Here is a 288,358-nt window from a genome sequence, read left to right as displayed (position 1 = left end):
TGTTTGAATTAATATTCAGTTATTTTACTATCTGTCTCCTTCTCTAGGCTCTTAGCTCCTTATGGGCAGGGATAGTCTCTACTGACTCTGTTGTGTTGTACTTTCCCAAGTGTGTAGTACAGTACTCTCCACATGGTAAATGCTCAATAAAGAAGCAGCATAGCCTAGTGGAAAGAACACTGGCCTGGAAGTCAGAGGCCTGGGCTCTAATTCCTGGCTCCACCAGCGTCTCCTGTGTGATTTTAAGCAATTTAACTTCTCTGTACCTAAATTAGCTCAATTGTAAAATGAGGATTAAGACTGTGAGTCCCATGTTGAACTGTGAGTGTGTCTGTTGTTAAGCACTTACTATGTGCAGAGCACTGTTCTAAGCGCTGGGGTATATACAGGGTAATCAGGTTGTCTCACGTGAGGCTCACAGTTAATCCCCATTTTCCAGATGAGATAACTGAGGCACAGAGAAGTTAAGTGACTTGCCCACAGTCACACAGCTGACAAATGGCAGAGCCGGGAGTCGAACCCATGACCTCTGACTCCCAAGCCCAGGCTCTTTCCACTGAGCCACGCTGAGTGCCAGAGAAGCAATGTGGCTTAGTGCAAAGAGCAAGGGCTTGGGAGTCAGAGATCATGGGTTCTAATCCCGGCTCTGCCACTTATCAGCTGTGTGACTTTGGGGAAGACACTTAACTTCTCTGTGCCTCAGTTACCTCATCTGTAAAATGGGGATTAAGACTGTGTGCTCCAAGTGGGACAACCTGATTACCTTGTATCTGCCCCAGCACTTAGAATAGTGCTTGACACATAGTAAGCACTTAACAAATACTATAATAATAATAATAATATTAACTGTGTCCAGCCTGTGTATCTTGTATCTACCCCAGCCCTTAGTATAGTGCTTGGCACATAGTAAGAACATAACAAATAGCATTAAAATAAATAAATAAATGCCACTGATTGATATTGGTGTTTGCTGAGCCTTTATTATAATCCAGGCACTATACTAAGCATTGGAGTAGATACAAAGTAATTAAGTTGGACACAGTCCCTGCCCAATTCGGGATTCGCAATCTAAGTAGGAGGGAGAACAGGAACTGAATGTTTATTTTACAGATGAGGGAACTGAGACACAGAAAAATTGAGTGGCTCGCCCAAGATCACAAAATAGGCAAGTGGTGGAGCCTGGTTTAGAACCCACGTCTTCTGGTGCCCACACCTGTGCTTTTTCTACTAGGCTATACTGAATCTCTATACCGAAAAGCAGTTGTACAATCCAAGCTAAAGAAACATGTTTCCAGGAAGAAACAATGCTGACACACTGATTGGGAGCACAGTTGAGAGAAATAGAACCCTGGAAAGATGAACTCCCCTGGAAAGGCGAACTCTGGATTGCAGATGGTCATGGTTTGGTGGAAAGAGCACAGGGCTGGGAATCAGAGGACCTGGGTTCTAATCCTGACACTTCCACTTGCCTGCTGTGTGAACTTGGGCAATCATTTAACTTCTCTGTGTCTCAGTTTCCTGATCTGTAGAATGGGGTTTCAATATCTGTTCTACCTCCTACTTAGATTTGGAGTCCTGTGTGGAACAGGGACTGTGTTTGACCTGATGATCTTATATCTACCCCAGGGCTTAGAACAGTGCTTAACACATAGTAAAGGGCTTGACAAATATTATTATTATTATGATTATTGTTATTATCATTACAGTGGCAGAAGCAGTTTCCTTTCTCATCTCTTCTGGCTGCTGCTTCTCTACTCCTTTGTGACTCTGATTAAGCATATGTTTGTGTGGTGGAGAAGGAAAATAACTGGGGGTTGGGGGAAAGTAAAGGGGACTTCAGGTGAAATCTTGAAGTCACATGGAGAGTTTCTAAAAGGTCAAAAACTTTTGCCAAAGGATGCGAGGGGTGAGTCTAAATCCTAGACCTAATAGTCGAACAGTCCAGAGAACTTCTCACACTCTGGGAGGAAGACATTGGAAAGTGTAGTGTAACAATGGTATTTCTATAGTGCTTGTTTTGTGCCAAGCACTGTACTAAGCACTGGGATATTTACCAAGATGATCAGTTTGGGTATAATCCCTGTCCCTCTAAGGAATCACTGTCTCCTCAAAGTAGGAGAACAGACACTGAATCCCCATTTTGCGGATGAGGAAACTAAGGCTCAGAGAAGCGAATTGACTTTTCCAAGGTCACACAGCTGGCAAGTGACAGAGGAGGGATTAGAATGCAGGTCCTCTGACTCCCAACCCTGTGATCTTTCACTAAACCATGTTGCTAGTAAGGTCATGGAAACTGATAAGGTAGGCCAGAAAGCCGATATAGGTAGCAAGGGCTCCAACTGAGGTCCAGATCTCCTAGGAGCTGGCACAGTAGATACCAGTGCTGACTGAGGAGGGTGTGGCACTTGCCAGCTAAAGAGAATAGGTTTTTTGTTTATTCACAGTTGGGCTTGGTGCCAGACTATCATGTCCACGAGACTACCCAGCCTTTCAAATGTTTACACACACGTGTCTGGCTAAGGGATCCAGACCTGCGTACTCTACACCCCCAACATGTTCTGAAGAAGATCATTTCTCAGAATTATTCATTGTGCCAGAGAGCCTCTCTCTTGAAAGCCTTGTCTGTCTCTGCCGCACGCTTGGCCCTGGAGGAATGTGCGTGGCTGCCTGCTTTGTTCACAGACTTGTGGGAGGAGATACATTCCCAAGAGTTCAGATGCTATGGAGATAGATGTCTGGCTTAACTTTTTAGGTGTGGAGCAAACGGGGAGCCCTCTGTAGATATCACTCATTTAAAGGCGTCAGAGAGCCAATCCACAGATCAGGGACAGGCAATTAACCATCTGTATTTATCGAGTGCTTTCTGTGTGCAGAGCACTGTACTAAGCACTTGGGAGAGTAACAATATCACAGAGTTGCTAGATGTTTTCCCTGCCCACAAGGAGCTTACAGTCTAAAGGAGGAGACAGACATTAAAATAAAGTGTGGCTATGTATGGAAGTGTTTGTGGCTGAGGGTGGGGTGAAGAAATGGTACACATCCAAGGGCAAGGGCTATGCCGAAGAGAGAGGGAGTCGGGGAAATGAGAGCTGAGAAGCAGCATGGCGCAGTGGATAAAGCATATGCCTGGGAGTCAGAAGGTCATGGGTTCTAGTCCCAGCTCGACTGCTTGTCTGCTGTGGGACCTTGGGCAATCACTTCACTTCTCTTTGCCTCAGTTGCCTCATCTGCAAAATGGGGATTGAGACTGTGACCACCACATGGGACAGAAACTGTGTCCAACTCTAATCGCCTGTATCCACCCCAGAGCTTAGAACAGTGCCTGGCACTTAGCAAATACCAGAATTATTATTATTATAGTTTGGTCAGGGAAATCACACATCCCCTCATACCTTATTCAAACATTTGCCCTATCCTTTTTTCCCTTCCTGACTGCCATTTTCAAGCAATCGTGTTTACTGAGCACTTACTGTGTACACAGCAATATACTAAGTAGTTTGGGAGAGTTGGTAGACACATTTCCTGCCCACAATTATCTTTCAGTCTAGAGGGGAGATAGATATTGATATAAATAAATAAAAGATGAGGGACGGGTGATTAATGGTGCAAATTCAAGTGCAAGGGTGAAGCAGAAGGGAGTGGGATAAGAGGAAATGAGGGCTTAGTTGGGAAAGGCCTCTTGGCAGAAATGTGTTTTTAGTGTGTGGCTCAGTGGAAAGAGCACGGGCTTTGGAGTCAGGGCTCATGAGTTCGAATCCCAGCTCTGCCACTTGTCGGCTGTGTGACTGTGGGCAAGTCACTTCACTTCTCTGCGCCTCAGTTCCCTCATCTGTAAAATGGGGATTAAGACTGTGAGCCCCACGTGGGACAACCTGATTCCCCTGTGTCTACCCCAGCGCTTAGAACAGTGCTCGGCACATAGTAAGCGCTTAACAAATACCAACATTATTATTATTATTATTATTATTAGTGTGAAGCAGCATGGTTTAGTGGAAAGAGCACGGGCTTGGGAGTCAGAGGTCGTGGGTTCTAATCCCAGCTCCACCACTTGTCTGCAGTGTGACCTTGAGCAAGCCACTTAACTTGTCTGTGCCTCAGTTACCTCATCTGTAAAATGGGGATGAAAATTGTGGGCCCCATGTGGGACAACCTGATTACCATGTATCTACCCCAGCACTTAGAACAGAGCTTGGCACATAGTAAGTGCTTAACAACTACCATAATCATTATTATTATTATTATTAAGTGTTTGAAGGTGGTGAGAGTAATAGTCTGCTGGATATGAAGAGGGAGGGCATTCCAGGCCAGAGACAAAGGTGTGAGTGAGAGGTCAGAGGTGAGATAGACAAGATCATGGTACAGTGAGTAGGTTGGCATTAGAAGAGCAAAGTGTGCATGTCAGGTTGTAGCAGGAAATCAGGGAGGTAAGATAAGAGGGGGCAAAGTGACTGAGTGCTTTAAAGCCAATGGTATGGAATTTCTGTTTGAAAGGGAGGTGGATGGGCAACCACTGGAGGTTCTTGAGGAGTGGTGAAACATGGACTGAATGGTTTTGTAGAAAAGTGATCTGGGCAGCAGAGTGAAGTGTAGACTGGAGAAAGGAGAGACAGGGGCAAGGGAGTTCAACAAGGAGGCTGATGAGTAGTCAAGGCAAGACAGGATAAGTGCTTCGATCAGCATAGTAGCAGTTTGGATGGAGAGGGAAGGGCAGATTTTAGTGAGATTGCGAAGGTTGAATTGATAGGATTTAATGACAGATTTATGTGGGTCGAATGAAAGAGATGAGTTGAAGCTAACTGGAAGGTTTTAGGGTTCGTGAGACATGGAGGATGGTGGTGCTGACTACAGTGATGGGAAAATCAAGGGCAGGACAGGGTTTGGGTGGGAAATTACTTCTTTCCCTATTGCTTTCAAACATGGTCACATATCCCCTATCCTTAAAAAAAAAACCCCAAACCCCAAACCCCTACCTTCCCTTGACCCCATGGTGAAGCTAAGTGAGCTTGCTGAGTCGTAGTAGTAAACCAGCAAGGTAAGATAGGAGGGTGCAAGGTGATTAAGTACTTTAAAGCCAAAGGCAAGGAGTTTCTGTTAGAAACCACTGGCTGTTCTTGAGAAGTGGGGAAACATGGATTGAATGGTTTTTTTTTAGAAAAATGATCCAGGCCGTAGAGTGCAGTATGGACTGGAGTAAGGAGAGACAGAAGGCAAGGAGGGCAGCAAGGACGCTAATGCAATAATCAAGGCAGGATAGGATAAGTGCTTGGATTAACATGGTAGAAGTTTGCTGGGAGAGGCAAGAGTGAATTTTAGCATTGTGGACTGACACCCTTAAATAGTGACCTTAGGTGGACTTTAGCCAGAGGCCCTCGGGAGGACCCGAAGAGCAAACCTGGGGTTTGAGCAGAACTATCCCCAGCTCCAGGGAAATTCTGAGGCTTTGAACTGGGCCTATCTTGACTAGTTGCTAAGGACTGTAGGTTGAGATCCTTTTGATATGGCTCACATCCAGTGACCGATTCTAAAAGAAGCTTTGCTAAGCTAGTTTGGGGGTGCTTCTGAGTTGAGAGTTTTGGGGGGAGGGGAGAAGGCAGAAGAGAGAGGAAAAATGAGGAGAAGGAAGGAGAGATGTGAGGGAAAGAAGGAAAAGGGAAAAGCAAGAGAAGGAGAGATGGCAGAATCATAGGTCTGGATGGCTATTCTTGTAGTTTTAGTTTTCCCCTTTCCCTGGGCACTTCATCTCTACCATGTTGCCAGGGGGCATTTGATGGCAGTGCTGCAGTGATTCACTGGACCCCAGGACCTCCCTGTCCCCTTATGTTTCTGGGAGAGCTGGCTTGCCACTGATGTAGGCAGGATGACTTTCATTAAGGAGGAAGAATTCCGTGCTTCAGCTGTATCTTCACTTTAATTTTTCCAGCATTGGGAAGGGCCCAGGCATAATAATAATAATGTTGGTATTTGTTAAGCGCTTACTATGTGCAGAGCATGTTCTAAGCCCTGGGGTAGATACAGGGTAATCAGATTGTCCCACATGAGGCTCACAGTCTTAATCCCCATTTTACAGATGAGGTAACTAAGGCACAGAGAAGTGAAGTGACTTGCCCACAGTCACACAGCTGAAAAGTGGCAGAGGTGGAATTCGAACCCACGACCTCTGACTCCCCAGCCCCGGCTCTTTCCACTGAGCCATGCTGCTTCTCATTGGCATATTGGCATAGGAAGGCCAATACTCTCTTGCCATAGATTCTCTTGCTGTTGCAGACATAAATGTCCTCTTTGAGTAAGGGTAAATGCACTGACACTTCATCAGTCCTTATCTTCCTTCTCAACCCTGCCCTTCCCTACTCTCCTTCCCCTTGCCTCTCAATCAGCAAATGGTATTCACTGAGCATCTACTGTATGCAGAGCACTGACCTAAGCACTTAGTAGTAATAGTATTTACTGTTACTCTCCCCCATCCTCTCTCTCTTCCTTTTATCACTTCACACCCTTTGTTCCTCTCAAACAAACATACTCATGTTTCCCTTGGCTCTTCTGCCCTCAACCTGAGTTCACACCCTCCCCCTCTGCCTAGAACTCCCTCTTTTCTTCTAATCCAGCAGAATACTGCTCTCCCCCACTTTCAAAACCCTCCTGAAATCACATCTTCTCCAAGAGTAATTCCACGATTAATTTCTCATGACTTGGTGGATAGAGCACTGGCCTGGGAGTCAGAAGGTCTTGGGTTAATGTTGGTATTTGTTAAGCGGTTACTATGTGCCGAGCACTGTTCTAAGCGCTGGGGTAGACATAGGGGAATCAGGTTGTCCCACGTGGGGCTCACAGTCTTAATCCCCATTTTACAGATGAGGGAACTGAGGCACAGAGAAGTTAAGTGACTTGCCCACAGTCACACAGCCGACAAGTGGCAGAGCTGGGATTCGAACTCATGAGCCTTGACTCCAAAGTCCGTGCTCTTTCCACTGAGCCACGGGTTCTAATCCTGGCCCTATCATTTGTCTTCTGTGTGACCTTGGGTGAGTCATTTTACTTCTCTGTGCCTGAGTTACCTCATCTATAAAATGGGGATTGAGACTGTGAACTCCAGGTGGGACAGGGACTGTGTCCAACTGTGTTTGCTTGTATCCACCCCAGCACTTAGTACAGTGCCTGGCACATAGTAAGTGCTTAACAAATTCCATTACTATTGTTATAAAGCCACTATTGCCCATTCAGCATTTATATGCCACCTAAGCACTTGTGGTTACATTTCTTGATACTCTATTACTTCTTCCTATTTGTAATTGATTTTAGTGTCAACCTCCTGCATTAGATTGTAAGGTCTTTGAGGACAGGAATTGTGTCTAATTTATTTATTGCATCTAATATATTTTAAATCTGTGTCTTTATACTTTCTCAGAGCCGGTGCTCTGGTCACTCTAAGCACTCAAATACGATTGTCTGATTCAGGACATTTCAGGACTTTCAGTCCATGTTTCCCCACTCCTCAAGAACCTCCAGTGGTTGCCCATCCACTTCCTGGTCAAACAGAAGCGCCTTAGCATCGGCTTTAAAACACTCAATCAACTTGCCGCCTTCTACCTTACCTCGCTGCTCTCCTACTACAACCCAGATCACACATTTCGCTCCTCTAATGCTAACCTTCTCACTGTACCTCCTTCTCATCTATCTTGCTGCCGGCCTCTCATCCACATCCTGACTGTGGACTGGAACGCCCTCCCTCTTCATCTCTGACAATTACTCTCTCTACTTTCAAAGCCTTATTGAAGGAACACCTTCTCCAAGAGGTCTTCCTTGACTCAGCCCTCATTTTCTTGTTTCTCACTCCCTTCTGCATTGCTCTGATTCGTTCCCTCTATAGAGTGTGACTCAGTGGAAAGAGCCCGGGCTTGGGAGTCAGAGGTCATGGGTTCGAATCCTGGTTTTGCCACTTGTCAGCTGTGTGACTGTGGGCAAGTCACTTAACTTCCCTGTGCCTCAGTTCCCTCATCTGTAAAATGGGGATTAAGACTGTGAGCCTCATGTGGGATATCTCCCCCAGTGCTTAGAACAGTGCTCTGCACATAGTAAGTGCTTAACAAATACCAACATTAGTATTATTATTATTATTCAACCTTTCCTCAGCCCCACAGCACTTATTTACATATCCATAATTTATTTATATTAATGTCTATTTCCCCTTCTAGACTGTGAGCTCACTGTGGGTAGGGAATGTGTTTATACCAAATCTGTTATATCGTACTCTCCCAAGTGCTTAGTACAGTGCTCTGTACACCTTAAGTGCTCAATTGATTGATTGATTCCTCCACGGCATGTCCAACTTGTGGAATGTCCCGGGTAGTTCTTCAGTCAAAAAACTTAATCACTAATGGCATAGTCCTAATGGACTCCTGATTCCCAGAGCCTTGCTCTTTCTACTTGACTCAGAGCAAGGAGAAAGTAAGTAGCAGAGAATTAAAAAAGGAAATTTTTGCAAGAAGCTTCAAGCTTTGTTCCACCTAAAATGTTCATTTTTTTCTCCTCTCTCTCAAGACCTGGATTGGAGTTTGTAGAGAGAAGATAGGAAAGGAGATTCTTCTTTCCTTAGCCTGAGTGCCCAGTCATAAAGATCTGGGGTCATTTTCTTAAAGTGACTCCACTTCATTTTGGGGGATATTTTGGACAAAGCAAATAATTTTTACCATTTTAAATAGGCTACAAAGACTAGCAGATTTTCCAGGTGATATGAAAACAAATTCCTCTTTCCAGCAGCCAGAATTTAACGATATGGATATCATTTTTTGAAAAGAGTAGTAGGGTTTTCAGAAGGATAAAGCTAATTTCTCCTTTTTTAACTCAAATAATCATCTTTCTTTCCATCTTCCTGGCTGAAAAGACTTGGGATAGAGATCCTACAAGACTCTGGGGACTATCCAGGATCTAAAAGAGTTCCCCTTTTTACATCTCCTGCGAATTCTCTACCACTGTATCTGTAGAATGTTTCCCTCCTCGATGTCTTCATTCTTCGATTCTCCTTTCATTGAAGAATTGAAGCTGTTGGGAAATCTTGAACTGATACTGCAGTCCTATAGTGAACTTAAAAGAAAGAAATATTTCATTACTTTTATTTGCAGAGAACAGGAAGCCGGAATTCTGCATTCGTCATAAATTTTCCCCAATTAATATTCAGTGAATATTGAATGTGTGTTGAATGTGCATGGCAGACATTGCCTACTCTTTGGCATTTCATGTTTGCCTATCATTAAGCAGTGTTAGGAAAGGAAACTATGAGAGAGTATTTATAATGGGTCTTAGTATTCCTCCAGGGCTATATATTCTAATGAGTTCCCTCTCCAAAAGTCTCCCACCAGCTCCCCCAAGTTATAGCTTAATCTAAAAGTATATTCATCCTTGCTGTTTCTGCATCTGCTAAGGACCAACATTTTCAATATTTTTCTGGTTGTTCAGGAGCAATCTAATGTGGGGAGCTGGCAGACACAAATTGTATAAATAGTCAGTGGTATTTATTGAAGCACTTACTATTTGTAGAACACTGTTGTAAGTGCTTGGGAGAGTGCAGTATAACAGAGCAAGAACCCTTGCCCACAAGGAGCTTGGAGTCTAGAGGGGGAGAAAGGCCTTAAAATAAACTACAGATAAGAGAAATGGGAGAGTATAGGGATATGTATGTACCAAAGTACTATGGGGCTGGGAGTGGGCTGAATATCAAGCACTTGAGGGATCAGATCCAAGTGCATAAGGTAAGCAGAGGAAAGGGAAGATTGGAGATGTAATTTTAGGAGAGCTTTGAATTTGGGGAAAGTGGTGGACTGTTGGATTTGGTGGAGGGAGGGAATTCCAGGTCAGAGGGAGGATGTGAGTAAGGGGTTAGTGGGGAAGACAGATGACATCAAAGTACAGCATAGATAAAACCAATTCAAAACAAAAGTAAGCAAAAAATGAATAAAGTAATCAAGGGGAAAAATAAAATATATTCACAGATGCTATGGGTGACTGATGTTTAGGGAGGTGGGGAATAGTTGGAGCTTGCCTTCTGGAGGGCTTTAAGGTAGGTAAGGACCTGATTTGACATTCTGAGGTGAAAGAGAGTTCCATGCAGGGGAAAGGGTGTGAGCAATGGATCATAGGCAGGACAGCACAATTAAGCGGTTAGTCAGAAGAAGAAAAGACTACCAGCTGTACCAGTAGTAAGTGAAAAGAGCATGAAGGAAAGATTGAGGCCACTGGTGGAGAGCCTTAAAGTAGTGGTTGGAATTTCTGATTGATCTGGAGAGAAACAGATAGCCATTAGAGGGTTTTGAAGAGGGGAAGGATATATCTGAGAGGTGATCTGATGGTACTCTTCTTCTCTCCTCCTCCTTTTCCCCCCAAACAGATAGGGAACAGAAGAAAAGCCAGAAATAAATGAGGCAGTAAAATCAGAGGTGTATTAGCTTCCAGATAGCCTCTTTTCTGAGCAGGGGACGAGATGCATGATTCAGGTAATGAGAGATACAAACTAGAAGGATACGCCTCCTGGAATCCCATAGAAACAAAATCTCTTCCTAAGGGAAACTTTTATTGGAGTAAGCAGTTCCCCATGGCTCCCTCAGAATAATTTTAGAGCCAAAAAAAAGGCTTCTGCTCTGATCCAAATTCCCTGAGTATCAGAGGGATGTCAGGGCGGGAGAGTCTCTCTTCTAGAATTATACTATCCTCCACATGTCCAAGAATAGATCTACATAGACTTTTCCTTGCTGTCTGAGTAGCCCAAATCTGTCCGAAATCCCCTAAGAGTTTCCCTCTCTTCCTTTCTCTCCTCGGGTCTGTGCCAGAAGAGACTGGCTCTTCTGGTGATGGTGAGAGTGGGATACAACTCCTGTGGAAGAGGTCATTAGATTACATAGTACTCTAACTCCATTTCAGTGAATTTCACAGCATTTGGGGAAATCCTGTTTTTCCTCAGAAGCTAAAGGCCAGATTTATGTTCTGTGGAAATGGGGGAAAATATGATTGAATAATATTGCAGCGCTCCCTCGATTAATGTTCCCTCTCCCTGTCCTTCAATCCCCTCTCCCATTTTAAAATAACTGCTGAAGGATGGGTGGAAAAAGTAGCACAGGAATTCCAGATTGTATATTTGGGGGAATAGATCATTTTTATTGGTAAAAATTTTAGAGAGAAACAAATTAAATATTGCAAAAAAATTGATACTACCAAGGGGACCCTTCCCCTCCCCACCAACCCCCTACCACAAATATGAACCCTGTTTGTAGACAAAGGAGTAAATCTTTCTCTTTTAAGATGTGCATTTTTTTAAGATTAAGAAACTGTTTTACTTTATTTTGGGTTTCATTTTTTGTTACTTGGATTTTAACTTTTAAAACTAGTAATTTAATTACTGTTTGTAAATGGATGAGGTGGTGGTTTCTGTTAAATGCACATTTTTCAGAAAATAATGACTAAACCTATTAAGTGTAATAAATCATTTCCAAATTTAATTCTCAGCAAAAGACAAAGAAAACACAGAACTTTCTGTGTTTTTTTTTACAATAGTTACGTCATTGTTCAAAATAAAAAGTAGAAAGCCAATTTGAAACAAAAATCCACAAATGTTACAATTAAATCAGTATGTTCTAAATTCCTCCTGTCAGCCTAGCTGGGAATTCATCTTCCAGAGCCTGCAATTTCCCTGGGGGCCTTCAGTATTTCTCCTTACCCAAAATAAGTTCCTTCTCCACTTTGCTTCTGATAATAAAAAGGAATGAAATTCTCTTCTCAGTGACTTTAGCAAGTAATACCGTACAGAATTCTAAGAGCCATCATTTCAGTGAAAAAATCAGAATTGACAATGGCCCTCATTGTCCTTGATCCCTAGAGCCACTGATTGCGCCTTTCCCTTCACCTCCTCCCATCCTCCACCCTCTGTAATCCTCTTTTCAGACTCTTCCCTCTTTTACGTCTTTTTTGTCTTTATTTGCCACTGCCAGGATATTTCTTCCTGAGCCTCCCCACTGTTCCTTTGGCTAAGTATTGTTGACCCTGAGAGAAGATTGGTCCATTTTAGGAAGTACTTGTGGAAATCATTTCTCCACAGTCTCTAAGTCTGCATCCACCAAAAGGCAGGCACCCTAGCAACAGGTAGTAATGCTCCACTAACAACTGTGGAAATAGTTGTGTGGTTTCATCTTTGCACTGCATTCTTTTGAAATGTTATTTTATTTTCATAATATTTAATAGTGAGCAATGAACTTTTAAAAAACAAATGTTTAAAAAGAGGACATACCTCTTTTCCCACAGGGAAATAAGTGGCGGAGTTTTGTTTTTGTGGTTTTTGTTCAGTGCTTACTATGTGCCAAGCACTATATTAAGTACTGGGGTAGATAGAAGATAATCGGATTAGACACAGTCCCTGCTCCACATAGGGCTCACCATTTTACTTCCCATTTTGCAGAGGAAGTAATTGAGGCACAGAGAAGTTAAGTGACTTGCTCAAAGTCATAGAGCAAAGTGGCAGAGTTGGGATTAGAAGCCAGGTCCTTTGATTCCCAGGCCCATGCTCTCACCAGTAGGACATGTTGCTTCTCTCTCAAGGGATGACAGATAAAAAGAAACAAATAGTATCTGGAAGTTAGTTTAGAAAAGCATTCCTTCAACTGCATTGATTAGAAGTGCATTCTTAGAAAGGGGCGTGTTCTTCAGCGTGACCTCATGGAAGGAGCACGGGGCTGGGAATAAGCCTTGAAACAAATAGCATTTAGAAGTTATTTTGGAAAGACAGCTGTGCCGCTGCCCGTATGTGACCCATGGGTCCATAGAGGTTAAGTGACTTGCCCAAGGTCACGCAGCAAACCATTGGCTCAGCTGGGAGTAGAACCCCTGTCTCCTGGCTTCCGGCCCTCTGTTCATTCCACTAAACCATACTGGCATCTCAGTTTTTTTCCTAATTGGCAACTATCCTAAAACTGACTATAGGTGTCTTTCCCTGAGTGAATTTTTAAGGCTTTAGAGAGGCAAGAGGCAAACAAATTGTTGTTCAGCTTTTCCCTGAAAGTGGGTTGGGGAAATATTTAATGGGGAAAAAAAAGAATAATTTTTATTTTTATGGATACAAAAAAGAACTATTTCTGAGGTAAAGTATACAAATAGTTGCAAAAATTATTTTTACAGCATATTTGGATAATAAAATTATATAATTTCCTTTAACACTAGTAAGACTAAAGATAATCTTTTTTGTCAACTCTTTTTCTAATCCCAGGACTGTCTAGTCTCCTCGGATCTTCAGAGTTCCCCCGAACTCTATTGCATTCCTTAGTTATGGTACATGGTGTTGGCATTCCTAGGTCTTTAAATTTAATATTAATAATAATACAGTCCTCTAGACTGTAAGTTCATTATAGGCCAAGAAAATGTGCTCTAATTCTGTTGTATTGTTCTCTCCCAAGAGCTTAGTACAGTGTTCTACACATAGTAAGTGCTCAATGAATACCATCTCAATAAATACCATCGATTAATTTGATTGATAAGCTTATTCCCCCATTAAAGTTTAATATAGGAAAGTCTTGTACCCCAGGGATCATTTTTTTCCAAAGGTACTTGGCCAACGTTATTTTTTTCTTTACCTCACTTCATTTAACCTCATTTTTGCTCTATCTTGAAACATTGATAATTGTTTTGGGGTTATATGTGTTTATATTAAGGACTATGTTCAAGGTTTATAAACATTTTTAATAACCTACCATTAACATTGCTTTAAGGAAATTTCTGGTGAGGAACATTTTAATTAAATCAATTGCCTGTCTAATAAAGAACAGAAAAGATAACTGTTGGTGAATGTTTTTCTGGAATATTCACATAAATGCCTGAAAGGGGTAGAATTTTTTTTTTAAAAAAACAGATCAGTCCCATACTATGTTCTGTGTATGCTTGGTTCTTTTTAGCTGGAGGCTTGCAGTACAAATATCCTTAAGTAATTATATTGAAGTTTTCTACTTCTAATTTAAGTTAAATTATATTCTACCTTCAATTATTGAAAATTATTATAAAATCTCTTATATTACTCAATAAATTGTTTTTTTTAATTGAATCATTGATTACAGTCCCTTCCTCTAAAAATAACTGAACTTCTGAAGTTAATTAAAGATTTTTAAAATTCTCTTGCAATCAGCATGGTTTAGGGAAATTTTATTGAACACTCACTTTGTGCAGAGTATTAAATGCTCTTTCATCTAGAAAATAACAGAAAATAACTCTGCTTTGGGAAATTGTTTCAGATGTAAAAAAATTCAAGAATTTACTTAAAGAGCATGAACATTCATATTATTAAATGTTTGAAAGCAACATTAATTCTGCTTAAATGAAAATGAAAATTAATTCATTTTCTAACAGTGGAGGCCCCTAGGTGTCATTAGGGGTTTTGCTTGATTTAGCTCTCTCTTTCCCTTGTCATCCAGCCTGCTTTGCCCACCCTGAATCGCCTCAGAATGTTTTGATGAGATTCCAGCCTGGGTACCCTGTGACACCAGGGTAGAGGTGATGATGATGAAGATGAAGGCATTTGTTAAGTACTTACTATGTGTCAAGTACTATACTAAGCACTGGTGTAGATCCAAATTAATCAGGTTAGGCACAGTCCCTATCCCACTTGGAGTTCACAGTCTAAATAGAAGGGAGAACAGGTATTTAATCCCCATTTCACAATAGGGAAAACTGAAGTACAGACAAGTTAAATGATTTGCCCAAGATCATACAACAACCGATTGTCAGAGGCAGGATTAGAACCCATGCCTCTGACTTCCAAGCCCAACCTCTTTCCAGTAGTCCATGCTGCTTCTGTACTAAACCATGCTGCTTCTCTGCTAATTCAGTGTTTTACTCCCCCTTCTTTTTCTGGAAGGAATTAATATCTCTCCCTATAACTGTATATCAACAAAGGCATTAAAAGCCATACCCTGACCCGAGGCTGGATGAATAAATCCTTTTTTGGCACAAAATTAATACCTTCCCAAATTGCAGAATTTGTGAGAATAAAAACGTCTTTCAGACCGAATTTCTTCCACACTGCCCCTCTTTTGGCCCAACTCTCCCTTTCAAGGAATGCTCTCTTCCTGGTACGGTTTCTTTTTTTTTCTTTTTTCCTCTGTCCTGTTGTTGTTGCCACTGCCCAGCTCAGGGCGCGCTCTCCCTCTCTCTCTCCTTCTGGGTTGATGCAGCTGCTGACAAGCAGAATAGTTATGGGCTGCCAATTTGGTCCTTCTTTTGATCTTTCACTCACAAAAAGTAGCAGTTTGGAGGAGGAATGAATTTTGTGCCCCAAAAAGCAGAGAATATCATGAATCTTGAAGACAAATTAGCCGATTGTCTAAATCAATGCGATACTTTGCTCATTAAGAGAAGACCAGATGAACATGTGCTGTAATTCTGAAAACAAAAGTCTTCATTTTTCAGGACCATCATATGAGTAATGTTATTGGGAAATAGTGCAGAGAAGTTGCTTTTTTTCTTTTAATGCCTGAAAAAAAGTCGGGAAAGGGAAAAATGATGCCAATTTCTAGACGTGTATTTTTTGAGAGGTAATTGTTGCCATGGATAACAATTTTTGAAACAGATTGAAGGATACAGTTAGGATGCACGTGCCTTTCCTAGCTGGAATTTGATTAGCAGGGATGAAATTGCACATGTGAGGCTGCACAATACGATCAGTTGATTAATCGCACCAAGCTGCTAGTACTATAATCAATCCCTCTTGGTTTTCAGTCCTAGCCTCATCCATTGTTCCTGAAGGGAGACTCCACATCGTCATCTAAGGAAGAGAGAGGCACACTGTATTTTTCTCAAACCTTCCTGGGTTCTAGTTTAAAATCTCATTATTCATTGTTGATCCCCATGACCCACTGATCCATTAAGTCTTTGTGGCATATTTTACATTTCTGCTCATTAAATGCCAGCTAAAGCAGCTTTACTCTCCTATGGACTTTTGTCCTGTTTTTGTGTACTGGGCGAGTTTATACAAAACATATGCAGTATAATTGGAGTCCCAGTTTTGAGACCAGTGATCTGAGAAAAGTGTTGTTGACTCACAATGTACTTAACACTACAGTTGACTATTAGTCCTGAACCTACTCGTTGTGTTGAGATAGTATTTGATAGTGATTGAAGAAGCAGCGTGGCGCAGTGGAAAGAGCATGGGCTTTGGAGTCAGGGCTCATGAGTTCGAATCCCAGCTCTGCCACTTGTCAGCTGTGTGACTGTGGGCAAGTCACTTAACTTCTCGGTGCCTCAGTTCCCTCATATGTAAAATGGGGATTAAGACTGTGAGCCCCACGTGGGACAACCTGATTCCCCTGTGTCTACCCCAGCGCTTAGAACAGTGCTCTGCACATAGTAAGCGCTTAACAAATACCAACATTAATTAATTAATTATTTACTGAGCACTTACTTTTTGTAGAGCACTGTACTATGCATTTGGGATAATAGACTACAACAGGGTTAGCAGATATGTTTCCTGCCCACAGTGAGTTGACAATGTAGGGGGGAAATAGTCATTAATATAAATTAATAATCAATAATATATTATTTGAAGATATGGACAAGATTTAGCATTCAAAACCTAACTTTTCCTGCTTCATTCAATTTAACTAAGTCCATAGACTGACTTCCACATCTTGTCTGCCATGTCACCCCTCTCCTTGTTCCCTCAGCTTCAGAACAGATCTTGTCCCCGAAGAGGCTGGCTCTTCTAAAAGTCACCCCAGCTATTCAGTCTCTCCAGAGCTAGCTAATGGAATCTACTGAGTGAGAGAAAGGAGAAGAGAAAGAAAAAATAAAAGAGGAATAAATTAATGAATCAGTCATTCAAAACTCTAAAATCCCAAAATGTAAAAAGAGAAAAATGTGTATGGTGGTTGTTTAATCCATAGCTTAAGAAGTTTGGGTGGATTCTACTTTCGCTGGGTAGGTTTTTACTGGTGGGGGCTGGAGGGTGGTGGTCTTTTTACACATGGGCAAAGGACACATATCTGCATTCTGAGTTTGGGGCCGGAGGGTTGCAAAGACCAGTGTCTTTGACAAGAATGGGATTTCTGCCCTTTACCTAACTTCTTCCGGGGCCCTTCTCTTTTCCTTCACCTGACCTACAAATTCCATGTCATCTTAGGCTACCAGAGGCTGAAGAACCATGGAGCCCACCCTGTCCTTCTCCTGATTAAGTTTGTTCCAACTATTAATCCATAGGAATCTCTTGTATTGGATGGGAAGAATCAGGGGCAAAGGAACCACTGACATACTGCAGGTATCCAGTCAGTATGACACAGTAATGACTGTTGTTAATTGAGAAATTGACTGGAGAACACTTAGTTGCCTCAGAGAGGGATGTACAAAGGTGTCATTCCTTGAGATCTCAGAGAGAAAATTCAGAATGAAATAATTTAATTGAAAAACATTAAATTGCACTTGGTCATCAGAAGACAGCTCCTTGGAGGGTCCTTCTAAGGGTTGAAAGGAACCTCACTGATCCTTTGGTGGATCTTTCTACCATGGTCTGCCCTCCAAACCAGCTCGTTGCTGAGGTGCATTCCCCCGACCGGACCTAGAGAACCAGGTTTTCCTGGACCCAAGATGTAGATAAGAAGTTACCTGAGTTCTGAAATCATGTCTTCTAACCTACTGTACTCTCAGAAACATTTACTACAGAGTTCTGCACCCAAGGGCTTAATAAATATTACTGATTAATACAATTGTTTCAGGAGTGGATCCTCCAAGGGGCAGGACAAAAAAAAGTGGCAGACAGAAAGAAGGAGAAAGAATAAGGAACTGAAAGAGAGAGAAGGGGGCAAACAGAGAGGGGTGAGACAAAAGGAAGAACCAGAGAAAGGGAGAGGACAGGTACAGAAGAGGAAAAGTGTGGGGAGAGAAAGAGGGAGAAAGAGTGGGAAAGAGAGGGGAAGAGGTAAAAAAAGGGAGGAGGAAAAATCGGGACAAGGATGGGGCCTTAGCAACACGTTGCCCCCGTCTTCACCTTGTCCTACTTCTCCACCCACCATCACTGCCCCTCTTGTTGCCCGCCTTCAGTAGGTCTACTGGTACTGGGCGGCAACTCTAGGCCATAACTAGAGACAGCAGCAAAGGCAGCTCCCAGGCCGAGTCAGAATGGGCCCTTCTGGGCTATGGATAGGCGTCTGTGGTATGGCCAGAAGATGGGTTTCTGCTTGAACTGGCAATGTCCTGAGCTTGGTATAGTGCTTAACACATAGTAAGTGTTTAACAGATGCCATTTTTAAAAAATAAAGTAGTTTGGAAAGGTCAGTTCAGCTGCTGCAGTGAAGGTAGCAGCAGGAGCAGTGGTGGGAGGAGGCAGAGAAGGAGGAAAAGGTTGCTATGTCTCTGCTTCATCTCATCTTCCTCTTCCCCACTACTCTGTTGCAGCTGTCACTGCTATGATGAAGGTCACCCTAATGGACCTCCCTTAGACTTTTACAGTTGGTAGGACAGAACCCCAAATAGGGTGACCGACCCATCTGATTTGGACAGTCGCCTTATTCCGAGTCTCCTTGTTTGATTCCTTCCTCCCCCTGCACATCCACCGTTCCATCAGTCAGAAGGGACCTGTACCAGGCCTCTGAGCTCAACCACTTGAATACGAAAACATGTACTTGGCCAGGATTCACAGCCTTCTCCTCTCAGTCCTCAGCAGGGGACAAGCCTGGGCAGAGGGAAAGAGGGGTCACCAGCAGTTCCTCTCTTCCAGGTAAGGGATCCTTGGCTCTCTTCACGTGTTCTCTGCATGACCCCACCTCTGTCAAGGGGTACAGGCCCAGCCAGTCCCTTGGGTGTTTATCTTAGGGCTGGATTTCTGGCTCTTGAGACTTTTGAAGTTTCTGTTCAAAGAAGTGATGACAATATTCTTTTCATTCATACCGGCATCTGAGAGCGTTTCACAAACACAGCTTGGTGTTTTCTCTCCTTCCTCTCCAAGCTGTCTTCATGTGCACTGGGGGATGACTTGTCTGTGCCAGTTCTAAGCAACACTCTGAGCATTACTTTAGCATTTTTTTTTCTGGTCAGAGGGAGAGAGAGAGAGCGAGAGCGCACATGCATATATATGCGAGAGAGAGTGAATGAATATACCCAGATTCTGATGAAAGTTCTTAACCTCTTTCAATAGCCTATGCCATAGACATATCCTTTCCCTCAATAACCCTTTTGTAATTAACTGGTCACAGGTGCCCCAATGTCACTAAGACCCTGCAGTAGTCTGTATGTTTTCTGCCTACCTTTTTCACTGGTACTAGTTAGAATCCTCCATTCTGGTGGCTCAGTGGAAAGAGCACAGGCTTGGGAGTCAGAGGTCATGGGTTCAAATCCCGGCTCTGCCACTTGTCAGCTGTGTGACTGTGGGCAAGTCACTTCACTTCTCTGGGCCTCAGTTCCCTCATCTGTAAAATGGGGATTAAGATTGTGAACTTTATGTCGGACAAGCTGACTATCCTGTATCTACCCCAGCGCTTAGAACAGTGCTCTGCACATAGTAAGTGCTTAACAAATACCAACATTATCATTATTAAATCAAATCATCAACCATAAGAAGAGTGCAGTTACTGGATTAGACTAATGGACCCTCAACATCCCTCACATTTCTACTTAACTTCCGCTAAAATCCATTATGGATGCCTCATCCATGAATTTATTAAACTCCTCTTGAACCTACTGGTATTTTCAGCCTACACAACTTCCTGTGGTAATGAATACCATATGGTAACCACCCGCTCTGTGAAAAAATGTTTCCTTTTGTTTGTTTTGAACCTGTCACCGTCAAGCTGCAATAAGCGTCTCCAGTCATATTAATGTGGGATTTAATGAACAACATTTATATTTAGGCCTCGACCGCACCCTTCATGATTTTCTCAATTTTGTTATGGGGTCGCCTCTCGGACTTAAGTCTTTCCAAGGTAAAGCCTGTTGATCTTTTTCAGGCTGTTCTTACACAGAAGCTGTTCCATCCTGCTAATCATCTTGGTTGTCCTTCCCTGTATCTTTCCCAACACTGATATGTCTTCCATAAGATGTAGAAAATGTGCCTGCATGCGGTAGTTGAGATAGTTTCCTCATGATCCAGCCTCATCCAAAGATACTTGCTTAGCTATCTAAATGAACTTGGCCCAATGCCGTCTTTTGATGTTATGGGTCTCATGATAGTAAATGAAGGTGAAACCCTTCTAGGTACATTGTCTAACAAAATGATTTATTCAAGTTGCTGCCAGTCCTCAGTACAAATCCCCCTTCTCCCTCTTTCCCTTCTACCTTCTCCTAACCCCTTAGGATTCCTAAGCTATGGGACCTTATCCTACAAGGTTTGGGGATTTTTTAAAATTTTCTTCAGTTCTAGCCAGACCATGAGCCACAAGGAGCTCTCCCTTAGCCAAATCAGCTTCTCCTCAGGGCTTCCTACTGCTCCTATTTCCTGCTGGTTCTTCCCCACCTCTGCCCCTCTTACATGGGGCAGAATCTGTAGATTGGAGACTCTGTCCGTCTAAAGTCAGTAGCCTCAGACCCTCTCTCACTAACCCTCCTCTTTCTTCCCACTCAGGGACTGTGGGGATATTTTTCTGTGACCTTGTTAACTGGGATTTCTCAAACCTGGGTCACACCCTCTCTTTATAAGGGGCTGCAGAACCCCCAGGCCCCAGCGTTCCTTGCTGCTGCGGCATCTTTTGGCCTCGGCAGTTTGTGTTTTCCTTGGCTGAGCAGCCTCTGAGATGATTTCCCCATACCCCAGGGGTCTGGGGCCCGAGTGGAGGCCTTTCTCCAGCTTTGTGGGGAAGATTGTGAGGATGGGATGGTCAGAAAGTGAAGGGCAGCAAGAACTGACCCCAAGCTGTTTTGAAGGCTGAACCGAATGATTACCTGCTGGTTCCCCATAAACCATCCAGATAAGCTCCCACCTTAAATTTTCTGCATTCTCATGGATCCTATATCCCCCTGTAGCTATCAGCTGCAGGCCCTCAGAGATGAAAAAGGTTTGGAATTGCATGCCTCCACTCAAATAGGTTTGCCCTTTTCCTAGCAACAGCCTAGCTGTGCTCTTATCCTTCTTATTTATTCCCCACACCCCAGAGTCTGAGATGGCTTAGTGAAAAAAGCCCAGGACAAAGAGAGAGGAGATCTAGGTTCCAATCCCAGCACCTTCACTTGCCTGTGTGTGACCTTGGGCAAGTCATTTGACTTATTTGGACTCAGATTCCTCATCCATAAATTGGGGGTTAAATAACTATTCTCTCTGATAAATTGTGAGTTCCGTATGGGGCAGAAACTGTGTCAGATCTGATTGTAGTGTACTTTCCCCAGTGCTTAGCACACTGCTTGGCCCATAGTAAGGCTTAAAAAATACCACACTTATAAGATACAATATCCCATGCCACTTCTTAGAAAGCAACCTATTCCAAGATTTTCCCTATTTGTCCACGTGTCCCTGGCATTCTAGGGAGTTAAGAAAATCAAGGTGGTCAGACTTGTAAGCTCTAAGCAGAGACTCTTCATCTGGGCAGCAGATAGGGGGAAAAAGAGACCTCCCTCAGGAGTTCTGAGGGATCCCAAAGGCCACAAGCATCACAGTAAAATTGCCAACCATTTACAGTGTACGATAGTGATGTCTTATGGAACATTTTGCAGAAGTCTGACTGAGCCTGCCCTTACTTATTTTTCACTTACCTGAACTTATTCCAAACATGTTCCCCTGGACTTGCCACCTCTCCGAGGTCCATCACTAATGGGGATTTCAAAACTACCAGGTTTCAAAAGGTCTGAGTAGAAAATCCACAGAGGTAAAATCTCCGGAATTGTAAGGTTGTCCTGCTACTGGCCCCCTGCTGTTCCCAGGATGGTGTGTCCTGAAGATGCTGCCTCTCTTGCTTACCTTCTGAATCCAGCCCTGCTGACTCCCACACCCATGCTCTTCCTGATCATCCTGATCGTCCTTTAGCAGCACCTCCCATTAGTGTCATCCGGGGAGGTAAGCAGAGAAGGTCAATTAGATTAGCAGGACTCCATCCAAAACAAAGCCCCCTGACATTTTCCAGTGCTTTTGGGTTTTAAATGATTTCTTATTTTGGTGGGAGAGAGGCGCTGACTGAATTTGATGCCAGAAACGAGACAAGATCTCCCATCTGGACCTATGAGTTGGGTGTGGATGTTTGGGTCCTGGAAGGCTTGGGATGGTTCCTTTTACAGAGGCAGGAAATTGATCTGGAATAATAGGGGAAAGAGGATTGTGTGTTCCTGGGTTTTGGTAAGGATAGGGGCCCATTGTTGTCCAGTGTAGAGGCGTGGGGTGAGCTACTTAAATCCTTGAGATCCTCTTGTGAGGGACAATGCTCATTTAGAGGCCAACCTCAGGATATTCTCTCTCTCTCACTGTGGCAATGGATTGGGAGGGTCGGGTGGAGGCAGATAGGGTGGAGGAGGAATCGAAGGCCCCCCCAACCTCAGATTTTGTTGTCATCAAGTCTCAATGCCAAGTTCAACCCACAGCCCCATGGAAAATGAAGTCAGCGTACTGAGGTCAGTCCCCCCAGAGAGAGCATCTGAAATCCTGTATGTTGGGTTAGGCACCGCCCAGTTGCTGCTGCATCAGCTGGGCTCCAGGAATGACCTCATGTGGATTCCAGGGATCTCCGGGGCTCCTGATGTGGAGCTCAGTGCTTTCTCTCTCTAGTGACAGCAGCAATGGACCAAAGGGAAGTTTACTGAGATGCTGCACCCTTCCTGCCTGTGCTGGAAAAGAGGGTGGGGATATGACCCCTACAGTCCCCCCAACTTGTTGGGGGTTGGGGAAGGTCAATGGAGGGTGTGTGGGGTGTGTGTGTGTGTGTGTGAGAGAGAGAGAGAGAAACTCTATCTTGGAAAATATTCCATTTACTTCTTTTGTTTATTCCAAAGGGGCTCATATTTATGAACTAAATAAGGGGGCACTAAATACTCCACATATGGTTGTGCCTTGATATCATGAGACAGAGTTTTACTTTTTTGATTTAGAAATTAACCAAACAGTGACAATTTACTCTGGGTTCTGTAATCAGACCCATGTGGGTTTTGGTAATTTGCTCATTCTTAATAATATTAATGATAATACAATAAATAATAATAATAGTAATAATGGTATTTGTTAAGTGCTTATCAAATGCCAAGTACTGTACTAAGTGCTGGGGTAGATACAAGATCATCAGGTCCTACATGGGCCTCATAGTCTAAATAAGAGGGAGAACAGGTATTGAATCCCCATTTTGCAGATGAGGAAACAGAGGTACAGAGAAGTAAAGTGACTTATCCAAGGTTACACAGCAGGCAAGTGATGGAGCTGGGATTATAACCTTTGTCTCCTCTGTCTCTATTTTGAAAATAATGAATTTTGAAATTAACTGACTCCATTTTTTGATTTTTAGATATATTTTCCCCTTTATTTCAAAGGCTGATTATATACAACCCTCTTTCCCCACCCTCCAATCGCATACCTCCACAAACAAAAGCTAGAAACAGTTCCACAAACAAAGGCTAGAAACAGTTTTTCAACAAAATATACCGATTTACCTTGAAACCCTTTCTTTTTAAGGCAAAGTTAGTCTCTGATATAACTTAACTGGCAGGAATCCGAAGCAGCAATCAGGGCAGATGTAACAGCTCCAGAGGTCAGACACTAAAGGTCAGATTTTGGGTACCCTGGATTACAGAATTAAAAGGAAGAAAAAAGAACCTGGGTGTCTATTACTCCGTGGGCCCACCTGGGCCCTCAGAATGATCCTGAGTTGGCCATTTGGGCTGTTCCCCTGTGGTTATAAATGCCAAGCTAGTGTTCAGCCCCAACCTGCCAGGATTTTGATCAGGTATCCAAATGCCCCAGATTGTTGGACAGTTGCTTCCCATCCTGGCACTCCAGCAACTCAGCTCAAAACTACGGCACTAGCTCTCTTCCACCCCTTGGCCGCAAAGTGTACCCAAACTAGGCCAGGGTCTACAAGCAAATATTTTAAGAACCAAGAATATGAGAATATATGCCCTTTAGTGGTCCCAGGAGTTTCTGACATTCCTAGCTGACTTTCCTTGTAGCTGAAAGAGCAGAGTGAAGCTGTGTTCTTCCTGAAAAGGAATCGTGCAGCAAATCTAGGGGAGAAGCGGATTGGGATCCCCCCTGCCATATACCAGGCGGTGGGCAGTACCCACAGGGTTGGCATTCCCATGCAAATTTTCCCAACCACACCCAAGCTAGTCCAGTGCTCAAACCCTTCTTGCTCTCCAAGTTCGGGGCTGTGTCTTTACTTTTATTGTGTGTTCCCAAGTACTTGAAACAGTGTTGTGGATACAGTTGAGCTTCAATAAATCAGATGATGATGATGATGATGATGATGATGACGATGATACTTCCCCTGACTCCCTTCATCCTGCGTCACTATTTTTCTCCTGCATTGCCTTTTCCAGGGCTGCCGGGTGGTGGTAGTAAGGTAATATTGTGGAGTGGAACACATCTGCTGGGAGAGGGCTGTCAAGTCTGGGACAGCAGCCATCATTATGGCTGGGACATATTCTGTCACTAGGGCTGCAGCGCCTATTGCTGATTGAATCCAGCAGAAGAGGGTGGGAGGTGATTACAAAGCAAAAAAGCAGCTCCTTAAATGTATATTCCAATGTCCTAGCAATTGGCAAGAGGGAGTCTTTGAAAGTTTTAATATTGCTTTCGGCAGATGATTCGATGGACTAAAATTTTCCCTGAGTGTATTGTTGGTCTCTTTAAATGCCCTTAGTGTTGTAGGTCAGGGTAAGTGCCACAAATGAGCTTCTCCCTGAAGTGCTCTGGGATTCCACAATGCAAGAAAACAGGAAACCCAGGGGAGAGAATACATGAAATGTTGGCATGCTAAGCTATGAGGGATGGGGGTGGGGGTGGGGGGCGGTCTCAGGGCAGCAGTTAAAGGATGAGACAATTGACTGGCCCTAGTGGTATGCAAGTGGCATTCGGTGGGACTGCTTGGGTTGGGCCAGTTGTTCCCCTTGCCCATCGAGGGCCCCAATGAAAAGCACCGAAGAGGCCCATATGTTGTAGCCCCATCTTCTGCCCCATTCTCTCAGCTACTTAGGGGAGCCCTTGGTGGCTGAATGAGGCAGAATTCCTCCCTGCCTACTCTGAGACCTCACTCCCAAGGAAGATGGGCCAGGTCTGGCAGGAAGTGTGGATGGTGGTAGGATCCAAGTTTCTGATATCTGAAACCTCCAGGCTTTATGTTTCTTGGGTGGGGAGGAAAGCAAGGAAAGATTTTCTCCCAGGAGAGGAGAAGAGGTTTGCCAAGTGGGTAGAGTTTGGGCAGAGTCTGACAGAGAGTCTGTCCCCACCATAGGTGAACTCTTTTGAGGAGCACGAGGGGGGGAAAGTGGCAGGATTCCTGCCACCACTCCATCCCTCAAAACACTCCAGTGTGAAAAAGCTGCACTGATTAAAGAACTCCAGTGAGGAAGTGAAGAGCATAGCATGGATTGGGGTTTTCTAGGAAAAAACACTTGGGGACAGCCTGATGAAGAAAGAATTCTGTCTAGGACTGGGGCATATGATGAGACTCAGTTGCTCTATTAGTGTGTCTGTAAAGCTGGATTGTTCTACTCTTTCACTTGTGCCCTCCCTTCCCCCAAATAGAAGAAGACCCCAGGGGGTGGGGCAGGAAAACTGGGAAGTTGATCAGGTCTGGCCCCAGGAATGACTAGATTTGATCCTGGGAATCACAAGATGCTGGAAATGCAATGGTAGTGATAGTCTGAGTAGAAAACTCAGGTACAATCAGTCTTCAAAATCAGCCCTTCACACTCAGCTGACCAGCCTGGACATTTTTTTGTACTGATTCGCCTGAAAAATTCTTGGCCCCTGGGCAGCAGAAACAGATGATGACATTTATGAATACAATAAAAAAAGATATATGTAGAAAAAGGGAGAGGACCTTGGAACTGGATTTTATGTTTTTGTTTTTTGGAGCGTGATTTCTGTGGGTGACCCTAGAGGTTTGGAATGGGTGCTGGACCAGGCACCTCCCTGAGTTGAGAGAGAGACAGAGACAGAGAAAGACAGAAATGAATACTGGCCGAAGAGTGGCTTAAATTTATCTGGCTGTAAGGTCTTTATGGGCAGGGATTGCGTCTGCTAACTGTTGGATTGTACTTTCTCAAGCGCTTAGTACAGTGCTCTGCATGCAGTAAGCACCCAGTAAATACCATTAATTGATTGATCCAGCAGGCGAAGAGGAAGCAGAGCACAAATATATCAGTGATAGGCAGGGGAAAGTGTTAATTGCTCAGGCTGGGAAACAATGCAGGTTAGAGGGATTGGGCCCTAGTGACCTGAGGTAAAACTAAATGGACACTTTGTCTCTCACTTGCCTGTATCTTACATTTAAATATATATGTATATGTAATACATATATGATCATACATATTTATTTTCCATGCAGTAAGTTAGCCCTGGATTTCTAGAAAAGGTATCTTTTTGCCCAATGCATCTCACAAAAGACCTTGCTGGGGATTATTTGCCAAAGGTTCATGTCTCCTTGCCCTGACCTCTACCAATTTTTGGTGTGTGTTAGTGGCGAAAAGCTGCTAGAATGGCAGCAAGAACCGTTAGGGCCAAAGGAGGGAACACATGGAAAGTGGAAGGGGGAGGGATGGTGCTCCACTGGAGGCCCTTTAAGGAGTGGCCATTTCTTCGCTCTGTCCTATTTTCAAGGATGCAGTAGCTCTCTATCTTTTCCTGATAGGCACTAGTCTTGGTGAAGGCCTTGGGGAATTGGGCTCTTCTGCCATCCTGTCCCTCCACATTCAAAACAACACCCAGATCCACCCTGGGTCTGCAGCCTGGCTGGGGCGAGTGACTATGGATACTGCTGCAGGCCATCTTGGGGGCCACATCCTGTGACCACTCAAACAAAACAAAACAAAAAAAGATGCTTCCCAACATGGGGGCTGGCGGAGAGAGGGGCTCAGACCTCAGACCACAAAATGTAGGTTGTAGATGACCTGGTGCCCATTGTCCCAGGCATAGAGAACCTTCTCCTTGGGGTTGTAGTCAATCTGGGTGGTGTAGGCGTGCTCGTTGAGGAAGGACAGCTTGGGGTTGACTTCGGTATTGGTGTGGGTATCAAAGGCATAGGAGATCTGCCCTTCCCTCTGGTTGTACACGTCCACGGCATACAGGATCCCGCAGACGAGAAAGCAGTTGCCATAGGAGTTCCGCCGCAGCCTGGTCTTCCACGTGGTCTCCCGCCGGACGGAGAGATCGGCTGGGTCCAGCCGGCTCAGGACGATCACCTCCTGCTGCGAGAAATCATAGTCTACGGAGGGATAGATGACCCACAGCCCACTCTCGTCCACGGCAAAATCGATGTCCGAGTGGCCCCGCCACTTCCAAGGGGTTGTGTCCTCGTACACCACGTCCGGCAGCTGGGTCCAGGCGGCCACGAAGCGCTGCCGGAGGTCATATTTGATGATGTTCTTGGTGAAGGCACGGTTGTAGTAGAAAGCCCCCCTGAAAACCACGTGGCCTGTCCCGATCCAATTATACGGAAGCTTGTACAGGTTGCTCCAGCGACCTGGGGAAGAAAACCAAGGGTCTGGTTAATTGACCCGACCCTCAACGGAGGCCCTGAGAAGCCAGGACCCAAATGGGCAAAGATGAAGAGTCAAGATATCCTGGGAAATGAGCTAAAATGGCTGAAAATCTGTAGTTGTCTGGGCTCCACTTGCTTCCCCCAACTCCTCTGTGCTCCCTTCTTCCCCACAACCCTAACCCCAGCCTTACTGATGACATTGAAGCCAGAAAGCCCCTAAAAACCTCCCAATTCAAGGGCAGAGCACAGTCGGCAGCTAGTTTTCTTCTCCAAATGTACTGTCTTTAAGACCCTTCTTAGTTGAAAACTCACCTCTCTGGAAGCTCCATGATTTGAACCCACAACTTCTCCCTGGCACAGAGTGGCACCACCAGCTGCCACACCAAAGACCCATTTATAATGCATCCACTCCTGTACCCAAAGACCCTCTCCCTCACGAAACCAGGTGCAAAACGTCAGTGCACAGCTCTCCAAGGGAAAAAGGGGAGGAGATTTGAAACCCTTCAGGCCCAAAGAAGAGCCTGCTCCAATAAGCTACCAGATGCCAAGGTCATAAGAAAGATGATAGCTCTTACCTATATATAGAAGGTGAGCACAGCTCAATCCCACTATTCTGAGCCTCATCTTCCATCTCTGCCTCCTTGCTTGTTCCATAACCCCTTCTTCCTAGATTCCCCTATCCCAGAATAAACTACTCAGCTCTGGGACTCTGCTTTCAACCTTTGAGAATGCTGAAAAGCACCACAGGATGGAAGACTAGCAGTCTGATTTTTCAGTTTGAAATTGAATAAAAATATCTGTAATATCTAGAGGAGGAGTGTGATTAAGTGGAAAGAGTCCCAGTCATGGGAGTCAGAGGACCTAAATTTTAATCCTGGCTCTGCCACCTGTCTGTTGTGTGATCTTGGGCAAGAGAACCTTCTCAGAAAAGAGAAGTATAGGACTGTCTCCCCGACAGTCAAGGGCAGAGCACAGTCGGCAGCTAGTTTTCTTCTCCAAATGCACTGCCTTTAAGGCCCCACCTACTTGAAAACTTACCTCTCTGGAACCTCTCTGGGGTTCCTCAAAAAACTTACCCTGGAAAAACTTATCTTAGTGGGTGGGAGAGGTGGTATTTAATAAGAACTTACTATCTATCAAGCACTCTTCTGAGCTCTGGGGTTGATACAAGCTAATCAGTTTGGACACAATCCCCATCCCACATGGGGCTTACAGTCTTCATCTCCATCTTCCAAAGGAAGTTAAGTAAAAAGAAGTGAAGTGACTCGCCCAGGGTCACCGAGCAGACAGGTGGCAAAGCCAGAATTAGAACCCAGGTCCTTCTGACTCCCAGGCCTGTGCTCAATCCATTAGACCATGCTGCTTCTCAGGTCTTGGCACATAGTAAGCACTTCATAAATACCACAATTGTTATCTCTTCTCAGAGAACCTTCTCTGTTCCTCAATTTCCTCATCTGTAAAATGGGGATTAAGATTATGAGCCCCACATGGTTAGGGACTGTGTCCAACCTTATTTGCTTGTATCTACCCCAGCACTTGTGACTGGCACTTAATAAATCCTTAACAAATAGCATCATTATTATTATTTGTTGAGTGCTTACTATGTGTCAACCACTAATCTAAGCGCTGGGTTAGATACAAGTTAATCAGGCACAGTCCTTGTCTCTGGGTCTCTTTTGACTGGATTTTCCTTCTCCAGTGGACCCAAGTAGTTACTCTTCTGTAGACTCCAGATAGACATTCAGTGCAAAAGAACACTAATGTCCTGGGGAAAGGGTTCATTTCTTTTTGAGCCCATTAAACAGCCCTGAGGTTCAAGGTCAGGAGGGGTTTCTCCAGGTTTCTGGGTGCAATTCTGGACTCTCACTTTCATTGCAACAAAAAGCTGAATATTTCTGGCACAATGCCTGGCTACACCTTCAGGTTCCAAGATCCTGATCCAGGGGCAAAGGTCCAATCTGAGGTTTCCCCCACTTCTGAGCTTTTGAAAAAGCATCAACCCCTCTTTTATCTTGTTTACACACACGGATTGCATTAAGAAGCACATTGGGGCCCCAACTACCACCTGCAGCTCTCTGCCCTCCCCCAGCTTCTATAGGGCACGTTCCTTCTATTTATCCAGCTCATCTTTCCAAATTTGGAAATAAGAGCAGGTTTATTTTTCTCTCCTGGTTAAAAAAACAATTGCATTTTGGAAGTCTTGACACTCACGCTGAGCCCCAGGGGCAAGCTCCTGGCAGGAGAATCTCATCTGGTGAATTCCTGGCATTTGGAGAAGGAGATGGCTCATTCTTTAAAGACAAGCCTGGATTTCCGACTCTGTGGTGCTTGTACCATGCAGTGTGGCCCAGTTTTGCCCAGTGGATACACACAAACCAGCAACATGGATTGACTCTGCAGAAAGTCCAACTGCCAAGCAGTGTCGCATGGGGTGAGGGCACGAAGACGGAGCCCACCCAACCATTTTTCTGGGCTAAGTTAGCCCAACCCTACACAACAGGGGTTATATCTGCACGTTTCAACTACAAATGAACTACATTACTGTATACAAAATAATGTGCACCTATAGATTTTGAATCAAGAGCTTTACTATAGATCTACGGCAGCATAAGGGAAGCAGTGTGGCTGAGAGAAGCAATGTGACCTAGTGGAAATATCACAGGCCTGGGGGTCAGAGGACCTGGGTTCTAGTCCTGGCTCCTCCCCTTGCCAGCTGTGTGGCTTGGGCAAGTCAGTTAACTTCTCTGTGCCTCAGTTTCCTCACCTGTAAAATGGAGATTTAATACCTGTTCTATCTCTTACTTAGACTGCGAGCCCCATGTGGGACAGGGACTATGTTGGACCCTAGTAACCTATATCTACTCCGTTCCACTCCATCCAAACTGTTACAAAGTTAATCCAGTCACTTATCCCACCTTGATTATCAGCCTCCTTGCTGACCTCCAAGCCTCCTGTCTCTCCCCACTCCAGTCTATACTTCACTCTGCTGCCCGGATCATTTTTCTACAAAAACGTTCAGGCCATGTTTCCCCACTCCAAAAGTACCTCCAATGGTTGCCCATCCACCTCCACATCAAACAGAAACTCCTCACCGTTGACTTTAAATCACTCAGTCACCTTGCCCCTTCCTAACTCACCTCACTACTCTCCTACTACAACCCAGCCCGCACACTTAGCTTCTCTAATGCTAACCTTCTCACTGTACCTCGATCTCGTCTATCTCTGTCTCTCACCTACATCCTGCCTCTGACCTGGAATGCCCTCCCTCTGCAAATCTGACAGACAATTACTCTCCCCACCTTTTTAAAGCCTTACTTGAAGGCACATCTCCTCCAAAATGACTTCTCTGACTAAGTCCTCCTTTCCTTTTCTCCCAATCCCTTTATTCATCCCCCCTCCCAGCCCCACAACACTTAAACATATCCGTAATTGTATTTATTTATATTATTGTCTGTCTTCCTCTCTAGACTCTAAGTTTGTTGTGGGCAGGGAATGTGTCTGTTATATTTTTTACATTGTGCTCTCCCAAGCACTTAGTACAGTGCTCTGCACACCATAAGTGCTCAATAAATACAACTGACTGACTGATTAGTAAGCACTTAACACATACCTTAATTATTACCCACAGCACTGTGATGCATGTTTCTGTAGGTGTTCCCTGGGCATCCATGTTGGATATCCAAAGGAGGACGATGATGATGATGATAATAATGTTATGAAGTGTTTACTAGGTGTCTACCAAATCTGTTATATTTCACTCACCCAAATGCTTAGTAGTGTGCTCTGCACACAGTAAACACTGAATAAATTTGCCAAATTGTACTTTCCAAGGACTGTACTTCCCAATTGTACTGTTGCCAAATTATACTATCCAAGTGCTTAGTACAGTGCTCTGCACAGAGTAAGCACTCAATAAATATGACTGACTGAATGAATGAATAAATGCGATTGTTTGATTGATAGCCAAGAACTGTATTAAGCACTGGGCTAGATAGAAGCAGATTAGACAGTCCCCAGCCCACTTGGAGCTCAGGTGTTTTTTTTTCTGTCTTTGTGGCCAATACCTCCTTTGCCCTGGATCTGCCCCATCTCACCCCCCCCTCAAGAATTTCTCCAGTAGGCTCACTAGGCTCGTACCTTGCTTGAAGTTGTCCAGGTTCCGGAACTCCACCAGATTGTTTCCATAATAGTAGTTTGTGACATAGATCTTGTCATCCCTGGCTGTGGGGTCCTTCATCCACGCTCCCTCGTTCCGCCCGTAGCTGTGCTGCTTTATGGGGGCATCCACAGACCGGATGGTGCCCTCACACACCATCTCTCTAACTGTGGGGAGAAGGGTGCATTTACTCAGTTACCAAATTCCAGGGACCCAGATTCTTTGGGTGAAGACCCTCCTCTCCTTCCTCTCTGTGGCTAGAGGTTCAGTACCTTCCCACTGGGTTTTTTACAGTTTGTATTTGGGGAATTCCTAATTTTTCCTTCAATTAACATGAATTAAATTAGACCTGATATATCTATAGGGAAAAGAACCACAAAAGGTGACAATTCATATTATTACTATTATCATCAACAACAACAATAATAATAATCACACTCATAATAATTAATGATACAACAAAGAACTTTTCCACCCATCATCTCCACATCCCTGGAAGGCAAGGAATGGGAAGGAGCTATTACCCTCCCCATTTGGCAGAGGGGAACTTGGGTCCCAGGGAGATAAAGTAACTTATCAAGCCAGTGGCAGAGCCAGGACTAGATGGCTCTCTCATCAGGTCTTTTGACTCCCCACTACACCTCCTTTTTCTAAGACCAAGCTACCTCTTAACATCTCTTCCACAGATGGGTACCTTGGTTTGGAGCTTCTGGATCCACAGGGTCTTCAAAGTTGTGTCTGATGGACAGGGCAGTGGTGGTGGGTATAGGGGTAGAGGCAGAAGTGGAAGTGGCAGCTGTGCTGGTAGTGGAAGGTTGGACGGTGGGGTCAGCAGTAGTCTCAGGCCTGGGGCCCGCTCTGCTCTCGGTTCTCTCCTCACGGTGCTCTGAAGAGTTTGGCTCGGCTTTCCTTGCCTCCAATAGGTTTTCCTGCTGCTCTGCCCGGGACCCATCTCGGAGGGTGTTTTCTGGGAATAGGAGTCAAGTCCATCATCTTACAACCCCTTTCTGGTTCCCAGTGCCCTCCATCACCTCTCCTGAACCCTCCAATTGCTCTGACTCTGGGTAATGCCCCTCTCCGGCCCCTTGTCGTTGAGGGGAGATATCCCTAGGTGTTGACCCAGGTTCCTTTCAAGGGCCCTCCTGTAGGACAAGAAGGACTTGGGTGATTGAGGATGAGGGAAGGAGATATGTGGGGAAACCAGACTGCTTCAGCAAGAGCTGAAGTCCTGTGTTCTCTGACTGTGGTTTTCCTTATTATATTTAAGTCTTATTCCAGCTAGCACCCCTGGAACCCTCTTATTGAAGTCACAGAAAGCCCTTCCACCTCTGCGGTCCTCATTTTCCCCATGTGGGGAATGGGTGCGATCTGGGATGGGATGAGTTTGGAACCTGGAGAGGGAGGTGGAGGTCCTCGTGAAACCGGAAGGGCTGTGGAGGCTGTTGGAAGGATCCGGGATGGAGAAATCTGGATGGAGGGCACAGGAGAGGGAAATTCCCTCAGGCCATGGTCTCTGGGGGCTACCAGGCCCGAGACCCACTGATTCCATTCCAAACTCTCCTCGGTGGCCCCTACACCCTTTGGCATCAAGCTTTGTCACTCCTCTGAAGAGATCCCGTTACCTCACCAAAATCCTGGGGCCTTCCTTCTCCTCAGGTTTGAGGGATAAAGCCATTTGTGCCTGACTCTCTAGCACCTGCTTCTCTGGGTACACTCTCCTGCCCTCTTTTTCCTCTCAGACTGTGATTTCCTTTCCTATATTTCTCTCTTTCTTCAAGCCATTTCTAACTCACCCCCATAGTCTCCCTCTTTTGCCTATCTACATCTCCCCGGAGGGGTCTCTGGTCAGGTCAGATTCCTACAGCTGTTCTCTGGCCTGTCTTTCAACCCCTTTAGCTGGACCAATGCAGAGAACAGTACTGTCTCTAGGTCTAAACTCTCAGGTGAACCACCCTTCTCTGCTTATGGCACTTTATGGCAATGAGAAGCAGTGTGGCCTAGTGGATAGAGCATGGGTTAGAGAGTCAGAAGGACCTGGGTTTTAATCCCAGCTCCTCCACTTGTCTGCTGTGTGACCTTGGGCAATTCACTTAACTTCTCTATGCTTCAGTTACCTCATCTGTAAAATGGGGATTTAAGACTGTGAGTCCCATATGGGACTTTGGACTTTGTCCAACCTGATTAGCTTAGTACAGTGCCTGGCACGTAGTTAGCATGTAACAAATATCATAAAAAAATTTCAACTGAGGGAAACATCTTAAAAAGCTTCACGTCCTCTCTAGCCTCACTTCTCAACTGCCTATATCTACTTCCCAGATGTATTTCCAGAGCTTCCTGAATGAATTCCCCAGACTTCCTAAACATTCCCTCTCAGTCAAATGAAACTTAACCTGACAAAGCTCCAACCTCTTTACACTTCCATTCAGGTACCAGCTTGGCGGTCCTAGGGATGGGGGTAATGCAGGAAGGAAATGTCTGGAAATTTCTCTCTGTGGGTTCTGGAGACTCACCACGGCCACCAGTCCCATCCTCCGCCTGTTCTTGTTTTCCGGACTTGTAGTAGGTGATGCCCCGAATCACTGCCTGCTGGTGGAGTGAGGGCCGAGGCTTGGAGGTGGGCTGGAGGGCTCTGCCCTTAACAGTCTCCTTCTTCAATTTCTCTGCCTTCAACAGCTTCTCCTTGGACACTTTAGGAGTCACCTTGTCCCCAAAACTCTTCCGGACACTGGGGTACTTGTTTGTTTCCTTGCCTTTACTCTCAGCTGTGTTCTAGGAGGGAAAATTATGAGGATTGAGGTTTCTACTTGCAAGGACAGGGAGATCCCTCTGCAGCTGGAGGGTTGGGGAAGGGGTGACCTCCTGAGCTCTATCCTCCTTCCCTCTTCTCCTGGCCCTGGGGTACACCAGTCAGTCAATCAGTCAATCAATCATATTTATTGAGCACTTACTGTGTGCAGAGCACTGTACTAAGGACTTAGCGCTTACTCTGTGCAGAGTATTAAGTCCTTAGTACAGTGCTCTGCACACAGTAAGTGCTCCATAAATACGATTGAATGAATGAATGAATGCCTGGGAGAGTAGAATACAATAGAGTTGGTAGACATGATCCCTGCCCACAAGGAGCTTATAGTCAAAAGAGGAGATAGACATAGAATTTCATTACGTATAGGGGAAATGGCAGAGAATAAGGATATATACATAAGGGCTGTGGGCTGTGGTTGGGGTATCAGAGTGCACACCCAAGGGCATAGGCGATGCAGAGGGGATGACAGACAGAGACTGAAGTTATGTTTCTCTTTGGGGATGAAAGGAATTTTAAGTACTCTTTCATTATCACTTACTGAAATGTCTGCTTATATCTGGGTCAGTCTCATCTGTCCCATCATATTTTTAGCACCTTGAGGGTAGGACAGTGGTTTCGCCTCCCTCCAACACCCAGGAACCTGTGTGTCAGGGACCTCAGGGGTGGAAAGTCTGTGTCCATCCTGTCTCCGCATTGGAAGACTGTCAATCCCTCAAAGGCAGGGACTATATCTTCAGGGCTGTGCTCACAGTGATCTCCAAATGGATGGGTTCAAACTGAATGATAGAAAGACCTATGCCCTCTTATGGCCTTTCCGATCTAGTCTAGGATAAGTGGAATGGGAGTCTATTGGACCGGTAGGAGAGGACTAGTTCTATGGCTATGCTGAGGCAAACATTATGCCTGCAAATAATTTCTTCCTCTAGACCTGCAATATTCACTTTAAAAACACTCCACATCTTTGGTGTGAGCTTAGAAATCAGCCCCAAAAGTATAGTGGACCTTTATAAGGATGAACAGGGAGTCATTATTCCTATCATTAATGTGTTTCTGTCATTTCCATCTGAAACCCCTTTAGTCCTCAAAGCTGAGGGAGAAGAAAGCAATCTCTCTTCTCCCTTATGGCCCTTATATTACTGTGACATGATTAATGCCCATCACTATGATTCACACCAACAGCTCACATTCCTCCAAGGAACTTGGGCCATTTCCCAGGTCTCTTATGGTGGGAACCTTTTTCCTAGGCTGGGGAAATTCAATATGCCAACAAGACCCCCTCCCAGTCCCTTGCCTCTCCATCAGACCCCGCAATAGAATTTGGGATTTCAGGATTTGGGCGGGAAAGTCACCTGGGCTTTGCCTGAAGGGGCGGTGGCAGCTGCAGCATCCTTCTGCAGCAGCTGATAGCCCAGGCTGGAGATTTCCTTCTTGATGCTGACCATGATGTCAGAGTAGTTCTCGTAGCGCTTCATCTGGTTGGTCAGCTGCATGACGCTTTCCTTCATGAAGTCATTCTCCCGACTGAGGTTTGTCTTAATGGTCTGTGGGGATGGAGTGGAGGAAGGGTGGGGGTGGGGCAAGGAAGGGCAGGTGAGGAAAGGTCTTAGGGAATTCTTCTGCCTCAGCCACCTGCTCTCAGCCTAACAGTATGTCCTTTCCCATCACCCACATTGATCAGTCTTGAGAAGCCACGTGGCCTAGTGGACATAGCATGGGTCTGTGAGTCAGATGATGTGGGTTTTAATCCCGGCTCGGCTACCTATCTGCTGTGTGACCTTGGGTGAGTCATGTAACATCTCTGCATCAGTTACTTCATCAATCATATTTATTGAGCGCTTACTATGTGCAGAGCACTGTTCTAAGCACTTGGGAGATCTCATCTGTACAGTGGGGATTAAGACTGTGAGCCCCATGTGGGACACGGGCTGTGTCCAGCCTGATTATCTTGTATCTACCCTTGGGCTTAGTACAGTTCCTGGCACAGTAAGTGCTTAATGAAAACCATTTTTTAAAAAATCTGTCTCCCTGACCCCATCAAAATCTCAAGAAAGAGAATGATGCAACTCCAGTTTGCTGCAGGAAGACCCAATGTTAGAGATAAGAAACCTCTTTCTTACAGAATCTTCTTTCACAGACATTTTTACAGTGGCGACTCTGCATTGTGTCGGGGCTGGGTGAGTTGCAGTTTTACTTGGAGGCTGGGACAGTGGTCTAGATGACCTGGTTATCTTCTCTAGGCTGTAAGCTCATCTCTAGACTGTAAGAGTGTCTCTAGACTGTAATCTCACTGTGTCTGTTTATTGTTACATTGTACTTTTCGAAAGCTTAGTAAAGTGCTCTGCACACAATAAGTGCTCAGTTAATGTGATCGACTGACCGATTGACTTTTCCCACCTAATGTGCTTAGAGTTATTTAATTAAATATTAGAAAAACCACCTGGACTGAAACATTGAACTTCTGTCTGGAATGAGTTTCAGGGAGACCTGGAGTCCTGGAATGTGATCCCAAATTTCCCAAATAAAATCCATAAACTTCCTGAGTCGGCCTGGCTGTCGGACCAGGACCAGCCAACCTTAATCCACTAGGCTTTGCCTACAGTGGAACCTTGAGAAAATCACTTTCCCATTCTGAGCCCTGTTTTCCTTTTCTACTCAATGGGTAGGAATCTTTGCTACCTCTCCTGCCCTGCCTTCATTCATTCATTCATTCATTCATTCAATCGGATTTATTGAGCGCTTACTGTGTGCAGAGCACTGTACTAAGTGCTTGGAAAGTACAATTTGGCAACAAAAAGAGACAATCCCTACCCAACAATGGGCTCACAGTCTAGAAGGGGGGAGGAAGACAACAAAACAAAACAAGTAGGCATCAATAGCATCAATGTAAATAAATAGAATTTTAGATATATACACATCATTAATAAAATAAATAGAATAATAAATCCCAGGGCAGAAGAGACAGCAAAGATAAGGACCATGAGAGATACCACTGTGGAGGTGGTTTTTGGAAACCAGAATGTCCCCCACATTCCAGGCCCCCTGGCCAGCCAGACTCATTTTTGCTGACTGTTACCATGAGGTAGGTCCCTCTTAAGCGATATTATGACAATACCACTCTTCTGGATGAAAAAGATCATCAGAGGGCCAGAGCAAAGAAGGAACCGGGACTGTATGCATTGTTCAGATCCCTGGAATTTCTCCCTCTGGAGCAACACAGTTCAGCCTCCTTAACCAGCTCAGAAGAAAACCCAGTTTACCCTCCCTGCACATTCCTTCTCTGAGACAACAATAACAACACCTCATTTCTTTCCTCCAAGGTCATTCAAGGGCTTTCCAGGCAGGGCATTAGGAAACTGGGACACAGTGGTTGTCCCAGCACCTGAAGGAGTTAATAGGTCCATCCCAGACCTTTTCCAAGATTAAAATACACCCCACACACACACACATACCCTCTCTCTCTTTCCTTCTCTCTCTCTCCCCCTTCCACAGCAGAATCACCTCTCCACCATGCCTTTTTCTTTCCTCTCCCCTTATCCAACCCACAACCTTCCCACCAAGCTTTTCTTCCATCCGAGACTCAAAGACAGTCATCTCCTAAGGGAGGGAGGAGGCCCTAGTAGAGCAAAGGGAAGTAAACAAAACAGTCCTATTGGCTTCCTCCCTCCTGAGAAAATAGGGAGGGGAGAGCAGAATAAATCCACTGTTTACCCACCAGGAGGCACAAGGACAAAGACAGGAGGCAAAGGAATGGGGCAGAGAAGGTCCAGCTTACAATGGGGAGCAACTAGAAAAATTCAGCTTTCATGGGTGCCAGGTCAGGGCACAACAGAGTTGGTTGTGCGGGTCTGGTCCCTGATGGGGGTGGGCTCACCAGCGCCATGGGAACGGGATGGGGAACAATCCCTGGCCTCGGCCCCAAGCTAAACCTCAACACCCACTGATGTGTGGTCTGGCGGTTCCCAGCGGGCGAGTAGGGGCACGTGGTCTCCACTTGCAGGGCATCTGGGGTGGAGAGACTAGGATCGGTTGTCTTCTCTCCATCTGACTTCCCACTAGGTGCCCTTCCCCACCAATAATGGGCCCCTTTAAGTGCACCCACCCCCCTACACACACACACACACACACACACACACACACACACACACACACACACACACACCCCTCATTTAAATCATTTAATGTGAATAAGCCAACACAACCGAGCAAGCATTAGTCCTGGAAATCCCAACCAAATACTTCCTAGTGATCTGAATTTTGGATGGTCTGATCTAGCCCGGGAATCCACTGAGTTTGGATAATCAGTTTGGATATTTTTACTTTGCTCAGTAATGGTAAGCAGTTTCTAGAGACTCCACTCCCTGGCTCCATTCTTTTCTTTTTCTTTTTAATGGTTCTTGTTAAAGTGCTTTAATGTGTTTTTTAAGTACAGTTCCAGGCACTGGAGTTGATACAATATAATCAGATTGGACAAAGTCCCCATCCCACATGGGACTCACATTTTAATTTGGAGGGAGGAAGATTTCATCTCCATTTTACAGATGAAGTAACTGAGTCACGGAGAAGTTGAAATCACACAGCAGGCAAGTGGCACAGCTGGGATATTTACTGCCATTGTTCTTGTCTGTCTGTCTCCCCCAATTAGACTGTAAACCCATCAAAGGGCAGGGACTGTCTCTATCTGTTGCCGATTTGTACATTCCAAGTGCTTAGTACAGTGCTCTGCACATAGTAAGCACTCAATAAATACTATTGAATAAATGAATGAATGAACCCAGCTTCTCTAACTCCCAGGCCCATGCACTTTCCACTAGGCCACACTGTTTCCTTCTCCTTTTACCTCACCTCTTTTTCCTGCTCTCTCATTCCAGAAAAAGCAGGAGCGTGAGGAGTTCCTTCAGCTAATAAGTACCTGCTCTGATTTCTAACCCTGAAAGTCCATTCACTTTTGCAGCCATACCAACCCCTATTTATTGATTGAAGCAGCGTGGCTTAGTTGAAAGAGCACGCACTTGGGAGTCTGAGGATGTGGGTTCTAATCCTGGCTCTGCCACTTGTCTACTGTATGACCTTGGGCAAACCACTTAACATCTCTGTTCCTCAGTTACCTCATCTGGAAAATGGGGATTAAGACTATGAGTTTATAACAGTGCTTGGCACAAAGTAAGCACTTAAAAAATATCAAAATTATTATTTATTAAGCCCTTATTATGTTCCAAGTATTGCACTAAACTTTGGAGGAGGCCCAAGGTAACCAAATTAAATACAGTCCCACAAGGAGAGCGCAATTTTAGAGTGTATGCTCTTTGTGGCAGGGATTTGTTACTTCTTTCTATTATAGTTTCTTGAGCATTTAGTATACTACATTGCATTATGGGGGGTGTCCAATAAATACCACTATTATTACTATGTAGAGAGAGCAGGTATTTTACCCCCATATTACAGACAGGAAACTAAGGCCCAGGGATTTACCTAAGGTCACCTAGCAGGCTAGAGAAGCAGCCCAGAGAAGCTGTGTGGCTTAGTGGCGAGAGCATGGGCTTGGAAGTCAGAGGACATTGGTTCTAATTCTGCCTCCACCACCTGTCTTCTGTGTGACCTTGAGCAAGCCACTTAATTTCTCTGTGCCTCAGTGACCTTGTCTTAAGACTGTGAGCCCCACGTGGGACAACCTGATTACCTTATTTCTACCCTAGCACTTAGAACAGTGCTTGGCACATAGTAAGCGCTTAACAAATACCATAATTATTATCATTTTTAGTGACACAGCTGGGATTAGAACCCGGATCTTCTGACTCCCAGTCCCATGCTCTTTCCCTTAAGCCATGCTACTTTTTTCAGGGGGGCCGACCCACCATCCTTCCGGGTGCAAGGACTACCACCCATGAAGATGCAGCTTCATACGCCCCGCTAAGCTTCCATGGGCCTGTGATATTTCTGCCTCTGTCCCTCAGCCCCTCCCTCTCTAGTCCTTTGTCGATTCCAGCCCAGTCATACCAGAAGCAGCGTGGTCTAATGTAAAGAGCACAGGCTGGGAGTCAGAGAACCTGGGTTCTTATCCCAGTACCACCACTTACTTGCCTGCTGGGTGACCTTCAAGTCACTTAACTTCTCTGTACTTTAGTTTTTTCAACTGTAAAATGGGGATTCAATACCTGTTCTCCCTCCTACTTAGATTGTGAGCCCTGTGTAGTACAGGGACCCAGTGCATAGAACAGTGCTTGACACTTAGTAAATGCTTAACAAATACCATAATCATCATCATCATCATCATCATCTCTGATGGGCCCCCCCTCACCACTTTCCCCATGGAGAGGCTTTTTCTTCCACATACCTCTTCAAGACTGTTCATCTGGGAAGCCACCTTGTTGATGTAGGCGTGCACCTTCATTAGATCCATGCTGTAGAGCGTGCCCTCTAGCAGGTCCACCATTGACTGAAGCTATGCAGCAAGATGGCCACGGGTTAGTCCCAAGTGCCCTCACCACCCCTGGCTGCCCACGACCACTGAGACGGAGCTGGGACAAGAGAAGGATGGCAGCCTCTGATACAATTAAGGCTGACTCCTCTGAGGGGATCCCCTACTCCCCCATTCTGACCCTCAAAGTCCTTGGCTCCGCCTTGCCGGGGCCATGGAAAGAGGCAGGAATTTCTGCATCCCAGAACTCAAAATAAATTCCCTGCCCTGGGTGCCTTTCCTCAGAAACAAGGCTCAGGACCTCACAGGATCTGGTGGGACCTGGGATGCCCAGTGAAAAGACGCCAGGGCATGCCTTTTTGGATGATGTCAGGACGGTAGGCTGGGGTGGTTCCTCAGCTGGTTCCTCATTCAGGAGTCTCAGGCCCTGAGTTCGGGCAGCCAGACATTCCCACTGTTTGTGGGGGTCAGGGCTGAGGTAGGGGCTGAGCTTTGATGCTCAGCTTGCTCACGTGACCCTGCGCAACCCTGGGAAGATGGAGGGAGAGACAGGGCCATCCAGGAGGGAAGCACCCTGAGCCTGAGGCCCAGACAGTCCTTATCACAAGACATCAAAACCCAGGTCTGCAGAAAGAGCCCACCTCCTACCCTTTCCTTTCCTCCTCTCTCTTTCTCCGCTCCTCATTCCCCTTTCACTCCCCATTTCTCCCCCTCCCTTTCTCCCTCACTGGGGCCCCTGGATTCCTCAGTCACTTAGTCATCTGCTCTGGTTGGGCCCCTTGGTCCTTCCTTTTTCCTTCCCTCTTCCCCCGCCCCACCAGCCCCATCCCTAGCTAACAATGGGGGCAATGATGGGGCTGGGGAGACACCACCCGCATTTTCCACTCATTAATTCGTGACATTTGCTACATTCCCTGCCGCTTCCAAAATGTGGCACAATATCAGCCCTGATGGGCAAAGCCTCCCTCGGACCTTTGATCATGTTGTCTTCAGAGGAGGTCGATGCCCCTTGTACCTCCCTCGTTCCCATGCCCAGACAAAACCACCCAGATCCCCCTGAGGCTTTCTGGATCGGGAATAAAGGCTTTTTTTCTAGGAGCCAATAATGCAGAACTGAGCTACTCAGAACCCCATCCCTCAGCCTCCAAGATCCAGGCTGCCCTTAGGAACTTGTCCAAATCCTGGGCTGAGTGTTGGGGGTTCAGGAATGGGGCTCTACCTTCCCCTGCCTCCAAATCTCACACACCATGGGGCTGCGTCTCCCCTTTCCTACTCTACCCAGCGATCAGGATGCCGCAGGGCCACCGCCCTGTGGGACATCCAGGGGAGGGCGGGAGAGGCAACCCGCTCAAGTGTCCGGCGTTCCTGCATGCCCCAGCCTGCCCACTCCACTCGTTCAGTGGCATGGGAGAGGCGGGGCCCCCTACAGTGAAAGGCCCCAGACCATCAGATGGGAGAGGTGGCAGGTGACAACTGAGCATTGGCCTGTGTTGTGGGGGAGATGGAAGGGCAGAGTTTCCAGGCCTCCCAGACTGAGGATCTGCTGAGCCCTCCCAGGCCTCTCCAGAAGGCCCACTTGCTGGGTGACGCAGTGAGACAGAGTGAGCAGCACCAGTCCGGGGAAGAGGTGAGATTTAAGGGCAGAACATCTCTCCTTTAACCCTCCCTCCAGTCCTCTGGGACCACTGGGGTCTCAAGTCCCACTACGGGTGGCCCTACCCACCACCCCCACCCCGCCCCAGGCCCAGGAACCTTGAAGAGCTCCGGAGCTTGCTTTTTGAGCTTCTCCATCTTCCACTCATTCTCACAAGGGTTAAGAGAGGAAGGGGGAGCGGTGCAGGAGCAACGGCAGTCCGGTCCCGAGCTCACGGTCTCCACCGTGTAGAAGTCCTCCACCCTCATGCTGCCGTTGCGGACGCGGCTGCAGGCATCCTTGCTCAGGGGCCGCAGGATACACTTGCAGCGGCAGTCAGAGCCTTCGGATGTCATCCTGACCTGGTCCACGTCGCCAAACACCTGCAGGAGGATGGAGAGAGGAAGGGCACAGGATATCAGAAATCAGACCGGGGGAAGGAGGAGGAGCAAGAGGAGTAGTGGGAGAGAGAGGAGGAGGAGGAGAGAGAGGAAGCGGCTTTGACGGCAGACCTATCTCCAGCAGGGCCTTCAGTCTCACTTCTTCCCCTGGCCCGGGGCACAACAATGAGGTATCTGGGGAATGGAAGCATTAGAATGCTGAGGGAATCCAGCTACAACCAAGGAGCCCACTTGCCTCAGTCGGTTCTTATAGCCCTAGATGGATTTCTAGACCTGAATTTTTTTGTTTATGGTATTTGTTAAGTGCTTACATTGTGTACTAAGCACTGGGATAGATACAACCTGATCAGGTTGGGCATAGGTAATGTCCCATGTGCGAGTCACAGTTTTAATCCCCATTTTACAGATGAGGTAACTGAGGTACAGAAAAGTGAAGTCACTTGTCCAAGGTCACACAAAAGACAGGTGGTGGAGCTGGGATTATGAGTCCTTCTAACTTCCAGGCCCTTGCTCTATGCACTAGGACAAGCTGCTTCTATCTCTCTACACTCCTAGCCATGCAACACTTCAGATGAACTTAAGGAAACACAGGCAGTGGAGGAGATGGGGACACCATCTTTTTGGGGTAGTGGGGAGGAGCAGTTCGTCCTTTTGGGGTAGTGGGGAGGAGCAGTCCTCTTTGGAGGCAGGAAGGTCTTCTAGTCCAAGGTAATTATCTCCCTCTTGTTAATTATCTTGACTGGACTGTGCATTTGGCAGACCAATGCCACTGGCTGGAAGAGATAAACCCTGTTCTGCCCCAGGGCCATTTGCCACCAGGCAGACCCAGTACCCAGAACACTCAGTCTCCCAGGTTCAGGAAGAGCATTCAAGCTCTTGGCCTCAATCCCTGTCCCTTGAACCAGACTTCCCTGCCCCCATAGTTTTTGGGAATGTGTGCACTCACGTAGTTAGAAACTAAACAAATAAGGCCTAGGAGCTCCAGGGGGATGAGGGAGTTTGAGAAGCCATTTCACTCACCTTCTCAAGCTGCAGTGTCCTGCAACATTCCAACCCTGACTGACAAGAGGCCTCATGGGGAGAGAATTCAATATGGCCTAAAGGTGTGGTTCTCCAGTGATCAGCAGTCTCAGATTACCATTCCTGTCCCTGACTGGCTCACTTGCAGCTCCATTTAATCCTTCACTCATTCTGTCAATTGTATTTATTGAGCCCTTACTGTGTGCAGAGCACAGTACTAAACTCTTGGAAAGTACAATTCAGCAATTAAGAAAGACAATCCCTGCCCACAATGGGCCGTTCCTTGTGGGCAGGGAAGATTTCTCCCATCTCTGTTGTAACTGAACTCTCCCAACTGCTTAGTACAGTGCTCTGCACACAGTAAGAGCTCAATAAATGGTTGATTGATTGATTGGGTGTACCACCCAGCAAGGAGTAAGACCAATACCACCCCGATGAGATCATCCTGCCTATTGCTGGCCAAGGTGGGAAAGTACCCCAGGCAACCTAGTCCCCCAGCCCTTTGTACTGATCACCTCTATCTTGGTCCAATTTTTGAGCCTGAGTTGAATAGTCAATGTTGGTTTCCTAAATCGCAGAGACAAAATGCTTTATAACTCAATACCCCCACCCAACCGAAGGACCTGACCTCTAGACCTCTGTTCTAGTGGCTAGAACATGGGGCTGGGCGTGGGAAGGACCTGGGTTCTAATTCTGGCTCTGCCACATGTCTGTTGTATGACCATGTTCAAGTCATTTCACTTCTTTGTACCTCAGTTACCTCATCTATAAAATGGGGATTAAAACTGTGAACCCAATGTGGGATAGGGACTGTGTCCAACCCAATTACCTCGCATCTCCCTCAGCACTGAGTTCAGTGTCTGGAACATAGTGCTTAACAAATACCAAAGTTGTTATTATCTTTATACTCTAATGTTTCCTTCTATCTGTAATTTATTTTAGTGCCTCTCTCCCCTTCTAGCTTATCAGCTCCTTGAGTCCTCTAGACCGTAAACTCATGGTGGGCAAGGAACATGTCTACCAATTCAATTATATTATACTCTCCCAAAGGCTTAGTACAGTGCTCCCACCCAATAAGCACTCAATAAATGAGATTGATCGATTGAGGGTAGAGATGATATCTACTAATTTTATTGTACTCTCCCAAGAGCTTAGTAAAGCAGTCTGCACCCAGTAAATGCTCAATAAATACTATTAGTGGATTGAAATACTTCCTCCACCAGGAACCTGGCTGCTCACAGGATGGGCTGGACTCAGCAGGGCTTTGTACAGAACTGGTGACTTTGTCTGAAAATGAGGCAGCTGCTCACAGTTGGCAGGTGCAAGGGGCAGAAGATAAGGAGGGTGAGAAAAGACCATTAGGAAAAGTACTTGTGCTTAATTGGTAAAAAAAAAAAGCTATCGGGGCTTATCTGAACAGTCAGCTCAAGAGCTTCATCATCCCCAGCATTCACTGAAAGCCTACTTAGGAAAGAACATTGTACTGGGGATCTTGGCAATTTACAGCAGAATTAATGACACAGTCCCTGCCTTTAAAGAGCTTACATTCAATGGGACACACAAGCAGACACAAATCACCACATATACAAGAGATAAAAGAGTAAGAGCATGACAGTCTGAACTCTTACTATGTGCAGAACACTGTACTAAACACTTGGGAGAGTACAACAATAAACAGACACACTCCCTGCCCATAACAAGCTTACAGACTAAGAGCATGGATACAAGTGATTAAAAACAAAAATCAGCAATTCAAGAAATAAGAAAGCAAGATGCTCCCATGAATGTGGAGGTGGCTGATGGCATAATTAGGAAGGTGTAGTCACGGAAAGTGAACGGAAGGCTTAGAGGTTCCAGGCCTCAATCCTGGCTAACCCAGGGACAAGTCCCACATGTTTCAGCAGCGGGACACTGCTTCCAAAAGTGCTCAGAGGTGCCTGGCTTGGCTGTCAGCTAGCCGGCTCTGCTCCAAGGAATATCATACAAGCCACCTGTCCTTTCAGGGCCCCCAATAAATCCTGCTCCAATTATCTCGCTTCCCATTGCCTCTGGCCATCCCAGCCCCATTCAGCTGACTTTTGGAGGTATCACTTAATAATGATAGTAATGGTCATGTTAAGTACTTACTATGTGCCAAACACTGTTCTAAACACAGGGGCAGATACAAATTAATCAGATTGGACACAGTCCTGTCCACATGGGGTTCACACTCTTAATCTCCATTTTACAGATGAGGTAGCCGAGGCCCAAAGAAGTTAAGAGACTTACCCAAGGTCCCATAGCAGACAGATGGCAGAGTCAGGATTAGAATCTAGGTCCTTCTGACTCCTGGGCTCGTGCTCTATCCACTAAACCACGCTGCTTTTCTTAAATAATCATTTCTAAATAGCAGTTGTGAGTGCAGTCACGGAAAGTGAACAGAAGGCCTAGGGGTTCCAGGCCTCAATCCTGGCTAACCCAGGGACAAGTCCCATGTGTCTCAGCAGCGGGACACTGCTTCCAAAAGTGCTCGGAGGTGCCTGGCTTGGCCGTAAGCTTGTTGTGGGCAGGTACATGTCTGCAAACTCTGTTTCATTGTTCTCTCCCAAACAGTATGGTGCTCTGCACACAGTAAATGCTCAGTGAATACCATTGATTGATTGACTGATTATCGATCAATTAGCTGAAGCACTGCTTCAGTACCATGGTTTGGGAGTCCGGAGAGGGGCTTCTAAGATTTGGGAGCTGAAGGGAGTCAGCAGCTTGGCTGTTGTCTGAGATGGAGCTCCAGCTACGTCAAGGGGGCTCTGTCCCTCAATATGCATCTAGGGCCAGCTGGAGAAGGTGTTTCCCCCCAAGACCCAGATCTGGTGTTCCCCGCCCCAACATCCTTTGTACTCCCCGCCTAAGTTTTTGGGTGAGTTCTGCACAAAACAAGCCCCCGGACTCTTGCAAAAACGAATAAATAAATAAATTAAAAAATAACTGTGAATTCCTGGACTGCCAAGGGATGAATTTGTGGTTTTCCTGAAAATAAATATATTGAGCCTAGGGAAAGATGGAGTTGTGTAATGCTTGCTGGAATTGTTGTCTCCTCCTCTGGTCTAGGAGAGGCTTCTGGCTAACCCAGAAAACTATGGTGGGAGGAACGTAGTGGAAAGAACGTGTGACAAGGATTTAGGAGCCCTGGGTTCTAGTCCTGGCTTAGTCATTTGCCTGCCAGGTGACCATGAACAGGTCACTTAAATCTCTGTGCTTCAGTTTCCTCATCTGTAAAATGGAGATAAAATGCCTGTTCACTCTCCTTCTTAGTCTGTGAACCCCATGAGGGAACGGGATTGTGTCTGACATGATTATCTTGTACCTAGCACAGCACTTGACACTTAGTAAGTGCTGAATGATTACCATGAAAAATAGGCAGGCTTGCCCCACAGCACGACCTAGGGGATAGAGTTCAGATTTGGTGGTCAGAAGGACCTGGGCTCTAATCCCGGCTCCTTTACTTGTCTGCTGTGTGACCTTGGAAAGTCACTTCACTTCTCTGAGCCTCAGTTACCACGTCTGTCAAATGGGGATTAAGACTGTGAACCCCATGTGGGTCAGGACTGTGTCTAACCTGAGTTGCTTGAATCTGTCCCACTACTTAGTACAGTTCCTGGCACGTAGTAAGCACTTAACAAATACCACCATTATTAGCAGTTCCCCAGCCACAGTGGCAAAGCCTCGTTTTGGAGGGGCGAGAGAAAAGCCTACTAGTCCTGAAATTCAAAGTGCCTGAACTGTTGATTCAAAACTTTCAAGGCTAATCACATCTTGCTCATTCAGTTTTCTTTCAATGTCCAAATGCAAAGAAACCCTTTAAGCTTCTGTTCCCCTCACCCCACCTTGCCTTAATCCCTGCAAACTGCTCTCCCGCAATGCCTTAGTGCCTTCTCCCCTCTCCCGGCCCCTAGCCTCTGGATCCTTCATCCCCCATCATGTCAGGATGGGTTGGCCCAGCCAGGAAGGACTAGTTGAGTTCTCCCCAGATGCGCCTGGCTTTGGGGAATTAAAAAGAAAAGAGGTCCTAAACTAGACTCCTGTACCCCTGCCTACCTACCTACCCTGGGGCTCCCCTTCCCCTGCAGCCCAGTCCACATAAAAATGTGGCACGTGTCATGGCAAAAGCGGATTATCTGCCTGCCCCCCTTGGCGGGGGGGTGTCTCGCCCTCCCCAGAACTTAATCTCCTGGGACAATGCTCTCTTTGCTGCTTCCATGGTTCCTAGGAACCGCGCTGCTCGGATCCCTACCTTTATCCCTGCCCGCACCCAACTGCCCTGCCTGGTCTTCCCCACCCCGATCCAGGTTGATTAGCAGCTCAGGTCTGTCTCCCCTCCCCAACCTGATTCCCTGGAGACAGAAGCAGCTCTCTCTTTTGGGGGGAGTTCACCATTGAATTTGATTGCTAACTTGTCCCACCCTTCATTCCTGGAAGGCAAGGTTCTTTTGTCCATTGGCTGGAGAAGCTGGGTGGAGAGTGAGGAAAGCCTTCAAGGGATGAGGAGTGGGGGAAGAGGAAGAGGAGGAGGAGGATAAATGGAGTAACCAAGGCAGGGGGAGGATTGAGGAAGAGGGATGTAGGAACATGAGATGTGAGTTCATTCAGCCAAATCAACCAGTGTATGGATTATCCAGATTTCCGAGTTTCTCCTTCTGTCATTTTCCTTTTCACTAGTACTTACTTCCTCTCTCCCTCCTTTTTTTCATGGTATTTGTTGTGTGCACTGGGGTTGGATACACTGCCTGTCCCACATGTCTAAGTCGGAGGGAGAACAGATATTGAATCCCCACTTTGCAGTTGAGGAAACTAAGGCACAGAAAAGTTAAGTGACTTGCCCAAGGTCACAGAGCAGGCAAGTCGTTGGGCTAGGATTAGAACCCTGGGTCTCTACGCCTGGGCCAATGCTCTTTCCACTAAGCTGCACCACTTTCTTCTCTTCCCCACTTTCCCCCAGGGTGTGAGGGAGCAAGGAGGAGAACTCAAATCCATTCATTTGCTCCCAGTGAGTACCTCCAGTAAAAGGGTTGTTGAGAGGAGAGGCCAATGATAACAAATTAAAGTGGATTCAATCGATCTTCACCTCTCCCCTCCATGACTTCCATGAATAGTAAGAGTCGACCATGCTCTGAAGAACCAGTGAAGGGGACAAGGGAGACACGAGCCTGGAAACTGAATACACATTAGGGCAGGTTCAAATCAAAAAATCCCCTAAGCAGGCTGAAAGACGGTTAGGGGGAGTGGGCGACACTCAAGAACTGCTCTTGGCAGCCACCCAGCTCAGCTGGAAGTTATCTGTGAAAAGGGGGAAGAGCCTTACTAAACGAGAGGCATCCGGAAGCCACAGTAGTGTTGGAAAGCAGGAAGCTGGGGGTGGGAAGAAGGGAGGATGGGAATGGAGCAAAACTTTAAAAGGAAGAGGATGGAGCGGCCCACATCTGGGAGTTCCACTCTCTGAAGGACCAGCTCGGCCAGCTCTGGTCCAGAGCAGCTGGAGGATTCAGTCTGTGGAGGGTCAGGGTGGAGGATCCAAAAGATCCAGGCTGAGCTTTATCTTGAGGACCTCAGATTGTCCATGAAGATCCTTCCCTCCCCGAAGAAGAGCCCATGAGCTCCCGCCTCATGCCAAGCCCCCGCCCAGAGCCCCGGCCTTGGAATCGTAGGCCAAGTGGGGCTGGAAAAGGGAGAAGACTGCCATGGAGACTAAAATCTGGACCAGGAGACTAACGGTGGCTGTGTAAGCAAATAACAGGTAATCATCACCCTGGATGGCTAAATTCTTCACCTGTTTAGTGGTGGGGTTGGATCACATTACCTCTGACATTCTATCCCCCCAATATCAGATCTTTTAAAGACAAGGCACCCGAGGCTCCAGGCAACCAACCTAGGAGTCCTAATGAAGTTACATGCAATCTCTGAGCTCTCCTCCCCTCCCCAAGGCAGGTCGAGTCACATACCCAGACCTCAGCCCTCCAGCCAGAGGATGCAGGTCCAGTGATTCTTGGGGCTTATTTCAGCCCTCGCTGCCTCATATGCAGTGAGAAAGTGGGGCATATTGGTATGGAGGAGTAAGCAAAAATCTGACCAAAGGGTTTGCCCACCTACAGAAAAACACCCACACAGATGTACATGCCTGCTCCAGGAACACCCCCCCGCCCCTCCCTACATCCAGGACTAACTGGTCTGGCCTCATCTCTGTACTCCCTGGCCAGGAGAGGGGTGGAAACTGGAAATTAATTTCCCGGCTCCTGGGTCCCAACTCCCAGCTCCTCCTTTTCCCAATTCCACCCCCGGCCTGGATGGGTGGAAACTCATCAAGTGCAGCAAGGAGCAACACCTAAACCCCGGAGACAAGCCTGGAACTTGTGAACCACGTAGCCTGCCTCTTGCCAGCTGAGGGTAGAGGTGCACAGTGGAGAGAGGAAGCAGGAGAGGGGGAGGATGGAAACGGAAGGTAAAGGATTTAGCGCGAGCCATTCACTCCTCTAGGGGCCAATCTCGCCAGTGACTGCCAGGGCAGGGCAGTGACTCGCGAGGGGCCTGTGCTCCACCAGCTGCTTCCTCCAATCCAATTCGTGATCGGTTCCCACCTCCTCCCTGCCCATTCCCCACCCACAGTACGGCTCTTTTTTTCTCATCAAATGGCCTCCTTCTTCCGGACAGGGGCTCTCCAATTTCTACCTCTGCTTGTCTTCTCTGAGTCATCCAACTGCTTTTCATCGCCCCACCATGAGGTAGGGATGGGGCAGGAGCCAGCTGGGCAGAATAAATTGATTCAGGGCCACAGGCTAGGAAGTTTCACATTGCACTCTTCCTCCTTTTTTTTAATGGCATTTGTTAAGCGCTTACTACATGCCAGGCACTGTTCTAAGCACCAGGATAGACATAGGTTAATCAGGTTGGGTACAGTCCACGTCCCACCTAGGCCTTACAAGTCATAGCTCCATTTTTCAGAGGAGATAACTGAGGTATAGATAAATTAAGTGACTTGCCCAAGGTCACACAGCAGGCAAGTGGCAGAGCTGGCATTATTATCCAGGTCCTTCTGACATCCACTGACTCCCCATGCTCTATCTACTAGGCTACGCTGCTTCTCTAACTCCCAGGTAACCCAATATCACTGTTAAATCCGTAACCTCGCTCTGCTACTTGCCTGCTGTGTGACCTTAGGCAAGGTACTTAACATCTCTGTGCCTCGGTTTCCTCATCAAGACTCTGATAACCTGATTTGGCTCAGTGGAAAGAGCACGGGCTTTGGAGTCAGAGGTCATGAGTTTGAATCCCAGCTCTGCCACTTGTCAGCTGTGTGACTGTGGGCAAGTCACTTAACTTCTCTGTGCCTCAGTTACCTCATCTGTAAAATGGGGATTAAGACTGTGAGCCCCACGTGAGACAACCTGATTCCCCTGTGTCTATCCCAGCGCTTAGAACAGTGCTCGGCACATAGTAAGCGCTTAACAAATACCAACATTATTGTATCTACCTCAAGACTTAGCACAATGCTTACCATATACCACTACTATTACTATTATTATTGTTATCATTTTGTTACTGGGGGCACCTTCTGGGACTTGCAGTTCATAACCTTGAACAGGAGTATTGGAAGCTCTCCTAACCGCTAAATCCCTCAGTACAAGCTTCCAGACATTGGATGTCAGGAAGGACAACCATCTGTCCCTCCAACATCTTTTGTTTTAATGGTATTTAAGTGCTTACTAGAGAAGCAGCGTGGCTCAGTGGAAAGAGTCTGGGCTTGGGAGTCAGAGGTCATGGGTTTGAATCCCGGCTCTGCCACTTGTCAGCTGTGTGACTGTGGGCAAGTCACTTAACTTCTCTGTACCTCAGTTACCTCATCTGTAAAATGGGGATTAAGACTGTGAGCCTCACGTAGGACAACCTGATTACCCTGTATCTACCCCAGCGCTTAGAACAGTGTTCTTCTGCACATAGTAAATGCTTAACAAATACTAACATTATTATTATTATTAGATGCCAGGCACTGTACTAAGCGCTGGGGTAGAGACAAGCTAATCAGGTTGGACGCAGTCCATGTCCCACCTGGGGCTCACAATGTAAGCGCTTAAAAAATACCATCATCATTACCTTAATCCCCATTTTACAGATGAAATAACTGAGGCACAGAGAAGTTAAGTGACTTGCCCAAGGTGACAAAGCAACATCTTGTTGCCACTGATGCAGACAGATAGATGGACCAAGGGACTTAGCCTACATCAGATCATGCTGCTACAGATAAGTATGGCATAGTGGATAGAGCACAGACCTGGGAGTCAGAAGGTCAAGTGTTCTAATCTCAGCTCTGCCACTTGTCTGCTGTGAGACCTTGGGCAAGTCATTTCACTTCTCTGAGCCTCAGTTACCTCATCTGTAAAATGGGGATTGAGACTGTAAACCCCACGTGGGATAGGGACTATGTCCAACCCAACTTGCTTGTTTCCACCCCAGTGCTAAGTACAGTGCCTGGTACATAGTAAGCACTTAACAAATACCATAATTAGTATTATTAGATAGCGTAGCTGATGTTTCCTTCACATTTGCAGTCACTCAAAAAAAAACTCCAGGCCTCTCTAAACCCAGACCCTTGTGTAATTGCTGTGGCCACCCTTTCTGGTAGTTCTGGAGGTTGCTTTGAACAGAAACGGGAGACGGAGACGCAGAGGAGTTGAGTGTCTCTTCCATTGTCACCCAGCTGGAGGGGAAGAGCCTCCTAACTCTCAGTCCTGGACTGAAGCTGAATCTTCTTCACGCTTGTATTTGTTGGGATGAGGGGAGGTTGCTGGAGCCCAGCTTTCCCTTCGCTAGAAAGAAGAGCAGCTGTAGGGTGAAAAGTCAGGGTAGTATCATGGAAGCAAAAGTGCCTTGTTAGGGCATGTCAGCAGGACTAGTCCCCTCCTTTAGAGCCCCTCTCCTCCCCTCTCCTCTCCCCAGTATCTGGGAATCAGAGGTTCTGTTATAAACAAGAAAATCAGAGTGAAATAAAAGTAAAAATTAGACCAAAAAGGAGTTTATTCTGTAAGAGGTCATGATCTGCCTCTTTGTAAACTTTCCATTGGCTAGATTTCTTTCCTTCCCTTTCTACCCAGCTTTAGATCACTGGCGACTGGCCAGGGCTGATTCTCAAAGTGGAAAAGAGTTTGGAAGATGGGAAAAGGATCTTGTAGTCCCATTCCCACCCCCTGCTACCTCCTCAGACAATCACCCCGGAGAAGACTCCAGGCCCTTATTAGCTTCAGTTTCCCTCTCTTGATCATTTTTTATAATGGTATTTGTTAAGTGCTTACTAGGTGCCAGGCACTGTGCTAAGTGCCAGGATAAATACCAGGTAATCAGGTTAGACACAGTCCATGTCCCATGTAGGGCTCACAATCTTAAACCCCATCTTACAGATGATGGAACTGAGGCACAGAGAAGTGAAGTGACTTGCCCAGTGTTAGCAGCAGAGTGGTGGAGCAGAGATTAGATCATCTGTTCTCTCTTGGCTATTGAAGGGGATAGGGGGTGGAGAGGATTTTTGTGAAGTGGTCTTGGGGGAGAACTACAGAATCATTTTCCTGAGTCTCATCAACTCCCTCTTGAACAAACCCCACAATAGTAAAATTGATTTTAACGAACATTCTACTGTGCGGATGGAAGCTCAGGACATAGTTTTAGTTTAACAAATTTTCAGATTTTTAAGTACCAATCGTTGTTTCCCAGTGCGGTTCTTGCTTCTCCCCAGGCCCAGCCGCAGGATTGGATGGACCAACACGAGACATGGAGATCGTTGCCAGCCAGGATGATGTGGGAGGTGAGGGCAGAGGGGGAGGTGTTGCATAGATAGGGTTTTCCAATCACTTTTTAAAAAGCAGGAATGGGAGACTGCAGACACTCTGACAAAGGACCTGGAAACTCAACTCCCCCGAACTTTCAACCATTCACCTTTTTAGCTCAGGTCGGGGGAGCGGAGAAGCAGTGTGGCTTAGTAGCAAGAGCCCGGGATTGGGAGGCAAAGGATGTGAGTTCTAATCCCGCTCTGCCACTTGTCTGCTGTGTGACCCCGGCCACGTCACTTTATTTCTCTGTGCCTCATTGAACTCATCTGTAAAATGGGGATGAAGACTGTGAACCCCAGGTGGGACAACCTGATGACCTCCTATCTACCCCGTCGCTTAGAGCGCTTGGCACATAGTAAGGGTTTAACAAATATCATCATCATCATTGTTATTATTATTACAATGGGCCCTTCACCCCATGTCAGCGGAGCCCGGCCGGGCTGGCTGAGCCTATTTCAAAGACAGGGAGACTGAGGCCCAGAAATGAAGGTGCTGGTTCTGGATTTTCAGTGGCGGGGGGGAGATGGGGGAGGAGGACACAGGGGGAACCCAGGTGTCCTGCTCCTCCTGGCAGCCCGTTCCGCATCGTCCAGTCCCCCCCCCCCCCCAGCCTCTCCTCGTCCAGGCTGTTGCCCAGTCCACCCAAGGGACAGTCCTCCAGCCGGCACCCGACCTCCCTCCAGCCGCCCACTCCGGTCCTCACCTTACTGTGGGCTCGCACGGAGGAGGCGCCCAGCAGCAGGCCCAGCAGCAGCCCCAGCCCGGACATGGTCCTCCCAGGACCGGCCGGAGGGCCACCAGCTCAGGCCGAGTCCGGAGAGGGACGGGTGAGGAGCCAGGCGTCCGTCGATCCCTCCCCTAGGAACTGCAGCTTCTGTCGGGGCAGCGGGGAAGCCCAGCCAGGGCCGGGGGGGCGGGACCATCGGCATCACCGGACACCCCATCTCCCCTCCCACTCTCTCCCTCTGCCCTCTCCCCCTCCCTCTTTTCCTCCCCTTCTCTCTCTCCCTCCCCTCTCTTTCCCTTCTCCTTCTTCCCTTCCCCTCTCTCTTGCCTCCCTCTTTCTCCCTCTCTCCCTTTCTCTCTCCTCCTTCTCCCTCTTTTCCTCCCTCCCTCTCTCTCTTTCTCTCTCCCTCCTTCTCCCTCTTTTCCTCCCTCTCTTCTGCCCTCCCTCCTTCTTTCTTCTCTCCCTCCCTCTGTCTCCCTCTCCCTTTCTCTCTCCCTCCCTTCCCCTCCTTCTCTCTTTCTCTTCTCTCCTTCTTTCCTCCCTCCCTCCCTATCTCACTCTCCCTCCCTATGTCTCTCTCTCCCTCCCTCCCTCCCTCTCTCTGTCTTTCCCTTTCTCTCTCCCTCCCTCTGCGTCTCTCTCCCTTTCTCCTTCCCTCCCTCTGTATCTCTCTCCCTTTCTCCTTCCCTCCCTCTGTCTCTCCCTTTCCCCCTCCCTATGTCTCTCTTCCTTTCTCTCTCCTTCCCTCTGTCTCTCTCTCCCTTTCTCCCTCCCTATGTTTCTCTTCCTTTCTCTCTCCTTCCCTCTGTCTCTCTCTCCCTTTCTTCCTCCCACCCTTTGTCTCTCCCTTTCTCCCTCCCTATGTCTCTCTTCCTTTCTCTCTCCCTCCCTATGTCTTTCTTCCTTTCTCTCTCCTTCCCTCTGTCTCTCTCTCCCTTTCTTCCTCCCTCCCTCTGTCTCTCCCTTTCTCCTTCCCTCCCTCTGACTCTCTCCCTTTCTCTCTCCTTCCCTCCCTCTCCCTCCTTCTTTCCTCCCTCCCTCTGTCCCTCTCTCCCTTTCTCCCTCCCTCCTTCTGTCTCTCCCTTTCTCCCTCCCTCTGACTCTCTCTCCCTTTCTCTCTCCTTCCCTCCCTCTCCCTCCTTTTTTCCTCCCTCCCTCCCTCCCTCCCTCTGTCTCTCCCTTTCTCCCTCCCTCCCTCTGACTCTCCCCCTCTCTCTACTTCCCTCCCTCTCCCTCCTTCTTTCTTTCCTCCCTCCTTCCCTGTCTCTCCCTTTCTCTCTCCCTCCTTCCCTCTTTCTCACTCCATCTCTCTCACCTTCCCTCCACTCCTCTCTTTCCCTGCCCCCCTCCCCTCCAGTTAAAAACCTTTTTCTGGAGGGGCAGGAGTGTGAGTGATACTGCATAAACCACCTTGTAATATTGACAGGTCCCACTTGTCCGCTTTAAGGCACTCCATCACCTCTCCCCTTGCTATCTCATCATACTCATATTCTGCTACATCCCATCCTGCACATTTCACTTTGCTAACACCAGCCTACGTACTGAACCTCAATCTCATCTACCTCACTGCTTACCCCTTGCCCACATCCTCCCTCTGGCCTGGAACTCCCTCCCCACTCATATCTGTCAGACCACCACTCTCCCGATATTCAAAGCCCTACAAAAATCATATCTCCTCCAAGAGGCTTTCCCCGGGACAGCCTTGCTTTCCCTATTAGCCTTCACTTCTGCATCACCTATGCACTTGGGTTTGTAACCCTTAGGCACTTTAATTTTCACCTCACCTCCACAGCACCTATGTACATATCCAGCTATAGTTCATTTTAATATCTGTCTCCCCCTGTAATCTGTGAACTCCTTATGGGCAAGGATCATGTCTATCTACTGTGTTGTACTTTATTCTCCCAAGAGCTTAGTACAGGGCTCTGCACACAGTAAGCACTTAGTAAATACTGTTGACTGATCGATTCCATCGGTCTTCTAGAGACCCCATTTTCTGTGTTTTTAAGAAAGAGTGCATAGCTCTGCACCCAATAGACATCCAATAACCGCTGTAGATGAGGTGATGCTGAAGATGATGACTTCCCCAGGAGACTCCCAGTTTAGGCCTGGAACAGTGACCCGGCCTATCTTGGGTGGGTTGAGAGCCATGCTGAGAATCCAGTTGTTCTGGCCCTTAGCCTTCTGTTCTGGGCAATACCTGGTTTGACACCAAAGGTCTCCAGTGGACGGGGCCAGCTAGGAGACTCTTACCTCCCCTTCCTGGGGCCCAGGTGCCTTGTGCCCCTACCTAGCATGGGGTCTCCTTGTCACCAGTGAGACTTGGTTTTCCTTGTCAAATTTTCACCCCTTGGCTTTTAGGACAAAAAAAAAATCATATTCTCTCCTGTAAAACCAACACTGTGGGGGTCCCTGAAATTCTAGTAATTTCATTAGAGATAATCAAGAGCATAGAGCTGCAGATTGCCATTCGGGTCAGAAGACTAGACTTCTGTACTAAGCAACAAAAGTTTTATTCATTTCTTTAAAGGAAAAGGGGAGAAAAATCACATACCTAGACTCCCATTTTCCTATGTTGCACCTATCCTTGTCCATCCCATCTGTCCTCTGACTAAATGAAGGATAGAGACCCTGTGTGCACCTTCCCTTAACTAACTTCTTGGCCAGATCTGCAGGAAGAGGTGGACTCAGGTACTGCAAAATGCTGGAGACTGCTGAAACCCTCCGGGAGCTGCAGGAGGGAGGATTACCTGGGCTGTGGTGGCCACTCACCAGGCCTCTGCAGGTATTACACGTTGTATCATTCCCACCAGAGTTCCCTCCACCTCCCTCCACCTCACCCCCTTTCCCTTTCTCATGATGCATGATTCGATTTTTTGTTCCCTGCCTGCCCAGACCTTTGAGGACAGAAAAGATTTCCTCTGCCTCTCCGTTGTGAAGCAAATGGAAAGGGAAAAGGAAGCAGGATGGACAAGATTGTTTTTGGATTAGGCCAGGGAAGCAGTGTGGCCTAAGCAGTGTGGCCTAGTGGAAAGAGAAAGGGCCTGGAGTCAGAGGACCTGGATTCTAATGCCGGTTTTGCCACTTGCCTACTATGTGACCTTAAGGGAGTCACTTGACTCCTCTGTGCCTCAGCTTCCTCACCTACAAAATGGGGAGTAAATACCTGTGCTCCCTACTTAGACTGTGAGTGCCATGTGGAAAAGGGACCGTGTCCTACCTGTTTCTCTTGTATCTCCCTCAGTGGTTAGTACAGAAGCAGCATAGCTCAGTGAAAAGAGCATGGGCTTGAGACTCAGAGGTCATGGGCTCGAATCCCGGCTCTGCCACTTGCAGCTCTGTGACTGTGGACAAGTCACTTAACTTCTCTGTGCCTGTGTTACCTCATCTGGAAAATGGGGATGAAGACTGTGAGCCTCAAGTGGGACAACCTGATTACCCTGAATCTATCCCAGCGCTTAGAACAGTGCTCTGCACATAGTAAGCGCTTAACAAATACCAACATTATTTTTATTATTATTACAGTGCCTGGCACCTAGTAGACGTTTCAAAACTAATTCTTTTTTCTATTAGCTGGAAACAGCTCCAATCCCTTGCACCGGGTTATTGGTGAGCGAGCGCCATCTGGTGACAATATTAAAGAAGCAGTTTGAGCAGAACCGTAGTTAATATTATTATTATTAATAATATAATAATAATAATGTTGCCATTTGTTAAGCGCTTACTATGTGCTGAGTACTGTTCTAAGCGCTGGGATAGATACAGGGTAATCGGTTGTCCCACATGAGGCTCACAGTCTTAATCCCCATTTTACAGAGGAGGGCACTGAGGCACCGAGAAGTGAGTTGCCCAAAGTAACACAGCTGACAGGTGGCGGATCCGGGATTAGAACCCATAATCTCTGACTCCTAAGCCCTTGCTCTTTCCACTGGGCCTTGCTGCTTCTCTGATTTAAGCAGAGCGAATGGTTCATTCAAGTATTCATTCTTTCACTCGTATTTATTGAGCGCTTACTATGTGCAGAGCACCGAGAGTGCTCCATTCTTAAAGCCATAAGGGACTTCCCGAGAGATCATCTCAACCAGCCGTCTGCCTTCAGAGCATATGGGAGTCTATTATTTTCTTAAACACATTCAATAATTGGGAGCCACCTGAGGGGCAGGAACCATGTCCAATTCTCACGTAGGCATTTTCTCCCAGTATTTAATAATTATGAAGTTTGTTAAGCACTTACTCTGTGTGACTTGTGTGTGACTGTGACTTTGTGACTTTGGGCAAGTCACTTAACTTCTCTGTGCCTCAGTTACCTCATCTGTAAAATGGGCATTTAGACTGTGAGCCTCACATGGGACAACCTGATTAGCCTGTATCTACCCCAGCACTTAGAACAATGCTTGGCACATAGTAAGTGCTTAACAAATACCAACATTATGATTATTATTATTATGTGCCAGGTGCTGTACTTAGCGCTGAAGTGGACACAGGCAAATCAGGGTGGACACGCGGTCCCTGTCCCATGTGGGACTCACAGTTTCAATCCCCATTTTACAGATGAGGTAACTGAGGCCCAGGGAAGTTAAGTAACTTGTCCAAGGTCACACAGCAGACAAGAGGCAGTGCCGGGATTAGAATCCAGGTCCTCTGACCCTAGGCCCTTTCTCTTTCCACTAGACCACACTGCTTCCCTAGCCTAATCCATGGCCTTCTGACTCCCAGGCCCGTGCTCTATCCACTACGCCATGCCGCTTCTGCTTCAATATTTAGTACAGGGTTCTGCATACAAGTGCATAAAACTACTGCTACTACTATTACTGCTAATATTACTAATATCACTATTAATTCTATTACTAATGGAATTTCCCCGACCAACCTCTATCCCCTTGACACTGAAATTCCTTCTTGTATATAACAGCAACTTCATTTTCCTGCAGTTGAGGTTCATTTCTTCTTATTCTGTACTCTGAGGAGACACAGTATCTGCCTGGATACTATACTAGTATTCTAGTATTCCAACCAGATACTCCCCATAAAAACCTTTCAAAGACTTCACCGAACTCTTCATCTAAAAACTGAACTCATCGTCTTCCCACCCAAACCCTCTCCTCCCCCAGATTTTCCCATCACTGTTGACAATACCATTCTTCCTGTTAACAAGCCTGCAACCTTGGCATTATCCTTGACTTTCCTCTCATCCAACTCGCATATTCAGTCTGTCACCGAATCCTGCTGCTTCTACCTTTACAGCATCTCTAGAATCTGCCTCTTCCACTCCATCCAAACTGCTACCATATTGGACTAAGCACTTATATCCCACCTTGACTACTGCGTCAGCCTCCTCGCTGACCTACCTGTCTGTCTGTCTCTTTTCCAGTTCATTCTACACTCTGCTGCCCAAATACTTTTTCTAAAAAATCCATCTGTATGCATTTCACCAATGCTGAAAACCCTTTAATAATTGCCCATCCATTTCTGCATCAAGCAAAAACTCCTCACCATCAGCTTTAAGGCACTCAATCAGCAATCTCTCCTGTATCTATCCTTGACCCTCTTCCACTACAACCCAGCTCGATACTTCACCCCTCCTGTGGTTGACCCCTTGCTCATTCTTTCCATCCTGCCTGGAATTCCCTCCCCTTTCATAACTGACAAATTATTGCTCTCCCCATCTTCAATACTCAACTGCAGTGTGACTTTGGACAGGTCACTTAACTTCTCTGTGCCTCAGTTACCTCATCCGTAAATTGGTGGTTAAGGCTGAGAGCCCCTGTGGGACAACCTGCTTACCTTATATCTACCACAGCCCTTAGTACAGTACCTGGAACATAATAAACTCATAACAAATACCATAAAAAAATCATCTCTCCTCCAGTAATCTTTCCCTGACTAACCTCTCATCTCCCCACCCTATTCTCCCTCCCTTCCTCATCACCCTGTTCACATGCTCCTCATCTTCCCTCCCAAACCCGGTCCTCTCCCAGACTTCTCTATCACCGTTGATGGCACGACCATCCTTCCCGTCTCTCGGGCCCGCAATCTCGGTGTCATCCTTGACTCGTCTCTCTCGTTCACCCCACACATCCTATCCGTTACCAAGACCTGCCGGTTTCACCTCTACAATATCGCCAAGATCCGCCCTTTCCTCTCCACCCAAACGGCTACCTTACTGTTACGGGCTCTCGTTATATCCCGGCTAGACTACTGTGTCAGCCTTCTCTCTGACCTCCCTTCCTCCTCTCTCGCCCCGCTCCAGTCTATTCTTCACTCCGCTGCCCGGCTCATCTTCCTGCAGAAACAATCTGGGCATGTCACTCCCCTTCTTAAACAACTCCAGTGGTTGCCGCCTATCAACCTCCGCTCCAAACAAAAACTCCTCACTCTAGGCTTCAAGGCTCTCCATCACCTTGCCCCTTCCTACCTCTCCTCCCTTCTCTCTTTCTACCGACCACACCGCACGCTCCGCTCCTCTGCCACCCACCTACTCACCGTCCCTCGGTCTCGCCTATCCCGCCGTCGACCCCTGGGTCACGTCCTCCCGCGGTCCTGGAACGCCCTCCCTCCTCACCTCCGCCAAACTGATTCTCTTTCCCTCTTCAAGACCCTACTTAAAACTCACCTCCTCCAAGAGGCGTTCCCAGACTGAGCTCCTCTTCTCCCTCTACTCCCTCTGCCATCCCCCCTTTACCTCTCCGCAGCTAAACCCTCATTTTCCCCTTTTCCCTCTGCTCCTCCACCTCTCCCTTCCCATCCCCACAGCACCGTACTCGTCCGCTCAACTGTATATATTTTCGTTACCCTATTTATTTTGTTAATGAATTGTACATCGCCTTGATTCTATTTAGTTGCCATTGTTTTTACGAGATGTTCTTCCCCTCCACTCTGTTTATTGCCATTGTTCTCGTCTGTCCGTCTCCCCCTATTAGACTGTAATCCCGTCAAACGGCAGGGATTGTCTCTATCTGTTGCCGACTTGTTCATCCCAAGCGCTTAGTACAGTGCTCTGCACATAGTAAGCGCTCAATAAATACTATTGAATGAATGAATGAACATGCATCCATATCTCTTTAAGCCCTTTGATACTCACCCAACCCTGACCCTCACAGCACTTATTTACATATTCTTATGCTCTGCTGCTTCCCTTATATGTAATTTAACTTAAAGTCTATCTCCTCTGCTGGATTGTAAGCTCACTGAGGGCAGAAATCATGTCTACCTACTCTTCTGTACTCTCCCAAGCACTTGGGAGAAGGAGAATGGCGTAGTGGATAGAGCACGGGCCAGGGAGTCAAAGGTCATGGGTTCTAATCCCGGCTACACTACTTGTCTACTGTGTAACCTTGGGTAAGTTACTTTGCTTCTCTGTGCCTCAGTTACCTCATCTGTAAAATGGGGATTGAGACTGTGAGCCCCACGTGGGACAGGTACTTTGTCCAACCCGATTTGCTTGTATCCACCCCACCGCTTAGTACAGTGTTTGGCACATAGTAAATGCTTGACAAATTCCACAGTTATTATTATTATTGGACACACTTAAGCACTCAATAACTATCTTTGAATGATTAATTCAGTGTTAAAGATGATGTGTTGGAACTTTCTTTAAGGAAAAGAACATGGGCTTGGGAAACTCACTTATGATCCTCCTTGAGAGCAGAGATGATGTCTGATTTTGACAAGTATCACCTAGTGTTTCAGGACAATCCATTCCGGTGGTTTTGGGGAACCCACTTTGTGTAGAGCACTACTGGGTGCTTGCGGGTGGGATGGGAGAAAAGACATGAGCCTTGTCCTTGAGGGACTAACAACCAGATGGGGTGATTAGATATTCACACACAACACACACATGCACGCACACTATTTGGGTGTGATGAGGAAAGCCAGAAAGAAAAGATGGATCTCTGCCCTTGAGGACCTGGATGTCCCTGGTAGGGATGCAGATGGGAAAAGCGAAGCATGGACCAACTGGAAGTAAAGAGTTCAGCAAGAGGGCTGAAGCAGTTGTAGAGAAGGGTATGACAAGTGTTTAGACCAACGTGATAGCTGTCTGGATGGAAAGGAAGAGAGAAGTCTAGAAATGTGAAGATAGAACTGATAGGATTTGTTGACAGAAAATATGTGGTGTGTGAGAGAGATGAGTTGAGGATAATGCCAAGGTTATGGGATTGTGGGACAGGGAGGTTAGTGGTGTTGTCTACAACGATGGGAAAGTCTGGTTGGGAAGATGAAGAGTTCTGTTTTGGACACCTTCATTTTGAGGTGTCAGTGGGGCATCCAAGTAGAGATGTCCTAGAGGTAGGAGGAAATGCGAGCTTGCAGAGGAGAGTGGTCCAGGCTGAAGAGGTAAATGGATACAATTTGAAGTGTTGGGAATTAATGGAGGAAGGCTTGTTGGAGGGAGTGGGATTTTAGGAAGATTTTGAATATGGGCAAAGTTGCGATAAGTTGAATTTACAACTCCAACCCTGATCTCTCTCCCTTTCTAGAGTGTTACATTTCCTCCTGCCTTCAAAACATCTCTACTTGTATGTCCTCCTGCCACTTCAAACTTAAATGTCTAAAACAGAACTTTTTATCTTCCCACCCAGACCCTGTCCTCCCCCTGACTTTCCCATCACTGTAGACGTCCCCACCATCCTTCCTGTCTCACTAGCCCATAACCTTGGCATTATCCTTGACTCCTCTCTCTTTCAGTCCATTCAATCCATTACTTAATCTTGGCAATTCCACCTTCCCAAAATCACCAAAATCCACCCTATCCTCTCCATCCAAACTGCTACCAAATTAATCCAATCGCTTATATTATCCCACCTTGATTACTGTATTAGCCTCTTTGCTGACCTCCCTGCCTCTTGTCTCTCCCCACTCCAGTCCATACTTCCCTCTGTTGCCCGGATCATTTTTCGACAAAAATGTTCAGCACATATTTCCCCACCCCTCAAGAACCTCCAGTGGTTGCCCATCCACCTCTGCATCAAACAAAAACTCCTCACCATTGGCTTTAAAACACTCAATTAACTGGCCTCCTCCTACTTCACCTCCCTATTCTCCTTCTACATCCCAGCTCGCACACTTCATTCCTCTAATGATTATCTTCTCACTGTAACTCATTCTCTTCTACCTCTTGGCCACATCCTGTTTCTGGCCTGGAATACCCTCCCTCCTCATAACCAACAGACAATTACTGTCTCCCCCTCAAAGATTTATTGAAGACACATCTCCTCCAAGAGGACTTCCCTGACTAAGCCCTCCTTTCCTCTTCTCCTATTCCCTTCTGCATCGCTCTGATCTTCCCCCTTTATTCATCCCCCTTTCCAGCCCCACTTATGTACATATCAGTAATATACATATGTATGTATGTACATATATGTAATTTGTTTATATTAATGTCTGTCTCCCCCTATAGACTGTAAGCTTGTTGTGGACAAGGAATGTGTCTGTTTATTGTTGTATTATACGCTACCAAGCTCTCATAGTACAGTGTTCCGCACACAGTAAGTGCTCAATAAATATGACTGACAATAAATGAATGAATGAACAAATGAATGAATTTGGGAAAGGAAGGAGTTCCAAGCCTGGAGGAAAAAACATTAGCACGAGACGGGGGCAAGAGAGTAGAGAAGGAGGTTCTTCCCCTCTAAATTTGTCTTCCCTCCTGGATTATAAGCCCCATAGTGGCAGGGATCATGTTTACTAGTACTAGTGTACTCTCCCAATCACTTAATTTTGTATTCTTGAACAAAATAGGCACTCAAAAATAGTATTGCTTGAGGTTCAGTTTTGAGGTTAGCTTGGGAGGAATGAAGAGAGTGAACTGGGCAATAGTGGGTGAAGAGAGTAAATATGCAAAATCGATATGAATTTTTGCTTGATGAGAAGGGAAGTGGGAAAAGAATGGAACACCAGTGGAGAGTTATTCGTTCATTTGCTCAATCATATTTATTGAGTGCTTGTTGTGTGCAGAGCACTGTACTAAGCATTTGGGAGAGTACAACAATAAACAGACACATTCCCTGCCCACAACAAGTTTTTCAGTCTAGAGGGGGGAGACACACATTAATATCAGTCAATTACATATATATATATGTAAATAAATAAATTACAGAGAGGTAGGTGCCATGCAACATTTCAAAGATGACCTAGGCAGTGTGTACTACAGATTGAAGTGGGGAGGCTGATTTAATAGCCTAATTATAAGATGACTAGAGCTTGGACCAGGGTGGAAGTCGTTTGGGTGGGAAGGAGGAGCTGGTCTGGGAAGTGTGTAGGAAGAACTAATACGAATTGGCAGTAGAGTGAATTGAAAGACAGAGGGGAATCGAGGACAGCCCCACAGTTGTGGGCATCTGGGACAGGAAATCGGTTCCCATCCCAAACCAGGGGTCCAGGCAGGATCAGGAGGGGTTCATTCATTCAATCGTATTTATTGAGTGCTTACTTTGTGCAGAGCACTGTACTAAGTGCTTGGAATGTACAATTTGGTAACAGATAGAGACCATCCCTGCTCAATAACGGGATCACAGTCTAAACGACTAAAGGTGTTGGGGTTCAAAGACTGGTAGGCAGAGGTCTGTCAGCTCTCTGGAACCCCCAGTACCTCTCCCTAATGTCCATTCTGGCACATAGTAAGCACTTGACAAATATAATAATAATAATCCTAGATCTGGTTGTCTAAAGCCTGCAACCCCCAGAACCTCTCCCTAATGTCGACCCTGGAACATAGTAAGCGCTTGACAAATATAATAATAATAATAATAATAATCCTAGATCTGGTTGTCTAAAGCCTGCAACCCCAGAACCTCTCCCTAATGTCCATTCTGGCACATAGTAAATGCTTGATAAATATAATAATATTTATTCATTCAATAGTATTTATTGAGTGCTTACTTTGTGCAGAGCACTGTACTAAGTGCTTGGAATGTACAATTTGGCAACAGATAGAGACAATCCCTGCCCAATGATGGGCTCACAGTCTAACTGGGGGAGACAGACGGAGAAAAACAAGACAACATAATCACGGTAAATAGAATCAAGGGGATGTGCACCTCATTAGCAAAATAAAAGGGGTAATAAAAATATATACAAATGAGCACAGTGCAGAGAGGAAGGGGAAGGGGGAGGAGCAGAGGGAAAGGGGGCTTAGCTGAGGAGAGGTGAAGGGGAAAGGGGGAGGGAGCAGAGGGGGAGCAGAGAGGGAGCAGAGGGAAAAGGGGAAGCTCAGTCTGGGAAGGCCTCTTGGAGGTGACTCTCAATAGGGCTTTGAAGAGGGGAAGAGAGTTAGTTTGGCAGAGGTGAGGAGGGAGGGCATTCCAGGAATAATCCTAGATCTGGTTGTCTAAAGCCTGCAACCGCCAGAACCTCTCCCTAATGTCCATTCTGGCACATAGTAAGCGCTTGACAAATATAATAAGAATAATAATCCTAGATCTGGTTGTCTAAAGACTGCAACTGCCAGAACCTCTCCCTAATGTCCATCCTGGCACATAGTAAGCGCTTGACAAATACAATAATAATAATAATCCTAGATCTGGTTGTCTAAAGCCTGCAACTGCCAGAACCTCTCCCTAATGTCCATCCTGGAACATAGTAAGCGCTTGACAAATATAATAATAATAATATTAATTCATTTCATAGTATTTATTGAGTGCTTACTTTATGCAGAGCACTGTACTAAGCCCTTGGAATGTACAATTCGGCAACAGATAGAGACAATCCCTGCCCAGTGACGGGCTCATAGTCTAATCGGGGGAGACAGATGGACAAAAACAAGACAACATAATCAAGGTAAATAGAATCAAGGGGATGTACAACTCATTAGCAAAATAAAAGGGGTAATAAAAAATATATACAAATGAGCACAGTGCAGAGGGGAAGGGGAAGGGGAAGGGGGAGGAGCAGAGGGAAAGGGGGCTTAGCTGAGGGGAGGTGAAGGGGGAAGCGGGAGGGAGCAGAGAGGTAGCAGAGGGAAAAGGGGAAGCTCAGACTGGGAAGGCCTCTCAGAGGAGGTGAGCTCTCAATAGGGCTTTGAAGAGGGGAAGAGAGTTCGTTTGGCGGAGGTGAGGAGGGAGGGCATTCCAGGAATAATCCTAGATTTGGTTGTCTAAAGCCTGCAACCCCCAGAACCTCTCCCCAGTGTCCATTCTGCCACATAGAAAGCGCTTGACAAATATAATAAGAATAATAATCCTAGATCTGGTTGTCTAAAGCCTGCAACTCCCAGAACCTCTCCCTAACATCAATTCTGGCACATAGTAAGCGCTCGACAAATATAATAATAATAATAATGATACTCCTAGATCTGGTTGTCTAAAGCCTGCAACCGCCAGAACCTCCCTCCAGTGTCCATTCTGGCACATAGTAAGTGCTTGACAAATATAGTAATAATAATAATGATAATCATAGATCTGGTTGCCTAAAGCCTGCAACCCCCAGAACCTCTCCCCAGTGTCCATTCTGGCACATAGTAAGCGCTTGACAAATATAATAATAATAGTAATGATACTCCTAGATCTGGTTGTCTAAAGCCTGCAACCGCCAGACCCTCTCCCCAGTGTCCATTCTGGCACATAGTAAGCTCTTGACAAATATAGTAATAATAATAATGATAATCCTAGATCTGGTTGCCTAAAGCCTGCAACCCCCAGAACCCCTCCCTAACATCCATTCTGGCACAGAGTAAGCGCTCGACAAATATAATAAGAATAATAATCCTAGATCTGGTTGTCTAAAGCCTGCAACTGCCACAACCTCTCCCTAATGTCCATCCTGGCACATAGTAAGCGCTTGACAAATATAATAAGAATAATAATCCTAGATCTGTTTGTCTAAAGCCTGCAACCGCCAGAACCTCTCCCTAATGTCCATCCTGGAACATAGTAAGTGCTTGACAAATATAATAAGAATAATAATCCTAGATCTGGTTGTCTTAAGCCTGCAACCCCCAGAACCTCTCCCCAGTGTCCATTCTGGCACATAGGAAGCGCTTCACAGATATAATAAGAATAATAATCCTAGATCTGGTTGTCTAAAGTCTGCAACTGCCAGAACCTCTCCCCAATGTCCATCCTGGCACATAGGAAGTGCTTGACAAATATAATAAGAATAATAATCCTTGATCTGGTTGTCTAAAGCCTGCAACCCCAAGAACCTCTCCCTAATGTCCATCCTGGCACATAGTAAGCGCTTGACAAATATAATAAGAATAATAACCCTAGATCTGGTTGTCTAAAACCTGCAACTCCCAGAACTTTTCCCTAATGTCCATCCTGGCACATAGTAAGCGCTTGACAAAAATAATAAGAATAATAATGATAATCCTAGATCTGGTTGCCTAAAGCCTGCAACCCCCAGAACCTCTCCCTAACATCCATTCTGGCACAGAGTAAGCGCTCGACAAAGATAATAAGAATAATATTCCTAGATCTGGCTGTCTAAAGCCTGCAACTGCCACAACCTCTCCCTAATGTCCATCCTGGCACATAGTAAGTGCTTGACAAATATAATGAGAATAATAATCCTAGATCTGGTTGTTTAAAGCCTGCAACCCCCAGAACCTCTCCCCAGTGTCCATCCTGGCACATAGTAAGCGCTTGACAAATATAATAATAATAATCCTAGATCTGGTTGTTTAAAGCCTGCAACTCCCAGAACCTCTCCCTAATGTCCATCCTTGCACATAGTAGGCACTTGACAAATATGATAATAATAATAATGATAATCCTGACAAATGTGATAATAATGATAATCCTTGATCTGGTTGTCTAAAGCCTGCAACCCCCAGAACCTCTCCCTAATGTCCATCCTGGCACATAGAGCTTGACAAATATAATAAGAATGATAATCTTAGATCTGGTTGTCTAAAGCCTGCAACGCCCAGAACTTCTCCCCAGTGTCCATTCTAGCACATAGTAGGCGCTTGAGAAATATAATAAGAATAATAACCCTAGATCCGGTTGTCTAAAGCCTGCAACCCCCAGAACCTCTCCCTAATGTCCATCCTGGCACATAGTAAGTGCTTGACAAATATAATAAGAATAATAACCGTAGATCTGGTTGTCTAAAACCTGCAACCCCCAGAACCTCTCCCTAATGTCCATCCTGGCACATAGTAAGCACTTGACAAATATGATAATAATAATAATAATGATGATAATCCTGGCAAATGTGATAATGATAATCTAGCTCTGGTTGTCTAAAGCCTGCAACCCCCAAAACCTCTCCCCAGTGTCCATTCTGGCACATAATAACTGCTTGACAAATATAATAAGAATAATAATCCTAGATCTGGTTGTCTAAAGCCTGCAACTGCCACAACCTCTCCCTAATGTCCATCCTGGCACATAGTAAGCGCTTGACAAATATAACAAGAATAATAATTCTAGATCTGGTTGCCTAAAGCCTGCAACCCCCAGAACCTCTCCCTAATGTCCATCCTGGCCCATAGTAAGCGCCTGACGAATATGAGAATAATAATAATGATAATCTTGACAAATGTGATAATAATAATAGTGATAATTCTAGATCTGGGGGTCTAAAGCCTGCTGAAATCAGGGTTCCCTTGTCCCGTCCTTTCCCGGTTGAAGCCAAAAGTTCACTGTCATGACATTGACATGACAAGAGAAGCAGGTGGCTCAGTGGAAAGAGCCCAGGCTTGGGAGTCAGAGGTCATGAGTTCAAATGCCAACTCTGCCAGTTGTCAGCTGTGTGACTGTGGGCAAGTCACTTCACTTCTCTGGGCCTCAGTTACCTCCTCTGTAGAATGGGGATTAAGACTGTGAGCCTCATGTGGGACAACCTGATGACTCTGTATATCCCAGCACTTACAACAGTGCTCTGCACATAGTAAGCGCTTAACAAATACCAACATTATTATTATGACAAGAGAAGCAGTGTGGCTCAGTGGAAAGAGCCCGGGCTAGGGAGTCAGAGGTCATGAGTTCGAATGCCGACTCTGCCACTTGTCAGCTGTGTGACTGTGGGCAAGTCACTTCACTTCTCTGGGCCTCAGTTACCTCATCTGTAGAATGGGGATGAAGACTGTGAGCCCCACGTAGGACAACCTGATTCCCCTGTGTCTACCCCAGCGCTTAGAATAGTGCTCTGCACATAGTAAGCGCTTAACAAATACCAACATTATTATTATGACAAGAAAAGCTGCGTGGCTCAGTGGAAAGAGCCCGGGCTTGGGAGTCAGAGGTCATGAGTTCGAATGCCGACTCTGCCACTTGTCAGCTGTGTGACTGTGGGCAAGTCACTTCACTTCTCTGGGCCTCAGTTACCTCATCTGTAGAATGGGGATGAAGACTGTGAGCCTCACGTGGGACAACCTGATGACCCTGTATATCCCAGCGCTTAGAACAGTGCTCTGCACATAGTAAGGGCTTAATAAATACCAACATTATTATTATTATGACATCGCTGCCCACACTGATGAGCTCAAAGACAATTTCATGAAGTTGATGACTCTTTTTATTTTCCTTTTTCTCTTTCAGTTGGCCACACTCCCTCCAGGCCCCTCCTCCCGGGGCCACGTGGAGAAGCGGGCGAGGGGGCGGTGATCGGCCCCCTCCTGGAAGAGTCCATTCGTCAGGAGGGGGGGGACTCCCTGTAACCCCCCGAGATCCACGGATCCCTAAGGAGGATGAAGGATTCAGGACACTTAAATCATTGGAAGAGAAGAAGTCGCTTCCGATCCGCGCTTTGCCCGTGCGCGGGCCTCAGGGCGAGGACTGTGGTGTTTTGGGGGCTCCCCTACGGCGCTCGTTGGTGGCGTCCGCAGGGACTACAAGTCCCGTCGTGCCCCGCGCGGGGGGGCGGCGCGCTGTGTGCGTGATGACGTAGGAGGAGGGAGCTGGCCGGTGCTGAGGGTCGGGGAGCGGGCGGCGCGGCCGGTCGGGAGCCGGGGGATGACAGCAGGAGCAGCAGCCGCGGCGGTGATGTCCGCCGCCTCCGCCGGCCCGGCCATGGCGGAGCAGCGAACCCCGCGCCGGCCCTGAGCGCGGCCCCATGGAGCGGGAGGAGCCACCGGCCAACGGCGGTGGCTCCTCCGAGTCCCCCGAGCCGCCCGCCGCTCCTCCGCCGGCCCCGCGCAACGGTGGGTCACCAGCGGGGGCGGCTCCCCCATAGCCCTTCCGGTCTGACCCCTCCCCCCTCCCCACCCTGGGCCCGCGGGGGCACTTAGTGAGCGCCTCCTACGTGCAGAGCGCTGGACTAAGCGCTCGGAACGTCCGATCGGGCAACGGGCCCCCGGTCTAAACGAACGATTAGATTCTGAGCCCGTCGGTGGGCAGGGGTCGTCTCTATCTGGTGCCCAATTGTCCATTCCAAGCGCTTAGTCCAGTGCTCTGCACATGGTAAGCGCTCAGGAAATACTATTGAATGAATGAATGAATGACCCCTCCAGCCTTGCTCCTCTCCCTCCCCGCCGCCGGTCCCGGGGCCTGCAGGCGTTCATTCCGGTTTCATCCCTGTGCAGAGCACTGTGCTTATTTCTTTCATTCAGTAGTATTTATTGAGCGCTTACTCTGTGCAGAGCACTGGACTAAGCGCTTGGAATGGACAGATCGGTAACAGATAGAGAACAGTCCCTGCCCTTTGACGGGCTTACAGTCTAATCGGGGGTTTGTATTCTGTTGTTCTATATTTTGTTATTCTATATTTTGTTCTTCTATATTTTGTTCTTCTATATTTTATTCTATATTTTGTTATTCCATATTCTGTTATTCTGTATTTTATTCTATGTTCTGTTATTCTATGTTCTGTTATTCTATGTTCTGTTATTCTATGTTCTGTTACTCTATGTTCTGTTACTCTATTTTCTGTTATTCTATATTCTGTTATTCTATACCCTATTTATTTTGTTAATGAAGTGTATTATCTCCCCCTGATTCGCTTTATCTTGATGATGTTGTCTTGTTTTGTTTTGTTCTCTTTTGCTTTGCTGTCTGGCTCCCCCGTTTAGATCGGGAGCCCATCATTGGGCAGGGATGGTCTCTATCTGTTGCCCAGTTGGACATTCCAAGCGCTTAGTGCAGTGCTCTGCACATAGTAAGCGCTCAGTAGATACTATTGAATGGATGAATGGTCAGGGATGGTCTCTCTGTTGCCCAATTGTACATTCCAAGCGCTTAGTCCAGTGCTCTGCGCATAGTAAGCGCTCAATAAATACTATTGAATGAATGAATGGTCAGGGATTGTCTCTGTTGCCGAACTGTCCATTCCAAGCGCTTAGTCCAGTGCTCTGCACAGAGTAAGCGCTCAGTAAATATGTTTGAGTGAATACTAAGCGCTTGGGAAAGTGCCATCCAGCAGTAGAGAGGGACAGTCCCTGCCCACATCGGTTCTCTCCCTACCCCCTCTCGACCCCTCCCCCAGGGCCCGACCCTTGTCTCCCCCTCCACCTCCAGGCCGCAGCCTCTCTCCGGCCTTTCATTCATTCATTCGTATTTATTGAGCGCTTACTATGGGCAGAGCACTGTGATAAGCGCTTGGAATGGACAATTGGGCAACAGATAGAGACCATCCCTGACCATTCATTCAGTAGTAGTTACTGAGCGCTTACTATGTGCTGAGCACTGCACTAAGCGCTTGGAAGGGACAATTTGGGCAACAGATAGAGACCATCCCTGCCCAGTGACGGGCTCACAGTCTGAACGGGGGAGGCAGACAGCAAAGCAAAACAAAAACAAGACATCATCAAGATAAATAGTATCAAGGAGATATACCTCCCCTTGCCCCCCATGCCACCCCCACCCTGGGTCAGGGCCCTCGACTCGCCCACCGAGCCGGGGTGGTGGCCCACCCGCAGCTCTGTGTCGCCAGGCACCCCACCTGGGCCTCGGCCTCCGGGAAGCCTTCCTCTTTTCCCCCTCCCCGGGGGTGGGCCTGGCAGGGGGGCAGCGGCCAGCCGAGGGAAGGTTTTGTGACTCTCCGTTTGATAGTTCTCCGCTTGGTGTTTGCAACGGGAATGTTTTTATTGGGAACGCGTAAGAAGCCTTTGTGAGGTCGTAAAAGGTGAACTTTTGAACTTGAAAAGCGCCCTGGAGCAATTAGCCCGAGCAATAGCACCAGAGACCTGAATTACAAAGGATGCTCCGGGGACGGGACCGTAGCAGATGCTGGAGTGGCACCCGCGTATTTATTTATTTGTTGGGGCTCCCCACCTTTTACCTATCCAGTATGGATTTCAGAATAAAGAGCAGGGTCCTGCGTGGGGGCTGGGGAGGGGGATGGCTTTAAAAACCTCCAACCACTTTTGGGTGTCTGTATAAGCCTCCAACTGCTTGAGGAAAACTAACCGGGGTTTAGAGCAAAGAGCTAGGAATGCTAACCCTGGTGATCCCATCCCCTGAATATCCTCCAGCACTGGACAGACGTTGGAATGACCGCTTTAACAAGACATTTCTAAATCCGGCATTTGATTTGAGTGGGGCTGGGTACATCGAGTCATGGGCAGATTATAAACTCTTAGAGGCCAGGGATCATGTCTACTAACCCTGTCCTACTCAGTCTCCCAAGGAAAGTGCTGTGCACACAGTAAGCACTCAACAAATGATTGATTGATGTTGTATCAAAAGGAGGATTTGCACATTGAGGTGTGTTGTATGAAAATGACTGACCGTTGGGCATTTGCCCAGTTGATCGTTCAGAAATGGAAGGGGGTGTTGGCTATTGAGTACTTTTAGCTGAAATCTAAAGGCCGGAAACCTTCTTTATTCGTTGTTCATTGGTTTAATTGTGCATTGGTTAAGAGAGTGAATGAGGAAAGGAGTTTATGGTAACTGAAATTAATATGTGGTTCATGTGTAAAAGTATTCTAGGGAAGTTTTCAGAAGCTTCATTAGCGCGCAGCCACCTCCGCCTCTTAGATATGAATGATTTGGGACATGTGCACAAGGGGGAGGGGGATTTTGTTTGGGTCTGTATCCGTGGAAGGTTAGTGTGGCCTCTCCTGGGACAGGTTTTTCTGAATTTGAGACTTGCTCGGGATCAGTAAAACCTCCTGACCAAGGGGAAAGGAATCCGGAATTCAGTTAGGACAGGGAAGGTCTTTCCTGAACAAAGGATTCTTTAGTTCTGACTTTAGAATTGTCTGAGTGAAGGTTGTTCATTCTTTAGTAGGTATTTATTAAAATGCCACTGAATATGAGTTCTTCCCAGTTCCCCAGCCTCCCCTTTGGGTTGAACTGACTCTGAGATACAGGTACTTCATGTTCATGTTTGAATCCACTATCCGTAAATGGAGGCGTCTCACTCAGCTCATTTTCACTTCTACTTAATAGTAATACTATGGCCAGGAACAGCATAGAGAGCATCAATTATTCATCGCTAGGTTTTAAAGAAACATAATGGCGGTTTTCAATCCTAAACGAAGTCTTCCATTCCTCTTTCTCTTCCTCAGTTTTTCAGAACCACTTTTAAATGCCAGCGATCATCCCATTGTAACTTAACAGTGCTTGAATGTTTGGTATCCGTATGACTTTAGCTCACCACAGCTTTTGCTCAGTAAAAATTGGGAAAATCTGTTGCTCGAACACATGGAGGAAGGGATCATGTTCAGCTGCATGATCATTTCATTGTTCTCCATTAGAGGTAAAGTTCTAACTAAAGTTCCCCAGAGATACAGTACTCAACTGAATTTCTCCAAGGTAAGATCATAACTTAGTTAAAAGGGAAAGTTCATGCCACACATTTTCTATGGCAAGAAGTTGTTTTTGCTTTTTAGTTCCCTCCTGCATTACAAATTAAGCTGTACTTAAGCAGTGATTGGAGGTGCTGGGTTATTGTCCTATTAACGGATTTCCTGCAGTGTAATAAAAAAAGAGGTTTTGAATTACCATTAGCTTTCGGAAGCAATCCATATAAAATATATGTTTATAAAAGGATGAGTTAATTTGTTAAAGGCTGAAGTCCGACTTGGAAAATAAAGCTACGTTAGAGTTTTAGAAATTCCTTTCCAACAGGAAACTATATTAGGTAGCAGTGAAGTCTGGAAAAAGGACTCTCTGCCTTTCGCTGAACCAGTACCCTTCCAGGGATGATTTATATGGACTGGAAAAATATTTTCTGTTGAACATATAGTCAAACTTTTTGACCCAATTTCTCACCTTTTGATTTTCTGAAGAACAAGACTCTCACTCTGGGCTAAGTTATTTTTGGTTACTCTATTTGGTGAGACTTTTTAGTAGTTGCAAAGTGCTTTAAACTGAATATGATTAACCACTTGGAACTAATTTTAATACATCTTCAAATGATAAGGAATAAATAATTATACTTTGGGAAGAATTATAAAAGTTTACCAACTAGTGGGTAAGTTGTATTTACACAATTTTCCTCTCTCCCCCACCTCCCCCACACAAATACATTGTATCGTGGGGAACACTGAAAATAAATGAATCATTTTCCCATGGCTCATTAGCCCAAACAGAATTGCAAGACTCTTCAATCTAGAGGTAAAGTGTATTTTGAATGATGTTTGAAAGCCCTGACCAGACTGAATGGTGATGAGAGATTGAGTTTGGAAATGATGCTGTTAGGTATGAGCAGTAGTTTATTCTAATGCAGCAGATTCTTCCAGCAAGAGCAGTTATGCAGTGGTTTAGATGGATGGCCTAATAGCCTTTTAGTTTTTTCTGCTTGCAGTAAAATATGTAAAATGCTGACACTGGGTTTCAAAACAGCCGGTGGGGGAACAAAGCCAGTGGGGGTTGGGGGGCAAGAGTTACAAGGAAAGCCTAACTGTGGAAAAAGATCACTACCAATTTTTTCTGTGTGTGTTGGCTCAGATTTACTGAACTAAGCTATCTGATTGTGCATTCTCTATCACTAGATTTGGATAGAAAAACTATTTCAGAAGTAAGATTACATAATTAGTAGTAATAATAAAAATTGTGGTATTTTAAGTGTTTATTATGTGCCAGGTACTGTAATAAGCACTGGGGTGGATACAAGCAAATCCAGTTGGACACAGTCCCCCCATGGGGCAAAGTCTCAATCCCCATTTTGCAGAAGAGTTTTTGGCAAAGATCATTAGAGAGACGTGATATATTGAGACTGCAGATTTACACTTTTAGATTCATGTTGGGTATTTGGTTAGCACTTACAAGGTTTACTATGAAGGTTTAATTTAAATTGGTCTGGTTTGTGATGTTTGTAGTCACCCAGGGTTTAGCACTGTGCTTGGCACTGAGTAAAAACTTAAATCCCCTAACTACATTTCTGTGACAAATTTGCATTTTAAGACACTCTCAAGAATGCAGAGGTGACTCTTTGCTCTCAAGACATTTTGCTCTTCCTATCTGGCCACTAAATGGAAAGCATCCTTCTCAACTTTAATTTTATTGTTCCTAGTTGAGTTACATAACTCGTTAAGTCTCCCCCTCTGCCTCCATTGCATCACAGAATTGGGCTCATAATAGTGTTAAAGTTTCGCTAGTATTTTAAGGGTTTGGGTGTCCACTTGTTCTGGTAGATTCCTTTCTATTAGCTCCCATTGTTAGGAAGCTTGTCTTTATATTGAAATTACATGAACAAAAGATTGGTAAACCCATTCCAGTTTTATGAATGAAGGCTAAAGGTGGGTGGATGAGGGGGAAGGGAGTGGGGAACATAGAGGAACTCATTCCAGAGTTTCAAAGAAAATAATATTTTGACTTGTCTTAATTCCCAACTCTCCTGAAATTGTTTACATTTGATGAAATGAAGCGTTTTGATGCAACTTTCTCAAAGTTCAGCCTGATATAACTGGCCCATTTTGTTGGTTGCTGTGAAATTTAATTGGTATTATTTAGATTCAAGCTGGCTTGTTTTAAAATATTTTCCCGTATCAGCTTCACATCTTCATCCTTGCATTCATTTATTCATTCAGTTATATTTATTGAGGGCTTACTGTGTGCAGAGTACTGTACTAAACGCTTGGGAGTACAATTCAGCAACAAGTAGAGACAAACCCGACTCAACAACAGGGTCACAGTCCAGAAGGGGGGAGACAGAAAACAAAACAAGTAGACAGGCATCAATAGCATCAGTCTAAATAAATAGAATTATAGCTATATACACATCATTAATAAAATAAATAGAATAATAAATATGTACACATATACACAAGTGCTGTGGGGCAGGGAGGTGGGTAGAGCAGAGGGAGGGAGTTGGAGGGATGGGGAGGAGAGGAGGAGCAGAGGAAAAGGGGGGCTCAGTTTGGGAAGGCCTCCTGGAGGAGGAGAGCTTTCAGTAGGGTTTTGAAAGGGGGAAAATAGGGTTTTGAAGGGGGGAACTAGCCCCTTCAAATAGCTGGGCCTTTAGGTAGACTTTTGGATCCCTAGGAATATGAAGGAATTACCCAAAAAAGGGCAAAAAATTGGGAAAACCACCACTAGTAATAAACTATTTAAGTAGCACTCTTCCTCTCTCTCTCTATCCTTTTTCTGACAAGGATTATTTAAAGTGGTAGATTGCTGCTCAGTTGAAAACCCAAATTCAACAGGGCTAAATCTTAAAATCCAGGTTCAGAAATATATCTTGGAGGGACAGTTAGGCCTTTTGTATCCAACACAAGCTTGATGGGCAAGAAAACATGATAGGGGAATTGAATTTTATTCAAATACTTTGCTTAAATTATATAATTTCTGAAGCATGATTTAAAGTTGAAAGGCATAAGGGTAAAGTAGGGAAGGGAGAAAGCTTGGTGGGTAGTAGAGACTAACCCACACTAGGAACAAATTTTTCAATACCTTTTATAAATAACTAAACGGTTTACGTGATGAGTTCATTGGTATCTTCCAAATTATTTCTTAAATGTCTTCCAGCCATCTCCCCTGGATATTAAACAGCACCTTTTGCCGGGTTGAGAAAAGAGTTGATCCTCTTGATAAAATGATTATTTTAAAAAGCCTTTAGTGGTGTAACCTGGCAATTCTAATTAGCAGTGATTTACATGAGGAGTGGGATGGGTTCCTTGCTGGTTGCTGGAGAGTTGAATTGCCTTTTCCCCACCCCCAGCTACACAAAAACCTTTTGATCCCCCAAGCTAGAGTTAGAGCGATTGTCATTGGAGAGAGTGAATGACAGAAAATAAAATGTTTTGAAAATCATCAGGCATTAAACTTTTTTGAATAAATAAACGGGATTCTTGTAAGAATCGTCTTGACAGGTGGGGGGGGGTAAATGTAATTCATTTAAAACAAATTTCTTTTGGATCGTAGTGAAGAAATGCTGCAGTTAGGATATGGCTTGTGTATTGTGTCGAATATCCAAGGGGTAATATCTAAGATGATCCTCGTAAAAAAAAAAAAAATCTTCCGATGGTGAACCCCTGGGACCTATTCACAGTTCGTCAGTTATTTTTAAATTATGGGAGCTATTCAAGCAGAAACCACAGATGGCAGTAGTAGTATATATTTCTATTTTCTGGACTGAGACATTGAGGTTAGTGGGATGCTTACTTTATGTACTGTTCATGTGTCAGCTGGCAGGCGTAATGTTGCTGAAACCAGATATCCGACCTGTGACTTGCTATGTATTCTTGAGAGAAATTAGGAAATTTAGTTTGACTTACCGAAGATAAAGCCTCAGTGGGTAGTTTAAACCAGAATGGTGATTTCTGATGTTGCCTTCCTGGTCTTCATGGATGAGGATGTAGTGTTAGAGGTGATTATTACAGAGATTACCCAGAGTCCTCTTGATCTGTGGTGGTGGTCCTCCTAAAAGAAATCCCTAGCCCAAGTATCTGTTCAAATGATTAGCACTGTTTTCATAGATAAACTTGGGGTTTTTTCTGAACTCTATACTGGAGAATTCTCGCCATTTGGATGTGAAGAAATGAATGACAAGCTCCGCCCCACAGGAAGAGTGCTATATAGAATCTGTCAGTTCTGATAGCTTTATTGCTTTCTGCTTGGGCTCCAGTTCTCACCCCCATTTTACTATTAAATTAAAAAGCGTTTGGCTTCAGGGCTTAAATAAACGATATAGGGGTCAGGAAGGAATTTGGTCAGGGAGTCCTTCCTACCTTCTCCACGTCCCTATTCCCTAACCCTTGAGCTGTTAACTAAGCAACAATGCACAGTTGATTAGGTGATGATAATTTTCCTTTTCAGAGCCATTTTAAGTGGCCTTATTGGATAGCAAAATCATACGGTGAGGGATTTTTCGCTTTTTAACATGACTCCGTTTAACCTTTTGAGGCTATTTCATGTTTGCTACACAAGGTGGTTGAAGGTATGATTAATTCTAAGAAAAAATTACAAATTATTGGATTAATTGAAGATCCCTTGCATTCAATCTATTTGACCAACCTATCATTCAGTTGCTTTAGTTCTACATCTGCAGTGAGGGCAAGAGGAGGAAAAAATATGAATGATATTTTTAAGAGGAATATGGAATCTTTCTAGCACTTGTAAGTGATTAATACTGCTTTTGTTTCTAGACTGGAACTAGTTGAAAAATGATTTGTGATATTTTTGTTAGAATCAAGTCAAATATTATTGTGGCTCTTCTCCCCTTACTAAATGCATTTAAAGATCTGCTACCTATACATTGAAACTTGGTGGTTACGCTAAGCCTCTCAATTTCCTTCTTGGGGCCTATGACCAACCAAATTATTGTGTCCCACATACGAGTTTAGAATTGGGGAAATTGTTTAGTTAGCAAAAATTTTACTGGACTATGAATTGCAGTAAATATTCACAACAAGTGAACTTTTACAACTATCTTTATACAACAAGCTTTCCTTGTAGGGGATTTAAAAGTATTTCTTCTCCATTAAGTAGTCTTGTTTTACTATTTAAAAAATGAAATTTAGGCACTGTCAGTTTGAAGCTAGGTATGACTTGAAATCAGGTTTTTTACTAATTAAAAAAAAAAGAAATCTCAACTCATAAAAGCAGCATTTCAGTTGAGCTTTTGTGAATTCCTTTTTGCAGTGTGAATAACATTTTAGTGTAAATCAGTTACTTTAAGGAGTTAGGGATTATCCCATAGGGCAGTTGCTAGGGAGGGGTCATTCCACAGTAAGTTAGTAAACTAAAGAAATGTTGCATAACAATGTGAATAACAAAAAGGAGGAGTTACAGGATCCAAACTTAAAACTAAGCCTGGTATGTGATTAAGGACAGTGAGGTGCTGGGGCTTCATTCCTTAGGGTCCTGGATTGCCAAGAACTCTTGAATTTTTTTTTCTTTAATTTGTTTGGTCGTGGGTGGATATTCTCATTTATGGGGAAGAAAGTCTGAAGGTAATTTACTGTTGTGATTACATTTCAAATTTCTGGTTAATCCCTAAATTATTCTTTTTTATTTTAGCTAGTATTTAGTGATAACTACTTAAAACTAGTAAATATAAAGGGGATAAACTAATAAAATCTTAGGAGCTTTCACCCTCTGACAAAAGGGCTGATTCTTCTTCCTCATCTCCATCAGATCTAACCCAGGCAGTCTGGCCCAGCCATCCTGGAATTTTCCAGAATCTGCATTCACCCCGAGACTTATTTTCTGCTCAGTAAATTAATGGCACCCCACAGAAAGCGCTACAGTATTATCCCAAGTCTTCTATCAGTTGGGAATAGGTTCAGGAGGAATTTTTGCACAAAGGACCTGAATTCAAAGGAAGGTTATGTTTAATTAGCTGAAGCCCAGATATTTTTGTTGGGAGAAAACTAATTTCTGGTACATATGCATATCCTCATTTTGAAAAGTATTTTTATCGACCTCCCCTGTTTTAGCTACGCCAGATGTATCAGCACAACTGTAGCCCATGAACCAAAGGTCCAAAGCATATTTCCTGGGGAACCCAAGAAGAGAAGGTGTTTTGGGTCCTTCAGGAATCTCACAGGTCTTTGCAGACATTTATTAGTGATACAACAGCATCCACTGGTGCAGCAGCCAGGGGATTTGGACAGTGTTACTTTTGACTCCCTTCCAGGCCTCTGGCTCAGTTAATGACAGCTCAGTGGAGAAGGTCTACATGGTCCAGGAAGGGAATGCTATTTCTGGGCTTTGAAGGAATGCTGACCTTTATTTGCTTGGAATTTTGAGTCAAATGTCAGTAAAATATTTAAGCCCATGATTTGAACCATTTTACAAACCGGATAATTCAATCCCTGGGATGTCCAGTGATGGTGATAGAAACAAGGTTGGAAAAGTTGGCCTATGAGCCCCAAATCTCAACTTCTGGTTTGACCCGTATTTGAGAGAAAACTCCACTTCCTTTAAAACTGCTTCAGGGAGATGGTTTAGTGCTCTGATCTTTCATTAATCTGCAGTTGAAATGCTTTGCTACCAGTTTGCCATGATGTTTTATATACTCACTTTTCACTGCCTTTCTTGACATTTCCCTCCCCCCCCCCTTCCTACCTACTATAATTTCAGGGACTGTTGTAAAATTCTGGGTTCTTTGTTATTCCCTGTTAAGGGAATTTTATGTGCATAATTCCCTCACCATCCTGAAGAGAATGGAACCTCCTCAACATCCTGAAGAGAAACTAGTCTCTTAAGGTTAAACATCCTACATTTGAAAACTCAGAGTCCATTAAAGAAAAAATGGCATAAGAGAAAGGAAATCTTGAGGGTTTCAGACCTTTAAAAGGGATACTCAGCAGGAAGAGGGAGGCTAGAGCGAAGAGAACTAATGTTTCAGACCTGTAAAAGGAAAACCCAGCAGGAAGGGGGAGGCAGTAGAGGAAGAAGGCTATGACTGAAATATTCATCAATCATTTTCTTGGCACCAGGAAACCAATCAACCTTTTAGAGGCCAGAACATAATCAATCACATAATGTGGGTAAATTATAATCACTTTTCCTGCAAAAAAATATTTTTCAAGATGACAAATCAAATCAGCTGGCCTGGCACAAATTCAGAGCTAATTGATTGCCTTTGGTTCAGGTGGATTTAAAAACCATGAAACTGGGCTTCTCAAAACATTTTTATTGTATGACATCTGCACAGTGCCAGTCACAGGACTGATGATATGAATTTGGTGTATTACTGAAAAAAAGTAGCAAACCTAGCCCAAGATCTGAATATTGCAGAAATCATAAGGGCTCATACATGTCTTTGTAGAACCAAACAGGAGAACCTTATGCTTGGCTTCAAGTCAACTACCCAAGGGTGCAAGAGCATCTAGAAGCAGTATGGCTTAGTGGATAGAGCATAGGCCTGGGTGTCAGAAGGACCTGGGTTCCCATCCTGGTTCCCCGACTTGTCTGTTATGTGACTTTGGGCAAGTCACTTAACTTCTATATACACCTCAGTTACCTCATCTGTAAAATAGGGATTAAGAAGGGGAGCCCCATGTGGGACATGGACTGTATTCAATCTGATTAGCTTGTATCTACCCCAGTGCTTAGTACAGTGTCTGGCACATAGTAATTGCTCAACAAATACCATTAAAAAAAAAAAGGAACCCTGATAAGGAATGCTGCTGGGAAAACATTTCCAGAGCTATATTGAAGACCCCATGGATGAATTAAGCACTGAGGGCTCATATGCATTTGTCAGTTTGATTTTTATAAATGTGACAATTTTGGGTCAACCTAGGGCCTCACTGTCTATAGCCTAAGAAGAGCTTCCTGGGGTCTTCATATGGGTATTGGTTTATTTGGAGTCTCTATGTGGGCCCAATTGACTAGTGTGTTGTTGTGTTTAATATAGTGAGAAATATGTTAGTGTTCTAAGGATTTCCTCATGGCACTTTTACCGTTAAGGTGTATCTTCAATCTTTAGAAATTGTGTACATGTTTTAGATATCCTATAAATACCTAGGAGATAAATCTGTGCAGAGAGATTGAGGCAATATGACTTGTGTGTGTTTCGTCTCCCCCTCCCCTTCTGTGGGGAGATCCTGTCCCAAATGAAGATTTGGGTTATATTGTTTTCCAGAGTCTTTTGTCCCATGTCTCTCTTTGAGCTCCTGCCCATCCCTCCCACACGACTTGGCCCCTGTTCCCTCCAGCTGAGAGAGAGCAGCCTCCATGGTTTGCTCCAAGGCTGCTGTCAGTCTTGCTGTGGGTAATTGTTGAGAGTAGGTAGTAAAGACAAGAGGCCATTTCTGGCCTCCTCCAGAGAGCTTAGGGTTTTATTTTTCCCCCCTTCATCAATGGTAAATGACAGTTGTCTATAAAACTGCTGCTGTGATTGTCGTCTAGTATTAATCTAGGATTTGAAATTTTGAGTATGATAAAATGTGCAGAATGAAGTTTTTTATTGGTTTTTGTAGTTCACAATATGATTCGACTTTCCATCTAGGGCAGGCTACCATCCAGTCTCTCCCATGTGGTTTAATTTGATTTTAAATAGATAGCATGCAAATTTGAAGGGTATTTGGAATCTCAGCTATTTTCATTACAGGACTGATTGCAGTATCTTAAGTTGAAGCGTCAAATCTGGAGAAATTTGAATATATTGGAATTTTGGCCACAGAATTCTGATTGACAGTCTTAGCTGGAGAATAATTGGGAGTATATTCTGTGTTTAGAAGTTTTTCAGAGAATAAATACAAAGGAAAAAAAATCACTCTCAGTCTGTGCTCACTTGGCCAGTGAACTTGCTGCTTGCAATGTGCCCTCTTTGTACTGTTCTTTTACTAAGAAAGTCAGCTGCACATCCTCTCTCAATGTAGTGAGAGCAGGAGCCCTCAAATCCTAGTTACTAATTAAAAGCCTTGAAATGACCTTGAATCTAACTGAACTACAAAAGCTGTCTTGAAGAAAATTTATAGCTTTTGTTCACTGCAAAAGAGGTTAGGGAGAATGGTTATACGCTGTTTGCTAAAACATTAAGGAGTAGCCTTGGGCGAACATTGAAGATCAGCAATAATTAATAAGAGGTGCCATTAAAGAGTAAGAGTAGCACAGAATATGCTCAAGACATAATTAGATTTGTTATATCCCTCTTTGGTATTTTAAATAAATACTTCAAAAGATCTTTAATCATGTAGGAAAAATGAGTAGTCAAAAGGGGGCAAACTGGATCAGATTGAAAATAACATTATTTTCTCTCTCCCTCTCCAAGTCCTTCATTCTATAATTGCGAGCGACACCCTCCATTTAGCAACTTGTACTTGTGCTTAATGGAAAAAAATCAAGCCATTTACTGACTTACTGTGCAAATTCACGTTAAAATTTTCCACATTTATTCTCCAGATTCACATTTAATTCCTTGAAGTACCATAGTTGTCAAACCACATCAAAAGTGTTTTTTCATGAATGGAGAATTATCCTATGTGCATGTTCCTTTTATTTGTACAGAGTGAGCCTTGAATTATCCTTTTGATAATAGGAGCCTTGAAATTGTTGCTGAAAGAATAGCTAAAGGAGTTTGTCAAGAGATGAGATAACACATGTCCCCTACCCCTCCTCAGGGCCATAAATGTGATAAATCCCTTAAGGGTGAGCAATAAAGCCGATTTAGTACATACCTATATGATCTTAAGTTAGCCTAGCTTTCTTTGAGTTCATTAGAATTAACAGTTCCTGCTTTCAAATTTCAAATTTGCATTTCCTAGTTAAGAATTTTCTCTCTGGTCTCCTGTCCAGGTGGAAATTGAAGGGTAATTAAATCAGATTTTTCCCTGGAAGAAATTATGAAAGCATTAGGCACCTTTGGAAAGGGTACTGATTCGTCCAGGCAAATGCAGGGAATGTTAAAAAGTTCTGTACTGGGGCCCGGAATGAAAGCAGAAAGGAGCTTGGCTTTAAACTTCACTGCCCATAAAAATAATGAATTTAAATTTACTATTACTGTTATTATTATGAACATTTCGTGAAGTGCTTACAATACACTTGGCAATATCCTATACCAAGTGATTACAAAACACCATAGCATAGCTCTAAAATGTATTCAGATATAGCTTTTGTTTGGCTCTTCTTGGAGAAACTGCACTTTCAGAACAAAGGAAAGATAGCATGTTAGTGCTTTTTCTTTTGTCCCAGATAAAGGTGGCTGGAGAATCATTTTGTATTTCACCTATGTTGAACAAACATTTAATGAAGCCTAAGAGAAGAATGGATGCTGTTTTAAATTTATTTTTGAGTACTTTGGTGGATTAGGATTTACTGCTATCTTTGGGCTAGTGTGTTGTAGGTGTATTTATTTGGTCTTAATTGTAAAGCATATATACACATTTGTCCTTTGTTTTCAAAAAGAGATGCCACTGATGTTGTGAAGACGAAATTAATATTTGGGGGTGTGTGGGGCTGAAAAGACGGAAGTGGAATTTGTGTGTGTGTGTGAGAGAGAGAGAGAGAGAGAGAGAGAGAGAGAGAGAGAGAGAGAGAGAGAGAGAGAGAAGGCCATGTGAGACCCACAGTCCTGATTGCACTTTGCACACACAAAGACTGACCCTTGTGATACTGTCATGTTTGTTGTTCGCAGTGCCTAGTGCTGCTTGCCTCCTTGTCTTTCAATCCTTATAAAATTTCCCCTAGAAAGAACTGTTCCTTCCTTGATTATAGTGTGTTTTGCTGATTTATCTGTGTTAATTGATGTCGTTTTCATCTGGGTTGTAGCCTTGTATGATATTTTGTTCTCCTGTATTCTTAAAATGTTTATTTCTTCCTCTTTGCTTTTGCATTTGAATCTGAACCCCTAGAACACTTGATATTTACCCCCCGCCCAGCATTTACGTACATATCCTTAATTTATTTTAATGTCCAACTTGTCCTCTAGACTGTAAGCACAGTGTGGGAAGGGAAAGTGTCTACCAACTCTGTTGTACCCTCCCAAGAGCATAGGACAGTATTATGCACAGAGTAAGCTCTCAGTGAATACCTCTGATTGATAGATCGATAACGCAGAGATGGATGGGTAACCATTGGAGATTTCTGAGAGTGGGGAGATGTGAACTGAGGAGTTTTTTATAGAAAAAAAATGATCTAATAATTGTGGCATTTGTTAAGCACTTGCTAGGTGCCAGGCACTGTAATAATAATAATAATGATATTTGTTAAGTGTTGACTATGTGCCAAGCAATGTTCTAAGTGCTGGACTACTAAACACTGGAGTGGATACTTGACATCTCACAGTCTAAGTAGGAGGGAGAACAGGTATTGATTCTCCATTTTGCAGATGAAGGAACTGAGGAACAGACAAGTGACTTGCCCAGGGTCAATCAGCAGATGAGTGTCTGAGCTGGGATTAGAACACAGGTGTTCTGACTCCCAGGCCCATATCCTTTCCACTAGGCCATACTGGTTTGAGCAGCAGAGTTAAGTTTAGACTGGAGGCTTGAAGGTCAGTGAGAAGGCGGCTGCCATATTCAAGCTGGAATATAATAATAATGTTGGTATTTGTTAAGCACTTACTATGTGCAGAGCACTCTTCTAAGTGCTGGGGTAGATATTCCTACCTCTCCTCCCTTCTCTCTTTCTACCGCCCACCCCGCACGCTCCGCTCCTCTGCCGCCCACCTCCTCACCGTCCCTCGGTCTCGCCTATCCCGCCGTCGACCCCTGGGTCACGTCCTCCCGCGGTCCTGGAACGCCCTCCCTCCTCACCTCCGCCAAACTGATTCTCTTTCCCTCTTCAAAACCTTACTTAAAAATCACCTCCTCCAAGAGGCCTTCCCAGATTGAGCTCCTCTTCCCCCTCTACTCCCTCTGCCATCCCCCCTTTACCTCTCCGCAGCTAAAGCCTCATTTTCCCCTTTTCCCTCTGCTCCTCCACCTCTCCCTTCCCATCCCCACAGCACTGTACTCGTCCGCTCAACTGTATATATTTTCGTTACCCTATTTATTTTGTTAATGAATTGTACATCGCCTTGATTCTATTTAGTTGCCATTGTTTTTACGAGATGTTCTTCCCCTTGACGCTGTTTAGTCCCATTGTTCTTGTCTGTCCGTCTCCCCCGATTAGACTGTAAGCCCGTCAAACGGCAGGGACTGTCTCTATCTGTTGCCGACCTGTTCATCCCAAGCGCTTAGTACAGTGCTCTGCACATAGTAAGCGCTCAATAAATACTATTGAATGAATGAATGAATGAAAGGTTGTCCCACGTGAGGCTCACAGCCTTAATCCCCATTTTACAGATGAGGTAACTGAGGCACAGAGAAGTGAAGTGACTTGCCCACAGTCACACAGCTGACTAGTGGCAGAGCCGGGATTTGAACCCATAACCTCTGACTCCCTAGCCCAGGCTCTTTCCACTGAGTCACGCTGCTTCTTAAAGTGCTTGGATCAGAGTAGTAGCAGTTTGGATGGAGAGGAAAGGACAGATTTTATTGATGTTGTGAAAGTAGAGCCAACAGGATTTTGTGACAGATGGATTGTGCTGTTTGAATGAGACTGAATCAAGGATAATGCCAAGGTTGCTGGCTTGTGAGTCAGGGAGAATAGTGGTGTTGTCTACAGTGACAGGAAAGTCCGGAAGGACAGGATTTGGGTGGGAGTAGGAGAAGTTTTGTTTTGGATATGTTAAGTTTGTGGTGTTCATGTAACATCCACATAGCGGCGTCCTGAAGGCAGGAGGAAATGTGAGATTGCGGAGAAAGAAAGGTGTCAAGGCTGGGGAGGTCGATTTGGGAGGTTGATTTCAACTACAGAAAAACTGTAGTTGAAGCTGTGAGAGGGGATGAGGTCTCCAAGGGAGAGAGTGTAGATGCAGAATGGAAGGGGACCCAGAACCAAACCTTGAAGTTGAGGGTAAGAGGCAGAGAAGGAGATAAGAGGCAGAGAAGGAGACTGAAAAGGAGAGGCCAGAGAGATAAGAGGAGAACCAGGAGGAGAGTGTCAGTGAAACTAAAATTAGATGTTTCCAGGAGAAGGGAGTGGTGGAGTGTGGAAGGCAACTGAAAGGTTAAAGAGAATTAAACTGCACTAGAGGCCATTGAATTTGACAAGAAGAAGGTTATTGGTGACCTTAGAGAAGGCAATTTTCATGGAGTGAAGGGAGTAGAAGTCAGACTGGAGATAGTCAAGGAGAGAATTGGAGGAAAGGAAGTGGAGGTATTGGGTGTTGACAACTTATTCAAGGAGCTGAGAGAGGAATGATAACTGGAGGGTGTCATGGGGTCAGTGGAGGGGTCTTTTTAGGATAGGGTATACATTAGCATGTTTGAAAGTAGTGGGGGACAAGGGAAAGTGAACAGTTGAAGATGGTGGCCAGGGAGGGAAGGAGGCAAGGTGCAAGCGTTTTGATACGGTGTGAAAGGTTGGAGTTGGAAGCTCAGGTGAAGGGGATAGATTTCTGGGAGGAGGCAGGAGATCTTCTTGAGATACTTCTGGGAAGGTGAGAATCGAAGAAGGGGCAGGAAGAGGGAGGGTCTGGAGAGGGGCCGGGGAGACTTTAGGAACATCACATCTGATGATTTCAGTTTTATCAATGAAATAGGTGACAAGGCATTGGGTAAGAGATGAGGGGAGAGAGGATAGAGTTGGATAGATGAGGTTGGATAGCACTTCACCTTGTATACCTTTAGTTTGATTTGTAGCCTAGAACCACACTCTGATAGTTTCCCAAAGGGTGTGCTGGCCTTCTTGATTTGATTTTCTACTTTCATGTGCGTTATTATTATAATTGCATTATTATTGTGTTATTATTATTGCATTGCATTATTAGTCACTATGCTGCCTAGGTAACAGAAGTCTACAACAACATTTAGCTCTGTGTTGCCAATAAAGTTTTTCAACTGCATAGGTGGCTAAGCAGCATGGCTCAGTGGAAAGAGCACGTGCTTGGAAGTCAGGTCATGGGTTCAAATCCCTGTTCAGCCGCTTGTCAGCTGTGTGACTTTGGGAAAGTCACAACTTCTCTGTCCCTCAGCTACCTCATCTGTAAAATGGGGAATTAAGGACTGTGAACCCCATTGGGACAACCTGATCACCTTGTATTCTCCCCAAGACTTAGAACAGTGCTTTGCCTATAGTAAGTGCTTAACAAATGCCATAATTATTATTCCAAGGTTGCATTGTATCCCACAATCATCTGCCTTCAGCAATTCTCGAATGACTATCCCTAGGATTTTGGAGGAATTGGAAGAATTTTCCAGAGGAATGGAAGAGTATCCTAGCAGTGGTATCCAGGTCTCTGGTTGAATCTTCCATAAGGACTATGGAGAGATAATGTATAGGATTTTAATACTTCTGTAGGTACAGTGAAGGAAAAAAAGATACCTTATAGCTTTGGGTTGTTTTGTAGCGAACTAGTCATCAAAACTGTGTAATATATGTATATAGTTATCCTTCACTCAAAGAAGACACAACTGATAGTGCAATTCACCTATGAAAGCATATGAAAGTTCCTACTGCACTGTGCAGACAAAAAAGATTGTCACATTTGCAATGTCATGTTTTTCACCTTTGCCTCCTTGTCACTCAAGCTTTCAGAAACTTCTGCTCAAAAAGAGCCGCTCCTTTCTTGATTGTAAGCTCATTTTGGCCAGGGAATGTGTCTACTAACTCTGCTCTGTTGTACTCTCCTAAGGACTTAGTACAGTGCTCTGCACACAGTAAGTGCTTAGTAAATATGATTGATTGATTGCAGTACGCCCTGCTGATCTCTCGGTGGCAACTGCCTCCCAGGCTTTTTGTAGAGGTGCAGCAGGACTTTAGTAAGGCAGCAGAGACCATCTCTGAAGCAAAAATGTACATCAGCCTCCCATCTAGGTATCAGAGATTCCTCTAGCTTGCAGCCTTGCTCTCAACCTCAGAAGAGTCTTCATTCAGGCACAGTTCCATACAGTCTAGAAAGTGATTGCCTGTAGTCACTGCTTTTGTTTCTTGCACACGAGGTATTTCAAGTCAAAACCTTTCTGAATTCAGAAGCGAGATGACTCCATCAGTCAGTAGTGTTTGAGCACTTAGTGTGCACAACACTCTAATAAACGCTTGACAGGTTGAGAACAGATAATAGAAACATATTGGCAGCTACTTCTGTCTAGTTGAAGATTCTTTGAGCTAAGAGTTTTCAAGGTATTTTTTTGTTTTCTTCCTAGTACAATAAGAAGCAAATCTATGGCTTTGGGAATGGTCCCGTCTACCTAGTGTAGTAAGTGGCAAGGGAACATTTTGAAGGAAGAACTAGGCTTTGTTTAGACTCCTAGGAAGCCATCTTGTTGTCATGGTTTATTAGAGCAGTAGGTAAAGGAGGTGCCAGCTGACTGCAGGTAAGTCAGATACCTGGGTTTCAGTGGGGTATAGCCTACCCCCTCAAACCACCGAGTACCATTGTCCAGGCATAAGAAAAAGGAAAGGTGTTATCCAGACTACTTAAATTGAAAGTTATAGACCCTGTGAGTTCCTAATAGTCCAGAGTGGGAAGCCATTTTGCCACCAGGGTAAGAGCCGGTGATTAGATTCATTCCATTTGTTTCAGTAACCTTTATATTTTATCCCTCCAAGCAAATTATGGCATGTTTTTATGTGATTACTGTTTATTGCCCCTCAAATACAGCTTTACACTTACCTGCCCGCCCATCCCTGCTTGCTTTTCCTATAGAAATTATAGCCCAGTAGCACTTAATTGGTTTAATTCCCTCCATCACAACACACAGATGCCAATATTAACAATCAGTTAATCGATGCCAGTATTTAAGTGCTTACTGTGTGCAGAGCACTGTACTACTATCAAGGTCTTTACTAGCTGCTAAAATTCTGACTCACCTATTTTTTTTTTATAAATTTAGTGTTAGGATAGAAGCATTTTACTTTTTCCAGTTTATATCTGCCAGTTTATCCCCTTTAAATGTAGAGTCTATTTAGCCTTTCTTATTTTCTTATATGCTCCATGGGATTACCTCTAAAGGGGATTATCCCCTCTAGACTGAAAACTCGCTATGGGCAGGGAATGTGTCAGTTGTATTTTTATATTATACTCTACCAAGTGCTTAATACAGTGCTCTGTGGACAGTAAACACTCTACAAATACAGCTGGCTGACTATCTCCAAACCCTCTTCTAGTCCTGTGGAAATTTGTAATGGGATTCACAGTAAACTTTTTTTTTCAAAAATCATATATTTGAAATAATCTTAAAGAATACCTTTAAGAATATTATAAGCATCTTAGATTCTTTTTTAGGGAAAATTTATCATAATAGATAAAAAAAGTTTACTCTGAATCCCATTACAAATGTGTATTGTTCAATAGCTTACTTATGAAGGTGAAAGGTTAAATTATGTATTTTCATATCTTATATAGGCAAGTACAAACACTGAAAATACATAATTTAACCTTTCACCTTCGTAAAGAAACTATTGAACGACATTCTGTTGGGCAAGTCAATTTATGTCTCACCAGCTTATTCTGTGGACTTCTAACCTGAGTTATTTCTAATTGTAGTTCTTCAGGAAGTTACTCTTTGGCTTCTTCTTTTATATTCTTTCCAATTAGAGCTGCAGCTAATCAATAATACTTATTGAGCATCTTCTAGTTGCAAAGTCCTTATACTATGGGCATGGAAGAGTACAATAGAATTAGTAGACATGATCTTTGCTCTTAAGGAGTTTCCAGTCTCCCAGGGGAGACAGGTAATCTGGGCACTAAAATCAGTAAATCAAGCAGTGGTGTTTTTTGAGCTCTAACTGTGTATGAAGCATTGTAGTAAAGCTTGGGAAAGGATAGTACATTGAAGTAGGTAGACACAATCCCTGCCAACAAGGAGTTTACAGACTAGAGGGAGAGGCAGACATTAAAATGAATTATAGATGGATATGTACGTAAGGACTGTAGGGCTAGGGTGAAAATAACTTGTCAACCACCCCCTTCTCCTGGAAACATTACCTAACCGCGGTTTCACTGACCTCTTCTGATTCTCTCTGGACACTCATTTTCAGTCTCCTTTGTGGGCTCCTCCTCTACCTCCCACCCCCTAACTGTGAGTGTCCCTCAAGGTTCACTTCTGGGTCTCCTTCTAATCTCCATCTACACCCACTCCCTTGGAGAACTCATTTGCTACATGGCCTCAGTTGCCACCACTTTGTGGATGATACCCAAATCTGTGTCTCCAGCCCTGATCTCTCTCCCTCACTGCAGTCTCACATTTCCTCCTGCCTTCAAGACATCTTTAATTGGATGTTCTTCTGTCACCTCAAGTTTCTTATATGTAACATAACTCCATATCTTTCCTCCCAAACCCTGTCTCCTCCCTCCAACTTTCCCATCACTGTAGACAGCACTACCATCCTTCCTGTCTCACAAGCCCATAAACTTAGTGTCATCCTTGACTCCTCTCTCTTATTCAACCCACATATTTAATCCATCACTAAATCCTGTTGGTTCCACCTTCACCACATTGCTAAAATCAGCCCCTTCTCCATCCAAAACGCTAACATGTTAATCCAATCATTTATCCTATCCCGTTTTGATTACCGTATCAGCCTCCTTGCTAACCTTTCAGCCTTCTGTCTCTCCCCACTCCAATCCATACTTCAGTCTGCTGCCTGGATCATTTTTCTACAAAGACGTTCAGGATATGTTTCCCTTCTCCTTAAGAAACTCTAATTGTGGCCCATCTGCCTCTGCATCAAACAAACTCCTTACCATTGGTTTTAAAGCAGTCATTCTCTTTGCCCTGACCTACCTCACTTTGCTATTCTGCTACAACCCAGCCCGCACACTTCACGCTTCTAATGCTAACCTTCTCACTACCTCAGTCTCATCAACCTCGCTGTCGACCCCCTCGCCATGTCCTGCCTCTGGTCTGGGACACCCTCCCTCCTCAAATCTGACAAATTACTCTCCCCCATTTCAAAGCCTTATTGAAGGCACATCACAGGCTGGGAGGTTAGCGAGGAGGCTGATGCTGTAATCATGGTGGGATAGAATAAGTACTTGGATCAGTTTTGAAGCAGCTTGGATGGAAGGGAACGGGTGGATTCTATGGATTCTAGAGATGTTGTGAAGGTAGAATTATTAAGGTTTGGTGACGGACTGATTAGGCATGTTGATTGAGAGAGATGAGTGTAATGCCAAGGATATGGGCTTGTGAATCAGGGAGGAGAGTGGTGTTATCTATAGTGACGGGAAAGTTAGAGAGCCCGGTTTGGGTGGGAAAAGTTTTATTTTGGATATGTTAAGTTTGTGGTGTCCATAGGGCATACCAATAGAGGTGATCTGAAGGCAGGAGGAAATATGAGACTGCAGAGAAGGAGAGGTGTTAATGCTGGGGAGGTCGATTTGGGAATCATTTGCATGGAAACAGTAGTTGAAGCTGTGAGTGGGAATGAGTTCTCTAAGGGAGAGAGTGTAGATGCAGAATGGAAGGGAACCCAGAACTAAAACTTGAAGGACCTCTGAGGTTAGAGGGTAGGAGCCAGAGGAGGAGACTGAAAAGGAGCAGCCAGAGAGATAGGAGGAGAACCAGGAGAGGACATTGTCAGGAAACTGAGGTTAGATATTTCCAGGAGAAGGGAGTGTCCAGAGTTTTGAAGGCCACTGAGAAGTTGAAGAGAATTAGGTTGAAGTAGAGGCCGTTGGATTTGGCAAGAAGGAGATTATTGGTGACCTTAGAGAAGGTAGTTTTCATGGAATGAAGGGGGCAGAAGCCAGACTGGAGATAATCAAGGAGCGAATTGGAGGAGAGGAAGTGGAGGCAGTGGGTGTTGACAGTTTATTCAAGGAGTTAGGAGAGAAATGGTAGCAAGAAGTTGGGATAATAACTGGAGAATGCCGTGGGGTCGAGGGAATTGATTCATTTAATTGTATTTGTTAAGCTCTTACTGTGTGCAGAGCACTGTACTAAGCACTTGGGAAAGTACAATACAACAATAAACAGTGACAATCCCTGCCCAAAACGAGCTCACAGCCTAGAGAAGGGGAGACAGACATCAATACAAATAAAAATACATAAATACAAATAAATAAAATTACATATACGTAAGTGCTGGTGGCCTGGATGGGGGGAGAGAGCAAAGGGAGCAAGTCAGGGTGATGCAGAAGGGATTGGGAGATGAGGAAAAGTGGGGCTTAGTCTGAGAAGGCCTCTTGGAGGAGATGTGCCTTCAGTAAAACTTTGAAGGGGGGAGACTAATTATCTGGTGGATTTGAGGAGGGAAGGCGTTCCAGGTCAAAGGTAGAATGTGGGCTAGGGTCAGTGGTGAGACAAGCGAGATGGAGGCACAGTGAGAAGGTTAGCACCACAGGAGTGAAATGTGTGGGCTGGGTTGTACAAGGAGAGAAGTGAGGGGAGGTAGGAGGGGCGGGATGATGGAGAGCTTTAAGGCCAATGGTGAGGAGTTTTTGTTTGATACAGAGGTGGATAGGCAACCACTGGAGATTTTTGAGGGGGGGTGTGACATATTCTGAACATTTCTCTAGAAAGATGTTCCAGGTAGGAGTGAAGTATGGACTGGAATGGAGAGAGGCAGGAGGTTGGGAGACCAGCAAGGAGGCTGATGCAGTAATCTAAGCAGAATAGGATAAGTGATTGTATAGGGTTGGGTTTATATGAGCATGTTTGAACGCTTTGGGGGAAAGCCATTTCAAAGTCAGCAGTTGAAGATGGAAGTCAGAGAGGGAAGGAGGGAAGAGGCAAGTGTTTTGATAAGGTGCAAAGGGATGAGGTTGGCGATGCAGGTGGAAGGGGTAGATTTTGAGAGGAAGCAGAAGATCTGTTGAGATACTGCTGGGAAAGGTGTGAGAGATGAAGAAGGGGCAGGAGGAGGCAGGGACTAGAGGGGAGCAGGGGAGGTTTTAGGGAGATAATAATGGTACTTGTTAAGTGCTTACTATGTGCCAAGCACTGTTCTAAGTGCTGGGATAGATACATGGTAATTAGGTTGTCCCACTTGGGGCTCACAGTCTTAATCCCCATTTTACAGATGAGGTAACTGAGGCACAGAGAAGTTAAGTCACTTCCCCAAAGTCACACAGCTGACAAGGAGCGGAGCCACACCTGATGGTTTCAATTTTATTGATGAAATAGGTGGCAAGGTCATTAGAGGCAAGAAATGGAAGAGCTGGGGGATGCCATTTGAGCTGGCTTGGGCAATAGCATGAGAGTTAATAAGGATGGGCAAGTATTGATGCTGGGCAGAGGGGAAGCAGGTGAGGATGAGCTCAATCAGTGGTATTGAGCGCTTACTATATGCAGACCACAGTACTAAGCGCTTGGGAGAGTACAAAACAAGGAGTTAGCAGATACATTCCCTGCCCATAAAAAGCAAGAAATTATATATATATAAAATATATAAAGTGTGTATATTAAAATATAAACTATTATGTAATTTAAAGATTCATTCAATCAATCGTATTTATTGAGCGCTTACTGTGTGCAGAGCACTGTACTAAGCGCTTGGGAAAGTGCTGTGGGTGGGGTTAATATCAAATGTCCAAAGGTCACAAATTGAAGTGCCTAGACAATGCAGAGGGGAGAGGGAGCTGGCGAAAGGGGCTTAATCGCTGGAAGGCCGCTTGGAGATGTGACAGTAATGCTTTCAAGGTGGAGAGAGTGGTGATCTGGCATTTGTGGGGGTGGAGGGAGTTGCAGGCTAGGGGGAGGATGTGGGAAAGGGTTCAATGGCAAGATAGATGAGATCGGGGCACAATGAGTAAACTGGCGCTAGAGGAACGGAGTGTGCGGGTTGGTCTGTAGTAGGAGATTAGTGAGGTGATACCTCACTAGTGAGGGGGAAGCCGATTTTTTTAAAGCCAATGGTAAGGATTTTCTGTTTGATGTGGAGGTGGATGGGCAACCTTTGGAGGTTCTTGAGGAGTGGGGAGACATGGAATGAATGTTTTTGTGGATTAATGGTGATAGAGAAGCAATGTTGCCAAGTGGATAGAGCCCAGGAATAGGAATCAGAAGGACTTGGGTTCCAATCCCAACTCTGCCACTTGTCTGCTGTGTAACTTGGGAAAGTAACTACACTTCTCTGTGCCTCAATTACCTCATCTGTAAAACGGGGATTAAGACTGTGAGCCCCACGTGGAACAACCTGAATACCTTGTGTCTACCCCAGCTCTTAGAATAGTGCCTGACACAGAGTAAGTGGTTAACAGACACAATTAAAAAATAATAAAATAAAATAAATGATCTGTGCAGCAGGGCAAAGTATGGATTTGAGTGGCAAGTGAGGATGAGATGGATGAGGTTGGCCTGATGTTTGGATTTCTGCCAGCAGTGCTCTGTAGCTTTAGTAAAGGAGTGAGCAGAGCAAATGTACTGTGGAGGTGATCCAGGACTGCATGTTGGTGGTATGAGATTTACGGACAAGGAAGGGAGTTGAGTTTAGTGAAGAGGGCGGAGTTGAGGGCATGGGTTTATGTGTTAAGAGAAGGTGGGTATGGAGACCAAATGGGGCTTGATAACTTCAGAAAATTGAAAGGATTTGAGAGATCGGTGATTTCTGTGAGAGAACAGGACTGTTTTGCAGGGTGACAGTGTGTGGGAGAGAAGGCAGGGGAGAAGGCTGTGGTCAGAGAGTGGAATTTGAGAAATGATGAGGTTAGTGGTGATGAGATCGAGAGCATGTCCAAGTTAGTGGGTTAGCGTGTGGTGGAGTAGGAGGTTGGTGGAGTTTAGGAGTGAGAGGAAGGAAGCAGGCAGTGGGAAAGTTGTCGGAAGATCCATTTGGATATTAACATCCGCTTGGATATTCAAATACCCGAGGTTCAGTGTAGGAATGGAGAAAGAGAGAAAGAATGCAAGGAAGGGATCAAAATGTTTCAGAAAGTTGGGAGGCGGGTTGCGGTGTGGGAGGAAAGGGCCAGTGGAAGAAGGCACAATAATTGGAATAGGTGATTTGGGCTTTGAAGGAAGTCCAACATCATCGTTTAAATGGAGAAACTTCCAAAATAGTTATCTAGATGAGAAGAATTGACCCAAAGGACTGCAACTATATTTTATGTTCCTGAATGGCAGACCCAGTCCTCCCAGAAAATGACTATCCTCTCTGTAGACTGACTTCTTATGAAGTGTTGACTTCCAAAATGAACTTCATATACTGTCATTAGGTGGATGAGGTACACTGACTGGTAACATTGCTTTTCTTTGCACATTTTGCCGGGTCAATGATACAAATATAAGACCACCAACTTCACTGGAACATTGCTGGTTGTACTTTCAGTTCTCACTGATCACAACAATAAAAACCCCCGCCAAACGTATAATGCAGAAATAGCTGCTGCTCAGGGAAGAAGTAAATTTCTTGTACTGTACAAGTTATAGACATTCCGAACTCTAAATCTATTTAGGTTTCTGTAGAATGTAGATGTGGATAGGATTTTTATGTTTTGATTGGGCCTTTCTTAAGCTCTTTTAGAGCCTAATAAATATAATATTTAGTTTGCCAATAAATTATTCAGATTATCTCAGTAAACAATGTTTTACTTTAAGTATTTTTGGATGCACTTGAACTCTTGTGTTGCAACAGCCTGCTAATAATAGTAATTATGGTATTTGTTAAGTGCTTATGTGCTGAGCACTGTTCTAAGCACTGGGTTAGATGCACGATGATCAGTTCAGACACAGTGTTGGATAAAGTTCCTGCACCTTCAGAAGTACCTGCCATAGTTCCAGGGAATATTTTATGCATTCAGAATCTGGCTAGCACTAAGGAAGAAAATAAGTACGTTCTTCTGCTTTTTCTGAAATCATTAGACTCTTAGAGTGTATCAAAGTATTGTAGCTTTGGTGTGAAATATAATTTTGATGCTTCAGGCACCTCTACAAAAAAAGTCCGTTGAATTAATTGGAATGCTATCAGACCATCCCTGACTTTCGATTATTTTATCTTGTAAAATAACAAAAGCACAATTTTCAGGGTCAGTAGTTCTTGAAACAAACGTTACAGCTGTAGTGAAAAGGCAGTTTAGGCTTAGTTGCTTTCTCTTAACTTCGGTCTTCCACTCACAGCAACATATAAGTTAGCATTTTATTATATTGTGCTAATGGATAGGGGAAGGTAGTTATCTCTTATAATGATACTATGTTGTGTCTAGAAAATTAATTTTGATCCCAAGCATTTCTTAGCATTCAAAATGGAATTTGTTGACTAGAATTTCAACTTGATTTTATAGAAAATGGTTCCTTTATGAAGAAAGCTCAGGCATTGTTTTAGTCATTAAATCCTTTAATAATAATAATAATAATGTTGGTATTTGTTAAGCACTTACTATGTGCAGAGCACTGTTCTAAGCGCTGGGGTAGATACAAGGTAATCAGGTTGTCCCACGTTAGACTCACAGTTGATCCCCATTTTACAGATGAGGGAACTGAGGCACAGAGAAGTTGTGACTTGCCCAAAGTCACACAGCTGGCAAGGGGCAGAGTCGGGATTCGAACCCATGAACTCTGACTCCCAAGCCCGGGCTCTTTCCACTGTGCCACACTGCTTCTCTAACCCACGATAAAGAGTATGATGTAATAGAACAAGGGGCCGGAAGTCAGACAGACCTGGGTTCTAATGCTGGTTCCACCATTTATCTGCTGAGTGACTTTGGGCAAATCACAACTTCTCTGTGCCTCAGTTACCTCATCTTTATAATGGAGATTAAGACTGTGAACCCCATTTGGAACATGGACTATGTCCAACCCAACAATCCTGTATCTATCCCAGTACTTAGTACAGTGCCTGGCACACTGTAAGCACTTAACAAATGCCATTAAGAAAATCCCAATTTACAACTAAGGAAGCTGAGGGACAGAGAAGTTAGGTGACTTGGCCAAGGTCACATAGCAGGCAGGCAGCAGAGCTGGGATTTGAACCCACGTCCTCTGACTCCCAGGCCTATGGTCTTTCCCTAGGCCATATTGCTTCTATATATTTTTAGTGAGTACTGTGATAAATGTGATTGTCAGCCTTACCAATTGTACGTGTGGCTTTTAAGCTCGCTGTGGGCAGGGAATGTGTCTGTTTATTGTACTCTCCCAAGCGCTTAGTACAGTGCTCTTCACAAAGTAAGCACTCAATAAATATGATTAAATGAAAGAAATGAATGAATGGCTGAAATGCATTGAGAGGGGCTTTTAAAGAAATAAATACTGAAAATAAATTTAAGTCAATATTCAGATACATTTTCAAAGGCATCAAAAGAATAACACATTTCAGACTCACTCAGCTATCTGTGAAAACAGTCCTTTTGGCCCATGTTCCACATTACCTAATTTTTTCCTCACATGCTGTTGCCAAGGGCAGTGCTTCTCCTTTGCTCAATCAGTTATTGATCTTTGCATGTTCACCGCCTTCATACGATTTTACCGAATATGTTGGACTATTAGAAAATTTGGGTTAGAATGTTATGAGTGAGGCAATTGGCTTTTTCCATGAGCAGCTTGATGAAGCAATCTGATGAAAATGTCCTTCCACTGTTCTCACTGAAATATTTCAAATTTAAAGATGAAAGGAAGACTTTAGAACTTATAATCAATCAGTAGTATTTATTGAGCACTTACTGTATGCAGAGCACTATTAATAAGTATTTAGGAAAGACGTTGTCTTTGCCCTCAAGGAGCTTGCAGACTACTACGAGAGACGGACATTAAAATAGATTAAGGGTAGGGGAAATACAGTATAAGAATATTTGATATAAATATTGTGGGGCTGAAGTGAGTATCAAAGTGTTTAAGGGGTACAAAGCCAAGTTCATAGTCGACACAGCGGGAAAGACAGTTGGGGAAATAGAGGGGTTTGTCTGGGAAGGCCGTTCAGTAGAAATGTGATTTTAGGAGGGTTTGGAAGGGGGAGAAAGTGGTGGTCTATCAGATGTGAAGAGGGAGGGAATTCCAGGTCTGAGCAGGGCGTTGGTGGTGTGATAGTTGAGATCAAGCTACCGAAACCAAGTTAGAAATAGAGTGGAATGTGCGGGTTGGGTTGTAGTAAGAGATCAGTGAGGCTAGGTGAGAGAGAGGGGTAACTTTGTTTCTGACACAGAGTTAATTAGTAGAACTTACATTGGAAATTTACCTGTTTGTGATTTTTTTTTAATTAGTAAGTTATTGTATATAAGCACCTAACAAGTACCACAACCATTATGATTATTATTACTAATAAACATTGAAAAACATTGAAATACAGTAGCATTCCAAGCCTATGCAAGTATTTTGGTCAGAGCATGGCCTAGTGGATACCACATGGGCCTGGGAGTCCGAAGGACCTTGGTTCTAATCCTGACTCTGTCACTTGTCTGCTATATGAGCTTGAGCAAGTCACTTCACTTCTCTGTGCCTGCTACCTCACCTGTAAAATGGGGATTAAGACTGTGAGCCCCATTTGGCTGTATCCAACCTGATTAGTTTCTATCTAGCCCAGTGCTTAGAACAGTTCTTGACATATAGTAAGCACTTAAATACTATTATTGTTATTTATTTAGCAATAAAAATAATTACATAGGGTAATAATAATGTGGGTATTTGTTAATCACTTACTATTTGCCAAGCACTGTTCTAAACACTAGGTACAAAATAGATAATTTTTTGAAAATTCTTCTCTGTCCAAAGATAGTGACATATTAGGAGCTAGTTCTAGTTTGAAGGAGGGGGATTGGATTTGAGCTCAAGAAACAAACCTTGATTACCACCCCATGGGTCAAGCGGAACAGAAACCATCTGTGAGTGTGAAGAGCTGCATTGATGAGGGCTGAGCCTGTGATTGGAGGGAAAGACCCTTAACATATACCATTTTGATCTTTATAGTGATTAAACCCTTTTTGGGAACAAATGAGAGGAAATGGCACCCAAGGGTGTTAGCCCGCCTGCGCTATAAGTTCCTGGAGTGGGGGCAGGTTTATCAAAGAGATGATGAGTGTCAGAGAGATCAGAACAAATGTGTCTTGTCGAATGACCTGCCTAGAAAGCAAAGAGAGTGAAACTACATTTCTCTATAATTGAAGCGTCTGTATGAGACAGAGGAAAACCATTACTTAAACCTGAATACTGTCAGAACTGGGGTTGAGCTTCACGAGCTCTGTCTTTTTCTGGTGAAGCTTTGAAATCCCCTGGTGTATTTTTTCAGCCATCCTCAGACCGGAAGCTCCAACGGTTGTAATGGGCTCTGCTGTTAGCAGAATAGGGAGAATAGGTCAGAATTCACATAAATGCTGCAGCTTCCTCCAGAAGGAAACATCTTGATGATAGTACTGAGTGATGATATAATAAGGGGGCTCACAACCTGTGTGAACATGGTGAGGAACAGTAGACCCAGAGCACTTTGAAAGCAGTTACATTTGTTGGAGGAAGTCTTTCTGCCTGCCTTATTGGCAAGATACTTAGAGAAAAGTAGGGACACTCTCTGAGATTAAACCTTCATTATCAAATAGGTAAATGGAGAAGTGTTCTGATGGTATTCTTCAATTGTAAACCTGACAAAAACGATACTTATTTCACAGCACATGCTGTAACTGTTCCCCTGAAAACTTTCAATGATTTTGAGGGTGAAGGAATGTTTAGAAAATTAGTGATGAATAGATATGTCCTTGATAAAAGCTAAAACCAGATGTGAGCACAAGCAATGAAGTTGTATTACTAGATTATCTGTTTAGAATTGAATTTTGTACAGGAGCATTGTTAGATTTGCATCTGATTCTTTGGCTTCTGGTATTGCCCTATCATGCACTAAAGACCCTCTCCAGACCCCACAAGAATGTTTCTCTTCTTCCATTAAGATGCAAATACCAAGGCTCCAGGAAAACATTCAAATCATTTTCTTAGCATATGGCAAGCATGTATGCATTGGATGAACTTAGTAAATAATAGTAAATAGTAAAACATTTATTTTCTGATTAATTTTAATTTATTAGAAATTTTTTTTGATTTTTTTCCCCTAATTTAGCTGTATTTTCTAGTTGGTAGGATTCTTGTATACAAATATCTAAGCAATAGTGAAGTATATACTACATTCAGTAATTTGAGTTGCTTTAATAGGGAGAATTTCAGCATTGCACTCATTAGAAAAACTGTAAGAAAATTCTACTGTTTCTTTTTTAAAAATTTCCCTTTAAAAATTGTCCTTAATACTCCTGAAAATCAGTCATACGGTAATATATTGTGATAGAATGCGTGAGAGTTTCCAAATTAGAGATCTGAGTCTTTGAACATGACAATATTCATTATCTTTGAAAACAGTTTTGTCAGGAGAAAGCAGGATTTTGTTTCAAAATAGTTATTTTCAGCCTATACTTCTAATTAGGGAAGAGATTAAAGTAAATGGTGGAAATAGGTTAGTTTTTCATGCTATTAAAAATAATTGTGTGTGGTGGGAAAGGTGTGTATCCTTTTACCTAAGAAATATGTTCATTGCTCCCCTTGTCTTGGCTCACAAGGTTTGAATAATCTTAAAAAAAAAAAAAGAAAACTTCTGGGATTATTTCATATATTTGTTGAGGTAACTTTGATTCTGGAAGGCCAAGAGGGTGAAGTGTTGAAGATGTGGTATCTCTGTTGCAGTACCATAAAGTACCAAAGCTGAAGCCTGGCAATGGGCAGAGTGTTTTAGGCATTAATGGCTAACCAGAAAGTCAGAAAGATGAATGCTCAAAACTAAATTTGCAGTGAAAAATGATGCTTTTAAAAGTCACTACAAGAGTGATTTCAGGATTCATAATTAGTTCTCTGAAGGTTGTATTTTTTCCCAAGACTCATTTTGCAGGAGATATAACACATTTTTGTGTGAGGTTTATTTTCATTGTTGTTTAAGGACTGTGGAAGTGAGTCTGGAAGGGAGTAGGAATAGGGAGAAAACCTCTGCCACCTGGGGCTCTTCTGTCTGACCTACTGCATCTTCCCCTCGCTAATGGATTTCTAGAACTCCCCCTTCAGTGGTGACTTCCTGTGTCCCACCAAACCATCTGTTTAGCTTGATAGGGGATTAGTGGCTTGCAGTTCTGACAACTGGTTGGACAGTAAAAATGTACCTCATTACCTGGGTAAATTTCTTTGTGTATCTTTTTTGGTACTGGTTCACCTTTTCTTGTGTATTCTTTAGGGAATGTGTGTGCTTGCACATGTATGTATGCTTGGTATGGGCAGGGAACATGCCTGCTAATTCTGCTGTAGTCTCCCAAGTGCTTAATACAGTCCTGTGCACATAGTAAGCGCTCGGTAAATACCACTGATTGAGGGAAGAGAAAAATGGTCTGCTATTGAAGTAAATAGGCTTAAGACCAGAAGTAGCATTTTTGTTTAAGGTTTTATGCTTCACTTTCTCACTGTAATAATTAATTTTCCTTAGGAGCTCTTAAAAAAAAATCTTGGGTTTCCAAGATCCATAATAGTTGCCAAATTCAGGATAGATGGTCCGCATGGGCCAAGAGTATTCTTTGAAGAAAAACTTGTGGTAAAAAGTGCTGGTTTGCCTGATGGAACAAGCCTCACATTGACACCAATCTATAATGGGAGTGGAGATTGGCCCTAGCCGACCGACCCATTAGTCTCCCTTTTTGAGTCCAAGAACCTCTTTATAAGCATGCCCCCCTCAGTGACAAACAGCATCTTAGGTTTTCCCTGTTCTTTCTCCTCTCTCCCTCCTACCCTCAAACTCCAACTGGTGGAAGAGGAAAAGGAGAGGGAGCTTACTGCAGATAGAGCTAATGTGTCCCATGAATTTACCATTTGTTTCTTGCCCTTATACCCATAAATTTAGTTGTAGGATTGACTTCCCAGTTGTTGATATGACACCAAAATGTAACCAGGATGTTACCTTGGCTCCACCCAGGGGCCCAAGGTATGTGATAATAAAGAATTCAAAATTGGATTGTTCAATTAACTCTGAAGTCAAAGGGAGAAGTGATTCCTTTGCTATGTTCTTAATCCAAAGGGCAAGTCACTTCTCTGTGCCTGTTACCTCATCTGTAAAATGGGGATTGAGACTGTGAGCCCTACGTAGGACGGATTTGTCCAATCTGATTACGTTGCATGTACCCCAGCGCTTAAAACAATGCTTGGTACATAATAAGCGCTTAACAAAAACCATTATCATCATTTCTACATGAGATATTTTTGTTCCATTTGTTCAGTGCTATAGCTGAATATGTTTTGATTTTGAAGGTGTATATGGGGGAGACTCATTCAATAAGATTTGCACTAGGTGGGGGATACTGTATTCAGTAGTTTGTGCCTCTCTCAAGCTAAATCTAAGATTGCCCCTTTACTTCCCTTTAGTGAGAACTGTAAGGAACAGAAATCTTTTAGATTGGGGATTACTGTTTGTTTGAGTTTAATTACAAAACTGGTTTTCCAATATTTTAAAATGTGCATGTTTTAAGTGAACTCATGAAGAGGCCATGCTTCACCATGGCAACACCGAGGCCTAGGTTTCTTAAATCTTTTATGTGAAATTTTGAGTAATGACTCCTCAGTAATGAGTATGGCATGTTGCATTTTTTACTTCATCTTCCAGCCATGTTTCTGCTTATTTCAGTCTGGGCTTGGGAAAGCGGGGGAGTGTGGGGAATGGGGGAAGAACATCAATCTACTGGGTCCCCATGTCATCCTCTGCCTCATTATTCCTGTAAATTAGAAATGAAGGAAGGTGTCTTTGATCTCGTGGGCTCAGCATGATTACATGTTAAGAATTTATTCATACTTGGATTTTTTGCTTTTTCTTCAAGAAAAAAGTAATACACGAGGCTAGCTGCTTAAGTGGCACTGTGAAGAGAGAAAAATGTTAGAAGCTCAGCAAATTAAGATTGTGACCACTAAAACACTGCCTCTTCAGTTAAGGCTGACTTTCTGAACTTGAAACTGTGAAGACTGATCTTAATGGAGTCAGAAGAAAACAACTTAATGTTGTATCTCTACCGCTCATTCTCATAGTGAAAATTCATTGGAACAGTGCAAATCCAGGATTCCTGTTCATAGTAGTAGTAGTGATGATAATTATTCATCAGTCAGTATTTATTGAGCACTTCCTGCATGAAGAGCACTGTACTTAACACTTTGGAGAGTACCGTACAGCAGAGTTGGTAGACATGTTCCCTGCCCACCAGGAACTCAGAGTCTAGAGAAGGAGATGGGCATTAAAGTAAGTTATAGGTATGTACCTAAGTGCTGTGTGGGTGTGGTGATTATCAAGTGCTTATAGGGAATAGATCCAAGTATAGAGGTGATACTGAGGGGAGGGGAGAAGGGGAAATGAGGGCTTAGTAGAGGAAGTACTTTTGGAGATGTGATTTTTGTGAAAAGGGGCTAGTGTAATAAGATAATTTAAAAGGCATGACTTCTGAACTGGTGTGGAGACTGATTTTGTTGACCTGAGACTGCACATCTGAAGTTGACTGAGTTGTCTGCCCTGAATAGATTTTTAAAACTTGGGCTATGAACCTGGAAGCCCAAGAACTGCTCTGCCAGTGAAGAAGGTAGATGAGGTAGATGGATGTTCTTAACTTTTTTAAGACTGAGAAAATCTCTAGGGCACCACTGTGTGATTCAGCAGAGGATTTTCAGTTGCATTAGAAAGGCGCAAGTATGGAAAAAGGACATTTGTTTTTCTTTAGGCAGTTTAAGACATGCGACCTTAACATTTGTAGCTGGGAGATGAAAAATGTGGCCTGAAACACTGCCAGGCTGGCCTGTAGGCACGGTGTTCTTTGGTTTCGGTGATCTTTGGTTTCGTAATTAACAGCTTTTGGGGACATTTTTCAAACAGTGATCTGTCAGGTTGCCTCAAGCAGAACAAAAGCTAATGGCAGAGGTGTCATCCCACTAACTGGGGAGAAAAGTGGAAGGCAGATGTGATCCTAGCGTTTCACAAATCCAAAGGGAAAGTGCCCCGGGAACTGATTGGCCAGAGCAGGAGCCGATGTCATTTGCAAACAGAGGAAGAAGACTGGCTTGCAGGTGGATACAAAAAGAATCCAATTCCTTTTGATGCTGTATCTTTCCCTTCTTACTCCCCACCCCCTACCCCTCAATTCCCTCCCAATCAGGATAGCTGAACTAAAGTCTCTCTCTCTCTCTCTCTCTCTCTCTCTCTCTCTAACAATGGAACCCTGAAAGCCTTGTTGGAGAGGGCCCCTAGTGAAGTTGTCAGGGCTCCCATGATATTCGGAAGCCAGGGGATGATTTTGCATGTGTATACAGGTTTACCTCAGGGAGTCATTTAAGGGATGATTAGAAGCATTGTTTCTTGTGAACTCAGCTGATAAATTGGTCAGGCGGTTTTCTTTTGTTAACTGAACCATTCAGGCATCACTATTGAAATATTTTAGGGCCAAAGACCTGAAGGAATCAGAGTTATTCATGGGTTAGCATTTTCTTGATGACTGAACTGCAGTCTACCTTGGCTACCTGCCGAGCCTTTCCTGAGAGCAAGCCTCAGCAGTGGAGAAGGGCATTTGCTCTTTTTCTGAACTTTAAAATTCCCATTTGACTGACCCCCACAGCCCAGACAATTGAGGATATGGAGGATAAAGACGGGAGAGCTAGTTTGAGAACAAGTAAAAACCCTGAGCTTAAAGAATATGTAGCTGCTCTCTGCAGTTCTTAAAAAACTTGATATGCTTGGGGAGGAATAGACCATAGAGCCATTGAAGCTTGTTAATTAGGTCCCAGGACTGATAGGACCCAAGAAATGAGAATGTCCCCAAAATTCATTTTGTGTGGGATTCCAAATTGAGGAAAAATATACAGTTCTACTTAAAAGTGGCCTTAAAGTTAGTTTAAAACCAAAACACACGTAGGCAGACTTTGCTAAGAGTGATAGTTAACGGTGATCCGTCCAGCCTCGGTGAAATAGAGCCAGATGTCCAGCTACACTCATCAGTTTATATTAGTTATCGTTTGCAGGTTATGATACTTATTAAAATTTGTTAAAGGAAAGCCCCACCGGAGTATACCTTGTATTAGAAATAGTATACCAATCACAGAGAAGTGAATCGCAAACATTTCTTCTTGCCACAGATCCTAGAGAGAACAAATACTAGGTTTACATATAGACTTCAGAATTAGCACATTACAGTCAGAACAAAACTATGGTAAAGCAGAAACCATTGTTGGGCAGATTCTATATGTGAGTTCTTGGTTGAGGACAGTGATTCTCAGTGAGGCCCATTGCCCTAAAAACTGACCTCCAGTGGTTGCAGGACAGTGATTCTTTTAATGGGCCCATTGCCCTAAAAACTGATCTCCAGTGGTTGCCCATCCACCTCCGCATCAAACAAACTCACCATTGGCTTCAAAACACTCAATCACCATGCCTCCTCCTACCTCACCTCGCTAGTGTCCTACACAACCCAACCCTCATACTTCTCTCCTCTAATGCCAACCTTCTCATTGTACCTCAATCTTATCTACCTCACTGCTGACCCCTTGCCCATGCCCTAATTCGACACAGTTACTCTCCCCCATTCAAGGCCTTATTGAAGGCACATCTCCAAGAGGCCTTCTCTGACTTTCCTTTCCTTCCCTTCTCTGTTGCCCTGACTTGCTCCCTTTAATCATCCCCCTTCCCAGCCTCACAGCACTTATATACATATCTGTAATATATTTATTGATATTAATGCCTCTCTCCCCCTCTAGACTGTAAGATCGTTGTGGACAGGGAATGTATCTGTTTATTGTTGTATTCTCCCAAGCATTTGGTACAGTGCTGTACACACAGTAAATGCTTAATAAATATGATTGAATGAATGATTGACCTCTGAATATTGCTTTTAGGATAGAACCTATATGCATGAAGGCTAGTTTCTTTATAGAGAGGATGGGGGAGCCAGCCAAGATTTTGAAGAGTAATTCATTTCTTTGGCTGATTGTGTTTTGACATTTGATGGACTGTAACAGTTTTTCAGGCATGTGAACTTTTCTCCCCCTCCTATTTCAATTAAGGTTTTTTTTCAGTTTAACTTTCCATTTTGTGATTTGCCTGTTTCATATTAATAAATCAAATCTAGACCGAAGAGTCCTTATTAATTTAGTGCTTGGGGATTGTTTAGATTCCTATAGTTAAAAGCTGTTTTGTGATTGAGGCAATAAAACCTGTCTGCTGTCGGACATCTGGTTATGGTTCTGTTTGCGGAAAATAGCCAGATATCTGCACATTCCATTGAGTCACTGTTGCAGATATGTAGCTTGTTGATGTAATTACCATAGGCATTCCATTGAGGGTTTCCTGTATGCATGGCAGAAAGTCTGAAACCAGAAGGAAAGTTATGAGCTGTTATCGCAGTTGTTTCTTTTGTACATTTGTCCTTCGATTTCATAGGAATGTAAGGCCATAAGTAATGCCATCCAGAATCAGATCAGTGATCCATCCAGCCTGGTATTCTGAAAGGATTCAAAGATATGTGGAAGACTAGTGTGATCATTTTCTCCTTGACATCCTTACCTACATAGCTTTTTCCTCTAACTACCCACCAGGAATCTACTGCCAATGAATCAAGCTGTCAATCAATGCTATCTAAATTCTTCTTGAGCCTTCTAACATCCTTAACAGATCTACTGTTTGTTGCATTTGTGATGGTGTCACTCTGAATCTAACAGCCAGAGAGCTCACTGTCAGGAGGAGGAGCACACATTCATTGTTTGGGTGATTGTTCTCTGTCACACTGCCAAAACAGAAATATTTCACTAGAAAACTCCTGGAGGCACTTTAGTATGAGATTGCTTTGCAAGACAGCCTCTTTCAGCTTAAGGCACAGCCCCCATTTGCCGAGGAATCAGGGAGTCATTGAAGTCTGTCAATCAGTCAGTGGAATTTATTGAACGCTTATGGTGAGCAGAGCACCAAACTAAGGGGCTGGGAGAGTATGGTACAATTGGTGGACATGATCCCTGTCCAAAAGCAGTTAATAATATAGTGGATTGTAGCTCTAGCACTATGAAATGACCGCAGATGGAAATGAGGCGTTCTGGGAGAGACGCGTCCATGGTGTCACTATGGGTCGGAGACGGCTCAACAGTGTAAAACAAGACAGAGAGTTCAGGAAGAAAGCTCTTATTCATTCATTCATACTTGCTGAGCGCTTACTGTATGCGAAGCACTCTTATAGGGGAAATCTCATATTTGTTTTGAGTCTAAACTTGTACTCACTAGTCATTCTACTTTCTCTTAAACCAGGACAAGAAGATAACTTTTGGAGAAAGGACAGTTGGTTCTGCTTCTTGTGTACTTAGGAGCTGTATCCTCTAGGAAGAATGTATAGCAGATAGGAAAAAAGAGAAGCAGTGTGGCGTAGTGGAAAGAGCACAGGCCTGGGAATCAGAGGACCTGGATTCTAATGTCAGCACTGCCATCTGCCTATGGTGGACCTTGTGCAAGTCACTTAACTTATCTATGACTCAGTTTCCTCATTTGTAAAATGGGGATTAAATACCTGTTTTCCCTTCTACTTAGACTGTGAAACCCATGTGGGATAGGGGCTGTGTCCGACCTGGTTATCTTATATCTTCCCCAGTGCTTAGTACAGTGCTTGGCACCTAGTAAGCACCTAACACATACCAACTGTTATTCTTATAACTTGTGTTTCATGAATCCTCCTGGAAAATATTTCCATGAGCCAGAGAGGTGAACCATCTCCCTCTGTTATGGCTTTAGTGTGGGAAATTCATATTGTGTCTGACTGCACTTTGAAAAGATGGATTTAGGGATCTTCCTGGATAGCTAATTGTCATTAAGGAGACCAGTTTTTTCCATGCCCAGCTGTTTTGTGTAGAAGAGAGGGTAGAGAGGAGTCGGGGCCCCGGGGGTCTTTGGGGACCAGTTCAGTTACTGGTACTGCCGGCTTCCTTGCCTGATGACCAAGGCTCTACATTATGGTAGATAATTCAAAGCTATGACTCTTGGTTGGGGGGAAAGAGGGGTGGGGAGGGGGGAGAGAGACATCCAGCGCCAAGCTTTTAGCCACACCAAATTCATTCAGTGGTGTTTATCGAGTGCTTACTATGTGCAGAGCACTGTACTAAGTGTTTGGGATTGTACGATACAATAAACCGACACATTCCATGCCCAAAGGAGCTTACAATCTAGATGGGGGAAGACAGACATCTGTACAAATAAATAACAGATCTGTACATAAGTGCAATGGGCTAGGGGGAGGGGGAAGAACAAAGAGAGCAAGTCAGGGTGATGCAGAAGGGAATGGGAGAAGAGGAAAGCGGGACTTAGTCTGGGAAGACTTCTTGGAGGAGGTGTGCCTTCAGTAAGGCTTTGAAATGGGGGAGAGTAATTGTCTTATAGAGCCTAGACCTAGTGGCTTCAGGGATGCACCACATCAGAGCTTTAAGGCTGGATTAAAGTCACTGGCAGCTTGGAGCAGGTATTTTGGGGGAACTTGTGGGCAGGGAATGTGTCTACAAATTCTGTTATATTGGACTCTCCCAAGCAGTTAGTACTGTGCTCTGCACACAGTGAGTGCTTGAAAAATACCATTGATTGACTGGGATTCTCAGGGGCTGATTTGAGAGAGGGGGCCAGGGAGGATTTGAGGAACAGCAGTTCCTTTACTTTCCTTGCACTACTTTTGTACCTGGCAAGCATAAATACTAGCCAACTGGGGCCTCTAGAAATATAGGGCAGGCCCAAAACAGTTGCTCTATGTATCCTCTAGACTCTAAGCTCACTGTGGGCAGGGAACGTGTCTGTTATATTGTACTCTCCCAAGTGCTTAGTAAAGTGCTCTGCACACAGTAAGCGCTCAATAAATACAACTGACCGATGGACTGACCATTGCATCAGGGTTAAATCATCCTCCAGGGAGGTTCAGCACTCCCCTCAAGTGCAGCAGTGTTTCCCAGAGGGTGTGGGTCAAGGGACTGAGTCAGGTGCAAAAGACTCTTCTCTCACTCCATCTCTGGTTCTGGTGACTGACTGATATTGAGTGCATTTATCAGTCCAGTAGTAATGGTATTTAGTAAATGCTTATTGTGTGCAGAGTCTAATTCATGGCCTTAAGAATCATGAGACGTTCCATATTCCATGTGTATTCGCTGTATTTACCAATCACATTGTCACCCAACATACTGGTGATAAACATCCACTCCTCTTCCCTTGATTTTAGCAATGTAGTTTTGTCATGCATTCTCAGTGGACTGTCACCAAGATGCTTGCTTCAATCCTCTTTGTTCTCCTTAACCATGGATAGCTGAACATGATAGCTGAATGACAAGGGACGGAGAAGCAGCGTGGCTCAGTGGAAAGAGCACGGGCTTTGGAGTCAGGGCTCATGAGTGCGAATCCCAGCTCTGCCACTTGTCGGCTGTGTGACTGTGGGCAAGTCACTTAACTTCTCTGTGCCTCAGTTCCCTCATCTGTAAAATGGGGATTAAGACTGTGAGCCCCACGTGGGACAACCTGATTCCCCTATGTCTACCCCAGCGCTTAGAACAGTGCTCGGCACATAGTAAGCGCTTAACAAATACCAACATTATTATTATTATTATTATTATTAGAAAATGTGCTGTACTATATGCTTATGGACAATATGTGCAAAAGATTCTCCCTCAAAGATATTCGTATTCACTGATGCATCTCACCGTCTTCAAACTGAATAAAGGACATCTAAACCAATGGTCTTTATTGAGTGCTTTCTGTGTGCAGAGTACTGTACTAAGTGCCTGGGAAAATACAATTCAACAGAAACATTCCCTGCCCATAATGAACTTACAGTCAAGAGGGGGAGACAGACATTAATATAAATAAGTAATTTATAATATATCATGTAAAGATATGTACATAAGTCAATCTATCCGAAAGTGCTTTGCAAGTGGACACTTAGAGAAGATGCATGCATGTAGAACATGCCAGTAGTGAAAAAATAATATTATTATGATATTTAAGTGCTTATGTGCCGGGCACTGTACTAAGCACTGCAGTGAATACAAGGAAATTGGGTTAATTCCTATTTTACAGATGTGGTAACTGAGGCAGAGAAGTGACTTGCCCAAGGGCACACCCAGGCCTGTGCTGTATCGATTAGGCTACACTGTTTCACTTGTCCAAGCTATTTCATTGTATGACCTTGGGCAAGTCACTGCACTTCTCTGGGCCTCAGTTACCTCATTTGTAAAATTGGGATTGAGACTGAAAGCCTCATCTGGGACAGGGACTGTGTTCAATTTGCTCTTATCCACCCCAGCACTCAATACAGTTCTTGGCACATAGTAAGCACTTAACAATACCGTCATAATCATCATTGCCTTAGTAGTGTTTCCAATTTTACTGGTTATCCAGTTTCAAGGGAGTTATTTTGTAGGTCAGGGCTGTTTTAACTAGTTATTGTGAGAAATGTGTATTTTTCAATTGTAAATTGTAAGGGTGGGATTGTTTACATATAAACATTGACTCACATTTCACATGAGTGTTAGAATTGTGGTCATGCTGAAAGGTCACTTAAGCCTGATATAAGTTTATCAATCCTTAGGGATGGAAAATAGAGTGGAGAGATGGGAGATTGATCAGAGAATCAATCGTATTTATTGAGCACTTAATGTATGCTACTAAGTACTTGGGAAAGTATAATATAACAGAGTTGGTGGACCTGTTCTCCCCTCTCAGGGTCACACCTGGAGAGTTTCTAGTACTCTACCAGTCTCGACTGTGGGAGGGAGAGTCAAGCAGAGGCATATTATCCATTCCATTCCTAGCTTGGGCCGTGGCTAGCGAGTGGAAGGCAACCTGCTACAAGTCAAAACTCACTTGGGAGAGAGTCGAGGGCGGAGACTCAAGTTTACTGCGTGGAAGGAGGAAATGGTCAACCACTTCCATATTTTTACCAAGAAAACTCTATGGATACACTACCAGAATAATTATAGGTGGAGGTGGGGCGTTCTGGGAGAGGTGTCCATGGCATCACTATGGGATGGTGATGACAGCATAAGACAAGACATGTTATCTGCCCATAAGAAGCTTAGAGTCTGGAGAAGGCATCCAGGAGGAGATATGATTTTGATAGCACTTAGAAGAGTGATGGTCTCAATTATATTTAATTCAATTATTGAGTGCTTACTATATGCAGAGCACTGTACTAAGCACTTGAAAGAATACAATATAGCAATAAACAGACACATTTCTCACCTGGATAGGAAATGGAAGGAAGTTCCAGGCAAGAGGAAGTGCTTGAGCAAGAGATGGACAGCAAGAGAGATGAGATCAATGCACACTGAGTAGGTGAATGTAAGAGGAGTGAAATGTGCAGGTTGAGTTCATTCATTTAATCATATTTTTTAAGCGCTTACTGTGTGCAGAGCACTGTACCAAGCACTTGGGAAAATAATAATGATGGTATTTAAGGGCTTACTATGTGCCAAGCACTGTTCTAAGTACAATAGAGCAATAAAGAGTGACAATCCCTGCCCACAAAAAGTTCATAGTGGAGGGTGGTGGTGGAGATAGACATCAATACAAATAAACAGACATCAATATAAATAAATGAAGTTATAGATAAGTGCTGTGAGGTTAGGAGAGGGGAGAAGAGCAAAGGGAGCCAGTCAGGGTGACGCAGAAGGGAGTGGAAGAAGAGGAAAAGTGGTGCTTAGTCTGGGAAGGCCTCTTGGAGGAGATGTGCCTTCAGTAAGGCTTTGGCAGGGGTAGGGGGGGAGAGTAATTGGTGGATTTGAGGATGGAAGGCATTCCAGGCCAGAGGTAGGACGTGGGCCAGACGTCGGTGGCGAGACAGGCGAGATGGAGGCCCAGTGAGAAGGTTAGCACCAGCGGAGCGAAGTTTGCGGGCTGGGTTGTAGAAGGAGAGAAGTGAGATGAGGTAGGAAGGGGCAAGGTGATGGAGTGCTTTAAAGCCAATAGTGACAAATTTTTTTTATATGGAGGTGAGTTGGCAACCACTGGAGATTTTTGAGGATGGGGGTGACATGTTCTGAACATTTCTGTAGAAAGATGATCTGGGAGCAGAGTGAATTATGGACTGGAATGGGGAGAGGCAGGAGGTTGGGAGGTCAGCGAACAAGCTAATGCAGTAATCCAGACCTCTAGACTGTGAGCTCTTTGTGGACTGGGAATGTGTTTACAAACTTTGTTGTAATGTAATCTCCCAAGTGCTTAGTACGGTGTTCTGCATGCAGTGAGCGCTCAATAAATACAATTGATTAATTGAAACTGTGGACATATTTGGGCCACGAGGATCCAGGCTTCTGCCATCCTCAGCAGCTACAGGGGCAGGTAGAAGAAGTGAGGCTGCTTCACCAATCAGGTCACCATTTTTCCCCTCCCCCTCCAATTTTAGGACCCTGTGTAATGGAGACTGTAAGTTGTAGCACTTTTCTGTCATCTTTTGAATATGGTGTATGTGGGTGACATTTTACAGTTTGTGAACTGCATGCAAAAAATAGCAGTGATTCTTTGGTCATAGGCATTAGTGTAAATGCCTAAGTTTGGAATCCAAAAGAGATTCACAAGTTACTAATGCTATTTATTGCTTTCTAATTTTTTAGGATTCTGTCAAGATGAATCAGCCGAGCATGATCCCTCCACGAGTAAGTTCTAGATGTTTACTATTTCCTCATCTGTAAAGTGGAGATTAAGTACCTGTTCTCTCTCTCCCTTAGACTGTGAGCCCCATGTGGGACAGGGACTCTGTCTGATGGGTACTCTGCTGCTTAGTACAGTGCTTGGCACCGACTAAGTGGTCAACGAACGCCATTAATAATTATGATTTCCTCTGCAGCCTTAAAGAAGGGAAGCTAGTCCATTATGTGTTATCCTGTTTTACAGTGTCATAGGTAAATCTGTTCTCTCTTCACTATCTTTGAAGCTTGATGTGCTCTCTTTCATGTCTCTATTTGTATTTCTCTTGCTCTCTTCTTCTTTTGGGGGGGGTCCAGCCCTCTCCCCCACCCATTGTCATTGGTGACCTAGAGCCTGAAAGAACTCAGTCTGCACCATTCCTTTATTTCTAGGCAGAGATACATTGAGGAAAGTGGGAAGGAAGCATCTCATTTGGGCTTAGCCCAGACCTAAGTGGGACAGCCCTTTTTGACAGTTGCAGGCTTCCTTTGAGCTGAAAGGTGTGGGGCATTGACTATCACCAAAGTGGTACTACACATCCCAGTGATTCCACTAGTTTTCATTCATTCAGTTGTATTTATTGAGCGCTTACTGTGTGCAGAGCCCTGTACTAAGCCCTTGGAAAGTACAATTCAGCAATAGATAATCCCTCCCACACCAGGTTTACAAATTAGAAGGGGGGGAGACAGATATCAAAACAAGTAAAGAGGCATCAATATAGAGTTATAGATCTATACATGTCAAAACAAGTAAACAGGCATTAATATAAATAAATAGAATTATAGATATGAACATATATACACAAGTGCTGTGGCAGGACAGGAGGGGTAGAGCAAAGGGAGCGAGTTGGGGTGATGTGGAGGGGAGGGAGCTGGGCCTCCCCTCGGACTGGATGGGAGGCTGGAGGCTGAGTACCAGCTACTGTTCCAGAGCCCTGGAGCTTGGGACAAGCCCCAGGTTTTCTGAGTGAGAGCCCAGGCAGACCTGGGTGTCATGATTTAAGTTCACACAGGAGTCCCTTCAGTATTTTTTATTACTGGGATAGACTCTTACTACATTAATCAGTCAATCATATTTGAGTACTTACTGTGTGTAGAGCACTGTACTAAGGGCTTGGGAGAGTACATTATGACAATATACCAGGTACATTCCCTGCCAACAGCAAACTTATAGTTTAGAGGGGAGACAGATATTAAAGAAATTACAGATATGTACATAAGTGCTGTCTCTGCCTGCCCTGCAGATTCTGAGCCCGTTGTGTGCAGGGTTTGTCACTATTTATTGCTGTATTGTATTTTCCCACCCACTTAGTACAGTGTTCTGCACACAGTAAGTGCTTAATAAATATGATTGAATAAATGAATGAATGCTGTGGGGCTCTTGGGGCTGGGAGAGCAGATAAATAAAGGGAGAAAGTCAGGGTGCTCAGAGGGGAGTTGAAGAAAAGGAAAAGAGGGTTTAATCAGGGAGGGCCTTTTTGAGGAGATGTGCCTTCAGTAAGGCTTTGAAGAGGGCCAGAATAATTACTCAGGAGGTCAAATAACTAGTTGAGCCTTCATTTTGATTTTTAATGAGTAGTACTGGGAGTATTTTAATGAGTAAATGTGACCAAAAGCTAACTCTTTTTTTTAAAAAAAAAAAAAATGTTTGGATCCTGCTTTTCCACTCCAACCCCTCCCTCTTTCCTTTCTCTTTTAAAAATGGATTTTTGGAGGGAAATGAGCCCAACCAGTCTAGCCACATCACTTCTATCTGGAGTAGAGGACTGCCCTGAGGCTGCGCCCTGCCTTTTCCCTTCTCCACTTGGGATAAGAAAATGGGCCAGAGACCTTCTTTCTCCTGAAGGGCCATCAATTTGAGCTCCTAGAGGATAAGGGAGGAGAGGGCAAACATTCCTGAGGGGTGAGGTTGTTTGACAAAACACAAAATAGCGAACCTGGGCATGTCCTTGGGTTGGACTTGATGAAAGAAATTATGCAACAGGGAGTTGATGGCCTTGCTTCGTGTCCCTTCAGTGGTCACACTTTGTAGAAATTTCAGAGTAGCAGTCTTAATTTTTATAAGTGAATTTTGCCTTTGAAGGGCTTGAAATGTATAGTGGTAGCCTTCTGCTGAGGAGAGTAATCTGCCCTGACTGAAGATGCTTTTATGATTCCCTTAAGGGGAATTGTGTAAGTACTTCCATTTCAAACCATCGGGAAGGCTGGATTTTCCATGCCAGGGGCTGTAGTGAGAAACTCTTTTCATGAATGTGTTCCTCTGAGGGCTTGAATCTCTGTTTACAGAGTTAATGTGTATGTGTAGCCAACAGGAAATTACAGATGTAGCTCCCAGCTGCGGAATTAGCAATTGCTTTGGGGGTCCTGATGGGTGACCTTTAGATGGTCTAGTAGAAACTAATAGTTGATAAAATTAGCAGTTTAATCATGCAGTCCTATTTTAGCCGATTATGTGTAGAAGCTTTTCTATTTTACTTAAAATTACTAATGGAAACATATGCATGCAATTTGAGCCCAATTTATTTAGATACTCATATGCGAATGTGCCATGCTGTCATTTTCAATTACAGGACACTTGGATCTGGAATACAAATATAATTAGTTTCCACAGCTGCTGCGATAACACTTGCCAATGCCAAATGGAGTTTCTGATGGCTAACACCAAGTAAAACATGTAACCACCAAATTAAGTTCCTATAAAACAAGTACTGTACTATTGCATGTTTTGGCTCGTTTTCATATGTTTCTGGCTCTCGCACTGTTTAAGAGCAAAAGGTTGAGTTATTCCTAGCTGGTGTATTGGGAAGAGGGATTGCCTCAGATTACCTTTCCATAATCTTGGCAAATACAGACATATATATGTATTTGGGGAATGTTTTTCATGATGAAAGTTTTTTTTTTAATTTGAATTTCCTTGAACGGAGAGGGAAAATGTCCACGGTTGGTCTGTGCCATTTTTCCAGTCGTACATCAGTTGACAGCAATCTTGAGAGATAGGAGAAGGTAAAGGTGAACTTTTAAGGCTGGAAGGATTTTTAATCTTTCTTCTCACCTTCAGACAGGATCATACTTGGCCACTGACAGGATTAAATTATTCCAGACATTCTTTGGTTGACTTTCTTCTCTCCCCACATCCCCATATTTTTATTTAAAGAACTATTCAAGTATTGAAAATAAACCCAAGTATATATTTACCTTTTAGGAATGACTGGTCTTTGTATTCCTCTCAATTCTTGGTAACATTCATAAATTTCTTGTTTTTTCTTACATTTATCACAGCCCAAGAAACAGGCACAGGGTAACTTTACATAGGTAAGGGCATCATAAGGGCACACTCAAAATTATCTTGGAGGAATTTTCCAGACCTATAATAGTTGCTGGTTATTTAACAATAAGGGTAGTAATATTTATTAAGCACTTTCTGTGTGCTAAGCACTGTTCTAAGTGCTTGGAAAAAATGCATGGTTAAGAATGATGTTCAGTCCCTAGCCCTCAGGTTCACAGTCTAATAATAAGTTGGAGAAAATTGGTGCTATACATATAAGGAAAGGTGGAACAAAAACCAGAAAAACAATATAAAAAGGCAAGGATAAGAACCAATTCCCCAGGAATTATAGAACACTGTGACTAAAGGGGCATTTGAGGGTTAAGATTGTGTCTATTAACTGTTATACTCCCCCAAGTGCTTAGTACAGTGCTCTATACAGAGTAAATGCTCAATAAATACTATTGACTGGTTTCATGCTTTTCATTCCCAGGCAGGGCTTTTTTGAGTCCAGCAGTAACAACAGGCACAGACCCCTAAGTCTCTACTTTCTAAAAGTTTGGAAGGTGAGCTGGCTGCTTTCTCCTCAACTTGCTTTGGGGGAGAGGGCATGATGAGAAGCAGCATGGTGTAGTGGATAGAGCATGAGCTGGGAGTCAGAAGGTCATGACAGAGAAGCAGCATGGCTCAGTGGAAAGAGCCTAGGCTTGGAAGTCAGAGGTCATGGGTTCGAATCCTCACTCTGCCACTTGTCAGCTGTGTGACTGTGGGCATGTCACTTAGCGTGGCTCAGTGGAAAGAGCCCAGGCTTTGGAGTCAGAGGTCATGAGATCGAATCCCAGCTCTGCCACTTGTCAGCTGTGTGACTGTGGGCAAGTCACTTAACTTCTCTGTGCCTCAGTTACCTCATCTGTAAAATGGGGATTAAGACTGTGAGCCTCATGTGGGACAACCTGATTACCCCGTATCTACCCCAGCGCTTAGAACAGTGCTCTGCACATAGTAAGCACTTAACAAATACCAACATTATTATTATTATTGTTAATACTGGTTCTGCCACTTGTCTGCTTTGTGACCTTGGCAAGTCACTTCACTTCTGTGGGCCTCAGTTATGTCATCTATAAAATGGGGATTAAAACTGTGAGCCCCACATGAAACAGGGACTGTGTCCAACCTGATTAGCTTGTATCCACCCCAGTGCTTAGTACAGTGCCTGGTACACAGTAAGCACTTAAATATGGTTAGAATAATATAGGCCATGGTAGTCCAGGGGCATCTTCCAGGAAGCTGGGCTCACACTGCCTTTTCCTCTCCCTGCCATGATGAGGAGACCAGGATGGGCCCCGATGTTGTGGGGGAATGGAATGGAATGTCTGGGGCATCTTTTGAGGGGGTGCAGTGCTAAGTCAATCCTGGATAAGAGGCAGACCATCTGAAAACAGAACTGTCTGTCTTAAAATCATGTGACTGGCTTCCCTAATGCCAATTCTTAAGTTTGATTTTAGGAGTGAGTTCAGAATGGGGTAGAGTAATACCTCCCATGTTCCCCCACTATTCCAAATCATCTATTTGGATGATTAGATTAGATAAGCAGCGTGGCTCAGTGTAAAGAGCCCGGGCTTGGGAGTCAGAGGTCATGGGTTTGAATCCCGGCTCTGCCACTGTCAGCTGTGTGACTGTGGGCAAGTCACTTAACTTCTCTGTGCCTCAGTGACCTCATCTGTAAAATGGGAATTAAGACAGTGAGCCTCACGTGGGACAACCAGATTACCCTGTATCTAACCCAGCGCTTAGAACAGTACTCTGCACATAGTAAGCGCTTAACAAATACTAACATTATTATCTATCCCACTATGAGCATTCTCAACCCTGCCCAGCTGTGTGTTAGCAGTGCCAATATGATTTTACTTTTATGGTGCCATAACCCACCCACATGAGCACCCCCAGATTCTGGTTAGCAGGATGGGCAGCAGGATTCTCAAGGCGGACACTAACTGCTCTAACATTGCTTCAGGGATGGGAAGAGGTGGGTGTGATGGGGGTTTTTCCATGGGAAAGGACTGAGGTTGTCCTCGAGGAGTAAAATGATCCTCTGCCTTCAGAGCTCAAAGGTTGGTGCAAATTATCCCTCTCTCTCCTTGCAGTCAATCAGTTAATTGTATTTATTGAGTGCTTACTGTGTGTAGAGCATTGCACTAAATGCTTGGGAGAGTACAGTCAATAGCATGTCCCAGACAAATAACAATCTACCCTAGACCTTATCCCCTCCCGCTGTTTATCTCCCTTCCTTTTAAGTCCTCAGAGGAGATTGAAACCAGCTGTTTTTGACCAAAAGCCAATATTAAATTACCCCACAGCCTTCTCTTCAGTTTTAATAATCCCAGTGACTTTAAACTTTCCCCATAATATTCCATAAAGTCACTCGATGATTCAAGGATAAGTGACAAGCAGCATGCCCTAGTGGAAAGAGCATGAGCCAGGAGGTCAAAGAACCTGGGTTCTAATCCTGGCTCCGCCACTTGTTTGCTGTGTGACCTAGGACAAGTCACTTATCTTCTCTGTGCCCCAGTTACTTCATTTGTAAAATGGGGATTGAGACTGTGAGTCGCATGCAGGGCATGTATTGCATCCAACCTGATTTTTTTGTCTCTACTTCAGCTGTTAGTATAGTGCCTGGCATATAGTAAGCACTTAACAAATACCATTTTTTTTTTAAAGTAGGTTATATACTTCCCTGCTCTGTAGTAATGCAGATGTATAAAATCATCATTCAACATTTAATTAATAAGCCATTATCCACATTTTTTTACATTACGTTTTTCTTCCACAACCTTTAGTGTTTTATGGAAATGTCATTATATTAATAACAATTGTGGGAAGTAGGTGGAGTTATTCCCATTTAAAAAAGATAAAAAAACTCAGTGAAGCCACTTTAACTTCAAGTGGATTCTGGTAGACTAGATTCTGGTTCTCGTGACTGTAGGCTCGCTCTGGGCAGGGAATGTGTCTGCTACTTCTGTTGTACTCTCCCAAGTGCTTAGTACATGGCTCAGTGCATAGTAAGTGCTCAATAAATATCACTGATGGATCACTTCTTCTAGAGGCACTGGTCTAACCTGCCTGGTTGACCTAGTATAGAATACTCCTCAGAGATGGGAAATGACATGAAACTTTTTGAATTCAAATGCTTTTTTGAGTCTTCCTATGTCTGACCAGATGGGTCACTGCCTACAATTTTTTGTAATTTTCTAAGCGCTCCCAATGGGCCTGGCCCTCTGTGAAGCCCTGGGGTTGAAATAAGATCATCAGGTTGGATACAGTCCATATCCCACATGGGACTCAAATCCTAATCCTCATTTTACAGAAGAGGCAGCTGAGGCACAGAGCAGTGACTTGCACACAGAGCACACAGCTGGCAAGTGGCAGAGCCAGGATTAGGATCCAGGTCCTTCTGACTCTCAAGCCTGTTCTTTATCCACCGGGTCGCACTGATTCTGTTATTTTATGCTGTGTAGTAACCGTAAAATCTCTGGGGTGAGAAAAGAGGAAACAACTCCTCCTCTACTCTGACTTCATGGGCAGTGCTTCAAAGTCCAATGCTATGTCAAAGGTTCAGTCGAAGTTCATTTCTACAAGGAGTTTCCCTATTCCCTTGTCAGTTAAAGTAAGCTATGGACAAGGGCAGTCATAGGTCAATAAAAGTTCAAAACAGCATAACCTTTACTTAGCCACTGTGTTTACTATACAGTTGTAAAACTCAAAGAACAAGGACTGCCTTGATACCAGGGAAGTGAGAAATCTAGTCATTGAGAAGAGGGACTATTCTTGTTTAATACAGGAGAAATAATTGATTTATGTGCTGCCCCCAGTTGTGCTATAAATTGGGGAACATTAAAGGCAACAGGCTTTGCCCAGCTTTATGTTTGGAAAGTAGGAGGCTCCCCAGTAAAGATCATCAGCACCCTCAGCTGAATTATGAATCTTTTAATACTACTCCAGGGTCATAACCATATATTATACAAGAAAACAATTGATGCTCTTCACTTACTGGTGTGAGAAAAGGTCAGAGAGTAAGTAAATAGTTGGACTAGCAACAACTGTTCTTCAGAGTCAAGTAGACTCTTGTCCTTTTTGTTCTCTGTTTAAGCAGAGTCATTTGCAAATTTTTAGGTTTCAATCAAATCCATTTCCCCATTTTCTGTGTGCAATTCTTATAAAAGTTTGCGTGTTGTCTGTTTTGGTTCAATGATACAGTCTTGGATTCTGCTTTCCACAATGGAAAGACATTTTCTTGTCTCAGTTGCATAGTGAGTTGACTTGGGTCCTGTCAGAAGGTAGGTTGTACGCAAGTTGGAAACATATTGATAAATATAGATTTTATTCCAGGGAAGTACAGTTTTGGTGCTCTTTGGGAAATGCTGTTAATAGCAAAAATACTAAGACAATTGTATGTGTATAATAATGTTTGTTATACTTTTTATATGCTTATTGTATGCCTAACACTGCTCTAAGTGCTGGGATAGGTAGAATATAAGCTGATTGAATCCATTTCCTGTCCCACCTGGACCTCATAATCTAAGGTGGGGAGTTAGACAGTATGTATGTTACTAAAAGTCTCTTGAAATATGATTTATAGCAGAAACAGCATTGGTTAGTGGAAAGAACATGAGCCTAGGAGTCAGAGGACCTGGGTTCTAATCCCAGCTCTGCTTCTTGTCTGCTGCTGTGGGAGAGTCTCTCCACTATTTTGGGCCTCAGTTCCCTGGGGATTCAATATTGTTGTCCTTCCTATTTAGACAGTGAGCCCCCTGTGGAACCTGAACATCTTGTATCTACCCAGCACTTAGCACAGTGCTTGACACATAAGTAGCAGTGTGGCTTAGTGGAAAGAGCACAGCTTGGGAGTCAGAGGTCTTGGGTTCTCATCCCACTCCACCACTCGTCTGCTGTGTGACCTTGGGCAAGTCAGTTAACTTCTCTGTGCCTCAGTTCTCTCATCTGTAAAATGGGCTTAAGACTGTGAGCCCCACGTGGGACAACCTTAATACCTTGTATCTACCCCAGTGGTTAGAACAGTGCTTGGCACATAACGCTTAACAAAGAACATTATTATTATTATTATTATGAGTAATAAACAAATATTGTAGTAGTAATATACCTGCACATAATATACCTGCACATCTGGTCACTGGGAAATGATAACTTTTCTTCCATTTTCTCTCACAGATGGTATGTAGATCTCACTTTTCTAGTGAAATAACCCCAATATTTTCACAGCATTTATTTAATGAGAGCAGTTTCCATTTTATTAAGATAGCCTGCATTTTTGAATGATACAAAGAGAAAATCATTCCAGATGTTAGCAGGTGTAAGTTACTTCTACTTGTTCAGATGGTTAGAGCTCAAATGCAGCGGACCATTTCCTTTAAGATTGTTCTTTACCATCTGGCTGACTTTTAGGATAGCTGTTACCTTCCCCGACAGCAGCAGGTAACCTACCAGTGACCATCTGTTGACCCCTTTCTTAACCTTTTCATAGGCTAAAGAAGTTGACCGTATGCCCATTTAAAATACTCTGTTTTTGCATTTCCTTTTTAAGGAAGAGTAGTGCCTCATATAAAATAAGGTAAATAAGCACATTTTTTGATTTTGACATCTCATGTCTGCATGCTGAGAATTTCCCTCATAAAGCATTAAAAAGTGAAACAGACATTTTAACTAGAATTTTGAACAGCAAAATAAATGTATTTTCCAGGGGCCTGTATTTGAAGTTTGTAATAGTAACTGAGACAAGTCTTGCCCAAGTTGTGAGAAGAAAACTCAGAAACACCCAATACTGAATGGCCAAATCACAAAAAAAGGGATCGTTATTAGCCAGAGTTGGGAGCTTAGTGGATACGTATAAAGAAACACCAAATGAAGCTTTTAAGGATCAATGAACCTCATTTAAAACTTGCTATTGGTATTTACAAATTTACAATCAAATAGGATTGTAGTTATTGTTTGGGGGTGGTCAGAAAATGGGTTTGGGGGTCCGTGAAAAGGGAAATGGGAGAGTGGCAGAGAAATAATTAGGAGTTTGTCCTTTTAGAACACTTCATTGAGGAGACTCAAGTGACACCACAGTGCAAATGTAAAACCATTTCTCCTGAACAGTGCTGGACTGTTTCATATAGATTCACATTGTTTGAGGAGCATCCCCTAATTCTGCTATTGTTTTCTCACCAGACACATGCTTTTTCAGCACTGAAGTTTATTGTATGCAGGGAATGGGTCTACCAACTCTGTGCTATTGTTATATTGTACTCTCCCAAGCACTTAGTACAGTCCTCTGCATACATTAAGTGTTCAATAAATTCGATTGATTGGACTGTTGTAAATGTGACTTTTTTAACTGTTTCTATTGGATGACTTTTTAATAGCCAAATAAAGAGAGATTTCCTAAACACACAGCCTGCTTCATTGGAATCTCACAACAGAGAAGCAGCATGGTCTAGTGGATAGAGCATGGATGGACCTGGGAGTCAGAAGGACCTGGGTTCTAGTCCTTGGTCTGCTGCTTGTCTTCTGTAAGACTTTGGGCAGTCACTTAACTTCTCTAGGCCTCAGTTAACTCATTTGTAGCATAGGTATTAAGGCTATGAGTCCCATGTGGGACAGGGTCTGTGTCCAGCCCAATTTGTTTATATCCCCAATGCTTAGTATAGTGTCTGGCACGTAGTAAGCACGTAACAAATACCACGGTTGTAGTTGTTTATTAGAATTACCACACCTCAAAATAAAAATGTAAAACACATAATGTAAATGGAACCACAGAACGCTTACTGTTCGGAGTAATTGTCTCCTCAGGTCTCTTGGAAGTTAAGACCTCAGCAGTCAGGTTTCTCTCTCTTTTAGTCAGGGTGGAGGCTCCAGGCTCGCCCCCACAGGTTGCTAATGGGTCAAACCTGCACTGACCTCTTTTTTTTTTTTAACTTGCAATAGCAATGCCTACTACCTAAGACCCTCTACACATTTAGTACTTCCTCCTGACATCTGTATTTTTTGGGTGGGGGGAGTCTCTGAACCCCTCTGTCTTCACTTATAGTAGCGTGGGCATTAGAAAAAAATTTTAAAACAGCAAAGCAGAACTTCAAACCTGACAGGATAGCACTAGCCTGCTGGGGGACAACAGCAGGACAGCTAGGCCTGACAGAAGCAATCAGGAGGGCTGGCCTTTTCAAACAGAGGCTTTAAGAAGATTGTTATTCTAAGAAGCAGAATGGAAACAAGTGCTGGGAGTTGCAAATAGTCAATGTTGAGAGATGTGCCTTTGCTATCAAAAACAATTGTAAACTGGGAACATATGGCTTTGGCCACAGAATAGTCCAGCAAGGCTTGTCAATCAGTCAATGGTATTTATTGAGTGTGTACTGTGTACAGAACACTGTGCTAAGCACTTGGGAGAGTACAATGCAACAGAGTTAGTAAGCATGGGGTGTCGCCGATGTGATGGAATGAAAAGGTCTCCAGCTGTCATTGGGATGAAAAGGGCTTGGAATGTCTTACTCAATGCCAGGACTGTGGCCATGAAACTAGAAGTTTTTTGGCCTGGGCACATCACCGGATCATATTTTCAGGCAGCATGCCCAATCAGGGAGGCTTCCAGCTCAGTTCCAGGTCTGGAAATCTCCCCGCTCTGGCGTGCTCCCCAAATAGCTGACACGATGGTGCGCCTGAGCTGAAACACCACCAACCAAGACCAGGGGAGGTGTTCTTTGTCCTTTCCAGGTTTTCAATTCCTTGCTGCCAGAGGCTAACCCAGAAAATTGAGAATACTGCATACATTAGGAACATTATGGTTAAGGATCACCTAGATTTCTTGTTTGCACATATTTGACAAATTCTTATGTTCAAATGGCATTATTAAATGTCTTTAAGAGCCTTGTAATTACACACAAAAACGATCTTTCTGGGATTAGGCTCGGACCTGATATCCCATTGTATTTTGGGGGAACTCTGTTTCTGGGTGAAGGTTGAAGGCAGTATTACATCGCTTTGAGGATGCAGGTACATCAGGTCCCTAAAAGGAGGGCCCCCTATCTTCCTTGGAAATCCACCTTGAGTCCTTGTCACCCCCTGCTCAGTGCAGAGAAAGTATTTGTACAGTCTCTGGGCAGTCTCGACTACTGCATTTGATTTTGGAGTGTGGAAATGGTCATTAATGGCATATGGACAGTAAAACCTATGAATACTTGGGGGATTGTTCTATTCTCATTTTCATGAGTTGGTGAGTTCCATCATCAGATCCAACCCATCAGCTCCCTGTTCCCCCTCTTGAGTGAAACAGGCATTTACTGTATTTTCGGCCGGGAGGGAGAGACATTTGCCTGGAGCGGGCCACTGTGCTATGTGGCCTTTTATTCTGATAAGAATTCTTTTGAAGAGAATCCAGATCTTAGCAGGGATCTTGTCTCCTTGACCCTCCACCCCCATTTCCAGAACTGACCAATTTCAGTAGTTGATACTGATGTAGGTAACTGCCAATGAAGCTGATAGTTTAGCAATTGTTTACAATTTGATGAAAAGATAGCTGCAGTCAGAAGCCTTTGGTATGCCCTTGCAATGATTATGGGGCTCTTGGTGTTATCTGGTGCTTTAAAATCTTAGTCTGGAAATTTGGGTGGAGAAGAAGAGGGTAAGAAATTTAGATGCCAGAAAGATTAAAGAAAGAGACTGAAAACTATGGCACTAAAATTTGGGGGGTTGTAGAGGATGCAGTTTTAAATTTGAAAACTACAAAATAATTGCATAGTAGCTGTAGTTAAATAGGCTGCAATTCTGAACTTTAAAAGGGTGGACCACTTGTTTACGTGATCTAAAGGGAAAAAATATGCAGGCATTGAATTGAAGTTTAAAGGCAACTTTAAAGTACATAGTTCTCATTTTTATTAGTTGGGCGTAATTTAAGTCAGAGGAGAGGTAGAGTCAGATTGGGCTGTGAATCCGCGTAACAGAAACGACTTTGCCCATGTTAAAACTCCGAATGCCTTCATGAGGTGAACTCTCAGATCGAGAAAATCAAAGATCACACACAATTTTTAACATCGTGGACGGTAACAGTTTCATTTGGATTTACATTACTGTGAAGTGACTTGGGGCTAATACTTTTTGTTTCAATTTAGCAAGGTAGAGTTGATAGTTACTTGAATCAGGGTCAGATTATCCACTAAGCAAACAGGGCTTTTGTCAAGTCCTATCTCCTGAATCAGCACCCTCCCCCCCACACCTTCCACCCCATTGTGTGAAGTAAATCCCTCTTTCTCCGAGCACGGGTCAAGTTAGCACCCTACCTTTTTACCTTTCTCGAGGTTTAGGTGTGCACGGGGGAGAAGCCTCAAGATCGAAACCGCCGCAGTAGTTATAAGAGCCAGTAGGTGGGGAATTATTGGAAAACCCGGCCTTGACATATTCGTAGTAGTTTGGCGTGGGCCTCTAGGATTCTGCCTTTGGAAGGGATAACTTTGGACACCGAGCTGTATGACTTGGGATGGGATGCTTTTGTGGAGTGAAATTAAAAGGATTCTAATTGAGAATTCAGATTTTCAAAATCCAAGAGACTGTTTTAGTTCTTCATGTGGCCAGTCTCCCTCTAGTGACTCTGCACAGTATGGGAAGCTAAGGGATGCTACAAGGCGGTGCTGACGGTTCCATCCTCAATCCACGAGATGGCAACAAGTCCTCATCTGAGAGCCCCAGAGACAGAACGTGTTTATAATTCTGTACAACCTCCAAGCCATTTCCCCCTTCTCTACAGAGGGCAATTTGATTTGTCCTGTTCTGAGTAGCTTAACTGGATTAGGTTGCAGTAGAGTTTTTAGAAGAGATGGCTGATATATTTAATTCAGCAAAGCTGTGTTTTTTAAATTGGTTTATAAAATCCTAGGTTTGAGGACCTTAAAGGCACACTGCAGTTTGGGACTAAAGTGATTTTCTTTCACAGACCTAAAATCAAACTCTGTCACCATGGGGGATGCTCAACCTTCTTCAGCCTTGGCAGTCATTCTGGCAGAAATCAGAGAGGGAATTTCTCGGCTTTTAGGAAATGACCAGAATCACTCCATGTCAGTTGTCTGGCATTACTGATGCTACTGGCCTGATAATTAGTAATAATCCCTTCATGTATGAAATTTTTTTTTTCTTCCCCACATAGGAGTGGAAGGAATCTATGTTACTGCTGGCAGAATAACAGTTTTGGTAGTAATACTGCTGCCTAGTTCATTTAGTATCTCAGATGCCAAGGAGCCAGGGTTTATCCCCCACTTCCTAACCCTGTTGCTTAATGGGCCTGGACATGTTTGTAACATCTCTGGGCCATACAACTTCCTAATAGCATTTAGGTGCCATGAACACCATAATTTGAGAGCTGTAAATACTATTTCTTTCATCTGAAGACATTGCTTCTGGTTTTTGATTCCTGGCATGCTTTTTTGAGGCTCTCCAGTTTTCTAGGTTTTTATGCATATGAAATTAAGAGACATACGCATATCTATTTCCTAGTTCTTAGGAAGCGGAACAAAACTGAGTATTTTGTTACTGAGTGGGAAGTACTAACCACACAGTGGAGGCATGGATGCTCCTTTGCCTCTGACAGGAATAATGGCCCTGAACTGGGTGTGGTTCCTGGGGGAGGACTCCAGGGCCATGGGGGAATGTGGACAAGTTAAAAGTGAGACAAGAAAATGAAGATAAGTAAAGCCTGCATTTGAATATCAAACATCAAATGCATACCAAATAAAGCCGCAAAACTTGAGTCATCAGAGTAATGATGGCCTTCAGAGAAATTCATAAAGAATGAGCAGAAAGCCTAGCCAAAATGGCATAGATTGGGCTGAGAATAGAGGACTTGATGAATGCAGAAGGAAGGGAAATTTTCAGTGGCTAGGTGGTAACTAATTTTAGCACTCAGACGTCAGGTTGCTCATGCATAAAGCCTGCCTAAAGGGCGTTACAGATGTTGTACTGGAGTGGAAAATAATTTCCCTAAGGATTTTTTTCCAGTTGTATTTTAGTATTAGGTTATCTTTTGGGTAGTTATGGAAAAGGAGATAGTTATAGTGGGGTTGGTGTATATTAACAATCATCATCAGAGTCCATTTTCAAAATTGGACCTTCTTGTTAGCTTTTATATTGCTGTATGTGTTTGTGTGGTTCTGCGAGTATTCCTCTCTCTCCTATTCTCTCTCGCTCTCTGTATGTAGGAGCAGAAAGAGAGAAGATGTTGCCTGGCCTCTACTAGTACCTTCAAATGTACCTTAAATCAGTCAATTAATCAATGGTGTTTAAGTGCTTAATGTGAACCAGAGTGCTGTTTTAAGTGTTTGAGAGAAAACAATACAATAGATCTAGATTTGGTAGACCAGTTTCCTGCCCAGGGTTCACTTCAAACTTGGACTGGTTTGAGATGGAATCAATCAATGATTTTTTTGAGCTCTTACTGTGTGCAGAGCACTGTACTGAATGCTTGGGAGAGTACAGTATAACAGTATAACAGATTTGTTAGACACATTCCCTGCTCACAGTTATACAGTCTAGAGGGGAAGGCAGACATTGATATAAATAAATTACGTATATGTAATGTGCTGTGGCCTGAGGTGGGGGTGAATAAAGGGAGCAAATCAGGGTGATACAGAAGGGAGTGGGAGCAAAGGAAGTGAGGGCTTAGTCAGGGAAGGCCTCTTGGAGAAGATGTGACTTCAAAAAGGCTTTGAAGGTGGGGAGAGTAATTGTCTGTTGGAAATGAAGAGGGAGGGCGTTTCAGGCCAGAGGCAGTGAGAAGGTTGGCATTAGAGGAGTGAAGTGTGCATGTTTGGTAGGAGAGGAGCAAGGTGATTGAGTGCTTAAAGATGGAAGATAACTTCGGTCAAGATGTCAACTATTTATTATTCAGGAGGTTTGGTAATTCTCCTTCATTTAGCCTTGACCCTCTAATCGCCTCTCAGCCCCTCCTTACAACTTCGAAATTCATTTCACTGGGTTAATTTGGGGAATAGTACCTCTCCATTTGGGTCCTGCTTTCTTCATCTCACTTGGGTTTTGTGTTCACCTCTTCTGAAGCAGAATGGAAGAACCCACTCTGGGGCATGCTAATCTTTATATGGTGATGGGAGTGGGTATGTTTGATCATAAGACCAAGGATGAGGCAAGTGATAAGGTTCTGAATAAGCACACGTTCCCCAGATCTGCAAGTAGAGACTTGCTCTATCATCCTGTAAGCCTTTTAAACTACATCTAAAATGTAGCCTTTGGTCCAGGCTACAGCAGGCTCAGATTGACATGGAAAACTTAGATGCTCCAGCCTGGGGGAGAGCTGGCTCAGTGGAAAGAGCCTGGGCTTGGGAGTCAGAGGTCATGGGTTCGAATCCAGATCTGCCACTTGTCAGCTGTGTGACTGAGGGCAAGTCACTTCACTTCTCTGTGCCTCAGTTACCTCATCTGTAAAATGGGGATTAACTGTGAGCCTCATGTGGGACAACCTGATTACCCTGTATCTACCCCAGCACTTAGAACAGTGCTCTGCACATAGTAAGCGCTTAACAAATACCAACATTTTTTTTTCCCTCCCAAAGGGTAGTAGAACTCAAAGTTCTTCTTGAACACAGGCCTCCTGCTCCCCTGACTTGCTTGAAGCCCTTCCTCTGGTGATTCGCCTTTTCTTTTATTTCATCCCCTCCCCAAACCTCTTGGGATCTAGCTGCTGTCATTGCAAAGTCACCCCTCCGCCTCTCCCCTCCCCCCCACCAACCCTCTCCCCTACTTTCCCATCCTTCCCTGCAGTATCCTCAGAGGAGATCTCCTCCCTCCTCGCAAGCGCCACCCCCTCCACCTGCGCCTCGGACCCCATTCCCTCTCACCTTATTAAAACCATCGCCCCTGCCCTCCTACCTTCCTTAACTTCTATTTTTAACCACTCAATCTCCAATGGCTCCTTCCCCGCTGCCTTAAAACATGCCCACGTCTCCCCCATCCTAAAAAAACCCGCTCTTGACCCCACTTCCCCCTCCAATTATCACCCTATCTCCCTACTACCCTTCCTTTCCAAAATCCTAGAACGAGTCGTCTACAATCGATGCTTAGAATTCCTTAACTCCCATTCTCTCCTAGACCCCCTCCAATCTGGCTTCCGTCCCCTCCACTCTACCGAGACTGCTCTCTCTAAGATCACCCATGACCTCCTTCTTGCCAAATCCAATGGCTCCTACTCCATTCTAATCCTCCTTGACCTCTCTGCTGCCTTTGACACTGTCGACCATCCCCTCCTCCTCCATACCTTATCTCACCTTGGCTTCACGGACTCTGTCCTCTCCTGGTTCTCCTCTTACCTCTCTGGCCGGTCATTCTCGGTCTCCTTCACTGGAGCCTCCTCCCCCTCCCATCCTTTAACTGTTGGAGTTCCTCAAGGGTCAGTTCTTGGCCCTCTTCTGTTCTCCATTTACACTCACTCCCTTGGTGAACTCATTCGCTCTCACGGCTTTGACTACCATCTCTACGCAGATGACATGCAGTTCTACATCTCCGCCCCTGTCCTCTCCCCCTCCCTTCGGGCTCGCATCTCCTCCTGCCTCCGGGATGTCTCCACCTGGATGTCTGCCCGCCACCTAAAACTCAACATGAGCAAGACTGAGCTCCTCATCTTCCCTCCCAAACCCGGTCCTCTCCCAGACTTCCCTTATCACTGTGGATGGCACAACCATCCTTCCCGTCTCTCAGGCCCGCAATCTCGGTGTCATCCTTGACTCGTCTCTCTCGTTCACCCCACACATCCTATCCGTTACCGAGACCTGCCGGTTTCACCTTTACAATATCGCCAAGATCCGCCCTTTCCTCTCCACCCAAACGGCTACCTTACTGCTACGGGCTCTCGTTATATCCCGGCTGGATTATTGTGTCTCCCTTCCTCCTCTCTCGCCCCGCTCCAGTCTATTCTTCACTCCGCTGCCCGGCTCATCTTCCTGCAGAAACGATGTGGGCATGTCACTCCCCTTCTTAAACAACTCCAGTGGTTGCCGCCTATCAACCTCCGCTCCAAACAAAAACTCCTCACTCTAGACTTCAAGGCTCTCCATCACCTTGCCCCTTCCTACCTCTCCTCCCTTCTCTCTTTCTACCACCCACCCCGCACGCTCCGCTCCTCTGCCGCCCACCTCCTCACCGTCCCTCGGTCTCACCTATCCCGCCGTCGACCCCTGGGCCACGTCCTCCCGCGGTCCTGGAACGCCCTCCCTCCTCACCTCCGCCAAACTGATTCTCTTTCCCTCTTCAAAACCCTACTTAAAACTCACCTCCTCCAAGAGGCCTACCCAGACTGAGCTCCTCTTCTCCCTCTACTTCCTCTGCCACCCCCCCTTTACCTCTCCGCAGCTAAACCCCCTTTTTCCCCTTTTCCCTCTGCTCCTCCACCTCTCCCTTCCCATCCCCACAGCACTGTACTCGTCCGCTCAACTGTATATATTTTCATTGCCCTATTTATTTTGTTAATAAATTGTACATCGCCTCGATTCTATTTAGTTGCCATTGTTTTTACGAGATGTTCTTCCCCTTGACTCTATTTATTGCCATTGTTCTTGTCTGTCCATCTCCCCCGATTAGACTGTAAGCCCGTCAAATGGCAGGGACTGTCTCTTATCTGTTGCTGACTTGTTCATCCCAAGCGCTTAGTACAGTGCTCTGCACATAGTAAGCGCTCAATAAATACTATTGAATGAATGAATGAATTGCTAGCACTCCTCACTCGAGTGTTGAAGACAGGTCCAGTCCCCCACCCCCATAAGTGGGGACAGCCTCTGCTCTTACTTTATGCTGTAGTAATGGCTTTTAGGCATTTAGGCAGCTCTCTCCCTCGTATTTATCTACTCTTTTCTCCCATCGCACCACAACTTGCACTCTCCAATTCTCTCAAATAAACCTTCTTGCTGTGGGTGGTCTTGTCATGCTTGTCTGTCCTTGCTCTTGCTCATGCCTGGGACTCCTCCGCCATAGTTTACAGACCACAACTCTCCTCATCCTCAGAGCCCTTCTTTATATCCCCCTACTGCCTGTTCAGTACACCAATTAAACACTTAAGTAAACACAACCTTCCACAGTACTTTTGTGCATATCTTTCACACCCAATTAATCACCAGTCTCATGTATATATCCCATTCCCTTCTTCTCTGTCCAAACTGTGAACTTGTGTGGGTAGGGAATGTCAGTGGTTATTGTTTATCGTATTTTCCCAAGTGCTGAGTAGAGTGTTCTGCACACAATAAGCCCTTAATATATACGATTGAATGAATGAATGAATAATTTCCTCTGTCTCTAGATTGTTAGCTCTATGAGGGCAGGGATGTCTACTAAATCACACTGTACTCTCCCAAGCACTTAATACAGTACTCTGCACAGAGTAGGTGCTCAGTAATCACTGTTAATTGATATTGTAGAAGAAACATGAACAGCTTCTGAACATTAAATAAGAACTAAATAAGAATGAGGCACTTTTCTTGGCATTGGTAGTGGGTTTTTTGGTAAGATGGTTTTATGGCTGGGAGTCTTATAACTGGCCTTCTTTGGGCCACCACCACCCAATTACAGCCTTCCTCGGCCAGGAGCTGGAAGTACCATTGTAAAGGAAGCACTTTTTATAACCTTGAGAATCCTGGGGAGAACCCTGGGTGGTTTGTAACTGGGGACTGTTTGCCTGAAGCAGTGGGGAGCCTAATGACTCCCTCCTCAAGTCTATTCATTTAAGTGTCTTAACATTGTTGGCTTGTTGGCTGTGTTGCTTCTCGTTGTTTGCAGTCCATTGTTATCTGTTTACCCCCAACCTAGCTTGTGAGCCAGTGTGGGAGGGGGATCATAATCAGTTAGATTTGTATCTACCCAAGCACTTAGTACATCATTTGGCTCAGAATAAGTGCTTGATACATTTCATAACTAGCTAGCTAGAGGAGAAACATTCATTCCCTCCCTAAAGTGAAGGGAAGATCCTGGGCTGCCGTTGTGCTAGAGCAGGGAAACCCTGATAACTGCTGGGGTCTCATAATTGTGGATTCACATTTTCTAAAGTTGAAGAGTGGTAATATGCAAGAAGATTGGAAAGGAATTTGGCTGTTGAGAGTTAGGTTTTTTTGTTTATTTTAAGAACAGGCTGTATATGCATTTGGCAAATAATAAGATCCACATGGCTCTTCAGATGTACAGTTTTTTTTCCAAAGTATATGTAAGATTATGGGAATAATTTCATTTTAACCAATGTTAATTAACTAAGAGCAAAAGAGATCTTTCACCTTTCATTTCATCACTCTGAAAGAGCTGTGATCAACTATAAAGGTCAGACATGACTGGAATAATGATAGTGAAAATCTGTCTTAAAGAAGCACTTTCTTCCCTCTTCTCTCTGATCTGCCCACAACAGAAGGCAAAATCTTTTTTGACTAGACCAGTGGATTTTGAGCCATTATCGTCATCTTCATTTTTCCCAGTTAACGCATAATCCTCAGAAGGTGAATTTTAGGTTTGGGGAGGTGGCAGAAAATTAGAAACTGATTTATTTTCTTGCCTGTCATGCTACTAGAGTCACTTGGCAAGTTCTGAGGCAGGGAAGATAAAGGGAAAAAGGGAATTAGTGACCAAAAGGCAGGAATAGGAGTCCCCTTATTTCAGCCACATCTAATGTGTAAATGACTTAAATAACCAGAAGAGATATCTTGTTGAAATAGGGAATATAAACATCTGGGAGAGGGGTTTCTTGGCAGAAAGGGACAACGTGAGACATGGGATGTCGTGGCGGTGGATTAACTGCTTGGCCTAGTGGAACTGTCTTTTGCCTCAGGTCTCAGTCTGCACCGCAACATGAATTTCCAACTTCAATATCTTTACATTTCTGCTTTTCCCTATTTTAGAGTTTTTCTGCCTTATGCCATGATGTGTGTATTTGTTCTCCCTCCCCTTTCCTTTCCCCAGAATTTCAGTGTCAAAAATTATTCATGGTGGTTCTTATTTTTCCATTACCATGAAAGATTTAATGGGAATATCACAGTCATAGATAATTCTGATGGCAAAGATTACATTTTAATTTTTGTTAAGGAAAGATGGTTTTATTTACCATTGCTGCCTTGTGCTCTTTTCTTGTGAGGAATGAAATCTCTACAGATGAAAGTGGGTTGGATACTACTGGAAGTAGAGCTTCAAAATGCAGAGCTGTTTAGTTTTAGAAAATCAATTAGTGATGTTTACTGAGCACTTATTGTGTGCTGAGCACTGTACTAAGCACTTGGGAGAGTAGAGTCAGTAAACATATTTCCTGCCCACAAGGAGCTTACAGACCAGAGGGGGATACAGGCATTAAAATAAAAACTCAAATGAAAGTAGAGTCAGATGACTTTGGCCAATTTTTTGTACCATCAATTAAGGAGTCCCACTTTTCTTGATGGGAACAGAGTATTCCATCTGGGGATTTTCAGGAGTAGGACCAATAGTTTAAGCAGATGCCCTGACAGTAAGAGGAAGAGAGAGGAGGCCAATACAGACACCATACAGGACTGTGAGCTGAGCAGAAGCAGGAGGAGGAGGAGGGCAGAATTAGCAATAAGTGACTGCAGCAGCCACCCGCATGGAGTGCAGCTATTGCGGCTGCCTGGCGTGGAACCAGTTCGCAGCCCCTCTCTGGGACTGGAAGAAAAGGGAAACAGCAGCAGGAACTCCAGGGAATCAATAGACATGACTGCTGCTGTTTTCACCTACACCTATAACTTACCCATTTTACCTACTTTGTTCCACCAGAGTTGCTGGCATTCTGGAGTGGTTGCTGCTATGAATCGATCAATGGCATTTGTTCATAATATTATAAAAATAATGATGGTATTCGTTGAGCACTGTACTAAGTGCTTGCAGAGTTACTAAAGATGTTCCCCACCCACAAGGAGCTTACAGTCTAAAGGTCCTGCTTTGACTTCGCTAGTCCCGCCTGCTTGATGGCCGGAGACAAGATCAAGGGATATAATGTCTGACAGTCCCACTGAAGGCAGAATATCTGGTCATATTACCAGACACCCAGCCCAGAACGCTGAACGTTAAGCACAGGAACTCAGTCCCATTTGCTCAGTTCCAAAATGTTTCCATATAAAGGCCGTTTCCCTCAGATATCTGGTCCGCAGTTTGCATTCATTGATCAGTGAGTTGATTCAGACAAAAACCCACCGACAGCAATGAATGTTGATTGCAGCCATTAATATACTCCGGAGGTGTGCAACAGATATTTTTCTCAGTTGGAGTCCGGTTTTTTGTGGGGCTTTGTTCTGGATAAATATCAGATAATGTCTGATTTCCAGCCAGTAGTAGGTTGCTGCCCTCAGACTTGTAAGTATGGTCGATAGTCACTTGATGAAAAGTATTCAGGTGACGTAGCTGCAGATGTGTGCTGTCTGTCAAAGAACATACTCAGAGTAAAGGGAGGGCTGATTAAGGAATTGCTCCTAACGGCCCATGTTACATGAGCTCCAGTAGGGCCATGTCTGTGTGGTATGTTTTTGCATTCCACTCATGCTGAGGAGAGATTGAGCTTTTCCTGCTGCTGAAAATCCTGGGCTTCTAATTATTACTAAAAAGAAAGACGTACAAACCTTTCCCCTTAAATCTGCTCAGTATGTTTCAGCTTCCAACCTTAGGCGAATGACTGATTTGTGGCTGTTTGTTGCATATAGGCTCATTAACTTGGGCTATTATATCATCTGGTTCTCTGAATGAGGCCAAGCAGGGGCTTTTTTGGGGGTTTTGTTTTGTTTTTTTGTTTTTTAACCTCCCGTCCCCATAGCTCTCATGTGACCTGTGTTGAATGAGAGCACCAGCTGCTGTTTCTGTTGTTTCAGGTCTGTTTGTCTTGCTAGACAGACCCTAAAGCAGCCATAGACGAGACTCCTCCCACAAGCTTGATAACATTCTTTTTGTTATTTTCTAGGCATTCCCAGGGCTGGACTAGCCCACCAAGATTCTGGGAAAATCCCAATTGGCTGAGGCCTTGTGAGGGAGAGCCTGGGTTCCTCTGGATGACATCTGGTTCGGAGCAGCTTTCTTACTTGCGCAGGGCAAGCCTGAAACTGCTTGGAACTAGTTAGTCGTGGATGGAAGTAGAGGAGCTTTTGCTCCTCCTCAAACCCTTCCCTCCAACCTACTCTGAAGTGATTATGGTTGAGATTTCTTGATAAGGATTTTGGAGCCATTGGGGGCCAGAGCAATCCCCCAAAACTTTTCCCCCTATAAGAGGGACAAAAACCTTTAAAATTCCTCTCTCAGAAGTGGAAGTTAAAGTTTGTCATTACTCCCTCTGTGTCCTCTCTGACCTTTTTGGAAAGTATTTGGAGGCATAACGATCAGCCAACTGGGAGCGTAAAGCCTTCCATTCCTGACCCTGAGCTGGCCTTTTGTTGAAATTTTCTTTATTGTGGAAAAAGGGTATAAAACTTAAGACCCGCAGAATGTTTTAAGAAGGATCCCATATTTTAAATTCCCTGGGAAGCCTTTGAGGGATGGAAAATGTTGCCAGGTACCTGGGGATCCTAAAGTCATTTCTAAATCGAGACCTGTTAACAGAGACCACATGTGAAACCCAAAGGCTCCGACTTTTCATTTAACAATGTGTCTGTGATAAACCTCAAGGTACAGTCAACGGTCGATGGTTTCTTCTCTATCTCAAACTCACCGACAGCGTTGAATGTTCCCTGCGGTTCTCTGAAGATTGCTTGCCGCTTGCACCCTGCCGACTTGAGTGCGCATCTGTTTTCCATGGGGCTGGTTGTAATGGAAACAATGCTGAGGGCTGCACATTCTTTTCGAGGCCTTGAATCATGAGTATTTTAATTATGAAATGAAACTGGGTGTAGCTGAGGACTAATGAATTGCAGGACCGAGTGAGTTATTTATACCAGTTGACTTAAAAGGACTTTTGTGAAAGCTGTGTGGAACACTCTTAATTTGTAACACCATGAAAATGTCCTCCATTTTAAAAGCAAGCTTTAAGGAACTGAAGTTTTAAAACTCACCTTTAGAATTATGGTGATGGTCGGAGCCGCCATTAAGAACTCCCAATCATAAGGGCAGGTTTTCTTTGTGAACAGCATCTGGGTTACCCTCTTTTATCAAAGCCCCTCCTCAAGTGACTAAGATAGTTTGCACTTCCAGGCGGAAAGTAGGACCCTTTACTTGGTGGACTATGGGTTCAACCTTGTCCTTTCAAGTGCTTAGTACAGTGCTCTACACATAGTAAGTGCTCAATAAATACTATTGAATGAACTCTGAGAGGGGTAGGCGAGAGGGAGAGCTTGGCAGCAGCAGCAGCCTTAAACACTCTACCCCTGCCTCTTAGAGATATCAGGCAGAATGTCACCAATTCTTAGAACACTCACCTCTTGCATGTTCCCCGCATTGACCTGTCGTCTTGGGTATTTGGCAGGCCCGCTTGGTGTTTCTGGCAAAAGGGGACTCCCGCTTCTTGACCTGGACACCCTGTGAGAAAGCTGGGAAAGTGTCCTGGAGGCAATTTTAACAGTTGCTCTTTAGGTCATCCTGTCTTTTTTTGTGACTTAACAGGTGTTGGATTCAGGTGAGCTACAGAAGATTAGTTGCCCCAAATGAGTTGTTTTAAAAGCAATTTAAAAGCAGTGAAATGTTTCACTGTTGGTTTCATTAAGAAATGGGGTTTTAGCCCTATCAGAGATTTCTTGGAAATGATCTGCTCTCTACTACTGTTAATTTGAGACAACTTGTGCCCATTTAGAAAAACACTAAGACTCTCAAAATAGTGAGCTCCGCTTCAGGAAAACATAGGAAAATAAGACGCCAATATTTCAAATCTTTAAACTGTCTCCATCTTCCAAGCCCTACTAAAATCAGATCTTCTGCAGGAAGCCTTCCTTGACTAATCTCTCATCTCCCCACCCTCTTTTCCCTCCCTTCTGCATCACTATTACCCCCTAAGCTCTTTGATGCTCACTCTTCCAGAGAGTCTTAGTAGATAGAGCATGGGCCTGGGAGTCAGAAGGTCATGCATGGGTTCTAATCCCCGCTCTGCCACATGTCTGCTGGGTGCCCTTGGGCAAGCCACGTAATTTCTCTGGGGCTCAGTTACCTCATATATAAAATGTTGATTAAGACTGTGAGCCCACAGTGGGACAGGGACTCTGTCCAACCTGACTACCTTGTATCTACCCCAGTGTTTAGAACAGTGCTTGGCACATAGTAAGCACTTAAAAAGTACCCTAATCATCATCATCACCCCCCACCCTTAAAACAGGAACATATAATTCTTTATATTCTGTGGCTTCCCTTATCTGTGATTTCTTTCAATGCTTGTCTCCTCCACTAGTTTGTAAGGTCAGGTCTACTAACTCTATTTTTATTCTCCCAAGGATTTACTACAGTGCTCAGTGCAGAATAAATGCTCATAAATATCACTGATTGAGGACATTCTGGGAAGAATACATCCTAAATATGGCATCTTATTTTCAGCATTTCTTAGCACCGTTAGAGATAGGTGGGTTGAAAATTTTCCAGAGTGTTTGCTTTCTACAGAATTCTTAAAAGCTGAGGACCAAGGCTTTTTGCCAACCAGAAGAGAAAATTGTTCTCCGGAGTGAGTGTTAATTCCTCTCTAGAACCTTTTTGGGCATCTCAAGAGGTAGTGGTGAGAGAGATGAAGTTGAGGTACAGAGAGTAGGTTGGCATTAGAGAAGCAAAGTGTTAGGACTGGGCTGCTTGTTTGATTGGGTTGTAGTAGGAGATTAGTGAGGTAAGGTAGGAGGGGAAGAACTGATTGAGTATCAATAAGTTGAGTAATTTGCTCTTCATAGGATCAGGACCAGATGATTTTAAGGGATATCTGACTTTTTAAAAGGCATATTTCATATCTTGTAAGCAAGTTCCTGAAAAATACATTGGGTGGGGGAGGGGGGAACGTAAATTATAATAAACATACTGGGAGAGCATATTTAATTGGAAACTTGAATCATGAAGTTTTTCTGACTCTGAACTTGACAGTTGAGATGGTCTGTGTACATCCCCTGTTAACACCACTTCCCTATCCTTCTTTCTCCTTCTTACTTCCTTCTCAACTCCCCAACTCAGTTACCATGATTCTTCTTCAGTAACTAAAAAATCTGACTGTTTTCCCAATCATTACAATGTATTTAACAGAATATTCACCTTAACACCTGGTGCCTGCTGCCAGCAAAGTGTAAACATCTGCATAGTGTAAGCATCTGGAAATAATAGGAAGCACAGAACAACAGAATATGAAGTGTGGATCAGCAAGTGAAGGATATTTGACATTATCAAATGTTGGAATGCCTACTGGGCTCTAAGGGTATCCCATTGTACTGTTTCCTAAAAGATTTTTACTGTTTCCTTGCAGGAAGCAGCGTGGGGCTGGGAGTCAGGAGGTCATAGGTTCTAGTCCCAGCTCTGCGACTTGTCTGCTGTGTGACCTTAGGCAAGTCACTTCTCTTCTTTGTGCCTCAGTTACCTCATCTGTAAAATAGGAATTGAGACTCTGAGCCCCATGTGGGATAGGGACTGTGTCCAATCTGATTTGCTTGTATCTATTCACCTTGTGCTTAGTACAGTGCCTGGCACATAGGAAGTGCTTAACAAATATTAAGGTTTCTGGGGAGATGTAGAGGACAAACTCAGAGCAAGATGGCATCCTGCATGGTTCATGTTCCCTGCATGTTTCCCTCCTACAAGTCATATGAACCCATAACATATCCACATGCATGCAGTTCTGTCTGACTCATTTTAGGATGAATGAAACAGCTAGGGAAGATACAGAGAAAGATAACAAGAATTTCATTTCCCTGAATTGCAAGAAAAGACCGAAGCCATTTACCACCATAAATGCAATGTGCTATTTAATTACCCTGTCCCACATCTGCTATGACCCATGTCTGCAAGTAGCCCATATATCAGATTCCATGAAAAGTACTTGGAACAGTCTTTTACAGTGGGATTCATACATATGGACTAGTTATTTTCCTTTAAATTTGCCACTGGTCTTAAAATAGAAATCTTATTCAGTGACTAAAAATAAAATTCTTAGTGGAAAAGCAAAAAGCCCTCAGCCATTCTGTTTTGAACTTATATTCAAGTAAAAACCTGCATTTGATGGATAAACTAATCTCTGATTTGTTGTGCACACTTGGATGCACATTTGGATAGGCATTTTAGAAATAATAGCTGTAAGCACTTACTATATTTGCCAACCCATTGTGCTAAGCACTGGTAATAGATACAAAATAATCAGATCCCCAGTTTTGTCCCCAGTGGGACTCACCATACAATCTCCAAAGGAGGAAGAGCAGGTATTTAATCCGTATTTCAATAGGTCAGCTAGCACATTCTGCATCCATAAGGCAGAATGATTTTTGTCTAGAGAGAGTAACCGTTTAGTCTTTTCGAACTAGGTCACAGATTTCTTTATGGATCTGTCACCGTCAGCACCAACCATTTGGAAGATAGCATTTCTGGGTGATCTCAGTGTGTGCAGGAACCACCAAACGCTGAAACAGTGCTTACCCCAGTGACTTTTCCCGCAAATATGTAATGATTTATGCAATGATCCAAGGATTTATGCACTGGGTTACCAACATTGTCAGTGAGTAACTGTGTTAGTACAGTCCTGGCTTCTTGGAGAGGTTGCTAGATGAGAACATGTGGCCCTGGTCTTTAAAGCACAGACCTGGAAATCGGAGAACCTGGATTCTAATCCCAGCTCCGCCCCATTTGTCTACTGTGTGACCTTGGGCAAATCACTTAACTTCTCCTTGCTTCAGTCACACCATCTGTAAAATGGGGTTTAAGACCGTCAGCCCCATGTGGGACAGGGACTGTTTCTGACCTAGTTAGCTTGTTCCAACCCCACAGCTCAGTGCAGTGCCTGATAGACAGTAAAAGCTTAAAAAATACCACAAAAAGAGTTACCTAAGAAAACTGAATGAACTTATGGTATTATTTGTAGATTTGGGGATTTCTTGCTTATCTAACGCTTACAGCCCAAAAACCAAAACTGTGGATTATGGTTTGAACTTGAACCAAAAGAAAATAATGTTTCATGTAGATGTTTGTAAAAGAGTTTGCTTACCTGTAAGCTTGTTATGAGCAGAGAATGTGTCCATTAATTCTCTTGTGCTGGTCTCTCCCAAGCGCATAGTACTGTGTTCTGCACTTAGAAAGTGCTTAATAAATACCATTGATTGATTGTTGACTTATATGATGTAAACTGTGAAGAAAGCCTGGCAAGCCAACAGAGAATCTGAAGTGATATTGAAGGGTCTTACTGAGGTTTCAAATACTTAATTTGCTTGATGAGTTGAGAAGGAATGGTAGACTTGTTAATTTGCAAATATTTATCTTTCATATTTCAGATTGCACAACTTTTGTAATTAATGACATTCCGATACTTTTGTATAAAGCTGCTTCAGATGAGTTGGATGTATCTAAATATAGAAGAAAGTGGTTTTTTTGGTATGCAAATGAAATGTAATCTAATTCTTAAAACTGAAATGCATAAAATATGAACCGTGACAGAATGCTTGCCAGTATAAGGAAAACAGAGCTAAGTCTTCCAACTGCTCCTTGCACAGTGAATTACCGGCTTCAAATTTTTGCCTCTTAGAATTCCACTTCAAACCCCCTCAAAGTTTTGACTTTTTGCTTCTCTGATCTAAAAAAATATATCAAGGGGATTTTCACTTCAACTGAGCAAATGGTGGGGTCTGCAACCTTGAAAAATAAAAATCCAAACCTGGTATGTGAATTGAGAAAATGGTGAAGAGAATCTTGTGTTCTTCTCTACTACATTTTGGACATTTCAAAATATCTCACCAAAGACATCTATTTTGCTCCCAGCCAACACAACACACAAGGCACCCCAATTTCATTTTTTGAATGTAATAAAATCTTGATGAAATGCCATTGATCTATTTGGGCTCTGACCTATTTTAGTTTATTGGGTTAAGCTTAATTACAGAGGACTGTAACTTAGTAAACTTGATCTCTGCTTTTCTAAGCTTTGCAATTGCCCAGGGAAGATTATAGCCTTGGATAAGGACACTGTAGTTAGGAGTGAGAGGCATATTCATTTATGCTATTTTTAGATATTTCTAATGTTGTGTGTTTTTTTAAAAAAACCAAACAAAAAACCTTTTCTTTCCTTCCCAGCCCCAGAAAATTGTAGAATCTTTGGGAACTTTGCATATTTTCTCTTTCTTAAGATCTTACCAAACCAGACCAGCACCTCAAAGCAGTGTGCCAGTTCTGCTCCCCAACAGGTTAAACAGTCTGATCATTCAAATGCTGTTTTCACTATTGATCTGGTTATCTCATGGAGCCAATGTTACATAATAAATCTAGACAGTTCAGGTATTGTATTATGCAGCCATTACTGGATTGGAAAAATCCACTTTGGTGTTAAAAAAAAAAAAAATGGCTAGTGGTTTCTGCCTTATTTTCAGCATAGTCCCTGGAAAAGGCTACCTTGTAGGACCAGGACATTTTGTAAACTTTGGAAATTAAGTAGCCTGCCCGTGAAGACCATGTCCTTAAATGACTGCAGGCCAACTAAACATGACTCCCCCTCAGTTGAGAGTGTGCTATTGAAATAAATTCTATATGCCAAATGGTAAAGACTTTGAAATGTTTGGTCAACTGAAATTAGCAGACTTTGTGTAACTAACTCACTGCCATTAACTTGAAATTTGCTTCTGGCATTGAACAAGGACTAGTTTGAGGTATCAGGCTTTCAGTGATTCGGGCAGTGATACATTCCTGGCAAAGGCATAGGCTGGAGCCTCACTGCATCTGAGAAGTTTGAGAGGCACCAAGTCATTCTTTATGGACACATTCATTTTAATTGCATGTAAGACTGGGAATAATTGAATTCAAGATCAAGAATTCATAAATGCCGTTCTTCATCTGGGTCTCCTACCAGGTGTCACTGCCCGGGAGCTGGTGCCAGTGGCTATGTGACTTGTGGGCATTTGACATCTACAGGAATTAAGCAGGACTGCCCTGGGTTGATAATACATGAGCAACCCAAGAGACCCAGGAACAACACTGTCACTCCAAACTTTGAAATAATAGCATTTGGATGCTAATGATTACTGTTGCCAAGGTCGATGTGGAAATTAGAATGGGCAAGGAACTCTTGGGTTGGTTTGCGTCATGCTTTCCTTGAGCCTTTCTCAACTGAACTTTGCACTTAGCTGAAGTGTGAAGCTTTATCAGTTGGGCTGAAGGATAAAAGTAATTCTGGCACTTTTCCTTATGCTCATCATCTGCTTCTGAGTTCTGCAATATCCCTTTCGGAGGCTGTGATTCAGGGTTTGCCTCTTGCTCCACGCCTGAAAGCTTTATGAGGAAATTGCATAGGAGGTATATTTTACAGTTTTAGGAAATGTCAGTATATTTTGTTGGCTCTAGTTTCGTTATATTGGTGAGTTGGTGAAGATTGGTTCTCTTTTGGTGAGAAATCCTGTGACCTGAATAAACTTTACTCATGATGATGGTTTCAAATGATTTTTTAAAAGGTTGTTAAGGCTGTAGGGTGCCAAGGGTAAAAGGGTAAATTGACTTTAGGAAATTGGTGACTATATCACTAACCCAGTGGGAGATGAGAACCTGTTAAATACTACCAAAGGTAGGACCTTGAGAGGAAGGCTCCATTAAAGAGCTGCATTGCTCTCCCAGGAAAACCCTGAGAAGCAGTGTTGCCTAGTGGTTAGAACATGGGCTTGGGAGTCTGAAGGACCTGGGTTCTAATCCCGGCTCTGCCACTTATCTGCTGTGACCTTGGGTGAGACTTTTCACTTCTCTGGGCCTCAGGTACCTCATCTGTAAAATGGGGATTAAGGCTGTGAACTCAGTCAACTGGGTCCAACCTGGTTTGCTTATATCTACTTCAGCATTAGTACAGTACCTCACACACTGTAAACACTTAATAAATACCATAAAAAAAACAAGCAGGTCCACACTTAGAGTCAGTTCTCCTCTGATGGGGACATTGCATTCTCAGAGAAGTCTAGGGTAAGGATCACTCATGTTACTGTATGCTTGCTGTGACCAAAGCTACATATGTGAACACCTTTCTTCCAGTGCCTCCTCAAGATACAGCCAGATCTGCATTGTCAGAGCAAAGTCTCCTAATTGTCATGTTCCATTCAAAATGTACAATGAAAACCTGCATTATAAAGGGCATTAAGAGACAAAGGAAGGTGTAATTTCTTCCAGGGGTCTTTGTCCACTCACATAGTCTCAAGTATTAACCTTTCACCACATAACCAGGCTAGGTATTTATACCTCAGGTTGATTATCCAGTTCCTCCTCCCAAGTTACTCTAATGGGATAGTGGCCCTGTCCCCTCTTCCTCCCTTTGACCTGTAATAACGCTACCCCAGTTCTCCTTCCCCAATTTTATGGAGGACACCAATCCATTTCAGGCATTTGTCAAATCCATTTGGCTACATCTTGATAGCTTATTTACCCAGATCTTTTCAGAGTCCCTCCATATGGAAAGGGATGTGGAAAATTGATTTTGTGGAGAGGAATTTTATTTTTAACATTATAAACTCTCTAATATTAATTCAGTAACACTCATCCTCTAACCCCTTTTTTTAGCTGTGACTCTAAAAAAAGAAAAGAATGTGAGCAATATATATGGAAAAAATTTCAATGCAAAGTTTCACTTCATTCTAATTTGTTTAAGGCAGAGCTGCAAAGAAAGGTCAGCTTTGTGGCTTAACAGGCCAATTTGGAGTTCAAAGCAGCCTCGGAGATGTTAGTCATACAAAAGACCCTAACTAGTAGGTAATCATCCCCTTCCATAAACTAAGCAATCACAAAAAGTAGACATTTAGTGGTGCTTGTCGTGTTCCCAAGAAGTCTTTTAGGAAACAAAATGGTTTGTTTATAAACAGCAACTTGAGGTGGTATATTGGGCCTGAGATGAAAGGCAACAAAGTTGAAAGGTATGGAATATCCAGGAGAGGACCAAGTCCAGGACACTAGAAAGTTGACTCAGAAAATCTTTAGGTTACAATTCAAGTTAAATACAAACCTTGCATCCACCCCTGGAAGCAATTCGGATTTCAGTCTCTGGGAACACATCTTTAATGGCTGCGGCCCATCTGCTAGTAATGTATCTGGAGTGGAGAATAATTGAAGAGAGTTGGAAATGTTCAGACTATGACAGGAAGTAAAAATTAACATACTAACAAGGATATATAAATGATCAATTAGATTTTCTCAAAAGAAAGGATAGAAGGGCCAGAAATATATTCTGATCAACAAGCCTTAGTCTCCATCAATCAACCATATTTATCAAATATTTACTGTGGGCACAGCACTGTACTAAGCACTGGGGAAAGTTCAGTGTGACAGAGTTGATAGACACGATCCCTGCTCACATTTGGCTTACCATCTACAGGAAATTGACATTAAGGCATTGGTCCTTGGATTTATCGAGACCAAACTGAATCTGATTTGCGTTTTCTCCTTCTCCCTTTTGTTTCTGTATAGTCTTCCTCTATTGGCCCCATTCAGGGGCTTGGGAACCAAGGTTGGTTCAGTTTAACGAGTATTTCGGGTGATTGAACCCATTTGGGTTTAGCTAGCTTGGGCTCTTGCAAGTCCTGTTGTTTTGGTTATCCAGATATTTTCCAATTACCCTAGGTAGCCTTAGGTTAATCAGCCATGATTCAGATCAGCGTTGGTTCAGATGCCTGAGGTTCAGGTAATCATCTCTTTATTGGATATGGCAATTCATTGAAAAACACATTTTTTGTCCTTAGGTGCCAAGCTTGTTGAGCACTTTCTATAAATCCAAAAAAAAATTACCCGATGAATGTGTTAGAACTTGGAAATTCTTGGCACATCAGGATTCTTTACTTAGGTTTGTTTTTTAGTTCACCTGCACAGAGTGACCTGTAGCTGAGCCTCCTGAGGGAGAAAACTTATAATGGGAATTGTGGCCAAAACTCATGGTTGAAATTGGCATTTTGCCAGCTCATTTCTCCAAAAGTTTCCAGACACAAAGCACTGAAAGATTTTGGGGGGGAAAACAAAATGAAAGAAAAAATTTGACTGTCTCAGTGTATTAAAAGTTTAGAATCAGTAAATTGTATTTCTTGATTTTTTTCTACCCAATTTTTGTTTTTTGAGAAACGTGTAAATGACAATACTAGAGACTTTGTAATCCCTACATTTGAGTGGACTTTTATCTTGGCATCATTTTAATTGCATTGTTAATAGCATGGCACATAATAAATGCCTTTTCTTAAAGTGTGACGAGGAGGGAAAGATTTATTTCCCGTTGATATGAAGGCAGACTGTTGTTTGCAGGTCAGTTTAAAAGTAAGAAAATCTCCCCCCAGCCAAGCCCCAGCAGGATCTATGCCAGCTCTGTACGCAGTCTCACCAGAGTAATGATGTGAGAATGTGTAAGAGTGCATAGTACAGCTGCCAAGGTTCACAGTGTTTAATTTCAACACCATCTGTCTGCCAGAGTCTCAGTTCAACACTCCCTCCCCCACCCCACCCCAAATTGCAATTGTATATTCTTTCTTATCAGTCAGGAGAGGGGAAAAGTAAAGAGTTATTGTCAGAAAGCCTGTTGATTCCCTTGAACATGAAAGTGCTAAAACAGTACTCCTGGGTTTGGGTAGACACTTTCCCAGTGACTTTTAAGTATTTCCCTCCAGGTTGTATCTCCCAGCCTATTATGGAAAGGATAATTGACACCTCAGCTATTTTTGTGGTTGATACACATTCGATTCTTTTAAAGAGGAGAAGGTTTGGGAGGGTGGGAGGAATTCTGTTTATATGCAGACTTTTGGATCCAGAAACCCAATAGGCAGTCTGGCACATATTTTCTGTCTTACCTTGAGAAACAGTAAGGCAGATGATAAAATCCAGATATTCTTGGCATCCCCTACTAGAAAACCCAGAAAATGAAACACTGCTTGAAAGTGGATGTGTTGTAATGGTAGTGGGGTTTTTTAAATGCTTGCTTTGTGCTCTCCCTGTCTAGACTGTAAGCTCACTGCGGGCAGGGAATGTGTCTACCAACTCTGTAATATCGTACTCTCCTAAGCAAGCACGTAGTATAATACTCTGTACACAGTAAGTGTTCAATAAAAACCGTTAATTGATTAAACCCTGTACTAAGCACGGGGATGAGTACAAAATAAGTGAATTTAGACACTGTCTCCTAAAACAAACCTGTTCTTTCCCTTCCTGATCAAATATGAGTATGCCCAGATTTAAGTTCCAGGAGTCCACTGTATTTTACATCCAGAAGCTGTGCAGGATCGTAACAACACTGGAAAACTCAGAGTTACATTTAACGTAGGAAAAAAAAACGATCCTTCCCAGTGAGCAAGGCAGTGGTCAGTGCTCTAAGAAAACAATGCTGCCCAGTAGGGACTAGGTTATGTAGTGACTTCTGTTGAGAAGAGCTGGAGATCCTGAAAGGAATAAAATAACTGAGCCAGTTTTAACTTGGGCACAACTTGCCAGAAAGTTTAAGCTAGGCATGCATTTAAACATGATTCTACAACAAGACTCATCCAGTTCAAAAGCATGATTTTCTGCCTGGCATTTTGGCCTCTTTAAAAACTTGGTCCTTTGATTTACTGGGGTGTGGGAGGAAGGTGAGGCAAAATTGGGAACATATTAGAGGGATTTTTTTTTTTTTTAGAACAGAGAGTGTTTCCAGAAAATCCTTCTATTCTAAAGAGCATATTTTGATCTATTCTTCAGCACCATTACGGGTAAAGGTTATTCTTGCCTAGAGAAAGCCTAGTGACGCGACTGGCTTTTCTCAGACCGGGTGCTTGTGATATATTGATCTTCTTTTTGGGACAGTCTCATGATGAGAACAATTTTGTGGAAATTTATAGGCATTGCTGATAGAAAGCCAGAAAGACTTTCCCACAATAGAACCAGAAAAGAAGAAATAATCTTGGAGTGTGATTATATTCTCCTCCGACTATGGAATTTCACGTCATGTCACTTGTTACTGACATACACACAACATCTTTGAATCGGCTTGTTTACCTGTGCAAGACTGGTATAGTCAATAGTCCCTGTGGGGATGCCTTAACCCTAGAGCAAAGGTTCGGCAGGTAGGAACATTTATCCAATACCTATATTAGAGACTTCAAGACCAAGAAGCTATGTAAAGGAATGAATTATACTGCTAGTGGTTTGCACAGCATAACTCACACACTTTGATTCCTGCCAGTCTTATTCTCTCTGGGGCATGACTGCAGGGCATTTATAAATGTACATACAGGTGATTTTTGGTGGGCACAGTCAAATTACAATTGATCGATCAACCAGTCAGTAGTATTGAGGGCTTACTGTGTGGAGAGCAGAGTACTTAGCACTTGGGGTGAATCCTGCCCACAAGGAGGTTACAGTCCAAGAGGGAGACCGACATTAAAGTGGGTTAGGGAAAGGGGAAATAATAACATAATATGACAGTGGCAGAGTGCCAGTGCTGTGCCGGAATGCCACTGCCTGGCAAGCAGTTGCCTTGGTAGCTGCAGTGGCCTTTGTCTCCCACATTAGCCAGCTATTTTTCAGTCCGTCCAGCAGAAAAACAACCGCAGCTCGTTTAATCAGTCAATCCATGGTATTTATTGAGAGCTTACTATGTGCAGAGCACTGTACTAAGCGCCTGGGCGAGTACAATCCAACAGAATTAGCAGACATATTCCCTGTCCATTACAAGCCTACAGTGCAGAGACCAACTCAGAAATCTTCACCAAAGTGACATGGGCCCTGCTTGTAGAGCCAGAGGTGAAGCACAGTTCTCCTGATTCTCAGAGCCATGCTCTTGCCACTGGTTGTACTGACTGATTGGAAAATGCCATGTTTTAGGAAATCACTTTTTCTGAATCAGCCAATGGGAAATAAGGGTCTTGAAGTTTCATATTAAAAGACAAGAGTGCAAGTATAGGATTTAAAATGTAAGCACAGTGGGTAGACAGCATTCTGCTGTCTTCCTTCGTCTAACAGGTTTACTGTTTTTGGTTTCCTCATGCCATGACCTCAGGGCTGGCGCCTTTGTGGCCTGGCTGCTAAAGGAAGGAAAGTACAAGGAGCTAAATGTCTGCTTTCCACACCAGTGGTTCCTCACCTTAAATTGGCCCCTTCCTTGTAGAGCAAGGGGAGCACTGGTTACTCTGAGCTTGATACAGGGAGCCGCTGGTTTAAGGAGTGGAACTTTTGGAATAGCAGGCAGATACATTTTTTTTCATTCTCCCTCCCTCTTCCCTACTCCTTTTTTCTCCCCTCTGCCTGGGTTGGGGATTTACAAACCTGGCTTTCCCGAGACCACCAAATACCAGTAGAGTTGGAGCCTGGGAAGAGGGGCAGTGAAGTAATCCCAGAGACTCTTCCCTCAGGGTTTCTGCTGCCTATAGGGAGGGGCGGGCCTGGAAAAAGGAGGCTTGGGTGACCACCTGCTTTTTCCTCTCCAAAAATCAGCCCTGCATATCCCCCATTCCAGTATCCTTTCCATAACCCCTTCACTTGCATCCAGCCTGCCAGTCATCACTCAATCAGTGGTATTTTTTGAGTGCTTATGTTGTGCAGAGCACTGTTCTAAGTACTTGGGAGAGTGCAATACAGTGGAATCGGTAGACATGCTCTTTGTCCACAAGAAGCTTACAGTCTAGATGGAGAGCTTCTGGTGTAAAGGGAGCCAGCAATACTGGCTGCTCCTAAATACACCATTAGTCGAATGGTCTGAAAGTTGAGTTGCTTGGAAAATACTGTAGCCTCATCTCCCAGACTCCATTCGGTGATGGCTCGGGGAAGGGAGAAAACGACTTGTCTTGTTAGGCAGCGCAGGGGCAGAGCCTCCAGAGGTGGGGGCCAGAGAAGAGGTGGAAGTGGCAAGGAACAGCATTGGGGGACCAGTGGTAAGCTCCTCTAGACTGTAAGCTCGTTGTGGGCAGGGAATGTCACCTTTTATTATTGTTGTACTTTCCCCAGCGCTTAGTACAGTGCTCTGCACACAGTAAGCGCTCAATAAATACGATTGAATGAACCCCAACCATTCAGTCTTGCCAAACCTAGCCCTTCTGGATTATTGAAGGCTGTTTCCGGATACAAGAGCTCCCATTAATGGATCAGAAATAATAGTTGGGAAAGCGCTTGGGAAAGTACAATGCAGCAATAGAGAGAGAGAATCCCTGCCCACAATGACCTCACAGTCTAGAAGGGTGTGTGTGTGGGGGGAGCAGCATGGCCTACTGGCAAGAGCACGGGCTTGGGAGTCCGAGAATGTGGGTTCTGATCCCAGCTCTGCCACTTGTCTCTTGTGTGACCTTGGGCAGGTCACTTCACTTCTCTGTGCCTCAGTTACTTCACTGAGTGGGGATGAAGACTATGAGCCCCACATGGGACAACCTGATTACCATGTATCTACCCCAGAGCTTAGAACAATGCTTGGCACACAGTAAGGGCTTAACAAATACCATAATTGGACAGAGAAGCAGCATGGCTTATCCACCCCCCTCCCTCCCCGCCACCCTCATGTTTCCTTATCTTGTCATGTGAGGCTTTTTGGCCAGATTCAGCATTACTATTGTAGGAGTACTCATTAAATATGAAAGCCTGTGCTGAAAAGGTGGTTTGTGTTTTATTTTCCTCATCTTTGCTTTTTCCTCCAATTAACCACTGCTTGAATTTAGTTTAAATTTTGGCTCAACAGATGGGTCTTATCCACAGGGTCTCTTGGCTTTATATAGAAACGTGTATGTATATAAATTCTATAACTTAATGAATTGGGGTCTTTTGAAAATTTGCTATGTGGAGTTTTCCTGTATAAAATCGGAACCATTTGCTTTAGGTCATAAGCTCCTTATGGGCTGGGAACATGTCTACCAACTCAGTTGTAATGTACTCTCCCAAACACTTAGTACAGTGCTCTTCAGCGTGGCTCAGTGGAAAGAGCCCAGGCTTGGGAGTCGGAGGTCATGGGTTCGAATTCTGCCTCTACCACTTGTCAGCTGTGTGACTGTGGGCAAGTCACTTAACTTCTCTGAGCCTCAGTTACTTCATCTGTAAAATGGGAATGAAGACTGTGAGCCTCACGTGGGACAACCTGATGACCCCGTATCTCCCCCAGTGCTTAGAACAGTGCTCTGCACCTAGTAAGCGCTTAACAAATACCAACATTATTATTATTCACACAGTAAGTGCTCAATAAATACCACTGATTGTTTATCTTGTATCTCTGCCATTGCTTAGTTGAGTGCTTGGTGCAGAGTAAGTGCTTAGCAAAGCTCCCAATTGTTGTTGTTAGTAGTATTGTTATTAATAATAAGATTTTGATATTTACCCTACCCTTTCTCCCCAGCACTTCTGTACATAGCCGTAATTTATTTTAGTAATGGTCTCCCCACACAGCATGTAAACTTTTTAAGGGCAGGCAACATGACTATCATATCTGTGGAATTTGACTCTCCCAAGTGCTTAGTACAGCAGCGTGGCTTAGTGGAAAGAGCACGGGCTTGGGAGTCAGAGGTCATGGGTTCAAATCCTGGCTCTGCCCCTTATCAGCTGTGTGACTTTGGGCAAGTCACTTCACTTCTCTGTGCCTCAGTTACCTCATCTGTAAAATGGGGATGAGGACTGTGAGCCCCACGTGGGACAACCTGATTACCCTGTATCAACCCCAGCGCTTAGAACAGTGCTTTGCCCATTGTAAGTGCTTAACAAATACTATAATTATTATTATTATTATTGTTACAGGACCCTGCACACCATAAGCAAACAATAAATACCATTGTTTGATGACTAGAAAATATCACTGCAGTTATTTCCTGTGTATGTGAACATAGCTGAAAAAATCTCATGTATCCCTGCAAAGCTCATTCATGCTGATTTCAAATATAGCCTCTCAGGGAGCAGGCCCTACCTAGGCTGGAATTCTGAGAGCTGACCTTACAAGGAGGTGGTCCAGCTCTGCCTTGAGGCCAGGCTTTTTATTGTTGGATATGGCCTGGGTTCTGTGACTTAGATGACGATCCCGTACCCTGGGAATTGCAATCAGAATCATGGGCACTTCCTGAGCATGAGTAAATCTGTGGTACATGTATGACTCTCATCAGGCCCAACATGGAAGGAGATTACCCACTCTCAGACCATCTGGGTAATGTCAGTCAGCTTGGACCAAGACCCATGGATCCAGGGGCAGAGCCACATACCATGTTTCCTGGGAAAGAGTTGTAGCTCAGAGTCCAACCATCTGGTGAAATGAGAGTAGAGCACTCTCCTGGCTCTGAATGGATGTGTTATGACCACGGAGCCTGAAGCCTGGGTGTCTTCAGAGTTACATCATATCCTGAAAGTAGCCTAAAGGGCCAATGCTCCCACCGGCTGAACCATTTTGGGGCAAGCATGGAAGCCACCTACCTCTGTGTACAGGCCTCAAACTTAAAAGCATGAAGCAATTGCTCACAACACAGTTTCTCCCGTTTGGCCCAGCGTCCCTGTCAAATTAGATTGCCCTCCTCCCCGGCCTTTCTTATTTTGGGGATAAATGCCTAAGTTTGGTCACAAAAGCCTTTCTTTAAGGGAACAGTGCCATTTTGGCTTAATTGTCCATTAATCAATGGTATTTATTGAGTTCCTGGTGCAGATGATTGTACTGAGTGCTTGGGAGAGTTTGTAGGCACACATGTATAATATTAGTATGGTATCCTGAACACATGGTTTAATGTCTGTCTGTCTCCCCCGGTTAGACTGTAAGCCCGTCAAACGGCAGGGACTGTCTCTATCTGTTGCCGACTTGTTCATTCCAAGCACTTAGTACAGTGATCTGCACATAGTACGCGCTCAATAAATACTATTGAATGAATGAATGAATGAAATGGACCTTTGACTCCAGGTCCTATGCTCCAGTCATCTGACTAATGTCTGGGCCAGCTTGGACTAATGGGTTTACATGATCGCTGTGATATTTTTATTCAAATTAGCTGCCAAACTTTGCTCCATGTCCAAACAGAATGTCTACTACTGCTCCTGATTTTTTAGGAATGTCTCTGTAAAAAACTTCAATCATTGGTATTTGAGTGCTTACTGTGTGCAGAGCACTCTACTAAGCACTTGGGAGAATACAACCTAACAGAGTTGATAGATGTATATGTACATATCTGTAATTCATTTGTACTGATGTCTGTCTCTCCCCCTCTAGACTGTGTTTGTCTTGGGCAGGGAATGTGTCTGTTTATTGTTATATTGTACTTTCCCAAGCTCTTAGAAAAGTACACACAGTAAGTGCTCAATAAATATGAAATATGATTGAAAGAATGTGTGAATTCCCTGCCCAGAACAAGCTTCCAGCCTTGGGGGGAGGATGACACCTTTCATCCCTCTATGACTATTACAACTGCCCTATTCAAGCAAATGGTGTAGTGATTGCTGGAGACTCTTGTGTCCTGTTCCCCTCATGTGAGTCTCTATTCATCAAAGCATATTTATTGAGCACTTACTGTGTGCAAAGCACTGTACTAAGCACTTGGAAGAGTACAATACAACAATAAACAGACACTTTCCTTGCCTACTACTGTTCCATTGTAATAGTGACTTTGTCTTGGGAATGATGATCTCCCACTGTTGGGAGGCAGGTCTCGTGCTTTCATTAGCAACTAAGGGTTACGGGTTCCCTCCTACATGATTGTCTGGAAAACCCTATCACCTAGGCCAAGTCTTCAGGAGAGCATGTTCCGGATATCTCAATCAGTATTTGAGGCTAAAGTGGAATTGTTTTTCCTGAAATATTCAGCTATTTGCTACTAGAGATGAGTTTTAAATGGTTTCAAGTCGGATTCCTTACTAGGCTTTGTTTGCTTATTTCCCTGATTACATGTTGTGCTCATGTAGGAAAAACTATTTAAAAAAAGTTGTACTGAAGCAGTTGATCCAAAAGTAACTGTGTTCTTTGCCTGTTCTTTTGCAGTATTGCTCTTTTAGACTGTTTTCACGTTGATCATGTTCCTATCTACAGTTACATGATATGGCCGAGTGCTCAGCTGTGTCTTCAGAGCCTCAGTGCTTTTTATGGCCGGTGCCACTTCAGCAGCACTGTGCTTTTGTTTGAAATATCAGATCAAGAAATTGTTCCTTTTTCTGTTGTGTTTCCATTTATGGGCTGAGGCTCTAGGGAGGATTCTGCCATATTATTGATTCAACTGCCCCTGCAAGTTGGGAGAGCACTATCAGGGGTTCTCTAAGAGTCAAAGTCTCTGGAGTTAGCAGCTCTTCCCTCATTCTCTGGTCCTCTTACTATTTCTTAGGGACTTGGTTGAAAAGCAGGGATAGTACAGTCCTGTGTTAGTATAGTTGTGGTCCTCAGGGCATGGGTGTTGCATGCTAATGCTGGGACAGCAAGAAATAATGGCATTTAACAATCTCTAAGAATTGGTTCCATAATGTTAAGAAGCAGCTCCCAGACGGAGCTTTGCAGCTAGATTTCATCAAGAGGCTAGCAAGATGACTAACAGTCTTTGGTGCCACCTGACGCTCAAAGGAAAAGAATAACATTACCCAAAATACCTGTCCCTGGAATAGCAGAATATAAGTAAATTATTCATATAATTTTTCATCTGATATTTCAAACCGTAAGCACGCTGCAGCTGAATTGGTGCCCATTATAAAAACTTTCAAGGCACTGATCAGAGCGAAGAAGCAGTGTGGCCTAATGGGTAGAGCCTGGGCCTGGGAGTTAGAAGGACTTGGGTTCTAATCTCAGTCCTGCCATTTGTTTGCTGTGTGATCTTGGACAGGCCACTCAACTTCTCTGTGCCTCAGTTACTTCATCTTTAAAACGGGGATTAAGGCTGTGAGTCCTTTGTGGGCAGGGACTCTGTCCAACCTAATTACCTTGTACATACTCCAGCGCTTAGTTCAGTGCCTGGCACAAAGTAAATGTTTAACAAATACCATGATTATCATAATAATAATAATAATAATTGTTATTACTAGAAGGAATTGCCCAGAAAGCTAGAGCACCATCTGAGAGCCTGCAAGCTCTTAGACCTAGAGGAATTTAAAGAATGAAATTAATGCCTTGAGGTATACCCAGAAACACTCCAACAAAGATGTAGCAGTAGATGAATGTAAGCGGCAAATGCTCAAGATTTATTTATAAATTGTGTGAACAATGATCTCTGACAAAAAAAAATGTTTAATTGCACAGTGGAAGCCTCTATGTCCTCCTTTTTCTCTCCATGGTTAAATTTAAGAAAAAATATGGAGAGGCTATTTCATATGAATCATTGGAACAGGCTTGAAGTCTAATAAATAAATGATTTGTAGCCATTTTCAAAAGGTTCTTGCATAATTCATGCAGAATATGCTTTCTGGGATTAAGAAATCCATTCACATCCTTAAGTGGGCACCTTTCAGCCTCACCCTCACTGGAAGTAGTAGAACCAGTTATTTTCTAAATGGGGAGCAAATCACATCCCTAAACCTCGGACATCTAAATGGGGAGCAAATCAAATCCCTAAGCCTCGGACATCGAAGATTTATTGTACTCTTCGAAGTGCTTAGTATGGTGCTCCGCAAATAGTAAGCGCTCAATAAATACCACTGACTGATTTAAAAGGAAAACCTCCACTTAATATACCAGTTGAGCCACAGTTACTAAGCTGTCATTTGGCAAGCCTTGATTCTGAAACTTGGCGGAGTGGCAAGGGGTGGGGTTTGGTCATGTAGCTAAATTTTAAGCTGGTGGACTGCTTTATGGCCATTTAACATTGAGTTGATCAAATTGCATTGAAAGAGCATGGCGTTTCTGGGGTAGTTCTCCCCCACGAACTATGTGTGCAGTACAGAACATCTTCAGGAAACTCATACCGTCACAGTTTATGAAGGGAATATCATCTCTGCTGGCTCCAATTAAATCAACAATCATAGTTATTGAGCGCTTATTGTGTGCAGAGAGTACTGTTTAAGCGCTTAGGAGAGTACAATATAGCAGAGTTGGTGTTAAAACAAAGATTTGAGTTAAAACCTGTGAAGAAATGACAGTTGGTGGCAGGGTGATTAATTCTGGGGGAAGCAAGAGGTTTTTTCTCTTTGTCAATATTTGATTTCCACTTGTAAATGTGTGCTGGGCTAAACATTGCTGCATGCTGGTAATGAGTCCTTGGAAGCAGGGCAATTCACTCTGTTGGATTGCATAGAAATGTGTACTTGAAAAAAAAAGTGGGGGCTGTCACGAACAGTCTGTTCAAATTGTTGAACTTTAGGCCTAAATGTTGTGAAAATCTTGTGGATTTTGCTTTTCCTTTTATTAGGCACATGAGAAAATACGCAGAACAACATCATCTTTAAATGTTTTGAACATTCAGCACTCCCCCAACCCTATACACAAATCTTATGCCTCTGATAGTTGAATACTAAAATATGGGAGCTACTCGAAAGGTGAAAACCCCAATCATTTTCCATAGTAATCTTGTAGATTTCCATTTAAACATAGCCTTACCTGCTATAACTCTGCTCAGCACCAGTACTATACCTCACTCAGTGACTCAATGGGAAGCAGTGTGGCCTAGTAGAAAGAGCATGGGCCTGGAAGTCAAGCCCTGAGTTCTAATCCCAGGTGTGTCAGTTGTTTGCTGTGTGACCTTGGGCAAGTCACCTAACTTCTCTGGGCCTTAGTTTCTTCAACTGTAAAAAAATAAAAATAAAAATGAGTCAATACCTGTATTTTCTCCTACTTAAACTGTGAGCCTCATGCGGGATAGGGACTGGGTCAGACCTAATGAACTTGTATCCAGCCCAGCACTAAGAACAGTGCTTAACACACAGAAAGTGCTTAACAAATACCATAATAATAATAATAATGACTCCCAACCACCCCTAAACTATTCCAAACCTTTAACACCTTTCTCAAACCCCCAGTGTCCCCATCTAGCCCCTAATGACCTTACTAACTTCTTTATTAGCAAAATAAAGGCCATTAGGCTTGAACGTTACCAAAAGCCTCCTCATCAGTCTCCCCTTTCCCAGCTGTCTCTTTCTTGCTCTTAAACTCTAACCCCTCTAAATGTGTTAAGGTCCCTATCCCCTCTTAAAAAGGATACCTACTACCTCATCCAGCTATTGCCCCACCCTCCTCCTACCATTCGTGACCAAATGCCTTGAACAGGTTGCTTACACTGCTTCCTCTCCTCCAACTTCATCCTTGATCCATTACAGTCTGGCTTCTGCCCCCTCCACTCCACTGACATTGCTCTCTCCAAGGTCACCAATGATCTCTTTATCGTCAATTCTCATGTACTTTACTCCAGTCTTAATCCTCCTAAATCTATTGGCAGCCATCAACGCTGTGGACCATTCTCTTCTAGAAATATTATCTAAACTTGGTTATTTTTGGCACATTTCTCTCCTGTTTCTCCTCTTCTCTGGCTGATCTTTTTCAGTTTCTTTTGCTGGCTCTGTCTCTGCCACCCATTCCATTATTGTCAGTGTCCCTCAGGCTTCTTTCTTGGGTAAGGGACCTTTCTCTCTTCAACTTACAGTCACTCCCTTTTGAGAGCTCACCTGCTCTGATAGCTTTAAGTATTGCTTCCATGCAGTTGACTCTACTTTGCTAGCCCTGATCCCTCTCCCCTACCATCTGCATTTCCAGAACCTCTCTCCATGCAGCTCAAGCTCAATACATCCAAAACTGAAATCCTCATCTTTCCACCAGAGTCCTCTCCTCTGCAGTTGACAATAGCACCATCCTCCCTGTCACCCAAGACCACAACATTTTTTTATGGTATTTGTTAAGCACTCACTATGCACCAGACACTGTTCTAAGCACTGGGATAGATACAGGATAATTGGATTGGACACAGTCCTTTACCCACAGGGGGGTCATCGTCTTAATCCCCAGTTTACAGATGAGGCAGTTGAGGCACAGAGAAGTAAAATGATTTGCCCAAGGTCACACAGCAGACAAGTTGTGGATCCAGGATGAGAACCCAGGTCCTCTGACTCCTGGGCCTGTGCTCTCTCCACTAGGCCACACTTTTTCTTCAACAACTGTGGTATTATCTTAGCCTCCTTCCTCTCTTTAAATCAGTGGTATTTATTGAGTGTTTGTGTGCTGAGCACTGTACTGAGAGTTTGGGAGAGTACACTATCACAGAGTTGGTAGACATGCTCCTTGACCACAAAGAGCTGATAGTCTAGAGTGGGAGGCAGACATTAAAATAAATTACAGATATGTACATAAGCGCTATGGGACTGAGGGTGAGGTGAATATCAAGTGCTTAAAGGGTACAGATCCAAATGCATGGGTGATGCAAAAGGGACAGGGAGAAGCAAAAATGAGGGCTTAGTCACGGAAGGCCTCTTGGAGGAAATGTGATTTTAGTAAGTCTTTAAAGGTGGGGAGAGTGGTGGTCTGTCATAAATGAAGGGGGAGGGAGTTCCAGGCCAGAAGTAGGATGTGGGCAAGGGGTCAGTGGCAAAATAGATGAGATCGATGTAGAGTGAGTAGGTTGGCATAGAGAATGAAGTTTGTGGGCAAGGGGTCAGTGGCAAAATAGATGAGATCGATGTAGAGTGAGTAGGTTGGCATAGAAAATGAAGTGTGTGGGCTTGGTTGTAGTAGAAAATAAGTGGGGTAAGGTAGGAAGGGGCAAGCAGATTGAGTGTTTTAAAGCTGCTGGTAAGGAGTTTCTGTTTGATGCAGAGATGGCTGGACAACCATTGGAGGTTCTTGAGGAACGGGGAGACTTGGACTGAATGTTTTTCAATCCCCATTTTCACTCTCTCACCAAATTCTTTTAGTTCTTCCTATACAACACTTCCAGGATCTGCTCCCACATTTATCCCAGGTACTTGTAATATCTCAGCAGATTACTGCATCAACCTCCTTGCTGCTCTTCCTGCCTCCAGTTTCTTACTCATCAGTCTGTACTTCACTCTGCTGCCCAGATAATTTGTCCAAAATACCAGCGTACTCACATTTCTCTATATCTCAAAACCCTCCAACGGTTGCCCACTCTTCTCCACATTAAACAAAAACTTTTAACCATTGCCTTTAAGACAGTCCATCAGCTCTCTTCCTCCTTTTTTTTTTTTTTTACTTTTTCCTTCCACTACACATACTCTTCATTCCTATCAAGCCAACCTAATGACTGTGCCTCCCTCCTGCCTCCTGCCACCCTTACTCCCCTTCCTCACCTAGAACTTCCTCCCCTTTCATATGTGGCAGATGACTGCTCTCCTCATCTTCAAAAGCTCTTCTGAAATCAGATCTCCTTTAGGAGGCCTTCTCTGATGAACTCATTCCCCACTTTATATCCCCCAACAGCTACCTGGTACTTATGACATATCTTGTGTATGCCCAGTGCTTTTCCCTAGCTGTAATTTATTGAAGTCTGTCTCTTCTGCTAGATAGATTTGTAAGATCCTTGAGGTCAGAGATCATATATACTATTCTGCTGTCCTCTATCAAGTGCTTAGCTCAGTGCTATATACATACGCAATAGGCACTCAGTGTTATTGATTGCTTGATTTGTGTAAACCTACCTCCTCTAGGAGACATTCCTATCTAATTTCCACTCTCCTGGTCTTTTTATCTCAACAGCAACCTTAGGTCTTATGTGCAAATACCAATTTATATTCATATGATTTCCCATTTTCTTAGCTTCTTCCTGCTATTATGGTATCTGTCTTTCCCATTAAATTGTAAGCTATTTGAGGGCAGCTCCAGTGCCTTTTTCTTTTAGTTTACACTTCCAAACACTCCATATAATACTCTCCACACAGTAAGTGCTCAGTAAATAATGAGGGAATAGATGCAGGAGGACCAGATTTCTTGGCAGCATTGACCTTTCATACATTTTCTTACTCTGAGAAATGAAATGCATCGATCAGGAAGAGAGCCAAACTGCTCCAGAGATATGCTTATCATTTCTTAAGAAATGTACTTTCTGAAGTACTTGTACTAATCTTTGTCTGAGATTTTTATATCTCGTGTTAGTATCCAGCAGACTGCAACAGTAAAGTTTCATGGCTGTTTTGGAGACTGGTATTTATTGATTCAGAGGAATTTCAGGAAGTGTGGAGAGCATTAAAATTTGCTTCTCCTTCCTGTGAATATTTCAATTAAATTGCTTCTAGAGCGCTGTCAAAATCTTGCTCCTATTTTCCTTACAACTAATTGTCCCAAACATCTGACTCATCTTCTCTCCAGAGTCTCTGCCACTAGAGAAGATGGCTTGGCACGACAACCAGCAGGTCGGGGATTGGTCTTCTTTGGGATTTTTCTCCTTCTCAAAATGGAATTATGTGGTTTGAAAATAGAGCCTGGGTGGGGCCAACCTCCAACGAACATGCTTGTTTACTTTGGTTTGGAAGAGGGCTTTGGGGCCTCCAAATCAAAAATAGAAATTTTATTTCCAGTGCACTTTCAGATCGACCTTCCTGAAATATTAGTGCTGCAAAAAACTGTTCATTCTTCTCCTTTGAAACTCAGGTGAACGTCTGGGATCTGTTGGTCATTTGACCGGGGCGGGATCCTGAGGGCAACCTTGCCTGAACACCTCTAACACGGCCAGCTAGAGCTCAAAATGGTTTTCCCTTTAATATTTTTCTGTCATCTTTTCTCTTCTCAGTAAGAAGCATGCTGAATCCATTCACTAGTGGAGCCAGAAGAAAGAAGCTAAATAAAGCTGCATTTAACTTATTATGTCTTTCATTTTGCGTAGCTACGACATATGGACCAAATGTTTTAGATTATAATGTGTAAGCCTTTGAAACCTATAATTATTTACAAAACTAAACAGCAACCATGATTGTGAACATGGACATGGTCTCAGGATGGAAGTTAAGAGAATAAACCATGTCTTTAATGTCCACAGAAAAGCAAAAAACCTGCCTAGAAAAGTCAAATTGAAAAAGAAAATTAGAAAAACAAATTAAACAGATTCTACCAAAATCTAGGCCACAGTAAACAGATGACCTATGCATGGTCCCAATTTTTGATGTGGCCGCCTAATCGGCTCTGAGTGTGCTAGGCAGACATCATCCCTAATTGACCTTGATATTCAGTGAACAGAGAGAGAAAGCTAAAGCCACATGGTGTTTGCATCTTTACCAGAAAACAAAATCCAGATGAAAACCTAAATCCATTGGGTGCTACAGAAACTGGAATGAAGAGTTCTGGGTGATGCCATTAAACTGGTTTTAAAAAAATGAGATATTTCAGCCTAATCCTACAGGCAATTTGGCCCAGGATTTTGATTAGGAGAAAAGTCAGCTTTTGGAAGAAATCTTAAAATTTCACAAATGGAGGAAATTATCACATGACTTTTTCCTTAAAATCTTACAAAGGATTTAACCATTTAAGCCCCCTAGCAGGTACCAGTGTACAGGGTTAACGCTTTCAATAAAAAGAAACTTTGTTTGATTTCCTTCCAGACTTTCTTACACATCTAATATCTTCCCAGATTCTCCCTTGGAAGGTGGCCCTCAGGTGCCATGTCGGTTACCTATTTCAGTCACTTATTTATTGAGGGCTTACTCGGTATAGAGCACTGAACTAAACCCTTGGGAGTACAACACAACAGAAGTAGCAGATAGGTTCCCTGCCCATAATGGTCATGCAGTCTAGAGGGGAAGACAGACATTAATATGATTAAAAATGTGATTTATAATCTACAATTTAAAGATATGTACATATGTGCTGTGGGGCGAGGGGTGGGGTGAATATCAAATGTCCAAAGGTCACAAATCAAGGTGCATAGACAACCTAGAAAGGAGAGTGAGCCTGGGAAAAGAGGGCTTAATTGGGGAAGGCCTCTTGGAGAAGATGTGACCTTAATAATGCTTTGAAGATGGAGAGATTAGCGGTCTGCACATATACTAATAATGATGGTATTTGTTAAGCGCTTACTGTGTGTCAAGCACTGTACTAAGTGCTGGGGTGGATACCATCCAATCAAGTTGGATATAGTCCCATCGCATATCGGGCTCACAGTCTCAATCTCCATTTTACAGATGATGTAACTGAGGTGCAGAGAAGTGAAGTGACTCGCCCTAGGTCACACAGCAGACAAGTGGCAGAGCAGGGATTAGAACCCACAACCTTCTGACCCCCAGACTCAAGTGGAGTTCCAGGCTAAGGGGAGGCTATGGGAAAGGAATCCGCAGAGAGATACACAAGATCGGGGTACAGTGAGTAAGCTGGCACTAGAGGAGTAGAGTGTGTGGACTAGGCTGTAGTAGATTAGTGAGGTGAGAGAGGTTGAAGCAAGCTGAGTGCTTTAAAACTGATGGTATAAAGTTTCTGTTTAACGCAGAGGTGGATGGGCAGGGGTTAGAGGCTCTTGAGGAGTGGGGAGACATGGACCGGACGTTTGTGTTGATAAATGATCCATGCAGCAGAGTGAAGTTTGGATTGGAGAGGGGAGGAGACAGGAGGCCGGGAGGTCAGCAAGGAGGGATAGGCTAAGTGCGTGGATCAGCACGGTAGCAGTTTGGATGGAGAGGAATGGGCAGATTTTAGGAGTGTTATAAAGGCAGAACCGACAGGATTTGGTGGCAGATTGAATATATGGGTGGAATGAGAGAGATGAGTCGAGAATAAGGCCAAGGTTACGGCCTTGTGAGGTAGGGAGGGTAGTGGTATTGTCTACAGTGATGGGAAAGACAGGGGGAGGACAGGGTTTGGGTGGAAAGATCAGGTTATTTGGCAATAAACAGTTGCAACCGACTGAGATGATCAATGCAGTTGTCATCAGAGGCATTACCTCCGCCTTACAGGATTTAACAACTAGTCCTCTAGCCTTAAGGGGAGGGATTTGCAGCCTCCTTAACATATTGTCCTGGCCACTCAGGAGGTATGTATTGGCTCTCATTGCCTACTGCTCCAGCCCAGTCTCTTTCAATCACACCTCCTACTGCTCATTCTGCTGGCCTTAATCATATCTTGGCAGGGCTTATCAAAGAGTCTTGAGATTCTGTATGAAATGGTGGTTAACCACAGATTTGAGTTGTGTCATTGTAAAACCAACCGATTTAGGATTTAAAGGTGCCCAATTTTCTTAATGGCAGGTGGCTCCAGTGCCAACCCATCAAGGTCCCATAAAGGTATCTCTGCTCAATTCGAGTCAAGCAGAGTAGGTATATCATTCCCTCCCAGTAGAGTGAGTAATTTCTTGGGTAATTTAACTTGCTGTAGAGTTCATTAAAGTGAGTATTTTTGGCATGGAAAAAGACAGTTTTCCTACTAGCCAGTAGAATGTGGAAATCTCTATAACCTTAACTCAAGCCTTTCCAACTTCTTTGTAATAATAATAATAATGGCATTTAAGCGCTTACTCTGTGCAAAGCACTGGTCTAAGCGCTGGGGTAGATACAAGGTAATCAGGGTGTCCCACATAGGGCTCTCAGACTTAATCCCCATTTTACAGATGAGGGAACTGAGGCCCAGAGAAGTGACTTGCCCAAAGTCACACAGCTGACAAGTGGCAGCAGTGGAATTAGAACCCACAACCTCTGACTCCTAAGCCCGGCTTTTTCCACTAAGCCATGCTGCTTCTTTGTCTAGTCATGCTTCTGGCTATAGTATTTTATAGTAATAATTACCCTAAATATAAAGACTTTTTCACAGCAGTAGGACCCTACACCTATTCTGAGGCCACATTCATGGTAAAGTATTTGAAAAGTCTGTGGTGGTAAGCTAAGCCTGAACTCCTGGATTTTCTGAATGCTTAATAAAACAGCTGTCAAGTGCTGTTGACACAAATTAAATTTCCAAAGTCAGATGCAATTTTTTTGTCTTAGTTTAATTTTTTTACAGTATTTATGTTTTAGAAGTGAAAATGTTAATGGTCATTTTAGGAAACCAAAGGCACCCCCAAAATCCTCGGATTCAAACACATAATAGGGCCTTGTGCTGATTTAAACAAGAAACACACAGAAAGCTTGTTAACTTTTAACTGTTTTGGTACCTGTCTCTTGATCTTTCAACACACACATGAACTCATACTCGTACACACACATACACAAAGGGACTCTAAAAAGAGCCTTGTGAATCTCTTTCTGCCATTTTCAAGTTACTGAAAGAAAAGTTCAGAAATGCTCAACTGTCTTCTATTCTTTAAGATTATTTCAGCTACTGGGTGAGTATGCAGATGTTTACAGTTTACAGAAAGACAAGACTTGCTTGGGTGTTCTTTTTATGGCTCTTAGGTTTTGAGAAGAATCCTTTTTCCAAGCAAGCAATAAAGGAGTCTGTTTTGGATTTCTCAGTGGTGTGCACCACTGGCACAGTGTTCACATAGTGAGGGATACACAATGGAATGACCAAAAAGAACAATAAAAATAGCTCAATTTTCTCCTTTGCGCCTAGGAAGTATAAAACATCCCTTCCCGTCTCCTCCCAACCCCTTCCCTGGATGCTGAGAAAAGAGGACCTCGTCTTCCTTTGGCTCCTGCCCAGATTTTCTCCTGCACCCCAAGTCTTGGAGGCTGCCTGTCACATAACCTCCTCCAGGCACTTCCTAAGTGTTGCTTGAAAGCTGAAGGAGGAGTGGAAGGGGATAAGTGTCCACAGAACAACCTTCAGAATTGTTAAATTAGCACAACCTCTGTCCCTGTCCCTAGTGTGTCCTGGCTGTGCCCCATGGCTAGTGCAGGTATAAGCAAACCAAGTTGCCCACATCATCTTTTCCTCCTTGGCATTCCTCCCTTTACCTCGAAAAACACTCCTAGGTTTAAGGGGATGATTCATCCATTTTTCCCCAGCAGAACTGAAATCAGCTATTGTTCCCACCTTTTTGACCCATTGAATGCAATCAAATGATTCCATGATTCTCTAATTTCGGTTCATTGATGTATATTTCCAAGCCTTGGAATTATTTGAATGAATCAGTTTTTTTCAGGTTTTTTTCCCCCATTGCCACAGTGAATGTTTCTCAGTGGTCTGGTTAATTTAAAGTAATGATTTGCACTGTGGCAAATTTCTTGCTTTTAGATCCCCAAAACAAAAGCTCTGGCTCCAGGAGGACTGGTTGAAATACAATTAGGTTAGATGGGTAATTTCTGCTGTCAAGTCAGTGGTGCTTGGATCTGCCTTCCTAGACAATGATGCTCCAGGCATCTGGCAGACAGGAATCTTAACAGCTGAGTCTCACCACCTTTGTTTCTTATCCAGAAACTTTATGTGATTTTTGCGAATGGATGGGGCAGGGAAATTACCCAGAGATGACAAAGGAAAAGATAATCAAAGACATTTTAAATTAATACTAATCCCAGGAAATTCACCATCTAATTTTGAGTCGTCGATAAAAATCAAGCTTATAAGAGTGAAATGACCCAAACCAGAGAGTTTTACCCCATTTTAATTTCTAGGAATGGTGTAAATGAATTAGGGCTATGGCCTTTTTTTTGGGAAAAAAATCTATCTGGCATTTACTTTATTTTTAAATCCTAGTTGGAATCTAGCCTTTCAAATGTGCCACCGAGTGATCAGCATTGGATGGTTTGGACTTGGTTTGTTTTCAAGAATTCCTTTCCCTTATGTTTCCTGAACATTCAAGGGATGTCTGGACTTTGGAAACGTTTAGCTTTGTGTTCTTTCATCTGTCTCTACACCCCATTCACCCTAGCAGTACTTGGCTCCTAGATTGATTATGCTGTGCTCCTCACCAACGTCTCCAGCAGATTTATAATACCAGAACATTCACATGAAAGGAGATGAAGCCCAGCTCAGTCTTCCAAGAGATGCACCTGACACTGGGTTCTTAAGAGCAATAAATAAAAATGCTGCCCTACATTATGTAATATATCAGGTAAAACTGGATCTCAGCAGTTTTGGCCTGAATTTAAACATGCTTGAATTAACCACATATAAAAATGTCACCATGTATTCTATGGGCCCTTTCTCCAAAGAATTTAGAGTTGCTTTTCACACTTCATTCCTTATATCTTCAACACATCTCTGTGAAAGGTATTTTAGAAACCAATTCAACATCCTCTGGAGGCCCCTACCCACCGTGGGCCTGGATGACTACATTCATAATGATACTCCACATTGTAGACTTCTTCCTGCTCTCTTCTTCCCTTTGGGAAAATATAGTGGTTTTCAACCAACAATTATAGTACTGTTTCATTTCTGTCCTCTCTTAGGTAGAGACATAAACTTTTTCTTTGGGATTATATTCCTTTGGCTCTTGGGTTCAATAAGAAATATGTCTTATCTACTATATGTGTTCCTCCTTTAGGCCCTTACTTCAGAAGAATCCAACATTGGCAATAAAATACGTGCCATTCAGGATGATAGAAATGTTTCTTGTCTTTGTGGATCTACATAGTTATGATGGGTTTTTCAGACTTACTTTCAGACCTTTTCAGTATAGGTACCCTACTGGCAATTTTTCTTGATCTAAAGATTGTTTAACTTGGTGTTCAGCTTTCTCTGTGTGTACGGACATTTGATTTGCTCTCTTATAGGTGGTGCCTGTAGTTTGGATTTAATGATAAATTATAGTATCTGCTTCTAAACTACCTCGGAAGGCTTCTGAGTTTTGTTTTTTTTTCATCAAAAAGAAAGTTTGAGTTATTCTTCAAATTACTTAACTTCTGAACCTAGTGTGACTTTTCTTGGTTAATCAGTGGTGTCACTGAAATGGGCTTGGGAGTCAGAGGTCATGGGTTCGAATCCCAGCTCTGCCACTTGTCAGCTGGGTGACTGGGCAAGTCACTTAACTTCTTTGTGCCTCAGTTACCTCATCTGTAAAATGGGGATTAAGACTGTGAGCCTCACGTGGGACAATCTGATTACCCTGTATCTACCCCAGCACTTAGAACAGTGCTCTGCACATAGTAAGCACTCAACAAATACCAACATTATTATTATTATTGAAGGACATGAAAAGGTAGTCTTATGGTGGCCCATCAGGGTATCAATTCCTGTTTGTGAGAGGAGGCTGGAAGACGGTGACTCTTTCCCTTTAGCTAGTCCTTTCTAATTTTCACTTTCTGAATAAGGGGGATTCCCAAGTCTCATTGAATGGACAATAATCCATCTGACAAAAGTAACAAATTATACCTGCTCATCAGTAAAATAAAATACTATGATCACCTTATATATGCAAAATGATGGCCCTCAGAATTTGATTGTGACTATTTTGGAAAACATAACTCCAAATTCAGAAATTTTATTTGTAAAATGGTTATTAAATGGGAAGTGGATACATACACTTTTTTCCATAGGGGTTTAATCAGAAAAAAAAACCAACCTCCCAATTATTTAGCAGAGTTTGCAGTTTGATTTTCTTTTCATCAGAACAAGGGAGTTTTGAAACACTGTGGGTTCCTTTTTAATCATCTTGTCTTGTAAAATAACTGCTTCTAAAAAAAATTGACCACATCAGGAAAAAACATCGACCACATCAGGATCCTGAGTGGCAAGGGCCTTATTTTTTCCTGTTAATTCACTGTTTGTTTCTTTCATTTCTACTGAGAATTTCCAATCAGATTTTGCTGTTTTCTGTTTCCTGTCTGCTCCAGTCCACTGAGACCTTATAACGGGAAGGGGTCATAAGGGATTCATGACTTTATGTACTTGAGCAGTAGAACTTTTATGACATTTTAGGTGGTTAAAAATGCAGGCAGTAGTTCCTAGAGTTGGCATAGTTATGTTGCTTTTTTTGTATCCACAGTTCTTCCAGGAGCGCATCAAACACTGTAATTTCCTGTGTCATGAAGCCCTCTATCTCTCAGCTGCTTTAAGCTTTGTGTCCTATGGCCTGTGACTGTGTGCTAACAAATCTCTATTGTCCAGTGGGTCGAATAGTGGCTGGAACTAAAGAATTGCTGTCTGGTTTCTATTCAAATCCAGGTAGTCAGATATATGAATGGACTTTTTCGAACAGCCATGTGAATAACGTCTGCTCGACATGAAAGCTAAAACCAGGCTATGAAAGTCTAAGAACATATAGGTTTGCAATTAACCTCTTTCCTACAGAAGGTAGAAACATTAATAGGTACAATTTTAATGTATTTATGGATGAAAGCTGTAGTTTTTAAAAGAAAATAGAATGTTAGACGGCTTCTTTTCCATTAGCTCTCATTGTGTTTGTGATGGTGATCCAGAAGTTGGTGAAATCGGAAAGTTTTGGGACATCCAGTACCAGTTGAGTTTTAGCCAGTCTGTTATTATTCAGGTTTTCCAAATGATAAAGTTCCTTTTATGGCAAATGTGTAGAACTGAGAGAACCACTTTACTGGAGAAGCACTTTTAACATACACCTGAGTGAAAATAGCATCCCAAATTCTGCAACCTTCCCCTAACCTTGGCCATTATTTATTATCCTGTAAACTAGTGATTGCAAAGAAAATTAAAACAGTATCAAATGCAGTTTATCCACTTGCAAAAACAAACCCTTTATACAAGAACTCACATCGTAATGTTTAAAGTAAGGCCAAGCCAGGCATCCCCAATCAAACCTCCCTCTGAAATATCACCAGGAATTTTGAAAAAGTCAGAATACAATTCCAAACTCTCATCATTCAAGGATAACTAATATCTTATCTTTTCCTGTGCACTAGAAAAGTCCTGAGTGTTACCACGGGCTAGAATGACTGTGCTGTTTACATTCCTGCCGTATCACAGGTACTGTTGGAAGGGGGAGCCTTTTATGTTTCTTTTTGTTTTAAACTCAGACAGCTTTGTGAGCAGTAGTGTGTGGATTACGAGAGTTAGACAAAAGCAGGCGCGACTGGAAAGGGGGGGAAGGCTTGGGGCACTTCCTGTCACTCAACACATTCCAACTCAGTAAAAATTCCCCGCACCCTCTTTCTCCCTCCACCCCCTTTTCTAATTGTATATATTGGGGTATCATTTTTGCACCTTCTTTCCCCCCATTAGACCCTGGGGAGGCTTGTATTTTCAGCCAGGCATTCCTTCAGAGTGCACAAAGCACAGCTGGGAAAATGGCTGGCAATTTCTGAATCCAGTCACGACCGCACGCATGAGCACCTCACCCATCCATTTTTTTTCTTGCACAGCAGCTGGCTGACCTGTCTCCCCCACTGCTGGCAGATCGGGCGACCTGGACTGTCTGGGTTTGGCTCATGCCTTTGTCCATGTCTGGCTCAGTTCCTCTCTGTCTAGATCTGCCTCCATGAGCCCTCCAGGCTACAGAAGGATTTGGTTACATAAAACTACAGAATCAAAAGAGAAGGAAAACTTCAAACTTTGCACATTTCTCCAACAAGTCTAGCCTTTTGTGAATTTCCTCTGTTTTCAAAATCCCTTGTTTTCCCCGTTTTTAATTATTTTTCATGAAAAGGCAAAAGACTGCAAGGAAACCTTTGTGTTTCTCTCGCAATATCTGACTTCATAATTCTCTGCAGCTGCATTATGAAACATATAGAAAAAGCTTCTGTTCTGAGAACAAAGGGACACGTGCAGAAATGAGACTAAAAAAACCCACTGACAGAATTTCGCTCCACAAGCTACTCACAAGATTTTAGCCAAGCCTCTTAACAGATTCAATTTTTAAAATGCTTTTCGAAAAAAAAAGGATTAAAATGCTTACCCAGTAAATAGAACCGAAGTAGTCCTGAACTGTTACGTAAGACTTTTTTTTTTTTACAGTTGGATCTTTGTCCACAAAAAAATTAAAAAAAAAAAGCAACAACAGAAAAAGTTGGAGCTGGTGAAGAGAGAGCAACTTCTCTGGGGTTCCAAATTATTCTTAATGTAGGAATAGCATTCCTAGCCGGGATGGTTGTTCTGGTGAAGAAAGAAACGCAGCCATGAGTTTGTCAGGGAGAAAAAAAAAAAATCAGGGACTCAAAAGCAGGCTAGACGAGGTATTGAACCGCTCCAGATTTTCTTGCAGCCCTGTCTGCTCCACTTGAATTGAACTATATATGACCTAGATGATGGACAGAAGCAAATTTAGTCATGTGCAGGGCTGGGACACAGCCTATTTGCTGATCCCTGGCAGTGTAGGGGTTTGTCTTCTGATTGGGCCATGCCCCGATCACTGAAATGTGAAGCCCTTACCATTCAAAGGCTGTAATTCAGGGCTGCCTGTTTGGGTGTCTGGTTGCCTCCAGTGGGAGGGAGATACTTTAAAGTTGACTGTTTGCTGGCATTGCTCTCCCGATTTGTGGTCTCCAGCACCTGTGTACGATACAAGTTTTGGGGGAAAGGTACTGGTGTGGCTAGAGCCAGTAGTTTGTCTCAGTTCCTAAACTACTGTCTTGTCTTTCCAATGGGCATTTGGGTGTGAAAGGAATAATCAGATGATAAGTCGATTGTTTAATTCAAAAATTTTACCTCATTTTCAGCCAGCATATATGCCTCTCCCCCCACCCCCAAATCAGCGTGTGGTGGTTTTGATACAGCTTTGCTATGCAGTTTCTTTATATCAGAAATTTGCTCTTGAATACATATGCAGTTGACTGCAAGTTTTAGGTTCAGGAGGATTTTTTTTAAATTCTCTGAATAAACTGGAAACAGCTTCTGCTTTCTGTTTTGCCTTTTGTGGGATTGTCACCCTTATCCTAGTCTCCAGTCACGTAGGGCCCTGCCAAGAGGGTGACTCGAAAAGCTTAGTCCCCAATGAGCTGTGACACAGCCTTTAATCATGCTAGACAGCCGGGGTCTGCTCTCATCAGCCTGTCTGAACTAGTGGACCTTGGGATTTATTGCTAGTCTTTCTGGGCCACTGGGAAACTAGGTCATTATACAGCACTGTCAGTTGTGACATTTTTGTTTAGTGCATGAAAGTTGCTTTCATTTATTTAATGCAAGTTGACTTCATATTTATACTTAAAGGCACTAACATGGCATAATACAGTTCCAGAACTGATAAATTATATCCTGGACCCTTCAGGTTTTTTTCGCCTTTTACTGGATTTTATCTGTTCTTAGAAACCAGCTAGGATAATCCTAGATCGATATGCAGACACAAACTGCTTCTGTGAATTATTTGAGAGTGTTTTGGAACACTGGAGGGGAGCATAAACATTTGTGCCTCTTGAATATCCCTAGTAGAATGGCACTTTTGTGAGGTAAGTCCATTTTTATCCAGACCAAAGTCAGGGAACTGGTTAAAAAAAAAATCATGTGGACTCACAATGGAGGGTGTTTCATGGAGATCATTTAAAGTCCTTCCCATTACCTTTCCTTTCCCTAAGTTCCTGGAATTGCATAGGTGAAGCCTACCTGAATTAAGAGGTAAACTAGGTGAGCTCTCCCAAGTCCTTTCCAACCATATGTGGACATGCTTCTCCTGGGTTCAGTCCATCAATTATTCCGAAGCAGCGGATAAATGCGTCTTCCTTTCAGACAGTAGCACCGCTTTAGACCAGGAAGTCAGAACTCAGATGATTTATGGATGTAGGTGGATATAATACAGGAATAACTTCTGCCATACAGTTGGATGGGAACGCCTGCGTATTTGCCTGCTTCCGTGCATATTTATAGGATAGCTAGACTTGAGTAATAGAATTTTCCATTTCAGATTGTGGTGGTAATTTCCCGGTTATGGAGTAAAGCAGTGGGTAATCCTTGAAGATTGCTTCCCTGTGTTTTGTAAGTCTTTTTAGTGAGAGACATATTGCCAAGCTGGGGAGTGAGGAGAGACTGCCAATGTGTATGCCACAAAGTTTCTTTCTTTGCCCATGGGCTATTGCTCCTGCAACCAGGGAATTCCATGTTATTTTTGCACCCAGGGTGCTGATGGGGCACTCTCATCATCCCTCTCTCACCCAGTTTCAGGATTCTGGGCTTTCCAATGACCTTCTAGTCATAGAATCAAGGGCTTCCTAACAGCTCTGAGGGTCTTGAAGGGTTTAGTCTGTTGACAACTCTTTAGGGAATATTTAGATCATTTAGAGGCGTTGCATGGACAGCAGGGTAAAAAGTGGATAGATGAGGGGAAAGGCAGGAGACAGGGAGGTCAGCAAGTAGGCTGATACAGGAATCAAGATGTGACAAGTGCTTGAACCAGTATGGTAATAATAATAATAATAATGTTGGTATTTGTTAAGTGCTTACTATGTGCAGAGCACTGTTCTAAGCACTGGGGTAGGTACAAGATAATCAGATTGTCCCTCGTGAGGCTCACAGTCTTAATCCCCATTTTACAGATGAAGTAACTGAGACACAGAGAAGTTAAGTGACTTGCCCACAGTCCCACAGCTGACAAGTGGCAGAGCCGGAAATCGAACCCATGGCAGTTTGAATGGAGAAGAAGCAAATTCTGAGCATATTGTGGAGATGGAATCAATGTGATTTAGTCACTGACTGAATATATGGATTGAAGGAGAAATGTCATGGTATGACAAAGTCCGAGACAGGAAGGAGGGTGGTGTTGTCTACAGTGATGGGAAAGTCAAGGAGAGGAGAGAATTTTGATAGGAAAAATTTGAAGTTCAGTTTGAGGTGATGGTGGGACATTCAGGTAGAAATGCCCTGAAAACAGGAGGCAAGGGAGAGGTCAGGGCTGGAAATATAGATTTTGAGTCATTGATATAGAGGTGTATCCCTCTAGACTGTAAACTCACTGTGGACAGGGAATGTGTCTATTATATTGTTATACTGTACTCTCCCAAAAGCTTAGTACAGTGTTCTGCACGCAGTAAGCCCTCAATAAATATGATCGACTGACTAGAGATAGTAGTTGAAGCCTTGATAGCTGATGAGCTCCCTTAAGAGAGTGAGTATAGATGGACTAGACGAGGACCCAGAACCAAGTCTTGAGACACCCCCTAAGTAGGTCTGCAGAGTAGATCTAAGGGGAATTCAACTTCCTAGAAGAGCAGAGATCTTACCCTACTGGAAACTCTGGTTCTCAGGGATTCTCAAGGCTGGACAGAAATACTGCATCACCCCTTCCAGAGCACCAAAGTGAAGATTTCCAGTAAAAGCCTCTTGCTGACAAGAAAGTTCAAGTCCTTTGGGTGTAGTGGCCTTGATGTCCATGCCTCCTGTTAGAAGCTTGATATGATGGAAGTAGTTTTCTTTGACTCAGACTTAGAGTCTCTCCCTTTTCCAGGCCTGATTTCTTAAAAGAGCAACTTTCTATAATGCCTAGCATTAGCTATACCCAAGGCGTCTGAGATGGGGCTTGCTGTAGCTGCAGAAGTGGGCCTGAGGGGTTGAGCAGATAGCTCAGGAGACAAATTTAGGCATGGAGCTGAGCAAGGGAATGGTTATGAGGCCTGGTTTAGGCCAAGGTTTGCTCCACCCCTGCAGGGAGACCTTGAACTAATGTAATCCTCTAGGGGAAAGAACATGACTCAGTTTCCCTTTTGTAAAATGAGCCTCGACATCCCAAGCTCCTGCATGGAATAGGTGAAGATCCTCCCAGTCACAGTCCTGGCTTCACCGATACACATTGTCGTTGGTCTTCTGGTCTGACTTCTTCTGATCTGACTCCTGATACCTTACTGAGCCATTTTCTAGCACGGACCTCATGGTGAATTAGACACGTAATTAACATCTGTGCGTAGTCTCTCACTAGACAAATGGAACTGGATATGTGACATAACTCCTAGAAGGATGGGTTCTCCACATTAATGCTTTCATGAACATCATCCCTCTGAAATCCCTCGCCCGTGAGCATTGTAACAGTTGACATCCTCAGCCACATTTTGGCAACTTTGTCCCAGGTGATTCTTGCCTATTATGAAACCACATTTAGGCTTACCTGAATAGTCATCAGGTGCTCTTGAGATTAATCCATGATTTACACAAAAACTTGGGAGAAGGTAACTTCATTACTTTATTTTTTAAATATTAAAATGTTAATAGTGGGCATAATTCTCCTATTCAGTCTAGATTGGATAGGGCCAATATGATCTCACTTACAAATCAATTAGTAGTGAATATATTGAGTTCCTTCTGTGTGCTTGGGAGAAGACAATAGAAGTGAAAGACCTGGTCACTGTCTTCAGGGAGCTTTTCAGTTGAAGTGGGGAGATAGTAGACACAAATTATTAAAAAAAAATGAAAATAGGAGAGAAAAAAGCTACAACCGTTAGGAGACGTATGGAAAAGTGAGGTGATGCATAAATATGTGAAAAAATAAGGGATATTTGCCATGACTTCCACAGAGTGGCCCAGTGGAAAGAGCACAGCCCTGGGAGTCAGAGAACCTGGGTTCTAATCCCACCTCTGCCACTTGACTGACACTTGACCATGGACAAGTCACTTAGCTTCTCTATGCCTCAGTTCTTTCATCTGTAAAATGGGGATTCAACACCTGGTATCCCTCCCACTTTATACTGTGAGTCCCATGTATCCTGTGTCTACCCCAGTGTTCACCACAGTGCTTGTCACATAGTAAGCACTTAAATACCACAATTAGTATTATCATAAAACTCCTTGCTGATGTCCCAACTACCTATCTCCCCCCTCTCCAGTCCATACTTCACTCTGCTGCCAGGATCTTTTTTCTGAAAAAACATTCAGTCCTTATCCTCCCCACTCCTCAAAATCCTCCAGTGGTTGCCTATCCACCTCCCTGCCAAACAGAAATTCTTACAATCGGCATGAAGGTCATCATGCCGATCATAATTAGCTCACTCCATCCCACCTTTAAAGACCTTACTACAACCCAACTGCTCAATCTGCTCCTCCAACGCCATCCTAGTCTCTGTACCTCAGTCTCACCCCCACCATGCCCACATCCTCCTTTGGCCTGGAACTCCCTCCCCATTCATATCCGTTAGTTCACCGCTCTCCCCATTTTCAAAAACTCTCCCTAAATTACATCTCCTACAAGAGCCCTTCCCTAACTAAGCTCTCATTTGCCCCATCCACCCTTCCCTCTGCATCCAATAGGACTTGGCTGTGTAACCTTTAGCACTTTGACCCTGGCCTTCACTCCCACAGCAGTTATGCAACTTAGGTAACGTAGTTAGCACTCAATCAATATCATTGATTGATAAGGAATACTTACTGTTTGCAGTGTAATAATGATTCATTCATTCATTCAATAGTATTTATTGAGCGCTTACTATGTGCAGAGCACTGTACTAAGCGCTTGGAATGAACAAGTCGGCAACAGATAGAGACAGTCCCTGCCATTTGACGGGCTTACAGTCTAATCGGGGGAGACGGACGGACAAGAACAATGGCAATAAATAGAGTCAAGGGGAAGAACATCTCGTAAAAACAATGGCAACTAAATAGAATCAAGGCGATGTACAATTCATTAACAAAATAAATAGGGTAACGAAAATATATACAGTTGAGCGGACGAGTACAGTGCTGTGGGGAAGAGAAGGGAGAGGTGGAGGAGCAGAGGGAAAAGGGGAAAAAGAGGGTTAAGCTGCGGAGAGGTAAAGGGGGGATGGCAGAGGGAGTAGAGGGAGAAGAGGAGCTCAGTCTGGGAACACCTCTTGGAGGAGGTGAGTTTTAAGTAGGGTTTTGAAGAGGGAAAGAGAATCAGTTTGGCGGAGGTGAGGAGGGAGGGCATATTAATAATAATAATGTTGGTATTTGTTAAGCGCTTACTATGTGCCGAGCACTGTTCTAAGCATTGGGGTAGACATAGGGGAATCAGGGTGTCCCACATGGGGCTCACAGTCTTAATCCCCATTTTACAGATGAGGGAACTGAGGTGACTTGCCCACAGTCACACAGCCGACAAGTGGCAGAGCTGGGATTCGAACTCATGAGCCCTGACTCCAAAGACCATGTTCTTTCCACTGAGCCACGCTGCTTCTCCAACTGTAATAAGCACTTGGAAAAGTATAATACAGCAGAGTTGGAAGACAGTCTCTCCCCACAAGGAGCTAACAGTCTAGCAGGGGAGATAGATGTGAAAATAAATTACAGAAAGAGGAAATATTAGAGTATAAGGATAGCAATGTAATTATGTAGAGGGGAAATAGGGTAAAAGACAATATACATAAGTACTGTGGGGCTAGGGTGAGTGTCAAAGAGCTTAGAGGCTTCACAGCCAAGTGCATAGGTGATGGAGAGGGAAAAGTGGATAGAGGAAATAATGGGCTTAGTCTGGGAAGGCCTTGATTGATCGTTTGATTGATTTTCTTGAGTGCTAACAATTGCCCTATATGCAAATAGCTAACTCATAGCATGGTGTTTATGAAGCCTGCCCAGGACTGGGAGACTTCAGTCCATCAGGCCAAGAAGCATGCTATATTCAGATCTGGCTAGTGACCCAGGGCTCGCTACTACAGAATTTTTCTGTTCTGGCGAATCAGTGACAGACTCTAGTCCTAGTTTCTAAAATGGGGAGTGGGTTGTAAGGCTGTACCGCCTTCCATTTCTCCTGTAGATGCACAGTTGCACCCTCTGGAGAGAATCGGGTGGGTTTAATAGTAATGGGCAGATCAAAACGTCCTGGGGTAAAAGATCAGATATTCTATAACTTGATAAATTTTTAATAAAGTGAATCGTATTGCTGTTGCAGATCCCTTTTCAGAAATGTCTCTAGAACATATGCAGAGAAGATAAATTGGTTTGTGGATCTGGAAGAAGAATTTAAATAAATGTGGGGATTGAAATTCAGTTTAGTAATGTCAGTTTGCCTGGGGTCGTTCTGCAAACTCTAAACGTCTTAAGGAACTTGGGCTCCATTATTCTCTGGCCTCATTTCACAAGACGGCACTGCTGGACTTGTTACTTGACCGGGAGATTTTTATTTAAATGTCAGAAGATTATAGTGTACTCGGTTAGTGTCTATTTCCACTAGGCTACTCTGCTCCCCAGCCACCGCATCTAGGAGTTCCTCGGTGGTCCGTGGTCTGGGCCAACCCTCCACTGCTATCATTGCAGTGCCCTGACCCAACAATGAGGAGGGTCCTCAGAGTACCCCAAGAGAATCCCAGAAAAGGGAAGAACAAGATGGAGAGGGATGGGGTGGAACGGTCCCTTACACTGTAATTCCCATCAGACAAGAAAGATTTCACTTTCCCTCTGGTTCAACTGGAATACATTCAACCCTTTGCAACTTGGACTTCCCCTGGACCCCCATCCTGAGCATCAAAGCATGACTCCCCGAACCCCAAGAATTGCTCTGGAGGCTTCCTGCCTCTTGATTGGCTCTCTCCAGTCCACCAAGTTGAGGCGGGAAGCAGCTTCCTCCCCAGAGGGCCATCAGCAACAGTTCCCTGGAAGTGATCTTCAGGTTCCTGTTCTCCTAGTTGTGCTATTTGGTAAATGCCACCTTGGTGCCAAGCACTATATTGAGGGAGGGTCGAAGATAATCAGGTTAGACCATAGTCCCCATCCCACACTGGGCTTACGGAGGGATAATGGGGATGTTGTGGGCAGGGGCAGTGTCTACAACTTTCTTATGGTGAACTCTCCCAGGAGCTTGGTACAATGCTCTACATGCAGTAAGTGCTCAATAAATACCCTTGACTAATTGATTGATTTTACAAGTGAAGAAATTTAGGCTCAGAGTCCCCCGACTACCAGACTACCAGGCCAATACTTGGTGCCCTAGGCCATATTGCTCTCCTCACCTGGGTTTCTGGGGTTGTCGGGGGAACAGGGTGACTCAGGGAAATCCTCCCCCCGGAGGAGCAGCGGAGATCCCGGCTGTGCAACCGACTTGCTGCAGGACCTTGGGCAAGTCGCTTAACCTCCCTAGGCCTCAGTTTCCTTATCTGTAAAATGGAGATTCAATACCTGTTCTTCCTCCTATTTAAACTATGAGCCCCATGTGGACTGGGACTGTGTACAACCTGATTATCTTGTGTCTACTTCAAGTGCTTAGTTCAGTGCTTGGCACACAGTAAGCACTTATCAAAAACCATTATTATTATAATTATTGTCATGTTCACATTTATCTGTATGATCAAAAAAAATGAATAGTAATGATTCTACCTTGAATTATAGCATTTAAAAATTTTTCCATGGTGGCTTTTTCCGTTAATCAAATTTGTCTTCACAGCATTTTTACGTAAGGGAAGATCAGGGATGATAATCCCATTTTACAGATTTTTTTTTTCCAATGGTATATGTTAAGTGCTTACTATGTGCCAAACACTGAACAAAGCACTGGGGTAGATAAAAGATAATCAGACTGGGCATGGTCCATATCCCACATGAAGCTCACAGTCTTAATCCCCATTTTACAGATGAGATGAATGAAGCACAGACAAGTAAAGTGGCTTGCCATGGTCACACAGCAGAAAAGTGGTGGAGTCAGGATTAGAACCCAAGTTCTCTGACTCCCAGACCCATGCTCTACTAGTCCATGCTACTTCTCTGCTGCTGCTACAGATGAAGAAACAAAAGCCCAGATATTTTAAGTGGGTTTTCAGGAACATACGATAGATCAGAATTTTTTCCTTTAGTCCACATGATCTTTCAGCGTTGGTAAGGAGATACCCTATTTATATCTTGACAAGGATCATCACTTGCTAATTTAATATAAGGGAATTTGACTTCTTATCCAGCCTTGGGCTATGAGAGGCTTTTCTTTGCTGTCAACCATCAGGCTTTGTTCAAGGAAATCAGAAATAAGTCCTCTACTATTCTCATATTAGATAATCTGGTTTCCCAAGATCACTGACTTAGAACTTACTATGCTGAAAATGATAAGAAAGGTCTGTAAGTAGGTGCCCAGAGATAATAATAATAATTATGGTATTTGTTAAGCGCTTACTATGCACCAAGCACTGCTCCAAGCACTGGGGTAGATACGAGGTAACCAGATTGGACACAGTCTCCATCTCACATGGGGCTCAAGGTCTCAGTCCCATTTTACAGATGAGGAAACTGAGGCACAGAGAATAATAATGTTGGTATTTGTTAAGCGCTTACTATGTGCAGAGCACTGTTCTAAGCGCTGGGGGAGATACAGGGTAATCAGGTCGTCCCACATGAGGCTCACAGTCAATCCCCATTTTACAGATGAGGGAACTGAGTCACAGAGAAGTGAAGTGACTTGCCCACAGTCACACAGCTGACAAGTGGCAGAGCTGGGAGTCGAACCCATGACCTCTGTCTCCGAAGCCCAGGCTCTTTCCACTGAGCCACGGAAGTTAAGTGGCTTGTCCAAAGTCACACAACAGACAAGTGGCTGAGTGGGGATTAGAACCTGCGTCCTCTGACTCCCAAACCCGTGTTCTTTCTACTAAGCCATGCTGTGTCATGCTGCTTCCTGGGGTTAGGGAAGGGCGCAACCAGATTGTAGTGTGGACAATTGAACTGTCCATTTCAGAAGCCACAGAAAAATGCAGTCTGCTTTGTCATAAAGAGAAGAGAAATGCCTTTGTAGACCACTGGAGTTTTTCATTAAAGGCCTGGTCATTCTGTGTTTGCCCTGCAGGTGCCTCATGCAGGCCAATTTTAAAAGTAAGAAAGACAGGATGTGAATATTCAGTAAGCTAGTGTAACTTTGCTATAAACATAACTAGCCACCAGACCACACTCCTCCCCACTGTCAAAGCTCTCTAGAGAGCTCCCCTTTTCCAAGATTCTTTCCATAACTATACCCAGCACTTTAGATTCTGGCATCTCAACGGCCACCCATAGCATTTAAGTACACTGATCTACAGCCACCCCATAATTCTTGCAACATGAGGATATATCTCACACTCTATGCTGACTTACCCCAGCATCACTAAACCTGTCTCCTAATGTTGTAGCCATTCACCTCAAATCAGTCAGTTCCCTCCCCAACCTCTGCCCCTCACCCCATTCCCTTTCTGCTCTCCCATTTCCAGCAGTTTTCCTGCCCGTCTACCACATCAATCTCCAAATTGCCCCCCACCAACTCTCATCACCATCCACTTTGTTCCAGTATTTTTTTTTTAAATCATCTTTAGTGATGCATGTGGCACCATCATCAGCAACATATTCATTGAATCATATTTCACTCAGTTGTATTTACTGAGCACTTAGTATGTGCAGAGCACTGTAGTAAGTGCTTGGGAGAGTGCAGTATAAGAATAAGACACATTCCCTGCCCACAACAAGTTTAGCATAGGGGACGAGCTTACAGCTTACCTACCCAGTGCCACTGTCATCTTTTCCTTCCCACCTTCCTGGTCCCAGTCATGGACTAACTGAGGCAGGATGAGAGCAATGGTTGTGGCTATCTGTGCCCTATTGCCATGCCTCCCCTTCAACTTCCTGTAACCCAGCTTGTTAATGACAGCTGGCCTGGCGTACGAAGGTGAGATAACAGAATTCCTGGAAAAGGAATAAGAAAAGAGAGGGGAAACATGATAATAATTGTGGTATTTGTTAAATGAATTCTATGTGCCAGGCACTGTTTTAAGCACCGGGGTAGATACAAGCAAATCAGGTTGGACTCAGAACCCTCCTGCATAGGGCTCACAGTCTTAATCCCCATTTTACAGATGAGGTAACTGAGACAGAGAGAAATGAAGTAACTTGCCCAAGGTCACACAGCAGAGAAGTGGCAGAGCTGGGATTTGAACCCAGCTCCTTCTGACTTCCAGGCCCGTGCTTTATCCATTAGGCCACAAATCATCACCATGATATTCATTCAGTAGTATTTATTGAGCGCTTACTATATGCAGAGCACTGTACTAAGTGCTTGGAATGTACAGTTCGGCAACAGATAGAGACAATCCCTGCTCAATGATAGGCTCACAGTCTAAACGGGGGATAGTGGTGGTAGTGTCTGTGCCTATAACTGTTGTTGCTGTGGTTGAAGTTTGAATGAAGAATCCGACCCCATGCCTTCACATCATATCAAAACTTTCACTCCCTCCCTTTTTCCCTCCCTAACCACCATCTTCAACCATTCCCTCTCCAGTGGTTTCTTCCCCAATGCTTTCAAACATGTCCATATCTCCCCTATCCTTAAAAAACCCTCCCTTGGCCCCATGGCTCCCTCCAGTTATCTCCCCATCTCCCCCCTACCGTTCCTCTCCAAATTCCTTGAGCGAGTAGTCCACACCTCATGTCTCAAATTCCTCTCCTCCAATTCTCTCCTTGACCCCCTTCAATCTGGCTTCTGTCCCCTTCACTCCACAGAAACCACCCTCTCAAAGGTCACCAATGATCTCCTTCTTGCCAAATCCAATGGCCTCTACTCCATACTAATTCTCCTTGACTTCTCAGCTGCCTTTGACACTGTGGACCACCCCCTTCTCCTGGCAACGTTATTCAACCTTGGCTTCACTGACTTTCCCCTCTTCTGGTTCTCCTCTCATTCGTTGTATTTATTAAGCACTTTCTCTGTGCAGAGCACTGTACTGAGCACTTGGAACAGTACAATACAACAATAAAGAGTGACAGTCGCTCCCCACACTGAGCTCATAGTTTAGAGCCAGGGAGACAGATATCAATGCAAATAAATAAAATTTTACGTGTATACAGAAGTGTTTATGGATCTGGGAGAGGGAGGAAGAGCAAAGAGCATCAGGGCAACACAGAAGGGAATGGGAGGTGAGGAAAAGTGGGGCTTAGTTCGGGGTCTCTTGGAGGAGATATGCCTTCAGTAAGGCTTTGAAGGTGGGGGCAGTAATTGGTGGATTTGAGGAGGGAGGACATTTCAGGCCAGAGGAAGGACGTGGACTAGGCGTCAGTGGTCAGTGGTGAGATAGGCAAGATCGAGGCCCAGTGAGAAGGTTAACACCTGAGGAGTAAACTATGTGGGCTAAATTGTAGAAGGCGAGAAGCAAGGTGAGTTAGAAGGGGACAAGGTGATGGAGTGCCTTAAAGCCAAGTGAGGAGTTTTTGTTTGATGCAGAAGAGAATATGCAACCACTGGAGGTTTTTTAGGTGGGGGTGACATGTCCTGGATGTTTGTGTAGAAAGATGATCTGGGCAGCAGAGTGAAGTATGGACTGGAGTGGGGAGAGGCAGGAAGGTTGGAAAGTCAGCAAGGAGGCCGATGCAGTAATCTAGTCGGGACAGGATAATTGATTATATTAATGTGGTAGCAGTTCGGATGGAGAAGAAAGGGTGGTTTTTAGCGATGTTGTGAGGGTGGGACTGACAGGATTTGGTGACGGATTGAATATGTAGGTTAAATCTAGCTGTTCGCTCTCAGTCTCCTTTGTGGGATCCTCCTTTGCCTGCCACCCCCTATGGGAGTGGCAACTGTGAGGGTCCCTCAAGGTTCAGTTCTGGGTCCCCTTCTATTCTCCATCTCCACCCACTCCTTTGGAGAACTCATTCACTCCCATAGCTTCAAATATTAAGTCTTTGCAGATGATACCCAACACTACATCTCCAGCTATGAGCTCTCTCCCTCTCTCCAGTCTCGTATCTCCTCCTGCCTTCAAGACATCTCTATTTGGATGTCTTCCCGTCACCTCAAACTTAACATGTCCAAAACAGAGCTCCTTACCCTTTCCATCCAAACCCTGTCCTCCCCCTGACTTTCCCATCACTGCATATGGCACCACCACCTTTCCTGTCTCACAAGCCTGTAACTTTGGTGTTATCCTTGACTCCTATCATTCAACCCACATATTCAATCCATCACTAAATCCTGTTGGTCCGACCTTCACAAAGTCACTAAAATCTGCCCTTTCCTCTGTAACCAAACTGCTACCAGGCTAATACAATCACTCTTCCTATCCCACTTAGATTATTGCATCAACCTCCTTGCTCACCTCATTCATTCAGTAGTATTTATTGAGCACTTACTATGTGCAAAGCAGCCTCCAGCCTGTCCCCACTCCAGTCCATACTTCACTCCACTGTCCGGATCATCTTTTTACAGAAACATTCAGGACATGTCACCCCCACCTAAAAAACCTCCAGTGGTTGCCTGTCCTCCTCTGTATCAAACAAAAGCTCCTCACCGTTGGCTTTAAAGTGCTCCACCACCTTGCCCCCTCCTACCTCACCTTGCTTCTCTCCTTCTACAACCCAGTCTGTACACTTTGCTCCTTTAGGGCTAACTTTCTCACTGTGCCTTGATCTTGCCTGTCTCGCTGCCGACCTCTAGCCCACACCCTGCCTCTGGCCTGGAACACCCTCCCTCCTCAAATCCAATAGACAATTACTCTCCCCACCAGCCCCCTCTCCTCCACTTCAAAGCCTTATTAAAGGTACATCTCCTCCAAGAGGCCTTCCCGGACTAAGCCCCACTTTTCCTTATCTCCCACTCCCTTCTGTGTTGCCCTGATCTACTCCCTTTGCTTTTCTTCCCTCCCAGTCCCACAGCACTCATGTACATATCTGTAATTTTATTTATTTGTATCGGTGTCTGTCTCTCCCCCTCCTGTCATCCCCCCAGTAAACTGTAAGCTCTTTGTGGGCGGGGAATGTGACTTGTATTGTACTTTCCCAAGCGCTCAGTAAATATGACTGACTGACTGAATGAATGATTATCCTGGTGACTTTCTTTGGGATTGAATTTGATTTTGATAGCAAGGCTTTGATTGTGGTTCTATTCACTTCTAATAGTATCCATGTTAACAACTGCAAATCCCTCATAGTTGAAATGGCATCCCAGTCTGATAGTGTTTGCAATGTATATTCTTAAATCCTCCAACTAGATGATAATGACCAAAAGGATAGAGACTCAAGGGCCTTGTCTAAGCTTACTTTAGTCATAGCAGGCCTAGTGATGTAATGAGAAATGCTTCACTTAGATACATGCCACCTCAAAACTCTGGGGTCCATGCACGGCACCTTAGAATCAGGGTGGTTCCTTACTTTCCCCACTTTCCATTGCCAGGGAGAGCCCTGCCCATCACAGGAATGGAGGGTAGGCAGAAGCCTGGCAGGCCAGAGCTCTTCCAGCTCTGTGAGGGGCCTCCTGATGATCAATCAATCATATTTATTGATTTATGTAAATATGTATTTATAAGGATGGATCCTTCCCTGCACCCCCCACTAAATATTGCCAAGGAGACAGCAAGCACTTTACAAACAGCATGTACTATCTTTATTGTTATTAAAAGTAGAATCCCCATAAGAGCAAATGGCAGGCAGAAGATAACTTGCTAACATTTAGAAAGTTGGCAAATTTATGGCAGTTTTTCTCTCAGGATTGCTCATCCAAAGCAGTGAGGGGCCCATGGTTTGCGACTGGAACTGTTTACTACTTTGGTTTTGTCTGCCTTTCCCTGCAATATAAAATGTGACAGCAGGTTATTTAAAACATAATCAATGGCATGAGTTACCTCATTGGTATAATACCTCTACTTCTTGCATTTAAAACATTTCAAAACTTGTCCTTCTCAACTGACATATTGAAAACAAAAACATGACTTAAATTAGTCTGAGTATTTATGTAAAATAAGAGCAACTAGATTGATTGTGAAGGTTAGAATGTAAACCTTTATTGGGTAAGCTCAATAATAACCGTAGAATTTGTTAAGCACTTTTAATTCTATTCTGCAATGGTAATCAGTTAATGGTATTATATTAAGCACTTCATGTGTGCAGACCAGCATACTAAGCATTTGGGAGAGTACACTACACTGGAATGGATAGACACATTCCGTGCCCACAGGAAACTTACTTTTGACCTCTCCTTTGTGTGTGTGTGTGTGTGTGTGTGTGTGTGTGTGTGTGTGTCCCCTCTCCTCTTTCCTTATTTTAGATTGAGTTCCTTATGAATCAGGAAACCAGCCTGAGTTATGTCCATGTATATTCTCTAAAGTTCAAACAGTGCTTTGCATATTGTTTAACCATAGCTCTTATTAATTATTGACTCTTTTTCCATTTTGGGAGGGAGGAAGGGAAACATTCCATTAGCTGTTTCTAATTCCTCTTCCAAAGTTGTCATTCTTCTAAATTCCCAAGGCAAGATTTATTTGTGAAGTTTTTCCTGTCTTCAGTTTTTGGGTATGAAATATTTGATCCCTGAAAATGTTTCCCAGCTCTGCTTAAGGCACCAACCACTTCATCCACCCCAGTTATGCCTTGTTTTAACTTGTCCATGCAAAAGAGGGCAGCTACTAAGTATCCTATTCCAAAGAAACTCAGCCATTTCTAGGAGTCTTTCCAGATGTGATAGGAGATATGTTCCCTGCCAGGGGGTACTCACCAGAAAAAAACTTAGATTAATGGCAGTTGGTTCAGTGGATTAAAGCATGGGTCTGGGAGTCAGAGGACCTAAATTCTAATCCTGCCTCTGCCACTTGCCTGCCATGTGACTTTGGCCAAGTCACTTCATTTCTCCTTATTTCAATTTCCTCAACTGCAAAATGAGGATTCAATACCTGTTCTCTCTCCTACTTAGACTACTTGGCCCCATGTAGGACAGGGAATTTGTCTGACCTGATTAACTTGCATCTACCCCAGCGCTTAGACATGACACATAGTACTTGACAAATACCTTGTTAAAATTTTTTTTAAAATCCACAGCATGTATCAATTAGCAGTTTTGGAGATAAGTACTAAATAAATCTCCAGTCTTTTCTCTTCTGACTGTGGTTTAGAACTGAGAAACGTGGAATTTTCTTTTGCAGATGAAAGCACATGTGCCATCTGGTAGTGTAGGGATTTTAGTATGTCTGGCTTCTGTATACATGTCTGGGTATAGCTATCTCCTGACAGCCTCCTACAAGCACCCAGCATGTACAAGGGAGAGTGAAAGGCTGAATTTACAGCAATGTTAATGTTGTCATGCTGAGACCTCTGTCACTATGCAGAAATGCAACAGGAAAGTGGGTCACAGAACTATCTTCTGTTTCTTGAGCAGCAAGCTAATAGAAATGAATCCAAAAGGGGGAAAAAAACCTTTGCTGAGTGCAGGAGGAGAACTGAAGGTTTAATAAGCACGATAGGGCAGTGACATTAAGCTCTGAACATTTCAAATATGTTATTAAAATCTTAAATTATTAGTCATTGGGAAGAGAGAGATTAAGAAGGCAGTGTGGCTTAATGGATGAGCACGGAACTAGGAGTCAGGAGACTTGGATTCGAATCTCAGCTCTGACACTGGCCTATCACTGGACTCATCCTGGTATACTGAATGATTCCAGAAAAATGTATAACAAGAAAAGATACAAGATTATGACATCGGACAGAGTCCTTGTCCCAAAACAAGCTGGTGATCTATTCTATCCCCATTTTACAAATGTGAAACTGAGGCAGAGAGGTAACGTGTCATGCAGAAGGTCAGTGTCAGAGCTGAAATTCAAATCCAAGTCTCCTGACTCCTAGTCCAAGGATCTTTCCATTAAAAATTGAAATCTTCAGAGTTGATCATTTAGGACCTGGATTCAGAGATACAGTGTAAATTAATGCCTTGTATTTGAAAGCTCCAATTTCAGCAGGACAGCAAGACTCTGTTAAAAAGAAAAAAAAAAGCTTGCAGATTAGTCTTCTTGGGTCCATATAAGTTAAATTAAATACGATTAATATAATGGTGGCGATTCACCACAACTGGCTAAACATGGACATCATCAGCATGTTTTCTTTCATTTAACCTGTTTGTTTACTTCTGAAGTTGGCATCCTCAAAAAAGGAGTGTAAATTTTCTCATTATAAGGAAATGGGATGTGTATGAGTTATGAAGAAGTGTGACCTTAAGCAGAGAGTCAGTTCTGTGTGCAGTTGTTAGTAAAGACCAGAAATTACATGCAGCTTCTGATTTAATTTTTTTGACATATTGAGTCTATGTTTTAGCCTACAGAACTCCACAGCTGTGCCCTAATTCTTTGTTCTTTGTGATCTCAACATTATTGCCTTTTAAGGCATTGCTATTCTTAGAACACAGCAGGGCACTATTTTCAACTGTCACTGTATTTGCTGTAACCTCATCACTGTGGAAGCCTGGCCTTTGATTGGGTCTTCATGTAATATATGCAAACAAGCAAAATTCATGGCAATTAGCAAACTGATTGCCCTGCCATGAATGCAAGCATCAAAAATTGTAAAGGCACATAGGTATCTCCAAGATACTCTGTGACCAAAAGTTGTGTTGCCTCGATAAACAAAAAAAGGTGAGTATTCCAGATGAGATATTTTATAGTTTAGGGAATAAATGCACTATGTCAACTCTCATTCTCAGAGCCCTCCTCAAAGAATATAGGGCATCGACACTTATCGAATGTGCTATAGATGTTTTAGGGGTGCAAATAAACCCTGATTTTGATCCAGTAGAAGTTAGAAATCTCCAACCCATCATGCCTATCAGAAGTCCATTTTCAGTCTATAAGATTGAATGAATGAATGAATCTTTCAATCAGTGGTATTTATTGAACACTTACTGTACAAAGTGCTTGAGGGGAGTAAAATTCAACAGTAAGTAGATCCATTTGTTGCCCACAACGAATTTACAGTCAGTCTAGAGGGGAAGGCAGACCTTAATATTTATAAATATAATATAAATATTAAGGTCTGCCTTCCCCTCTAGACCATCTAGAAGTCATTATATACAAATATATATATATATATACATATATAAAATTACAATAGTTGGACTAGTACCCTCAGTCAATCCGGATTCTGAGTTGTGGAGTATGAAACTGGTCAGCTTGACAGTTGGCTGGCTTCAACAGTGGTACCCAGCGTGATTTAGTATAGCTAAGGCCAGGCATGGCCCTCACCCCAAATTACTCAAGCTTTGAGTGGGCCCATTGAGGTATAACACTGAGCAATTGCTAAGGAGACAGAAATCAAAACCCTTGGGAGATGCTTTAACACTGTGGTAGTAAGAGTATAAAGATACAAAGCAGTCCAAGGCTGAAAAATACTTAAAAAATAATGGAATTGAATGTGGATTCCTTTTTATTTATTTTAACCTATTTGGAAATATTTTGGAGAAGCATCATGCTCATAGGGGTGTCAGTCTGTGCATTCCCTTTTCCCTGATCCCGTGTAGGCATCCTGCTCTGATAAATTTGAGTCCACATTGGCTCAACAGGACAGTGGCCTGAGAGCTAGAAAAATATCAGCCAGAAATCATAGGAAAAATATGGTGATGCTTTTGCATTGTCTGTAAATTCACCAGAAGGGTGCACAGATGGGAGGAGCCAATAAAATAATCCCTTTAATCTGCTGCTAACAAAAGAGGAATGTCCCACTCTCAGTTTATATTTTCAGTGCATGTAAATTGGAGCTACTCATGCTGAAGCTGCAGAGTTTTGATTTAATACAGTTTCTTGGGCTTGATCATTTATAAGAACCAATATTTTAATGATAAAATAGGTCAAGAGAATCAGGAAATAATGCAGTTGATAGTTTATTCCTCACATTGGTTTGAGTAAAGGCTACTTGTTCCTCAAGTGTTAACTTGAGCCCTTAGTTACTGGGAAACAACAGTGAAGCACCTCTTTGGCAAAGGTGGTGATATTTCAAAGCAACTTTAAAGCTTTGATTTTGCAAAGAGATGCCCTCTCTAAAGCAGTGATCATGAGCATAAAGACCCTAGTTACAGAGGCTACCTCTTACTGCATCAGGAAAGTAAGAAGTAGCTCCTGAACCTGGAACCTTCATTGCTCATGATCTTCTGTGAGACTGCTTTTCTGAGGGTGACTGGAGGAAGGAGTGGAAGAAAAAAATACCAGGATTTAAAGACAGATTGAATCAGGGAGGGGAGAGACCGAGAGGAGCTTGTGAGAAAGTTTGATGAAGTCAGTTTACGAGGGAAGATGAATTCTGTTTTTCCCTTTGGATGTTGGGAGGCTAAAATGAGAATGCAGTTCAGTGAATCTAGAGAACGTGTTGTGAGCTCTGGGAAACATCCTGCCAACCAGATCTATGTCTCTTACTCAATGTGGGAGTGACCAGTTCCATTACCAGGAGTGGTATTTAATCCCAAAGAGTTGTCTTCTTCTTAAAGAGGTTGATGGTATTGAAGAACTTGCAAAATACTTCCCAGCTTTGGACTCAGCCTGTGTGTGTTTAGATCAGATGGTCAGCTTGTACTTCATTCATTCACTCTAAGGTATTTATCAAATGCCTATTATGTCCAAGATATTTAGGAGAGTAAGCAAGAAGCAAAAGACATAGCCTGCCCTCTGGGGAGAGATTCTCCCTATCAGTCAGTCAGTGATATTGAATGAATGCTTACTGTGTGCAGAAAACCACACTAAGCCTTTAGGAGAGTTCAGTGCAACAGAGTAGGTAGATATGTTCCCTACCTACAAGTAAGCAACATGGTCTAAGAACATGGGCCTGGGAGTCAGAGCAGCTGGGTTTTAATTCCAGCTCTGCCACGTACTCCTGTGCAACCTTGGACAAGTCACTTCACTTCTCCGTGCCTCAGTTCCCTCGTCTGCGAAATGGAGATACACTACCACTGCTCCCTTCTACTTCGAATGTGAACCCATTGTGGGACCTGATTATCTTGCATCTGCCCCAGTCCTTTGTACAGTACTTGGCATATAGTAAGTGCTTAACAAATTCTACAGTTATTATTGAGATTACCCAATATAAATTTACAATCTAACCTTCACAATCAATCTTGTTGCTCTTATTTTACAAAAATACTGAGACGAATTTGTCATGTTTTTGTTTTCAATATGTCAGTTGAGAAGGACAAGTTTTGAAGTGTTTTAAATGCAAGAAGTAGAGGCATTATACCAATGAGGTAGCTCATGCCATTGATTATGTTTTAAATAACCTGCTGTCACATTTTATGTTGCAGGGTAATTCTGTATCACAGTTTAGCTGACTCCACTTGACGTACTACGATGTAGCTAAAATGAATTGCATCAACCAAATAAATAATTTTTATTTCCTTACTAATCATTGCACAGCTTCCTTCCATTCTTGATTAGTGGCTATGTACTAGTCAGAGGGAAAATGCAGGGCTGAGTTAAGTGCCTGTGGCAGGAAGAATGCTCAGAGGCAAACAGTGTTAAATGGCATTCAAGTCTTCCTTGGGAAAGACAAAAGAAGGGGAATTCTGAGGTAAGGCAGTTACTCGCTTGGCCTTGACTCACTCAGCACCTGTGAGACCAGCACATCTGGAATGTTATAATAGCTTGTAACAGTTAAAATCACCAAACAACAATGACAGAACAGAAGCAGCTTGCCCATATTCAGCTGTTTAGTCCCAACACAAACAGTACTGCTTCTTGAAAAAGCTGGCTATTTCACCTCGGTTTCTGGGTGCTAGGAAGCACCAAATGGTGCAATAGTCCTCTGTTTAGGAGACAATTATTCAGCTTAAGGATTTCTCAGAACTTTCAGGTCTCCGTGGCTTCAGTTCTCTTAGAGCTTTGTACATAGAGTGGGCAAGGATGGGGAGTAGGAGGAGAAATTGAGGCAGTATTTTCATCTAATATGGCCTCTCTTTGGGGGCAGAGATCTGGCTGTTGGCCAAAATGAAGACTTGGGGTGACCTTGGATTTCATTTGACAGGTTACCGTAGACTTAGAGATAGACCTACCATTGAGATACCTGAGGCAACAGGCCCATGAGCACTTCTTTGGGGTCCTGCCCATTCTTCCACTCCCTTGCAACCAAGTGATTGAGGCTAGTGGGGAAGGAGGAAAATGGAGCTTGGGACAGACATTTTAGAACATTTACACTAGTTTTGGCTCCTAATGCACCTAATCTAATACCTGGTGGGAATCCTGGATGACAGTTATGGGAGAACAGAAGGCTTGTAAGCTCCCCTTAACTTCCTCCCCACCGCGTTTCCAATTCAGGTTCAACATGACACCAAGACAGAAGATAATCTGAGGCAAAAACTGCCGATGCAGAAATAATCTCATAGCTCCTCTATCTTCCATTCCCATGAATAATTGAGTTGGCTCTCGCAGAGGGAAAGAAGATCAAGGCTCTCCTCCAAAATTTGGCTGTGTCTCACTGGAATTGTTGCTGATGCTGAAGTCACCATTGGAAACAGTGGGTGAACCTCAATTCTCAGACTTCTTGACAGAGAGCCTTCACGGAGGAATATTGCTTGTGGTTTTCACAACACCACTCACACATTCTGCTCTTCCCATCATGTTTTTTGAGGGGATACTGAGTGCAGGAAGTGAATAAATAGATGGATAGGGGTGCAGTATATTGCAAAGTAAAGGTAAAAGGTTTTTGCCTGCATGGCCCTTTTCATGGTATTTAAGCACTTTTTTGGTATTTGTTAAGCACTTACTATGTGCCAGGCACTGTACTAAGTGCTGGGGTAGATACAAGCTAATCAGGTTTGACATTGCTCTTGTGTCACGGGGGCTCACAGTCAATCCCCATTTTGCAGATGAGGTAACTGAAGCACAGAGAAGTGAAGTGACTTGCCCAAGGTTGCACAGCAAACAAATGGCAGATCCAGGAACAGAACCCAGGTCCTTCTGACTCCTTACTATGTGCTAGGCATTGTACTAAGTTCTGGGAGTAGTACAAGCTAATCAAGTTGGACACAGTCCCTGTCCCACAAAGGACCCACAATCTTAATCCCCATTTTACAGATGAGGTAACTGTGGCACAGAGAAGTGAAGTGACTTGCCTAAGGTCACAGAGAAGACATGTGGTAGAGCTGGGATTACTACTCAGGTTCTTCTGACTCCCAGGCCTGTGCTTTATCCACTAGGCCACGCTGGGCCTGCTTTGGTGGACAGTGCAGTCTTTTGTCCCCTGTGTTGGCCAACTAATCTTAGGATTCATGTTGGACATGGGCTTACCTCACAGAGCTCCTTACGGGGTTCTTAAGTTAGAAATCTTTACCACTGATGGTATAACTCCAACAGAAGGAATAGGGATTCCAACTCAGGTCCCCCAATCCCCAGAGCAGTTCTCTTTCCACTACGCTTCTGGGAGTGCTGAAAAATCACTTAAATAGTGCAGTGCCTGAATCTTTCAGGTTACCACTCTGGGATGCATAGTTTATCAACCATCATTGGAAGTGCAGGATTCTTTTTAGATGGCTCTAGTACACAGCGAGGTCAGAACCGGCAAGGTAACAGCCGAAGAGGTTATGTCAAAAAGCAATTAGAGCAGGACAAATGGATTGTGCAGCCATATTCCAGGCTGTTATTTCTGGAGGCAGTGGGTAGGGAAGGTGCTAATGTGAAGCGACAGATCTGGAGCAAAACTGCGAGTGGAGAGAAAACAAGGAGGCTCTGACCAATAGCACCCTGCAGATGGTGGAGTCTGAGTTAACATAATTTGATTCCTCGTGAAAGATGTGTTTGGTGGTGTTTCTTTGACAAGCTGATTGTTTTAAAGAATGTGTATTTATGATTTCAGTGTTCAGGAGGGTAAACCATCTCTGTTTTGAGGGCAGCCTTGGTTGTGCATTATTAACGCAGCCCCAAGAAGTTTGATTCTGGACAAGTCAAAGCAAGCAGTAACACAGGATATAAAGTTGTTCTGGTAAAATTACCCATTACTTTGTGTACGGGCGTGTCTGCACCTCAGGATAATTTCTGACATCTGGCTTTTCTGTTTCAAGTGAGAGTGATATGGGAGTGGAGGATGTGAATTTTGGTCAACATGGCCATCTGGCTTTTGAGAGAACTGGGGCCTGGTGGTGGGAGGATTTGATCTGTCTGAAGAAAGAGAAGAATAAAGTGCCCCAGTTCTGTCCTAAATGAGAGAAGGTCAAATCTTGTTGATGCTGGGTCAGAGTTCTCCTGGGGACATCAGAGGTATTGGTGAATTGAATGCAGTTTCCTGCCTTCCTTCCCAACATCCGAGTCTGGGGCTCTGGCCAGGGCTATCATTCAGATGGAATATGACCCTGAAGCACTGAGCGCTTTTGGTCCCTTCCTGCCATTGTTGGAGACGGACTCGCAGCTCAGAAAATGGAAGGGCACCTGGGAAGGAAGAAAAATCACACCCTTGAGAGTTGCCTGTCCTTTGTCCAGTTTGCCTGTTCAATTGCAGGATACCCTTCTGCAGGTAAGTCTGCAGTGATGTTAGAAAGACTCAATCATTTCTCTGATCTAATCTAATCTATGATTTCATGATCCCCTCCTGCAGGTATGACTCCAGTGAGGTTAGGAAGGCTCAATCATTTCTCTAATATAAACTAGTGGATTTTCAATTTAGCAGACAGATATGTGGAGTTCTGACCTGTAGACTCAAGAGAGCAAGGACTTCATTAGAGTGCAATGAAGACTTAATGATGCATTTTCAAACCTCTGAGCCCTAAGAATATGGCATGAGCCAAAGACCCAAACCAACATAGCTCGTTTGCTAATAGAAATTACAGTCACTTGCCATATCCAGTGGCCTCTACTACTCCTCGACCTCTCCACTGCCTTTGACCCTGTTGACCATCCAGGGTTTCTCCTCCTGGAAATATTTTCTAACCTTGTCTTTACTGGCACTGTCCTCTCCTGGTTCTCCTAATCCTCTGACTGCTCCTTCTCAGTCTCCTTTGAAGGCTCCTCTTCTGTCTCCGACACTGTAACTTTGGGGGTCCCTCCAGAGTCAGTTCTGGATCTTCTTCTAATTCTCCATCTACACCCCTTCCTCAGAGAACACATTCACTTTCCCTGTCTTCAACTACCATTTGCTCTGAATGAGAAGCAGCGTGGCTTAGTGGAAAGAGCACGGGCTTTGGAGTCAGAGGTCATGGGTTTGAATCCCAGCTCGGCCACTTGTCAGCTGTGTGACTTTGGGCAAGTCACTTAACTTCTCTGTGCCTCAGTTACCTCATCTGTAAAATGGGGATTAAGACTGTGAGCCCCACGTGGGACAACCTGATTCCCCTGTGTTTACCCCAGCGCTTAGAACAGTGCTTGGCACATAGTAAGCGTTTAACAAATACGAACATTATTATTATTGTTATTCCCAAACCTACCTCTTCAGTCCTGACTTCTCGCCTTCTGTGCAGTTGTGCTTTTCATCTGCCTCTAGGACATCTCTACTTGGATGTCCCACCAACACTTCAGATTTAACTTGTCCAAAACAAAACTCCTCATCTTTGCACCCAAACCCTATCTTCCCCTGTTTTTCCTGGCACTGTAGACAGCACCACCACCCTTCCTGTCACCCAAACCTTTAACTCTGGCATTTTCCTCAACTCCTCTCCCATTCAACCGCCCTTTCCTTCTCATTCCACCCTTTCCTTCTCATCCAAACTACTACCACACTGATCCGAGCACTTATATCACATCTTCACTAGTACATCAGCCTCTTCCTCCTGTCTCTCCTTTATCCAATCCATGCTTCACTTCACTGTCTGGGTCGCTTTTCTAAAAAAATCTTCAGTCCATATCACCCCACTTCTCAGGAACAGCCAATGGTGGCCTATCCACCTCTGCATCAAACAGGAGGTCAACTTACAGTTCCTCAATCTTGTCTATCCTTCCTGCTGATCCCATGCCCACCTCCTCCCACTGGCCTAGAACTCCTTTCCCTTTCATAACTGATAATGCACCACTCTGCACACCTTCACAGTCCTCCTAAAATCACAGTCCCTTCAAAAGGCCTTCTCTGAGTAAGCCCTCAACCCTAACCCCCTCCCCTCTGTTTTGCTTATTCACTATGTACCCCCTAAACACTTTATAGTCACCCTACCCTCAGTCCTTCAGCACTGAATAATAACTGTGGTATTTGAGTTCTTACTTTGTGCCAATCACAGTACTAAGCGCTGGGGTAGATACAAGATAATCAGATCCCACATAGGGCTTACAGTCTAAGGAAATAATAATAGTAATAATAATGGCATTCGTTAAGCGCTTACTATGTGCCAGACGCTGTTCTAAGTGCTGGGGTAGATACAAGGTAATCAGGTTGGACACAGTCCATGGCCCACATGGGGCCCACAGTCCCATTTTACAGATAAGGTAAGTGAGGCACAGAGAAATGAAATGACTTGTCCAGGGTCACACAGCAGATAAGTGGCGGAACATGGATTAGAACCCACGTCTTCTGACCCCAAGCTTGTGCTCTTGCCACTAGACCGTGCTACTTCCCTAAGTAGGAAGGAGAATAGGTATTGAGTCCCCATTTTGCAGATGAGGGAACGGAGGCACAGAGACGTAAAGTGACTTGGCCAAGATCACCCAGCAGGTAAGTGGCAGAGCTAGGATCAGAATCTGGGTGCCCTGACTCCCGGGCCCGTGCTCTTTACACAAGAACATGCTGCTTCACTTACGTTCACATCCTTGTACTCTGCTATTTCCCTTATTTATAATTTATTTTAATGGCTGTCTCCCCTTTAGACTTTATAGGTAAGCTCCTTATGAGTAAGGATCATGTATACCCACTGTGTTATATTGTACTCTCCCAAGCCTTTAGTACAGTGCTAAGTATGTGCTCCGTAAATAGTGTTGATTGATACACTGATTGATTGAGTCTTCTATAAGAAACCCTGAGGATGTCCCTTGCAGAGAGGTACCTTTACCTAACAAGAATGAGGCTTATAAGTCTCAATCCTGTAACTTTTGTATATAAAAAAAACCCCAAAAGATAAAAAAAGTTCACCTTTTTAAAGTTAAGTGTTTTAGTGTGATATAGAAACTGCCCTGGCTCTCAAGAAATTTGCTTGCCCTTGCCACAAAAGGTTCCACTGAAAATAAATTTAATGTTTACTAATAGATAGCTATCATGATAACAGCTAAATGGACTCTGCATTCTCTTAGTATATAAATGTATATTTAATAATAATAATGATAATGTTGGTATTTGTTAAGCGCTTACTATGTGCCGAGTACTGTTCTAAGCGCTCGGGTAGATACAGGGTAATCAGGTTGTCCTACGTGAGGCTCATAGTTAATCCCCATTTTACAGATGAGGTAACTGAGGCACAGAGAAGTGAAATGACTTGCCCACAGTCACACAGCTGACAAGTGGCAGAGCTGGGATTCGAACTGATGACCTCTGACTCCCAAGCCCGTGCTCTTTCCACTGAGCCAAGCTGCTTCCATCAACTAACCTTTGGAGATTTTTGGTACCTTATATGTTTAAAAACTCTACTCTTATTTCTCACTGTGGTTCTTCTTCCAGGAATAAAATGCTGGGTTTTTTCTTCCTATCTCTCTGATTTATTAGTACAGTGCCTGGTACATAGTAAGTGCTTAACAGATGCCATTATTATTATTATCATTATACCTTTTGTTTGTTTAACAGTACATGTATCTGTGGCTATGCTTTTCTTGCTAAGAGAACACTGGTCTAATTCAAGTATCCCAGTTTTAACTAATAAACTGAGCTGCATCAGGAACAATAGCCTCCAAACTCTGCAAAGGTCCATGGGTCCTGGAGTAAGCAGGTGACCTTCTCTACTTTTCCAGCAAAGCTCTCATGAAAAAGGAAACCATCTGGTCCAGAGAACATTTCCATATGGTTTCTGGGATTTGGTCTTTGGTTCACTCCATTCTTCCCTGAACTCTGCAGAAAGAAGGATGGAATGCATTAGGGATAAAATTCACCTGAAATTAACTTCATTTCATTTGTCAAAGTATTTTCCACGGTGCTGGCCCTAGAAATTTGGTGGCTTGAGTCAGATCATTTGCAGGTTTGGACTTGAATCATTTCTGACCCTGGGGAGGGAGGAGGAGTAGAAAGGAAAGGAGATTGATGATGCTGGCGATTAAAGTGCAAAATGATAGTTCTGCTCTTTAAGCCATCCTTGCAGATCAAGTCTGGCTGGAACTCTTACTCTGTGGGTACTCCCAGATCGGCAGCCCTGCGTGGGCGTAATGGAACCTCCTTTTCCCCATAGTCAGGGTCATGAGTAACTGCCCTTCCTACTAACTTGACAGTATGAGGCAAGACAAGACTAAGTGAAAGAAGACTTTTTCTGATCTTAGGGGAATCATCAAAGTCAGTCATCATTGGTCTGGACCAATTCATTCATTCATTCATTCAATAGTGTTTATTGAGCGCTTACTATGTGCAGAGCACTGTACTAAGCGCTTGGAATGAACAAGTCGGCAACAGATAGAGACAGTCCCTGCCGTTTGACGGGCTTACAGTCTAATCGGGGGAGACAGACAGACAGACAGACAAGAACAATGGCAATAGAGTCAAGGGGGAGAACGTCTCGTAAAAACAATGGCAACTAAATAGAATCGAGGTGATGTACGTTTCATTAACAAAATAAATAGGATAATGAAAATATATACAGTTGAGCAGATGCGTACAGTGCTGTGGGGATGGGAAGGGAGAGGTGGAGGAGCAGAGAGAGATGGGGGGAAAAGAGGGTTAAGCTGCGGAGAGGTGAAGGGGGGTGGTAGAGGGAGTAGAGGGAGAAGGGGAGCTCAGTCTGGGAAGGCCTCTTGGAGGAGGTGAGTTTTAAGTAGGGTTTTGAAGAGGGGAAGAGAATTAGTTTGGCGGAGGTGAGGAGGGAGGGCGTTCCAGGACCACGGGAGGACGTGGCCCGGGGTCGACGGCGGGATAGGCGAGACCGAGGGACGGTGAGGAGGTAGGCGGTGGAGGAGCGGAGCGTGCGGGGTGGGCAGTAGAAAGAGAGAAGGGAGGAGAGGTAGGAAGGGGCAAGGTGATGGAGAGCCTTGAAGCCTAGAGTGAGGAGTTTTTGTTTGGAGCGGAGGTTGATAGGCGGCAACCACTGGAGTTGTTTAAGAAGGGGAGTGACATGCCCACATCGTTTCTGCAGGAAGATGAGCCGGGCAGCGGAGTGAAGAATAGACTGGAGTGGGGCGAGAGAGGAGGAAGGGAGATCAGAGAGAAGGCTGACACAATAATCCAGCCGGGATATAACGAGAGCCCGTAGCAGTAAGGTAGCCGTTTGGGTGGAGAGGAAAGGGCGGATCTTGGCGATATTGTAAAGGTGAAACCGGCAGGTCTCGGTAACGGATAGGATGTGTGGGGTGAACGAGAGAGACGAGTCAAGGATGACACCGAGATTGCGGGCCTGAGAGACGGGAAGGATGGTTGTGCCATCCACAGTGATAAGGGAAGTCTGGGAGAGGACCGGGTTTGGGAGGGAAGATGAGGAGCTCAGTCTTGCTCATGTTGAGTTTTAGGTGGCGGGCCGACATCCAGGTGGAGACATCCCGGAGGCAGGAGGAGATGCGAGCCTGAAGGAAGGGGGAGAGGACAGGGGCGGAGATGTAGATCTGCGTGTCATCTGCATAGAGATGGTAGTCAAAGCCGTGAGAGCGAATGAGTTCACCGAGGGAGTGAGTGTAAATGGAGAACAGAAGAGGGCCAAGAACTGACCCTTGAGGAACTCCAACAGTTAAAGGATGGGAGGGGGAGGAGGCGCCAGCGAAGGAGACCGAGAATGACTGGCCAGAGAGATAAGAGGAGAACCAGGAGAGGACTCAGTCTGTGAAGCCAAGGTGAGATAAGGTATGGAGGAGGAGGGGATGGTCGACAGTGTCAAAGGCAGCAGAGAGGTCAAGGAGGATTAGAATGGAGTAGGAGCCATTGGATTTGGCAAGAAGGAGGTCACAGGTGACCTTAGAGAGAGCAGACTCGGTAGAGTGGAGGGGATGGAAGCCAGATTGGAGGGGGTCCAGGAGAGAATGGGAGTTAAGGAATTCTAAGCAGCGATTGTAGATGACTCGTTCTAGGATTTTGGAAAGGAAGGGTAGTAGGGAGATAGGGAGATAACTGGAGGGGGAAGTGGGGTCAAGAGTGGGTTTTTTTAGGATGGGGGAGACGTGGACATGTTTGAAGGCAGAGGGGAAGGAGCCATTGGAGATTGAGTGGTTAAAAATAGAAGTTAAGGAAGGGAGGAGGGCAGGGGCGATGGTTTTAATAAGGTGAGAGGGAATGGGGTCCGAGGCGCACACTTAGGTAACAGCACAGGACAAATACTTCTTGTCTTGTCTTATGCAGTCGAGGCGTTTCCAACCCATAGCAACACCACGGACACATCTCTCCCAAAACGTCACGCTCTCCACTTGCAATTGTTCTGGTAGTGTATCCATAGAGTTTTCTTGGTAAAAATATGTAAGTGGTTTACCATTGCCTCCTTCCACGCAGTAAACTTGAGTCTCTTCCCTTCAACTCTCTCCCGTGCCGGTGCTGCCCAGCACAGGTGAGTTTTGTAGCAGATTGCCTTCTACTCACTAGCCACTGCCCAAGCTAGGAATGGAATGGATATTATGACTTTGCTTGACTCTCCCTCCTGTAGCCGAGACTGGTAGAGTACTGGAAACTCTCCAGGTGCAACCCTGAGAGGAGGAAATACTTCCTAAGTGGTGCAAATTTGAAGGATATTGATAAGCACTACAACATCAGGATTTGCAAGGAAAACTGTTGAAAACAGAATACCCAAACAGCTACTGAAATGGAGCAGTCATGTGGTGGGAGGCCAGAATAAGTTTCAAAGACCTAGTGAAGCACAGTATCAATGTTCTATAGCAGCAGGCTGTTGGGAGACAACTGCGGTAATCAGATAAGGCTGGCTTATGGTATGGGTTGACCTCCTTTAGCACTGACTTTGGGAAGATGAGGATGCCAAGAAAAAGTTTTGAAAATAGTAACCAGGTCTGCTAGGGGCTGATATGTAGTCATGGCAGAGACATCTCTTTATATGTGCATAACATGGAGTAATTTGTCAATCGTGCATTAGACTTTTTTGCTACTCCTAAAATATAGATGGCATAAATATGAAGGACAGTTGTGTATATAATCATCAGTGGTATTTATTGAGCACTTACTGTGTGCAGAGCACTGTACTAAGTGCTTGGGAAAGTACAATACAACGGAGTTGGTAGAGACATATAATATATACATGTCTTATGAATATACAGTATACATAATCAATGGTGTTTATGGAGTTCTTAGTGAATGCAGAGCACTGTATTAAGCACTTGGGAGAGTACAGTACAACAGAGTTGGTAGACACATTCCCTATCCACAAGGAGCTTACAGTCTAGAGGGAGACAGACATCAAAGTAAATTATGGTTATATACATAAGTTCTGTGGATCAGAGAGCGGGGTGAAAATCAAATGCTTACAGGGTACAGATCTAAATGGTTTATGTGATGCAGAAGGAAGAGGGAGTAGGGGAAATGAAGGCTTAGTCGGGGAAGGCCTTTGAAAGTGATGTGATTTTAATAAGACTTTGAAGGTGAGGAGAAACTGCAAAATGAACAAACTGCATAGATATATTATGGATGTAGGAATCTCAGGAAAGTCTGAATGAGAGGGTCTAATCCAGTGCTGTGTCCATCCAAGGATTGAAGAGAAGATTTAGTGTGAAGTATGATCATCTCAGAGCTGCCAATTCCAAATTTATGTCATCATCCCTAAATCCAGTTTAAAAAGAAGAGTCAGAGGGCAATCTTCATAGTTCCATTTGGGATTTTGACAGCCGTATCTACAGCTCTTTTTCTTTCATAGTGACAACACATTTATGATTACACATAAGTATACCTTTAAAAGAGCCTAAATTAAAAGAGTCTGAAGAAGTGGCAGGTTTACTCGGGCTAGTCAAATGTGTGTGACTGTTCCCTGTGGTGATTAAAGAAGGGAAATCATGCTGAAAGGTGCACTTAATCCCAAAACAAGTTTTGTTTGGCGTTTAGAATAGCCAGAATATTCCTAATTCATCCAGAGGAGTCTTAGCTATATGGTATTGTCTTCACTGGACTACCCCTTTGGGGGAACCTCGGGTCTCCTTCCTGCTAATAGTCAGCCCTTGTCAGTCTGTAGGATGGTGCCCTCTACTGTCCATCAGAAATCCAGGGAATCCAAAAGGGGGTGGAAAAAATGAGGCGACTCTCAGAAGATAATTGGGAAGACCACATTGGATGCAAAGGTTGGAATACCTCAAGGCCAAATTTAGAGTGTCTTGAATTCCCACATGGGAGATACTATTTTTCTTCTTGGTATTGGTGGAGAATAGTATGAAAAATGTTGGTTTTCCACAACCATTTAGGCCTTATGCTCTTTAACAACAGCAAAAACATTATTTTTGAAGTGTGGGATGAAAGTGAAGTAACTAACGTACCTGCTTTGAAAGCTGAACATACCTATGTTCCCAAATTCAGCACTCTTTATTCTCTTAAGTGTCCTTTTTGGTAGCACCTACCAACCTGTTTTTCCTCTTCAACTTGGGAGGCCTAGGGCTTATACCAGATTCCACAGTAAAATTGTCATACTTCAAAGAGAAAAACCCTCTAGAGAAACGTCCTATTTTTAATTTCTTAAAAAAAATGCAATCCCACAGTTTATGAACCTCATTCTTTTGATTTTTAATAAAGTCAATATGCCCAGCTCTCTCTGACACTGGGATTGGTTTAGAAACTGGCAGTCATTTTCCCCACTGCCAAGCAGAAGCAGAAGTATTGCATTTAAGCTGCCTTTTGCAAACATTGCTCTGGTGCTATGCCCTTCGGGATGCGTGGTTTTCCTTAACTTTGAAGTAAAGCCATTGAGGTTATAATACCTCAAATTAGACGGAGCAGCTGTGCTCTTGGTGTGAAGGTAATCATCTGCCCACCCCCTTTATTGAGGGGTCCCGCCTGAGCCAATGGCTCACCCAAAATCCTGCCCTCCAGAGTTGAGGGTGCTAACAGATGGCAGTATAATGATGTGTTGCTATGGGCCTTGATGATACAGGTTCCTGACAACCTGCAGTATTTCCCTGATCTGAGGATTCAAACCTTGAAGAAAACACTAAGTATTCGTGTCTCACAACACCCCTGTGAGGTAGAGTGGAGGGAGACACCTCCATTTTGCAGATGGGGAAGCTGAAGTCCAGAATCAGTCAGTCCATCCATCTTACTTATTGAGCGCTTACTGTGTACAGAGCACTATACTAAATGCTGGAAAGATTACAGTGTAAGAGTATAACAGACACATTCCCTGCCCGCAATGAGCTTACAGTTTAGAGGAGAGAATTTCAATGTGCAAACTCACATTAGTGGAAGAGCATGTGCAAACTCACATTAGTGGAAGAGCAGTATTGGAACATAGTCTTATTGAAGCCTTATTGAAGGCACATCTCCTCCAAGAGGCCTTCCCTGACTAAGCCCCCCTTTCTTCTTCTCCTTCTCCCTTCTGTGTCGCCCTGACTTGCTCCCTTCATTCGTCCCCCGCCTCTAACCCCACAGCTCTTCTGTACATATCTGTAATTTATTTATTTATATTAATGTCTGCCTTACCTTCTAGACTGTAAGTTCTAGACTGTAAGTAGACTGTGGGCAGGGATTGGCTGTTTAATGTTATATTGTATTCTTCCAAGCGCTTTGTAGGTGCTTTGCACAAAGTAAGTGCTCAATAAATTAAATTGAATGAATGAATGAATAGTCCTGATCCAAAAGCTCTTTTCCATTAGACTTCTCTGTTCTTGTAATAGGCACTATTTAGTGAATGTGTGTTGTGCTCAACATACTGAAAGCAGAAATTAGAGCTAAAAGAGGCACTTTTATGTTGCTAAAAGGAGAAATGTGACTTAGCCATATGCCTGTTTTCCAAATTGTTGTCTCCCCTCTTTGAACCTCCTCACCCCCAAACTTCAGATTGCATATCACCATAATCAAATAGTTACTGAGGACCCATGGCTTGGACTCTGCAGGCATAGTTCATCAGTACACATGATTTTCCCCCTCTTTGTACACCTCCTCAGGCTAATTTCTTTCTGGGAGGTTTGCACATAGGCTTATGGAACTCAAACACAGATTTCAGCATAGAATTTATGTGTGTAAATGGCAACAAGTCTGCTTTCAGCAGTCACAGGAGTCAGGGTTGAGCAATATGAAGTGTGGGCCCTGCTTTTCCCCACCCACTTTTTCCAAGGCCAAACCTGCTCTGCAGGAAGCTATTCTGGACCTTACTGATCCAGCTGCCGTGGACCAAGTTATCAAATTAAATTCTAAAGCTTGAAATAGCCAGGGTCTGCCACCAGGCCATTAAATGCCGAAACTGTCCTATGGAGAGTGTTTTCTAAAGGCCATGATGGTGTTGTTTTGGGTGGTGGTTATAGTGATGTTTCCAGGAAAGTTCACCATCTAGAGAGATTGTACATACTCCATGATTTTTTTTAAATTATTACTGCATGTGAGGCCCTGTACTAAGTGGAGGAGTAGATGCTAGGTTGGATACAGTCCATGTTCCACATGGGGCTGACAGTATTAATCCCCATTTTATAGATGAGGTCACTGAGGTATAGAGAAGTTAAATTACTTCTAAAGGCCATACAGCAATCGATGAGTTGTATTTATTAAGTGCTTATTGGAAGCAGAGCACTGTACCAAGTGCTTGGGAGAGTACAATATAACAGAGTTGGTAGACACATTCCCTGCCCACAATGAGCTTACAGTCAAGAGGGGGAAGCAGACATTAATATAAAGTATGGATATGAACATAAGTGCTCTGAGGCTGCGAAAGGGGTGATTAAAGGGAGCAAATCCAAGTGCAGGGGTGAAGTAGGAGTGGGAAAAGAGGAATCGAAGGCTTAGTCAGGGAAGACCTGGGAGGAGATGTGCTTCAATAATGCTTTGAAGGTGTGGAGAGTGATTGTTAGATTTGAAGAGGGAGGATGTGCCAAGCCAGAGGCAGGACATGGCTGAGAGGTCGGTGGTGAGATAGATGAGATTGAGGTACAGTGAGTAGGTTGGCATTAGAGGAGTGAACTGTGTGAGCTGGATTATAGTAGGAGAGCAGCAAGTTGAGAAAGAAGAGGGCAAGGTGATTGAGTGCTTTAAAGCCGATAGAAAGGAGTTTCTGTTTGATGCGGAGCTGGATGGGCAACCACTGGAGGTTCTTGAGGAAAGGGAAAACATGGACTGAACATTGTTTTTAGAAAAATGATCCGGGCAACAGAGTGAAGTATGGACTGGAGTCCACAGCAGAGCCAGGATTAGAACCCAGGTCTTTTGACTCCCAGGCTGGTACTCTGTCTACTAGGCTTTGCTACTTCTCATGATCAGGAGGTTATTCTTTATGGCTAATAACTCCATCTTGCAGCAATTTGAGTCTATTTCCTCTTCATCAGTGAACATTACCAAGTCGGATTTAGACACTGGGGTATGGAGGACTAAGTGTTTCTGATAGTCTGAAGTCTTAGATATTTGCTTTCTTATTTGACTTTAGGTTGACTTATTTCAGTAGAAAACATTTCAAGTTAAAAGGCTCTCCCTATTAATTTGCTTTCATTCTGAGTGCTACAGAACTGTTGCAGGAGGATGATTAAAGTTAAAAATGTAAAATCCAAATAGGAGTAACAGCATCAATAATCAGGAGTTCTCCACAATTCAGGACACTAGTGTTTAATAATAGGGAACCAATATTGTTCCACTGCCTTCCAAGTCGATTTCCTTGTAATTATGCCAGATGGCTTGAATTGCCGCCTCCTTCCCTTCCCCCACACTTTTCCCATTTGAAGTAATTGAGAGAACCCTTCCCTATCACCTTCTGGTTTTCGAGTTGCCAAAAGGGTATCCTCACAAAATCGGATTGGGCTTGGTTGGCTCAGAGCATAGCTCCCAAGCCTGTACTCCACCAGGCCAAGGTAAATATCTTCCCTTTGCCATAGGCCTGTAACCTTTTTTGTATTTACTTTCACAACTTGCTATAAGGGGGAATCTCAGAGGATGATGATCATTGCTGAGATGCTGGGACAATCATTCCGTCCCAGAAAAGGTATCAGCAGCAGTCACTCTGCCCAGGTCATAAAATGCTTATGTTTAGGGAAGTAATACAAGAAGTTATGCAAAGAGCCTGGACTATAAGCCTCCAGCTTTTAGACTCCAATTTTAGACTCCTTTCTTAGCCTTACCTTTTTTTTTTTGCCAAAAGAATAAATTCCCATTTCTTGAAAAACTGGAAGAATTAGCAGGCAAGATTTTAGTGAGGTTTTCATTTTTCCTTGTAGGGATATGTCTGATATGGGATTTGCTTATCTCTTATCCCTCCCGTTCACCTTCCTCAATTTCCTCAGATGTAACTTCTTCAAAATGTAAATTGGCCTCTCTGCTCCAGCAACCAGCTTGCATTGCTCTGAAACTCATCTGAGATGGTGGTGGTGTATCAATCAGTCAATCATATTTATTGATTGCTTACTGTGTGCAGAACACTATACTAAGTGTTTGAGCAAATACAGTGTATCCAAGTTGGTAAATGTTTCCTGCACACAAGGAACTTTATGTGGCAAGGGGCCAGTTTTTCCTCCAATCATAAACCTGATGACTTTCTCTGAGGCATGAATTATAATCCAAGAATTTGATTCTGGCTAAATGGCTAGTGGAAAGAGCACCGGTTTACGAGTCAGAGTCAGGGTTCTAATTCCAGGTCAGCCATTTGTCTGCTGTGTGACCTTAGGCAAGTCACTTCACTTCTCTGTGCCTCAGTTTCCTCATCTGTAAAATGAGAATTAAATCCTGCTCCCTCCTACTTAGACTTTGGCCCCGGGCCAGAGACTACCTCCAACCTGATTATCTTGTATGCACTCCTATGATTAGTACAGTACTTCGCACATAGCAAGCGTTTAACAAATACCATAATTAATATTATCTGAAATATCTTTACTGCATTATAGCATAAGGAACAGAAGAAAAACCAATAGAGCATGACATATGTGAGATTTGAGTGGAACCTAGAAATTTCCACATGTTTTGAGTGTGAACACTTCATGAGAAAATGTCTAAAGAAGAGAGCATATTGAACCAAGATCAGATTTTCTAAAACTTTAAAGTGGAGAGTTCTAGAATATTTGGACTGGAATGAGTAGTCCTGGCCCTCCCATTCAGATCTTTCTCTTGTTAAACCTACCAAACAAAATTGTCAACAGTAACTGATGGCATTTTCACTTTGGAATGGCCTCCCTTGGAACTTACTTGCTAGTGGGGGCAGTAAAGCTATATACTTCTCATTCCATAAAGCCCATCTGTTTTCTCCTTTACCCTTAAGGCAGTGATTCCAGAGAAGTCCCTCAGCACCTAAACCCAGATTTTGGCAGGGTTGGAAAATTCCTACCTTTGGCCTTGTGGTTGTCAATTAAAGTACCTGACCTAAAAAAAAACCTGTGCTCTGAGGTATGCTAGTGAAAGCATAGCTCTGCCTTATTAAAGTTATTTTATGTGATCACTTTGTTCCTTCTCCTCATCACCCTCATCCTCTCTCAACCTCATCGCTTGTCTTCCCTCCCACTCACTGTCCACCCCTTCCCCCACCTTCCATTTGCCCCTCCCCCATTGGCTTCACCACCATCCTTCCTCCTTTTTCCTCTTCTCCTCCTGGCCCTCATCCCTCACCCTACCTGTCCTGTGAATTCATATGTGAAACTCTCTCCAGTGTTCATAAGTCCTTGGAATCAACAGTGGTATTTGAGCACTATTTGCTAAGCGCTATACTAAGCACTGGGGTAAATACAAGGTAATCACTGTCTCAAAAAAACAGTCACTGCCTCTCACAACACTCACAATCTAAGTAGGAGGTGTTTAATCCCCAGCTTACAGTTGACTTGCCCATGGTCATACCACAGGCAACAGCCATGCACTCCATCACTTCTACACTGGAATTTGTGGTCCATCCAGTGTTTGGAAATAACTTTTAAAGGATAGAAGATTATTAGAGACAATTAAGTTGGACTACCCTGAATTTGGAAGGCGTATACTGTGGGAAACAACATTTGCCTCATATTTAGAATGATAAATTAGTTCAGACCATGCATAAATGAGTATTAATACTGAAAATCATGGTGATAATCATTGTAAAATGAAAGATTCCAATCCCAATTTCCATTTTTATCAACATTCATTTCCATATTTGGAGGTTTTCCAGTATAAAACCTATCTGAATCCACTCATATAATTACAAAAATATATCATTATTCCTCTCAATATCCCAGTAATCTTGGGAAAATGAGCAGTATACCGTCACTCTACAGAGGGAAAATGAAGGAACGGTTTAGTGATTTGCCCATCTTTAGTCTGTGAGCCAAAAGGACTCCTGGGTTCTATTTCTGGTTTATTGTTGACTCCCAAATCATTATTCTAGCCTGAATTATTAAAAAACAAACAAACCCAGAGCTCTAGACTTATTTTTAATTAGGTATAAACATTGATATCAGCCAAGGACCACAGATTGTACTATAAAATGACTTTTCTGCTATGTGACCTTGGGCAAGTTACTTTACTTCTTTGTGCCTCATCTTTAAAATGGGTGTTAAGACTGTGAGCCCCATGTGGGAGGGACATGGACTGTGTCCAACCTGATTAGCTTGTTTCTACCTTAAAACTTGGTATAGTGCCTGGAACACAGTAACCACTGAACAAATACCGTAAAAAAAAAAGTACTATCAAACCAATTCTTAAGTCTATCTTTTTGTTCAATTTACCTTTTTTCATTACAACACTACAGAAATAGAATTGTGCATCATTATAGCCTGGAAATTCCCCATCCTTCCAGTAATAATAATGTAATAATGTTGGTATTTGTTAAGCGCTTACTATGTGCAGAGCACTGTTCTAAGCACTGGGGGAGACACAGGGGAATCAGGTTGTCCCACATGGGGTTCACAGTTTTAATCCCCATTTTACAGATGGGGTAACTGAGGCCCAGAGAAGTTAAGTGATTTGCCCATAGTCACAGTAGACTGTATTCACCCCAAATTCCCACATATATATATATAGTATCATAGTGAAGAGTCAGTATACAACAGCCATATTTGCATTAGCATGGCAAGTATAGCTTCACCCTCTGACTTCACTGTATTTTTAAAAAGGAACTTAATTAAGACTGAAAGTGGCACAGCATTATAAGCAGTCTCTGAAAGTTACAGGTAATGAGCTGCAAAGGTGGTTTCAGGGATAGATTCAAGTAAATTCTATTAAGGCGTTAGAGTAAGTATCTTCTGGGGAGAAAATCCAGTGGCTAAGGGTTTGGAATGCTATTCACCCCTTCAGCCTGCCATGTGATCAAAGTTGAAAACAGCAAACGGCGGGGGGGGGGGGGGAAATGGGGGTGGGAGAAAGAATTTGTCTTTTGTGTTTAGTCCATCCATCTGGTAGGATCTGAAATAAAGGTGTCGAGCAACACCTTTATTTCACCTGCTCCTCTCTACACACTGGTTGCAAAATGAGCTCCTTTCAAGAAGAGATTTAGACACTGGCAATTTCCTCTCTCCACCTCTGCATGTAGTGAGTTCATCCTCCCTCTTGTGTTCTGTCATGATCTTTTCCCAGATAGTCAGATGTCCTCTCTTCTCCAACCAGGAAATTGAAGCCCTGATGTTAGCTGTATAGGTACTACCGAGCAAGATGGTGAAGGTGTTAGTTCTGGTAGGACTTTGGACAGGCCAACTATCTAGAACCTGGCCCATTTTTAAGCTCCTGAAGTGTTGGGATAACCCTGTTGACAAAAGCTCTGCTGGCCCAATTTTAGTTGCTTGGCCAAGTGTGCCAGGTTCCAAAAAGTGGTGGAGCATGGAGCATTTGCCCCTGGGGTTTGCAGAGTCTTGCCATTTTGGATCCAGGAACTGGTGGATGCCGCTTTGGGTCTTGGCCTGGGAATACCAAGCCCCTGTGACACCGACTGGAAATTTTCAAGTTCTGCTTTGGGATATTGATCATGGATCTGTAAGGTCACTGGGAGCAGGGAATGTGTCTGTTACATTGTTATGATGTACTATCCCAAGCACTTAGTAGAGTGCTGTGTACATAGTAAGGACTCAATAAATACCATTGATTGATTGGGCCTGATCTGTCAAACTACAACCCTGGCAGGACTAATTTCAAAATATGAAGCCTTTGGAAATGTGAAGTTCATGGACCTCTACTGAACTCTCTAGCGAAAATTTTAAGCATTTAGGACATGTACAGTAACTGCCCAGAAAACTCATCACCACAGCGAAACACCCTATAGTGGAGCCTAAAGAAATAGAGAAACAGCATGACCTAGTGGATAGAGCACAGGCCTAGAAGTCAGATGGACCTGACTTCTAAGCCCAGCTCTGCCGCTTGTCTGCTGTGTGACCTTGGGCAAGTCATGGGAAAGTCACTTAACTTCTCCATGCCTCAGTTACCTCATCTGGAAAATGGGAATTGAGATTGTGAGCCCTATGTGGGACAGGGACTGTGTGTGACCTGATTAGCTTGTATCTACCCCAATACAGTGCCTGGCACAGAGTAAGTGCTACACAAATGCCATAATATTTTTTTTAAAGTCTATGAATTCTCCTTTGCTTCTCAAATTAAGAATCAGTCTGCTAGCTACTTAATGTCCCCTAAATTTCTTTAACTCTAGTGCTTCTGATGCTTCCACTACCTCTATGGTACTCTCCCATAGAGGTAAATTCTTTTGATATTATAAATATCAATTGATGTTTGTGTCAAGTGATTTATTAGGTATCCATTGTGCTATCTTTCCATTTGAATGAGCAGGCCATTTTTGATCACCTCTTGTACTGGCATAATATACCTTTATGCAACTCCTCTTCCTCCCCCCCACCCCTTCTTTTTGTTTTTACTATCCAACTGAGGTTGGGGCAGTGGGAAGAAATGCCTGGCACCCTTAGCAGAAAATCATGCTGTCCAAAGCCAGTTTTTTGTACCCGTCTCGATCATCTGTCAGATGAGAACAGAAAGTTAATTTTGGTCATACGTGCCTGAAGGCACTTAAAGGTAGAGTAAACATCTGCTCAAAGCAGGTTGCTGAAGTAGATGCAAATGATCATTATAAACTAAGATACACCCAGTTCACCTGACTTTATGATTATCAATCAATGGAATTGAGTGCTTGCTTTGTGTAGATCACTATACTAAGCACTTGGGTGATTGTTTAACACATTTCCTACCCACAAGGAGCCTGCTGTCTAGAGGGGGTCAGACAATAAAATAAATTACAGATGGAGAAATCACAGAGTGTAAGATTATATACATAATCGGTGGTATTTTTGAGGTCTGACTCTGTGTGGTACTGTGAGACTGGGGGTGGGATAAAAATCAAGTGCTTTAGGGGTATAGATCCAAGTGCGTAGGCAGAGCAGAAGAGAAAGAGGGAAAAGGAAATGAAGGCTTGCAGAATCAGGGAAGACCTCTTGGAGAAGAGATATCTTAGGAGGGCTTTGAAGTGGGGAGAATGGTGGTCAGTCAGATATGAAGGGGGAAGGAGTTCCAGGTCAGAGAGAGGACGAGGATAAGGGGTCCTTGCCAGGATAGACAAGAACGAGGTACAGAGAGTAAGTTCATTCATTCAATCGTATTTATTGATCACTTACTGTGTGCAGAACACTGTACTAAGCACTAAGTTGGTTAGAGCAGTGAAGTATGCATGTTGGGTTGTAGTTAGATCAGTGAGGCAAGATAGGAGAGAAAGAGCTGATTGAGTGCCCTAAAGCCAACACTGAGGAGTTTCTGCTTGATGCTGAGTTGGGTTAGTAAACATATAGCAGCTGAAAGTCTTGAATTTGAAAAAGATCTTAGGAGAAGATATAATCATAAAAATCTAAGTCAGATCAGTGTTGCCCTTAGCACTACTTTCCTAGACCACAATCTTAAATGGTTGTGTAAATTCAACTACATTTAGTTGCAAAGAAAAAAGAATTTCTCAAAACTACTTTTATTTCTCCCTATGCCCTTCACTCTCTCAACCCTGGGTAAGCCTTCTTTTGTTTTAATCTATGTTGACTAGTTTAAAGTTTCTGATACCTTTTGTAGATGACTAATCCTCCTTGCATTTGGCCAGCAGCTGCTTGAGGGGATTCTGTTAGAGTAAAAGTCGGGGGCAAAGGAGAAGCTACAGACCCCTTAACTTTGCCCAGAGGAGTGCCCTCTAATTGTCTGCTTCCAGCCTTAATTAATGAGACCTGTAGTTTATAACTCAAGTAGACACTTCTCCACCTTTCACTGCTCCAAATTCTAATTGGCTGGCTCTTTCTCAACCTTATGCACGGGCCTAGGAGTCAGAGGTCATGGATTCTAGTCCGGGCTCCGCCACTTCAGTCATTTCATTAAGCACTTACTGTGTGCAGAGCTCTGTACTAAGCGCTTGGGAAAGTACAACACAATAATAAACAGTGACATCCCCTGCCCAAAATGAGCTCACAGTTGGGGGCGGGTGGGGGAGTCGCTTCATTTCTCTGTGCCTCAAGTTACCTCATCTGCCAAATGGGGATAGTGACTCTGAGCTCCACATGGGACTGGGACTTTGCCCAACTTAATTTGCTTATGTCCACCTCAGCATCTTAGTACAGTGCCTGACACAAGGTCTTAATAGCGATGGTGTTTCTTAAGGGCTTATTGTGTGCCAAGCACTGTTCTAAGCGCTGAAGTAGATACAAGATAATCAGGTCCCATGTGGGGCTCACAGTCTTAATCCCCATTTTACAGATGAGGTAACTGAGGCACAGAGAAGTTAAATGACTTGCCCAGAATCACAGAGCTGACAAGTGGTAGAGCCGGGATCAGAACCCTTGACCTCTGCCTCCCAAGCCTGTAGTCTTTCCACTAAGCCACGCTGCTTCTCACATAGTAAGTGCTAAACAAATACCATTACAAAAAAGTGTGTGCTTCCATGAAGCAGCCCTGCAATCTAGGAAAGCTTAAGAGGAAGCGCCTACGCCCACACAACTGGCATTTCTCCCTCCTCCCTGAGCACAGCCTAGGCTCTGCATGTTCCCTTCTCAGCTTCTGGAACTCTTGAGGGTTCGTGATGTCTTTGGAGCCAGGATGGTGGGAAGGTAGGGCTGCTGCACTTGTGTGCCCTGCCCTTCCCACCCAAACCCCCTTCACTCCACAACTAGCATGGGTCTCTTTGAGGGTTTTTGGGAAGGAACTCACTGGTATAAATCACTGGATTGGGACTGAACCGCTCCTCGCATTCTAATCCTGATTCAGTGGCAATTTTGCTTTCTGACCTGGGACAAAAATGTAACCTCTGTGTTACCTATTTGGCCTATTGGGAAATGATGTTTGCACATATTCATGAATTTGCATATATGTTTATGCCTCCAGCACTGAAATCTAGGTACTTTGGAGTGCATATGGAAGCACTTCAGAGATTCCAGTTCTTACTGTAGATGGCCATTACAGAGTACCATTACACTGCCCTGATCACATAGGAACCTCTCCTCTACCTGATAAAAAAACAAAGCTTTGTGCTGACTTGAACTTTAAACCAGAGTGAGTTAAAAGCAGCTAAAGTTAGTTAAAAGAAATTGCTTTGGTTATATTCAGGCTATCAAGTCCTCTACAATTATCTCTGAACTGTGTGCTTCTGCTGTAGGCTCAGGGATTAGAGCCTTGCTAAGAGATTGAGAAATGTAAGGCCAGAGAGAGATTCTTTTTCTTCATGCGACTCATCACCCTAAAGCTTTTCCCCCACTTGGAGATAGTTTGATTTTGGCCTGGCCCCAGGGACTTTGGTACAAGCAGGGGCATGTCCAGTGAACCAGTAGGGACTTGAAAAATCATCAACCATCCCCAGTTTAGGGGATGACCCTAGGAATTTAAGTCTATTCATGGTATTTGTTAAACACTCCCTGTGTATCAAGCACTGTTTTAAGCTCTGGGATAGATAAAAGTTAATCAAGTTGGCTACAGTCTCTGTCCCACATGGGGCTCACAGTCTTAATCCCCATTCTACAGATGAGGTAACTGAGGCACAGAGAAGTTAAGTGACTTGGCCAAGGTAACCCAGCAGACAAGTGATGGAGCTACTTTACCTCTGTGGTGACCTTTATGGTGACTTGGTTAGACCAAACCAGCCAATCTTATAGCGGGTCCCCATCACAGGCACTAGAAGGATTTATTGAGTGCCTTCTTGGTATAACATACAGTTCGGGACACTAACGGCCCTGGAGACCCTAAGATCAGTTTCGAGCAGAGACCAACTCCTGCTCAGAACTTCCCCAATCAATAGTATTTATTGAGCGCCTTTTGAGTGTGAAGCACTTGAAAGAGAACAGCAGCAGCATGAAACATGATCCCTGCCTTCTAACAGAGGACTCTATCAATTAATGGTATTTATTGAGCACCTATGGAGATCAAAGTACCAAACTGAGTGTTTGGGAAAATAGAACAGAAGCAAAACACAAGAACCTTGCCCACAAGGGTCTTACCATCTGAGACTACAGAATTATTTACAAATAGTGGTGGCAGGTCCTCCCCTAGATTGTAAATTCCTTGTGGGCAGGGAGTGTGTTTACCAACTCTGTGGTATTATACTCTCCCAAGTGCTTAGTACAGGGCTCTGCACACAGTAAGCATTCATTAATTGCCATTGATTGACTAATTGAGAAGGTCTTCTCTGTGTCTGGTATTACATAGACTTCTGGGGTTGGGATGGGCTGATTCTTCCTTGTCACCTCCAAGGAAAGGAGCCTTTTATCCTTCCCTCATTCAGAGAAATGAACTCCATTGGCTGTCACAACCAAGTTAAACTAGGTAGCAGGAAAGCCTAGAAAAATCCATCTTTATTTTTCTTGCTTTCCCTATGGATGAAGTGACTCACTGTCTCTATGGAGAGGGTCAGCTGCAGGCCAGATTGCTACTTGTCTAGTTTGTAACCAGCTGAACTGGTTTTTAGACATTTTTTAAAAAGTCCAAACCATCAATTAAATGAGTGCTTTTTGTGAGAGGGGCCAGGGATGGGGGGTTGCATGGGGTAAAAGGGGAAAGGAGAGGTTTTTTGTGACTGGAATAAGAGCTGGATGACTGGTTCAGGCACCAGACTGGCTTCTAACCTCTTGTTAAGGTTGGATTCATTAAGGATCATCCTTCTACTACCTTCCTTCCTTTCTTCCCTTCTGCCAGATTATTTTTTCTCCAAGGGTCTCCTCCTGCCCCAACTCATGGACCTGTGGGTCTTTCTGGATTCAACCCAGCAGCAAACAGTCCTTGATGATGTTAATTCTCAATCTTTTCCCCATCAAAGCCCTATGAGCAATGTGCAAATCACTGGCTAAGGCCAATAGGAGCTTCTGCCCTCTGAACAAAAAGGATGGAGAAAAGTCACAGGAAAACTATTTGGAATGTGAGAGCCTCCATAAGATGTTTTTGTCACTCTTACATCAGAATGTTTCCCCATCCCCACAGTCCCCTGAAGCTGATGAGGGTAGTTCTGAGCCTTTTTCCCTCCTTGGAGGGATCGTGTGTTGTAAACATGAAGGTAAGCAGCAACAGATTAATCCCAAAATATGTCTGCCCTGCCTCTGTGGACCATTCTTCAGGCTCTTGTGAGTAGGAAAACTTTTGCTGATCCAATCCAGAGAATGACTGCTGCAGCACGATCTAGACATTCAAAGCTGGCAACATGTCTCCAAAGCACCATCCCCTCATACAGGGGATGAACTGCTTGAGTCCATGGCGACTCATTTGCTGTGGACTGACCTAGCATGTCTAACAACTCTGTTATAGTGTACTTTCCCAACTACTGTTTATACACAGTTAAGTGCTCAATAAATACCACTGATTGATTTGGATTCACCATACAAATTTGCCTTGTATTTTTTTGAGTGGCAACAGAGTTACATCCATCCCTATTGCTACACTGCTGGGAAGACCTATAGATCCCTTTTGTTCTATCACTGCAGACTCTGGCTGGAAAAATTTGCTGCTCTTGAATACTTCCATTTCTCCCGTTCAGCTTGAGTGTATTGCTTAATTGCAGGTCTCCTGTATGGGCATTCTCACTGTACTTGTACATTAATTCCATTATGCATTTACAGACTCGTTCATTCATTGTCATATTTATTGAGTGCTTACTGTGTGCAGAGCACTGTACTAAGCTCTTGGGAAGTACAATTCAGCATGTATTTCTACGTCTTTGGGTAATAGGAAGGTAAACCAGAGGGCTAGGCTATGTGTGACAAATCAAATTCCCTCCATCTAACTGAAAAGTTGGTTATGTTTACATGTTTACATCTAGACAATGCAAAAATAATTACATTTTTTCCTCTTTCCTCTATTGTATTCATCAAAGAGGCAGATGGATTTGCATTATACGCTACTCTTGACCAAGGTACTTTTAAAAAAAGAAAGGCCTTGATGTAAGTGTTTAATTTCCTTTTCTTTCTGCTGTTCCTATATCTCCCTTGGAAGATATGCTGTTAAATTACAACATCTATTGACTAAATGACCCTTATTTGACTGTGATTCATGTGGCTGCTTTGTAGAATCAAGCTGTTTCCCTAGCTAGTGGGGAATGCCCTGGTCAAGGATCTGTAAGAGGAGAGCCAGAGTCCTTGTGCAGGCTGCCCTTGTTCCTGGTTGTTTGTTCGGTTCAATAGGAAATTGAAATATCATCTACCCATTTGTCTGTTCCTAAAATAATCATTTGGCCCTGGAGGTACAGGAGAACTGTTAGAAATGAGCTAGCCAAGTGCCACTCGGGTCTTGCTGAGTTTAGGATTCTGTGCATTCATCTGCATTTCTGTAACTTGTCAGCAAGGTATTATTGGCAGGGAAAACTGGCAAAATAAGATCTTAGTATATGTTTACCTTTTCTCTTCAGTGACCTAATCTTAAGGTTTCGTTTAGAACTCTATTCTAAGGTCTCAAACAAAATTTCTCCTCCATCCGTCATTGCACAACAAATGCTGTCCCTCTCCCCAAAAGGTAAAAGCTACCACAATTGTAGTGTTAACTATAAATGAAAGGTGCAAAATAGCAGCAAAGCAAGCCCTTGGAGGATACTTAAAAGGCCGTGGGTATCAGATAGGAAAAGTAGACTTGTCTCAAAAGTATTTTTCCAGAAGCCTAACCTGTCTCTTGAGGAAAAGAGAAGATGGCTCACAATTTATATATTCATGGTTCATTCATAACTGTAGAAAGGTTTATTGACAAACCATGGCAAATCGCTAGTGGATATCTGTCCTTAAGATTTGAAATCATGATGATTGCTAAGGCAGCAGATTGAAGAACTCACTTGTTAACTCTCAAAGACCTAAATTGCCCAGCCATGTTTCCTAAATGATGTATGATCCTAAATGAAATTGAAGGTCCCTATAAAACTATTAGCAGCAGTTATCAAATTGTGATATTTGCCCCCGATTTAGAAAAGTTACGTGATTACAAATGAATGCTCATGTAAATGGGTCTTAGTGACAAGCTTCAGCTTGGTGATCTCTCCTTGCCTATTCTCTTTTTCCACCCAGTTTAATGTTATTTTTATGAAAGTCTATTCTCAAATTTCTCATTTTAGGATATTTGTTCACTGTTATCCATGTAAGTCTATTTCTGCTGACCATTTATTGAGAAACAAATTAGTAGCTTTCCTCCCTCCCCCAACTGTACCCTAAACTATCGATTACTTTCCCTGAGCTCAGATCTGTAAATTGATCATCAGCTGTAGGCCCTATTGGTTCATGAATCTCACCAGTAGTGGTCCTAGCAAATATTTGCCATCCAATCATGTGGCTACATAGAGATGAATTACTGACCCTCTTTGACTTGAGAGTCCTGTTGGTGTGAAATGCTGCAAGAGATTCCTTGTTTCTATTTATCCCAAAGGAGGGGGCTATGAGGGAGGTTGAGAAAAATTCACAAAGCAAGGTTTATCTAAAATTACGAAGCCCGTTCTCTGGTTGCAAACTTCTTCGGCCAAGATGGATCTTCTGCTTCTTCATTGTACTTTTGCCTTCTCAAATGCCCCCCCCAAATTCTTCCCTGTGACATCATAGCTCATTTGCATGGAGCTCAGATTTGTCTGGCTTTCTGCAGCATAATGTCAAGGAGAGGGGTGTGTGTATGCAGGCAGTTTTCTTTGTACTATTGACAGGGCTCCCTAAATATATCAGGAAGACAGTGACATGATGCTGTCTTAAAAGCTTCAGGGTTTGGGGGGATGAAGCAGGAATCATACTTTAAGGAAGGTAATGTATGAAGCTTATACTATTTTGATAGAATAAAAATTCCACTCTTTAAAACAGCTGTTTTTCACTCTTTGTTGGCCCCGGGTGGCTTTCTGATCACTGATGTTTAAGACAGAAAAATTGAAGGCCATAGTTTAGTAGTTGTGTGGCCAGACTGTCGAGTAAATCCATTAATTTGAATCTGAGCAGAATGATTCACATTTGTCACCATATATAAAAGAAATAACTACAAATCCAAAAGGATCTGGAAAACATATTTTCTCTTTTGGGGACTATGGAATTTTAGGCCCAAAGTGGCCAAAACTTTCCAAAGAATCAATTAGTAAAACAAGTTAAATATCAAATTGTCACAGTTCTGCCTTTTTAATTGCCATTTACTTTTGTGTATTCTTATTTGGTTTCTCAGTTATGCCAAGAATGGGGGAAGGGATGTTTTGTGCTAAATGTTACCATAATAGTTTGCAGAGATAAGTGCAAGACGGCATTGTTAACTGAAGAAAATAAGTCTATCAGTTCCACTTAGATAACCTTTGGTAATAAACGGACTCCATACACGTTGTGACCTTAGGGCTTGAACTTTCGAATCACATGACCAGCTTGTAAACTGACCTGTGAGGATGGCTGTTGTATCCAAAGCTTAGAGAGAGAAATTGGCAATAAGTATCGTGAGGCTTCTCATCAGGCTGGGGACTTGTTCTGTAATCTATTTTTCTTCATGGCTCCCTTAGAACTTCTCAGCAAACTCGGAGAAGCATGAAATGGATGCATGGGAAGGTAAAGCAAATGAAGAATAATTCTGGGGAGGAATCCTATGTTTGGAGAATTACTTCGAAGGTTTATAGCAAACAGTAGCTGTAAGGGGGAGGAGAGCCAACAGGCAACTTCTTTTTGTGTGGAAGGAAAATCAGATCACCAAGTTTCCATTTCCAGACAAGGGAGTTTAAATGTCTTGGGACCCAGAAAGAGAGGGAGAGGTTAGATTGCTTTTACGTGTGTTTTTTTTTTTTAAGTAAAATGAGATGGGGTAACATTTTTACTGTAGCTTTGTTTTATGTTTTAAACGTTCATTTGCATCTCCAAAATGTTTGTATTTTTTAAATATATGCTGTTTGTTCTTGGATTTAATTTATTTATACCTTAAATTCCTTAATCCGTTTCACCATCTGGGAAAGCTTTATTTAGTATTGTTAATTATTGATAGTATCAGGGTCATGTGGCCCCTTGATAAGAAAGCCTTCATTTCTCTGGGGATTAATACTGGGTCACAGATACTTTTATAGGTTTTTGTGCCCCGAAAATTAGGGCAAAGCCACTGCTGATGCCCTTTTAATTTAAAAAAAGTAATTTTCTGAGAAAATATTTAGCAGTGTAACATTTGTAATGATCATTTTGGTACTTAAGATGTAAAATTGGAAGTGTCTATTTAATTCTTTTGGGAGGCCCAGGCTGTTGAAACCTCAGCAAATTTACATTTGGCATAATTCTGGGAAACCTCTGGGAAAAAAATGAAATTAGGTTCATGAAGCAACAATCATTTCTTGAGTATTAACATTCCTTTTTTTTAAAGAACTCACATTGCAAATGCTTTTGCTTGCCATGAGCATCAGTGAATGAGCAAAATGGGACAGTTTTGAGATGAAAATATTCGTGGTTAGTAAATCTATCAAAGGAAGTAGTTAACATGAAGTATTCAGTCATGAAAAGCATATGTAACCAGGACTCTTGGACAGCCTCATAACATCTGCCATAAGCATCTTTGCAATTTGAGGAAAGAAAGATTTCATGTCACTGCAATATGGATAAACCAGCAGTGTATACCTTTTAATCCTGGGGTTTGTTTGGTTATTTATTTTGTGATTCCATCCGATTTAATGTTTTCTGATACATGCCCCTCCTATTTGATTAATTATGACCAAGTCCAAAGTTGTTCTCATAGAATTCTTAACCTTTTAAATACCAGTACTGTGCTCTCTTCTTCAAAACCTCCCCCCAACCTCTTTCCAGGCTTCTTTGCAAACGAGTAAGTGAGCTGTTAAGAACTTTCCAGGTTTGCCAGGAATATTTTATCACATGTGATTAACCCGAGTGTTTGACAGACCTGATTGGAGTGAAGCTGGAGTTGGAGACTTTGTGGGTAATGGCTGCATTAGAGTGTAAGGCAAAAACAGGAGCCCAGGCAGTTGAAGAGCAGTTGTGTTTAGCAGAGTAGTTTGAGATGCTAATTATGTCGGACCCCAGGTCTCTGGAACAGAGAATTTATGCTATGTTTTGTGGAATGCTTATGTGTACTTTTTATTTATTTTTTAAAAAGTCAGGAGAGTTATTCAATGGGGTCTCTCCCTTTTGTTAGCAGTGTTACTGGAGGAAATCATTCATCTTCTGGTAAAGCTGAAGGTTGATGCAACATGAGTTTGTATTTTCTAATTTTAACGGTTTTTCGTGGAGGGAAACACAAGTAAGGACGAATGCATATCCTGACCAAAGAAATTCTCGTCTGATTTTGAAATGCCCACAATTACCCCAAGCAAAACCCTTAGAAAACTTTGAGATTGCTGTTCAGCGTTTGGCCTGATAAAAACTGCTCGAAACATGTTCAATTTCAAGTTGCCTGAATTTTAGATATTAGAGGGTTGTCTATTTAAATTAACCTTTGACACAGCTGGGCATACAAATGTTTTTGTTTTAGTTCACAGAGGGTTAATTCTATTCAGGCTTTCACCATGGCAGGCCTGATCCATGGAGCAGCACAATCTGGTCTTTCAGCCCTGTCAGTCGCTAGGCAGGAAGTCTTATTTCTTAAGCTATCTTTCAGAATGGGGGTTGGGACTTGGAACAAGGTGGGGGAAGGGACTCTCAGCATCTGTAAAGATCAATAACAGAGGGTGAGAGAGCCTAGGCCATTGTGTACACGCCAAGATAGATGCAAACCGTATAAACCCCACCCCTCCAAAACCAAAACAAAGGCCCAAGATTTCGTGTGTAAAATTAAGTAGCTCTTTAAAGAAAATGGGTATAAAACGTAAGTGAACTGGGTACCTCTGCATCCACAAATATTTGCATGCGTTTTTTTAAAAAAACTCATACGTATATGCCTGCCTTTTGTGGAATTTAAGGCTTTTAAATTGTTTGAACAAAGCAATCCCCCGTAATGGGAAGGGTAATACTTTAATCCTAGTAACTCCAAATTGATTAAAAATCTCTTTTGTCTTAATGCTAATACATGTACTTTGTCTAAATGAAGTCTGTAATTATTTTGATCATGATAAAAACAGATCTGTGTAGCTCATATTAAATAATAATAATAAAAAAACTACATCACTACCCCAAGACGAAAACCGCTTCTATTGCCATTTTGATGTTTGAGGCATCATTAGGGCGTGAAAGAACCAAGATTTTGTTAGGATTTAAGTAACACATGTGTGAGATCCCTCCCCCAAACAGCTGGTATTGGCTCTTAAACTTAAGCATAGCTAAACAAATAGCTGCATGTTGTTTTTCGATTAGTTTAAAACAAGTTATTACCTAGGAATCGTTGTAAAAATGTTAATTTTTTTTAAACTCAGCCTACGTTCTCAGTATCACATCACGGCGTGTGCAGTCCGTATCTCTTTGCTTGGGAAATTTTGTATTTTTTACTCACGTAAATATGTTTTTAAACATTGGTGATAATTTTACCCAAGATACTCCCAACCTTGTGAAAGGTCCACTGGATAACGTTTCCATTTTTGATGTTGGAAGAAGGAAAGGAATTCTCTTCCCCTTGGTTCGTTTCTTTCCCCCCATTCTTCCGGCAAGAATCATTTTGTGAGGACCACACTGTAAATGAGCCCTGCACAACCTACTGTAATCCTTCCCGGGGTAATTGCGGGAAGGCTTTTGTAATGCAAATTCTTTATGGTGTGAGGAGAGAGTACCCAAGTTAGAGAGGGATAAATACCCTGTATTCATTCTCTTTCTTTTTCATAGCCAAAGAGAATTTAGACTAAAATAGCATCTGAAAAATCCCCCCCTCCTGGAATTCCAAAGGATTGAAATTTCCTGGGAATAAAACTCCAAGTGGTTTACAAATGGATATGCCCTTCGTATATATGTTCAGACCAAGTGTAGAATTAAATTATGGCCTTTTAAGTCAGATGTTTCAGATCGTTTAACAAATACACATATATTTGAATGTCCAGGTACCTAACAAGCAAACTGAGGATAGAAAAATGCCCCGGGGAGGAGGAGAATTTAGTCACAATCCTGCCTGCCTTTTTAAGGGAGGGAAAGGTTCTTCTGATACAGTTGCTGAAGAGCTTCAAAGACGTCTTAAACTTGAGTTTCTCCCTCCCCCCCCCCCCCATCTTTCTTGAATTTACTATTACGGTATTCCTGGGTAAACTTTTTTATAATGCTTTATCAATTACATTGTATTAATGTAGTATAAAACCTACCGTGACCTTTGAAAACAATGTCCCCTTTAATGTGCAGAGGGGGAGGGTTTAGTGAGGGAGAAGCCATAAAAATCTTCAGGGTTCAAGATGAGGTTGGGATTTTTGCAAGAGTGCTTTTGTCATTTTCACACACAAGAGTAGCTGCAACTGTGTCTGATTTAGCGCCCCACTTACAATAGGGCCGGAGAACAAAGCCACATCATGAGAGTCACGAGTGCTTCAGCCAAATAATTCTCCAAAAATGGAAAAAATATTTTTTTTTTCTCTGTGGATTCCTGGGGATTTCAAAGTATGTTTAAAAAAAACCCAGGGAGTTTAATTCCAATTATTTCTTGTTTGCAGACCATCTTCACTTTCTTACTGTATAATACATTGTAAAGTAGAAGACTCAAAATATTTTCGAGAAAGATGATTATTTTAACAACAAAAAAAAACCCCTCAGCTATATGAAAACTTAGTAGTAACTCCATTATTCGGGGAAAAAATCTACTTGGATTTCAAGGTAAAGGGAAGATTTGGGATGATCCTAATGCAGAACTGCTTTCCGTATATTGAAATGCCTGGATAGATGTAAAGGTCATTGCTAACTCTACTAGAGTCCTTCAGATACTCTCCCTTTTATACAAGGAACGTGCATTAATTAGGGTGAGAAACATGAAAGGTCATGAGTCACCAAACTGATGGGCCTTGTCCTTGGAGCCAGTAAGAATTCCTGTAGGATTTTAAAATCATGCAAATAGTAGGTCTTTGGCTTTAAAAACCAGTAGTTTGGTTTTGGAGTTTAAGGATCTATTTTAGCTATTATTCTGAAGAAGTGATTCCATATCTTTCCATGGTTTCTCCAGATGGATCATAAGTCACCATCACTTTGGAATCATAGTGTGCATGCTGCATTATGGGGTTTTAAATCTGGAAATATGAATCATCATTCCTTCATATATTTGGTGGCAAAAAGAGGCTGTTATAGAGATGGATGAGGAGTATTTTCACGAGTTTTGAAATCCTCTTTCCTCTTAGGAAAGACTTTCTGTAAAACAATTTTGATCCTATGTTGCTATAGTCATTTTTGTTTCTGACCTTCAGGAGGTGACAGCCAAATTATCTTAATAAAAGATGCCTTGATACTGGAAGTGAGAAATCCATTCCAGCCCTTGTATGAGTAGACAGAGATGGGCTTTTAAGAAGTACTGGAGATTGAGGCACCATGGATTAGGGTTCTTTTTCCTGGAGTGGTGTTAATTTGTGGCTCCCAGGATGAGAGTACATAGATAGTTTTATAGATCCTTGATTGCGTCCTTGTTAGCAGTACTGAAACCCAGCCACATTCTCAACCTGGAAAGGTCCGCCAACTTGGGCTATTCATTGTAACCATGGAATTTCGCCTTCTGCCAGAGGATTTATGGTAGTGTTGATGGGGGACAAGAGGCAGGCAGTGACAGAATGGGAGGTGGGATATGGTTGAACTGAGTTTACTCCATAGAGATTAGAAGAGAGGTGTTTTGTTAATCCTTCTCCCAATGTTTTGATGAGTTAGACAGTAGAACAGAGTGTTCCAAGTGGTGACAGTCATATTGAATCGTAGGTTCTTGATACGTGAGGTATTCACTGGAACCGTAAAGCAGATTAACGTCCCATAGGTGAACCATAAAAGTGTGCCTTTATTTGTAGCCTTTTGAGCACATACATCTAATTCTAAAATGAAAGGATTGTGTTTTGGGAAACCTCAAATTAATTAATTTAGAACCCACCTGTTCAGTGCTGCATGCTGTGGCTAAGCAATTTCTTCAATAACATGGCATGCCACACCCAAGTAAATTCCATTTTCCAGAACATTCCCTGATTCCCAAATCACATTCTATCCAAAACAATATTGAAAATACTCACTTTGACAGGACTGAGTGTATATGAAATTGTAATACAGTTAGAGGAGTGTTCTGTGTCTTTCATACCTAGTTCTTGCTGTGCTTGTTCCTTAGACCTTCAGTTCTTCACTCCCTGGATTGAGCAGTTCATAACTTCTATTTAATCTGTGGGTCTCAACAGAAGGGGATGAACGGGGAGAAAGGGGAGAAAGAGCTAGGCAGAGGCAACAGAGGCAACTTTAAGAAGTGACTGGAGAGAATTTATTCAAAGGATCTTGAGAAAGAAGAGGCAGAAAGATCAGTGCCAGTCGCAGCTCAGGCTCCTCAGCCCCCTTGCAACTCATTTCTGAAGCTCCCCCAGAGAGAAAGATAGAAGTCATTTGCAGTATATTAAGAGACAACCCAATGTCCAGGGATAGGGGTTAGCAGTTCTGTTGTATTGTTCTTTCCCAAGCCCTTAGTACAGTGCTCTGCACACTAAGCACTCAATAAATACCTTTGATTGATTGGCTGATAAAAACAGGCCAGGGAAAAGTGGTGTCCAAAGGTCAGCAGTGATGTAATTTATCCTTTGATATAAATTAAACATGTGAAAAGCTTCACCTGGCTTTCTCCTACAGTTTAAACAAACATTTTGCCTGCCATATCCTGAAAACTTTTGTCTAATCATAGATATTTGGAGTATACTAGCCCATTTCAAATTAGTATTTGACAATGGTGAGAGAAATTCACCTCAACATATGGTAATGCTGTTAAGGTGCCTGGTGTTTCCCTCATGTAAAGGGTTCCTCTTGCCTTCAGTGTCTGATGAAAGTAGCAGACTACTCTAGGCTTGGTGGAAACTCTTCTAAAGTAGTTACTAAGGTGTGTGTGAACGTTGTAAATGTAACCAACTTTTATTTGCTTTGCCCTTTAAATATGCCTGGCACTGATCAGAATTAATGTAAATGTATGTTTTGAACAAATGCCAAAATAGTGGAGGTTCAGTTCCTCAAAAGTTTGTTTAATGTGCGGTCACATTAATAGCTCTGACTTGACATACTGAAGGATCGACTTGAGCCTCAACTATTTACAGGTTGATTGTTCTTCCGTGAAACAAAATGGAGCCCAATTTTTTAGATAAACTCATCCTAAGCAACCTTTTTGAGGACCGATTCCTTAAGACAGTGATCCCTAACTTTTGGTTTGAAATTTGGTGAGATGGTTGTAAATCATGGTTCCAGTTGAGCTTTTTCTTTAGAAGCTACATTGGTTAGAGGGAATATTCCCAAATTCCCAAGTGATTAATTGGGAATTGTGCATTCATCCCCTCCAAACTTTTTTCAGGTGCCCTACTCCTAGTCACCCCCAATGTATCCTAAGTACAGTGTTCGAGTTGTCACTGGAAGGGACAGTGGTGGTTTGGGGTTATATGCGAATAACCCAACCCCTTAGCGTAATCATTCCCACAGTCTGTTCACTGAAATAACATTTCACCATCACAGACAAAGTTCACTGTGGCCATCTGCCATGACCTCTCTCACTGCATATTTTTCACTTAAGGGACCATTTCTGGGGGGTAAGGAGAAGACATGTTTTGGCTTGAACACTAATTTTTCCCAGTTTTTGAAGGTTGAACCAATCAATCATTATATTGAGTGCTTACTGGTGCAGAGCACTGTACTAAGCACTTGGGGGAGTACAGTGTATCAGAGTTGGTAGATATATTCCCTGCCCACAGTGAGCTAACAGTCTCAAGGTAGCTTACAGTCTAGTCTAAAGGTTGAACCAAATTTGTCTTTGTTGGAATGCTTTCAGTTGGCATTTGAAGTGGGTGGGGATAAGGCATTATAGCATGTTCAATAAAGTTAAATTCCTTTAGATCCATTGATCTATCTAAAACCATTTTGGTGATTTTCTTTAGATTTACCATTCAGTATTCCCAAATGATAATGTTAAGGATGAATACTGAAACACTCTGGGATTCATTCTGTATGTTGATGGTACATATGGAATGTGTTATCTTCATTTTGGGCTTGGCATAAAGAATGAAATGAATAATAATACACATGTTCACATCACAGGCCAGTTACATAAAGTGAGGTTAAAAAAGAACAAACCCTATGGAAAGAGGTTTCTGAATATGCCTAATGGCTCCGTGCTAAATTTTAATAGTTCAGGTATTTTTATTTAATAGTAATGACTCTCTCCTTCACTGAAGACGAAAGGCAGGCAACTCTGAGGTTGTTTCTACAATATCTATTATGTTTTGTTTTTTACCAAAAAGATCCCCAAAGAATAGAGTACTTTCTCTAGAGACAGGGTTTTTGTTTTGTTTTGTTTTTGGTTGTTGTTGTGAGCATATTCTCTCTAGTTTTGCAAATAATGGAATGACATTTGTTAGTGTAGAAACAGTCTGTGGGAAAAAAGGTGATTATTTATAGTATGAGAGAGCACATACTTATTGGACAATGCACACTAGTCCCTTGAGGGCCAAACAAGGCTGCCCCTTCTCACCAGGCCTTTTTTTAGTGCTTTTGCAATGGGGGCACTAGAAATTTAGTGAAAATAGATAAAAACTGATATATAGCATTCCAGAAAAATCACTTGGAAGTTCTTTCAAGACATTGATGCAGTTTTTAGAGGGGTGATTGAGCAGGGAAGGTAAGGGCACAGTATTTTGTGGTCTAGTTACTCTGGGAAACAAATCATGTAGCTTTGTTGAGAAAAATCAATCCCTGATATTTATTGAGCACTTACTGTATGCAGAGCGCTCTACTAAGTGCTTGGGAGAATCAGGGGCCATCTTCCCAGTCCACAAGGAGCTTTCAGTCTCTGATATAAATATTTTTAAAAGTATCAACGGCAAACATTTGGCCAGTTGCCTTCGACTTCTTTAAACATATATATATATATCCCAGAGACTGTAAGCTCCTTGTGGGCAGTGAAGGTGGTTGGTTGTGATTGGTTGTGCACCATCTAAAAGTCGTTGATCATAAATTACATGCCAAAGGTTGAGTCTCTTCCATTTTTCCTTGGGCAAAGGGGGAAAAAAAGCTTCTTAAGTGTCTTCCTAAGACTTTTTTTTCCCCCTATGAGGAATATAGATTTATCTTGGTTTTCCAGGAACAGCTCTATGTTTGTTTTATTGCAGATACTCAAATGTATTTTTACTTCTGTCTTGATTAAATAATTGGTGTCCTAGCAACCGATGTTTCACTTTGCCTTTTGGCAGTTTTAGGTGTTTTCTTTATGAAAACTGAATGACTACAAATAATAAAATACCGTTCTAGGAAAAAGAAGAAAGAACCTAGGTTGAAAAACTAACAAATTGAAATCACTTATTTTTTCAGGTGATTTCAAAGCCCTTTATATTACTATTATCACCTTCCAGCTCCTTGAAAACCAGGCCTCTTTCCTCAGTACACAGGCAACTGCTCCAGTGGTATAGCATCAGAGGCCTTTATAGTTCTGTAGGGGCTTGTGAGGAGTCATTCCTTCAGGAATGTTAAGCAATTGAATTGGTGCATTGTAATACTGCCCTCTGTTTTCTTCTCCCTAGATGTAGCTAGATGTAGATTGCTCTTTTTTGACTGACAGGAAAAGATTATTTAATTACAGTTTATAGCCATTTTGAACTTCAGCAACCAGTGCTGCAACGTCTGAGCATCCATAATAAAATTTTCAAAAGTCAAAAAATGGAAAAATATCATTTAGCTTATTTGTCTTTCTCTGTCTCTCATGCTCTTCTGCCTTGTCTATTTATCAGTCACCAAGAAATAGAAACTTTAGACCGAGCCCTTCTTTTTAAAGAACAGTAAGACCAAAGATGCTCCAGTCTGTCTCCCTGGTGTTTCCTTAGGATTTGTTCTGGGTCACTGGAAGTTCTAATCACAATTAGATCTCTCAGGTCATCAGCCTCTAAACTGCTGGATGGGGAGGAGGGGGGCAGGGAAATTCTACCTGATAAAGTTAATAGCTAAACCTTTAAGAGGGAGACCACCAGAATGAGCTATAGGGATAAAATATGGAACAAACTCCACATCCCAACCACATATGTAAAATCAAAAATTAGTGGTGGTACTTTTTCTCCAATTTGTACGCTTTATCATCAGAAATGAGGTTTCCATCCATTCTTTAACTTTTATAGAAGCCCTGCCAGCTTCCTTTTAATTCTACAATTTAGGATTAGCTAATCTGGGTACATCTATCAATAAGTCATACTATTGAGTGCTTACGGTGTGCAGAACACTACAATGAGTACTTGTGAGAGTACAGTATAACAATATAACAGTCACATTTCCTGCCCACAAGCAGCTTACAGTTTAGAGGGAGATACAGATATTAACATAAATAGATTATGGCTATGTACATAAGTACTTTAGAACTGGAAGGGGGATGAATGAAGGGAGCCAGTCAAGGTGATGCAGAAGGGAGAGGAAGAAAAGGAAAAGAGGGCTTAGGAAAGGCCTCTTGGAGATGTGTCTTCAATAAGGCTTTGAAGGAGGTCTGAGTATTTATCAGATTTGAGGAGGAAGGGTGTTCCAGGCCAGAGGCAGGACATGGGCAACAGGTCAGCTGTGAGATAGATGAGACCAAGATACCGTGAGTAGTTTGGCCTTAGAGGAGTGAAATTTGCGAGCTGGATTATGATAGAGCAGTGAATTGAGGTAGGAGGGGACAAGGTGATTGAGTGCTTGTGGCTGGGCAATCACTGGAGGTTCTTGAGGAGTAGGGAACCATGGACTGAACCTTTTTGCAGAAAAATGATCTGGGCAGCAGAGTGAAGTATGGACTGGAGTGGGAAGAGACAAGAGGCAGGAAGGTCAGTCATCAAGGAGGCTGATATAGTAATTGAGGTGGAAGAGGATAAGTGCTTGGATTAATATGGTACTAGTTTGGATGGAGAGGATAGGGCAGATTTTATCTATATTGTGAAGGTGGACCCGATAGAATATGGTGAATTTATAGGGAGCAGGATATATAGAGATGCAGCCTGGCATAGTGGGTAGAGCACTGGTCTGGGAATCAGAAGGTCATGGCTTCTAATCCTGGCTCTGCCACTAATAATGTTGGTATTTGTTAAGCGCTTACTATGTGCCGAGCACTGTTCTAAGCGCTGGGGTAGACATAGGGGAATCAGGTTGTCCCACGTGGGGCTCACAGTCTTAATCCCCATTTTACAGTTGAGGGAACTGAGGCACAGAGAAGTGAAGTGACTTGCCCACAGTCACACAGCCGACAAGTGGCAGAGCTGGGATTCGAACTCATGAGCCCTGACTCCAAAGCCCGTGCTCTTTCCACTGAGCCACGCTGCTTCTCTAGTCTGCTATGTGACCTTGAGCAAGTCATTCCCCTTCTTAAACAACTCCAGTGGTTGCCTATCAACCTCCGCTCCAAACAAAAACTCCTCACTCTAGGCTTCAAGGCTCTCCATCACCTTGCCCCTTCCTACCTCTCCTCCCTTCTCTCTTTCTACCGCCCACCCCGCATGCTCCGCTCCTCTGTCGCCCACCTCCTCACCGTCCCTCCGTCTCGCCTATCCCGCCGTCGACCCCTGGGTCATGTCCTCCCGCGGTCCTGGAACGCCCTCCCTCCTCACCTCTGCCAAACTGATTCTCTTCCCCTCTTCAAAACCCTACTTAAAACTCACCTCCTCCAAGAGGCCTTCCCAGACTGAGCTCCTCTTCTCCCTCTACTCCCTCTGCCATCTCCCCTTTACCTCTCTTTTGCCCGTCATTGGGCAAGGATTGTCTCTATCTGTTGCCCGATTGCATATTCCAAGCGCTTAGTACAGTGCTCTGCACATAGTAAGTGCTCAATAAACACTGTTGAATCAAAGAATGAATGAGTAATTACCACTGATTGAGTACACCTATGTTCAATTATGCAGGGGGTTGTGCTCATACAAAACCCCACCTTAAGGAAAATTTACTTTGTAATATTGTGGTTCAAGGAGGCTTGCATTGTCAGATTAATATTGCTTACTAATGTTGCTTAATTCCTTAACATTCTAACCAAAAATGCAAAAGATGGCAGACCGAGTGAGCAAGGAAAAATATGGTTAACTGGAAACCACCCTTTCCTTGTTTAGTATAAATTGAATATGATATTACAATTGTGTATTAAGGATTATTTTAAAAAGTGGGCAGGATTTAGGTTCACAAATTTTAACAATAATTCAGCAATACAATTCTCTTCTTCATCAAAATGATCAAAAACAGATAAGCATGGTGTGGAAATCCACATGATCCATGGTTATGCTAGGGGCTATACATGTGGAGCAGATAAAGCCCATTTGGAGACCAAATGAATAAAATGACTTGGTGCCAAAGTAACCCCCAAATCGCCTACAAATGGGATGGTGGCGTACACACATCCAGCTCATAAATATTCGCCAGTCAAGCCAAACTCATAAATATCTGCCCTCAGAGCCAATCACACCCCCTTTAACTTAGGGGGTAATATGTGCTGAAAAATCCGGCAGCTAAAAATGCAGCTGCTGAATTCTGTCCCTACTGGAGAAACTGACTTTCAGCAGCTGAGAGTTACACAAATGAGGGATTACAGGAGTCTCTGTGGAATCAATCACAAAGCCCATTTTAGTTTGTAATTTACTTACTTGAGGGAGATCATGACAAGTGTGTGTTACCACATAGCATAAATGATATTAGCCTCACCTTTGGATTCTGAAGATTGAAGTTAAGAGTTCAGGGAATTTGGGCTAATTGTTGAAGTTTGGGCAGAAGAATAGACACTAGATGAGGAGAGTAGGGTGAGATCCCTCTCCCCATAAGAGTAAGAAATTTAGGAAAAAAATAAACAACAAAGTCCTCCTATAAATGGTTAGTTAAATCAATGTCCTTGACTTTCTTGAGGTAAAGGAAAGAAATTACTGCTCACAGGATGGGGAGAGTTAAGGAATAGTCTTTTAAAAATATAATTGAAAAGGAATTAGAAAAACTAGGTGTGTGTTAAATTGTAATATAAGCAAAAGCCCAAGATTTTTAGCTACTACTATGGCTCTCATTAGTTTTGGGGGAAGGGTTGCCAATAAAGGAGGGCCAGGCAGGGCTGACTTCCACCATTTGGTTGCCCTAAGGCAAGGAAAAATTCTCTACCCCATCCCTTCCCATTCAAAGTCAGAGGACAGAGGATTTCCCCAATTTCCCAGTGTGTGTGTGTGGTGGGGCGGGGCGGGGCGGGGGGGGGGGGGGTGAATAAACCTCCTTGCTCCTAAGCCACTATGTCCCCTTTCATACAGGCACTCCCTCTGAAGGGTGGGTACTTTTAAATTTAACCACTTCTCTTTCAACTGCCCTCCTGCCCTATGCCCCTCTCCTACCTCCAGTGGTCTGCAATGAGGCAGTTGCCTCATCTGTTTACTATCTGAAGCAGACCGTCAGTTTTGGGTGAATCCTTTTCCGTTTGGCCCCTGTTTCTTGCATGCAAGTGTAGTGATGAAAAATGTATTGAGGCATCGATTATAGGTTCCACTAGATTATAAACTGGAAGGCAAGGATCATGTCTACTAATTCTCTTATATTCTCCCAATATGTAGTAGCCTTCTGTATATAGTAAGAGCTCAATAAATACCATTGATTTTTTTTTTCATTTTCCACAGAGATCTGTTGTTAAAATTTCAGAAGAATTCATCCTAATCTTTCTCTGGTCAGGGTGGTAAGTGTGAGCTCAGTGTGGGCAGGGAATGCATCTGTTTATTGTCATATTCATTCATTCAATCAATCGTTTATTGAGCGCTTACTGTGTGCAGAGCAGTACTAAGTGCTTGGGAGAGTACAATGCAACAAGAAACAGTCATATTCCCTGCCCACAATGAGCTTACAGTCTAGAGCAGGGGAAAAAGACATCAATACAAATGAATAAAGTTACAAATATGTACATAAGTGCCGTGGGGCTGGGAGGGGGGAAGAGCAAAGAAAGCAAGTCAAGGTGATGCAGAAAGGAGTGGGAGATGAGGAAAAGTGGGGCTTTGCCTGGGAAGACCTCTTGGAGGAGATGTGCCTTCAGTAAGGCTTTGAACAGGGGTAATCGTCTGTCGGATTTGAGGAGGGAGGGCATTCCAGGTGCGTGAGCTGGGATCAACGGCGAGACAAGCAAGATCAAGGCACAGTGAGAAGCACTAGAGGAGCGAAGTGTGTGGGCTGGGTTGTAGAAGGAGAGAAGTGAGGTGAAGTAGGAGCGTGCAAGGTAGTGAAGCACTGTAAAGCCAATGGTGAGGAGTTTTTGTTTGATGCGGAGGTGGATGGGCAATCACTGGAGTTTTTTGAGGTGTAGGGTGACACGTCCTGAACGTTTTTGTAGAAAAATGATCTGGGCAGCAGAGTGAAATATGGACTGGAGTGGGGAATGACAGGAAACTGGGAGGTCAGCAAAGAGGCTGATGCAGAAATCCAGGCGAGATAGGGTGAGTGATTGTATTAACCTGGAAGCAGTTTGGATGGAGAGGAAAGGGCAGATTTTAGCGATGTGAAGGTGGAACTGACAGAATTTAGTGGTGGATTGAGTATGTGGGTTGAATGACAGGAGTCAAGGATATTGCCAAAGTTGCAGGCTCCTGAGACAGGAAGGATGGTGGTGCCATCTATAGTGATGGGAAAGTCAGGAGGAGGACAGGGTTTGGGTGGGAATATAAGGAGCTCTGTTTTGGACATGTTAAGTTTGAGGTGACAGGAGGATGTCCAACTATTCATTCAATAGTAATTATTGAGCACTTACTATGTGCAGAGCACTGTACTAAGCGTTTGGAATGAACAAATCGGTAACAGATACAGTCCCTGCCCTATGACGGACTTACGGTCTAATCGGGGGAGACAGGCAAGAACAATAGCAATAAATAGACTCAAGAGGATGAACATCTCATTAAGACAATAGCAAATAAATAGAATCAAGGTGATGTACATCTCATTAACAAAATAAATAGGGTAATGAAAATGTATGCAGTTGAGCGAACGAGTACAGTGCGGAGAGGATGGGATGGGAGAGGGGGAGGAGCAGAGGGAAAGGGGGGAGAAGAGGGTTTAGCTGCAGAGAGGTGAAGTGGGGGTAGAGGGAGCAGAGGGAAAAGGGGAGCTCAGTCTGGGAAGGCCTCTTGGAGGAGGTGAGCTTTAAGTAGGGTTTTGAAGAGGGGAAGAGAATTAGTTTGGCGGAGGTGAGGAGGGAGGGCGTTCCAGGACCGCGGGAGGATGTGGCCCAGGGGTCAATGGTGGGATAGGCGAGAACGGGGGACGGTGAGGAGGTGGGCGGCAGAGGAGCGGAGCGTGCGGGGTGAACAGTGGAAAGAGATAAGGGAGGAGAGGTAGGAAGGGGCAAGGTGATGGAGAGCCTTGAAGCCTAGAGTGAGAAGTTTTTGTTTTGTGCGGAGGTCAATAGGCAACCACTGGAGGTTTTTAAGAAGGGGAGTGACATGCCCAGAGTGTTTCTGCAGGAAGATGAGCCAGGCAGCGGAGTGAAGAATAGACTGGAGCAGGGAGAGAGAGGAGGAAGGGAGATCAGAGAGCAGGCTGACACAGTAATCTAGCCGGGATATTATGAGAGCCTGTAACAGTAAAGTAGCTGTTTGGGTGGAGAGGATAGGGCGAATCTTGGCGATATTATAAAAGGTGAGACCGGCAGGCTTTGGTGACAGATTGGATGTGTGGGGTGAACGAGAGAGCTGACTTGAAAACAGGAGGAGATACGAGATTGGAGAGAGGGAGAGAGATCAGGGCTGGAAATATAGAGTTGGGTATCATCTGCAAAGAGGTAGTATTTGAAGCTCCATGAGCAAATGAGGTCTCCAAGGTATTGGGTTAGATGGAGAATAGAGGGGACCCAGAACTGAGCCTTGAGGGACCCCCACAGTTAGCAGGTGGGAGTTCTCCAAGGGATTGGGTGAGATGGAGAGTAGAAGGGGACCCAGAACTGAGTCTTGAGGGAGGCAGAGGAGGAGCCCACAAAGACTGAGAGTGGATGGCCAGAGAGATAAGAGGAGAACGAGGAGAGTACAGAGTCAGTGAAGCCAAGGTTGGGTAATGTTTCCAGAGAAGGGGGTTGTCCACAGTGTCAAAGGCAGTTGAGAAGTTGAGGAGAATTAGGATGGATTTAGAGGCCATTGGATTTGGCAAGAAGGAGATCATTAGTGACCTTTGAGACGGTGGTTTCTGTGGAGTGAAGGGGACAGAAGCCAGATTGAAGGGGGTCAAGGAGAGAATTGGAAGAGAGGAATTTGAGATAGGCGGGTGAGACAACTGGCTCATGGAATTTGGAGAGAAAAGGTAGGAGGGAGATGGGGCGATAACTGGAGGGAGCTGTGGGGTCAAGGGAAAGTTTTTTTAGGATAGGGGAGTTATGGGCATATTTGAAAGCATTAGGGAAGGAGCCATTGGAGAGTATACAGTTGAAAATGGCAGTTAGGGATGGAAGAAGGGAAGGGTCAAGAGGTTTGATAAGTTGCGAAGGAATGGGGTCGGATGTGCATGTGGGCAGTGGGGTGCCTTTTGAGAGGAGGTAGGAGATCTCCTCTAGAGATACTGCTGGGAAGGATGGGAGAGCCGGAGAAGGGGCCAGAAGTGGAAAGGACTGAGGAGGGGCAGGGGCAATTTTAGGGAGCTTACAACTGAGCTCAGTTTTCTTAATAAAGTGTCCAGGTCATTGGAGGCAAGGGTGGGGAGAGGCGGGGGGGGGGGGGGGCAGGGGGCCTGAAGAGGGAATTAAATATCTAGAACAACTGTCAAGGGTGACAGGCATGGGTGTGAATAAGGGTGGAGAAATAGTTTTGCCAGAAAGAGGAGGGGGCAGAATTAAAACATGCAAGGATAAGCCTGAAGTGGACAAAATCGGCTTGTTATTTAGATTTCCCCCAGCCGCACTCTGTGGCTCGAGCACAAGAACAAAGGAGGTGGGTTGTGCAGGTGATCCAGAGCTGTGGTTTAGTGCTACTTACTTTCCCAAGTGCTTAGCACACAGTAAGCACTCAATAAATATGATTGTATGAATGAATACCTGTCTTCATATGCATTTTGGTTTCACTTCTTCCTTTAAGGGTGTGAGGCAGAGATGAGGTAACTTTTTCACCCCCATGATTAATCTCCTGTGATTTCAGGGGAGCAGCCATTAACTGAGTTGTGGTCATTACAGGATTATTTTTTTTTTGGTCATGAGCAGGGAGAGGCCTTGATATCTAGGGTCAGTGAGATAGTGTCATTTTGTCTCCTTTACATTGTTTGCTCTGAAAGGAGAAATACTTGAGTGTTGTAAACATCAGTATTTTCTAAACTGCTTTTTCATTTTGGCTGATGTCAGGCTGACATTTTTTGCTGGGGGAACTCTACCCATGGCATTTGGAAATTTGGGTTGTGTTTGCCCAGATGAACATCTTGCTTTGCGGACTTTTTCCAAGGGGTAGTTTGATTCGCTTACAGCAGGCTCTTTGGTCATGGGTATTAGAGTTTGTGGAACAAATTTCACTTACTGTGATTCCCACCTGTGGAAAATCCTACACACCATTGTACTGGTGCCCAGAGAGGTCAACCTAAATTCCCAAATGGACCTCGGGTTCCCCTGCAGCACATTGGCTAAAATTAACCTTCCTCCCATTAGGAGGAAGAGCTGCAAGGGGCAAGCCTTGATCATTCTGCACAGCCCTACATCTGACATGCCAGTGGGTTCCAGAAGGCAAAAACCTCTTTTTTTTTTTTAACAGGAAAGTTGAATTCCTTGCTGTTGTGGTTTTCAGGGGGCAATGGTAGTCTCCCAAAATGCCTTGCCCTTTAATGGTGACATTCCTCATATTTGGGAAGGGAGAAATAAAGCCTACATGTTTTCATTTATATTTCACACCTACACCTATAAATCAAATTTTCATGATGTCTAATTTTCTAATGCCAGGTAATCAGTTTGTCTTTAATTTCACTGCTGAGGAGCAAGATGTCTGACCTGACTGGAGCTCAGAATGCGAGACTGAAACCGCCCCACATAAGGATGGAACTTCTCATCCAGCTAGCTCTGCTTGTTTGCTGAAGTTTGGAACTGAATTAATTAGAAGTGGGACTTTTTCCTATCAGAAGAGCATTTCAGTACCTTTTTCACAAATCTCTGAAAGTCACTGATGAGAAGGCGGACCTGTGCAGTTGCTGTCTCCATTCATGGGCAGTCTTCCATCCTACAAGTGATCTAAGGCTCCCTAGTGCATAACAGAGTTTGAGTTTCAATCCCTTCTTAAGCACTTCTGCCCACTTCTCACTCAGCTCTGATGCAGAGTTTGGGGGCTGTTTTTAAATCCCACTGGCTAGAATAATAATTTAAGAACAGACTCAAGCACAGATAAATTTTCCAAATCTAGTACCAGCCTTAAATATGGATTTTGTTCACAAAATGATTTAAGACAAGGGATAGGGATATATCTTTTTCTAACAGAAAAACCAAAAAATATTAAGTGATGTGGGAAGCTTTCATAGGAAAAGACTTTCACTTCTTTAGAACTGTACAAAATACAATTAACTAAGTCTGGCTTTAGATATAAGGGATTGAGAATACAGCTAGGATAGCAAAGTCAGTTGCTTTAGCCATCATTTATATTATTTTCTTTTCAGTTTGACAGCCCTGTCTCAGAAAATTAGTATGTGTCCCCTGAGACCCTTGTTCAGCTCTGCATCAACCCTATTCTGTCTCAGTGGGAGTGTTAAAGTCTTAAAAAGCCAAATTTAATGTGACAGTGCCTATTGCTTGGGGTAGTAGAAGAGACATGAAAAAATAAATCTATACCCTTCGTACCAAGATCGGGAAAATGAGTAGCAAAAAAAGAGTAGCTAAATCTTTTTCTTTACCATCTTATACTGTTAATTTAGAATAAAGTTTTCTCCCAAATGTTCAGCAAAATAGCTAATTATGAGGTACAAAAGTGAGCAGACCACATATTCACTAGTCCAACTTCTGAACCCTCCTTCAGAACCCTGGTTCAGCACATCTGCTTAATTCTCAGCAGTATGAACCCCCAGTTCCTTCGAACACACTCGTTGGCCGAAGTGGTTGTGAGGGGAGGAAAGACCAAACACAAGGCCAGCAACAGCTATCAAGTAGGTATTTTTCCAGGCCCTTAGGAGTCAAACACAGACACAATCTCATGGAAAAGATACCCAGTGTGCATGACCTCAGTCTAATGGTTTTCATTCCTCCTCTGCTGGCTGGCGACCAAAAGGACTCAGATTAAATCCCTCTTAGCATTAACTGGCTATGAGCCTGATATTGTTAGTGCCATTAAGACAGAAGCAGCCCATGAAATTATTTCGGCATGCCACAGATTTGCCCTGTGCAAACGCTTGAGCTCCTGAAACAGCCTTGCCCAGATTGACTATTCATCTGTCCCTTGGGATTTTTCCTTTCAGTAGTGTATTCTTTCTTTTTCTTTCTTTCTTTCTCTGTCACACACTCTCTCTCTCTCTTCTTCTCTCTTCCCCTTCCTAGAGACGCCCAGTCTCAGAGCAGAGATGTCTCTGGTGACGAGTGGTGCTGGGAATTGTGTTCCATTTTTCCTCAAATATTTAGCTGCCTATTCTCTAATTCTCTTTTTAGTGCAGTTTATTTAGACCTTGGGCTTTACCTGGATGATCCAGATTCAAAAATCTGAATTTGATTTCTAGATCTGACCTATAATTTAGGTTCAAATCACTAAATTTCTCAGGACAGCTTCCACAGTTTATTCACCTACAGAGAGAGGCCTCATGGGCAGGATGCTTTGAGGGCCTTGGGTTAAAAGAAATACCGAAGGCAAAGTGAGATGGTAAACCTCAACACAGAATGAAACTACTTGGAGCCGAGTCTTGATCCCCTCCCCAAGTATGCACACTCTTCCAATGCCACTCCTAACTCCAGGCTGGAGGGAGGGAAAGGATCCACCTTTCCTTTTAGGATCCAAAGCTTAGGTGACTTTGCCCTACGTCTTTCCCAGTGGGTGTGCTCCCAATTCTACCTATGGGACCTTCCTGGCGTTCCTGGTACTATCCAAAAAATGGCATTGGAAGCTGTGGGGAATGGGCATGGGGTAAGAGTTGGGGGTGGGGGAGGGAGAAGGCTCCCACACCTTAGAATGGCAGATAGCTGCCAGGGCCTAGCCCATTCACCACTCCTAAAATGGCCAGCCCACTGTCATCCACAAGCTGAATGACCCTGGAGTGAGAAATGTCCTGAGGCTGCTAACTTGATTTCCAGTGCCCTGAGTGACAGAAGTCCCTCCTCATCCCTGGCCCTTCCAGAATTGACCTGGTATTAACTGGACCTTTCCTCTTTGTTTTTGAAGGACTTTGGTGCTTCCTCATCTATGGCTCACAGTGACTGTTATTAATACCAGATAGCAAATAGAATGTTTGGGAGGGATTGAGGTACATGGAGAATAAAGCCTGGTTCTTGGAGGTAATACAATCCCCTCATACCACATTAGTAAGGAAATACGTCAGTCCAGCCTTTGATCTCAACTCTGTTCTGCAGTTACTACAGTTAAAAAAAAATCAACCCCCCAAAAAAACACATGAAAAAAGGTCTTGGGAAACCATGTAGATTCTTAACAGATATACCTCCTCAAAAAATCTGCTTTCATTCAACCTCTTTGTTTCAGATAGTAACACTGGCCAAGGAAAAGGGGAAAATCTTGAGACAGTGAAACTATTGTGAAGGACTGAGATGGGTTAGTGGAGGGACTGACGGTCACAATTAAAACCAAACTTTTATTTGGGATTCCTTGGCAAACCTTGGGCTTCATGCCACCAATTGTTACATAGTACAGAGTGTGTATCTCTGCAGGCCTTTTGAGTCTCCGTATTTAATGTGCTTGGGTAAGGGAATGTTGAAGTTGTCAATGTGGACCCTTATAGTTTACCTAGTTCTCTGTGTTCCTCCATAAGGAGCATTCTGCCCTAATTTAAAGAGTTTTTAGCCGACTGAAAGATAATAGGAAACACCAGATATGTGCAGGGAGGAAATGGAAATGCAATTATGTGATCTTTGTCATTACATTTTTCTGATTTAGTTTGCAAAATTTGTCACATTTATATTGCCTTAACACAATAAGGCAACTAGAAATGTTTGTAGAGTGAAGCTACATGGGAGCCTGGTAAAGGGCTGCTGTGGTGGGTATCCTCTAACTTCCCAGGTAATAATGTTGGTATTTGTTAAGCGCTTACTATGTGCACAGCACTGTTCTAAGCGCTGGGGTAGACACAGGGGAATCAGGTTGTCCCACGTGGGGCTCACAGTCGAAATCCCCATTTTACAGATGAGGGAACTGAGGCACAGAGAAGTTAAGTGACTTGCCCACAGTCACACAACTGACAAGTGGCAGAGCTGGGATTCGAACTCATGAGCCCTGACTCCAAAGCCCGTGCTCTTTCCACTGTGCCACGCTGCTTCTCTACAGGTCCACAGATGGGTAGTCAAGCTCTCTCCCCACTGCTTTTCCTCACTCCTCTTCCACTACAAAGCAGCCTGCACACTTCACTCCACTAATACCAACCCACTCAGTGTGCCCTTCTCTAGTCTTTTTTGAGAAGAGACTAGAAGCAGCATAAGAAGCAATATGGTGTAGTTGATAGAGCACGGGCCTGAGACTCAGAAGGTCATGGGTTCCAATCCTGGATTTGCCACATGTCTGCTGCGTGACCTTGGGCATGTCATTTCACTTCTCTGTGCCTCAGTTACCTCATCTATAAAATGTGGATTGAGATTGTGGGCCCCACGTGGGACAGGGACTGTCTCCAACCTGGTTTGCCTTTATCTACCCCAGTGCTTAGTACAGTGCTTGGTACGTAGTAAGTACCTAACAAATACCATTATTATTATCACCACCATTATTTTGCCTTGGACCCCTTGCTCGGACCTGCACTCCAGTCTGGAATCCCCTCCCACTTCAAATCTGGCAGAACGCTATCTACCCATCTTCAGAGCCCTTAATTTCCTGCAGTAGGCCTTCCCTAATCGTTCTCATATCTCCCCACTCTCGTCTCCCCACCCTATTTCTCATAGTACCATCAGTCCACATACCCTTTCCCCAACTCATAACAGGTATAACAGGTATATATTTACTTTCTGTTGCTTCCCCCAACCTATATTCCATTTTAGGGTCTGTCTCCCATTCTAGATTGTAAGTGTCTGGGACAGGTTTCTTGTCTATGAACTCTGTAACCTCCCGAGCACTTAAGTGTTCTGCTCAAAGTGTACAATACATACTATTGATTGATTCAAGTTCTCTTCGTATCCAGTAAGGCCACTGTATCAGCCTCCTTACTGATCTTCTTGTCTCTAGTCTTTCCTCACTTTCAAACTGTACAACTGAGTGCTGCCTGGATCATCTGCTTGTCAACCCCTGCTTGGCACATGTCTTTTCACTCCTCAAAAGTCTCCCGTGGCTCTCCATTTCTTCCCAGATGACTCCGTATATGGCTTCAAGGGTCTCCAATAGCTTTTGCCAGCTTACATGTTGATTCTGGAGTCAGGGGATCTGAGTTCTAATCCAAGCTCTATCACTTACCTACTGTGTGACCTTGGGCAAGTCACCTAATGTCTCTGGACTTCAATTTCCTCATCTGAAGAATGGGGATTTAAATATCTACTATCTCTCCTATATAAACTATGAGCCCTGTGTGGAATAGGGACCATGTTCAATTTACTTGTACTGTGTCTACCTCCCATAGTATGTGGAATGTGGTAGATGCTTAACTAATATCATGCTTATTATTATCATTCCCTCACTAACTACTAATTCACACTCTTTCTCCTCCCAAGATCTCTTTCCTCTTTCCTTGCTCCCGGCTTTCCTGCCTCTCACCCATTGCTCATGTCATTCCCCTGACCTAGAACTCATCTTCCTCTCTCTCCCCTAAATCTGCCCAACCACAAGTCTTCCTATCTTTAAAATCTTCCTAAAATCCCATTTTCCCCAATTCATTTGCAGCATTCATTCATTCAGTCGTATTTATTAAGCACTTACTGTATGCAGAGCACTGTACTAAGCCCTTGGAAAGTATAATCCAGCAATAAAGAGAGACAATCCCTGCCCACAACAGGTTTACAGTCTAGAAGGGCGGAGACAGACATCAAAACAAGTAAACAGGCATCAATAGCATCAATATAAATAAATAGAATTATAGATATATAAATAGAATTATAAGTATGCAACACCCAGGTTGCATCAACCCAACAACCAAATCTTTGGTGTCTTCAAGTACCAGGAACAGCTATAGAACCTCTCTAAACACGCTCCTAACTACTGAGCTCTGCTTGGGGGTGTGGATGTTTAAATAATCCTTTTTTTGTTTGTTTTGGATTCTTGTGTTTGTTTTCTTTTTTTGCACCTCATGTTGTAGTTGTCACATTCCCAGAAGACAGAGGGTGGAGGCCCACCAAGAGACTTCAGAGAAAATTGTTCAATACTTCAGAAATAATTTTGTTTCATTTTCTTTCTCTGCACGGGGTGAAATGTTGGAGGTGAGCTTTACCTAGGAGAAGAGGGCCGAGAGATTTTTGAGCATGCATGAGCATCACCCGCTTTTTCTTTGGGACAGATCCAAAATGACTTTCTTGTGCTTTCTTGTCCCTGCCTTTCAACCGGAACTGTGGTCCCTGCTCCTGCTCCTAGTTTAAAGACTAGGGACGGTTGGGAGGTAGCAAGGAGATTAAAGAAACCACATGCAGAGCATCTAATGGTTCTGTACTGCTATATCTCCCCAGACCCACTCGTGGGATGCAGGGGGATGGAGCTTGAGAGAATGAGTCACCTTGCCTGGCCTAAGTGCCACCCCCCGCCCCAAGCACATATACTTTTCAGTGCTGCCCAGGATCTACAAAGTCTTCTAAAGCTTACCCTCCCTCCATTGTTCAGTGTGGTGGTGTCTGGCATTAAACCCAATTATTCTGTCTCCCAGGGGTACCCCTTTCTCAGGCAATAAACTCATGTTGAAAGGTCTTACTGGGACATTTTGTCTGAAGCCTTTTTTTTTTTTTTAACCCATACAGACTTGGAACTTGGTTCCCCAACAGCTGCATTATGGTGACAGTTGTTTTCCATCCACTAGGAATGCACTGTATCCTTAAAGGGTAAAAGAGGGCAGGAATTAGTGGGAATGAAAAATTTAAGACCTTGGTGGGGGTTTCTCTCAGAGAATGACTTCTCTGGCCAGAGCTGAGTGAAAACTCCCCAAGGAATTATTATAATTATTATTAGTAGTAATAATAATAATAGTCTTCTTAAGCACTTATGTGCCAGGTACTGTACTAAGCGCTAGGATGGATACAAGCAAATCTGGTTGGACACAGTCCCTGTCCCACATGGGGCTCACAGTCTCAATCCTCATTTTACAGATGAGGTAACTGAGGCCCAGAGAAGTGAAGTGACTTGCCCAAGGTCACATAGCAAGCAGGTGGCGGAATCGGGATTAGAACCCATGGCCTTCTGACTCCCAGGCCCATGCTCTATCCACGCCATACTGCTCCTCTAATTACATTGAGGGCTGGTCCAAGGCTATGCTACTTCATTAGAAAAATATAGGTAGGAGAGAATACCATCAGCAACATGTAAGTGTGGCTTCTAATTTTTTTCCTTACATTTCTGGAACTTCGTTGCAAAGGAACTATGACACTCAACCACACAGCCCCAGCATCAAGTGGGGAAAGGAGTTCGGGGGCCTTTAATTCCTCCTCTGCTGGTGCTCCAAACTTACTCTTCACCAGTGCTCTGTTGGACAGGAGAGGAGCCACAGATATGCATAGGGCCCCTGACAGCCTCATCCATCGGCTACCAGATGCTCTGTCCTGTATTCACACTCCGGAAAGGTTCAAGGCCTCCAAAAGTGCGACCACTTGGTTGACCTTTCCCTGATTTGTTAGTAAAGCATTTGTTAGTAAAGACCAAGTGGAAGGATTTCAGGATTTGAAGTCTCTCACTTCATTTTGTTCAGTTTCTGTTCCAGATGATCGGGCTGAACAGCGAACTTGCCTCATCTGTGGAGACAGAGCAACAGGTCTGCACTATGGCATCATCTCTTGCGAGGGCTGCAAAGGATTCTTCAAGCGGAGCATCTGCAACAAACGGGTGTACCGATGCAGCCGTGACAAAAACTGCGTCATGTCTCGCAAGCAGCGGAACCGATGTCAGTACTGCCGACTGCTCAAATGCCTCCAGATGGGGATGAACCGGAAAGGTAGGAGTGGGGTTGTCCCATGGCAGGTGTTCAAGCATGACAGCAAATGCCTGGGCTAGGAAAGAACCCCAGGCTCCCCCCTACCTCCAAGTTCCAACCTTGGGAGGAAGCATTAATTATCTTCCGCCTCTCCTCTCTCACTCCATCCCATCTCACACTTTTCTTTCCTCTCAAGTTAACCTACTCCCTGGGGTTGCGTTTTTATCTCGCCTGTTCACCCCCTCCCTGCTGTCTAGAGTCCTCTCCTCCTGTCAGTCAGTCAATCAGTCGTATTTATTGAGCGCTTACTGTGTGTGGAACAGTGTACTAAGTGCTTAGGAGAGTACAGTATAACAGTAGAAATATTCACTGCCCACAGACATTAATATAAATAAATAAATAAGGCTCCTGGAAGCCTTTGCCTATTAATTTTTAATCTCCCTTGTGTATGTCCCTGTTATTGCCTGTCCAGCCTTTCTTTGCCACCTAAGCACCCATAGCACTTTTGTAAGCCATTATTAAAGTACTAATTATCAATCAGTCAGTTGTATTTATTGAGTGCTTACTGTGTTCAGAACTAAGCTCTTGGGAAAATACAATATAGCAGAGTTGGTAGACAGATTCCCTGCCCACAAAAAGTTTACAGCCTACAGGACAAGCTTACAGTCTTACATTCTTAATTAATACAGTCTAAATTAATTTAATTATCCCTTTTTCCTTCTTCCTCCTATCCAATTGATTGAAAATTCTGTATCCCTTGCTAGATCGCAAGCTTTTTGGGAGGAGGGATCAGTCTACTAAGTCCATTGAGATAGGAGCATGGCATAATGGATAGAACGTGGCCTGGAAGTCAGAAGGTCATGGGTTCTAATCCTGGTTCTGTCTCTTGTGTGCTGAGTGGCCTTGGGTAAGTCACTGCACTTCTCTGAGTCTCCGTGACCTCATCTGTATAATGGAATTAAGACTGAGCCCTATGCAGGGCAGGGACTGTGTCTAACCTGATTTGCTTGCATCCATCCCAGCGCTTAGTACAGTGCCTGGCACATAGTAAGCGCTTAACAAAACCCATAATTATTATTATTGTGCTCTCCCAAATGCTCAATAGTAGTAGTAATACTAGCTTTTAGCGGAATACTGTAGTAAGCACTAGGAGAGAATACCCAGGTAGGAAATACTAGGTGCTCCAAAGTACTATGGACTGATTGATTTTTTCTTACCTAACTACTTTTATCCCATTACACCCCAAGCTAAGAGTCTTCACTCCTCTCAAACGAAGCTACTCCCTGTGCCTTGCAACCTTCTCTCCTGCTACTGACCTCTTGCTCATGCCCTCCTCCTGACCTGGAACTCCATTCCCTTTCAGATTGACACTTCTCCATCTTCTAGGCTCCTCTAAAATCACATCTCCTTGGAACCTCCTTCCATTCTTCTCTAATCTCCCCTATTTATATCACCCCCCAACCCCAATTTCAGGGCTTCTGCTATATTTCCATTACCCTATTTATTTTGTTAATGAATTGTACATCGCCTTGATTCTATTTAGTTGCCATTGTTTTTACGAGATGTTCTTCCCCTCGACTCTATTTATTGCCATTGTTCTTGTCTGTCCATCTCCCCCGATTAGACTGTAAGCCCTTCAAGCGGCAGGGACTGTCTCTATCTGTTGCCGACCTGTTCATCCCAAGTGCTTAGTACAGTGCTCAGCACATAGTAAGTGCTCAATAAATACTATTGAACCTAAGCAATTAAGTACTCCCATTCTCCTAAAGCTTTTGTATGTATAATTTTCATGCCCCAGTTAGTATCCACTCTGGTAAATATCCTTTCCCTTCTTTCTGCCTTCACCTCCATCCCTATCCCACCACAACCCCAACCTTGGCCAAGTAATCAACAGTTCTTGAACCTTTATGGTAGTTATGGGGAAGAGAATCCCTGGCCCAATCAGGCCCCCTCTCTGAACACAGGAGGAACTCTGATTTTTCTTTTATCCTAGACTTTAAACCAAGGGGCCATTTGGAACAGGAAAAGTCCTTCAAGGCCTAGATTGTTCATGGCTCATGTAGCTGGGATCAGGTTAAAAGCAATTAAAGTTAACTGAAGATCCTGGTGCTAGAGGAGTAAGTGCAGGCAGCCCAAGCCAAAGTCTTAAATGGGCAAAGGTCCTGAACTGTTTACCCCATGAGCGACCTTGCTTGCTACTCTAATGGCAGCCTGCCACACCCTTGGTCTAAAAGCTACCTTTATTCTGAGCCTCTGGCTGACTTTTACTTAATTTACTTCTTCTGCCCCAGCTCCAAATTACTTCTAGAACTGAAATTTTTCACATGATTTGAGGAATGCAGAAGAAAAATTCTTTCAGGCATTACATTTTTAAATGTAATAAATGTATGTGGGTTATTCCTTAAACATTTCAGATCTTAATCTTCTAGTTTAGCATGGCAGATCTGTTTTAACTGTCCGTGAGACCAGACTATTGTGGAAATCCTCAAGGAATGAAAGTACTGTTTATTCAGTTTGCTCTAGAGAAATAGGAGGAAGGGGTCCCTCAGTTATAACTAAGAACCCGATCTTTTGGCTTCCATGGGGTGCTGAGTCTCTATATCATTAACAGAGTTTGCAATAACGAGGAAGGAAAGTGATGGATGGGGTGTGTGTATATGAAGCAATAAAGTGCTAGTTTGGCTAGCATAGCTGCCTTAGAATTAAAATACTGTCTTGCCCCCAGCACCTATTTACCATTGAAGCAAAATAAAGTGAAACATGGATCTGTTTGTTTGTCCTCTTAGGCATGGTGATGAAAAGAAAGAACAGAAAATCCTTTTTTATCCCTCAGAATAAGCACAGTTGAAATTTTAGACAAGATTTTCCTGGGGCATTCTTTCCCCCTTTCTAAGCCTTCACCTTCTCCTGTCCTTTTATCTCTTGTCTCCTCCTCAACTCCTGTGTTTAACAGCTTTCTCCTTCCTTTACCTTGGTCAACCAATGAGGATTTTTTGTTCCTGCCCCACTTGCTGCAGATGGAGAGCAATACTAGAACAAACCAAAAATGGCATTTTAAGGTTGATAAAACCCTTTGCAAACATCGGCCATAGGTAGCCCTGAGTAAATGAAAATGTGTTCAGGATGATCCACAGTTTTTAATGTCCATGAGTATGCTAACAAATAGCGGTTTATAGGTACCGCCACTCCTTCAATTGCCCAGAAATAATACGCTCCCTCTTATGGCTGTCCTTGGACTACTTTGTTCATTTTGAAAGTGCTGATAAACCTTCAGGTACCTCGAAAACTTTATAGGCATCCAAGTAGCTTTGTTCAAACCTGGACTAATGTCTCTCCTCTGGTCAAGGTTAAGTAAAACAATGACCGAGCTCGTTAAATCTCACTTTAAAGAAATGGATTAGAACCAAACCCAGTCCAAAAAGTCACATTCTCTGGAGAGCAGGAAATCTGGGGGAACTTGCGGAGCCCTTTTCTGACTGTTTAGGAGCCAAGTGCCCTTTACTTAAGATCATTTGCCCTGCTGAAAGTTTTTCAAGAGCCTAAAGAGGCAGTTCCATTGCCTATGGGCATGGGCAACTGAATCCTGAAGAGAGAAGAACGGGGTCAGGAATATGTCACTAGCCATGAAGATCACTTTCACTGGAAGGGATTTCTGGAGGAAAACTTCCAGTGAAAAATAGAGTTTTCATTCTGAAAAGTTTTCACTTTCAAAAAGGAATATAAATGTCAAACCAAGTGGTAAGCAAAGGTTAGGAAAGGGGCCACGGACTCCCTCTACCATTTGCTGTGATTCTCCTTTGAAAAACAACTTGATATGTCCTTGAGAATGCAGGGCAGTGGCAAATATTGGGGACTGTAAAAGATTTCACAGACATCATGAATGACTTGCCCTCTTGGCCAGCCTCAGAAGGCTCCCCTTTCTTTTTACACTTGGGGATGACATGGTAAAAAAAAAAAAATCTTCACAGGTTGGCTTTTGTTTCCTAATGGACTGTAAATCAAAAGGAAGTCTCTTTCTTGCAACCTGGGAGAGCAGTGCTATCCAGGGGCTTTGTATTGTTTGACAGAGGACCACTGTCCTTCTAGCATTCCACTTTATTGAAGTGAATTCTGTTCAAATCCTTGGGAAATGGAAAGACTAACTCCTCTTGACTGGCTTTTTTTTTTTTGTAAAGGAGGAAGTGCATTGGTTCGACTGTCATATCAGTTTATAGAGAGCAAAACTCCTCCTGGCATTGCATTAATGCTGCCTGAAAGGTGGGGATTTCCTGTCAAGCCCAGACGGTGAAGTAGTTAGATGTGTGGTTCAGAGTTCCTCAGGCCTGCTGGCTGCTTCCTTACAGGAGATAAGGGAACTGGGTTTTGTCTTGTTTTTTTGAGGAAGTGATCATTCAGTCCAAAATGAGAAAACTCCTTGGGTCGTGGACATTTGCTGATGGAATCTGGATGTTCAGTGTTGCCTTTACATGTCCAAAGTAGGGACGTTCTTGGGCCGGGAATGTAGTCTGCCAACTACAGTACCAGTACGTTGTACTCTCCCAGGTGCTTAGTACAATGCTATGCACAGTATAAGTGCTCAATAAATACATTTGATTGATTCTTGTGGTCCATGTCTGTGGAAATGTAAAGGCGCTTTGTTTTGGAGGAGACAGGTGAGGAAATGAAGGAGACATGTCAGAAATATGCAAAATCATGTGCTCATGGAGTTGCCCACTGAGTTGAGTGATGAAGCCCTCCTGGTGCTGGCCAGACCTTCTGGAGTTCTTCGCAATATGAGCATTTAAACAGAATGCGACTCCTTTGGGGAAAAGTCTGCAATGCTTAACTAACCTCTCAAATGGTGGATTTAACAGACATTGGACTCTTGTCCCTCCCCTCCCCCCCTAGATCTGAAATATAAAACCAAAGTTCATTTTCTCTGTCTTTCAAGGATCAAAATTACCAATGTGATATCTCTGAAAAGAATAATGATTCTAGCCCATTAAACTGTTTAAGGACTGGGGCCTCGGGGGCTTTCTGAATTGAAAGCAGGGGTTTATAGCAGCAGCAGGAAATTGAGTATAACCGAGTGATGTAATGCAGGAATGTTCAGGTCCCATTGCTTTGATTTGTCTGGTGACAGCCCTAGAAAGAAAAGGTGCTTTGGGGTAAAGAGATAATAAATACAGTTGGCTTGTCAGCCTTTCAGAAGAAAGGTGTTAGATCAATTCAAGGGAGTTGGACTGGTGCTTTAAATTATCATCATTATTACTGAAAGAAACTATTACGTAATTGAAGTGCTTACATGTGATAAAACATCATAATCAGTATTTGAGCATCTACTATGTAACACACTATACTAGGTGCTTGAAAATACACAATAAAATAGAAGGCAGCTCCTCCCTCAGAGATCTTATAATCTAATTGGGAGCTGTTCAGTCAGTCGATGATATTTATTGAATGCTTGCTGTGTTTAGAGACTGTACTAAGTGCCTGGGAGAGTACAGTACAGTTGGTAGACTGTATCCCTGCCTACAAGGAGCTTACAATCTAGTTGGGGACAATAAAATAAATTTCAGATAGGGGGACCAACAGAGTATAAGGGTAGAATAAATATGTATTATGCATAAAATGGGAAGGGGTAACAACAAAAATAGAAGATGAATATAAATAAATTGATAAACGGGTGCTAAGGGTGAACGAAGGGATGACTTGATTCATTCATTCATTCATTCAATAGTATTTATTGAGCGCTTACTATGTGCAGAGCACTGTACTAAGCGCTTGGGATGAACAGGTCGGCAACAGATAGAGACAGTCCCTGCCGTTTGACGGGCTTACAGTCTAATCGGGGGAGACGGACAGACAAGAACAATGGCACTAAACAGCGTCAAGGGGAAGAACATCTCGTAAAAACAATGGCAACTAAATAGAATCAAGGCGATGTACAATTCATTAACAAGATAAATAGGGTAACGAAAATATATACAGTTGAGCGGACGAGTACAGTGCTGTGGGGATGGGAAGGGAGAGGTGGAGGAGCAGAGGGAAAAGGGGAAAATGAGGCTTTAGCTGCGGAGAGGTAAAGGGGGGATGGCAGAGGGAGTAGAGGGGGAAGAGGAGCTCAGTCTGGGAAGGCCTCTTGGAGGAGGTGATTTTTAAGTAAGGTTTTGAAGAGGGAAAGAGAATCAGTTTGGCGGAGGTGAGGAGGGAGGGCGTTCCAGGACCGCGGGAGGACGTGACCCAGGGGTCGACGGCGGGATAGGCGAGACCGAGGGACGGTGAGGAGGTGGGCGGCAGAGGAGCGGAGCGTGCGGGGTGGGCGGTAGAAAGAGAGAAGGGAGGAGAGGTAGGAAGGGGCAAGGTGATGGAGAGCCTTGAAGCCTAGAGTGAGGAGTTTTTGTTTGGAGCGGAGGTCGATAGGCAACCACTGGAGTTGTTTAAGAAGGGGAGTGACATGCCCAGATCGTTTCTGCAGGAAGATGAGCCGGGCAGCGGAGTGAAGAATAGACCGGAGCGGGGCGAGAGAGGAGGAAGGGAGGTCAGAGAGAAGGCTGACACAGTAGTCTAGCCGGGATATAACGAGAGCCCGTAATAGTAAGGTAGCCGTTTGGGTGGAGAGGAAAGGGCGGATCTTGGCGATATTGTAGAGGTGAAACCGGCAGGTCTTGGTAACGGATAGGATGTGTGGGGTGAACGAGAGGGACGAGTCAAGGATGACACCGAGATTGTGGGCCTGCGGGATGGGAAGGATGGTCGTGCCATCCACGGTGATGGAGAAGTCTGGGAGCGGACCGGGCTTGGGAGGGAAGATGAGCTCAGTCTTGCTCATGTTGAGTTTTAGGTGGCGGGCCGACATCCAGGTGGAGACGTCCCGGAGGCAGGAGGAGATGCGAGCCTGAAGGGAGGGGGAGAGGACAGGGGCGGAGATGTAGATCTGCGTGTCATCTGCGTAGAGATGGTAGTCAAAGCCGTGAGAGCGGATGAGTTCACCGAGGGAGTGAGTGTAAATGGAGAACAGAAGAGGGCCAAGAACTGACCCTTGAGGAACTCCGACAGTTAAAGGATGGGAGGGGGAGGAGGCTCCAGCGTAGGAGACCGAGAATGATCGGCCAGAGAGGTAAGAGGAGAACCAGGAGAGGACAGAGTCCGTGAAGCCAAGGTGAGATAAGGTATGGAGGAGGAGGGGATGGTCGACAGTGTCAAAGGCAGCAGAGAGGTCAAGGAGGATCAGAATGGAGTAGGAGCCATTGGATTTGGCAAGAAGGAGGTCATGGGTGACCTTAGAGAGAACAGTCTCGGTAGAGTGGAGGGGATGGAAGCCAGATTGGAGGGGGTCTAGTTGATGGGAGGCGGAGGGAATTAGTTGGTGAATGCCTCCTGGAGGAGGTGAGTTTTTAGGAGGGCTATGAAGGTTGAGTGGAATGAGATTTGGTTGATTGGACTGGGGAGGGAGTTACATGCAGGTGGAAAGTTATGTGTGTTGAGAAAAGTCTGTAGTTAATCTTAGAGAACTGTATATCTTCCTACGAAAACTAGGTCCTTGCATGGGTGGGAATCCCAGTGTCTGGCCCAAGCTTGTTTTGATAGTTACGCTGGATGGAGTGGAGAGCAGTTACCTGTAGACTGCTTGGACTTTTAGTACCAGAGGCCCATAGGTAATTGCATGCACAAAAAAGAAGTGAGTCCAAGGTTTCCTCTGGTCTAGCAGTACCTAGAGACTGCCATAGCCACTTTGTCTGAAATGGGAAGTTGGAGGTGGCCTGGAGGTTGTCCATATATGGGCCTCTCTGGTCCCAGAGACTTGGAACTCAGGGACTAAGTCTAGCCGGGAAGGCCCTGGGGAAAACTGTTTATGAATCTATTGTTGGTTCTGCTTACAAAGACTATATCTGTGGATCCTAAATTTCTCTCATTACGATACAATTTTTGTGCTGTGGAAAAACTGGAAGAGGTCCTCCCACAAAGTGGAAACACTGAACACCATGCATGATCTTTTAAACCTCATTGGTTATTTTTACTATTGAAAATGTCATGCAAGTAACTGTTCAGCTTCCACTGTGGAAGTTGTGGCTGCATATTTCAGTGACTCGAACTGGTGGCAGATCTGAAAACAAAATGCCACACCTGGCTCCCAACTTGCAGAGCTGCATAGAGCTTTCAAGAACACCGTTTTGTCTCCAAAAATACCCTGCATTTACCGTATGGCATTAGTATAATCTTCCCTATAGTATTTTCTTTTGTTGAGTGTCTTGGGGATTTTGATCTTGTGAGAGATGACGATGATGGAGGAAATCAGGGTGAAATGAGAGAATCGGTCTCCATTCCTTCCTATTTGAGAAGCCGGGTGGCCTAGTGGAAAGAGCACAGGCCTGGGAGTCAGAGAACCAGGGTTTCAATCCCTGCTCTGCCAAGTATCCCCTGTGTGACCTTGGTCAGGTCAGTCAAGTTAACTTTGGTATGCCTCAGTTCCCTCATCTGCAAAATGGGGATTCAATACCTCTTCTCCCTTCCTTAGACTGTGAGCCCCATGTGGGACCTGATTATCTAGTGTGTCCCCTAGTGCTAGTACAGTGCTTGGCACACAGTAAATGCTTAACAAATATTATTATCATTATAATTATCATCATTATTGTAATGGTGCCAGGACTTTTCGCTGCCTGTCAGGCACTTGTAGGGACACCAAATCTCAAGAGCTAGAAGTTACTAGCATTTGTGAGACACATTCTACAAGTAGTTGTGGTTGCAGTATTTATTAAACACCTACTATGTGCAGAGCACTGTAAGCACTAGGGAAAAAAGTACACAGATGAGAATGAGACACAGTCCTTGGCCTACTAAGAGAAGCAGCCTACGTGAGAAGCAGCATGGCTTAATGGGAAGAGCCCAGGATTGGGAGTCAGAGGTCATGGGTTCGAATCCCGGCTCTGCCACTTGTCAGCTGTGTGGCTGTGAGCAAGTCACTTAACTTCTCTGTGCCTCAGTTACCTCATCTGAAAAATGGGGATGAAGATTGCGAGCCTCATGTGGGACAACCTGATTACCTTATATACCCCAGCGCTTAGAACAGTGCTCTGCACAAAGTAAGCGCTTAACAAATACCAACATTATTATTACTAGAGCTGGTCACCCAGGTTCCACGGCTCCCCTCGGATACCCCGGGGATGCCACCTGAGGCCACCAATTCGTTATAGCACAGACAGTTTAAGGGATTTGAGGACTGCAGCCTTGTGTTGTTGGAGAGAAGTTGGACATGGGGACCCAGTTCACGGAAGTAACTGACCACAGGCTTAACTCATCCGAAGCCGGCCATAGACCCAGGGTGAATCCATTTCCATCTTGCCTCTGTCTCTGGCATTCAAAAAGAGTGATAAAAAAGAAAATGTATTGTGGCATTGTAAACTGCACTAGAATGTAAGATCCTCGAAGGCAAAGATTGTGTTTACCAACTGTACTTTTACTCTTGCAAGCCTGTGGTACAGTGCTCTGCCCACAGTAAACACTCAATAACTGCCACTGACTGACTGATTTTTTACATTCGTTCAGTTGTATTTATTGAGCACTTACTATGTGCAGAGCACTGTTCTAAGCACTTGGGAGAGTACAGTACAACAGTAAGCAGTCACATTCTCTGCCCACGAGTTTACAGTCAAGGGAGGGAGGCAGACATCAAAGGTGCATCAGGCTGCAAGTCTTAAAATTTGGCTGAGGAAAGGGATGCTTTGTTAATGCCCTCAAAATTAGACTTTTTCAAAGTCTCAACTTCACCAGAAGTCTCGATCCACTGCCACTAACCATAACATTAAGATCCTGGAACACACTGATCTCCTTATAAAACAGCTGCACTCGTTCCTCACCAGCCCCGCTTTCATTTTGGGGGGGCGTCTTCTCTTCCATTTCCTGCGTTGGCTGCCTGGATACTTTTCACAGATCTATTTCTAGCCTGTTGAGCTGATACTCTGTGATTTTTTTTTTCCTCACTCATTAGATTGATGGCCCTGTGGGGCTCACCACCTTGCTGTTTTTGTCTACAGGTCCTGTTGAGCGAGATGATTTTCTCCCCTCCTGCCGGGCTCTCAGATACCCGGAGGCTGGGAGGGCAGGACTATTTGCCTTCACTTGTGCAGCTCAGGTTCCGTGTCAGCTTGTTGGGTTTACCTTGATTCCTGCCGGCAAAGCTTTAGTGGCTAAAAAGCTTTTACACCCCCTAGTTTTGGGGGAGACACTGACACCTGCTGGCAGCTTTCGGGGAGTACACAGTTGACGTCGAAACAAATGCTCACCAGCTCTTTCAGAGCAAACTTTTGATTTAATAAGTGTGGTGTTTGTGAAGTGCTTACTATGTGCCAAGCACTGTTCTAAGCGCTGGGGTGGACACAAGGTAATCAGGTTGCCCCACGTAGGGCTCACAGTCTTAATCGCCATTCTGTAGATGAGGTAACTGAGGCACAGAGAGGTTAAGGGACTTGCCCAAGTCCACGCAGCAGACAAGTGGCGGAGCAGGATTAGAACCCACGCCAAGCCCATGCTCCTTCCACCAAGACAGTGAAGGCAGTGATTTCCAGGGTGTTTTTTTTTTCCTCTGATGACCCCCTACATGCAGCACCCATCCCAGGTTACCCTGCAGAGGATCTCTAGGGTGCTAGGGCCCTGAACCCATACCTTACTAGCCCATCTGGAAGTCACAATTTCTAGGGGTGAGGGAGGACCCAAAGGAGTGGCTCTGCACAGTGACCCCATTAAATAGTCGCTGTGGTCACTACAGTTGAGGGTAGTCTGCTTGGCGGGGCTCCGTCCCCTGCTCCTATAGATTATTTCAGGTGACCACTGGAGGTTCTTGAGAAGTGGGGTCTGAATAGATTTTTGGGGTTTGGTTTTTTTTTTTTTTTGGTTTTTTTGATGAGAAAAAATGATCTGGGCAGCAGAGTGAAGTAAAGACCTGAGTTGGGAGAGGCAGGGAGGCCAGCGAGGAGGCTGATGCAGTAGTCAAGGCAGAATAAGTGCTTGGATCAAGGTGGTAGCAGTCTGGATGAAGAGGAAAGACTCAAATATAGATTATTTGCTGCTATAGATTATTTCAGGCAGCCACAGGGGGTGAAAAGAGGCTTCCTTTGCCAACCTCTCCAATACTGTGTTTGGAAACTACTGAGTTAGGGCTTCCGTTTACTGAGGAAGAACAAACCCTGACATTTATTAAGGAAAAATGCTTACCTGTGTGCTTTTCTGTGTGTAGGGCATGGGGGGAGGGTCTTTTCAGGGAAACAGGGGCTAGTTAGAACGTTATTTGTGCAAATAATAATAATTGTATGTAGTAGTCATAATTGTGGTATTTAAGTGCTTACTATGTTCCAGGCACTGTACTATGTGCTGTGGGAGAACATAGGCACAGTCCCTGTCCCGTGTCAAGCTCACAGTCTTAATCCCCATATTGAAGATGAGGTAACTGAGGCACAAAGAAGTGAAGTGACTTGCCTAAGACTGCCGAGCCCGTTGGGGAGGGGTTGTCTCTTATTTGTTGCCAAATTGTACTTCCCAAGCACTTAGTACAGTGCTCTGCGCACAGCACTCAATAAATATGATTGAATGAATGAATACACAGCAAACAAGTGAGGGAGCCAGAATTAGGACCCATGACCTTCTGATTTTCAGGCCTGTGCTCTATCCACCAGGCCATGCTGCTTCTCTGTCCCACAAAAGGCTCACGTTCTAAGTAGGAGGGAGTAGGATTTAATCCCCATTTTAGAGATGAGGAAATTGGACTACAGGGAAGACAAGTGACTTGCCCAAGGTCACAAAATAGACATGTGGCAGAGCCGGGAATAGAACCAGGTCCTCTGACTCCCAGGCCTATGCTCTTTCCGTTAGGTCACACTGTTTCTATGGGAACAGTCCCATTGTAAGCGCCATTCACTTTTTTGTCTGGATGTTCATATTCAATACAGCAGCTGTGAACCCTTTCACATTTCTTTAGAAAACTAGAGGTACAGGAATCTTTGAGACTCACTGTCCCACAGCCTTTGGATGACTTGAAAGTTCAGAGTTAGCCATCTCAAGCCAAGAACAGATGCAGCAGTTTTTAAATAAGTAAAACATATTGAGCTCAGCCAAAGATCACAGACTGCTTTCTGTGCCCGCTGAAATGTATTCAGAGCTCTGTCTGCCCAGCCAAGCAATAACAAATCATTATTATCTAACTGTGAACTGACACAAGCATGAAAATGTGCTTCAGGATTTGAGTCTTTCCTCTTCATCCAGACTGCTACCACGTTGATCCAAGCACTTATCCTGCCTTGACTACTGCATCAGCCTCCTCGCTGGCCTCCCTGCCTTTCCCCACTTAAGTCCTTACTTCACTCTGCTGCCCAGATCAATTTTTTCTCATCAAAAAAACCAAAAAAAAACCAACCCAAAAATCTGTTCAGTCCCCACTTCTCAAGAACCTCCAGTGGTCGCCCAATCACCTCTGCATCAAACAGAAACTTCTTACCATTGGCTTCAAAGAACTCATCCAGCTCCTCCTCTCATATATTACCTTGCTGAAGAGAGGAGAGATTTCAGAGATGTTTAGGGAATATCTGCTAGCCTACATTCCTTCTAACATACTCTGAAGGAAGGTGGTGTGTTTCCTTCATGTTTTCTCCGGCTCACCTTAAGGAAAGCCTCAAATTATTGGGCAGTACTGGCAGGGAAGAGGCAGGCAGTGGGACAAAGTAAAAAAATAAATAAATAGAAAAAAATGGGTCTGGCCAGTGTACAGAATGCCCTCAGAGAGGACTAGGGCACAGTTGGTTGAGGTTTGTGTGACACAACTTAAGATGCCCTGTCTAGTGTTCCTTGTTACAAAGTGTAATTGGACACGCTCTCCTGGAACCTGCTATTTGGTACCATGCAAACAGCATAGGATTCATAAGCCACAGAGCCTGTTAGGTGGCATTTGTTTCCTAGCTTTCTGATTGAAGGGATGACTATTCAAGGAGGAAAGGGCCAAGGATAACCATAGGTTTTTGCCCCAGAAGTCCAGCCCAGAGGAGCACACCTCACAATATATCTGTTAGGAAGAGCCATCTGGGAGCCTCCGGGTGAAAGAGCGGCTCTATGTTGTTCACCATCTGGTGAGAAGGAAATTTTTTCACTTGACTCAAGAGTGGATCGGGTAGTGTGTAGTTGCAGTCGGGGGTGTTATAGCTTAGCAAAGATCCTTGTGAGAGTGAGAGTGTGCACTCATGGGGGTCCCTGCTTGAATGTTTTTCAACTTGCCCTCTGACTTTCCAGCTGGGTTGGATCATTCAGGTCTAGGCTAGGAGGAAGCCTTATCTGAAGCACTTGTGCCAATTTCTATGCCTAGCCTCCTCCCCAAAGCCTTGCCCCCTCCTCCTTCCCACACTGAAGCCAGGAGTTCATTATCCAGTAAGAGCAAATCCCCCAGTCACCTCTTCACTGCACCTGGTTCTTCCTCAAAGACCTCTCTCACAGAAGGCCTGCTGCTCAGCTCCAAGCTAAAGGATGGGATCGCAGCCCAAAGCACTTAGGCTACAAACATTTTTCAGGGCTACTCCCAAAGTTGTGTGTGTGTTTTAAATAATTGCATTGATTCATAAAGGCTTCTTAGCTTTTATGCATGTCAGTATGTTCTTGTATCTGACAGATGTCTCCTTTTCTTTCCTGTTCAGTGGCATCTGGTATGTGGTCAGGAATGGATCGGTAGCAGGTGGTCCAGCACCCTAGGTTTGCCCAACAGACATGCTACTTTCTGCCCAGCCAACCCAAGTTCCTTCCCTTTCCACATGCCATGGTGATGGGGAGAAATACAGGTGTCCAAATGCTGAAACCCTGCAGCAATTTCTCTCCTCCCATTTGTTATCACACAGCTTGAGCCATAGCTTCTGCTAAAAGATTTGTCAGCCCAAATCTGTGGACAGTTTGGGGTATAGTCTTAATGCAGAATAGACTTCTGGAGGCACCAAGTCGTAGTTATTAAAAATAAGTTTTAGGCTTCCTTTGAAGTGCTGCCCTTTAAAATGCTATCTGCTGAATGACAAGAATCTTTTTCTCTTGGCATCAGTATGATTTTTAACTTCAGGCAAGTGAATCTTTCACTTCAGTAAGAGGAAATGAGGGGACAACTGGAGTCCTTCCAGATAACTTTTGCCCACTTACAGGTCAGACCAGGCCCCAGAACTAAAAGAAATCAGGCTGAAGACAAGTACGAATTTGAATACCAATGGACATGACATCCCAGCACTGGATTTCTCTGGCCATCAGATACTTCATTATGCATGTGGGCATTGCTTCCCGAGTAAAGGACTGGGTTGATGTGTTGTTGACTGATTGGGTCTTATATAGCAAACTCTTCCTAAATGGGCCTCATTTTACCACCTCCAAATGTTCCATTCTCTCAAAGTTCCTCTTTTCCTTTACATAGTGGAGTTTGACACCGGTGAGCAATGAAAGTTGAATTTACTGCCAAATTTGTTCTGTTATCTGTCTAACCTGCTTTTCCATCTGTGCTTCCTTCCAGCAATCAGGGAAGATGGCATGCCAGGGGGTAGGAATAAAAGTATTGGACCTGTCCAGGTAAGCCTGTTACCCTGAGTGGGGTGACCCTTGGCACAGCAGAGTTCTCATTTCCTGCCACTGACTTCTGAGTGGAAACTTGAATTCCAAGGTATTTCTAGGATCCTGGGAGCAGCTAACTGGGATCTCTGAAAGAGGGTTGGCCTTTAATAGGTGGAGAGACCTGTTTCTCACTCTGATTTATCTTGTAGTGCCCATAAGAGGCATTTCTCTTATTAACAATAATAATTATTATGGTATTTGTTAAGTGCTTACTAGGTGCCAGACACTGTTCTAAGCGCTGGATAAGATAAGAGGGTTGGACACAGTCCTTGTCCCACATAGGGCTCACGGTCTTAATCTCCATTTTACAGATGAGGAAACTGAGGCACAGAAGTTAAGTGACTTACCTAAGGTCACACAGCAGACAAATGGCAGACCTGGGATTAGAACCCATGACCTGATTCCCAGGCCCATGCTCTACTGTGCAATGCTGCTTCTCAGTAGGGAGAGCAGGAACCTTTAACAATTTGGAAGGGAATTGAGCAGAATGACTAGAAGACTGGAGGCTAAGTGGTTCCTCTGCTCACAGTTTCGGTGGCCTTCAGAGAGGGAAGGGCTCTAGTGTGATCATAAGTTATGTCATCTGCCAGTGCCTAGAACAGAAACTCTTTAAACAGTTAAGAGCAGAAATTCTCCATAGAAAGGAGACTAGTTGTATCAATAAAGAACAAAAATTATCTGTTCACTACCCTTCCTTCCCCATTTGCCCTCTTTCTCCCTCCTTCTTTTTATCCTCTTGCCTCCCTTCTCCTCTCTTCCTCCCTTTTCCCCTTTGCCTTCTCTTTCCTACCTTTACCCTTTCTCTCTCTTCCCCCTTTCTCCTCCCCCATTTTGTCCTCTTTCTTTCCCTTCTTCCCTTTCCTCTCCTCCCCCACTCACACTACCCCCCACCCATTTTCCCCGTTTCTCCCTTCTCCATCCAGAGTCCTCCAGCTCTAATAACTCCACACAACTCCTCAGGTTTTATTGCTTTTGGCAAAGAAGAGTGAATCCAGTTCGGAGTGGTTTGAAGTGGTTTAGTAGAAGAGCCCCATTGTGTTTCTGTCACAGAATAGCCATCATCATGATCTTGAGATAACCCAATCTTGAGTGTCTTCCAGGGCAACCTATTGTTCCAAGCCCCAGACAGGCTCCCAAAAAGTTGCAGGCCCTGGGCTTCAAGGATCTGCTTCCCCCAAGTCAGTACTGCCCAATTAGACCATGGAGCACATACAATAAGCTTTCAAACAGGCTTGACTGAGTTCTTCCAGAACCTGGGTTTCCATTATGGTGTTGGATGGTGTACCGTTAAGGAATTAGAGAGCATTCTTTTGATAACTCCCATCTATCTGGACAGAGCACTATGTGATGTCAGAAGAAACAGTTGCGCTCATCCGCATGGCACCCATCAAGGCATGTGTGTGAAAGTTTTCCTTGATGCAGGCTTCATTGAGAAAATAACCCCTGTGTTGTAGACAGTGTATTATTCATTTATGCCTCGTTGCTGTTTGGCCCACTGCTCCTTCTCCTCTAAATGCTTTTACAGGTTTCCAGTTAAAGAAGCAAGGAGAAAAGGCAGGGCAGACAGGGCCGTTATTTTAGGGATCTAGCAATGAGTAGCTTGCCATTGTTCACTCTCTTGTGGAAGCTTTTTTTTATCTTCTGGAGCTGGGCCTGGGTCACCTAACTTACAGCAGGCTTGGTCAGTATGTGCATTAGCAACAGGGAAAGTCTATCTTTGCCTGATCTTAATGGAATAGAAGGAGATTCAAAAATAAATAAATAAATAAGAATTCTGGATCCTCTCACCTCCCCCAGGAAAGGAGGATATCAAAGTGCAGAACTATGCCAGGTTCAGATCAGGCTGAGGTCAGCTGCCTTCAAGAACAAATGGACAGATCTCTGAGCCACCTGATCAGCAGGCCATTCAGACCCTCTGAATTGACACATGCACTTCAATCCTTGCAAAGCTTCCAGTATATCCAGTAAATCTTGTCAGAGGTTGTTCCAAGTCAGGAGCCTAGTAAATGTCTTCCTGATTGATGAGTCTGTTTGTCTGAACATGCCTTGTTAAATGCTAGGTAATTTGTCCTGTTGGCTTCAAGGGGTCCCACAGAAAAATGATTTGTTTCTGATATACATGTGACAATTTGAACACCAACCTATTAAAAATGGAAAGTAAATTAATTCATTTAGCAGCCTCCAGTTCCAGCTGATATAGTACAAGGCAGATCAACACTTCCCATTTTCCCGGGGACATTGATTGCTCAGGTAGACCTCTAAAGACTTCTATCAGTGGGCTTAGGAAGATTCGGTTCAGGAGACATTTGGTCTGGCCAGAACCATTCATTCCCTTCACTTGAGCTCTTCCTGTGCCTTTCTTAGCCAGCGGCCTCTGGTTAAATAAAGGGATTCAGTGGATTGCAGTGACCATTTATGGGGCATGGAGGGACAAAATGCACCAAAGAAAGACTGTCATCAGGAGCAGAAGAAACTGGCTAAGTGTCCCTTTGTCAAGGCTGGTAGGTAATGTTTACTGAGCACTACCCTAGTATTGAGACGAACAGCCCTTCTATAGAAGCTGACATACTTTGGATGTCAGGTGTGTTCCATTACGTGACTTCTGATTACATATATTCTGCTTGCGAGTGCCCCACCTTGTTTAGCTGACATTTTGCCCCATTTTTTTTTTTCAATATTTGGGAGTCAGGTGCTGGAGAGTTTTCTCCCCATATGTTTGGGCAAAAATTCTCCCCCCAACCCAGATTCCCCAGGCCAGGTTCTGTGTAAAATGGAATTGGAGATATTGGTAACTGCTTGATTTGGGGGGCAAGGGGGAAGAGAGCTTCCCTGTGTTATCAGTCGATGATCTAATGATCTGACATAGTGTTGCCTCTCTCCAATCCAGAAGTCTTCTAGATAAGTCCTGCAGGAGAGTCAGAGTTCCTATGATGCTGCAGCATTCAGTTTCTCTAAAGGCAGTGATGGGAGGGAGATGGGAGCAGGGCAAACCCCTTTTCTGAAAATGTAACCATTTCCTGAGGCTCATCCAAGTGGAGAAGCAACGTGGCCTAGTGGAAAGAGCAGGGGCCTGGGAATAAGAGAATCTGGGATCTAAATGAATCTAATCCCAGCTCTGCCACTTGCCTCAGTTGCCTCATCTGTAAAATGGGGATTAAGACTGTCCAACCTGATTATCTTTTACCTACCTCAGGGCTTAATACAGTGCCTGGCTCATAGAAAATGCTTAACAAATACCATTTTTTAAAAAGTAGCAAAAAGAGAGTTGTGAACTAAAAGTGGAGCTGTGCATTTTAGAAGCTTATGGATATCTCTCTGAAACATGGAGGTCTTTGGGAAGTAGTTTTCCGGATCTTAATGACTGCATCCTACCACGTAAGCTAAGCAACTCATTAAAAGGAGTTTATTTTAGAAAGCTAAGGCGGGAGGTGGGGAAGGATTCTGGACATTCATGTAGCTTCATAATGCATGTGAAATTCTTATGTCCCCAAAAGATATCCGAAGAAGAGATCGAAAGAATTATGTCTGGACAAGAATTTGAGGAGGAGGCAAATCACTGGAGCAACAACGGCGACAGTGACCACAGTTCTCCAGGAAATGGGGTTTCTGAGAGCAACCAGCCATCCCCCGTGTCCACCCTCTCTTCAAGGTGTGGCCCTTACAGAGTGTATGTCTAATTGCCCTTCTACCGCTGAAGTTGGAACTAATTTGTGCTCCCTAAGGGAGCAGTCCAGGGAAAAAGGCACCATTTTTGTCCACCCAGTTGAGTGGGCCCATCGGTTAATAGAATTTATTGAGCACTTACTCTCTGCAGAGCACTGTAGGGTAAATCCTCGACAATAGTCCCAGCCCATGGACCTCCAGGACGCTGAAGGGGTCTGAGAGTCGTTAAGACAGAACCCCTCATTGTGACAACTCTGCTTAAATAAAAGTGTAAATTCCTGCTTTTGTATTGCCATGAAGGGAGCCTGGGTGAATTAACCGCAATCAGTAGGGGGTGATTGGATAGTTAGAGATGTGGGGGCTTCTCACACACATTAAATAGTAAGTGGCATTTCTGTTTTCGGTGGTCCTACAACACAGGATACGGGAACTCTTTCTTGTCAGCAATAGGAGAGACGGATTCTGGATTGAAAGTAAAAGATGTTTTGCTGATTATGGGCAGGGAACTTGTCTACTAATTTTGCTGTATTGTACTTTCCCAAGTGCTTAATACAGTGTTCTGCATATAGTGAGCATTCAATGAGTACCATGGATTGATTGTGTTTTGGGAGAAGAAGGGGCTGATGTGAAAGGAGGAGCCCGGATCTCATTCCTAGCTCCATATGGACTTTCTTGGTGATCTTGGTTACTCTGCCCATCTTCTCTGCGCCTCAGTTCCCATCTAGGAAGTAGGAGGCATATCTGCCCCTGTCACCACCGTTATGGGCCCCATGGGATTTTCCCAAGATGGGGAGAAAGCAAAGGAATCTGTCCGTAAGGACCCAGCATCCTAGCTACCTCTGAAGAAGAGTATGAGGGTATTTGAGTCAGTGCGTAAGATGGGGTGAGCTCTAGGCCCCACAGAGGCACTAAAGAGTTCAAGAGAATGTGTCACAGGAGCTGTTGTCATTTCCATGGAACTCTTCTCTCGTAGGTCCGTGGAGCTGAATGGATTCACGGCATTCAGGGAGCAGTACATCGGGACCCCAGTGCCCCCGCACTATCAGTACATACCGCACCTTTTTAGCTATTCTGCTCACTCTCCGCTGCTGCCCCCGCAAGCACGGAGCCTTGATCCCCAGTCCCACAGCCTGATTCATCAGTTGGTGTCTGCTGAGGACCTGGAGCCCCTCGGCACGCCAATGCTGATTGAGGACGGGTGAGTGAGCAGATGGGCCGGAGGGGGGACAGCCGGAGCTCCCCGACTCCTAGTGAAGTGGCGGGGGGGGCATCCCTCTGCTCCCCAGGAAAGCACTTCAGTCCCTACAGGGGAGCAGGTGAGATATGCACCTATGTGGACCTGTCTGAGAGCAGAAATTTTAATTGGGACTTGATTCAAGTGGGATGGGATTTGAAGCTTTCTTCCAAAGGGAAGGACCATCCAGTGTGACCTCCCTTGTTGTTGGCAAGAAGGGGTCTCTGCAGCCACATCTCAACACCAGCAGCAGCCTTTTATGTCTGGGTTTGTCATCTTCCTCTCCTCGATTAGGCTTTCTGGTTTTGTTGCCGCTTCTGCCCCTAGGTACAAGGTGACTCAGGCCGAGCTGTTCGCGCTGCTGTGTCGCCTGGCCGACGAGCTGCTTTTCAGACAGATCGCCTGGATCAAGAAGCTGCCATTCTTCTGTGAGCTCTCAATCAAGGACTATACATGCCTGCTAAGCTCCACGTGGCAGGAGCTGATCCTGCTGTCTTCGCTAACAGTTTACAGCAAGCACATCTTTGGGGACCTGGCTGATGTGACCTCCAAGTACTCTCCCTCTGATGAGGAACTGCACAGGTAAAGGGGGGAGCTAGCTGACAGAGTCCAGAGCCTTCCCCAGTTCCTGGCTTTTGCTGCGCAAAGCCAACTGCATTTATGTGGGGCCCTGTGAGAGGACTCCGCCCTTTGTGCCTCTCCCCACCGCCTCCAACCTAAAATGCCCATATTTGGTTGACTGCATTCTCCCAGTGACCCATGCCACTTTTCATAACCCTCTTGTCTGGGCCCAGGGCAGCCAAAGTCCATCCTGGCAAGGCGGGCATTCTGGGGTCCCACTCTCCTGGTGGCGCCAGGCCTGGCTGAGCTGAGACATCAGTTCATTCAGGAGACTGCGGAAACAACCAATCGACAGTATTTATTGAGCACGTTCAGTGAGCTTACCACTGTACTAGGTGCTTGGGAGAGTTCGTCTCAATAGGATCAGTAGACACAGTTCTGTCACATCTAAATAGTGCCGAGGATGTTGTTCAGATGGTCCAAGGGTTGGACAGAGGTAACCCTGGGTGATTTCACACTTAACTAGCACTTGGTTTGGGGTACTGCAGAACCGAATGAAAAGAGCCAGCCTTAGCATCATTTTTTCTCATCCAACTTACTTGCAGATGAGGAAGAGATGAATGCCCTGGGGGTACATGGTGTTAGCAGCCAGTGGGAGCCTTGCTTTGCGAAAGGCCCCACTGGGTGAATCCAGCTTTCCACATCCTGGGTTGGAGCTCCTGGCGGCCATCCCAGAGCAGGCTAAAGAAGAACAAATGGTGCAGGGGATCCGTTATGGTTATACTGGCCTCTCTCCATCCTGAGACCTAGAAACAGAGCCCTTCCGAGGGGCATTGCCCAAGCTCAGAGAGAATCCTGGAATAAAGGTCAGCATATAAATAGCCCTGGTAGACAGGAGAAAAGACTCAATAACAACTCTTCAGAGAAGTCGATGAAGGGAGGAGGCTGGGAGCTCACGACCCTGCTCGTACAGTATTCTGTTATTAATGGCCTTTATGTTTTTTTGGGTGATATAAATTTCATAGTTGTGCAACTCAGTTGACACTCTGCCCAGGAAACAGAGCTATCTGATGTCCTGAGTGACCTTACTAACGCTGGAGGCTCTAATTCATTGTTTCCGTCAGTTTGCTCTTCTACAGTACAAGAGTCAGGCAGCTCAGTGTTTAGATAACAGGCAGACTGTCACAATATTGTCCAAACTTTTGCAGGGTTTGCTTAGATGGATGCCAATCCTCCTTGTTTGCATTTTGCATGCCTTGGATTTGGTGCAGGGGTCAGCTGCTGTGCTGGCTTAATTACAGGGTGATGAATTTCCTGAGTCACTTCGCAGGTCAGGGGATATCAAGCTGGGAGAAGTGCTGAGTTTTCTGGGTAGGCGAACTAAGTGAAGCATTGTTTCCCTTGCCTGCCTCCTACCTAAAATGTGTTTTATTTAATGCATTTTAAAAATTTTTATGGTATTTAAGTGCCTACTATGGGTCAGGCACTGTACTAAGCACTGGGTTAATGAGTGCTTACTTTGTAATAAGCACTCTATTAAATGCCAAAGAAGGCTACTGAATCAGACGAGTTTTTGGCTTACAGTCTACAATGTCGGAGGAAAGTGGACACGCTGGGAAAGAACTAGCCAGGCAATTCAGGGAGGTCGGGAGAAAGCAAGAGTATGTTACTTTTGGGAGGGAATGGTCCCCAGGCTCCTTACTGCTCCAGGCAGGGCTGTCCTTGGTCCAAAACAGTCACAACCTACCCAGAATTTGAACAGGATATGGCTTCTCTCCAGCAATGATGATGAGGAAGGGATGGATACAATGTTGACTGGAAAATTGATGTCTCAGTACCCAAGATGATGCTTGTTTTTTAAATGATCTCTGCCTGAGTGTTTACACCTCTGTTGAAAATCCAACTGAACGGTAAGAGGAATGGTGCCTATTTTCTGAAGGGGCTGGGTTGTTGAAGTAGATCGGTGAGTCTGGGTCGGGACTTTTTTATCGTTAATTTAAACACGGGAGGTTATGTCAGGACAGTGGATAGTCAGTAGATCAACAATTTTGCTATGTCAATTTCGTGTTGCCTGTGGAAATTTGAACTTTAAGGAGAGGGCAAGGGATTGGAGGGGCTTTCAGGTTTGTGCATCTGATGGGAAGAGCCTAGATCATCGATTTATTTCAGGGTATTTGCAGAGTATTTTGAAATGCACAAATGTTAGGCTATCTACATATGTACATAATTAGTAATACCGTGTAGTTTTGTCCTGCTCTTTCTGTCAGTCTCACTCCCATTTTGGAGTGGGAATGGGCTTCGACTGCTCTAGCATTGCCTTCCTAGATGATGCATTGCCTGTTTGCTTTTTTCCCTTGGCTAATATTGAGTCAAATTTATGGCACTACTTCCTCTAATCAACCTCCTATCAGAGAGAGAGAAACTGTGGTGAGTTTGATGTAGAACAGATTGCAGCACCAGTCAGTGACTGCTCCTGGCTCTAATGAGCACTTCCTAAGGATTCTTATCCTAAAAAATTGGCTTGGGCCTTTTTTTAATGATCCCTGCCCTAGTGTTTGCCCCTCTGTTGAGGAATCAAGGGTAGAATACATTTTCTCTGTGTGTTGCTTGAACAGCAGTCACTTGACGTGATTGGCTTATATGCAGATTCTCTTTGGGCTGACATAGACAAGAAGGTTTTCCTTCCTTGTTCTCCAAGAGCTTTTTCCTATTTTTAATGCCTGGAAATTGAGGCTGGTGTCTTGGAGTAGCTCATTGGACTGAGTTGGACCTTAGGTTAGCGTTGTCTTGGAAGGTGCAGTTGACTTCTGTTCCTGGGGATGGCAGCATTTTGGTAGTTGAAAACGAATCCAATGAGTCCCCGACACCTTTAATGTGTTATCGTTATTCAGAGATACTTTCAATTGCAGGATGAATGGCCCAGTGGTTGTGGAAAAGCTGATGGTAATGTTTTCATTGTCGAGGGTGTTTGTGTAGCATACATGTGAAAGAAGAATGAATGCATTTGTCTAAGTCTCATTGCTTTTAATCCTGATAATTTGTAGCCAGAAAACACATCGGTGTCAAAGTTGTGAAGCGAGCAGTCTGTGGAGGAGTCGAGGATACCCAAGTATCAGAGCCCAGTGGAACAGAGGGCGACTTTGTTTGAAAGGGGGAGGAATACATGGTGTGGAAATACAAAGATCAAGCTGGTGCAGCAGGGGAACAGAGCTCCCTTAGATTCCTACGAGCAGCTAAGGGTCAGCCAAGCTGAGGCCACCACTTCCAGTGTTTTGAATTTACAAATTGGGGTACCCGCTTTTCAAGAGGAAAGAGAAGGTGTGGGTCGCAGGGGTTTTTATGTTAGGCCCAGTGGTCTTATATTCAGTTAACATTCCAGCCAAGAGCCCGAGTAGATATCTGTTCTCATTACTATGCTGAGGTTGATAGCTGCACACCTGCAGCATCCCGAATGCCAACTCAGAAGCATGAAACATGGATTTAAGTTAACTGATGAAGGGTTTGTTTTTTTTTCTCACTTGCAATATTACTCCTGAAAAGTAGTCGTGAGAGGGCAAGTATCTAGAACTTTTCGTTCCCGTCTTCATAACTTAAACCCAGGCATGGCTTAAAGGTTAAAGGCAAAAAAAAAATTTAAAAAGTCAAAATAAAATATCTGGGAATATGATATCTGCTGTTATTTCTGTTGACCCTTTTCTGATGTGATCTTCCCTGTGGGTGAAGCAGAAGTCAGGAGCACTCAGGAGCTGGAAATGGAGTATGAATCCAGGGATTGAGAGGGAAAGCAGAACTGAACACATTAGCCTCTCAATCCTTCTAGATGGAGGGGTTCATCAAAAGTAACCCAGTGGTTTCCCCTGGACTCCCAAATGCTAGAATGAGTAGGGAGGACAGGCCTGCCCACCTTCTCCCCTGGTCAGGTTTTACTAGGTGCCCAGAAGGGGGCACTGAAATCATCATTAGAGTTAGCAAATCTCAGCCAGCTGCATTATGGCACTGAGGATTTTTACTAAAATTCCTATTTTCTTCTGATGCCCAGGGGTTGCCGTAAACATGGTCCTTCCCTACTGGTTTTATGTTCTTGGTACCAGTAGAATACCATCCACCTTCCCTCAAACTCTGACAATTAAAGACCCGTCAGTTGCCAGAAAGGCTTCTTCCCGAGACTTCTGTCCTGAACAGCTCTTTGTATGAATGAGTTGATTCCAAGGGCTGTGTCTAACTCATTACCCCAGCTCTGGGCTTGGAAGGAGTTCAGATCCTCCTGCTGGGTTTGAGGGTTGCTGCTCTCCCCCTGGCATTTCTGCTTTTCCTCTCCCTCTCTCCCTCGCTTGTTAAGCTGAATACTCCCCCATTTGGCTGTAATCTCCTGATTTAAAGAGCTCCCACCTGTGGCCCTGAGAGGGGTTTTTTTGTTGTTGTATTTTTGGTGTTTGTTTTTTTTTCCCCTGGCTTAGCAATGGAAGGCTACAGTGACAGATTTGAAGGAGGAGGGCATGGGCAGTTATAGTTCAGAGTAGATGCTGACATTTGCGGGTGGGATAGAGGTAAGTGGAAAATGAGGTTTGGGAAGAGTCAGCCGTGAATGCCACATAGATTTTTTTTTTAAGCCATAAAGTCTCTGTTTATCTCACCAACATCAGTTCATCATTAACATAGATCTTAGAAGTAAATAAAAGAGTAAATAACATCATTCCCATACAGCTTCGGGACCCCTTGAGGAAGAACTGTGTAGAGATAGGTGATGTCCAGTCCTCTAGCCCAAGCAGGTTATTGGCTATGGCCCAGCAGCCCAGGGACAACCACGCTCTTGCCAAAGCACCACAAATGCACCTTACCAACCATTGTCTCTCAGGCACCAAACCCCAAAATGTGGTGGGCAGTGGACTCTGAGGAGGTACTGCAGGGAGCACCTGAACCTGGTCTGAACAGGCCCAGGCTCAGTTTTGAACCAGTAGACCCCTAGCATGGGTCAGACCAGCCCCTGCATAAATCATACTTTTATTCTGAGGGGCCCCAGGCCTCGGGGATCAATGCCCCTGTGTAGATCCCATAGAAATGGAAAGGTCTTCTGTCGTGAAGTCCACAGTATAGAGAGAGTTTGTTGCTGCCCACCCACAGCCCTTGCTCAGCAGAAATGGCCATTGGGGATGCCTTAGGACCCATGCACTTTCCCAATGACTCTCTGATAGCAGAGAGAGTGAGTAGTTCCAAGAAAATAGGACTGTCCCTTTTGAAAAATGCCACGTATTGCAGGCTCTGCTGCTCACTCCTATTTCAGTGGATTTAGGAATAAAATTGACTTGTGTGGGAAAATATTTCCAAGTCCATGCTGCATTTCCATAGAGCGTGTCCAGAATTCACCAACTCCGAAGACTCCAGTGGTTTGTCACTGTCATAGTTGCCTCTACCTGACATTTCCAATTTACTCTCTCTCTGCAGATTTAGTGAGGAAGGGATGGAGGTGATGGAGCGACTGATCTACCTTTATCGTAAATTTAACCAGTTAAAGGTCAGCAACGAGGAGTATGCATGTATGAAAGCCATTAACTTCCTAAACCAAGGTGCGTATTTGAGAGAATTTCTTCTTGTGTCCACATTGACCCCTCCCTCACCACTTTGCTCCCTCATCTCAGTGGATAAACATCAGCAGTCAGACTGAACACATGAACACTGAAACATTTAAATGTTCTAGAGGGGCTGGGAAGATGTTCTCTTTCTGAAAAAGCTTAAATGCAGCAATTCTATAACTAATAGAGGAAGGAAGAGGATCAACTTTGTTTAGTCCATTTTAATGCACTTAAACATAGACACCAAGGACAGTTTGTGCGTCATTTAAAATATGTACCAAGTTTACCAGCAGCTGAGTAAGGACAGAGTGACTGATGAAGCCTTCCTAGATAAGGGTGATGTGACAGATTGCCAGTTGTTCTGTCACCCTATTTGTGGTACATCAGCCCTAAAATATTATTCCTAAACAATACTGTTCAAGTGGATTGAGTGGTATATTATTGTGGCCTGGCATTTTATACCTATATCTGGAGATAATTTTTTAAATTGACTATCTGGCATGATTGGTATTAAACATCATCTTTAAAATGTTATTCGTATTCCCTTCCCACCATTCCCCCCCTGCAGTTTTTCCTAAAACAGTAAATAAGTTCATAATCAGAATAAACCATCTCTATGTCTCCACTTTCAATATCGGAGATCTTACTCTTGGTGTGAGAGCCCTTCAGTTCTCCCTTCCCACCCCTGGTCTGCCCAGGGCTGGCTTCACACAGTGAGTAAGGTAGTGGGCTCAGGCCAGTGGGAAAGATGGCCTCACACCTCTGCTACAATTTTCTGCTCAGAAGTTTTGAAGCATAGCAGTTTTGAGTTCCACTAATTGAAAGATCGAAATGCAGTACAGCAGTTATTTTTATGATCAATTATGTCCTTGACAGCAGATCGGGGAGACTCATGCAAAACGTTCCATGTGACGTCATTTCACTGTGCTGCATGCCAAGCGTAACCCACAGCATCACGTGTTAGGGTGGCCAGCCTGGGGAGGGGACAGCAAACGCTTTCCCTGCCTTACGTCTGAAGTCGACCGCTGCCCTCTCTGCAGGCATATCATCTCCTAGTCTTCACTCCCTCCTCTGGTTCTGTGGTTCTCAGGCTTTCCCAGATGCTGCAGGGATCTTCTGTTATATATGCATCAAGCTTATTCCCTACTCAAGGTCTGAGAGGAAGATATCCCCTTGTTTTCTGTATTTGCTGATGAATAAGATGTTTTTATATGTTGTGTATCTATAGAGAGAAACAGAGAGGTTAAGAACACATTATTTCAGTTACAGCATTTTTAAACTCTCTTTCCCATTTTTCCTTAGACATTAGGGGCCTAGCTAATGCCTCCCAACTGGAACAGTTGAACAAGCGGTATTGGTACATATGCCAGGATTTCACCGAGTACAAATACCCACATCAACCAAACCGTTTCCCTGATCTAATGATGTGTTTGCCAGAAATTCGCTATATTGCAGGTAACTTTTCAGACTGCATTCCTCTAACTCTTCTCCATCCCCCTCTGAGTGTGGGCGAGAAGAGGGAAGGAAACATTCTCTGGAACAGGGATCTGCAACCTATGGCTTGGAAGGCCTATCTGGCTCTTCTTTACAGGGGGGCAGAGGAGGGTGGGGGTAAGGCATTTAAAACTGCCACCTAGAGCTTTGACTCCTCCCTTTCCTTCCTTAACTCTCTCCTCCCTTCCCCTCATTCCTTCTCTTCGTTAATTCTCCCCTCTTTCCTTCTCTCCTTCCATCTCCTTCCCTCTCCCCTTCTCTCCTTCCATCTCCTTTCCTCTCCCCTCCCTCCTTCCCTTTCTCTTCCCTCCTTCCCTCTCTCCTCCCTCCTTCCCTCTCTCCTCCCTCCTTCCCTTCCCCTCCTTCCTTCCCTCCCCCTTCTTCCCTCCTCCTTCCCTCCCCTCCTTCCCTCCCCTTCTCCCCTTTCTCCCTCTCTCTCCCCCCTTCTTCTTTCCTTCTCCCCTTTCTCCCTCTCTCTCCCCCCTTCTTCTTTCCCTCTCCCCTTTCTCCCTCTCTCTCCCCACTTCTTCTTTCCCTCTCCCCTCCTCTCTTTCCCTCTCCCCTCCTCTCTTTCCCTCTCCCTTCCTCTCTTTCCCTCTCCCCTCCTCTTCTTCCCTCTCCCCTCTTCTTCTTCCCTCTCCCCTCCTTCCCACCCTCTCCCCTCCTTCCCGCCCTCTCCCCTCCTTCCCGCCCTCTCCCCTCCTTCCCCTCCTTACCTTTCCCCTCCTTCCCTCTCTCCTTCCGTATTCTCTCTGCCCTTACTCTTTTTCACTTACTCTCCTCTCTCCTTCCCTCCCCACCCCCACTGGTAGCAACAGTTGTTGCTATGAACAGCTGTTGCTATGAAGCAGCCCTGTGGCACAGTGATATCACCTCTCATATTGGGGTCCTATAAAACCAAGTCATCCTGGGCTACTGTTAATCTGGCTTAGTTGCCTCTGAAACTGCTTTGCATGGATGTGAAGGACAAAGCATGTAGAACCATTCAATTCACTATGAACTATGTGCTTCCATGATATGCTTGACTCTGTGCACACCAGCTGCTCAAGAGTTTAATCTGGTTTGGCTGTTCTGTTCAGAAAGGTTACCAACCTCCGCTCCGGCCTTATCCCATTCCATGCAAGCCATCCAGAAGGCACTCCACATCTTGAGGCACATTAGAGTCCAAAGCATTGAGATGAGAGCCCGGCCCTCAAGGGGCTTATATTCTCAAGGCCAGCAAGGAAGCCAAATTGAGCATTTCTCTTTAGTATCTACATGATTCTGAAAGAATTCTTGAGGCTTCATGGCAGTAATATTATTGATTTTGAAGGGACGTCATTCTTGTGGGAGTAGTAAGAGCAGTAATAGTATTTATTAAGTGCTTACCATGTGTGCAGAGCACTGGGAGAGAATAGCCAGGAGGGAATTAGACACAGTCCTTGGCCCCTCTAAGGAGAATTTTTAGGGTTTTAAATGAACCAATCTCATGCTTCCTCTGTATTCCTCTTCCCCCAAACCTGGCTATTTCAAGATAGATTTGGCAGCGAAGTATGCCTTTCCCCTTTGGATTCTGGACTCTGATTTGCTTGTCATAGATTGTCCTCTGTTGCTCTGAACATTTCCCAAGTCAGCTGCACCCATGGCTTGGACTGCCCTGCACAGGAGGCCAGGTCTGTCCTGCCAGTGTGGAGCATTCTCTAAATAACCAGAGGAAGTGTTGGTTGAGTTCTAGGCCTGGAGAAAGCTCCAGCATTCAGCATGATCACTGATCATTCAACATCAGTGGCTCTGAGTGGGACATTCATAAAGCCCCCCACTTCCAGAATCCTCACCCTGGGGAAAGACCTCCCAAAGCCTGCAGGCTGGTGCTGGTGTGTTCATTCTGAGTTTTCTCCACCAGGAAAGATGGTGAATGTGCCCCTGGAGCAGCTACCCCTGCTCTTCAAAGCCGTGCTGCATTCCTGCAAGACCAGCGGGAGCAAGGAGTGAAGCAGATGAGCCAAGCCACCCCAGACCCCCGCGGGCCCCGCCCCCGGCCCGGACCCTGAGGTCAGAGGTGGATACCTGGCTCACCAGGAGAGTGCAAGGCAAAGAACAAGGCGGAGCCGGCAGAGCGCTGCTCAGAAAAGGCAGTGATTGGAGCTGCTGTTTGTAGCAAGTCTTTTTTGTTTGTTTGTCCTTTTTGTTTTAACTCATTTTCTATATATTTATTTCACGACAGAGTTGAATGTATGACCTTCAACACGATGCACATGCTTCTGTGTGAATGCAGCAGATGCATTTTCTTGCAGTTTACAGAATGTGAAAATGTTTAATGTGACAGTGTTGCCATTGTTTAGGGTTAGATCTTCTTTTGTATTCTTGGGGGGGGCGGGCGGGGGGAGTGGGAGCTAAAATGACTATTTCTGTAGTGTTGACGAAGACTACCTCATGGAGAAGGTGGGATTAACCTACCTGCTTTTTCCACATTTTATCAGCACACATTTCTCTCCTCGTGTATTTGCCCTGGAGAGTAAACTGCCTTTTTCTAGCAGCAGAAATACCAGATCAAAGCATCAGAATCTTGAGGATTTTTTTATGTGTGGTGTTTTTTTTGTTTTGTTTCTGTTTCGTTTTTTAGAGAGATGCACTAAGATATAAAATAGACACAAATGGAGGGGTTTGGGGGAGAGCCATTGAACTTGTTGACTCTATTCTTCTTTTGGAAAAGGGCTGGGGCAGGAGGATGGAAGTTCCACAGCTGAGTCAGGGTTTCTCCAGCTATGGAGTCCTGGTGTCTGAAAGCCACAGTACGAACAGCTCCATTGCCTCCAGCCTGTCCCCTGGGAATGCTTTCGGTCCCTCCAGACTAGAGACCTTTCCTAAATAACGGAGCAGAGATGTGGTACTTCCAGCATATGATAAATTCCCCCTTCCCCTCCAGGCCCCCAAACTGACGCCCCATCTGCTGCTCCAGGGTGACGCCCCAGGATCCTCTGTTTGGGTGAGGGGAGAGCGCATGACCAAGGAGAAAGAAGTCCTTTTCCTCCAGCTGATTTGGCACCCAATTCCTGCCCTGTGCAGGGAGGTGTGAGTGACGGAGAGCACCGGTGGGCTTCTAAACTACCTCACTCAAGTCTTTAAGGAAGTGGCCACTGCCTCTCCGGGGTGGGCTGCCCTTCCCACCCTCCAGTTCCATTGCTACCTGCCCGGTCTTGGAAAGCCCCCTCCTTGACCTCTGAATGGCACAAAGGAAGTGGGAGGTCCAGAACAGAGCATTTCCCATTCAGCAGGAGCTTTGACTGTCCCTAGGGCTGCAGCAGCTGCTGTCCATTCAAGGGTATGTGGAGTGTGGTGGTTAAAGAAGCCTCTGACTGGGTCCAGGCTTCCTCCTCACCTGGCTAGGCCCCTTAGCAACCAAGCCCTTGTCCTTTGGACAGCCACTAGCCTGGCACAGCTCTGAATCACCAGGGAGTAGATGCCCTCCTGTATGACAGGGGCAAACCAGAATGCTTGCAGGTGTCTTTGGCTGCCAGGGGCGATGCCCCATCTCAACTGAGGCCTGTGGAGACAGCCGGTTTCACGCTCTGCACTGTCAGAGACAGCTTTGCCCTTCACCCACTCACGCTCTCTCACTCGGCCTCATGGGCCTTCCCACTTGACCATTTCAGTTTTCTGGGTAGTCGGGGTCAGACTTTAGCCCTTTTTTAAATGAAAATAAGATGTTACGGGTAACCACTGCTGGGACCAGCAGAGGACAGTTTTACAGAACTGATCCAAGAGTTTGAATTTCTTCCATTTTATTGTGGACTGTCCAAAACTTAAATCAAGCACATGGCTCAGGAAAACCTTCAGACAGTATATACCTCAAATGTCAGTGAGAAGATTTTTGGGGGTGTGTATCCTTATTGTGAAGCGAAGAATATTTTATTAACTTTCATTTTAAATATTATCTCACTCTTCATTGTTTACAGGTAGCTCTGCCTTGCTTTATCTCTCTGGCAGGAGGAACTTAGCTGAATATCTTCTTCCACGATCAGTGGGCTCTTTCAGTTAATGTATTTCCTTGCTCTATTGAATTTTCCAAATTCGGGTTGTTGTGGGGTGTTTTTTTTTTTCCAACTGAGCTTCTGACCCAATTGATATGATTTCAAAGGAAATCGCACCCCTAATCAGCAAGAACCGGGTTGCCAGAATAATGCAGTATTTAATAGAGCAACTTGTTAATTTGTGGAGGGTGAGAAAGGTTCTACAAGTTCCTATTGTGCAGATCCATTTTTACGAATGTTGATTTGCAGCAAATTCTTTTAACAAAGAGTCCATTCATCGTTGAGAGTGGAAGAGCTGAGCCAAATGTGTAAGCAGTGGCAAGTGTATCAAGCCAGAGCCTAACCTGTGGACAGTCATTAATGTCTTCTGTACCAAGTCCTTTTATGACTTGTGTTTTAAACAGGGTAAAGTGAATGTGTTGCATTGCAAACTCAGGTATTATGATGAGAAGGTAGGAGTGTAGCTAGAATGTAGAGACATTAGGTCAGCCACTAGATGTATTTGTGAATTTAGTTTGAAGGACACATAAAGGTTGGGGTTTTTTTTTTCCATTATTCACATAATGTTTGGTTTGCAGGAGCCTTTTTGCTAGTTAAAAGAGAAACCAGTTAGTGTCTGCAGTACTTCTCTCCTCTGTCACCTTTCTGTCCCTTTCCCACCAACAGCACTCATTTTAAACTGGAATTTTCTCCTTTGAAAATCTGAGTTTGAATGCAGTGTTTGAGAGTTCAGCTAGGATTCTTGCAGTACGTCAGAACGTGTTTTCATTAAACCCAAACAAAGACTTGGACAACAGCAGTCACCACTGGGTGTTCGGTGATCTCTCCCCGGGCCCAGACCTCCCGAGGGTGTTGACAGCGCTTAGAACAGTGATTGGCACATAGTAAGCGCTTAACAAATACCATAATTATTATTGTTATTATTATGAGGTGTGCCCACCTAGACTGTGGCTTAGTTACTTGAATGTCCTCATCACAAGAGAAAGGAGCCGGATATTTTACCCCCAAACGGCAGTGACGGCACTTCAGGTAACCCCTACCTGTAGTGCCCCATCTGCAGGAGCAGAGAGTCTGCCCACCAGCTGCCCCCGGTAGCCAGGCCACAGCATGGTTTGAGGGCAGAGCTGCCCACCCTGATACCCCTTGAATCCTACTGGAAAAGCCAGCCGCAGGAAAGCTTGGCACGGGCACAGGGGTAGCCACTGGGCCCCAGAGAGAGACCACCAATTTAGTCACGTCCGTTGAGAGCTGCTGCAGGACCTGCTTTCTGAAGACTCACTGCCTCCTTTTTCTCTGTCAGAGGCCCCTGCTGCAAAGTGCCGTCCACAAGAGACTGAGAAATCATGGTTCTCGAGAAAAGAGGAAGTGGATGGAGCCCTTGGAATTCCTTCCTCCAGGGAACTCTGCTCAGACCAAAGCCCCCTCCCCACTTCTCCAACCTCCTTCTCCCCCTTCTAACATAGCCAACAAGAAAGTTGACATTGTATTTTTACATTTTGTAGATATAAAGTTGGGACGGGGACCTTTAAAACCCCAGGAAATAGAGTGCTGCCTCACTCAGCTTTGGATTTCCTGACTTTTTGTCTTTAATTTCCTTGGGGGATGGGAGAAGTGAAACAACAAAAATGCTCAAGCATTTTCTAACGAGCTCCCACCTTCAGGTGTCTGTGTATCGAGCATATAGGGTTTTATGAGCTTCTGTTCTCCATGTCATTAGCTGCTTCTGAGTCATTCTGGGGCCTCTAGGAATTAACTGCTTTCACTGCCCTGCTGTGTCAGTTGAGACGACCTGATGCCCCCACCTGATCGAAAAGGGAAAGTGGCCAGGGGAGTGCTCAGTATGGAAAATCCTTATTGAAAGAAATGAATTTCCAGGCATATCTATCCCCATTAGGTGGGTATCACTACTGAGGACTGTAATTTACAGCTGGAACAGTGAGTCCCAACCTCGTTTAGCCACCCAGAAGGACTCCTGACCAGATCATACAGCCCTATCAGCATCTCTTATCTTTTTCACTAACCCCCAAAAGTGAGGGGTTTTTTCCTCATTAATATTAGGGGTTTGGGAGGAGGGACCCTCTTATGTGCCAAAATTCTTATTCACAGTTGTGTAATGGAAAGAGCCCAAAGCCAAATGGGTAATAGTTGAAGGCATTCTTTGAAGCTCCAATCGGTCTTGGACTCTTTGAGGGTTACCTCAGGGAGTCTCATACTGAGAACTCTGACTTGCAGCTGGTGCTGGAGATTCTACCAGGAAGAACCCCGCCCCTCCCCCCTCCCATGCCAGTACTTTGCGAGAGGCCCTACAAATGCCGACCTTGATTATAATCTAGAAGCCCAGCCACTATTTGAAAAAAAAAAAAAAAGACACACACAAAAGTGGAGGCAGAATGAGCAGCATGAAAGCCTCCCTGGGGGTTTCTGTTCTTTATAGCCAGCAAAGAGAAGGCTTGGAGGTAGAAAAGCATTTTTCTTTCATTCTCCTTGAAATTGCCCCTACCTGCCTGTGTCTGCCATCTCTCAGGGGTCAGATAGTTGTGACCATCCAGCAGGTTGAGCTGAGAAGTGAGGTCTAGGTCAGAAAGACCAGTTATGGTTCCAAGTCTTTAGTTTGGGGTCTGCTGAGGGAGAACCCAATGACTCAAGCCCAATGGGGCCCTCTTTCTCACTGTTGTGAGTCAGTTTACAGAGAGAAACATGAGTGATTTTGTGTCCTTCTTGGTTTTGAGGATCCAGTCCTGCAAACCAACCTTTTTTTTTTTTAACTAAACTTGAATTTCTTTTATCTTCATTGCTTTAAAGAGGAAAAATAGGTTTAAAAAAAAAACAAACAAAAAAACTAAACCCTTCATGAATGTGCCCTCTGCTGTCGACGTTTTTCCTTTCCTTTGGTTTGAAACTGCAGAACTCCATATCTGTGATGATGATGCTATTTCTGTATTTCTCTCAGGATAATAAGCGGCAATCATCCCTGCCCCAGGAGAGGCAGGAGAAGGGGGAACGTGAGTGCTAGGTGAAGTAAGAAGTTAATGTTTAAGTTGTAGATGCTGGGTAAATCCAAATGACCTCAGAAGATGTCAGCATCAAGTAGCGGAGTTTCTCTGGACTACCGTGCATTGCGTGCAGTGCAGACAGAGCTCAGGGATAAATGTATTTAAATATGTGGCCCGCAGAAACCCCCAGCTTGATGTTGCTGCAGTAGGTGACTACTTTGATGGAGTTGATGGAGGGTCTGGGGATCTAAATGTGCTATCCTGACTCTGGGAGATCTGAAAGCACAGAGCTATTGGGTAACCTTGCCTAGGACTGGGTGACATTTGAACGCAGGGTTTCTCTTCTCTAGCTGGTCTTGGGAGTAGACCTGTGCCCCTTGCAAAGTTCCTGCAGTTGCCCATGAAGCATCCCCTACCCAGAGATGAGCAGAGCCTTGCAAGTTCTTCAGAAGAGGAAGGGAGGAGAGATATGATTAGAAAAAAATCAGAAGGGAGAGAAATCCACAGACTCCTTGGGTTTGGCTATTACCCTTGTCAAAGTCTCCAAGTTTATTTCTCCCTCTCCCCTCTTCCCCCACTTATTGTGATTTGCAGAGACCCGCTCTGCCTTCCAGACCCCTGGCCCTGGGTCTTGCAGGATTCCTTTGCTTTGGAACTTGGTCCTGGAAGTAGGGTCTTTGGGAAGGCTGATTCTCAGTGACAAGCCAAGGCAAGTAACTTCTAGTGGCAGAGCCTGATTTCCAACTGGAATTTGGGGGAGGTGGGCAAACTGTTGAAAGAAAGCAAAGGATAATTAATCTTGAATATAAAAAGCAATGAAGATGCTCTCCTCCCCAACCCTTCTCATCGGCCCCAAGATCTAGGGCCAGAGGGAGGGAGCGGGCACCTGGGCAACAGCTCCCAGCTCCATGAAAGAAGTAGCACCCCCTCCCACCTACCCCCAGTCAAGGCTAACAGAACCAGAAGCCAAGTTGATCCTGACGGTCAGCTTCGACAGAAGCTTTTGTGATTGTTTCCTTTCTATAAAATGTCTTGTAATAGTTGATAACATTATTGACTCAAATTTCCATAAAAAAGAAACTACCTCTTGGGTGACATCCTGTTCGTCTCAAAGGGATTGCATGGGAAAAAACTGTTCTTCGTTTTTTTTTTTTCCTTCTGTTTACATGTTTCTGTTGGGAAAAACCCCCACAGAGTGTAAATGTTTTCTCTTGGTTGCTATTTTGGAGACTGCTACTGGTTCATCTTCCCTGCTGCAGTTTGAGCATTTGCCTAGGCCACCCGGCCGGGGCAGTTTCTCCTTCGGAGTCCCGGACCGGGACCCGGTTTGGCAGGCTTTGGGCCTCTGTTTCAGCTGACGCTCCCCTCTCTGTGGGCTTTCTGTCAGTGGCGAGTGATCTATCTGTGATCCAAGGAGCCCCATGGCTGAGTTTCATTGACCCTGAATGTTTTGTCTTTGCCCTGTAAGGCAAGCTCTTCTGTCCCTATCAAGCATCCTCAGGACAGAAAGTGGGGGCAGGAGGCCTGGTTGGTGAAAACCCCCAAAACCTCATGAGTGTCCAGGAGTGTGGGGAAACCTGGAGACCAGGGACCCTCTTAAGCCCATCAGTAGTTCTGGGTCTCGGTCATGTTAGGCAAGCTGTGGTCCCATAAATATTCAGGACTGCCCAACCTTCCAATGGGGAGGCTGAGCTACTGAAGGGTGAGTGTCAGTGGCTGATTTACCCTCTAATCCTGGTTAATTATGTTAGTCCCTTTACTTTCCCCCATTCCCTTTTCTCCATTCCCCAACAATCCCGTCGGTGAATCGGGGAGATTGAACCACCAGAGCCAAACCAATAATGATCAATGAAGCTACAAATTGTGTTGGGCAGAGTTGGAGTTGGGTTGCACGCAGCCGAGGACTGGGCAGTCTCCCCAGGCTGTTGTGTCCCTCAAGGAGACCTGACGCCTCTTCCATCCTCTCCTCCTCCTCTTCTCCCAACTGTTCCCATTGACCCCACCAAGCGATTGGGCCTCCACTCTGACCAAGAGAATGTTTAGTGCTGCAGGCTGCAGAGTGATGCTACCCAGCTGGGGGCTCCGGCTCCGCCGAACTCTGCCTGCTGCCCTGCCCTGCCCTGCCCTGTGAATTGACTACCTGTGGAAATGTGACCAATAAGTGTTAAACGCATGTTTAGCAAGTGTTAGGTATTTGAACTAATAAATGTGAATCATTCTGCACACGTGGAGTGTCTGGGCTCCTTCGTCCAGGGTGGATGTGTTGGTTTGTCTGCGCCAGGAGGTGTGCGCCTTTGGGGGTGCTTATGTATGAGGATGTGGCGAGTGGGAAAGATTAGACCCAATCAGGGATAGCCAGCTGGACTCCTCCTAACAGGTTGGGGCACCGTGAAAAAATTGCAGGTTCAACTAAATGTATGGGTGCCTCCCCATCTCCTCATTTTTAACCACTGCCTTCCCTTTTCACTCCCTATTTTTCTTTCATGTCAACTCACAGGTTAGGAAGTTAGTCTGTTGTGGGTGAGGGGCTTTCTCCATTGGAAGATCTGCTTTTACTGCATTATAAAGCAAGCTGAGAAAACAGAACAGAAGTAAAGCCAAACAGCACAATTATGACTAGAGCACCAGGGGAAAGATAAGGGGCCAGAATCTTCTAAAAGGTACTTTCCCCACAGGAAGCCAGTGGCCACGGGCCAGTCAGTCCCCTGTCTCCATTTGACATCCTCTTCTGCCTCAGCGAGAGCCCTGAGAAAATGATTTTGAGGGAGGAGAAAAGGAAGACCGGTTCCCATTTTGCTTTCCAAAATACCTGCAGTGGGGTAAGGGGAGGCACTTGTGAAAAGCCTTCCCCTGGTCATCTGGCAACCAGGCTAGGATTCTCCCCAGCCCCCCTCGCAATGGCAGAGTTACGGTAAGCCTCCCCTGGTCAGCCACGGAGTCAGGATGGCTGATATCCATCAGCAGGAGGCACACGTGCCCAGCAGCTCCTGGTAAAGTGTTTGGGTTTGGCTGTCAGCCCTTCCAGAGCACAGACTGTGTCTTCTCTCTCTGCCTCTCTCCCAGCTCCCAGCCAAGGCTCACACCCAATGGGCATCCAAGACTTGGGGTAGAGTGGTATACACATACACACACACACTCACACACTCACACCACACACCCCCGCAACTGATTGTGACTCTAAGAGATGAAGCGGAGGAGGGACCTAGAGCTCCCCAGCACCGGAGTCTCCTGGGGAAATGTTCCCTTAGCAACCAAGCCCCACATGACTGGCCTCTCTGTAGATCTCTCTTCCCCAGCTCCTGCTTTCCACTGGCTTCTTTCCTTTGCCCAGGGAGTCGACTTGGCCCCCGTAGACTGAACCCACCTGCCGAGGGAGAAGCTGCTCTGAGTTGGGGTCAGTTTCTCTTTCTCCTTAAGAAAACCTGAAAACATCTCCCCAGGGTCTGGAGGAATTGCTCTTAGGTTTCTAACGGAGTCTATAAGTGTCTTACTGGCAGGATGGAGGAGTTGGTCCTGGAAATCTTTAAACACCTGGGTATGGAGGCCAAGGGATAGTCAAAATGACCCCAGAGAGTTCCTCCGAGTCTGAATTGACTGGGAATTAACTAAGTTAGTGTAGGACCTGGCCTATTTGCCCTCCCAAATAGACAAGCCCTCCCCTCTCTGACCAACAAACTCCCTCTGCTCTGGTAGGACCGTGGCCTATAGCTACTAGTGTGAGCCCAACATTCCTCATCCCCTCCTTCTAGACTGTGAGCCCGTTGTTGGGTAGAGAATTGTCTCTGTTGCAGAATTGTACTTTCCAAGCACATAGTACAGTACTCTGCACACAGTAAGCGCTCAATAAATATGAATGAATCTTCAGGGGATTCAGAGGGTGTCTCTGTCACTCTCACACACACACACACACCACACACACACACACACACCCGCCCCCCATCCAATCTCCTGGAGACGTCCCAGGTGTTGGGGGACAGAGAGGAAACAATTCACTGTTCCCGGTTTCCAGTGGACCCGGAGCTATTTTTAGGAACAATCCATCCACCTCTCACCACCCCCTGCTTGACAAATGGGTGTGGGGGCCCTTGGCCTAGTTTCCCTAAAGGCGCTGCCACCATCCTCTCGGCTCAAGCCTGCTGGGGCTTAAGCCTCCCTGGAGCTTTCAGCAAACAGGAAGCAGAGTCCCAGGGCACAGCCCTGGCCCCCGCTGCAGGAGGGTGGGGACGGGGGAAAAGGGGGCACAGACGCCCCTGCTAACGGCTCCACCTCCTCGTCGGCTTCCTCTGGGACTGTGTGGGTGGGAAGAGCTGGTTCTCTTTCCAGCCGTGACCAGGAGGCCAGGGCCGTGTGTGAGGCCCAGGGCCAGAAAGATATTGGGATGAGCGGGGAAGAAAGCAGGCAGCAGGCAAGGCAGAATTTTAACGGGAGGCTGAAGCCCCGGCTGCCTCACGGAGCTAGCCCCAACCCTGCTGTCGGACATCACCCCGTTGTCAGAGCCAGAGGTGGGCAGGGGAGAGGGTGATGAAAGTGATAATGAGCAGATGGTTTGAAGAAGCCGATTAAAGCTTCACTAAACCAGAGCGGCTTGACATGTGCCCATCTATTTTCAACCTCTCCCTAGAAGCAGATTAATTTGGGGACGAATTTTGCTATGGCTTTGTGGTTCTGGGCCACCAGGGCTTGCTAGGAAAAAGAGGTAGAAGCCCCAGACTGGAAGGGGAGTCTGACTGAAGATGTCCCACCCATCTGTATCCATCTGAGAGATCATAAGGGGAAAGGGGTGGGAGGCTCCCAACTCAAGGTGCTCAGAGCACGTGCCTTGCCCTTACTCTGTTTGCACTTCTACTCTCCACCCCTCCTCCAGCTCTCTCCTTTCATCCGCCCGTTCCCATAGTTGCACCAGATATGCCGAGACCCGGTTTCCTCTGCCAAAGGCTGAGCAACTTTGGGGAACAGATGACGCCGTCCCCGACGTCAGACTGGTGAACCTGATCTTTGGTGGAGTCCCAGTGTCAACATCGCCGGGGACATCCATTACCCATCCCAAGGCCTCTGCCACAGGGGCTGTCAGCCCGCTCCATCATAGTCCAGCTCGCCGACCTTCGGGCGGTGACGTTTCAAGGGCAGGCTGTCCCCTCCTGCTGCTCTTCAGCCTCTTCAGGAGGGGCTACCCCAGGTCAAGAAGGTGATTCAGTCCTCTGTGTGGGGAGGGAGAGATATCGGGGAGGCAGGGAGAGGCCTGCTGAAACCAGGCTCCCAGGTGCCTGGATACTCTGAGGCTTTCAGGGTAGAAAGGCCCAGGGATCCCTTCACGATCTACTCACTACTAGCAGCGGTTTTTCTCCTGTGGCCACGAGGAGCGGTCATCCCTGCTGATAACCAGTGATGACTGTGGATGAGGGCCAGACCCCTGCCTTTCCTCCCCATGGCTTGGTCCCTCAACCCTGCCCCTGGGGAGTCTCCTCTCTCCCACTGGAACACCTCCCTGCTTAAGGAGTACTGTGAAAAGAGGAGGGGTTGGAGAGGTTCAAGAGACTATCTCTGAAGCTCCCCCCGTTCTCTACCACATGTGGACCTCAGGATTGGCCCCGGTCTCTAAAGCAGCAGGAAGATATGGGGGAAAATAGGATGTGGTGAGGGCAGGAGGACATTGAGGGATCTGAACTGAGAAGAGCCCCACTGGGATGAGAAAAGCTGACATATAATAATAATAATCGGGGTATTTATGTGCTTACTATGTGCCAGGTACAGAGAGAGGAGAAGGACAGGGAAGGGAGAGAGAGAGGAGAAGAAAGGGAGAGGGAGAGGAGAGCCCAACAAAGCATCCACGCAGGGTCAGGAAGACGCCACCAGTTGTAGCGGAGTGGGGGCCTGGGTGAGTAGCAGCTGCGTGGTGGGAGGTCCCCGGGGGAGCGGGAGACCACCCTCGCTCCCCGGCCGGCCGTGGGTTAGCCAGAGCTGGGATCGACCCTGGGGGACGGGGCCTCCAAGGCTGGAGCCCCCGGGGTGGGGGTCAGGGACTCGGGGGTCGGGGGTGGCGGGAGCCCAGATAAGGGGCGGTGAGGGAGCGGGCACACCTGCTGTCCGCACGCTCCAGAAACGTGTCGGAGAGAAGGGGCCTGCCCCGGGAAGATAAGCCCGGGAACGGAGATAACGGCTCCGGGCCGGACCCCATCCAGCTCCTCCCGGCCAAGGCTGCGGCCAGGCAGGAAAGGCAGATCCTGACACGTCCATCCCTCCAACCAGAGACGCCCCCCAACCCCTAACATCTCACACAGCCTACCCCAGACACGGGAAAGGGGTCAACAGCAATGCCCCCCGCCCCCAGGACCCTTCCCCTCAAGAGAGCCAGCCGGGGGAGAGCCCAGAGGAAGGAAGCAGCATGGCTTAGTGGTTGGAACCTGGGCCTGGAAGTCAGAAGGTCATGGGTTCTGGGCCCGCCTCTGCCACTTGTCTGCTGCATGACCTTGGGCAAGTCACATTGCTTCTCTGGGCCTCAGTTATCTCATCTGTAAAATGGGGATTGAGACTGTGAGCTCCGTGTGGGGCAGGGATTGCGTTCAATATGATAACCTTGTATCTACCCCAGCGCTTAGAACACTGTTTGGGACATATTACGAGCTTAACAAATATTCATTCATTCAATCGGATTTATTGAGCGCTTACTGTGTGCAGAGCACTGTATTAAGCACTTGGAAAGTACAGTTTGGCAACAGATAAAGACAATCCCTACCCAACAGCGGGTTCACAGTCTAGAAAAGGGGGGAGACAGACAACAAAACAAAATAAATAGATAAGCATCAATAACATCAAAATAAATAAATGGAATTACAGATATAAACACAGATAACATTATTACTATTGTTATTATCTCAAGCGAAGATAATAACATAGTGAGCGAAGGGGAGAGTCAGGTCCCATTCCCCAATGGGCTTAGCCAGGGGGTTTGGTCAAGGACATCTCCTCCAAGAGGCCTTCCCTGACTAAGCCCTCATTTCTTTTCCCACTCCCTTCTGTGCTCCCCCCTTACACTTGAATTTGCACCCTATTCACCCCTACCTCAGCCCCACAGCACTTATGTACATATCTGTAATTTATTTATATTAATGTCTGTGTGTTCCCCCCCCCCACACATCAACACCCCCAGACTGTAAGCTCGTTGTGGGCAGGGAGCATGTCTACCCACTTTTAGACTGTATTCTCCCAAAGACTTGGTACAGTGCTCTGCACTCATTCATTTAATCAAATTTATTGAGCACTTACTGTGTGCAAAGCACTGTACTAAGCTCTTGGGAGATTACACTACAATAATAAATGGACTCATTCCCTGCCCACAATGAGCTTACAGTCTAGAATTTACTAGCTTACTGCACATGATAAGCGCTCAATAAATACGATGGATTGACTGACCAAGGGATGAGGATTTCCGACATGCCACCTGGGCCCAGAGGTCTTCCTGATTCACCCTCTCCCTTGCCCGACCTAATTCTCAGGTGGTAACTATCAGCCCCAGTGTATTTCTGCTACCCGCGGCCTGGTACTCCTACCTCTTACGGATGGATGCTGGCCTCCTCACTTTGACAGCTGACATCGCTAAAACCCACCTTTCCTCTCCATCCAAAGGGCTACCCCATTAAACCAATCACCTACCCTATCCCGCTTTGATTACTGTATCAGCCTCCTTGCTGGCCTCCCTGCCTCCTCTCTCTCCCCACTCCAGTGCATACTTTCATTTTGGCAGAAACGTTCATTTTTCTACAGAAACGTTCTGGCCATGTTTCCCCTCTCCTCAAGAATGTACAGAGAAGCAGTATGGTGCAGTGGAAAGAGCACGGATTTAGGAGTCAGAGGTCATGCGTTCTAATCCTGGCTCCGCCACTTGTCAGCTGTGTGATTTTGGGCAAATGACTTCACTTCTCAGTGACTCAGTTACTTCACCTGCAAAATGGGGATTAAGGCTGTGAGCCCCATGTGGGACAACCTGATGACCTTGTATTTTCCCCCTCTCCCCACACAGTGCTTGGCCCATATAAGCTCTTAACACACACCAGTATTATTATTATTATTACAGTTTGCCCATCCACCTCCACATCAAACAGAAACCCCTCACCATTGATTGCCTTTAAAGCTCTCAATCACCTTGCCCCCTCGTATCTCTTTTCGCTACTGTCCTACTACAACCCAGCCCGCACACTTGGCTCCTCTATGGCTGACCTTCTCACTCTACCTTGATCTCTTTTATCTCGTCACCAACCTCTCGCCCATGTCCTGCCTCTGGCCTCCTCATCTCCGAGACAATTGCTCTCTCCCCTTCAAAATCTTATTAGCACACCTCCTCCAAGAGGCCTTCCCTGACTAAGCCCTCCTTTCCTCTTCTCCCACTCCCTTCTGCATTGCCCTGACTTGCTCCCTTTATTCATCCCCCACCCCCTGCCCCCAAACCCCACAGCACTTATGTACCTATCTGGAATGTATACATTTCTATTAACGTCAGTCTCCATCTCTAGACTGTAAGCTCGTTGTGGGCAGGGAATGTGCCTGTTAGATTGTCATACTGTATTCTCCCAAGTGCTTAGTACATTGTTCTACACCCAGTAAGCGATCAATAAATACGACATTGACTTACTGACTGAGTTGCCGAAGGTAGCTAGTGGGTCTGAATATTTTTTTGTCTCTGGGGTTCCCCCAGCATCTGGTTCAAGACGCCAACTCCCACTTGAACATTGGGCAAAGCGGGTGGTGGCCTCTCTGAGTCCCTGTCAGCGGCTGCCAGTGAGGGCACAGCCCTGAGGGTATCTCCACCTCTGTATCAAACAAAAACCTCCTCACCATTGACTTTAAAACTCTCCATTCCCCTTGCTCCGTCCTACCTCACCTCCCTCTTCTCCTTCTCCATCCCAGCCCACACACTCTGCTCTACTGCCTCTAACCTTCTCACTGGGCCTCCATTCATTCATTCAATTATATTTATTGAGCGCTTACTATGTGTAGAGCACTGTATTAATCGCTTGGAAAGTACAAATCCGTCTCGCCTGTCCCGCCGCCAACCCCTTGCCCAAGTCCCGCCTCTGGCCTGGAATGCCCTCCCTCCTCAAATCCGCCAAACAATTACTCTTCCCCCTCTTCAAAGCCCTATTGAAGGCTCACCTCCTCCAAGAGGTCTTCCCAGACTGAGCCCCCCTTTTCCTCAGCTCCCACTCCCTCACACGTCACCCTGACTCGCTCCCTTTGCTCTTCCCCCGTCCCCACCCCACAGCACTTATGTATACATCTGTCATTTTATTTATTTATATTGATGCCTGTATACTTGCACTGATGTCCTGATGCCTGTTTGCTTGTTTTGATGTCTGTCTCCACCCCTCTAGACTGTGACCTTGTTGTGGGCAGGGACTGTCTCAATTGCTGCATTGTACTTTCCCAAGCACTTAGTACAGTGCTCTGCACACAGTAAGTGCTCAATAAATATGAATGAATGAATGAATGAATCTCCCCGGCCCTTCACCTGTCCGGACCCTGGGGTCATCCTGCCTTACCTGACCTGGGGGTGTTTAAAGGGACGAACTTGCTCCTGCTGCCTGGGATGAGAAGGTGGTTGAAGATAAAGCCAAGAGGGTTGGAGGAGGGGGCTGGGGGACCACCAAGCCGGAGGACACTTGCCCCCTTCAAAGCCCTACTGAGTTCTCACCTCCTCCAGGAGGCCTTCCCAGACTGAGACCCCCTTTTCCTCTGCTCCTCTTTCCTTCCCCATTGCCCCGACTCCCTCCCTCTGCTTTACCCCCCCTCCCTGTCCCACACAGCACTGGTGTATATATGTACATATTTGTTATTCTATTTATTTAATTAATGATGTGTATATATCTAAAATTCTATTTATTTACATGGGTGCTATTGATGCTTGTCTACTTGTTTTGTTTTATTGTCTGTCTCCCCCCTTCTAGACTGTGAGCTCGTTGTTGGGTAGGGATTGTCTCTATTTGTTGCCGAACTGTACTTTCCCAGCACTTAGTCCAGTGCTCTGCACACAGTAAGTGCTTAATAAATACGATTGAATGAACTAATGAATGAATACAGAGACAGAGAGCAGCGAGAGAGACAGGGGCAGAGAGAGGCAGAGAGACAGAGAGGCAGCAACGAATCTGCTCCAATTTGCCCTCCCAGAAATCGGGGCCGGGGTGAAGGGGATAAAGGAGGAACGGAGCTAAACTTGCGGCTCTCCTCACTCAGCACTTAGACCCGTGATCCTCGTTAAAAGCAGCGTGGCTTAGTGGAAAGAGCCCAGGCCTGGGAGTCGGAGGACGTGGGTTCTAATCCTGCCTCTGCCACTTGTCTGCTGTGTGATGTTGGGCAAGCCACTTCACTCCTCTGTGCCTCCAGTTTCCTCCTCTGTAAAATGGGGATTAATACTGTGAGTCCCACGTGAGACAACTTGAATACCTTGTTATCTATCCCAGCACTTAGAACAGTGCGGTATATAGTAAGCGCTTAACAAATATTATTATTATTATGTCCTGGGAGAACAGGACGATAGTGGAGAGGCAAACGGGGGATGGCGGGGCTTGGGGAGAAGGAAAAGGGTCCTATCGCCCCCCTATCGCCTTGGGTAACTCCAAGGACATGAGGCTGGGATGGGGGGATTTGTCCCTGCCTGCCTCTCCCCACAGTCCCCATCCCGTAGGAGGAGAAGGAGAAGTAATCGTATTTATTAGGAGCACTGTACTAAGCACTGGGAAAGAATGTGCAGGTGGAAATTGATCCTGGCCCCTTGGCCCTCGAGGGACTCATCGAGGGACTCATACTCTATGAGCCTTCAGTCTGTCCGTCCATCTGTCCGTCCGTTCGTCCGTCCCCTCCCTCCCGCCTTGATTAGAGTCCACCCTCCAGGTTGGGCCCAAATGGGGAGTAGGAGGGGTCCAGTGTTACCCACCACCTGACAGGATGACTATGGGGAGGAGGGCCTGATGCAAGGGTGGGGCGGGGGTTGGGGGGAGGAGGCTGGGGTTCTGGGGTCTGAGGAAGAGGTGAGAGGGATGACCCTGGGAGGAGGGATGGGGGAGGAGTCTGGGGTCTGAGGGAGAGGTGAGGGGATGGCTTTGGGAGGAAGGGCAGGGGGAGGAGGGGGTCCTGAGGTTTCGGGGTCTAAGGGAGCGGTGGGGGAGGGGCGGCCCCGGGAGGAGGGACGGGGGAGGGCGCCCTGAGGTTCTGGGGTCTGAGGGAGAGGTGGGGGCGATGGCCCTTTGAGGAGGGGTAAGGGGCTGAGGGGCCCCTGGAGTTTCAGGATCGTAGGGAGAGATTTGGGGTGGGGGTGATGGCTCTGGGAGGAGGGGCACACGGGGGGCCTTGGGATTTCATGATCTGAAGGAGTGGTGGGGGGATGGTCCTGGGAGAAGGGACGGGGGGAAGAGGTGGCCCTGGGGGGGTTCTGGGGTCTGAGGGAGTGGTGGGGGGAAAGGCCTGGGAGGAGGGGTAAGGGGAGAAGGGGGACCTGGGATTTTGGGGTCCGAAGGAGCTGTCAGAGGATGGCCTAGGGAGGAGGGGCAGAGGGCAGAGGTCCTGGAGTTTTGGGGTCCGAGGAGGAGGCGGAGGTGGCTCAGGGAGAAAGGGGGTCCCTGGGGTTTGTAGGTCCGTGGGGGGCCGGCGGGGGGTCGGCGGGGGATCCGGAAGGAAGCGGGGACCAGGATCCACCCCACCCCACCCCGGCCCACACTCGCCCCAGCAGCTGAGCCGCCGTTCACCGGGCGCGGCCCAGCTCCGAGCGGCGCGAAGCGGCGGCCTTGACCGGCCCCCATCCCTTCTCCGTGACATTGGCATCGGATCGGAACATCTGGCCAGCTGCTGATAATAGCCCCGACAGAGATCCGCCACGGAACTGACTCCTCTGCCGTTCGATCCCCTCCACTCGGCCTCTCTCGGCTCTGCTCGAAGGGCTCTCCGCCCTCCTCCTCCTCATATTAATCATTATTATAATTATTATGGTATTTTTAAGCACTATGTGCCAAGCACTGTTCTAAGAGCTGGGGGAGATAAAAGGCAATCAGGTTGTACCACGGGGGGCTCACACTTTT

General features: G+C 44.2%; 2 protein-coding genes, 1 long non-coding RNA gene and 4 other non-coding genes across 10 annotated transcripts; 2 read left to right on the top strand and 5 right to left on the bottom strand.

Moving 5' to 3' along the window:
* Positions 1–23,408: 23,408 nt before the first annotated feature.
* Positions 23,409–54,762, bottom strand: OLFML2A (olfactomedin like 2A). Its single transcript, XM_029063851.2, has 8 exons — positions 54,591–54,762; positions 42,738–43,001; positions 40,902–41,009; positions 35,920–36,111; positions 34,278–34,536; positions 32,462–32,734; positions 31,749–31,934; positions 23,409–27,593 (listed from the first exon to the last, which is right to left on the bottom strand). The coding sequence occupies exons 1-8, from the start codon at positions 54,654–54,656 to the stop codon at positions 26,992–26,994; spliced, it is 1,950 nt and encodes a 649-aa protein (XP_028919684.1). The 5' UTR covers positions 54,657–54,762; the 3' UTR covers positions 23,409–26,991.
* Positions 54,763–70,145: 15,383 nt separating this feature from the next.
* Positions 70,146–271,542, top strand: NR6A1 (nuclear receptor subfamily 6 group A member 1). 4 transcript variants are annotated; one of them, XM_029062611.2, is made up of 10 exons: positions 70,146–70,698; positions 113,839–113,880; positions 241,955–242,197; positions 256,674–256,729; positions 260,266–260,420; positions 261,408–261,632; positions 261,996–262,250; positions 267,672–267,793; positions 269,102–269,254; positions 271,176–271,542. In XM_029062611.2, the coding sequence occupies exons 1-10, from the start codon at positions 70,611–70,613 to the stop codon at positions 271,262–271,264; spliced, it is 1,428 nt and encodes a 475-aa protein (XP_028918444.1). In that variant the 5' UTR covers positions 70,146–70,610; the 3' UTR covers positions 271,265–271,542. The 4 variants fall into 4 exon arrangements, with proteins under 4 accessions (XP_028918444.1, XP_028918448.1, XP_028918447.1 ...); XM_029062614.2 differs by lacking the exons at positions 70,146–70,698; positions 113,839–113,880 and adding exons at positions 216,582–216,736; positions 217,465–217,510 and having other exon boundaries at positions 271,176–271,264; XM_029062615.2 differs by lacking the exons at positions 70,146–70,698; positions 113,839–113,880 and adding an exon at positions 216,581–216,736 and having other exon boundaries at positions 241,967–242,197; positions 271,176–271,264.
* On the top strand, positions 111,940–112,080 carry LOC114811588. Its single transcript, XR_003759284.1, has one exon. It is a non-coding gene; the product is annotated as a small nucleolar RNA SNORA7 (small nucleolar RNA).
* On the bottom strand, positions 135,349–135,408 carry MIR181B-2 (microRNA mir-181b-2). Its single transcript, NR_127397.1, has one exon. It is a non-coding gene; the product is annotated as a microRNA mir-181b-2 (primary transcript).
* MIR181A-2 (microRNA mir-181a-2) lies at positions 136,846–136,906 on the bottom strand. The gene has a single exon (NR_127398.1). It is a non-coding gene; the product is annotated as a microRNA mir-181a-2 (primary transcript).
* LOC120638335 lies at positions 141,267–170,103 on the bottom strand. The gene is made up of 4 exons (XR_005659939.1): positions 169,810–170,103; positions 156,744–156,928; positions 145,293–145,377; positions 141,267–141,675 (listed from the first exon to the last, which is right to left on the bottom strand). It is a non-coding gene; the product is annotated as an uncharacterized LOC120638335 (long non-coding RNA).
* On the bottom strand, positions 199,017–199,157 carry LOC114811687. Its single transcript, XR_003759383.1, has one exon. It is a non-coding gene; the product is annotated as a small nucleolar RNA SNORA7 (small nucleolar RNA).
* Positions 271,543–288,358: the final 16,816 nt, after the last annotated feature.

Source organism: Ornithorhynchus anatinus, chromosome 4 (assembly GCF_004115215.2).
Source record: "Ornithorhynchus anatinus isolate Pmale09 chromosome 4, mOrnAna1.pri.v4, whole genome shotgun sequence".
NCBI classification, from domain to species: domain Eukaryota; kingdom Metazoa; phylum Chordata; class Mammalia; order Monotremata; family Ornithorhynchidae; genus Ornithorhynchus; species Ornithorhynchus anatinus.
This window is presented reverse-complemented; position numbering and strand designations above follow the sequence as displayed.

What these genes read in the sequence shown, in the direction of transcription:
- OLFML2A (XM_029063851.2), bottom strand. Translation starts at nt 54,656, where the DNA reads ATGTCCGGGCTGGGGCTGCTGCTGGGCCTGCTGCTGGGCGCCTCCTCC. An exon ending in CCGTGCGAGCCCACAGTAAG is followed by an intron (nt 43,002 to 54,590) that starts GTGAGGACCGGA and finishes ATCCTCCTGCAG; the next exon opens with GTGTTTGGCGACGTGGACCA. An exon ending in AAGCTCCGGAGCTCTTCAAG is followed by an intron (nt 41,010 to 42,737) that starts GTTCCTGGGCCT and finishes CTTGCTGCATAG; the next exon opens with CTTCAGTCAATGGTGGACCT.
- NR6A1 (XM_029062611.2), top strand. Translation starts at nt 70,611, where the DNA reads ATGGAGCGGGAGGAGCCACCGGCCAACGGCGGTGGCTCCTCCGAGTCC. An exon ending in CATTAACTTCCTAAACCAAG is followed by an intron (nt 267,794 to 269,101) that starts GTGCGTATTTGA and finishes ATTTTTCCTTAG; the next exon opens with ACATTAGGGGCCTAGCTAAT. An exon ending in AGAAATTCGCTATATTGCAG is followed by an intron (nt 269,255 to 271,175) that starts GTAACTTTTCAG and finishes TTTCTCCACCAG; the next exon opens with GAAAGATGGTGAATGTGCCC.